General features: G+C 37.9%; 6 non-coding genes and 1 pseudogene across 6 annotated transcripts; 4 read left to right on the forward strand and 3 right to left on the reverse strand.

The window, feature by feature from the left end:
* The first annotated feature begins 16,815 nt into the window (after positions 1-16,815).
* On the forward strand, positions 16,816-178,955 carry LOC140176760 (uncharacterized; annotated as a pseudogene).
* On the forward strand, positions 81,583-81,690 carry LOC112763989 (small nucleolar RNA R71). Its single transcript, XR_003182973.1, has one exon. It is a non-coding gene; the product is annotated as a small nucleolar RNA R71 (small nucleolar RNA).
* On the reverse strand, positions 92,829-92,932 carry LOC112763729 (small nucleolar RNA R71). Its single transcript, XR_003182927.1, has one exon. It is a non-coding gene; the product is annotated as a small nucleolar RNA R71 (small nucleolar RNA).
* LOC112767448 (small nucleolar RNA R71) lies at positions 102,367-102,470 on the forward strand. Its single transcript, XR_003184909.1, has one exon. It is a non-coding gene; the product is annotated as a small nucleolar RNA R71 (small nucleolar RNA).
* LOC112764680 (small nucleolar RNA R71) lies at positions 147,895-147,998 on the reverse strand. The gene has a single exon (XR_003183280.1). It is a non-coding gene; the product is annotated as a small nucleolar RNA R71 (small nucleolar RNA).
* LOC112763746 (small nucleolar RNA R71) lies at positions 165,923-166,026 on the reverse strand. The gene has a single exon (XR_003182930.1). It is a non-coding gene; the product is annotated as a small nucleolar RNA R71 (small nucleolar RNA).
* Positions 178,956-206,479: 27,524 nt separating the features above from the next.
* On the forward strand, positions 206,480-206,583 carry LOC112763735 (small nucleolar RNA R71). The gene has a single exon (XR_003182928.1). It is a non-coding gene; the product is annotated as a small nucleolar RNA R71 (small nucleolar RNA).
* The last annotated feature ends 81,775 nt before the right edge of the window (positions 206,584-288,358 follow it).

Below are 288,358 nucleotides of genomic sequence, written 5' to 3' on the forward strand. Positions count from 1 at the left end.
ATAAAATCTAATAGCTTAACTCGTAAACATAATCTTCTATTCTCATGTAGCTCCGCCCTAAACCTTCATACCTGTAACTGAAAGGGTTGGAAATAGGGGGTAAGAATTGGGGAGTTCTTAGTAGGATCAGAGTAGTTATTTAAGTCGAAATTATCACAGCTCAACTTGATTCACAGTCCAACACAAGGACCCAGAACAATAACCAGTCATAGAAGTTCAAATTAACAAGAAAAGAAAATCACAAACACATTCAAACAATCACAAACAATTTACAACACCGAACCAAATGCAAAATATGCAAACAAGGATGATGCATGCCTATTCTTATCGCACGTAATGAGCTCATCTGTCGGTTTTGACCCGCTCCCGATGTAACTCAGCAACCTTTGTCTGAGTTTGGTTTCCAGTGTCATAACCTCTATAAGCAACCTCTGTCTTACAGGTGCGACTCTCTTGAGCCGATGTATGCAAACATAGCCTTTGTAAGCAACCTTGGTCTTACAGGTGAGGCTCTCTCTGGCCAATGTATGTATCGATAACCTCTGTAAGCAACCTCTGTCTTACGGTGCGACCATCCCCTGAATTGGCCGATGTATCTCTGAAAAGTAAATCTCAATCATCACACCTCACCGATTTATAATTTATTCTCAACGATATTCCAGCCCAAAAATCACCAAAATATCCCAACTAGCTGTTTATACATAGCCGACCCAAAATCTCAAGCAAAAAATAATAATTCAATAATAATTCAATATAAAACTCAATTACGCTCAATAATAATCAATCAAATCAACATTTACTTATAAGATTCACATTTAATCATTATAAAGTTACCAAACCCTACTTCCGTGTAGAAATCACAATAACGAAATCTCCGGAGAAGCTTTTTGACCGAGTTGCTGAAGAAGAAAATGTTAGAAATCGTCTGTGCCTCCTAGAACTCTAATTGGCCGAATTCAAGGGAAAGGGGAGCTATGTCACCGTCAACTTCTACTAAACAAAAGTAACATCAATGTGAAGAGAAAGAAGATACGAACACTTTATCAGATTATATTTTTTATTCAAACGCCTTAAGTTTGTGGCTTCCATGGAGTTTCTCATGCTCTCTCTCTTTTCCTTTATTGGCTTCGGTTAAAATAAAGGGAAGGATGAGATTAATGTGACTATATGTGTTATAGGGGCATGTGTCACATTAGGAAACACATGTCATGTTCTTAAATTGTTGAGTCAGCAATTCAAGTTATAAATATCTCAAATGAATAACTATGAAAAATGGATATATTAAAACACAAGTAATAATATATATGAGTTACTAATATAAATGACATTAGTAACATAATAATAAAAGATATACAATGAAGCGTTAGCAAAGCTAAGTTCACCGAAAAGTACCGATATTTGCTCATATCGGTGAATATCTAACTCGATAATAAATTATTAACTAAATTTTATTTTTAAATTAAAAATATCAATTACTCAAATTAATATATATATATATATATATAATTTTTATTATTTATAAATTACTAAAATTATAGTTTTAATTTTGTAAAATATTTTATCATAACAAAAATATATATAAGAATATAAATTTGATTAAATTCAAATAGTTATAAAATTAATTCAATTACTTATAATAAAATATTTCTAAAAATAAGAAACTCCAATCTATAAAATAAATTATAACTTATTTATATTTATATTTCCAAAAATGTGGGTCATTACACTCTATACAGCCTCACGTGTAGATAAATACCCACAATCATAAAATTATTTGATTTTATAATACATCTTTTTAAGTATGTTTTATCTTTTATATTTTTAATACTAACATACCAATAATAACATTTTAAATAAAAAGATAAAAAATATTTATTCATCAAAAATAATTTTTTCCTTAACAAATTAAAATCTTTCAAGCATAAAAATATTTAATATTACAAAATTATTTATAACAAAATAAAGTTAAAATAACAATTTAAATAGAAAATACTAAAATAAATAAATTTGAATTTATAAAATAAAATCTTGAAACAAATCTAAATAAATAAATTTACATTGAAGTCATTATTAAAATTTTTGGATTTCATTTTACTCATCTAATATGTGTAAGTGTTTATATTAAAAAAAAAACTAATTATAACTTGAAAAATAACAACAACAAAAATTGTACCAAACTATATACATATATATTTTATATTTTAAAATTTAAAAATTAACAAATTCATAAAATTTTAAACACAATTTATAAATTATTTTTATTAAGAAAATAGTTATAATTTAAAAACTAATAATAAATAAATTATCTTAATTTTATAAAAATAAAACGAGATAAAGTATTTTTCAAAAGTATGTTTATTTTTTATATTTTTAATATTAACATATCAATAATAATATTTTAAATAAAAAGATAGAAAAAATATTTATTTTCTGCAAAAACATTCTTTTTAACAAATTGAAATCCTTCAAGTACAAAAAAAAATTAATATTATAAAAATTTTATAACAAAATAAAGTTAAGATAACAATTTAAATATAAAATACTAAAACAAATAAATTCAAAAATATAGAATGAAATCTTGAAACAAATCCAAATAAATAAACTTACGACGAAGTTAATATTAAAATGGGTAAAGTACTAAATTAGTCCCCTACGTTTGCGCGTAATCCTGTTTTGATCCTTAAAATTTAAAGTGTCCTATTTGAATTCAAAAAAGTTTCATTTAGCTTCAATGTAGTCCCACCATGAGGTCAAAGTTAAATAATTAATGAAATATCCTACATTACAGCAGTACAAGAACAAAGTCCATAATTTGGAGAGGCACAAAATTAATCATGGATGCATCAATACTTTTATTTATCATTTTTTTATAATTTAAATGAATGTTTTCCATAGAACTAAGGAGAATGATAAATAAATGTATTGATACATCAATAATTGATTTTGTGCCTCTGGAGCCCGTATTTATTCTCCAAATTATCGACCTTATTCTTGTACTGCTGTCATGTAGGACATTTAGTTAATTATTTAATTTTGACCTCACGGTGGAACTAAATTGAAGCTAAATAAAATTTTTTTGGATTCAAATAAGACATTTTAAACTTTAAGGACTAAAACAGGATTATGCCCAAACATAAGGAACCAATTTAGTAATTCACTATATTAAAATTCATAGATTTTATTTTACTCATCTATTATGTGTAAGTGTTTATATTTAAAAAATAATAATTGATTATCCATCATCGACTACTCTTAGTAAATTCAAGAATCGAAACACAAGAGTCCTTTTAACTAAGGCATGTTTTTTTTTATTTTTTTTTAATTTTAATTTATGAGCAAATAACTTAAAATTAAAAAATAACAATTTAAACAAATAATAATAACTTATGATTTAAAAAAGTAATCCATAAATAACTTAAAATTTATAAAATAACAAACTAAAAAAATAACTTAAAATTTTAAAAATAACAATCTAAACAAAACAACTTAAGCAAATAACTTAAATTTAAAAGGTAACAACTTCTTTTAAATTCAATTTCTTATTGTTTTATTTTGAAACCATGTTTGGTTTCCGTTTTCAAATTTAAGCTCTTATTATTTTGTTTTTGAACTTGTTTCTTACTACTACTTGCTTCTTATTGTTTTGTTATTACTTTTAAATTGTTGATTTCATTATTAAACAACTGTCTTAATTTTAAAATAATTTATAAATAACTTTGTTTAAATTAGTTCAATAATATTAAGATTTAAATATCTAACTACCTTGCTAATAAACTTGAAAACTAAATCCTTATTGATATCTAACAACCTAACCAAATAATTTATTAATTTTTTAAATTAGTTCAATAATATTAAGATTTAAATATCTAACTACTTTGCTAATAAACTCAAAAACTAAATCTTTATTATTATCTAACAATCTAACCAAATAATCTATTAATTTATAAATAAAATTATAAAAATTTCTAATAACGGCATTTAAGCAAATAATTTCAAAATTCAATATATTAGTGCCATGTCAGCAAAAAGTCTTCCCATTTGTATTCGGTCTAGAGAAAGATTATTTCAAATTTAAAAAGTAACAACTTAAATAAATAATAAATTATAATTTATAAATAATATTTTAAAAATTTTTAGTAATGACACCTGAGCAAATTATTAGTTCAACAATATTAAAAACTAAATACCCAACAACCTAAGAAAGCGTATTTAAAAATTCAAAAGTAAGTGTTATATATATATATATATTACATATAAACATACCAGACTTTTCGTATACAAGTAACTTATAAATAATATAAGCATATATATCATTACAACTCCTATCCCTTTTACAAATATAATAATAAAGGCGAGAAAAAACTATAATATATATATATATATATATATATATATATATATATATATATATATATATATATATATATACACAACACAAGCAAATACGCAGAAGGAACTCCTTAAATTCTTTGTTCTTTGTCCTTCCTGAAAAGGAAAATTTATAGGGAGTGAGAACATCGTTTCTCGCAGGTTCTCAGTAGAAAGTTTTTAAGAATTATTATAAGATAATACGTATGAGAAAAGAATTGATTTCAACTGCAATGATTATTGCTCATCTTATGAATCTATTCAAAACATTAAATAATTAATTATCCAAAAAGTCAATGTTCACTTCTTTAGTTAAAAGAATTTCAAACCTCAATTAATATCTCATAACTTGGAGGGAGAATCGGTGTTGAACCATTATGGTGGGTTACTCTGTGCTGAAGAGGAGAGAAGCGATGCCTTTGGTCTTGGTGGTAACGAATTTGAGGATGGGGGATTAGGGGTGGAATCGAAGTCACGTGAGTATTTTGGGGACAATTTCTATGACAACTGGGAAGAGAGAGCCGTCGATAGTATTGCAAAGCTTGGATGTATTAATTTCAAAGAAATAACCACTGAGATTATGATGTGTCATTTTTCCGGATCAATCAGTTGCATTTTTGTTTTACAGTTTGTATGCGAAAATGAATGATTTTGCTGTGAGGAAGAATAATATTCAACAGAATTTGAAGAATGAGGTTACACAACACGAATTTGTATGTTTTTGGCAGGGCTCAAGAGATATAGGGTTTGTTGATGACGGATTGCGACAGAAACGTGAGCCGAAGGCAAAAACTAGATGCGGTTGTAAGGCAGAGATGTGAGTTCACGTGCACTCAGAAAGTGGTAGATGGATAATATAGTACTTTCAGGAAGTTTACAACCATAAATTTTTAGAGGGTAGACTAACCTGTATGCTATCGGGGCATAGGAAAATGGATGCAGTCGATGTGGAACAAATGAACATGATGCTGAAAGTTGGGATTAAAATGCCACAGATTTATTCGTCTTTTGTGCACACTATTGAGGGATTCCAAAATGTTCCCTTTCTAAAGAGGGATATGTATAACCAGATAGGCAAGCAACGGAGGCTCATAGGTGGGGATGCGATGTCTTGCCTTAAGTTCTTGGAATCCACAGTGCAAGAGAATCCAGGAATGTATGTGCATATTTGGCCGACAAGGATGGTCGTCTGGTATACCTGTTTTGGACAAATAATTATAGTTAGCTGGATTATCATTTGTTTGGGGATGTCGTAGCATTTGATGTGACATATCGAAAGAATAAGTATATGTATCCACTGGTTGTGTTCTTTGGAGTTAATTACCATAGCCAAACTATTGTGTTTGCTACTGCACTAGTGGTAAATATGAATGAGTAGACTTACACCTAGTTGCTTCAACAGTTCTGGACGCTATGAACGGTAAAGCACCTGGATGTGACATAATAGATGGACATGGAGTGATGAGAAAGGCAATCAAAATGGTGTTTCCTAGAACTTATCATTGTTTGTGTGCGTGGCACCTGCTAAGGAATGCTACTTCTAACCTAAACAACCCCACCTTTACTTCTGAATTTAAAAAATGCATGTTGTTCGATTATGAGGTTTTCGAGTTTGAAGATCATTGACATTATATGGTTAATGTGCTCGGTCTATTGAATAATCAATGGGTTTCTGACCTTTATTCCAGAAGAAATATGTGGGTAATTGCACATATACGTGGCCACTTCTTTGGGGGTTTTCGTTCAACCTCTAGATGTGAAGGGTTGCACTCAATGCTTGGTAAATTTATCCACGCTCGGCATAATTTGAGAAACTTTTTTGAACAGTTTATGCATTGCATATCCCAAAGGAGGTCTGGGAAAGCACACTTTGATCTGCTATCTGTTGTTGGGAATGTAATACTGTAGAGTCCGTTGCATGATCTGGAGATGTCAGCTTCCAACAAGCTTACAAAAGAGATTTTCTTCTTATTCAATCCGATGCTTTTCCAAACTTGTACACTAAAGGTACAGAAACATACTTTGAGCCAAACTTGTGATATATACACTTTGTCAAAGTCAATTAATGCTTGTAAAGAATGGCAAGTGTGTCACTATTGTGACAGTAACATTTTCAAGTGCTCGTACTTGCGGATGGAGTCTCTTGGTATACTGTGTAATCATATTGTAGCAGTGCTCATACATGTGGAGTTGAGTGATATACCAGATAGTCTTGTTCTTGATCGTTGGTCGAAGAATGCTCGCTACAAAGTAAGGGCATTTGTGGAGAAAGCTCCGTTTTGCTAGGATTCAATGATCACGTTGGATGATGAATGATCTTTGCAGGAAAATGTGTGTTCTACCATGTGGAGATGAAGCTGAATTTGTTGACATGATGGATAAAGTTCGTTGTGAGATATCGCGGTTGAAAGAGAAAAAAGATTGTGGTGATCTCTAGGAGATCGAAATAAAGTTCGAAAAGCATCAACATTAGAGGGGTGCATGAGGGATCCACAAATGGCTTGCCATTCAAAGTGGCAAAGAAAGGACGCAAACCACACATTAGTGAAGGGTCTCAAGAGGTGCAGTCTTTGTCACCATATAGGCCATAATCGATTATCTTGCCAGTTAAACCCTAATAGCCGAAGGAATACATAAGAAGGTGCATCATATTTTGGTACCAAGGGTGAGGACTGATGAGCGGATAATTTATACGCTTTTTGGCATTATTTTTAGGTAGTTTTTAGTAGGATCTAGATACTTTTAGGGATGTTTTTATTAGTTTTTAGGCAAAATTCACATTTCTGGACTTTACTATGAGTTTGTGTATTTTTCTGTGATTTCAGATATTTTCTGGCTGAAATTGAGGGACCTGAGCAAAAATCTGATAGGAGGCTGAAAAAGAACTGCTGATGCTGTTGGATTCTGACCTCCCTACACTCTAAGTTTGGTGTTGGGAGGTCCCAACAATGCTCTAAACATCTGTGAAGCTCCATGAGAGCTCACTGTCAAGCTATTGACATTAAAGAAGTGCTTATTGGGAGGCAACCCAATTTTTATTTATCTATATTTTTATGTTTTATTAGGTTTAAAATCATGTGGAGTCACAAAACAATTGCAAAAATTAAAAACAGAATAAAAAACAGCAGAAGAAAAAGCACACCCTGGAGGAAGAGCTGTCTGGCATTTAAACGCCAGAAACAAGCATCTGTCTGGCGTTTAACGCCAGAAACAAGCACCAAGCTGGTGTTTAACGCCAGAAACAAGCATTAGGCTGGCGTTAAACTCCAGAAACAGGCTACATCTGGGCGTTTAATGCCAGAAACAAGCTACAATCTGGCGTTAAACACCAGGATTGCATACAAGGGCGTTTTACACGCCTAAAAGGTGCAGGGATAAGAAATCCTTGACACCTCAGGATCTGTGGATCCCACAGGATCACCTCAGGATCTGTGGACCCCACAGGATCCCCACCTACCCCACTTCTCTCTTCTTCATACAATCCAATAACACTATACCCTTCACCAATCACCTCAATCTCTCTTTCCCATTACCCCTTCACCAATCACATCCATCCACTCTTCCCCAAAAACCCCACCTACCTTCAAATTCAAAATCTCTTTCCCACCCAAATCCACCCTACATGACCGAACCATAAACCCCTCTCCCTCCACTATATAAACCCATCCATCCTTCTTCATTTTCACACAACACTACCCTCTCTTCTCCCCTTGGCCGAAACCCACACCTCTCTCCCTCTCCTCCATATCTTTTTCTTCTTCTTCTTCTTCTATTCTTTCTTCTTTTGCTCGAGGGCGAGCAACATTCTAAATTTGGTGTGGTAAAAGCATAGCTTTTTTGTTTTTTCATAACCATTTATGGCACCTAAGGCTGGAGAAACCTCTAGAAAGAGGAAAGGGAAGACAAAAGCTTCCACCTCCGAGTCATGGGAGATGGAGAGATTCATCTCAAAGGCCCATCAAGACCACTTCTATAAAGTTGTGGCCAAGAAGAAGGTGATCCCCAAGGTCCCTTTCATGCTCAAGAAAAATGAGTATCCGGAGATCCGACATGAGATCCAAAGAAGAGGTTGGGAAGTTCTTATCAACCCCATTCAACAAGTCGGAATCTTAATGGTTCAAGAGTTCTATGCCAATGCATGAATCTTAATGGCTTACAATGGTTCAGAGGAAATGCTTAGATTTTAGTCCGGAGAACGTAATGTTGGCGTTCAACTTGCCTATGATGCAAGAAGACGCACGCCCCTACACTAGAAGGGTCAACTTTAATCAAAGGTTGGACCAAGTCCTCATGGACATATGTGTGGAAGGAGCTCAATGGAAAAGAGACTCAAAAGGTAAGCCGGTTCAATTGAGAAGACTAGACCTCAAGCCTGTGGTTAGAGGATGGTTGGAGTTTATCCAACGCTCCATCATCCCCACTAGCAACCGATCCGAAGTAACTGTGGATCGAGCCATCATGATCCATAGCATCATGATTGGAGAGGAGGTAGAAGTTCATGAAGTCATCCCTCTAGAACTCTACAAAGTAGCCGAAATGCCCTCCACCTTGGCAAGGCTAGCTTTTCCTCATCTCATTTGCCATCTATGCAACTTAGCTGGAGTTGTCATAGAAGGATATGTCCTCATTGAAGAGGACAAGCCCATCACTAAGAAGAGGATGGAGCAAACAAGAGAGCCCATTCATGGATCTCAAGAGACGCATGAGGAAGCTCATCATCAAGAAATCCTTGAGATGCCTCAAGGGATGCAATTTTCTCCAAACAACTATTGGGAATAACTCAACACTTCTCTAGAAGGATTGAGTCATGACATGAACCAATTAAGGGTGGAACACCAAGAGCACTCCATCATTCTCAATGATATTAGAGAAGATCAAAGAGCTATGAGGGAAGAGCAACAAAGGCAAGGAAGAGACATAGAGGAGCTCAAGGATGCCATTGGTCCTTCAAGAAGAAGGCGCCACCATCACTAAGGTGGACTCATTCCTTAACTCCCTTGTTCTTATCTCTCTGTTTTTCGGTTTTTGGGCTTCATGTTTGTCTATGTTTGTGTCTTTACTACATGATCATTAGTATTTAGTAACTATGTCTTAAGGCTATGAATAATTCCATGAATCCTTCACCTTTTTTAAATGAAAAATGTTTTTAATACAAAAGAACAAGAAGTACACGAGTTTCGAATTCATCCTTGAAATTAGTTTAATTATATTGATATGGTGACAATACTTTTTGTTTTCTGAATGAATGCTTAAACAATGCATATTTTTTATCTTGTTGTTTATGAATGTTAAAATTGTTGGCTCTTGAAATAATGATGAACAAAGAAAAATGTTATTGATAATCTAAAAAATCGTGAATTGATTCTTGAAGCAAGAAAAAGCAATGAAAAAGAATAAGCTTACAAAAAAAAAGAAAAAAAGCAAGCAGAAAAAGCCAATAGCCCTTAAAATCAAAAGGCAAGGGTAAAAAGGATCCAAGGCTTTGAGCATCAATGGATAGGAGGGCCCAAGGAAATAAAATCCAGGCCTAAGCGGCTAAATCAAGCTGTCCCTAACCATGTGCTTGTGGCATGCTGGTCCAAGTGAAAAGCTTGAGACTGAATGGTTAAAGTCATGATCCAAAGCAAAAAGAGTGTGCTTAAGAGCTCTGGACACCTCTAACTGGGGACTTTAGCAAGCTGAGTCACAATCTGAAAAGGTTTACCCAATCATGTGTCTGTGGCAATTATGTATCCAGTGGTAATACGGGAAAACAAAGTGCTTAGGGCCACGGCCAAGACTCATAAAGTAGATGTGTTCAAGAATCAACATACTTAACTAGGAGAATCAATAACACTATCTGAACTCTGAGTTCCTATGGATGCCAATCATTCTAAACTAAGGATAAAGTGAGATGCCAAAACTGTTCAGAAGCAAAAAGCTACAAGTACCGCTCATCTAATTAGAACTAATATTCATTGATATTTTGAGATTTATAGTATATTCTCTTCTTTTTATCCTATTTTATTTTCAGTTGCTTGGGGACAAACAACAATTTAAGTTTGGTGTTGTGATGAGCGGATAATTTATACGCTTTTTGGCATTGTTTTTAGGTAGTTTTTAGTAGGATCTAGCTACTTTTAGGGATGTTTTTATTAGTTTTTATGCAAAATTCATATTTTTGGACTTTACTATGAGTTTGTGTGTTTTTCTATGATTTCAGGTATTTTCTGGCTGAAATTGAGGGACCTGAGCAACAATCTGATAGGAGGCTGAAAAAGGACTGCTGATGCTGTTGTATTCTGACCTCCCTAGACTCGAAGTGTATTTTACGGAGCTACAGAACTCCAAATGGCGCGCTCTCAATTGTGTTGGAAAGTAGACATCCAGGGCTTTCCAGAAATATATAATAGTTTATACTTTATTCGAGTTTAGATGACGCAAGCTGGTGTTCAACACCAGCTCCATGCTGCATTCTGGAGTAAAACACCAGAAGCACGTCACAAACCAGAGTTAAATGCCAAAATCACGTTACAACTTGGCATTTAACCCCAAGAGAAGCCTCTGCACGTGTAAAGCTCAAGCTCAGCCCAAGCACACACCAAAGTGGGCCCCGGAAGTGAATTTTTGCACTGAGACTTATTTCTATAAACCCTAGTAACTAGTTTAGTATAAATAGAACTTTTTACTATTGTATTTTCATCTTGGAATTAATCTTTTGATGTTTAGTTCTTAGACATTAAGGCTGGCCATTTGGCCATGCCTGGACCTTTTTCACTTATGTATTTTTAACGGTGGAATTTCTACACACCATAGATTAAGGTGTGGAGCTCTGCTGTTCCTCGAGTATTAATGCAATTACTACTGTTCTTCTATTCAATTCAACTTATTCTTATGCTAAGATATTCGATGCCCTTCAACATGATGAATGTGATGATCCGTGACACTCATCATCATTCTCACCTATGAACGCGTGGCTGACAACCACTTCCATTCTACCTTAGATCGAGCGCGTATCTCTTAGCCTTCATTCCGAAAGATCGGAGTCTTCGTGGTATAAGCTAGAATTATTGGTCGCCATTCCTAAGATCTGAAAAGTCTAAACCTTGTCTGTGGTATTCCGAGTAGGATCTGAGATGGGATGACTGTGGCGTGCTTCAAACTCGCGAGTGTTGGCCGTAGTGACAGACACAAAAGAATCACTGGATTCTATTCCAACATGATCGAGAACCGACAGATTATTAGATGTGCTGTGACAGTGCATTTGGACCATTTTCACTGAGAGGATGGGAAGTAGCCATTGACACCGGTGAAACCCGAACATACAGCTTCTCATGGAAAGGAGTAAGAATGATTGGATGAAAGCAGTAGGAAAGCAGATATTCAAAAGGAATACAGTATCTTCATGCACTTATGTGAAATTCCCACCAATGAATTACATAAGTATCTCTATCTCTATTTTATGCTTTATTTATTGTTATATTCGAAAACCATTATAACCATTATTATCCGCCTGACTAAGATTTACAAGATGACCATAGCTTGCTTCATACCAACAATCTCTGTGGGATCGACCCTTACTCACGTAAGGTTTATTACTTGGACGACCCAGTGCACTTGCTGGTTAGTTGTGCGAAGTTGTGAAAAAGAGTGATATTACAATTGTGCGTACCAAGTTGTTGGCGCCATTGAGATCACAATTTCGTGCACCAAGGACGAGACTGGAACGATCGGTGACTCATCTGAGGAGGTAACAATGTTAACAAATTCGTTTACTCGTTAGTTTCGTTGAATGTTTAGTTCATTTATGATTGTTAGTGCATGGCTAATGGAATGTATTATTTTAGATGGCGTGGAATAGTGCAACAGAGTTTGGATTGGCCGAGGACTATAACTCAGAGGGAGAAATATCATATCCATACTTCAACTGAATCCGCTTACATTTCATTTGAGTGGAAGGATAATATGGTGGGTCGTATAAAGAGTTGTCATAGTATTTATCAAACCTTATGCAGTAGGTGTTCGATAAATTTAGTTTTTCACAAGATCATGCATTATGCTCTATATTTGAAATAAAAAATGTATGTGTAGGAGACTCTGTTATGGAGCGTTAACTTTGGAAATTCATCATCATCATGCAGCATTATGACTTTCATAATTTATGCCTTATATTGAATTTGGAAATTTACCATGACCATGCATGCAGACTCTAGTATGCAATATTGAATTTGGAAACTCAAAATCATCAAGACGCAAAATGAGGTAATAAAGAAAGTATTTCAAAAACATCAAAATCATGCATTATACTCTATATTTGAAATAAAAGATATATGTGTAGGAGACTCTGTTATGGAGTGTTAACTATGAAAATTCATCATCATGCAGTATTATGACTTTCATAGTTTATGCCTTATATTGAATTTGGAAATTCATCATGATCATGCATGCTGCTATATGAGACTCTAGTATGCAATATGAGATAATAAAGAAAGTACTTCAAAAACACCAAACAACGTCATACAGTGTGCCATTTACAAGTAACTAACTGCCATCTGCAAGTTATAAAACATTGTTCCAATGTGACAAAAAAAAGATTGCGAAATAACACCATGCAATCCAAAAAACATCATCAACATTTGTATCATTCTAAGGTTAGTTACTAATAATCAACAACCAATTGATCATCGTTGATGTTGCACAGCTTCACGAATTCCCCCAGCCTCCTGTGATGGTGCCATAGTTGCATCTTCGCTTGCCCCCGTATCGGCTGTAGGCCGCTCGAACAGAGATACCCCCTACACGCAGGTGACCATGACATTGTCACCAACGTCGTGGCCAAAGTGTGGAACATTTGGCTGGCAAAATATGACAACGAGAAGTAGTTAGATAATGTGGACCAATACGGCAACGGTCATGAGTTCAATTATAATAAATCGGCCATTAGTCATATCATTATCATCAATTGTCATGCAATCCAGTTATTATCTACTAAACCATGCAATTCAACAACAAAATAAAGGCATTACAGAGATCAAACATTGCGCGTTAATCACCAACATAAAACACAGACATGCACAATGCCTACTCGACATAACCTAACAATTACAACATAAACAGCAACATAGAAACAACACAGATAATGTGGACCAACATTGCCATTATAACAGGTGTATATAGTTGAAAGGGAAGGAGATACAAACATTACTAGCACTAGACTTACCAGGAAATGGACACCTAATAGCCTTCTTGTCATGTGCATTACAAAGAATGGGTAATCAGAGCGAAATGTCTGTCCTACCTCAAACGCAGCCGCGCTCCTAGGAATATTGATACAACCCGTTCGAGGCTGATGCAGTGGAGGAGTGTTTGGAAGAGTGTTTGGAACCTGGGGGGTTCCTCTATTGCGGATTCACCTCCAGACAAAACGTAAGACCTCTCCACTCCGGGTGATTCAAAGATACGCACATCAAAGTCATCGAGGCCCTTGTGCTTCAACAGCAGAATGTCATTGGGACGAAGCTTGTAGTCACGATAAAACCTTTTCCACCCCCTTCCAGTGTGATCTCACCCAAGACGTTCGGGCTACATCCAATCTTGTATGTTCTTCGCACCCCGTCGGAGACTGTTAGGTACACATGTCTGCTAGATTTCAGGAGGAGATCATTTGGTAAGGGTATGTGCTGCATAAATGAGTATATTAACAAAGAGCATAACAGATAGTATTACAGGTGGCCATGTGAACTATTGGCAAATAAGGCAAATGATAAGGAAAAGAGACATCAACTATAGTCAAATAAAGATGAGATAAATGAGGATGGAGCAACGTACCAGTGGTCGCGACGGATCCCCAGCCGGATTGATAACTCGAATGACGTCGTTCTTCCCAATATGCCCTAGTGCATGAGAAAGTCTTCTCCTACCTGCATCCATGAGTTCTTTCTTCCAAAGGTACGAAGGTAAACAACGAGAGGATAGATGGAAATTAGGAAAGTGAGAAGAAGAATAACAAAAAGGATAGCGTGTAGGTCGGATTTGATTGGTGAATCCTATTTAATAAATGCAGTCAAACTTTTAAATCCTCTCTATAGGTTTATACGTTATCACTCTTCTAGTCTTCTTCTGCACAACAAAACATTTCGTTCCTAATACATTAATGATTTATTTATTTTTTACTAATTTCTTTATTAAAACGTATTTTTTTTCTTTATTAAAACAGTTAAATCATTTTGTAAATGAAACAAGTGGCCTGCCATATATTGTGGGCGTAAAGAGCTTTTAATTAATTTGTAATTGTTGGGATTAACAATTCATGACCTAAAAATAATTCAGTCCCAATACAATGTAAAAAATTATTAACATTAATTCTACTCTGAGAACTAGTGTTTTGCATTATTACTCTAATTTTGCCCAAAATACTGTTGTTTCGTTTAGTTTTATGTTATATACATGAACCGTATTAGTTGTGCAAAAGAATTGATGACATTGTGAATGTTTTGTGATCAGATTTTCTTCATTTAGAATCATTTAACTTAAAAGTAATTTTGCCTAAAATATGAGATTTAAATGGCTAAAATATGGTTAACATGTTAGAAGGTAAAAAATTCCTTTTGTTGCTGGGATTTATAGTTTGAAGCCATCACATTCATTCTCAGCTCAGATTATATAGTTATGGAAATATGCAATGGAAGTTTATTGCTTGAGGAGAGATTAGACTAATTATAAATAGTTGGAGAAGATTATTATACATGTGTTATTGAGGATAGTTGGAGACATGTGTTTGTTAAACAGAAATGGAGATTTGTTATCCAAAATGTTATATACATTTCTCAACTGTGCTGACTGTGTATCAAAATCAATAACTAAAATTAATTATTATATATTTAAGTATAAATATATGTATTATAATTTATTTTTAATCTATATTTTATATTTTAATTTATATTTTATATTAATAACTAATTTTAATAGTTAATTTTAATATATAGATAATATTTTTAATATTTTTTATATATTTTTAATTTATATTTTATATAAATAGTTGATTAGTGACTAATTTGTTTATACATACATATAAAACAGCGGCTAATTATCGATTCACATTTTATTTGTTACTCTATTATATAAATAATTTTTTAGCAAATATTTTTAATGCATTAGTTAAAATTATTGCTCGTGAAAATTTTTAAATTTTTTAATAAATATATTAAAATTTTTAACTATTTAATATTTTAACATCCTAGTTTAGTTCAATCAAATTCTTTTCTTAAAGTGACACCCAAAAAAAAAAAATTGTTTTCTTAAATTGAATAAAGTGCATCATGTTAATTTTTTTCAAATTTCTATTTTAACACTCATGTTAATATGCATTAGCTATTTTTTTTACTTTTTATTAATTAAACAAAATTTAACTCTATTTTATTTTGTAAAGAGTTTTGTACTTTCTGTTTTTTCTAAAGTACATCAGTATTTATCGTAATCTTTTTGAAGGACCAAATTAATTAATTGACTAAAAGTTTTTGGACAAAGATAGTAATTAATTGAAATCCTGGAACCTTTGGGTCTTTAACCTGCAACCATGTGTTGAAAGAAGAAAATGGTTGTGTTGATAATTTAGCCAAGCTTTGGGCATAGTCACAATGACTTTTTTGTTACTTATGATTCTCTTCTAAGTACATTTTTTTTTGTAATTTTCTCCTAACTTTAGAGGGGTTGTATTCCTTCTATTTGTTGCCTCGTAGTTATTTCTGTGTTTTTTTTTTTCCTTCGCGGTAACCCTTTTAAAAAATATTACTAGTAGTCCTTTTAAAAAATAATTATAATTTCAACTCCACCTTTTTTTAATCTTAAACTATAAATATTTTCTCAAATTTTGAATCTTTTTTTTAATCAAACTTTTTTTTCTCTTTCATCACTTCTTAATTAATACATAATTAAAAAAAATTAAAATCTTAAATCATATGCTTTTGATAAATACTTTTTTAATTAATAACCTTAAAAATATATATTAACAAATTTTTTATTGAAATAAAATTGTTGAATTAAAAACTTAGATCTCATTTAATAATAAACCTTGTTGAATTAATATAATGTCTCATTTTTCTTTGCGGTCTTACGTTTAGGATTTTTTATTTAAATAAATTAAAAAATATTTTATTTATTAAAATAAATAATTTAAAAAATAATTATGAAAATGTGTAGCATGCTTATCTCGTATGCAGTATAAATGAGATAAGATTACAACTTACTGTAAACGAGTTAAGATAGTGCGAGTGACATGTGTATATCTCGTTTATAGTATAAACGAGATACAATAAAACAAATTTCCAACAGCTATAAAAGGATGTGCAATTCTTGGCATTCTTCACATACATTTCATATCTTTTTTTCTTCCATTTTTCTTCCAAAATATAGGCAAAAATATCTAGTAGTAGCGGATATGTGGTTATCTGTGTCTATCCCAATTGTCGTATGAGAAACAGTGACAATGAGGTAATATTTGAGTGTGATAATCTGTTACTGTTGCACACTTGTCAAGTAAGTTCCTTGTCTGAGTTGAAGAGTTTGATATTGAGTAACCTTGGTGGTTTAGGGAGAAAAGAGATCGAAAGGGTTGGATATAGGTTGCTAGCACCACTAGAAAACGGAATTTTTTTATTTCGTCTGTTTCGACTCCAGCGTGACGAGCATGTGCACCTCATGTTTGACATCCATGAAAAAATCATGGCGGAACAAGTGATTTAGCGACAAATACTATCGGAGGACCCTCTGCTCGTGTAACACCCTAATATACAAATCCTTATGCTCGAGTCATAAGTCAATGATACTACGGTGGTATGACTCTCAGGTGGATTTTTAATATATAGATATAGGTAATTTCGAAAGGAGTATTAATCGAGAAGCCTGAAAAGAGTAGAAATAAAATCGCGAAGACGTATCACTCACATTTTGACAATAAAAAGATAAACTGGGAAGCCGAAAGCGATATACGGACAAGGCATAAAGGAGATTAAGAGATAGATAACAGATAGATATATATAACATAAGTAAATAGCCACTAGTCGCGACCTGCAAAGTTTAGGCTGGCTAGGGTACAGTATGAAAGTAGTTGACAACAGTATATCCTAATCTCTCCCAAAGGAAACACGAGAGCCTCTATAGGCCAGTTTAAAAGAGTTCAATACATAATATAATCTTTTTGAAACAAAGGTGGAGAGATTCTAAGTAAAACACAAAGTAGAGAAAATAAAGATATTCGCCGTCTCTCAGACGACCCACAACTCACTTCTGAGCACCTGGACCTGTATCTGAAAAACAAGAGATATATACAGAATGAGAACCCCGGGCCCATGGGTTTCCAGTACGGTAAAAGTGCCAAATAAATACAATGCACTACAATAAAAACTCATTAAGCATCCTAAACTCCTTTTCACCAAGTATCCAGCCTAGATTCTCGCTAATCCATGAATAGGCAACTGTCGTAAGGGGATACTAAATCTAGTTCATATCTCATATGATTCCCAACTTGTTGACTCTCCCACGAATCAGATTCAGAATCATAAACAAAACCATCATCAGTCGTCCTGTCTCAGCAATTCTATATCAATACATCATACCTTCACCTGGAGCTAGTGAAACCACATCACTGCGTCTACCTAGGGAGCTCAAATCATCTCATCCAATGATCATCATCATCATGCAATCGCATCATCAATACATCTCATCAAGAACAGCCCTCAACCTCCACCGACACCAACATGAGGGGCCTCTCAGTTGTACAAACACAAGCAATACAGGCAAGTAATACACAATTAAGGTACAAGTAGAACAAGTAGCACATAATCAGGTAACATAGCATATATAATGTAGAAATTCAAAACAAATAGGCAAACCCAAATAATTCAAACATATGCAAATGATGAATGCCTGCCCTATGGCTGATGATATCATCTGCCGGTTATCAAGCCAACCCGATGGTCCGGTAGCTAACCCGGGCACTGTCTCTCTATTGCGCATTAATATCATTAGAGGGAATATGTGCCCTGTCACCATTAGAGGGTATCTGCGCCCTGTCGCCATTAGAGGGTATCGGTGCCCTGTCACCCTTACAACCAGAGAGAAAACACAAGCATACTTACATTCAACATTTTCCATCATTATTCATTTATCATATTCGTTCATTTATCATATATGCATTTATACTCAGCCATAATCAATAATGGCCTTGTCGTAACCCGGCAATAACTCAGCCATCCGGCTCACAGTTTTAATCCAAAACTAGCTTTATCAACATGGCTCCGTCGTATCCGGCAATAACTCAGCCATCCAGCTCATGGTTCAATCAAGAACCAGCCATTTATCAATAAATATAATCCTTCGGCTCATGGCATACACGGTACTCCCACCGTCATCCTCCATATCTCATATAATCATCGTTGATCATCATTGATCATAACTTTTCCCCTTGCTTCACTCGCAAGTTTCCACATCCCCTAGTTCCTTTCTCATTACTAAGCATATCATAATGATTCAATACATAAGGGGTGAGATCGAAGGCTTAGAAGTATGAGGTTTGGCTTTTAAAACTCAAAAATCAACTTTGGCATGAAACAGGGTCACGCGTACGCGTCCTCCACGCGCATGCGTGGATGGCCATAAAGCTCATCGACACGTATGCATCATACACGCGGACGCGCAGATGGAAAAACAGCCAGACAACACGTACGCGTCAGCCACGCGTACGCGTGGGTGCATTTGCGCCCCAGGCACAAAACTGGCACAACTCTGACACAACTCTCGGGAAAATGGCTGGGCATTGGGTGCAGCGCATCGACGCACACGCGTGGATGGTGTCTTCTTGAAGAAAGACGTGTACGCGCCAAGTGCGCCTACGCGTGGAGGGTCATTCTGCTAAAAATTTTCTAAGTTAAAATCTGCAGAATTCACAGATTCAACCCCAATCTTTCGACGGACATAACTTTCTCATTTTAAATCATTTTTCGCCCGTTCTTCGAACGGCATGGACATCCCGAATCCAATTTCACTTCTAAACAAGTTTGCCACAAAACAAAAGTCTGCAGTCTAAGTTATGTCCCGTCAAAGTATGCCCAAAAAACCATGTTTTCACACAAAACCCCAAAGTGCCATTTTCAAAACAAGTCATTTTCAACTCTTTTCAAAATCAACCAAAACATGCCAATTTCACCCTTTTCTTTGAAATCAATCAAAATATACCAAAATCAATATTAAGCCTCCTCAACTCATACAGTAACACCTTACCACAATTCACAAAACCGCCATATAACCATTTTTACCCTTTACAAACAAATGGCTAAATTACAAACACATTAACATGTCATACATCCTTCCATATCCCAATTTCCAACAATAATATTTCCAATCAACCATCATTATACATAATTAATATCATACTCACTATCACATGGTTTCACCCACAAATCAACTTTAATCATTCCTCAAGCATATATCACAACATACATATCTCTCATGCATCATCATACCATCAAGGCATCAATAATCATAATCACATATATGACCACATAATATATCTCAACCAAAACCAAACATACCTCATCTACATAATTTCACCCAAAATTACCAAATTCCACACTTCAACTCCTCAAACCTTATTATTCAATAACCAACCCAATCATTCATATATTCATTATCTAAAATTCATCCAATCACTTGTGTCATCATACAATTCACACATCAACTTACCTTCCTTACCTCTTTTCAGCCTCTAGCCCAAAATTCACGGCCTCTGGCCTAATTTCACAATTTAAATGCATAGACCACAAATCAATACTCATTACCCAATACATCAAATTCTCAATACACCAAGCACACAAGGCCACACAATTCCCAACCCAATCATTAATTCACATTACATACCAACTATGCATATTAGCACCAACCATTTACACATTCCAAACTTAATCCTAGGGGCATCTAGCCTAGGAATTCTCATCACACCACACGGTACTTAAATGAAACTTAAACCGTACCTCTTGTAGCCAAACCAATTGAGCCTCTTCTATGGAAGTCTCCACCAACCTTTAGCTCCAAGCCTCACCAAAGCTCCACAAGTAACACCAACCTCCCAATTGTGCATCAAAATCACCAAATACACTAACATAACCAATATCACATACATACATCAACCTAGGGCTCATAAAAATGATAAATCACAAGGGTTGGAGGGTCTCTTACCTTAACCCACTGAAGTTTGTGATGAATATTACCCATGGCTCATACTAGAGCACTTCTAAACAACCAAAATCACAAGGTTTTCTCAAAACCCAAACCAAATTCAAATTTGAAGAGGAAAATGAAAAATTGGGCAGAGGACAGTGGATTACTCATCACAAAACTTAGATAGAATTGTAGAGGATGAAAAGAGCAATACGTGGCTGCAAACAGCTCGTCAATCGGAGCTCCGTAGCTCAAGTTATGGTGGTTTGAAGATCAAAGAGATTTAGGTTTTCTCTCTTCCCTCCTCTCTTCTCAATTCAGCGCCCCAACCCTTCCTTTTAGGGTAAAATGAGCTGAAATGCTCATAACTAATATTTATATATGTTGGGTCTTGGGCCCACTTAGGTTCGGTTCACTTATTTTTGTCCGTTGGCCCAATTTTGGGCCAAAACCTTTAAGATTAGCTCTCCAAATCGCATTTTAAATATTTCTACCTTCCCTAATTAAAATTCCTCCTTTATTAACCTCATTTACTTATAATCAATTTTCTCAACTGTAGTACCAGATAGATCTCAGCTGGTATTGTCGGTCAAAATTCTACTACGCACTTTTACGCAGAAAACTATGTTTTCCGACTCGGAAAAATTCACTGAATCCAAATATCATATTTAAATTATCAAATTCCAATTGCAAAATCTTCCAACCATATTTGCTCCTATTTAATTTACTATTTAATTAATTTCGGTTAGACCGGGTATTACAGCTCGTGCTGGTCCCTGTTCTACTGCGTCGACCCTATCAACCTATCAATAGTTGCAAGAGTAACATGAATTCAATTTACAGAACATCATAATGAGTTATAAATGCGGAACTTAAGCAAACCATAAAGGATGGTTACCTCGCGATCATAGGATACATGAAAAGGTTTCGATCAGGTGGACACCATTGTGAAAATCTTTGGTATATTTAAGACGTCATCAGCAGAGTGTAGCCAGATATGTCTGCCATGCCTTGGTGTGCTGTAGAGCACAGTGAATGGTAGGTCCATGCAAGCACCGCCAAACTCAAAGACAGACCACGACACGTCTGAAAGTCGGCAAGTAGTGGTAGCCCCCGGAGATGGACCAGGTTGTTCAACTTGTCCGTCATTAGGTAACAGTCAATCAGTAACATAATGTAACACTTCACATACTGTTAGAGTGTCTCTGGATCAATGGTGTTTGGCATATGTCAAACTCGATCCCGAAGCCATGTCAGCTTCAATGAGAAAGACTCTTTCCTCTGCACCCTTGCTGCTGAACCACTGGAGGCCTGGCACCAAGTAGTCACTCCACCAACTCCCACGTCTCGGTGCCGTACCATCTGTAGAAATCACGAAAGCACCCACACTGACTCCCCGTGCACGCGTAGCCTGAGGTGGTACGCAACGTACTGCAGGTTGATGGTGCACTCACCCCATGGCAGGTAGAACATGTGTGTCTCCAGACGTCAATGCTCTATAAATATTGTGATCAAATAGTTATCAAAGACAAAGTCCCTGAGAGGCACCGTGTCACCGAAGCCAGCTTCTCCCAAATACGGGACGATAGCATCCGATGGTGGAAGCGTGTGACTCACTTGCCGAGAAATAAGTAGACAAGGCCTCTGACAACAAATAAATTATCACAATTAGAAGAATATTATATACGTGTGATGAGCGGATAATTTATACGCTTTTTGGCATTGTTTTTAGTGTGTTTTTAGTATGATCTAGTTAGTTTTTAGTATATTTTTATTAGTTTTTAGCTAAAATTCACTTTTCTAGACTTTACTATGAGTTTGTGTATTTTTCTGTGATTTCAGGTATTTTCTGGCTGAAATTGAGGGTCCTGAGCAAAAATCTGATTCAGAGACTGAAAAGGACTGCAGATGCTGTTGGATTCTGACCTCCCTGCACTCGAAGTGAATTTTTTGGAGCTACAGAAGCCCAATTGGCGCGCTCTCAACGGCGTTGGAAAGTAGACATCCTGGGCTTTCCAGCAATGTATAATAGTCCATACTTTGCCCGAGATTTGATGGCCCAAACCGGCGTTGCAAATCAGCCTCAGAATTTCCAGCGTTTAACGCTGGAACTGGCATAAAAATTGGAGTTAAACGCCCAAACTGGCATGAAAGCTGGCGTTTAACTCCAGAAAAGATCTCTACACATGAAAGCTTCAATGCTCAGCCCAAGCACACACTAAGTGGACCCAGAAGTGGATTTTTATGTCATTTACTCATTTCTGTATACCCTAGGTTACTAGTTCACTATTAATAGGATCTTTTGACATTGTATCTGTACCTCATGACACTTTACACGTTTTTTTGTGTACCTTCCACGGCATGAGTCTCTAAACCCCATGGTTGGGGGTGAGGAGCTCTGCTGTGTCTTGATGGATTAATGCAATTACTACTGTTTTTCATTCAATCATGCTTGCTTCCATTCTAAGATATTACTTGTTCTTAAACCGGATGAATGTGATGATCCGTGATACTCATCATATTCTCAACTATGAATGCGTGCCTGACAACCACCTCCGTTCTACCTTAGATTGAGTAGATATCTCTTGGATTTTTTAACCGGAATCTTCGTGGTATAAGCTAGAACTGATGGCGGCATTCAAGAGAATCCGGAAGGTCTAAACCTTGTCTGTGGTATTCTGAGTAGGATTCAAGGATTGAATGACTGTGACGAGCTTCAAACTCCTGAAGGCGGGGCGTTAGTGACAGACGCAAAAGAATCACTGGATTCTATTCCGGCCTGATTGAGAACCGACAGATGGATAGCCGTGCCGTGACAGGGTGCGTTGAACATTTCCACTGAGAGGATGGGAGGTAGCCACTGACAACGGTGAAACCCTTGCATACAGCTTGCCATGGAAGGAGCCTTGCGTGCTTGAAGAAGAAGACAGTAGGAAAGCAGAGATTCAGAAGATGGAGCATCTCCAAAACCTCAACATATTCTCCATTACTGCAAAACAAGTACTTATTTCATGTTCTTTTGCTTTTCACAATCAAACCTTGATAATTATTGATATCCTGACTAAGAGTTACAAGATAACCATAGCTTGCTTCAAGCCGACAATCTCCGTGGGATCGACTCTTACTCACGTAAGGTATTACTTGGACGACCCAGTGCACTTGCTGGTTAGTTGTGCGGGATTGCAAAAGTGTGATTGCAATTTCGTGCACCAACGTGCAATGACATAACAAATTGAATTAACTATTATATACATTTATTTACTAAAAATTTACAAATATGTACTAACTGAATTTATTTAAATAAAAATTTTTACGTTAATAATTACTAAGTTAATTAATAAACATTTTTTTAATATGTTAATTAAAATAAAAATATTTAATAAAGTAATTAATAATCTAATTAAAAAACTTTTACTTAATTTAATTTAGGTAAATATAAAACTATATAATTGTTTACTTAAAAATAACTTTTACTAACTAAATCAACAAATTAAGAAACATGTAATTAGTAAATTAATTTTAAGGGTCGGAAAATATCTACCCCAATATTTAATATCTAAATTAATAATTATGTACTTAAAAGCTTAATCACCTAAAAATCAGAACTACATTCCTAAAATCATACCCTATCAGTGACCTGTCGCTAACGATACATTTAGCCACGTAAACCATAAATTATATTCTAGTTCTTGACAAGTATCCTAACCATGGCTATACATATATGCGATAACATAAATGTGAAGATAACAAAACTAACCACGAAGTCGGCTACCCTGGTGACGTGCCATGTTGCGTTCATTCGATTGATGTTGGATCACATGCATTTGTGCGCGCCATCTTAGTGTTACTCAATAATATAGAAAAGGATAAAAAAGAGAAGAAAGTGGTCGAAAGATTGGAAATGGAACCCAGAACCTTGTTGTGAATGACATGTATATATAGGCATCTGACGAACGGACTTTTACCGGTAAAGAATTTCACAAAAATAATCGCGTTGTAAGTATAGCTTCTAAACCAACAAAGAGTTCTTTCGCACAAAAGTTTTGGTTGTCACTTAAGCAAACCCAATAAAATTTATAACCGAAGTATTTAAACCTCGGGTCGTCTCTCAAGGAATTGCAGGGAGGTGTGTTTATTATTGGTTATGGAAAAAGTATATTCTTGGGTTTTTTAAAATAGGGAACAGGAAAATAAACTGGCAATTAGGTAAATTAATTATCATGAAAACCATTGCAAGGTATAAGAACTGAAAATCCTATCCTAGTTATCCTTATCAGGTGTGATGAAAATTGTTTATTGCTCCCATTTAGTTAACCCTTACTAAATAAAGAAAAGTCAAGTGGACTAATCAATTTGATTCCTCAAGTCCTAGTCAACTCCTAAGAAAAGACTAGCTTTAGAGGGATCCAAATCAACCAGCAAACTTCAATTTTCAATCATCAGCTGAGTTTGATAACTCAAGTGTCACCAATTACTCAACCAAAGCAAACGGAGGAAAAATCCAAATTATTTATAAGAAAGCAATCTTAAATCTGAAATACCTCAACGTGTATTAAATAAGAAAATCAATCCTAACATGGAATTCATAAGCCAATATTAACGAACTAAAATAATAGAATAAATAAAAGTAGAAGAGAAATTAAAGTAAAGGAACATCGAACCTGGAATGAAAAAATGGCCTAAAACTAATAGAAATCCTAAATCCTAAAAACTAAGAGAGAGAGAAAGCCTCTCTCTCTCTAGAAAACTACATCTAAAATCTAAATTGTGAATAATGAATGTTGTGTATATTCTCTGAATGAATGGATGCATTTTCCTACTTTATAGCCTCTAATCTGTGTTTTCTAGGCTTGGATTTGGGCCGAAAAGGAGTCCAAAAATTGTTGGGGACGTTTTCTGCAATTTTCTGCACGTGGCGTCCGTCACGCGTGCACGTGGGTCACGCGCGCGCGTCATTTAAAAGTTTTCCTTGTCACGCGTACGCGTCAGTCACGCATACGTGTCGCTTGTGCTTTGCGCTAGGCATGCGTTCGCGACGTCCACGCGTGCGCGTCGCTTGTGTTTTGTGCAAGTCACACGTCTGCATCGTCCATGCGTGCGCGTCGCTGCCATTTCCTTCAAAACTTCATTTTTGCGCGTTCCTTCCACTTTTGCATGTTTCCTTCCTGTTTTCTAAGTCATTCCTGCCCTATAAAGCCTGAAAATACTCAACACACGGATCACGACATCGAATGGTAATAAAGAATAATTAAAATTAATAATTTTATGGTCTAGGAAATATATTTTCACATATATTAAGGAGTAAAGAAGGAATTATAAAACTATGCAATTTATATGAATAAGTGAGCAAAGACTTGATAGAAACCACTCAATTGAGCATAATATAAATCATAAAATAGTAGTTTATCAACCTCCCCACACTTAAACATTAGCATGTCCTAATGCTTAATCCAAGAGAAACTATAAAGGGGTGAAGGTAGAATGGTGGAATCTATGCAATGCAATCTATCTAAATGCAAGCTACCTAAATGGATCATGTAAGTCTAATTACTATCCACCTATATACTCATAGAGCTTACATGTGGTCAAATTAAGTCAATTTTTTCAAGGAATCATATATGCATAACAAAGGTTGAACCATATTAAAATATATTCACAATTGAGTTGAGCTAATCAAAAGAATTTATAAACTTGCAAGACAAGCAATGATTAAACATGGATATATGGAATTGAGCTATTGAACCCTCACTGGATTTGTGTCTACACTTTAATCACTCAGTGTTTGGGGTTAATCACTCTACTCTTCCTTAGTCATGCTTTCTAAAACTTTGTTCTTCATCTAACCAATCAACAAATATTTAATGTACACATGCAAACATCATGAGGTCTTTTCAAGGTTGTAATGGGGCTAAGGTATATATAAGGCTAAGTGAGCTATAAATTGATTCCTTGATTAGTCTAAGATCTTACCTAACATATACATACTCTATAAAATTTAAAATTATGCCTAGCTACTGGTGGACGAAATTGTGATCACTATTCTCTTCAAGTTGTTTGTCTTTGTATGAAAGCCTTATTATGGCACTGGTTGAATTCACAACTCCGTTCAACTCCGGATCATGACGTTTTTCTGGCGTTTAACTCCAGACAGCAGCATGAACTTGGCGTTCAACGCCAAGTTACGTCGTCATTCTTCGAATAAAGTATGGACTATTATATATTGCTGGAAAGCCCTGGATGTCTACTTTTCAACGCCGTTGAGAGCGCGCCAATTGGAGTTCTGTAGCTCCAGAAAATTCATTTCGAGTGCAGGGAGGTCAGATTCCAACAGCATCAGCAGTCCTTTTGTCAGCCTTCTTCAGAGTTTTGCTCAAATCCCTCAATTTCAGTCAGAATTTACGTGAAGTGGTGGCAATACTTTTTGTCTTCTGAATGAATGCTTGAACAGTGCATATTTTTGATATTGAATTTTATGAATGTTAAAATTGTTGGCTCCTGAAAGAATGATGAACAAGAAAAATGTTATTGATGATCTGAAAAATCATGAAAGTGATTCTTGAAGCAAGAAAAAGCAGTGAAAAAGCAAAAGCTTGTGAAAAAAAAAGGGGAATAAAATAGAAAGAAAAAGAAAAAGCAAGCAGAAAAAGCCAATAGCCCTTAAAACCAAAAGGCAGGGGTAAAAAGGATCCAAGGCTTTGAGCATCAATGGATAGGAGGGCCCAAGGAAATAAATCCAGGCCTAAGCAGCTAAATCAAGCTGTCCCTAACCATGTGCTTGTGGCATGCAGGTCCAAGTGAAAAGCTTGAGACTGAGTGGTTAAAGTCGTGATCCAAAGCAAAAAGAGTGTGCTTAAGAACTCTGGACACCTCTAATTGGGGACTTTAGCAAAGCTGAGTCACAAGCTGAAAAGGTTCACCCAGTTATGTGTCTGTGGCATTTATGTATCCGGTGGTAATACTGGAAAACAAAATGCTTAGGGCCACGGCCAAGACTCAATAAGTAGCTGTGTTCAAGTACTAAACTAGGAGAGTCAATAACACTATCTGAATTCTGAGTTCCTATGGATGCCAACCATTCTGAATTTCAAAGGATAAAGTGAGATGCCAAAACTATTCAGAGGCAAAAAGCTACAAGCCCCGCTCATCTAATAAGAATCTGAGCTTCACTTAAAACTCTGAGATATTATTGCTTCTTAATTTCTTTTCATCCTATTTTATTCATCTAGTTGCTTGAGGACAAGCAACAGTTTAAGTTTGGTGTTGTGATGAGCGGATATTTTATACGCTTTTTGGGGGTAATTTCATGTAGATTTTAGTATGTTTTAATTAATTTTTAGTAGAATATTATTAGTTTTTAGGCAAAAATCATATTTCTGGACTTTACTATGAGTTTGTGTGTTTTTCTGTGATTTCAGGTATTTTCTGGCTGAAATTGAGGGAGCTGAGCAAAAATCTGAGTTAGGCTGAAAAAGGACTGCTGATGCTGTTGGATCCTGCCCTCCCTGCACTCGAGATGGATTTTTTGGAGCTACAGGAGTCCAATTGACGCGCTCTCAACGGCGTTGGAAAGTAGACATCCAGGGCTTTCCAGCAATATATAATAGTCCATATTTTGCGCGAGGATAGACGACGTAACTTGGCGTTGAACGCCAAGTTCATGCTGCTGTCTGGAGTTAAACGCCAGAAAAACGTCATAATCCGGAGTTGAACGCCCAAAACACGTCATAACCTGGAGTTTAACGCCAAGAAAGGCCTCAACTCGTGAATAGCTTTAATCTCAGCCCCAGCACACACCAAGTGGGCCCCAGAAGTGGATTTCTGCACCAATTATCTTAGTTTACTCATATTCTGTAAACCTAGGTTACTAGTTTACTATTTAAACTACTTTTAGAGATTATTCTTGTACCTCATGACATTTTTTCAGATCTGAATTTTATACACTTTGACGGCATGAGTCTCTAAACTCCATTGTTGGGGGTGAGGAGCTCTGCAGCGTCTCGATGAATTAATGCAATTGTTTCTATTTCTCCATTCAAACGTGTGTGTTCCTATCCAAGATGTTCATTCGCGCTTAATTATGAAGAAGGTGATGATCCGTGACACTCATCACCTTCCTCAATCCATGAACGTGTGCCTGACAACCACCTCCGTTCTACATCAGATTGAATGAGCTTCTCTTAGATTCTTTAATCAGAATCTTCGTGGTATAAGCTAGATTGATGGCGGCATTCATGAGAATCCGGAAAGTCTAAACCTTGTCCGTGGTATTCCGAGTAGGATTCTGGGATTGAATGACTGTGACGAGCTTCAAACTCCTGAAGGCTGGGCGTTAGTGACAGACGCAAAAGAATCAATGGATTCTATTCCAACCTGATTGAGAACCGACAGATGATTAGCCGTGCTGTGACAGAGCATAGGAACGTTTTCACTGAGAGGATGGGAAGTAGCCATTGACAACGGTGACACCCTACATACAGCTTGCCATGGAGGAACTTTGCACTTTTCCATGGATGGAATATTACATTACAGGAATAAATCAGACAAAGCATCTCCAAAACTCCAACACATTCTCCATTACTGCATAACAAGTATTTATTTTATGCCCTTTTTCCTTTCTTCACTGAACTTGAAAAACACTGTTGTTAGTATCCTAACTAAGAATAATAAGATAAACATAGCTTGCTTCAAACCAACAATCTCCGTGGGATTCGACCCTTACTCACGTAAGGTATTACTTGGACGACCCAGTGCACTTGCTGGTTAGTTGTGCGGATTGCAAATTCGTGCATCAAGTTTTTGGCGCCGTTGCCGGGGATCGTTGAGTTTGAACAATTGAAGGCATATTTTATTTCTTAGATCAGGAGTAATTTATTTTTGTTGTTACAGAGTCATTAAATTTTGATAGGATAGTTTCTTTTCAAAAATTTCTTTTCAAAAATATTGTTTTTCTTAATTAATTGTTGATTTTTCGTAAATTTAGTGTCTTATTCTAAGTTTGGTGTTAACTACATATTTTATATTTTCCTTAAAATTTTCGTACTAGTGTTCTTGGTTCTTCCTTGATCTTCAAGTTGTTCTTGATAATTGGTTATACCCTTTGGAACCTTTTTCAAAAATAATTTTTCTTGGATTGAATCTTGTGCCAAACTTTAAGTTTGGTGTTTTCTTGTTAATCTTTTTATAATTCTCGAAAATTTTATTAAAGTTTTCTAAAAATTTTAAGTTTGGTGTTCTTCCTTTTGTTCTTGGTGTTCTTGTGAATCTTCAAGGTGTTCTTGAGTTTTTCTTGTGTCTTGATCTTAAAATTTTTAAGTTTGGTGTTCCTTGGTGTTTCCCTCCAAAAATTTTCGAAAATAAGGAGCACTAGATCTAAAAATTTTAAGTCTTGTGTCTTTTGTGTGTTTTTCTCTTTCATCATAAAATTCAAAATTCAAAAAAATTTTGTATTTTCTAACTAATTTTGAACCACTTTTTCGAAATTTTTATATAAATTTCAGATTTTAATTTCAATTTTTTTCGAAATTTTTTTAAAAAAAAAAATATTTTTAACTTCTTTTTATATATTCCATTTCTATTTATTCCACTACTATAAAATAAATAATAGCAACATACATATCATCTCTTTTATTCCATTATGGAATTAAATGGGAATGATCAGTCCAGGAGGACTCTGGAGTCATATGCTAACCCCACTACTGCTTCATATGGGGGTAGTATCTGTATACCCTCCATTGGAGTTAGTAGCTTTGAGTTGAATCCTCAGCTCATTATCATGGTGCAGCAAAACTGCCAGTATTCTGGTCTTCCACATGAAGAACCTACAGAGTTTCTGGCACAATTTTTACAATTTGCTGACACAGTACATGATAAAGAAGTGGATCAGGATGTCTACAGATTATTACTGTTTCCATTCACTGTAAGAGATCAAGCTAAGAGGTGGTTAAATAACCAGCCTAAGAACAGCATAAAAACATGGAAACAGCTGTCAGAAAAATTCCTGAATCACTATTTCCCTCCAAAACGGATGACACAGTTAAGGCTGAGCATCCAAGGCTTCAAACAAGGAGATAATGAATCCCTTTATGATGCCTGGGAGAGATACAGAGAGATGCTAAGAAAATGCCCCTCTGAAATGTTTTCAGAATGGGTGCAATTAGACATCTTCTACTATGGGCTTACAGAAAAAGCTCAGATTTCTCTAGACCACTCAGCTGGTGGATCTATACATATGAGAAAAACAATTGAAGAAGCTCAAGAGCTTATTGATACAGTTGATAGAAATCAACATCTGTACCTAAGCAGTGAATCTTCCATGAAAGAAGAAGCTAAAACAGTAACTGCAGAACTCAGTCTGGTAGATCAGGCTAATGAAATTAATCAGCAATTAGACTTTCTAACTCAGCAGCTAGCCGAATTCAAGGAAATATTACAGGAAACAAGAATGACTAACAGGAATATGGAAGTGCAATTAAAGCAGACAGAAAAGCAACTGTCAAAACAAATAGCAGAAGAATGCCAAGCAGTTCAATTAAGAAGTGGGAAAACATTAAATACCTCACTTCAAAGCAGCAGGAAGCCAAGAAATGAGCAGATGTCTACTCAAAATCCCTCTGAGGACAATCAGAGCCCAGAGAGGAATGATGCTGGCGCTGAACGCCCAAACCATACTTATTTCTGGCGTTCAACGCCAGAAACAAGCATGAATCCGGCGTTGAACGCCCAAAAAGAACATGGTTCTGGCGTTCAAACGCCAGAAACAAGCAAGGAGGTGGCGTTTAACGCCACTCCAGCTTCCACACCTGGCATTCAAATGCCAGTGGGTGATCAGTCACATACAAGTACTGATAACAACCCTTCTAAAAAGGCTTCCCAACCCACTTCTGTAGGTAATAAACCTGCAGCAACTAAGGTTGAGGAATACAAAGCCAAAATGCCTTATCCTCAAAAACTCCGCCAAGCGGAACAGGATAAGCAATTTGCCCGCTTTGCAGACTATCTCAGGACTCTTGAAATAAAGATTCCGTTTGCAGAAGCACTTGAGCAAATACCCTCTTATGCTAAGTTCATGAAAGAGATCTTAAGTCATAAGAAGGATTGGAGGGAAACTGAAAAAGTTTACCTTACTGAAGAATGCAGTGCAGTCATTCTGAAAAGCTTACCTGAGAAGCTTAAAGATCCTGGGAGCTTTATGATACCATGCACATTAGAAGGTGTTTGTACCAAGCAAGCTTTATGTGATCTTGGGGCAAGTATCAACCTAATACCTGCATCTACTATCAGAAAGCTTGGTTTAGCTGAAGAAATCAAACCAACCAGGATATGTCTTCAACTTGCTGATGGCTCCATTAAATACCCATCAGGCGTGATTGAAGACATGATTGTCAAGGTTGGGCCATTTGCCTTTCCTACAGACTTTGTGGTGTTGGAAATGGAGGAGCACAAGAGTGCAACTCTCATTCTAGGAAGACCTTTCCTAGCAACTGGCCGAACCCTCATTGATGTCCAAAAAGGGGAAGTAACCTTGAGAGTCAATGAGGAGGAGTTCAAGTTGAATGTTGTCAAAGCCATGCAACATCCAGACACCCCAAATGACTGCATGAGTGTTGATATTATTGACTCTCTGGTAAGAGAGGTCAATATGGCTGAGAGTCTCGAATCAGAGCTAGAGGACATCTTTAAAGATGTTCAGCCTGATTTGGAGGAATCAGAGAAGATAATAGAACCTCTGAAAATCCCTCAAGAAGAGGAGAAACCTCCAAAACCCGAGCTCAAACCATTACCACCATCCCTGAAATATGCATTTCTGGGAGAAGGTGATACCTTTCCTGTAATTATAAGCTCTACCTTAGAGCCACAGGAAGAGGAAGCACTAATTCAAGTGCTAAGGACACACAAGACAGCTCTTGGGTGGTCCATTAGTGATCTTAAGGGCATTAGCCCAGCCAGATGCATGCACAAAATCTTGCTGGAGGATGACGCCAAGCCAGTGGTTCAACCACAAAGGCGGCTGAATCCAGCTATGAAAGAAGTGGTGCAGAAAGAGGTCACTAAATTACTAGAGGCTGGGATTATTTATCCTATTTCTGACAGCCCCTGGGTAAGTCCTGTCCAAGTTGTCCCTAAGAAAGGAGGCATGACAGTGGTTCATAATGAGAAAAATGAACTGGTTCCTACAAGGACAGTTACAGGGTGGCGTATGTGCATTGATTATCGAAGGCTCAATACAGCCACCAGAAAGGATCATTTTCCTTTACCATTCATAGACCAGATGCTAGAAAGACTAGCAGGTCATGAATACTACTGCTTCCTGGATGGATACTCAGGTTATAATCAAATTGCAGTAGATCCCCAGGATCAGGAGAAAATGGCATTCACATGCCCATCTGGAGTATTTGCATACAGAAGGATGCCATTTGGCCTGTGCAATGCACCTGCAACCTTTCAGAGGTGCATGCTCTCAATTTTCTCTGATATGGTGGAAAAATTCCTGGAAGTCTTCATGGATGACTTTTCAGTATTTGGAGACTCATTCAGCTCCTGCCTTAACCATTTAGCACTTGTTCTGAAAAGATGCCAAGAGACTAACCTGGTTTTAAACTGGGAAAAATGTCACTTTATGGTGACTGAAGGAATTGTCCTTGGGCACAAAATTTCGAACAAGGGAATAGAGGTGGATCAAGCTAAGGTAGAAGTAATTGAAAAATTACCACCACCTGCTAATGTTAAGGCAATCAGAAGCTTTCTGGGGCATGCAGGATTCTATAGGAGGTTCATAAAGGATTTTTCAAAAATCGCCAAACCTCTGAGCAACCTGCTAGCTGCTGACACGCCATTTATCTTTGATAAAGAGTGTCTGCAGGCATTTGAGACTCTGAAAGCTAAATTGGTTACAGCACCAATAATCTCTGCACCAGACTGGACATTACCATTTGAACTGATGTGTGATGCCAGTGACCATGCCATTGGTGCAGTGTTGGGACAAAGGCATGACAAGCTTCTGCACGTCATTTACTATGCCAGCCGTGTTCTAAATGATGCACAGAAGAATTACACAACCACAGAAAAAGAGCTACTAGCAGTGGTTTACGCCATTGACAAATTCAGATCCTATTTAGTAGGATCAAAAGTGATTGTGTACACTGATCATGTTGCTCTTAAATATCTACTCACAAAGCAGGATTCAAAACCCAGACTCATCAGATGGGTGTTGCTTCTGCAAGAGTTTGATATAGAAATAAGAGACAGAAAAGGGACAGAGAATCAAGTGGCAGATCACCTGTCCCGAATAGAACCAGTGGAAGGGGCGTCCCTCCCTCTCACTGAGATCTCTGAAACCTTTCCGGATGAGCAACTGTTTGCCATCCAGGAAGTGCCATGGTTTGTAGACATTGCAAACTACAAGGCAGTGAGATTCATACCCAAAGAGTACAGTAGGGTGCAATCAAAGAAATTAATCACAGATGCAAAGTACTATCTTTGGGATGAACCATATCTCTTTAAGAGATGTGCAGACGGAGTAATCCGTAGATGTGTGCCTAAAGAAGAAGCACAGAAGATCCTTTGGCATTGCCATGGATCACAGTATGGAGGACATTTTGGAAGTGAACGAACAGCCACAAGAGTCCTCCAAAGTGGCTTCTACTGGCCTACTCTCTATAAAGATTCCCGAGCGTTTGTGCTTAATTGTGATAGTTGCCAAAGATCAGGCAACCTGCCTCACAGTTATGCCATGCCTCAACAAGGAATCTTGGAGATTGAGTTGTTTGATGTATGGGGCATTGACTTCATGGGACCTTTCCCACCATCATACTCAAACACTTATATTCTGGTGGCAGTGGATTATGTATCCAAATGGGTGGAGGCTATTGCAACACCCACTAATGACACTAAAACAGTGTTAAAATTCCTCTAGAAACATATCTTCAGCAGATTTGGTATCCCTAGAGTGTTAATCAGTGATGGGGGCACTCATTTCTGTAATAAATAGCTTTACTCTGCTCTGGTACGTTATGGAGTCAACCACAGGGTAGCTACTCCATATCACCCACAAACTAATGGGCAAGCTGAAGTCTCAAATAGAGAACTTAAAAGAATCCTGGAACGGACTGTAATTAACCGTAGAAAGGATTGGGCAAGAAGCTTGGATGATGCTCTGTGGGCATACAGAACAGCATTCAAGACCCCCATAGGGACCTCTCCATACCAGCTTGTGTATGGAAAGGCATGTCACTTGCCAGTGGAACTGGAACACAAGGCCTACTGGGCAACCAGATTCCTGAACCTTGATGCCAAGTTAGCTGGAGAAAGACGATTGCTCCAGTTAAATGAGCTAGAGGAATTTAGACTCAATGCTTTTGAGAATGCAAAAATTTACAAGGAAAAAGCAAAAAGATGGCATGATAAGAAATTGTCATCCAGAGTCTTTGAGCCAGGGCAGAAAGTTCTGCTATTTAATTCTAGGCTCAAATTATTCCCCGGGAAATTAAAATCCCGGTGGAGAGGTCCATATGTAATTACAAGTGTATCACCATATGGATACGTAGAGCTTCAGGATAATGAATCTAACAAAAAGTTCATTGTTAATGGACAGAGAGTTAAACATTATCTTGAAGGCAATTTTGAGCAAGAATGCTCAAAACTGAGACTTGATTAAAAGCTCAGTAATAGTCCAGCTAATGACATTAAAGAAGCGCTTGTTGGGAGGCAACCCAGCCAATCACAAAATTTAATTTTATTCGTTTTTCTAATAAATTAAAGTTTTACAGGTAGATGCTACAGTATCTTCAAAAGGTGAAATAGCAATTGGTTGAAGTCACAGAGTTACAGGGAAATTTGGAAGCTCACTGGCGTGAAAAAGCCAGTAAGAAACATTTTGGGCATTGAACGCCCAAAAGAAGCACCCACTGGGCGTTCAATGCCAGTAAGGGTAGCCATCTGGGCGTTCAACGCCAGAAAGAAGCATCAGCTGGGCGTTGAACGCCCAGGAGAAGCAGCATTTGGGCGTTAAACGCCCAAAACATGCATCGTTTGGGCGTTTAACGCCAGGATGGTGGGGAGGAGGTAAAATTCGTTTTTCTTTCTAATTTTTCTAAATTTTTATGTTTCAATTCATGATTTCTTGCATAAACATGTTTCAAAATGTCATCCTTCAATTCCAAAATTTTTAATCCTAATTTCTAAAAACACTAATTTCAAAAATCCCTTTTTCAAAAATATCAAATATATCTTAATTCATAAACCCAACTCTTTTCCAATCCAAATCTTTTTCAAATCTTTTTCAACTCATCATATCTTTTGAATTTTGAAATTGCCTCTCCCTCTATTCCTCTCCTGTCCTTTCTTTTGCTTGAGGACAAGCAAACCTCTAAGTTTGGTGTGAGTTGCCATGATCACTGAGCTAAAACTCATCAAGATCATGGCACCCAAGGGAACAAGAAGAGCAAGGATGTGAACTTAAAGGAGCTGAAGCGTCAGAAATTAATTCTTGAAGGCACCCCACAGACTAGAGGAACATCCACTTGCCAAGACACAGGTTGCTTTTTTATTGTGATCATACCAATAATGCCAAAAACTTGGTGGACGAAATTGTGATCACTATTCTTTGATTTGCATTCATTGTAAAATTATGGAATTTAGAAATTGGCATGAGTGGACACAACTTCGTTCAACTAACCAGCAAGTGTTCTGGGTCGTCCAAGTAATAAACCTTACGTAAGTAAGGGTCGATCCCACAAAGATTGTTGGTATGAAGCAAGCTATGGTCACCTTGTAAATCTCAGTTAGGGAGGTTAAAGGGTAATTGTGATTATTGGAATAAATAATAAATAAAAAGGAGTAATAAAAGGGATAGAATACTTATGCAGATTCATTGGTGGGAATTTCAGATAAGCGGATGGAGATGCCATATGGCTCAAGGATGCCTGCTCTCCTACTGCTTCTATTCAATCCTTCTTACTCCTTTCCATGGCAAGCTTTGTATAGGGGTTCACCATCAGCTGTGGCTACTTCCTTCCTCTCGGGAAAATGATCCTATGCGGTTGTCAGTCGCACGGCTAATCGTCTGGAGGCATCACCCATGGTTGATGGCTACATCCCATCCTCGCAGTGAAAACTAATGCTCTCACGCACTCTGTCACAGTACGGCTAATCACTGGTTGGTTCCCTCCCCTGCTGGAATAAAATCCCTTGATTCTTTTGTGTCTGTCACTAACGCCCAGCAGGTTGCAAGTTTGAAGCACGTCACAGTCATTCATTACCGGAATCCTACTCGGAATACCACAGACAAGGTTAGACTTTCCGGATTCCCAGGATCCTACTCGGAATACCACAGACAAGGTGAGACTTTCCGGATCCTCATAAATGCCTCCATCTATCTAGGTTATACCACGAAGATTCTGTTGGGGAATCTAAGAGATACGCATTCAAGCTCTGTTGCATGTAGAACGGAAGTGGTTGTCAATCACGCGCGTTCATAAGTGAGAATGATAATGAGGGTTACTTATCATCACATTCATCATGTTCTTGGGTACGAATGAATATCTTGGAATAAGAATAAGAGAGATTTGCATAAAAGAGAATAGAACTTCATTAATACTTGAGGTACAGCAGAGCTCCACACCCTTAATCTATGGTGTGCAGAAACTCCACCGTTGAAAATACATAAGTAAAAGAGGTTCAGGCATGGCCGAATGGCCAGCCCTCTCCATGATCAAGTGACCGAATGAAAAATACTTAAAGTGGTCAAAAGATGGTCAAAATATGTCTAATACAATAGATAAATGTCCTATATATACTAGACTAGCTCCTAGGGTTTACATGAGTAAGTAATTGATGCATAAATCCACTTCGGGGGCCCACTTGGTGTGTGCTTGGGCTGAGCTTGATCAATCCACGAGCTGAGGCTTTACTTGGAGTTGAACTCTGAGTTATGACGTGTTTTGGGCGTTCAACTCCGGATCATGACGTTTTTCTGGCGTTTAACTCCAGACAGCAGCGTGTACTTGGCGTTCAACGCCAAGTTACGTCGTCAATCTTCGAATAAAGTATGGACTATTATATATTGCTGGAAAGCCCGGGATGTCTACTTTCCAACGCCGTTGAGAGCGCGCCAATTGGAGTTCTGTAGCTCCAGAAAATCTATTTCGAGTGCAGTGAGGTCAGATTCCAACAGCATCAGCAGTCCTTTTGTCAGCCTTCTTTCAGAGTTTTGCTCAAGTCCCTCAATTTCAGCCAGAATTTACCTGAAATCACAGAAAAACACACAAACTCATAGTAAAGTCCAGAAATGTGAATTTAACATAAAAACTAATGAAAACATCCCTAAAAGTAGCTCAAACTTACTAAAAACTATATAAAAACAATGCCAAAAAGCGTATAAATTATCCGCTCATCACAACACCAAACTTAAATTGTTGCTTGTCCCCAAGCAACTGAAAATCAAATAGGATAAAAGAAGAGAATATACTATAAATCTCAGAATATCAATGAATATTAATTTAATTAGATGAGCGGGACTTGTAGCTTTTTGCTTCTGAACAGTTTTGGCATCTCACTTTCTCCTTTGTAGTTTAGAGTGATTGGCGTCTCTAGGAACTCAGAATTTCGGATAGTGTTATTGACTTTCCTAGTTAAGCATGTTGATTCTTGAACACAGCTACTTATGAGTCTTGGCCGTGGCCCTAAGCACTTTGTCTTCCAGTATTACCACCGGATACACAAATGCCACAGACACATAACTGGGTGAACCTTTTCAGATTGTGACTCAGCTTTGCTAAAGTCCCCAGTTAGTGGTGTCCAGAGCTCTTAAGCACACTCTTTTGCTTTGGATCACGACTTTAACCATTCAGTCTCAAGCTTTTCACTTGGACCTTCATGACACAAGCACATGGTTAGGGACATCTTGATTTAGCCGCTTAGGCCTGGATTTTATTTCCTTGGGCCCTCCTATCCATTGATGCTCAAAGCCTTGGATCCTTGCTACCCTTGCCTTTTGGTTTTAAGGGCTATTGGCTTTTTCTGCTTGCTTTTTCTTTTATATTTTTTTTTTCGCCATTTTTTTTCTAGCTTTTGCTTTTTCACTGCTTTTTCTTGCTTCAAGAATCAATTTCATGATTTTTTTCAGATCATCAATAACATTTCTCTTTGTTCATCATTCTTTCAAGAACCAACAATTTTAACACTCATAAACAACAATATCAAAAGACATATGCACTGTTCAATCATTCATTCAGAAAACAAAAAGTATTGTCACCACATCAATATAATTAAATTAAATTCAAGGATAAATTCGAAATTCATGTATTTCTTGTTCTTTTGAATTAAAACACTTTTTATTTAAGAGAGGCGAAGGATTCATGGAATTATTCATAATCTTTAAGGCATGGTTACATACTAATGATCATGAAGTAAAGACACAAAACATATATAAACACAATATTAAAAACGAAAAACAGAAAGAAAATAAAGAACAAGGAATGAATCCACCTTTAGTGGCGTCTTCTTCTTGAAGGACCAATGATGTTCTTCAACTCTTCTATGTCCCTTCCTTGCCTTTGTTGCTCCTCCCTCATTGCTCTTTGATCTTCTCTTATTTCTTGGAGAATGATGGAGTGCTCATGATGTTCCACCCTTAATTGCTTCCAATATTTGTGTGGAGGACAACTTATCCCCTGAGGTATCTCAGGGATCTCTTGATTTGCAGCCACATGTTCTAACCAACTGAGCTATTCCAGCTTATATATAAGTCTTTCCATCTCCCAAGACTCAGAGGTGGAAGCTTTTGTCTTTCCTTTGAGGTTTCTCTGGCCTTAGGTGCCATTAATGGTAATGGAAACGCAAAAAGCTATGCTTTTACCACACCAAACTTAAAATATTGCTCGCCCTCGAGCAAGAAAAGAAAGAAGAGAAGAAGAAGAAGAAGATGGAGGTGAGTGAGGGGAGATGGATTCGGCTATATGGGTGGGGTTGGGTGGGAAAGAGGAGGTTGATGTGAATGGTGAATGGGGTGATTGGGAAGAGGATTTGAGGTGATTGATGAAGAAGATTGGGAATTGTGACATGGGGAATTCAAATCACAAAAATAGGATTAGGAGGGAAGGTGGGAATATGGTAGGTGGGGATCCTGTGGGGTCCACAGATCCTGAGGTGAAAAGAAATACCATTCCTTCACCATATAGGCATGAAAAATGCCTTCATGCATCATTCTGGCGTTCAAACGCCCATTGGTGCATGTTCTGGGCGTTCAACGCCCATGTGATGCATGTTTCTGGCGTTGAACGCCAGTTTCATGCTTGTTCCTGGCGTTCAGCACCAGTTTGTCCTCTCTGTGCACCATCCTGGCGTTTAACGCCAGGTTGTTGCTTGTTTTGGGCGTTCAACGCCAGAATGGTGCTCTGTTCTGGCGTTAAACGCCGGCCAGATGCACCTTCTGGGCGTTGAACGCCAGCCCGTGCGTCCTCCAGGGTGAAAAATTTTTTTCTTCTGTTTTTGACTCTGTTTTTAATTTTTTTGATTTTTTCGTGACTCCTCATGATCATGTACCTAATTAAACACAAAAATAACAAAGAAACAAAATAAAATAAAATTAGATAAATAAAATTGGGTTGCCTCCCAACAAGCGCTTCTTTAATGTCAATAGCTTGACAGTGGCTCTCATGGAGCCACAAGGTGATCAGGTCAATGTTGTATAGTTGTCCACACCAAACTTAGAGTTTGGATATGGGATCTTAACACCAAACTTAGAGTTTGGTTGTGGCCTCACAACACCAAACTTAGAATTTGACTGTGTTGGCTCTTCTTGACTCTGAACTGTGAGAAGCTCTTCATGCTTACTCTCTTTTGTCACAGAGGGATGGCCATGTGCCTTAAACACAAGGTAGTCCCCATTCAATTGAAGGACTAATTCTCCTCTGTTGACATCTATCACAGCTTCTGCTGTGGCTACGAAATGTCTTCCTAGGATGATGCATTCATCATCTTCCTTCCTAGTGTCTAGGATTATGAAATCAGCAGGGATGTAAAGGCCTTCAACCTTTACTAGCACGTCCTCTACTATTCCATAAGCTTGTCTTATGGACTTGTCTGCCAATTGCAATGAGAACAAGGCAGGTTGTACCTCAATGATCCCCAGCTTCTCCATTACAGAGAGTGGCATAAGATTTATCCCTGACCCCAGATCACATAGAGCTTTTTCAAAGCTCATGGTGCCAATGGTGCAAGGTATTAAGAATTTGCCAGGATCTTGTTTCTTTTGAGGTAGAGTTTTCTGAATCCAAGTATCTAGTTCACTAATGAGCAAGGGAGGTTCACTTTCCCAAGTCTCATTACCAAACAGCTTGGCATTCAGCTTCATGATAGCTCCTAAGTATTGAGCAACTTGCTCTCCAGTCACATCTTCATCCTCTTCAGAGGATGAATAGTCTTCAGAGCTCATGAATGGCAGAAGGAGGTTTAATGGAATCTCTATGGTCTCTGTATGAGCCTCAGATTCCTCAGGATCCTTAATAGAAAACTCCTTCTTGCTTGAAGGACGTCCCAGGATGTCTTCCTCACTAGGATTTTCGTTCTCCTCCTCCCTAGTGCATTCGGCCACTTTGATTAAATCAATGGACTTGCATTCTCCTTTTGGATTTTCTTCTGTATTGCTTGGGAGAACACTGGGAGGAGTTTCAATGACTTTCTTACTCAGCTGGCCCACTTGTGCCTCCAAATTTCTAATGGAGGATCTTGTTTCATTCATGAAACTGAAAGTGGCTTTTGACAGATCAGAGACTATATTTGCTAAATTATAAGTATTTTGTTCAGAGTTCTCTGTCTGTTGCTGAGAAGATGATGGATATGGCTTACTATTGTTCAGCCTATTGCGTCCACCATTGTTAAAGCCTTGTTGAGGCTTTTGTTGATCCTTCCAGGAGAAATTTGGATGATTTCTCCATGATGGGTTATAGGTGTTTCCATATGGTTCACCCATGTAATTAACCTCTGCCACGGCAGGGTTCTCAGGATCATAAGCTTCTTCAGAAGCTGCCTCTCTAGTACTGTTGGATGCATGTTGCAATCCATTCAGATTTTGAGAGATCATGTTGACCTGTTGAGTCAACACTTTGTTCTGAGCCAATATGGCATTCAGAGCATCAATTTCAAGAACTCCTTTCTTCTGAGGTATCCCATTGTTCACGGAATTCCTCTCAGAGGTATACATGAACTGGTTGTTTGCAACCATGTCAATGAGTTCTTGAGCCTCTTCAGGCGTTTTCTTCAGGTGAATAGATCCACCTGCAGAATGGTCCAGTGACATTTTCGAAAATTCAGAGAGACCATAATAGAATATATCTAACATGGTCCATTCTGAAAACATGTCAGATGGACATCTTTTGGTCAGCTGCTTGTATCTTTCCCAAGCTTCATAGAGGGATTCACCATCTTTTTGCTTGAAGGTTTGAACATCCACTCTCAGCTTGCTCAGCTTTTGAGGAGGAAAGAATTTATCCAAGAAGGCAGTGACCAGCTTATCCCAGGAGTCCAGGCTATCCTTAGGTTGTGAGTCCAACCATATTCTAGCTCTGTCTCTTACAGCAAAAGGGAAAAGCATGAGTCTGTAGACTTCAGGATCAACTCCATTTGTCTTTACAGTCTCACAGATCTGCAAGAACTCAGTTAAAAACTGATAAGGATCTTCAGATGGAAGTCCATAAAACTTGCAGTTTTGTTGCATCAATGCAACTAGTTGAGGCTTAAGCTCAAAGTTATTGGCTCTAATGGCAGGAATGGAGATGCTTCTTCCATCAAACTTGGACGTTGGCTTTGTGAAGTCACCAAGCATTCTCCTTGCATTATTATTATTATTATTTTCGGCTGCCATCTCTTTCTCTTGTTCGAAAATTTCTGAAAGGTTGCTTCTGGATTGTTGTAATTTAGCTTCTCTTAATTTTCTCTTCAGAGTCCTTTCAGGTTCTGGATCAACTTCAACAAGAGTGCCCTTTTCCCTGTTCCTGCTCATATGAAAGAGAAGAAAACAAGAAAAGAAAGAGGAATCCTCTATGTCACAGTATAGAGATTCCCTTATGTTAGTAGAAGAAGAAAGGGGTTAGAAGAATGGAGATGGGGATTCGGATTTTTGGATGAAGAGAGATGAAGAGAAGTGTTAGTAATTAAATAATTAAATAGAAGAAGAAAAGAGAAGGAAGATTTCGAAAATAATTTTTGAAAAAGAGGTTAGTAATTTTCGAAAATCAAAGACAAATTATAATTAAAATTAAAATTTAAAACAAAAAGAATTTTTGATAAAGAGAGGGAGAATTTTCGAAAATTAGAGAGGGAAAAGTAGTTAGGTGGTTTTGAAAAAGATAAGAAACAAACAAAAAGTTAGTTAGTTGATTGAAAAAGATTTGAAATCAAATTTTGAAAAAGATAAGAGGATAAGAAGTTAGATAAGATATTTTGAAATCAAATTTTGAAAAAGATAAAATTTTTGAAAAAGATAAGATAAAAGATAAAAAGATAAGATAAAAATTTTAATAAAAAGATATTTGGAAAAAGATTTAATTTTTAAAAAGACTCAACTAACAAGAAACTACAAGATAAGATTCTAGAACTTAAAGATTGAACCTTTCTTAACAAGAAAGTAACAAACTTCAAATTTTTGAGCCAATCACATTAATTGTTAGCTAATTTTCGAAAATTTGATATAAAGATAAGAAAAAGATTTTGAAAATATTTTGAAAAAGATTTTTGAAATTTTCGAAATTTATAAAAAAAAATGAAAAAGATATGATTTTTGAAAAAGATTTTGAAAAGATAAGATTTTTAAAATTGAAATTTTGACTTGACTTGTAAGAAACAACTAATTTTAAAAATTTTTGACCAAGTCAACCCAAAATTTCGAAAATTTGGAGGAAAATAAGGAAAAGATATTTTTTTTGATTTTTTGAATTTTTAAAGAAAAACACAAAAATGACCCAAAACATAAAAATTTTGGATCAAGACACAAGATGCATGCAAGAATGCTGTGAATGTCAAGATGAACACCAAGAACACTTTGAAGATCATGATGAACATCAAGAACATAATTTTGAAAAAATTTTTGATGCACAGAAAACATGCAAGACACCAGACTTAGAAATTTTTAATGCATGGAAGATATGAATGCAAAAGTGCACATGAAAAACAACAAAAGACACAAAACAAGAAATCATCAAGATCAAACAAGAAGACTTGTCAAGAACAACTTGAAGATCATGAAGAACACTATGAATGCATGAAATTTTCGAAAAAATGCAAGAAAAATTTTAAAAGCATGCAATTGACACCAAACTTAAAATTAACACAAGACTCAAACAAGAAACACAAAATATTTTTTTTATTTTTATGATTTTCTAATTTTTTTGTATTTTTATTGATTTTTTTTCGAAAAACATTTTTGGAAAAACGAAAAAGAAAAGAAAAATTTTTGAAAAAGTTTTTGAAAAGAAAATTACCTAATCTGAGCAACAAGATGAACCGTCAGTTGTCCATACTCGAACAATCCCCGGCAACGGCGCCAAAAACTTGGTGCACGAATTTATGATTCGCACAACTAACCAGCAAGTGCACTGGGTCGTCCAAGTAATACCTTACGTGAGTAAGGGTCGATCCCACGGAGATTATTGGTTTGAAGCAATCAATACTTATTTTATTAATCTTAGTCAGGAGGCCAATAAGGGTTTAATGAAATTACGAGGTTTGATTATAAAAATAAAAGAGAATAACAGCGTTACTTGTTGTGCAGTAATGGGGAATATGTTGGAGTTTTGGAGATGCTTTGTCCTTTGAACTTCAACTCTTCCTTGAAATCCTTCAACACACGCAAGGCTCCTTCCATGGCAAGCTCTATGTAGGGTGTCACCATTGTCAGTGGCTATTTCCCATCCTCTCAGTGAAAACGTTCCTATGCTCTGTCACAGCACGGCTAATCATCTGTCGGTTCTCAATCAGGTTGGAATAGAATCCATTGATTCTTTTGCGTCTGTCACTAACACCCAGCCCTCAGGAGTTTGAAGCACGTCACAGTCATTCAATCCCGGAATCCTACTCGGAATACCACAGACAAGGTTTAGACTTTCCGGATTCTCATGAATGCCGCCATCGATCCGGCTTATACCACGAAGATTCTGATTAAGGAATCTAAGAGATATTCATTCAATCTGATGTAGAACGGAGGTGGTTGTCAGGCACTCGTTCATGGATTGAGGAAGGTGATGAGTGTCACGGATCATCACCTTCTTCACAATTAAGCGCGAATAAATATCTTGGATAAGAACAAGCGTGTTTGAATGGAAAACAAAGGAATTGTATTAAATCATCGAGACGCTGCAGAGCTCCTCACCCCCAACAATGGAGTTTAGAGACTCATGCCGTCACAAAGTGTATAATTCAGATCTAAAAATGTCATGAGGTACAAGAAATGTCTGTAAAAGTTGTTTAAATAGTAAACTAGTAACCTAGGTTTACAGAAAATGAATAAACTAAGATAATTAGTGCAGAAATCCACTTCTGGGGCCCACTTGGTGTGTGCTGGGGCTGAGACTAAAGCTTTCCACGTGTAGAGGCCTTTCTTGGCGTCAAACTCCAGGTTATGACGTGTTTTGGGCGTTCAACTCCGGATCATGACGTTTTTCTGGCGTTTAACTCCAGACAGCAGCATGAACTTGGCGTTTAACGCCAAGTTACGTCGTCTATCCTTGCGCAAAGTATGGACTATTATATATTGCTGGAAAGCCCTGGATGTCTACTTTCCAACGCCGTTGAGAGCGCGCCAATTGGACTCCTGTAGCTCCAGAAAATCCCTTTCGAGTGCAGAAAGGTCAGGATCCAACAGCATCAGCAGTCCTTTTTCAGCCTAAGTCAGATTTTTGCTCAACTCCCTCAATTTCAGCCAGAAAATACCTAAAATCACAGAAAAATACACACACTCATAGTAAAGTCCAGAAATATGATTTTTGCCTAAAAACTAATAATATTCTACTAAAAATTAATTAAAACATACTAAAATCTACATGAAATTACCCCCAAAAAGCGTATAAAATATCCGCTCATCACAACACCAAACTTAAACTGTTGCTTGTCCTCAAGCAAAAGAAATGACAGGAGAGGAATAGAGGGAGAGGAAATTTTGAAATCCAAAAGATATGATGAGTTGAAAAAGATTTGAAAAAGATTTGGATTGGAAAAAGATTTGGGTTTATGAATTAAGATATATTTGATATTTTTGATAAAGGGATTTTAGAAATTAGTGTTTTTAGAAATTAGGATTAAAAATTTTGGAATTGAAGGATGACATTTTGAAACATGTTTATGCAAGAAATCATGAATTGAAACATAAAAATTTAGAAAAAATATAAAGAAAAACGAATTTTTACCTCCTCCCCACCATCCTGGCGTTAAACGCCCAAACGATGCATGTCTTGGGCGTTGAACGCCCAAATGCTGCTTCTCCTGGGCGTTCAACGCCCAGCTGATGCTTCTTTCTGGCGTTGAACGCCAGGAAGTCCTTTGTCACTGGGCGTTTTTCTGAACGCCCAGGATGCTAGCAGACTGGCGTTAAACGCCCAGAAGGTGCTTCTTTCTGGCGTTTAACGCCCAGAAGATGCTCCTTTCTGGCGTTTAACGCCCAGATGGCTACCCAGACTGGCGTTAAACGCCCAGTGGGTGCTTCTTTTGGGCGTTCAACGCCCAAAGTGTTTCTTACTGGCTTTCTCACGCCAGTGAGCTTCCAAATTTCCCTGTAACTCTGTGACTTCAACCATTTGCTATTTCACCTTTGAAGATACTTGGACTCATACCTGTAAAAAAAGAAAATTTATTTATTTAGTAAATAAACTTTGTAAATGGCTGGGTTGCCTCCCAGCAAGCGCTTCTTTATTGTCTTTAGCTGGACTACCACTGAGCTCTAATCAAGTCTCAGTTTTGAGCATTCTTGCTCGAAGTTGCCTTCAAGATAATGTTTAACTCTCTGTCCATTAACAATGAACCTTTTGTTAGATTCATTATCCTGAAGCTCTACGTATCCATATGGTGATACACTTGTAATTACATATGGACCTCTCCACCAGGATTTTAATTTCCCAGGGAATAATTTGAGCCTAGAATTGAATAGCAGAACTTTCTGCCCTGGCTCAAAGACTCTGGATGACAATTTCTTATCATGCCATCTTTTTGCTCTCTCCTTGTAAATTTTTGCATTCTCGAAAGCATTGAGTCTAAATTCCTCTAGCTCATTTAACTGGAGCAATCGTTTTTCTCCAGCTAACTTGGCATCAAGGTTTAGGAATCTGGTTGCCCAGTAGGCCTTGTGTTCCAGTTCCACTGGCAAGTGACATGCCTTTCCATACACAAGCTGGTATGGAGAGGTCCCTATAGGGGTCTTGAATGCTGTTCTGTATGCCCACAGAGCATCATCCAAGCTTCTTGCCCAATCCTTTCTACGGTTAATTACAGTCCGTTCCAGGATTCTTTTGAGTTCTCTATTTGAGACTTCAGCTTGTCCATTAGTCTGTGGATGGTATGGAGTGGCTACCCTGTGGCTAACTCCATAACGAACCAAAGCAGAGTAAAGCTGTTTATTGCAGAAATGAGTGCCCCCATCACTGATTAATACTCTAGGGGTACCAAATCTGCTGAAGATGTGTTTCTGGAGGAATTTTAACACTGTTTTAGTGTCATTAGTGGGTGTTGCAATAGCCTCCACCCATTTGGATACATAATCCACTGCCACCAGAATATAAGTGTTTGAGTATGATGGTGGGAAAGGTCCCATGAAGTCAATACCCCATACATCAAACAACTCAATCTCCAAGATTCCTTGTTGAGGCATGGCATAACTGTGAGGCAGATTGCCAGATCTTTGGCAACTGTCACAATTAAGTACAAATGCTCAGGAATCTTTATAGAGAGTAGGCCAGTAGAAGCCACATTGGAGGACTCTTGTGGCTGTTCGCTCACTTCTAAAATGTCCTCCATACTGTGATCCATGGCAATGCCATAGAATTTTCTGCGCTTCTTCTTTAGGCACACATCTACGGATTACTCCGTCTGCACATCTCTTGAAGAGATATGGTTCATCCCAAAGATAGTACTTTGCATCTGTGATCAATTTCTTTGATTGCAGCCTACTGTACTCTTTGGGTATGAATCTTACTGCCTTGTAGTTTGCAATGTCTGCAAACCATGGCACTTCCTGGATGGCAAAGAGTTGCTCATCCGGAAAAGTTTCAGAGATCTCAGTGAGAGGGAGGGACGCCCCTTCTACTGGTTCTATTCGGGACAAGTGATCTGCTACTTGATTCTCTGTCCCTTTTCTGTCTCTTATTTCTATATCAAACTCTTGCAAAAGCAATACCCATCTTATGAGTCTGGGTTTTGAATCCTGCTTTGTGAGTAGATATTTAAGAGCAGCATGATCAGTGTACACAATCACTTTTGATCCTACTAAATAGGATCTGAATTTATCAATGGCGTAAACCACTGCAAGTAGCTCTTTTTCTGTGGTTGTGTAATTCTTCTGTGCATCATTTAGAACACGGCTGGCATAATAAATGACGTGCAGAAGCTTGTCATGCCTCTGTCCCAACACTGCACCAATGGCATGGTCACTGGCATCACACATCAATTCAAATGGTAATGTCCAGTCTGGTGCAGAGATGATTGGTGCTGTAACCAATTTAGCTTTCAGAGTCTCAAATGCCTGCAGACACTCATTATCAAAGATGAATGGCGTGTCAGCAGCTAGCAGGTTGCTCAGAGGTTTGGCGATTTTTGAAAAATCCTTTATAAACCTCCTATAGAATCCTGCATGCCCCAGAAAGCTTCTAATTGCCTTAACATTGGCAGGTGGTGGTAATTTTTCAATTACCTCTACCTTAGCTTGATCCACCTCTATCCCCTTGTTCGAGATTTTGTGCCCAAGGACAATTCCTTCAGTCACCATAAAGTGACACTTCTCCCAGTTTAAAACCAGGTTAGTTTCTTGGCATCTCTTTAGAACAAGTGCTAAATGGTTAAGGCAGGAGCTGAATGAGTCTCCAAACACTGAAAAGTCATCCATGAAGACTTCCAGAAATTTTTCCACCATATCAGAGAAAATTGAGAGCATGCACCTCTGAAAGGTTGCAGGTGCATTGCACAGGCCAAATGGCATCCTTCTGTATGCAAATACTCCAGATGGACATGTGAATGCCGTTTTCTCTTGATCCTGGGGATCTACTGCAATTTGATTATAACCTGAATATCCATCCAGGAAGCAGTAGTATTCATGACCTGCTAGTCTTTCTAGCATTTGGTCTATGAATGGTAAAGGAAAATGATCCTTTCTGGTGGCTGTATTGAGCCTTCTATAATCAATACACATACGCCACCCTGTAACTGTCCTTGTAGGAACCAGTTCATTTTTTTCATTATGAACCACTGTCATGCCTCCTTTCTTAGGGACAACTTGGACAGGGCTCACCCAGGGGCTGTCAGAAATAGGATAAATAATCCCAGCCTCTAGTAATTTAGTGACCTCTTTCTGCACCACTTCTTTCATAGCTGGATTCAATCGCCTTTGTGGTTGAACCACTGGCTTGGCGTCATCCTCAAGCAAGATTTTGTGCATGCATCTGGCTGGGCTAATGCCCTTAAGATCACTAATGGACCACCCAAGAGCTGTCTTGTGCGTCCTTAACACTTGAATTAGTGCTTCCTCTTCCTGTGGCTCTAAGGTAGAGCTTATAATTACAGGAAAGGTATCACCTTCTCCCAGAAATGCATATTTCAGGGATGGTGGTAATGGTTTGAGCTCGGGTTTTGGAGGTTTCTCCTCTTCTTGAGGGATTTTCAGAGGTTCTATTATCTTCTCTGATTCCTCCAAATCAGGCTGAACATCTTTAAAGATGTCCTCTAGCTCTGATTCGAGACTCTCAGCCATATTGACCTCTCTTACCAGAGAGTCAATAATATCAACACTCATGCAGTCATTTGGGGTGTCTGGATGTTGCATGGCTTTGACAACATTCAACTTGAACTCCTCCTCATTGACTCTCAAGGTTACTTCCCCTTTTTGGACATCAATGAGGGTTCGGCCAGTTGCTAGGAAAGGTCTTCCTAGAATGAGAGTTGCACTCTTGTGCTCCTCCATTTCCAGCACCACAAAGTCTGTAGGAAAGGCAAATGGCCCAACCTTGACAATCATGTCTTCAATCACGCCTGATGGGTATTTAATGGAGCCATCAGCAAGTTGAAGACATATCCTGGTTGGTTTGATCTCTTCAGTCAAACCAAGCTTTCTGATAGTAGATGCAGGTATTAGGTTGATACTTGCCCCAAGATCACATAAAGCTTGCTTGGTACAAGCACCCTCTAATGTTCATGGTATCATAAAGCTCCCAGGATCTTTAAGCTTCTCAGGTAAGCTTTTCAGAATGACTGCACTGCATTCTTCAGTGAGGTAAACTTTTTCAGTTTCCCTCCAATCCTTCTTATGACTTAAGATCTCTTTCATGAACTTAGCATAAGATGGTATTTGCTCAAGTGCTTCTGCAAACGGAATCTTTATTTCAAGAGTCCTGAGATAGTCTGCAAAGCGGGCAAATTGCTTATCCTGTTCCGCTTGGCGGAGTTTTTGAGGATAAGGCATTTTGGCTTTGTATTCCTCAACCTTAGTTGCTGTAGGTTTATTACCTACAGAAGTGGGTTGGGAAGCCTTTTTAGAAGGTTGTTATCAGTACTTGTATGTGACTGATCACCCACTGGCATTTGAATGCCAGGTGTGGAAGCTGGAGTGGCGTTAAACGCCACCTCCTTGCTTGTTTCTGGCGTTTGAACGCCAGAACCATGTTCTTTTTGGGCGTTCAATGCCGGATTCATGCTTGTTTCTGGCGTTGAACGCCAGAAATAAGTATGGTTTGGGCGTTCAGCGCCAGCATCATTCCTCTCTGGGCTCTGATTGTCCTCAGAGGGATTTTGAGTAGACATCTGCTCATTTCTTGGCTTCCTGCTGCTTTGAAGTGAGGTATTTAATGTTTTCCCACTTCTTAATTGAACTGCTTGGCATTCTTCTGCTATTTGTTTTGACAGTTGCTTTTCTGTCTGCTTTAATTGCACTTCCATATTCCTGTTAGTCATTCTTGTTTCCTGTAATATTTCCTTGAATTCGGCTAGCTGCTGAGTTAGAAAGTCTAATTGCTGATTAATTTCATTAGCCTGATCTACCAGACTGAGTTCTGCAGTTACTGTTTTAGCTTCTTCTTTCATGGAAGATTCACTGCTTAGGTACAGATGTTGATTTCTGGCAACTGTATCAATAAGCTCTTGAGCTTCTTCAATTGTTTTTCTCATATGTATAGATCCACCAGCTGAGTGGTCTAGAGAAATCTGAGCTTTTTTTGTAAGCCCATAGTAGAAGATGTCTAATTGCACCCATTCTGAAAACATTTCAGAGGGGCATTTTCTTAGCATCTCTCTGTATCTCTCCCAGGCATCATAAAGGGATTCATTATCTCCTTGTTTGAAGCCTTGGATGCTCAGCCTTAACTGTGTCATCCGTTTTGGAGGGAAATAGTGATTCAGGAATTTTTCTGACAGCTGTTTCCATGTTTTTATGCTGTTCTTAGGCTGGTTATTTAACCACCTCTTAGCTTGATCTCTTACAGCGAATGGAAACAGTAATAATCTGTAGACATCCTGATCCACTTCTTTATCATGTACTGTGTCAGCAAATTGTAAAAATTGTGCCAGAAACTCTGTAGGTTCTTCATGTGGAAGACCAGAATACTGGCAGTTTTGCTGCACCATGATAATGAGCTGAGGATTCAACTCAAAGCTACTAACTCCAATGGAGGGTATACAGATACTACCCCCATATGAAGCAGTAGTGGGGTTAGCATATGACCCCAGAGTCCTCCTGGACTGATCATTCCCATTTAATTCCATAATGGAATAAAAGAGATGATATGTATGTTGCTATTATTTATTTTATAGTAGTGGAATAAATAGAAATGGAATATATAAAAAGAAGTTAAAAATATTTTTTTTTTAAATTTTCGAAAAAAATTGAAATTAAAATCTGAAATTTATATAAAAATTTCGAAAAAGTGGTTCAAAATTAGTTAGAAAATACAAAATTTTTTTGAATTTTGAATTTTATGATGAAAGAGAAAAACACACAAAAGACACAAGACTTAAAATTTTTAGATCTAGTGCTCCTTATTTTCGAAAATTTTTGGAGGGAAAACACCAAGGAACACCAAACTTAAAAATTTTAAGATCAAGACACAAGAAAAACTCAAGAACACCTTGAAGATTCACAAGAACACCAAGAACAAAAGGAAGAACACCAAACTTAAAATTTTTAGAAAACTTTAATAAAATTTTCGAGAATTATAAAAAGATTAACAAGAAAACACCAAACTTAAAGTTTGGCACAAGATTCAATCCAAGAAAAATTATTTTTGAAAAAGGTTCCAAAGGGTATAACCAATTATCAAGAACAACTTGAAGATCAAGGAAGAACCAAGAACACTAGTACGAAAATTTTAAGGAAAATATAAAATATGTAGTTAACACCAAACTTAGAATAAGACACTAAATTTACGAAAAATCAACAATTAATTAAGAAAAACAATATTTTTGAAAAGAAATTTTTGAAAAGAAACTATCCTATCAAAATTTAATGACTCTGTAACAACAAAAATAAATTACTCCTGATCTAAGAAATAAAATATGCCTTCAATTGTTCAAACTCAACGATCCCCGGCAACGGCGCCAAAAACATGGTGCACGAATTTATGATTCGCACAACTAACCAGCAAGTGCACTGGGTCGTCCAAGTAATACCTTACGTGAGTAAGGGTCGATCCCACGGAGATTATTGGTTTGAAGCAATCAATACTTATTTTATTAATCTTAGTCAGGAGGCCAATAAGGGTTTAATGAAATTACGAGGTTTGATTATAAAAATAAAAGAGAATAACAGCGTTACTTGTTGTGCAGTAATGGGGAATATGTTGGAGTTTTGGAGATGCTTTGTCCTTTGAACTTCAACTCTTCCTTGAAATCCTTCAACACACGCAAGGCTCCTTCCATGGCAAGCTCTATGTAGGGTGTCACCGTTGTCAGTGGCTATTTCCCATCCTCTCAGTGAAAACGTTCCTATGCTCTGTCACAGCACGGCTAATCATCTGTCGGTTCTCAATCAGGTTGGAATAGAATCCATTGATTCTTTTGCGTCTGTCACTAACGCCCAGCCCTCAGGAGTTTGAAGCACGTCACAGTCATTCAATCCCGGAATCCTACTCGGAATACCACAGACAAGGTTTAGACTTTCCGGATTCTCATGAATGCCGCCATCGATCCGGCTTATACCACGAAGATTCTGATTAAGGAATCTAAGAGATATTCATTCAATCTGATGTAGAACGGAGGTGGTTGTCAGGCACTCGTTCATGGATTGAGGAAGGTGATGAGTGTCACGGATCATCACCTTCTTCACAATTAAGCGCGAATAAACATCTTGGATAAGAACAAGCGTGTTTGAATGGAAAACAAAGGAATTGTATTAAATCATCGAGACGCTGCAGAGCTCCTCACCCCCAACAATGGAGTTTAGAGACTCATGCCGTCACAAAGTGTATAATTCAGATCTAAAAATGTCATGAGGTACAAGAAATGTCTGTAAAAGTTGTTTAAATAGTAAACTAGTAACCTAGGTTTACAGAAAATGAATAAACTAAGATAATTGGTGCAGAAATCCACTTCTGGGGCCCACTTGGTGTGTGTTGGGGCTGAGACTAAAGCTTTCCACGTGTAGAGGCCTTTCTTGGCGTCAAACTCCAGGTTATGACGTGTTTTGGGCGTTCAACTCCGGATCATGACGTTTTTCTGGCGTTTAACTCCAGACAGCAGCATGAACTTGGCGTTTAACGCCAAGTTACGTCGTCTATCCTTGCGCAAAGTATGGACTATTATATATTGCTGGAAAGCCCTGGATGTCTACTTTCTAACGCCGTTGAGAGCGCGCCAATTGGACTCCTGTAGCTCCAGAAAATCCATTTCGAGTGCAGGAAGGTCAGGATCCAACAGCATCAGCAGTCCTTTTTCAGCCTAAGTCAGATTTTTGCTCAACTCCCTCAATTTCAGCCAGAAAATACCTGAAATCACAGAAAAATACACACACTCATAGTAAAGTCCAGAAATATGATTTTTGCTGACAAAAGGACTGCTGATGCTGTTGGAATCTGACCTCCCTGCACTCGAAATGGATTTTCTGGAGCTACATAACTCCAATTGGCGCGCTCTCAACGGCGTTGGAAAGTAGACATCCAGGGCTTTCCAGCAATATATAATAGTCCATGCTTTATTCGAAGAATGACGACGTAACTTGGCGTTGAACGCCAAGTTCATGCTGCTGTCTGGAGTTAAACGCCAGAAAAACGTCATGATCCGGAGTTGAACGCCCAAAACACGTCATAACCTGAAGTTTGACGCCAAGAAATGCCTTAACTCGTGGATTGATCAAGCTCAGCCCAAGCATACACCAAGTGGGCCCCGGAAGTGAATTTATGCATCATCTACTTACTCATGTAAACCCTAGTAGCTAGTCTAGTATATATAGGACATTTATCTATTGTATTAGACATCTTTGGTCTCAGTTTTGTTTTATTCTTCATCTGAGGAGATCATTGATCACGTTTTAGGGGGCTGGCCATTCGGCCATGCCTGAACCTCTTTCACTTATGTATTTTCAACGGTGGAGTTTCTGCACACCATAGATTAAGGGTGTGGAGCTCTGCTGTACCTCAAGTATTAATGCAATTCTATTATCTTTTATTCAAATCTCTCTTATTCTTATTCCAAGATATTCATTCGTACCCAAGAACATGATGAATGTTATGAGTCAGATTACCCTCACTATCATTCTCACTTATGAACGCGCGTGATTGACAACCACTTCCGTTCTACATGCAACAGAGCTTGAATACGTATTTCTGAGATTCTCCAACAGAATCTTCGTGGTATAAGCTAGATAGATGGCGGCATTTATGAGGATCCGGAAAGTCTCACCTTGTCTGTGGTATTCCGAGTAGGATCCTGGGAATCCGGAAAGTCTAACCTTGTCTGTGGTATTCCGAGTAGGATTCCGGTAATGAATGACTGTGACGTGCTTCAAACTTGTAACCTGCTGGGCGTTAGTGACAGACGCAAAAGAATCAAGGGATTTTATTCCAGTAGGAGCGGGAACCAACCGGTGATTAGCCGTACTGTGACAGAGTGCGTGAGCATTAGTTTTCACTGCGAGGATGGGATGTAACCATCAACCATGGGTGATGCCTCTAGACGATTAGCCGTGCGACTGACAACCGCATAGGATCATTTTCCCGAGAGGATGAAAGTAGCCACAGCTGATGGTGAACCCCTATACAAAGCTTGCCATGGAAGGGAGTAGGAAGGATTGAGTAGAAGCAGTAGGAGAGCAGGCGTCCTTGAGCCATGCAGCATCTCCATTCGCTTATCTGAAATTCCCACCAATGAATCTGCATAAGTCTTCTATCCCTTTTATTATTCCTTTTTGTTTATTATTTATTCCAATAATCACAATTACCCTTTAATCTGCCTGACTGAGATTTACAAGGTGACCATAGCTTGCTTCATACCAACAATCTCTGTGGGATCGACCCTTACTCACGTAAGGTTTATTACTTGGACGACCCTTTTCTTGTTTTCTTCTCTTTCATATGAGCAGGAACAGGGAAAAGGGCACTCTTGTTGAAGTTGATCCAGAACCTGAAAGGACTCTGAAGAGAAAATTAAGAGAAGCTAAATTACAACAATCCAGAAGCAACCTTTCAGAAATTTTCGAACAAGAGAAAGAGATGGCAGCCGAAAATAATAATAATAATAATAATGCAAGGAGAATGCTTGGTGACTTCACAAAGCCAACGTCCAAGTTTGATAGAAGAAGCATCTCCATTCCTGCCATTGGAGCCAATAACTTTGAGCTTAAGCCTCAACTAGTTGCATTGATGCAACAAAACTGCAAGTTTTATGGACTTCCATCTGAAGATCCTTATCAGTTTTTAACTGAGTTCTTGCAGATCTGTGAGACTGTAAAGACAAATGGAGTGATCCTGAAGTCTACAGACTCATGCTTTTCCCTTTTGCTGTAAGAGACAGAGCTAGAATATGGTTGGACTCACAACCTAAGGATAGCCTGGACTCCTGGGATAAGCTGGTCACTGCCTTCTTGGATAAATTCTTTCCTCCTCAAAAGCTGAGCAAGCTGAGAGTGGATGTTCAAACCTTCAAGCAAAAAGATGGTGAATCCCTCTATGAAACTTGGGAAAGATACAAGCAGTTGACCAAAAGATGTCCATCTGACATGTTTTCAGAATGGACCCTATTAGACATATTCTATTATGGTCTCTCTGAATTTTCGAAAATGTCACTGGACCATTCTGCAGGTGGATCTATTCACCTGAAGAAAACGCCTGAAGAGGCACAAGAACTCATTGACATGGTTGCAAACAACCAGTTCATGTATACCTTTGAGAGGAATTCTGTGAATAATGGGATACCTCAGAAGAAAGGAGTTCTTGAAATTGATGCTCTGAATGCCATATTGGCTCAGAACAAAGTGTTGACTCAACAGGTCAACATGATCTCTCAAAATCTGAATGGATTGCAACATGCATCCAACAGTACTAGAGAGGCAGCTTCTGAAGAAGCGTATGATCCTGAGAACCCTGCCATGGCAGAGTTTAATTACATGGGTGAACCTTATGGAAACACCTATAACCCATCATGGAGAAATCATCCTAATTTCTCCTGGAAGGATCAACAAAAGCCTCAACAAGGCTTTAACAATGGTGGACGCAATAGGCTAGGCAATAGCAAGCCATATCCATCATCTTCTCAGTAACAGACAGAGAACTCTGAACAAAACACTTCTAATTTAGCCAATATAGTCTCTGATCTGTCAAAGGCCACTTTCAGTTTCATGAATGAAACCAGATCTTCCATCAAAAATCTGGAAGCACAAGTAGGCCAGCTGAGTAAGAAAGTCATTGAAACTCCTCCCAGTGTTCTCCCAAGCAATACAGAAGAGAATCCAAAAGGAGAGTGCAAGGCCATTGATTTAATCAAAGTGGCCGAATGCATAGGGGAGGAGGAGGACGAAAATCCTAGTGAGGAAGACCTCCTGGGATGTCCCTCAAGCAAGAAGGAGTTTCCTATTAAGGATCCTGAGGAATCTGAGGCTCATACAGAGACCATAGAGATTCCATTAAATCTCGTTCTGCCATTCATGAGCTCTGAAGAATATCCATCCTCTGAAGAGGATGAAGATGTGACTGGAGAGCAAGTTTCTCAATACTTAGGAGCTATCATGAAGCTGAATGCCAAGCTGTTTGGTAATGAGACTTGGGAAAGTGAACCTCCATTGCTCATTAGTGAACTGGATACTTGGATTCAGAAAACTCTACCTCAAAAGAAACAAGATCCTGGCAAGTTCTTAATACCTTGCACCATTGGCACCATGAGCTTTGAGAAAGCTCTATGTGATCTTGGGTCAGGGATAAATCTGATGCCACTCTCTGTAATGGAGAAGCTGGGAATCATTGAGGTACAACCTGCCTTGTTCTCATTACAATTGGCAGATAAGTCAATGAGACAAGCTTATGGAATAGTAGAGGACGTGCTAGTAAAGGTTGAAGGCCTTTACATCCCTGCTGATTTCATAATCCTAGACACTAGGAAGGAAGATGATGAATGCATCATCCTAGGAAGATCTTTCCTAGCCACAGCAGAAGCTGTGATAGATATCAACAGAGGAGAATTAGTCCTTCAATTGAATGGGGACTACCTTGTGTTTAAGGCACATGGCCATCCCTCTGTGACAAAAGAGAGTAAGCATGAAGAGCTTCTCACAGTTCAGAGTCAAGAAGAGCCCACACAGTCAAATTCTAAGTTTGGTGTTGTGAGGCCACAACCAAACTCTAAGTTTGGTGTTAAGATCCCATATCCAAACTCTAAGTTTGGTGTGGACAACTATACAACATTGACCTGATCACCTTGTGGCTCCATGAGAGCCACTGTCAAGCTATTGACATTAAAGAAGCGCTTGTTGGGAGGCAACCCAATTTTATTTATCTAATTTTATTTTATTTTGTTTCTTTGTTATTTTTGTGTTTAATTAGGTACATGATCATGAGGAGTCACGAAAAAATCAAAAAAATTAAAAACAGAGTCAAAAACAGAAGAAAAAAATTGTTCACCCTGGAGGCAGCGCAGACTGGCGTTCAACGCCAGTAAGATGCATCTGGCTGGCGTTCAACGCCAGAACAGAGCATCTTTCTGGCGCTGAACGCCCAAAACAAGCAACAACCTGGCGTTTAACGCCAGGATGTGCACACAGAGGACAATCTGGCGCTGAACGCCAGAAACAAGCATGAAACTGGCGTTCAACGCCAGAAACATGCATTACATGGGCGTTTAACGCCCAGAACATGCACCAATGGGCGTTTGAATGCCAGAATGATGCATGAAGGCAATTTACATGCCTATATGGTGAAAGAATGGTATTTCTTTTCACCTCAGGATCTGTGGACCCCACAGGATCCCCACCTCAGGATCTGTGGACCCCACAGGATCCCCACCTACCATATTCCCACCTTACCTCCTAATCCTATTTTTGTGATTTGAATTCCCCATGTCACAATTCCCAATCTTCTTCATCAATCACCTCAATTCCTCTTCCCAATCACCCCATTCACCATTCACATCAACCTCCTCTTCCCCATACACCCCACCTACCTCCATCAAATTCAAATTCACTTTCCCACCCATTCCCACCCAAATTGGCCGAACCTATACCCTCCCCTCTCCCTATAAATACCCTTCCGTTCTTCTTCATTTTCACACATCACAAACATATCTTCTCCCACATAGCCGAAACCACCTCTTCTTCCCCTCTCTACTCTATTCTCTTCTTCTTCTACTTTTCTTTTCTTTCTTGTTCGAGGGCGAGAAAAATTTTAAGTTTGGTGTGGAAAAAGCCTAAGCTTTTTGTTTTTTTTCATTCACCATCAATGGCACCTAAGACCGGAGTATCCTCAAGAAAAGGGAAAGGGAAGACAAAAGCTTCCACCTCCGAGTCATGGGAGAAGGAAAGATTCATCTCCAAAAGCCATCAAGACCACTTCTATGATGTTGTGGCAAAGAAGAAGGTGATCCCCGAGGTCCCTTTCAAGCTCAAAAAGAATGAGTATCCGGAAATCCGACATAAAATCCAAAAAAGAGGTTGGGAAGTCATAACCAACCCCATGCAACAAGTTGGAATATTGATGGTTCAAGAGTTCTATGCCAATGCATGGATCACTAGGAACCATGATCAAAGTATGAACCCGAACCCAAAGAACTATCTCACAATGGTTCGGGGGAAATACTTAGATTTCAGTCCGGAAAATGTGAGGTTGGCGTTTCATTTACCCATGATGCAAGGTGATGAACGCCCCTACACAAGAAGGGTCAACTTTAATCAAAGGTTGGACCAAGTCCTAATGGACATATGTGTGGAAGGCGCCCAATGGAGAATAGACTCCAAAGGCAAACCGGTCCAACTAAGAAGACTGGACCTCATGTCTGTAGCTAGAGGATGGTTGGAGTTCATCCAAAGATCCATCATCCCTACAAGCAACCGATCTGAAGTTACTGTGGATCGGGCCATCATGATTCATAGCATCATGATTGGAGAGGAAGTGGAAGTTCATGAAGTCATCTCCAATGAACTCTACAAAATAGCTGACAAGCCTTCATACATGGCACGGCTAGCCTTCCCCCACCTTATATGTCATCTATGTTACTCAGCTGGAGTTATCATAGATGGAGATGTCTCCATTGAAGAAGACAAGCCCATCACCAAGAAAAGGATGGAGCAAACAAGAGAAGTTCCTCACGGCCCTCAAGAAGAACATGAGGAAGTTCATCATCAACAAATGCCTCAAGGAATGCACTTTCCTCCCAACAACTATTGGGAGCAACTCAGCACCTCCTTAGAAGATTTGAGCCATAATGTGGAACAATTAAGGGTGGAACATCATGAACACGCCCTCACTCTTCAAGAAATAAGAGAAGATCAAAGAGCAATGAGGGAGGAGCAACAAAGGCAAGGAAGGGACATAGAAGAGTTGAAGAACATCATTGGTCCTTCAAGAAGAAGACGCCACTAGAGGTGGATTCATTCCTTGTCCTTTATTTTTTTTCTGTTTTCGGTTTTTAAGTATTATGTTTATCTATGTTTTGTGTCTCTACTTCATGATCATTAGTGTGTAACCATGCCTTAAAGCTATGAATAAAATCCATTAATCCTTCACTTCTCTTAAATGAAAAATGTTTTAATTCAAAAGAACAAGAAGTACATAGATTTCGAATTTATTATTGAATTTAATTTAATTATATTGATGTGGTGGCAATACTTTTTGTTTTCTGAATGAATGCTTGAACAGTGCATATTTTTGATCTTGTTGTTTATAAGTGTTAAAATTGTTGGCTCTTGAAAGAATGATGAACAAAGAGAAATGTTATTGATGATTTGAAAAAATCATGAAATTGATTCTTGAAGCAAGAAAAAGCAGTGAAAAGCAAAAGCTTGTGGCGAAAAAAAAAGTGGCGAAAAAAAAATATAGAAAAAAAAAAGCAAGCAGAAAAAGCCAATAGCCCTTAAAACCAAAAGGCAAGGGTAGCAAGGATCCAAGGCTTTGAGCATCAATGGATAGGAGGGCCCAAGGCAATAAAATCCAGGCCTAAGCGGCTAAATCAAGCTGTCCCTAACCATGTGCTTGTGTCATGAAGGTCCAAGTGAAAAGCTTGAGACTGAGTGGTTAAAGTCGTGATCCAAAGCAAAAGAGTGTGCTTAAGAGCTCTGGACACCACTAACTGGGGACTTCAGCAAAGCTGAGTCACAATCTGAAAAGGTTCACCCAGTTATGTGTCTGTGGCATTTGTGTATCCGGTGGTAATATTGGAAGACAAAGTGCTTAGGGCCAAGGCCAAGACTCATAAGTAGCTGTGTTCAAGAATCAACATGCTTAACTAGGAAAGTCAATAACACTATCCGAAATTCTGAGTTCCCAGAGACGCCAATCACTCTGAACTGCAAAGGAAAAAGTGAGATGCCAAAACTGTTCAGAAGCAAAAAGCTACAAGTCCCGCTCATCTAATTAAATTAATATTCATTGATATTCTGGAATTTATAGTATATTCTCTTCTTTTATCCTATTTGATTTTCAGTTGCTTGGGGACAAGCAACAATTTAAGTTTGGTGTTGTGATGAGCGGATAATTTATACGCTTTTTGGCATTGTTTTTATATAGTTTTTAGTAAGTTTGAGCTACTTTTAGGGATGTTTTCATTAGTTTTTATGATAAATTCACATTTCTGGACTTTACTATGAGTTTGTGTGTTTTTCTGTGATTTCAGGTAAATTCTGACTGAAATTGAGGGATTTGAACAAAACTCTGAAGAAGGCTGACAAAAGGACTGCTGATGCTGTTGGAATCTGACCTCCCTGCACTCGAAATAGATTTTCTGGAGCTACAGAACTCCAATTGGCGCGCTCTCAACGGTGTTGGAAAGTAGATATCCAGGGCTTTCCAGCAATATATAATAGTCCATACTTTATTCGAAGATTGACGACGTAACTTGGCGTTGAACGCCAAGTTCATGCTGCTGTCTGGAGTTAAACGCCAGAAAAACGTCATGATCCGGAGTTGAACGCCCAAAACACGTCATAACCTGAAGTTTGACGCCAAGAAATGCCTTACCTCGTGGATTGATCAAGCTCAGCCCAAGCATACACCAAGTGGGCCCCGGAAGTGAATTTATGCATCATCTACTTACTCATGTAAACCCTAGTAGCTAGTCTAGTATATATAGGACATTTATCTATTGTATTAGACATCTTTGGTCTCAGTTTTGTTTTATTCTTCATCTGAGGAGATCATTGATCACGTTTTAGGGGGCTGGCCATTCGGCCATGCCTGAACCTCTTTCACTTATGTATTTTCAACGGTGGAGTTTCTGCACACCATAGATTAAGGGTGTGGAGCTCTGCTGTACCTCAAGTATTAATGCAATTCTATTATCTTTTATTCAAATCTCTCTTATTCTTATTCCAAGATATTCATTCGTACCCAAGAACATGATGAATGTTATTAGTCAGATTACCCTCATTATCATTCTCACTTATGAACGCGCGTGATTGACAACCACTTCCGTTCTACATGCAACAGAGCTTGAATGCGTATCTCTGAGATTCCCCAACAGAATCTTCGTGGTATAAGCTAGATAGATGGCGGCATTTATGAGGATCCGGAAAGTCTCACCTTGTCTGTGGTATTCCGAGTAGGATCCTGGGAATCCGGAAAGTCTAACCTTGTCTGTGGTATTCCGAGTAGGATTCCGGTAATGAATGATTGTGACGTGCTTCAAACTTGCAACCTGCTGGGCGTTAGTGACAGATGTAAAATAATCAAGGGATTCTATTCCAGTAGGAGCGGGAACCAACCGGTGATTAGCCGTACTGTGACAGAGTGCGTGAGCATTAGTTTTCACTGCGAGGATGGGATGTAGCCATCAACCATGGGTGATGCCTCCAGACGATTAGCCGTGCGACTGACAACCGCATAGGATCATTTTCCCGAGAGGATGAAAGTAGCCACAGCTGATGGTGAACCCCTATACAAAGCTTGCCATGGAAGGGAGTAGGAAGGATTGAGTAGAAGCAGTAGGAGAGCAGGCGTCCTTGAGTCATGCAGCATCTCCATTCGCTTATCTGAAATTCCCACCAATGAATCTGCATAAGTCTTCTATCCCTTTTATTATCCCTTTTTGTTTATTATTTATTCCAATAATCACAATTACCCTTTAATCTGCCTGACTGAGATTTACAAGGTGACCATAGCTTGCTTCATACCAACAATCTCTGTGGGATCGACCCTTACTCACGTAAGGTTTATTACTTGGACGACCCAGTACACTTGCTGGTTAGTTGAACGGAGTTGTGAGCTTCTCTAACAATGCCTGAAACTCTTTTATCACAATTTCGTCCACCAAGTTTTTGGCGCCGTTGCCGGGGATTGTTCGAGTATGGACAACTGACGGTTCATCTTGTTGCTCAGATTAGGTAACTTTCTTTTCAAAAACTTCTTCAAGAATTTTTCTTTTATTTTTCGTTTTTTCAAAAATGTTTTTTGAAAAAATCAATAAAAATACAAAAAAATTAGAAAATCATAAAAATCAAAAATATTTTGTGTTCTTGTTTGAGTCTTGTGTTAATTTTTAAGTTTGGTGTCAATTGCATGCTTTTAAAATTTTTCTTGCATTTTTTTCGAAAATCCCATGCATTCATAGTGTTCTTCATGATCTTCAAGTTTTTCTTGACAAGTCTTCTTGTTTGATCTTGATGATTTCTTGTTTTGTGTCTTTTGTTGTTTTTCATGTGCATTTTTGCATTCATATTTTTCATGCATTAAAGATTTCTAAGTTTGGTGTCTTGCATGTTTTCTTTGCATTAAAAATTTTTCAAAATTATGTTCTTGATGTTCATCATGATCTTCAAAGTGTTCTTGGTGTTCATCTTGACATTCATAGCATTCTTGCATGCATTCATTGTTTTGATCTAAAAATTTCATGCATTGAATATTTTTGTTGTTTTTCTCTTTCATAATTAAAAATTCAAAAATCAAAAAAATATCTTTTCCTTATTTTCCTCCAAAATTTCGAAATTTTGGGTTGACTTGATCAAAAATTTTTAAAATTAGTTATTTCTTACAAGTCAAGTCAAAATTTCAATTTTAAAAATCTTATCTTTTCAAAATCTTTTTCAAAAATCATATCTTTTTCATTTTTTTTATATAATTTTCGAAAATTTCAAAAATTATTTTTCAAAATACTTTCAAAATCTTTTTCTTATCTTTTATATCTAATTTTCGAAAATTAACTAACAAGTAATGTGATTGGTTCAAAAATTTGAAGTTTGTTACTTTCTTGTTAAGAAAGGTTCAATCTTTAAGTTCTAGAATCTTATCTTGTAGTTTCTTGTTAGTTAAGTAATTTTTAAAATTAAATCTTTTTCAAAATATCTTTTTATTAGAATTTTTATCTTATCTTTTTATCTTTTTATCTTATCTTTTTCAAAAAAAATTTATCTTTTTCAAAATTTGATTTCAAAATATCTTATCTAACTTCTTATCCTCTTATCTTTTTCAAAATTTGATTTCAAATCTTTTTCAATCGACTAACTAACTTTTTGTTTGTCTCTTATCTTTTTCAAAACCACCTAACTACTTTCCCTCTCTAATTTTCGAAAATTCTCCCTCTCTTTTTCAAAAAAATTCTTTTTGTTTTAAATTTTAATTTTAATCTCATCTCATCTTTAATTTTCGAAAATTACTAACCTCTTTTTCAAAATTATTTTCGAAATTTCTCTTCTCTTTTCTTCTTCTATTTAATTATTTAATTACTAAAACTTCTCTTCACCTCTCCTCTTCCAAAAATCCGAATCCATTCTTCTTCATTCTTCTACCTCTTTCTTCTTCTACTAACATAAAGGAATCTCTATACTGTGACATAGAGGATTCCTTTTTCTTTTCTTGTTTTCTTCTCTTTCATATGAGCAGGAACAGGGAAAAAGGCTCTCTTGTTGAAGTTGATCCAGAACCTGAAAGGACTCTGAAGAGAAAATTAAGAGAAGCTAAATTACAACAATCCAGAAACAACCTTTCAGAAATTTTCGAACAAGAAAAGGAGATGGCAGCCGAAAATAATAATAATAATAATGCAAGGAGAATGCTTGGTGACTTCACAAAACCAACATCCAAGTTTGATGGAAGAAGCATCTCCATTCCTGCCATTGGAGCCAATAACTTTGAGCTTAAGCCTCAACTAGTTGCATTAATGCAACAAAACTGCAAGTTTTATGGACTTCCATCTGAAGATCCTTATCAGTTTTTAACTGAGTTCTTGCAGATCTGTGAGACTGTAAAGACTAATGGAGTTGATCCTGAAGTCTACAGACTCATGCTTTTCCCTTTTGCTGTAAGAGACAGAGCTAGAATATGGTTGGATTCACAACCTAAGGATAGCCTGGACTCCTGGGATAAGCTAGTCACTGCTTTCATAGATAAGTTCTTTCCTCCTCAAAAGCTGAGCAAGCTGAGAGTGGATGTTCAAACCTTCAAACAAAAAGATGGTGAATCCCTCTATGAAGCTTGGGAAAGATACAAGCAGCTGACCAAAAGATGTCCATCTGACATGTTTTCAGAATGGACCCTATTAGATATATTCTATTATGGTCTCTCTGAATTTTCGAAAATGTCATTGGACCATTCTGCAGGTGGATCTATTCACCTGAAGAAAACGCCTGAAGAGGCTCAAGAACTCATTGACATGGTTGCAAACAACCAGTTCATGTACACCTCTGAAAGGAATTCCGTGAATAATGGGATACCTCAGAAGAAAGGAGTTCTTGAAATTGATGCTCTGAATGCCATATTGGCTCAGAACAAAATGTTGACAAAACAGGTCAACATGATCTCTCAAAATCTGAATGGATTGCAACATGCATCCAACAGTACTAGAGAGGCAGCTTCTGAAGAAGCTTATGATCCTGAGAACAATGCCATGGCAGAGGTTAATTACATGGGTGAACCTTATGGAAACACCTATAACCCATCATGGAGAAATCATCCAAATTTCTCCTGGAAGGATCAACAAAAGCCTCAACAAGGCTTTAACAATGGTGGACGCAATAGGCTAGGCAATAGCAAGCCATATCCATCATCTTCTCAGCAACAGACAGAAAATTCTGAACAAAACACCTCTAATTTAGCCAATATAGTCTCTGATCTGTCAAAGGCCACTTTCAGTTTCATGAATGAAACCAGATCTTCCATTAGAAATTTGGAGGCACAAGTGGGCCAGCTGAGTAAGAAAGTTATTGAAACTCCTCCCAGTACTCTCCCAAGCAATACAGAAGAAAATCCAAAAGGAGAGTGCAAGGCCATTGATTTAATCAGAGTGGCCGAATGCATAGGGGAGGAGGAGGACGAAAATCCTAGTGAGGAAGACCTCCTGGGATGTCCTTCAAGCAAGAAGGAGTTTCCTATTAAGGATCCTGAGGAATCTGAGGCTCATACAGAGACCATAGAGATTCCATTAAACCTCCTTCTGCCATTCATGAGCTCTGAAGACTATTCATCCTCTGAAGAGGATGAAGATGTGACTGGAGAGCAAGTTGCTCAATATTTAGGAGCTATCATGAAGCTGAATGCCAAGCTGTTTGGTAATGAGACTTGGGAAAGTGAACCTCCCTTGCTCATTAGTGAACTAGATACTTGGATTCAGAAAACTCTACCTCAAAAGAAACAAGATCCTGGCAAGTTCTTAATACCTTGTACCATTGGCACCATGAGCTTTGAAAAAGCTCTATGTTATCTGGGGTCAGGGATAAATCTTATGCCACTCTCTGTAATGGAGAAGCTGGGGATCATTGAGGTACAACCTGCCTTGTTCTCATTGCAATTGGCAGATAAGTCATTGAGACAAGCTTATGGAATAGTAGAGGACGTGCTAGTAAAGGTTGAAGGCCTTTACATCCCTGCTGATTTCATAATCCTAGACACTAGGAAGGAAGATGATGAATGCATCATCCTAGGAAGACCTTTCCTAGCCACAGCAGGAGCTGTGATAGATGTCAACAGAGGTGAGTTAGTCCTTCAATTGAATGGGGACTACCTTGTGTTTAAGGCACATGGCCATCCCTCTGTGACAAAAGAGAGTAAGCATGAAGAGCTTCTCTCAGTTCAGAGTCAAGAAGAGCCCACACAGTCAAGCTCTACGTTTGGTGTTGTGAGGCCACAACCAAACTCTAAGTTTGGTGTTAAGACCCCATATCCAAACTCTAAGTTTGGTGTTGGGACCACACTAACATTGACCTGATCACCTTGTGGCTCCATGAGAGCCACTGTCAAGCTATTGACATTAAAGAAGCGCTTGTTGGGAGGCAACCCAATTTTATTTATCTAATTTTATTTTATTTTGTTTCTTTGTTATTTTTGTGTTTAATTAGGTACATGATCATGAGGAGTCACGAAAAAATCAAAAAAATTAAAAACAGAGTCAAAAACAGAAGAAAATTTTTTCACCCTGGAGGCAGCACAGACTGGCGTTCAACGCCAGTAAGATGCATCTGGCTGGCGTTCAACGCCAGAACAGAGCACCATTCTGGCGCTGAACGCCAGGAACAAGCATGAAACTGGCGTTCAACGCCAGAAACATGCATCACATGGGCGTTGAACGCCCAAAACATACACCAATGGGCGTTTGAACGCCAGAATGATGCATGAAGGCATTTTTCATGCCTATATGGTGAAGGAATGGTATTTCTTTTCACCTCAGGATCTGTGGACCCCACAGGATCCCCACCTACCATATTCCCACCTTCCCTCCTAATCCTATTTTTGTGATTTGAATTCCCCATGTCACAATTCCCAATCTTCTTCATCAATCACCTCAAATCTTCTTCCCAATCACCCCATTCACCATTCACATCAACCTCCTCTTTCCCACCCAACCCCACCCATATAGCCGAATCCATCTCCCCTCACTCACCTCCATCTTCTTCTTCTTCTCTTCTTTCTTTTCTTGCTCGAGGGCGAGCAATATTTTAAGTTTGGTGTGGTAAAAGCATAGCTTTTTGCTTTTCCATTACCATTAATGGCACCTAAGGCCAGAGAAACCTCAAAGGAAAGACAAAAGCTTCCACCTCTGAGTCTTGGGAGATGGAAAGACTTATATATAAGCTGGAATAGCTCAGTTGGTTAGAACATGTGGCTGCAAATCAAGAGATCCCTGAGATACCTCAGGGGATAAGTTGTCCTCCACACAAATATTGAAAGCAATTAAGGGTGGAACATCATGAGCACTCCATCATTCTCCAAGAAATAAGAGAAGATCAAAGAGCAATGAGGGAGGAGCAACAAAGGCAAGGAAGGGACATAGAAGAGTTGAAGAACATCATTGGTCCTTCAAGAAGAAGACGCCACTAAAGGTGGATTCATTCCTTGTTCTTTATTTTCTTTCTGTTTTTCGTTTTTAATATTGTGTTTATATATGTTTTCTGTCTTTACTTCATGATCATTAGTATGTAACCATGCCTTAAAGATTATGAATAATTCCATGAATCCTTCACCTCTCTTAAATAAAAAGTGTTTTAATTCAAAAGAACAAGAAATACATGAATTTCGAATTTATCCTTGAATTTAATTTAATTATATTGATGTGGTGACAATACTTTTTGTTTTCTGAATGAATGATTGAACAGTGCATATGTCTTTTGATATTGTTGTTTATGAGTGTTAAAATTGTTGGTTCTTGAAAGAATGATGAACAAAGAGAAATGTTATTGATGATCTGAAAAAAATCATGAAATTGATTCTTGAAGCAAGAAAAAGCAGTGAAAAAGGAAGCTTGCGAAAAAAAAATAGAAAGAAAAAGAAGGAGCAGTAGAAAAAGCCAATAGCCCTTAAAACCAAAAGGCAAGGGTAAAAAGGATCCAAGGCTTTGAGCATCAATGGATAGGAGGGCCCAAGGAAATTAAATCCAGGCCTAAGCGCCTAAATCAAGCTGTCCCTAACCATGTGCTTGTGTCATGAAGGTCCAGGTGAAAAGCTTGAGACTGAGTGGTTAAAGTCGTGATCCAAAGCAAAAAAGAGTGTGCTTAAGAGCTCTGGACACCACTAACTGGGGACTCTAGCAAAGCTGAGTCACAATCTGAAAAGGTTCACCCAGTCATGTGTCTGTGGCATTTATGTATCCGGTGGTAATACTGGAAAACAAAGTGCTTAGGGCCACGGCCAAGACTCATAAGTAGCTGTGTTCAAGAATCAACATGCTTAACTAGGAAAGTCAATAACACTATCCAAAATTCTAAGTTCCCAGAGATGCCAATCACTCTGAACTTCAAAATAAAAAGTGAGATGCCAAAACTGTTCAGAAGCAAAAAGCTACAAGTCCCGCTCATCTAATTATAATTAACATTCATTGATATTCTGGAATTTATAGTATATTCTCTTCTTTTATCCTATTTGATTTTCAGTTGCTTGGGGACAAGCAACAATTTAAGTTTGGTGTTGTGATGAGCGGATAATTTATACGCTTTTTGGCATTGTTTTTAGGTAGTTTTTAGTAAGTTTGAGCTACTTTTAGGGATGTTTTCATTAGTTTTTATGTTAAATTCACATTTCTGGACTTTACTATGAGTTTATGTGTTTTTCTGTGATTTCAGGTAAATTCTGGCTGAAATTGAGGGACTTGAGCAAAACTCTGAAAGAAGGCTGACAAAAGGACTGCTGATGCTGTTGGAATCTGACCTCCCTGCACTCGAAATAGATTTTCTGGAGCTACAGAACTCCAATTGGCGCGCTCTCAACGGTGTTGGAAAGTAGACATCCAGGGCTTTCCAGAAATATATAATAGTCCATACTTTATTCGAAGATTGACGACGTAACTTGGCGTTGAACGCCAAGTACACGCTGCTGTCTAGAGTTAAACGCCAGAAAAACGTCATGATCCGGAGTTGAACGCCCAAAACACGTCATAACTCAGAGTTCAACTCCAAGTAAAGCCTCAGCTCGTGGATTGATCAAGCTCAGCCCAAGAACACACCAAGTGGGCCCGGAAGTGGATTTATGCATCAATTACTTACTCATGTAAACCCTAGGAGCTAGCCTAAGTATATATAGAACATTTATCTATTGTATTAGATATCTTTTGACCATCTTTTGACCACTTTAAGTCTTTTTATCATTCGGTCACTTGATCATGGAGAGGGCTGGCCATTCGGCCATGCCTAAACCTCTTTCACTTATGTATTTTCAACGGTGGAGTTTCTGCACACCATAGATTAAGGGTGTGGAGCTCTGCTGTACCTCAAGTATTAATAAAGTTCTATTTTCTTTTATTCAAATCTCTCTTATTCTTATTCCAAGATATTCATTCGTACCCAAGAACATGATGAATGTGATGATAAGTAACCCTCATTATCATTCCCACTTATGAATGCGCGTGATTGACAACCACTTCCGTTCTACATGCAACATAGCTTGAATCCGTATCTCTTAGATTCCCCAACAGAATCTTCGTGGTATAAGCTAGATAGATGGCGGCATTTATGAGGATCCGAAAAGTTTAACCTTGTCTGTGGTATTCCGAGTAGGATCCTGGGAATCCGGAAAGTCTAACCTTGTCTGTGGTATTCCGAGTAGGATTCCGGTAATGAATGACTGTGACGTGCTTCAAACTTGCAACCTGCTGGGCGTTAGTGACAGACGCAAAAGAATCAAGGGATTCTATTCCAGTAGGAGCGGGAACCAACCGGTGATTAGCCGTACTGTGACAGAGTGCGTGAGCATTAGTTTTCACTGCGAGGATGGGATGTAGCCATCAACCATGGGTGATGCCTCCAAACGATTAGCCGTGCGACTGACAACCGCATAGGATCATTTTCCCGAGAGGATTGAAAGTAGCCACAGCTGATGGTGAACCCCTATACAAAGCTTGCCATGGAAAGGAGTAAGAAGGATTGAGTAGAAGCAGTAGGAGAGCAGGCGTCTTTGAGCCATACAGCATCTCCATTCGCCTATCTGAAATTCTCACCAATGAATCTGCATAAGTCCTCTATCCCTTTTTTTACATATAATCTATTTTCTTTTTATTATTAATTATTTGAAAAACCTATAAACCATTTTAATCTGCCTGACTGAGATTCGCAAGGTGACCATAGCTTGCTTCATACCAACAATCTCTGTGGGATCGACCCTTACTCACGTAAGGTTTATTACTTGGACGACCCAGTACACTTGCTGGTTAGTTGAACGGAGTTGTGAATTCAAATAAAGACAATTATTGAATAAATCCATACAAGCACAAAGAATAGTGATCACAATTTCGTCCACCAAGTTTTTGGCGCCGTTGCTGGGGATTGTTCGAGTATGGACAACTGACGGTTCATCTTGTTGCTCAGATTAGGTAATTTTCTTTTCAAAAATCTTTTTCAAAAATTTATCTTTTTATTTTTCGTTTTTCCAAACTATATTTTCGAAAAAAAAATTAATAAAAATACAAAAAAATTAGAAAATCATAAAAATCAAAAAAATATTTTGCGTTTCTTGTTTGAGTCTTGAGTCAATTTTTAAGTTTGGTCTCAATTGCATGCTTTTAAAATTTTTCTTGCATTTTTTTTCGAAAATCTCGTGCATTCATAGTGTTCTTCATGATTTTCAAGTTGTTCTTGATAAGTCCTCTTGTTTGATCTTGATGTTTTCTTATTTTGTGTCTTTCCTTGTTTTTCTTGTGCACTTTTGCATTCATATTTTCCATGCATTAAAAATTTCTAAGTTTGGTGTCTTGCATGTTTTCTTTGCATCAAAAATTTTTCAAAATTATGTTCTTGATGTTCATCATGATCTTCATAGTGTTCTTGGTGTTCATCTTGACATTCATAGCATTCTTGCATGCATCTTGTGTCTTGATCCAAAATTTTCATGTTTTGGGTCATTTTTGTGTTTTTCTTTAAAAATTTAAAAATAAAAAAATATCTTTTCCATATTTTCCTCCAAATTTTCGAAATTTTGGGTTGATTTGGTCAAAAATTTTTAAAATTAGTTGTTTCTTACAAGTCAAGTCAAAATTTCAATTTTAAAAATCTTATCTTTTCAAAATCATTTTCAAAAATCATATCTTTTTCATTTTTTTTATAAATTTCGAAAATTTCAAAAATCTTTTTCAAAATATTTTCAAAATCTTTTTCTTATCTTTATATCAAATTTTCGAAAATTAGCTAACAATTAATGTGATTGGCTCAAAAATTTGAAGTTTGTTACTTTCTTGTTAAGAAAGGTTCAATCTTTAAGTTCTAGAATCTTATCTTGTAGTTTCTTGTTAGTTGAGTCTTTTTAAAAATTAAATCTTTTTCCAAATATCTTTTTATTAAAATTTTTATCTTATCTTTTTATCTTTTATCTTATCTTTTTCAAAAATTTTATCTTTTTCAAAATTTGATTTCAAAATATCTTATCTAACTTCTTATCCTCTTATCTTTTTCAAAATTTGATTTCAAATCTTTTTCAATCAACTAACTAACTTTTTGTTTGTTTCTTATCTTTTTCAAAACCACCTAACTACTTTTCCCTCTCTAATTTTCGAAAATTCTCCCTCTCTTTTTCAAAAATTCTTTTTGTTTTAAATTTTAATTTTAATTATAATTTGTCTTTGATTTTCGAAAATTACTAACCTCTTTTTCAAAAATTATTTTCGAAATCTTCCTTCTCTTTTCTTCTTCTATTTAATTATTTAATTACTAACACTTCTCTTCATCTCTCTTCATCCAAAAATCCGAATCCCCATCTCCATTCTTCTAACCCCTTTCTTCTTCTACTAACATAAGGGAATCTCTATACTGTGACATAGAGGATTCCTCTTTCTTTTCTTGTTTTCTTCTCTTTCATATGAGCAGGAACAGGGAAAAGGGCACTCTTGTTGAAGTTGATCCAGAACCTGAAAGGACTCTGAAGAGAAAATTAAGAGAAGCTAAATTACAACAATCCAGAAGTAACCTTTCAGAAATTTTCGAACAAGAGAAAGAGATGGCAGCCGAAAATAATAATAATAATAATGCAAGGAGAATGCTTGGTAACTTCACAAAGCCAACGTCCAAGTTTGATGGAAGAAGCATCTCCATTCCTGCCATTGGAGGCAATAACTTTGAGCCTAAGCCTCAACTAGTTGCATTGATGCAACAAAACTGCAAGTTTTATGGACTTCCATCTGAAGATCCTTATCAGTTTTTAACTAAGTTCTTGCAGATCTGTGAGACTGTAAAGACAAATGGAGTTGATCCTGAAGTCTACAGACTCATGCTTTTCCCTTTTGCTGTAAGAGACAGAGCTAGAATATGGTTGGACTCACAACCTAAGGATAGCCTGGACTCCTGGGATAAGCTGGTCACTGCCTTCTTGGATAAATTCTTTCCTCCTCAAAAGCTGAGCAAGCTGAGAGTGGATGTTCAAACCTTCAAGCAAAAAGATGGTGAATCCCTCTATGAAGCTTGGGAAAGATACAAGCAGCTGACCAAAAGATGTCCATCTGACATGTTTTCAGAATGGACCATGTTAGATATATTCTATTATGGTCTCTCTGAATTTTCGAAAATGTCGACCATTCTGCAGGTGGATCTATTCACCTGAAGAAAACGCCTGAAGAGGCTCAAGAACTCATTGACATGGTTGCAAACAACCAGTTCATGTACACCTCTGAGAGGAATTCCGTGAACAATGGGATACCTCAGAAGAAAGGAGTTCTTGAAATTGATGCTCTGAATGCCATATTGGCTCAGAACAAAGTGTTGACTCAACAGGTCAACATGATCTCTCAAAATCTGAATAGATTGCAACATGCATCCAACAGTACTAGAGAGGCAGCTTCTGAAGAAGCTTATGATCCTGAGAACCCTGCCGTGGCAGAGGTTAATTACATGGGTGAACCATATGGAAACACCTATAACCCATCATGGAGAAATCATCCAAATTTCTCCTGGAAGGATCAACAAAAGCCTCAACAAGGCTTTAACAATGGAGGACGCAATAGGCTGAACAATAGTAAGCCATATCCATCATCTTCTCAGCAACAGACAGAGAACTCTGAACAAAATACTTCTAATTTAGCAAATATAGTCTCTGATCTGTCAAAAGCCACTTTCAGTTTCATGAATGAAACAAGATCCTCCATTAGAAATTTGGAGGCACAAGTGGGCCAGCTGAGTAAGAAAGTCATTGAAACTCCTCCCAGTGTTCTCCCAAGCAATACAGAAGAAAATGCAAAAGGAGAATGCAAGGCCATTGATTTAATCAAAGTGGCCGAATGCACTAGGGAGGAGGAGAACGAAAATCCTAGTGAGGAAGACCTCCTGGGACGTCCTTCAAGCAAGAAGGAGTTTCCTATTAAGGATCCTGAGGAATCTGAGGCTCATACAGAGACCATAGAGATTCCATTAAACCTCCTTCTGCCATTCATGAGCTCTGAAGACTATTCATCCTCTAAAGAGGATGAAGATGTGACTGGAGAGCAAGTTGCTCAATACTTAGGAGCTATCATGAAGCTGAATGCCAAGCTGTTTGGTAATGAGACTTGGGAAAGTGAACCTCCCTTGCTCATTAGTGAACTAGATACTTGGATTCAGAAAACTCTACCTCAAAAGAAACAAGATCCTGGCAAGTTCTTAATACCTTGCACCATTGGCACCATGAGCTTTGAAAAAGCTCTATATGATCTGGGGTCAGGGATAAATCTTATGCCACTCTCTGTAATGGAGAAGCTGGGGATCATTGAGGTACAACCTGCCTTGTTCTCATTGTAATTGGCAGACAAGTCCATAAGACAAGCTTATGGAATAGTAGAGGACGTGCTAGTAAAGGTTGAAGGCCTTTACATCCCTGCTGATTTCATAATCCTAGACACTAGGAAGGAAGATGATGAATGCATCATCCTAGGAAGACATTTCCTAGCCACAGCAGAAGCTGTGATAGATGTCAACAGAGGAGAATTAGTCCTTCAATTGAATGGGGACTACCTTGTGTTTAAGGCACATGGCCATCCCTCTGTGACAAAAGAGAGTAAGCATGAAGAGCTTCTCACAGTTCAGAGTCAAGAAGAGCCCACACAGTCAAATTCTAAGTTTGGTGTTGTGAGGCCACAACCAAACTCTAGGTTTGGTGTTAAGACCCCATATCCAAACTCTAAGTTTGGTGTTGGGACTACACACTAAAATTGACCTGATCACCTTATGGCTCCATGAGAGTCACTGTCAAGCTATTGACACTAAAGAAGCGCTTGTTGGGAGGCAACCCAATTTTATTTATCTAATTTTATTTTATTTTGTTTCTTTGTTATTTTTGTGTTTAATTAGGTACATGATCATGAGGAGTCACGAAAAAATAAAAAAAAAAATTAAAAACAGAGTCAAAAACAGAAGAAAAAAATTTTTCACCCTGGAGGACGCACGGGCTGGCGTTCAACGCCCAGAAGGTGCATCTGGCCGGCGTTTAACGCCAGAACAGAGCACCATTCTGGCGCTGAACGCCCAAAACAAGCAACAACCTAGCGTTAAACGCCAGGATGGTGCACAGAGAGGACAAACTGGCGCTGAACGCCAGGAACAAGCATGAAACTGGCGTTCAACGCCAGAAACATGCATCACATGGGCGTTGAACGCCCAGAACATGCACCAATGGGCGTTTGAACGCCAGAATGATGCATGAAGGCATTTTTCATGCCTATATGGTGAAGGAATGGTATTTCTTTTCACCTCAGGATCTGTGGACCCCACAGGATCCCCACCTACCATATTCCCACCTTCCCTCCTAATCCTATTTTTGTGATTTGAATTCCCCATGTCACAATTCCCAATCTTCTTCATCAATCACCTCAAATCCTCTTCCCAATCACCCCATTCACCATTCACATCAACCTCCTCTTTCCCACCCAACCCCACCCATATAGCCGAATCCATCTACCCTCACTCACCTCCATCTTCTTCTTCTTCTCTTCTTTCTTTTCTTGCTCGAGTGCGAGCAATATTTTAAGTTTGGTGTGGTAAAAGCATAGCTTTTTGCTTTTCCATTACCATTAATGGCACTGGTGCGCAAAATTGTGAACAATACTTTTTCACAACTCTCATAATCCCCGGTAATGGCTCCAAAAACGTGGTAGCTCAATACCATGGCATTACACAACTTCGCACAACTAACCAGCAAGTGCACTGGGTCGTCCAAGTAATAAACCTTACGCGAGTAAGGGTCGATCCCACGGAGATTGTTAGTATTGAAGCAAGCTATGGTCATCTTGTAAATCTTAGTCAGGCAAACTCAAATGATAATGGTGATGAACGAAAATAACATAGAGATAAAGATAGAGATACTTATGTAATTCATTGGTAGGAACTTTAGATAAGCGCATGAAGATGCCTTCCCTTCCGTCTCTCTGCTTTCCTACTGTCTTCATCCAATCCTTCTTACTCCTTTCCATGGCAAGCTTAAGCAAGGGTTTCACCGTTGTCAGTGATTACCTCCCATCCTCTCAGTGAAAGCGATTGCATATGCTCTGTCACAGCATAGCGGAATTCATCTGTCGGTTCTCAATCAGGCCGGAATAGAATCTAGTGATTCTTTTGCGTCTGTCACTAACGCCCCGCCCTCAGGAGTTTGAAGCACGTCACAGTCATTCAATCATTGAATCCTACTCAGAATACCACAGACAAGGTTAGACCTTCCGGATTCTCTTGAATGCTGCCATCAGTTCTCGCCTATACCACGAAGACTTTGATCTCACGGAATGGTTGGCTCGTTTGTCAGACGAGCACTCGGTTGTCAGGCGATCAACCATGCATCGTGCAATCAGGAATCCAAGAGATATTCACTAAGGCCTTGATCGCTTGTAGAACAAGAATGGTTGTCAGTCACCTTGTTCATGGGTGAGAATGATGATGAGTGTCACGGATCATCACATTCATCAAGTTGAAGAACAAGTGATATCTTGGATAAAGAACAAGCGGAATTGAATGGAAGAACAATAGTAATTGCATTAATACTCGAGGTACAGCAGAGCTCCACACCTTAATCTATGGTGTGTAGAAACTCCACCGTTGAAAATACATAAGCATGAGGTCTAGGCATGGCCGAATGGCCAGCCTCCCATAGTGATCAAAAGATCTAAAGAAAAAGGTTCCAAAGATCAAAAGATTTCTAATACAATAGTAAAAGGTCCTACTTATAGAAAACTAGTAGCCTAAGGTTTACAAAGATGAGTAAATGACATAAAAATCCTCTTCCGGGCCCACTTGGTGTGTGCTTGGGCTGAGCAATGAAGCATTTTCGTGCAGAGACTCTTCTTGGAGTTAAACGCCAGCTTTAGTGCCAGTTTGGGCGTTTAACTCCCATTTGGGTGCCAGTTCCAGCGTTTAACGCTGGGATTTCTTGAGGTGACTTTGAACGCCGGTTTGGGCCATCAAATCTTGGGAAAAGTATGGACTATCATATATTGCTGGAAAGCCCAGGATGTCCACTTTCCAACGCCGTTGAGAGCGCGCCAATTGGGCTTCTGTAGCTCCAGAAAATCCACTTCGAGTGCAGGGAGGTCAGAATCCAACAGCATCTGCAGTCCTTTTTGGTCTCTGAATCAGATTTTTGCTCAGGTCCCTCAATTTCAGCCAGAAAATACCTGAAATCACAGAAAAACACACAAACTCATAGTAAAGTCCAGAAAAGTGAATTTTAACTAAAAACTAATAAAAATATACTAAAAACTAACTATATCATACTAAAAACAATGCCAAAAAGTATACAAATTATCCGCTCATCACAACACCAAACTTAAATTGTTGCTTGTCCTCAAGCAACTGAAAATCAAATAAGATAAAAAGAAGAGAATATGCAATGAATTCTAAAAATATCTATGAAGATCAGTATTAATTAGATGAGCGGGGCTTTTAGCTTTTTGCCTCTGAATAGTTTTGGCATCTCACTCTATCCTTTGAAATTCAGAATGGTTGGCTTCTTTAGGAACTCAGAGTCCAGATAGTGTTAATGATTCTCTTAGTAAAGTATGATGATTCTTGAACATAGCTATCTATTGAGTCTTGGCTGTGGCCCAAAGCACTCTGTCTTCCAGTATTACCACCGGATACATACATGCCACAGACACATAATTGGGTGAACCTTTTCAGATTGTGACTCAGCTTTGCTAAAGTCCCCAATTAGAGGTGTCCAGGGTTCTTAAGCACACTCTTATTTGCCTTGGATCACAACTCTTTATTTCTCTATATAATTTTTTTTTGTCGTTTTTTTTTTCGAATTTTTTTTTTGAATAGCTTTTTCTTGCTTCAAGAATCATTTTAATGATTTTTCAGATCCTCAGTAACATGTCTCCTTTTTCATCATTCTTTCAAGAGCCAACATTCATGAACCACAAATTCAAGATACATATGCACTGTTTAAGCATACATTCAGAGAACAAAAATATTGCCACCACATCAAAATAATTAACTGTTATAAAATTCAAAATTCATGCAATTCTTCCTTTTTCAATTAAGCACATTTTTATTTAAGAAAGGTGATGGATTCATAGGACATTCATAACTTTAGGGCATAGACACTAAGACACTAATGATCACAAGACACAAACATGGACAAACATAAGCATAAAATTCGAAAAACAGAAGAATAAAGAACAAGGAAATCAAAGAACGGGTCCACCTTAATGATGGCGGCTCTTTCTTGCTCTTGAAGATCCTATGGAGTGCTTGAGCTCTTCAATGTCTCTTCCTTGTCTTTGTTGCTCCTCCCTCATGATCCTTTGATCTTCTCTAATCTCATGAAGGATGATGGAGTGTTCTTGATGCTCCACCCTTAGTTGTCCCATGTTGGAACTCAATTCTCCTAGGGAGGTGTTTAGTTGCTCCCAATAGTTTTGTGGAGGAAAGTGCATCCCTTGAGGAATCTCAGGGATCTCATGATGAGTGGGATCTCTTGTGTGCTCCATCCTCTTCTTAGTGATGGGCTTGTCCTCCTCAATGGGGGTGTCTCCCTCTATGTCAACTCTAACTGAATAACAGAGGTGACAAATGAGATGAGGAAAGGCTAACCTTGCCAAGGTAGAGGACTTGTCCGCCACCTTATAGAGTTCTTGGGCTATAACCTCATGAACCTCTATTTCTTCTCCAATCATGATGCTATGGATCATGATAGCCCGGTCTATGGTAACTTCGGACCGGTTGCTAGTGGGAATGATTGAGCGTTGTATGAACTCTAACCATCCTCTAGCCACGGGCTTGAGGTCATGCCTTCTCAATTGAACCGGCTTTCCTCTTGAATCTTGCTTCCATTGGGCGCCCTCTTCACATATGACTGTGAGGACTTGGTCCAATCTTTGATCAAAGTTGACCCTTCTTGTGTAAGGATGTTCATCTCCTTGCATCATAGGCAAGTTGAACGCCACCCTCACACTCTCCGGACTAAAATCCAAGTATTTCCCCCGAACCATAGTAAGATAATTCTTTGGATTCGGGTTCACACTTTGATCATGGTTCTTGGTGATCCATGCATTTGCATAGAACTCTTGAACCATCAAGATTCCGACTTGTTGAATGGGGTTGGTAAGAACTTCCCAACCTCTTCTTTGAATCTCATGTCGGATCTCCGGATATTCACTCTTTTTGAGTGAAAAAGGGACCTCGGGGATCACCTTCTTCAAGGCCACAACTTCATAGAAATGGTCTTGATGCACCCTTGAGATGAATCTCTCCATCTCCCATGACTCGGAGGTGGAAGCTTTTGCCTTCCCTTTCCTCTTTCTAGAGGTTTCTCCAGCCTTGGATGCCATAAATGGTTATGGAAAAACAAAAAGCAATGCTTTTACCACACCAAACTTAAAATGTTTGCTCGTCCTCGAGCAAAAGAAGAAAGAAGAGAGTAGAAGAAGAAGAGATGAGGAAGAGGGAGATGGTGGTGTTTAGGTTGTGTGAAAATGAAGGGTTGAAGAAGGGTATTTAAAGGAGAGAGGGGGGTAATGGTTCGGCCATTATGGGTGGGTTTGGGAGGGAAAGTGGTTTGAATTTGAAGGGTGAGGTTGGTGGGGATTTATGAAGGATGGATGTGAGTGGTAAAGAGAAAGATGGGATTTGATAGGTGAAGGGTTTTTGGGGAAGAGGTGTTGAGGTGATTGGTGAATGGAGGAAGAAGAGAGAGAGTGGTGGTGGGGTCCTGTGGGGTCCACAGATCCTGTGGTGTCAAGGAAAAGTCATCCCTGCACCAAATGGCATCAAAATTCACGTTTTGAGCCAATTCTGGCGTTAAACGCCGGGCTGGTGCCCATTCCTGGCGTTTAACGCCAGGTTCTTGCCCTTCTCTGGCATTTAACGCCAGTCTGGTGCCCCTTTCTGGCGTTAAACGCCCAGAATGGTGCCAAACTGGGCGTTAAACGCCCAACTGCTAGGCTTACTGGCGTTTGAACGCCAGCAGCATCTTCCTCCAGGGTGTGCTATTTTTCTTCCTGTTTTTCATTTTGTTTTTGCTTTTTCAGTTAATTTTGTGACTTCTCATGATCATCAACCTACAAAAAGATAAAATAACAAAAGAAAATAATTAATTATAAAACATTGGGTTGCCTCCCAACAAGCGCTTCTTTATTGTCACTAGCTTGACAGAGGACTCTCATGGAGCCTCAGAAATGCTTAGAACCGTGTTGGAACCTCCCAACACCAAACTTAGAGTTTGAATGTGGGGGTTCAACACCAAACTTAGAGTTTGGCTGTGGCCTCCCAACACCAAACTTAGAGTTTGACTGTGGGGGCTCTGTTTGGCTCTGTTTTGAGAGAAGCTCTTCATGCTTCCTCTCCATGATGACAGAGGGATACCCTTGGGCTTTAAACACCAAGGATTCTTCATTCACTTGAATGATCAACTCTCCTCTATCAACATCAATCACAGCCCTTGCAGTGGCTAGGAAGGGTCTGCCAAGGATGATGGACTCATCCATGCTCTTCCCAGTCTCTAGGACTATGAAATCAGTAGGGATGTAATGGTCTTCAACTTTGACTAGAACATCCTCCACAAGTCCATAGGCTTGTTTTCTTGAGTTGTCTGCCATCTCTAGTGAGATTTTTGCAGCTTGCACCTCAAAGATCCCTAATTTCTCCATTACAGAGAGGGGCATGAGGTTTACACTTGACCCTAAGTCACACAAGGCCTTCTTGAAGGTCATGGTGCCTATGGTACAAGGTATAGAAAACTTCCCAGGATCCTGCCTCTTTTGAGGCAGTTTCTGCCTAGACAAGTCATCTAGTTCTTTGGTGAGCAAAGGGGACTCATCCTCCCAAATCTCATTTCCAAATAACTTGTCATTTAGCTTCATGATTGCTACAAGGTATTTAGCAACTTGCTCTTCAGTGACATACTCATCCTCTTCAGAGGAAGAACACTCATCAGAGCTCATGAATGGCAGAAGTAAGTCCAATGGAATCTCTATGGTCTCAGTTTGAGCCTCAGATTCCCATGGTTCCTCATTGGGGAACTCATTGGAGGCCAGTGGACGCCCAGTGAGGCCTTCCTCAGTGGCGTTTACTGCCTCTTCTCCCTCCCAGGATTCGGCCAAGCTGATGGCTTTGCACTCTCCTTTTGGATTTTCTTCTGTATTGCTTGGAAGAGTACTAGGAGGGAGCTCAGTAATTTTCTTGCTCAGCTGACCCACTTGTCCTTCCAACTTTCTAATGGAGGACCTTGTTTCAGTCATGAAACTTTGAGTGGTTTTGATCAGATCAGAGACCATGGTTGCTAAGTCAGAGGTATTCTGCTTAGAACTCTCTGTCTGTTGCTGAGAAGATGATGGAAAAGGCTTGCTATTGCTAAACCTGTTTCTTCCACCATTATTGTTGTTGAAACCTTGTTGAGGTCTCTGTTGATCCTTCCATGAAAGATTTGGATGATTCCTCCATAAAGGATTATAGGTGTTTCCATAGGGTTCTCCCATGTAATTCACCTCTTCCATTGAAGGGTTCTCAGGATCATAGGCTTCTTCCTCAGATGAAGCCTCTTTAGTACTGCTTGGTGCATTTTGCATTCCAGACAGACTTTGGGAAATCAAATTGACTTGTTGAGTCAATATTTTGTTCTGAGCCAATATGGCATTCAGAGTATCAATCTCAAGAACTCCTTTCTTCTGACTAGTCCCATTGTTCACAGGATTTCTTTCAGAAGTGTACATGAATTGGTTATTTGCAACCATTTCAATCAGTTCTTGAGCTTCAGTAGGCGTCTTCTTCAGATGAAGAGATCCTCCAGAAGAGCTATCCAAAGACATCTTGGATAGTTCAGAGAGACCATCATAGAAAATACCTATGATGCTCCATTCAGAAAGCATATCAGTGGGACACTTTCTGATCAATTGTTTGTATCTTTCCCAAGCTTCATAGAGGGATTCACCTTCCTTTTGTCTGAAGGTTTGGACTTCCACTCTAAGCTTACTCAATTTTTGAGGTGGAAAGAACTTTGCCAAGAAGGCATTGACTAGCTTTTCCCAAGAGTCCAGGCTTTCTTTAGGTTGAGAATCCAACCATGTTCTAGCTCTGTCTCTTACAGCAAAAGGGAATAGCATTAGTCTATAGACCTCAGGGTCAACCCCATTAGTCTTAACAGTGTCACAAATTTGCAAGAACTTAGCCAAAAACTGATGAGGATCTTCCAATGGAAGTCCATGGAACTTGCAATTCTGTTGCATTAGAGAAACTAGTTGAGGCTTAAGCTCAAAGTTGTTTGCTCCAATGGCAGGGATAGAGATGCTTCTCCCATAGAAGTCGGGAGTAGGTGCAGTAAAGTCACCAAGCACCTTCCTTGCATTGTTGGCATTGTTGTTGTTTTCGGCTGCCATGAGTTCTTCCTCCTTGAAGAGTTCGTTCAGGTGCTCTAAAGAGGGTTGTGCTTTGGCTTCTCTTAGCTTTCTCTTCAAGGTCCTTTCAGGTTCAGGATCAGCCTCAACAAAAATGCCTTTGTCTTTGCTCCTGCTCATAAGAAAGAGAAGAGAACAAGAAAATGTGGAATCCTCTATGTCACAGTATAGAGATTCCTTGAAGTGTCAGAGGAAAAGAAGAGTAGAAGACAGAAGTAGAAAATTCGAACTTATCAAAGGAGATGGAGTTCGAATTTTGCATTAAGGAATAGTGTTAGTTCATAAATAGAAGGATGTGAGAAGGAGGGAAGTAATTTTCGAAAATTAAGTGAAAAATTTTGAAAACATTTTTGAAAAACATTACTTAATTTTCGAAAATGAAAATGGAAAAGAAATCAAGTGATTTTTGAAAAAGATTTTGAAATTAGAAATCAAAAAGATTTGATTGAAACTATTTTGAAAAAGATGTGGTTAAGAAGATATGATTGATAAAAAAAAATGTGATTGAGAAGATATGATTTGAAAAACATTTTAAAAAAAAAAGATTTGATTTGAAAATTAAAAACTTGACTAACAAGAAAAGATATGATTCAAACATTAAACCTTTCTCAACAGAAAAGGTAACATACTTGAAATGTTGAATCAAATCATTAATTGATAGTAAGTATCTTTAAAAAATGGAAAGAAATTGGTTTTGAAGAAGATTTGATTGGAAAATTGATTTGAAAAAGATTTGATTTTGAAAAGATTTTGAAAACTTAGAAAAAATTTGATTTGAAAACAAAATCTTCCCCTCTAGCCATCCTGGCGTTAAACGCCCAGAATGGTATCCATTCTGGCGTTTAACGCCCAAAATGCTACCTTTTTGGGCGTTAAACGCCCAACCAGGTACCCTGGCTGGCGTTTAAACGCCAGTCTGTCCTTCTTCACTGGGCGTTTTGAACGCCCAGCTTTTTCTGTGCAATTCCTCTGCTGTATGTTCTGAATCTTCAATTCTCTGTATTATTGACTTGAAAAGACATAAATTAAAAATATTTTTGGATTTTTAATAATAAGAAAAAATCAAAATGCAACAAGAATCAAATAACAATGCATGCAAGACACCAAACTTAGCAGTTTGTATACTACTGACACTAACATGATGAAAATGCATATGAGACACACAAAACTATCAAGTCAAATTGAATTCAAAGATCAGAGCAAGTAAATCATCAAGAACATCTTGAAGATCACTTAGACACATGAATGCATGCAATTGACACCAAACTTATGATGAGACACTAGACTCAAACAAGAAATATTTTTGGATTTTATGATTTTGAAAATTTTTTTGTGTTTTTTTTTTCGAAAATTAAGTGGAAAAAGGTATCAAAATTCTTAATGAGAATTCCAGGAATCAGTGCAATGCTAGTCTAAGACTCCGGTCCAGGAATTAGACATGGCTTCACAGCCAGCCAAGCCTTCAAAGAAAGCTTCGGTCCAAAACACTAGACATGGCCAAAGGCCAGCCAAGCCTTAGCAGATCACTGCTCCAAGAGCAAGATTGATAGAAATCAACAAGCTCCTGTGGTGATAAGTTGAAACCTCGGTCCAATGAGATTAGACATGGCTTCTCAGCCAGCCAGATTTCAACAAATCATCATGAAACTCTAGAATTCATCTTCAAGAATTTCGAAAAAAATAAATACCTAATCTAAGCAACAAGATGAACCGTCAGTTGTCCAAACTTGAACAATCCCTGGCAATAACGCCAAAAACTTGGTGTTGTTGCCGGATCTTGGCACTGATGTTACCAAAAGCTTGCTCAAAACTTGAACAATCCCCGCCAACGGCGCCAAAAACTTGGTGCGCGAAATTGTGAACAATACTTTTTCACAACTCTCATAATCCCCGGTAATGGCTCCAAAAACGTGGTAGCTCAATACCATGGCATTACACAACTTCGCACAACTAACCAGCAAGTGCACTGGGTCGTCCAAGTAATAAACCTTACGCGAGTAAGGGTCGATCCCACGGAGATTGTTAGTATTGAAGCAAGCTATGGTCATCTTGTAAATCTTAGTCAGGCAAACTCAAATGATAATGGTGATGAACGAAAATAACATAGAGATAAAGATAGAGATACTTATGTAATTCATTGGTAGGAACTTCAGATAAGCGCATGAAGATGCCTTCCCTTCCGTCTCTCTGCTTTCCTACTGTCTTCATCCAATCCTTCTTACTCCTTTCCATGGCAAGCTTAAGCAAGGGTTTCACCGTTGTCAGTGGCTACCTCCCATCCTCTCAGTGAAAGCGATTGCATATGCTCTGTCACAGCATAGCGGAATTCATCTGTCGGTTCTCAATCAGGCCGGAATAGAATCCAGTGATTCTTTTGCGTCTGTCACTAACGCCCCGCCCTCAGGAGTTTGAAGCACGTCACAGTCATTCAATCATTGAATCCTACTCAGAATACCACAGACAAGGTTAGACCTTCCGGATTCTCTTGAATGCTGCCATCAGTTCTCGCCTATACCACGAAGACTCTGATCTCACGGAATGGTTGGCTCGTTTGTCAGACGAGCACTCGGTTGTCAGGCGATCAACCATGCATCGTGCAATCAGGAATCCAAGAGATATTCACTAAGGCCTTGATCGCTTGTAGAACAAGAATGGTTGTCAGTCACCTTGTTCATGGGTGAGAATGATGATGAGTGTCACGGATCATCACATTCATCAAGTTGAAGAACAAGTGATATCTTGGATAAAGAACAAGCGGAATTGAATGGAAGAACAATAGTAATTGCATTAATACTCGAGGTACAGCAGAGCTCCACACCTTAATCTATGGTGTGTAGAAACTCCACCGTTGAAAATACATAAGCATGAGGTCTAGGCATGGCCGAATGGCCAGCCTCCCATAGTGATCAAAAGATCTAAAGAAAAAGGTTCCAAAGATCAAAAGATTTCTAATACAATAGTAAAAGGTCCTACTTATAGAAAACTAGTAGCCTAAGGTTTACAGAGATGAGTAAATGACATAAAAATCCTCTTCCGGGCCCACTTGGTGTGTGCTTGGGCTGAGCAATGAAGCATTTTCGTGCAGAGACTCTTCTTGGAGTTAAACGCCAGCTTTAGTGCCAGTTTGGGCGTTTAACTCCCATTTGGGTGCCAGTTCCAGCGTTTAACGCTGGGATTTCTTGAGGTGACTTTGAACGCCGGTTTGGGCCATCAAATATTGGGCAAAGTATGGACTATCATATATTGCTGGAAAGCCCAGGATGTCTACTTTCCAACGCCGTTGAGAGCGCGCCAATTGGGCTTCTGTAGCTCCAGAAAATCCACTTCGAGTGCAGGGAGGTCAGAATCCAACAGCATCTGCAGTCCTTTTTGGTCTCTGAATCAGATTTTTGCTCAGGTCCCTCAATTTCAGCCAGAAAATACCTGAAATCACAGAAAAATACACAAACTCATAGTAAAGTCCAGAAAAGTGAATTTTAACTAAAAACTAATAAAAATATACTAACTATATCATACTAAAAACATACTAAAAACAATGCCAAAAAGTATACAAATTATCCGCTCATCAGGCACCTAAGGCCAGAGAAACCTCAAAGGAAAGACAAAAGCTTCCACCTCTGAGTCTTGGGAGATGGAAAGACTTATATATAAGCTGGAATAGCTCAGTTGGTTAGAACATGTGGCTGCAAATCAAGAGATCCCTGAGATACCTCAGGGGATAAGTTGTCCTCCACACAAATATTGGAAGCAATTAAGGGTGGAACATCATGAGCACTCCATCATTCTCCAAGAAATAAGAGAAGATCAAAGAGCAATGAGGGAGGAGCAACAAAGGCAAGGAAGGGACATAGAAGAGTTGAAGAACATCATTGGTCCTTCAAGAAGAAGACGCCACTAAAGGTGGATTCATTCCTTGTTCTTTATTTTCTTTCTGTTTTTCGTTTTTAATATTGTGTTTATATATGTTTTGTGTCTTTACTTCATGACCATTAGTATGTAACCATGCCTTAAAGATTATGAATAATTCCATGAATCCTTCGCCTCTCTTAAATAAAAAGTGTTTTAATTCAAAAGAACAAGAAATACATGAATTTCGAATTTATCCTTGAATTTAATTTAATTATATTGATGTGGTGACAATACTTTTTGTTTTCTGAATGAATGATTGAACAGTGCATATGTCTTTTGATATTGTTGTTTATGAGTGTTAAAATTGTTGGTTCTTGAAAGAATGATGAACAAAGAGAAATGTTATTGATGATCTGAAAAAAATCATGAAATTGATTCTTGAAGCAAGAAAAAGCAGTGAAAAAGCAAAAGCTAGAAAAAAATGGCGGAAAAAAAAATATATAAAAGAAAAAGCAAGCAGAAAAAGCCAATAGCCCTTAAAATCAAAAGGCAAGGGTAGCAAGGATCCAAGGCTTTGAGCATCAATGGATAGAAGGGCCCAAGGAAATAAAATCCAGGCCTAAGCGGCTAAATCAAGCTGTCCCTAACCATGTGCTTGTGTCATGAAGGTCCAAGTGAAAAGCTTGAGACTGAATGGTTAAAGTCGTGATCCAAAGCAAAAGAGTGTGCTTAAGAGCTCTGGACACCACTAACTGGGGACTTTAGCAAAGCTGAGTCACAATCTGAAAAGGTTCACCCAGTTATGTGTCTGTGGCATTTGTGTATCCGGTGGTAATACTGGAAGACAAAGTGCTTAGGGCCACGGCCAAGACTCATAAGTAGCTGTGTTCAAGAATCAACATGCTTAACTAGGAAAGTCAATAACACTATCCGAAATTCTGAGTTCCGAGAGACGCCAATCACTCTAAACTACAAAGGAGAAAGTGAGATGCCAAAACTGTTCAGAAGCAAAAAGCTACAAATCCCGCTCATCTAATTAAATTAATATTCATTGATATTCTGAGATTTATAGTATATTCTCTTCTTTTATCCTATTTGATTTTCAGTTGCTTGGGGACAAGCAACAATTTAAGTTTGGTGTTGTGATGAGCGGATAATTTATATACTTTTTGGCATTGTTTTTATATAGTTTTTAGTAAGTTTGAGCTACTTTTAGGGATGTTTTCATTAGTTTTTATGTTAAATTCACATTTCTGGACTTTACTATGAGATTGTGTGTTTTTCTGTGATTTCAGGTAAATTCTGGCTGAAATTGAGGGACTTGAGCAAAACTCTGAAAGAAGGCTGACAAAAGGACTGCTGATGCTGTTGGAATCTGACCTCCCTGCACTAGAAATAGATTTTCTGGAGCTACAGAACTCCAATTGGCGCGCTCTCAACGGCGTTGGAAAGTAGACATCCAGGGCTTTCCAGCAATATATAATAGTTTATACTTTATTCGGAGATTGACGACGTAACTTGGCGTTGAACGCCAAGTACACGCTGCTGTCTGGAGTTAAACGCCAGAAAAACGTCATGATCCGGAGTTGAACGCCCAAAACACGTCATAACTCAGAGTTCAACTCCAAGTAAAGCCTCAGCTCGTGGATTGATCAAGCTCAGCCCAAGCACACACCAAGTGGGCCCCGGAAGTGGATTTATGCATCAATTACTTACTCATGTAAACCCTAGGAGCTAGCCTAAGTATATATAGAACATTTATCTATTGTATTAGATATCTTTTGACCATCTTTTGACCACTTTAAGTCTTTTTATCATTCGGTCACTTGATCATGGAGAGGGCTGGCCATTCGGCCATGCCTGAACCTCTTTCACTTATGTATTTTCAACGGTGGAGTTTCTACACACCATAGATTAAGGGTGTGGAGCTCTGCTGTACCTCAAGTATTAATGAAGTTCTATTTTCTTTTATTCAAATCTCTCTTATTCTTATTCCAAGATATTCATTCGTACCCAAGAACATGATGAATGTGATGACAAGTAACCCTCATTATCATTCTCACTTATGAACGCGCGTGATTGACAACCACTTCCGTTCTACATGCAACATAGCTTGAATGCGTATCTCTTAGATTCCCCAACAGAATCTTCGTGGTATAAGCTAGATAGATGGCGGCATTTATGAGGATCCGGAAAGTCTAACCTTGTCTGTGGTATTCCGAGTAGGATCCTGGGAATCCGGAAAGTCTAACCTTGTCTGTGGTATTCCGAGTAGGATTCCGGTAATGAATGACTGTGACGTGCTTCAAACTTGCAACCTGCTGGGCGTTAGTGACAGACGCAAAAGAATCAAGGGATTCTATTCCAGTAGGAGCGGGAACCAACCGGTGATTAGCCGTACTGTGACAGAGTGCGTGAGCATTAGTTTTCACTGCGAGGATGGGATGTAGCCATCAACCATGGGTGATGCCTCCAGACGATTAGCCGTGCGACTGACAACCGCATAGGATCATTTTCCCGAGAGGATTGAAAGTAGCCACAGCTGATGGTGAACCCCTATACAAAGCTTGCCATGGAAAGGAGTAAGAAGGATTGAGTAGAAGCAGTAGGAGAGCAGGCGTCCTTGAGCCATACAGCATCTCCATTCGCCTATCTGAAATTCTCACCAATGAATCTGCATAAGTCCTCTATCCCTTTTTTTACATATAATATATTTTCTTTTTATTATTAATTATTCGAAAAACCCATAAACCATTTTAATCTGCCTGACTGAGATTCGCAAGGTGACCGTAGCTTGCTTCATACCAACAATCTCTGTGGGATCGACCCTTACTCACGTAAGGTTTATTACTTGGACGACCCAGTACACTTGCTGGTTAGTTGAACGGAGTTGTGAATTCAAATAAGGAAAATTATTGAATAAATCCATACAAGCACAAAGAATAGTGATCACAATTTCGTCCACCAAGTGTGATGAGCGGATAATTTATACGCTTTTTGGCATTGTTTTTATATAGTTTTTAGTAAGTTTGAGCTACTTTTAGGGATGTTTTCATTAGTTTTTATGATAAATTCACATTTCTGGACTTTACTATGAGTTTGTGTGTTTTTCTGTGATTTCAGGTAAATTCTGACTGAAATTGAGGGATTTGAGCAAAACTCTGAAGAAGGCTGACAAAAGGACTGCTGATGCTGTTGGAATCTGACCTCCCTGCACGCGAAATGGATTTGCTGGAGCTACAGCACTCCAATTGGCGCGCTCTCAACGGCGTTGGAAAGTAGACATCCAGGGCTTTCCAGCAATATATAATAGTCCATGCTTTATTCGAAGAATGACGACGTAACTTGGCGTTGAACACCAAGTTCATGCTGCTGTCTGGAGTTAAACGCCAGAAAAACGTCATGATCCGGAGTTGAACGCCCAAAACACGTCATAACCTGAAGTTTGACGCCAAAAAAAGCCTTAACTCGTGGATTGATCAAGCTCAGCCCAAGCATACACCAAGTGGGCCCTGGAAGTGAATTTATGCATCATCTACTTACTCATGTAAACCCTAGTAGCTAGTCTAGTATATATAGGACATTTATCTATTGTATTAGACATCTTTGGTCTCAGTTTTGTTTTATTCTTCATCTGAGGAGATCATTGATCACGTTTTAGGGGGCTGGCCATTCGGCCATGCCTGAACCTTTTGCTTATGTATTTTCAACGGTGGAGTTTCTGCACACCATAGATTAAGGGTGTGGAGCTCTGCTGTACCTCAAGTATTAATGAAGTTCTATTTCCTTTTATTCAAATCTCTTTTATTCTTATTCCAAGATATTCATTCGTACCCAAGAACATGATGAATGTTATGAGTCAAATTACCCTCACTATCATTCTCACTTTTGAACGCGCGTGATTGACAACCACTTCCGTTCTACATGCAACAAAGCTTGAATGCGTATCTCTTAGATTCCCCAACAGAATCTTCGTGGTATAAGCTAGATAGATGGCGGCATTTATGAGGATCCGGAAAGTCTCACCTTGTCTGTGGTATTCCGAGTAGGATCCTGGGAATCCGGAAAGTCTAACCTTGTCTGTGGTATTCCGAGTAGGATTCCGGTAATGAATGACTGTGACGTGCTTCAAACTTGTAACCTGCTGGGCGTTAGTGACAGACGCAAAAGAATCAAGGGATTTTATTCCAGTAGGAGCGGGAACCAACCGGTGATTAGCCGTACTGTGACAGAGTGCGTGAGCATTAGTTTTCACTGCGAGGATGGGATGTAACCATCAACCATGGGTGATGCCTCCAGACGATTAGCCGTGCGACTGACAACCGCATAGGATCATTTTCCCGAGAGGATGAAAGTAGCCACAGCTGATGGTGAACCCCTATACAAAGCTTGCCATGGAAGGGAGTAGGAAGGATTGAGTAGAAGCAGTAGGAGAGCAGGCGTCCTTGAGCCATCCAGCATCTCCATTCGCTTATCTGAAATTCCCACCAATGAATCTGCATAAGTCTTCTATCCCTTTTATTATTCCTTTTTGTTTATTATTTATTCCAATAATCACAATTACCCTTTAATCTGCCTGACTGAGATTTACAAGGTAACCATAGCTTGCTTCATACCAACAATCTCTGTGGGATCGACCCTTACTCACGTAAGGTTTATTAATTGGACTACCCAGTACACTTGCTGGTTAGTTGAACGGAGTTGTGTCCACTCGTGCCAATTTCTAAAATCCAATTACAATGAATATGATCACAATTTCGTCCACCAAGTTTTTGGCGCCGTTGCCGGGGATTGTTCGAGTATGGACAACTGACGGTTCATCTTGTTGCTCAGATTAGGTAATTTTCTTTTCAAAAATCTCTTTCAAAATTTTTTTCTTTTATTTTTCGTTTTTTCAAAAATTTTTTCGAAAAAAAAATAAAATAAAAATACAAAAAAATTAGAAAATCATAAAAATCAAAAATATTTTGTGTTTCTTGTTTGAGTCTTGTGTTAATTTTTAAGTTTGGTGTCAATTGCATGCTTTTAAAATGTTTCTTGCATTTTTTCGAAAATCTCATGCATTCATAGTGTTCTTCATGATCTTCAAGTTGTTCTTGACAAGTCTTCTTGTTTGATCTTGATGAATTCTTGTTTAGTGTTGTTTGTTGTTTTTCATGTGCACTTTTGCATTCATATTTTCCATGCATTAATGATTTCTAAGTTTGGTGTCTTGCATGTTTTCTTTGCATTAAAATTTTTTTCAAAATTATGTTCTTGATGTTCATCATGATCTTCAAAGTGTTCTTGGTGTTCATCTTGACATTCATAGCATTCTTGCATGCATTCATTGTTTTGATCTAAAAATTTCATGCATTGAATATTTTTGTTGTTTTTCTCTTTCATCTTTAAAAATTCAAAAATTCAAAAAAATCAAAAAAATATCTTTTCCTTATTTTCCTCCAAATTTTCGAAATTTTGGGTTGACTTGGTCAAAAATTTTTAAAATTAGTTGTTTCTTACAAGTCAAGTCAAAATTTCAATTTTAAAAATCTTATCTTTTCAAAATCTTTTTCAAAAATCATATCTTTTTCATTTTTTTTATAAATTTCGAAAATTTCAAAAATCTTTTTCAAAATATTTTCAAAATCTTTTTCTTATCTTTATATCAAATTTTTGAAAATTAGCTAACAATTAATGTGATTGGTTCAAAAATTTGAAGTTGTTACTTTCTTGTTAAGAAAGGTTCAATCTTTAAGTTCTAGAATCTTATCTTGTAGTTTCTTGTTAGTTGAGTCTTTTTAAAAATTAAATCTTTTTCAAAATATCTTTTTATTAAAATTTTTATCTTATCTTTTTATCTTATCTTTTTCAAAAATTTTATCTTTTTCAAAATTTGATTTCAAAATATCTTATCTAACTTCCTATCTTCTTATCTTTTTCAAAATTTGATTTCAAATCTTTTTCAAATCAACTAACTAACTTTTTGTTTGTTTCCTATCTTTTTCAAAACCAACTAACTACCTATCCCTCTCTAATTTTCGAAAATTCTCCCTCTCTTTTTCAAAAAAAAAAATTCTTTTTGTTTTAAATTTTAATTTTAATCTCATCTCATCTTTAGTTTTCGAAAATTACTAACCTCTTTTTCAAAATTATTTTCGAAAATTTCTCTTCTCTTTTCTTCTTCTATTTAATTATTTAATTACTAAAACTTCTCTTCACCTCTCCTCTTCCAAAAATCCGAATCCATTCTTCTACCCCCTTCTTCTTCTACTAACATAAGGGAATCTCTATACTGTGACATAGAGGATTCCTCTTTCTTTTCTTGTTTTCTTCTCTTTCATATGAGCAGGAACAGGAAAAAAGGCACTCTTGTTGAAGTTGATCCAGAACCTGAAAGGACTCTGAAGAGAAAATTAAGAGAAGCTAAATTACAACAATCAAGAAACAACCTTTCAGAAATTTTCGAACAAGAGAAGGACATGGCAGCCGAAAATAATAATAATAATAATAATGCAAGGAGAATGCTTGGTGACTTCACAAAACCAACATCCAAGTTTGATGGAAGAAGCATCTCCATTCCTGCCATTGGAGCCAATAACTTTGAGCTTAAGCCTCAACTAGTTGCTTTAATGCAACAAAACTGCAAGTTTTATGGACTTCCATCTGAAGATCCTTATCAGTTCTTAACTGAGTTCTTGCAGATCTGTGAGACTGTAAAGACGAATGGAGTTGATCCTGAAGTCTACAGACTCATGCTTTTCCCTTTTGCTGTAAGAGACAGAGCTAGAATATGGTTGGATTCACAACCTAAGGATAGCCTGGACTCCTGGGATAAGCTGGTCACTGCCTTCTTGGATAAATTCTTTCCTCCTCAAAAGCTGAGCAAGCTGAGAGTGGATGTTCAAACCTTCAAACAAAAAGATGGTGAATCCCTCTATGAAGCTTGGGAAAGATACAAACAGTTGACCAAAAGATGTCCTTCTGACATGTTTTCAGAATGGACCATGTTAGATATATTCTATTATGGTCTCTCTGAATTTTCGAAAATGTCACTGGACCATTCTGCAGGTGGATCTATTCACCTGAAGAAAACGCCTGAAGAGGCTCAAGAACTCATTGACATGGTTGCAAACAACCAGTTCATGTACACCTCTAAGAGGAATTCCGTGAACAATGGGATACCTCAGAAGAAAGGAGTTCTTGAAATTGATGCTCTGAATGCCATATTGGCTCAGAACAAAGTGTTGACTCAACAGGTCAACATGATCTCTCAAAATCTGAATGGATTGCAACATGCATCCAACAGTACTAGAGAGGCAGCTTCTGAAGAAGCTTATGATCCTGAGAACCCTACCGTGGCAGAGGTTAATTACATGGGTGAACCATATGGAAACACCTATAACCCATCATGGAGAAATCATCCAAATTTCTCCTGGAAGGATCAACAAAAGCCTCAACAAGGCTTTAACAATGGTGGACGCAATAGGCTGAGTAATAGTAAGCCATATCCATCATCTTCTCAGCAACACACAGAGAACTCTGAACAAAACACTTCCAATTTAGCCAATATAGTCTCTGATCTGTCAAAGGCCACTTTCAGTTTCATGAATGAAACAAGATCCTCCATTAGAAACTTGGAGGCACAAATGGGCCAGCTGAGTAAGAAAGTTATTGAAACTCCTCCCAATACTCTCCCAAGCAATACAGAAGAAAATCCAAAAGGAGAGTGCAAGGTTATTGATTTAATCAAAGTGGCCGAATGCATAAGGGAGGAGGAGGATGAAAATCCTAGTGAGGAAGACCTCCTGGGATGTCCTTCAAGTAAGAAGGAGTTTCCTATTAAGGATCCAGAGGAATCTGAGGCTCATACAGAGACCATAGAGATTCCATTAAACCTCCTTCTGCCATTCATGAGCTCTGAAGACTATTCATCCTCTGAAGAGGATGAAGATGTGACTGGAGAGCAAGTTGCTCAATATTTAGGAGCTATCATGAAGCTGAATGCCAAGCTGTTTGGTAATGAGACTTGGGAAAGTGAACCTCCCTTGCTCATTAGTGAACTAGATACTTGGATTCAGAAAACTCTACCTCAAAAGAAACAAGATCCTGGCAAGTTCTTAATACCTTGCACCATTGGCACCATGAGCTTTGAAAAAGCTCTATGTGATCTTGGGTCAGGGATAAATCTTATGCCACTCTCTGTAATGGAGAAGCTAGGGATCATTGAGGTACAACCTGCCTTGTTCTCATTACAATTGGCAGACAAGTCAGTGAGACAAGCTTATGGAATAGTAGAGGACGTGCTAGTAAAGGTTGAAGGCCTTTACATCCCTGCTGATTTCATAATCCTAGACACTAGGAAGGAAGATGATGAATGCATCATCCTAGGAAGACCTTTCCTAGCCACAGCAGAAGCTGTGATAGATGTTAACAGAGGTGAGTTAGTCCTTCAATTGAATGGGGACTACCTTGTGTTTAAGGCACATGGCCATCCCTCTGTGACAAAAGAGAGTAAGCATGAAGAGCTTCTCATAGTTCAGAGTCAAGAAGAGCCCACACAGTCAAATTCTAAGTTTGGTGTTGTGAGGCCACAACCAAACTCTAAGTTTGGTGTTAAGATCCCATATCCAAACTCTAAGTTTGGTGTGGACAACTATACAACATAGACCTGATCACCTTGTGGCTCCATGAGAGCCACTGTCAAGCTATTGACATTAAAGAAGCGCTTGTTGGGAGGCAACCCAATTTTATTTATCTAATTTTATTTTATTTTGTTTCTTTGTTATTTTTGTGTTTAATTAGGTACATGATCATGAGGAGTCACGAAAAAATCAAAAAAATTAAAAACAGAGTCAAAAACAGAAGAAAAAATTTTTTCACCCTGGAGGCAGCGCAGACTGGCGTTCAACGCCAGTAAAATGCATCTGGCTGGCGTTCAACGCCAGAATAGAGCATCTTTCTGGCGCTGAACGCCCAAAACATGCAACAACCTGGCGTTTAACGCCAGGATGTGCACACAGAGGACAATCTGGCGCTGAACGCCAGAAACAAGCTTGAAGCTGGCGTTCAACGCCAGAAACATGCATTACATGGGCGTTTAACGCCCAGAACATGCACCAATGGGCGTTTGAACGCCAGGATGATACATGAAGGCAATTTACACGCCTATATGGTGAAGGAATGGTATTTCTTTTCACCTCAGGATCTGTGGACCCCACAGGATCCCCACCTACCTTTTCTTTTAATCCTAATCACACCCTCTTAATCCAAATCTCATTTTCAATGTCACACTTCCCAAAAACCTTCACCAATCACGTCAACTCCTCTTCCCAATTACCCCATTCACCATTCACATCAACCTCCTCTTCCCCATAAACCCCACCTACCTCCATAAAATTCAAATTCAATTCCCCACCCATTCCCACCCTAAATGGCCAAATTCCCCCCTCCCTCTCCCTATAAATACCTTTCCTTTCTTCTTCATTTTCACACAACACAAACCCCTTCTTCTCTCATATAGCCGAATTCACTCCTCTCCCTCTCTTCCAAATTCTCTTCTTCTTCTTCTACTCTTCTTTTCTTTTTTGCTCGAGGGCGAGCAAATTTTAAGTTTGGTGTGGTAAAAAGCCTAAGCTTTTTATTTTTCATTCACCATCAATGGCACCTAAGACCGGAGTATCTTCAAGAAAAGGAAAAGGGAAGGCAAAAGCCTCCACCTCCGAGTCATGGGAGAAGGAGAGATTCATCTCCAAAAGCCATCAAGACCACTTCTATGATGTTGTGGCAAAGAAGAAGGTGATTCCCGAGGTCCCTTTCAAGCTCAAAAAGAATGAGTATCCGGAAATCCGACATGAAATCCAAAGAAGAGGTTGGGAAGTCATAACCAACCCCATGCAACAAGTTGGAATATTGATGGTTCAAGAGTTCTATGCCAATGCATGGATCACTAGGAACCATGATCAAAGTATGAACCCGAATCCAAAGAACTATCTCACAATGGTTCGGGGGAAATACTTAGATTTCAGTCCGGAAAATGTAAGGTTGGCGTTTCATTTACCCATGATGCAAGGAGATGAACGCCCCTACACAAGAAGGGTCAACTTTAATCAAAGGTTGGACCAAGTCCTAATGGACATATGTGTGGAAGGTGCCCAATGGAGAATAGACTCCAAAGGCAAACCGGTCCAACTAAGAAGACTGGACCTCAAGCCTGTAGCTAGAGGATGGTTGGAGTTCATCCAAAGATCCATCATCCCTACAAGCAACCGATCTGAAGTTACTGTGGATCGGGCCATCATGATTCATAGCATCATGATTGGAGAGGAAGTGGAAGTTCATGAAGTCATCTCCAATGAACTCTACAAAATAGCTGACAAGCCTTCATACATGGCACGGCTAGCCTTCCCCCACCTTATATGTCATCTATGTTACTCAGCTGGAGTTGTCATAGATGGAGATGTCTCCATTGAAGAAGACAAGCCCATCACCAAGAAAAGGATGGAGCAAACAAGAGAAGTTCCTCACGGCCCTCAAGAAGAACATGAGGAAGTTCATCATCAACAAATGCCTCAAGGAATGCACTTTCCTCCCAACAACTATTGGGAGCAACTCAACACCTCCTTAGAAGATTTGAGCCATAATGTGGAACAATTAAGGGTGGAACATCATGAACACGCCCTCACTCTCCAAGAAATAAGAGAAGATCAAAGAGCAATGAGGGAGGAGCAACAAAGGCAAGGAAGGGACATAGAAGAGTTGAAGAACATCATTGGTCCTTCAAGAAGAAGACGCCACTAGAGGTGGATTCATTCCTTGTCCTTTATTTTCTTTCTGTTTTCGGTTTTTAAGTATTATGTTTATCTATGTTTTGTGTCTCTACTTCATGATCATTAGTGTGTAACCATGCCTTAAAGCTATGAATAAAATCCATTAATCCTTCACTTCTCTTAAAAGAAAAATGTTTTAATTCAAAAGAACAAGAAGTACATAGATTTCGAATTTATCCTTGAATTTAATTTAATTATATTGATGTGGTGGCAATACTTTTTGTTTTCTGAATGAATGCTTGAACAGTGCATATTTTTGATCTTGTTGTTTATGAGTGTTAAAATTGTTGGCTCTTGAAAGAATGATGAACAAAGAGAAATGTTATTGATGAACTGAAAAATTCATGAATTGATTCTTGAAGCAAGACAAAGCAGTGAAAAGCAAAAGCTTGTGCGAAAAAAAAATGGCGAAAAAAATAGAAAGAAAAAGCAAGCAAAAAAGCCAATAGCCCTTAAAACCAAAAGGCAAGGGTAGCAAGGATCCAAGGCTTTGAGCATCAATGGATAGGAGGGCCCAAGGAAATTAAATCCAGGCCTAAGCGGCTAAATCAAGCTGTCCCTAACCATGTGCTTGTGTCATGAAGGTCCAAGTGAAAAGCTTGAGACTGAGTGGTTAAAGTCGTGATCCAAAGCAAAAGAGTGTGCTTAAGAGCTCTGGACACCACTAACTGGGGACTTCAGCAAAGCTGAGTCACAATCTGAAAAGGTTCACCCAATTATGTGTCTGTGGCATTTGTGTATCCGGTGGTAATATTGGAAGACAAAGTGCTTAGGGCCAAGGCCAAGACTCATAAGTAGTTGTGTTCAAGAATCAACATGCTTAACTAGGAAAGTCAATAACACTATCCGAAATTCTGAGTTCCCAGAGACGCCAATCACTCTGAACTGCAAAGGAAAAAGTGAGATGCCAAAACTGTTCAGAAGCAAAAAGCTACAAGTCTCGCTCATCTAATTAAATTAATATTCATTGATATTCTGGAATTTATAGTATATTCTCTTCTTTTATCCTATTTGATTTTCAGTTGCTTGGGGACAAGCAACAATTTAAGTTTGGTGTTGTGATGAGCGGATAATTTATACGCTTTTTGGCATTGTTTTTATATAGTTTTTAGTAAGTTTGAGCTACTTTTAGGGATGTTTTCATTAGTTTTTATGATAAATTCACATTTCTGGACTTTACTATGAGTTTGTGTGTTTTTCTGTGATTTCAGGTAAATTCTGACTGAAATTGAGGGATTTGAGCAAAACTCTGAAGAAGGCTGACAAAAGGACTGCTGATGCTATTGGAATCTGACCTCCTTGCACTCGAAATGGATTTTCTGGAGCTACAGAACTCCAATTGGCGCGCTCGCAACGGCGTTGGAAAGTAGACATTCAGGTCTTTCCAGCAATATATAATAGTCCATGCTTTATTCGAAGAATGACGACGTAACTTGGCGTTGAACGCCAAGTTCATGCTGCTGTCTGGAGTTAAACGCCAGAAAAACGTCATGATCCGGAGTTGAACGCCCAAAACACGTCATAACCTGAAGTTTGACGCCAAGAAATGCCTTAACTCGTGGATTGATCAAGCTCAGCCCAAGCATACACCAAGTGGGCCCCGGAAGTGAATTTATGCATCATCTACTTACTCATGTAAACCCTAGTAGCTAGTCTAGTATATATAGGACATTTATCTATTGTATTAGACATCTTTGGTCTCAGTTTTGTTTTATTCTTCATCTGAGGAGATCATTGATCACGTTTTAGGGGGCTGGCCATTCGGCCATGCCTGAACCTTTTGCTTATGTATTTTCAACGGTGGAGTTTCTGCACACCATAGATTAAGGGTGTGGAGCTTTGCTGTACCTCAAGTATTAATGAAGTTCTATTTCCTTTTATTCAAATCTCTTTTATTCTTATTCCAAGATATTCATTCGTACCCAAGAACATGATGAATGTCATGAGTCAAATTACCCTCACTATCATTCTCACTTATGAACGCACGTGATTGACAACCACTTCCGTTCTACATGCAACAGAGCTTGAATGCGTATTTCTGAGATTCCCCAACAGAATCTTCGTGGAATAAGCTAGATAGATGGCGGCATTTATGAGGATCCGGAAAGTCTCACCTTGTCTGTGGTATTCCGAGTAGGATCCTGGGAATCCGGAAAGTCTAACCTTGTCTGTGGTATTCCGAGTAGGATTCCAGTAATGAATGACTGTAACGTGCTTCAAACTTGTAACATGCTGGGCGTTAGTGACAGACGCAAAAGAATCAAGGGATTTTATTCCAGTAGGAGTGGGAACCAACCGGTGATTAGCCGTACTGTGACAGAGTGCGTGAGCATTAGTTTTCACTGCGAGGATGGGATGTAACCATCAACCATGGGTGATGCCTCCAGACGATTAGCCGTGCGACTGACAACCGCATAGGATCATTTTCCCGAGAGGATGAAAGTAGCCACAGCTGATGGTGAACCCCTATACAAAGCTTGCCATGGAAGGGAGTAGGAAGGATTGAGTAGAAGCAGTAGGAGAGCAGGCGTCCTTGAGCCATGCAGCATCTCCATTCGCTTATCTGAAATTCCCACCAATGAATCTGCATAAGTCTTCTATCCCTTTTATTATTCCTTTTTGTTTATTATTTATTCCAATAATCACAATTACCCTTTAATCTGCCTGACTGAGATTTACAAGGTGACCATAGCTTGCTTCATACCAACAATCTCTGTGGGATCGACCCTTACTCACGTAAGGTTTATTACTTGGACGACCCAGTACACTTGCTGGTTAGTTGAACGGAGTTGTGTCCACTCGTGCCAATTTCTAAAATCCAATTACAATGAATATGATCACAATTTCGTCCACCAAGTTTTTGTGCTCCTCCCTCATTGCTCTTTGATCTTCTCTTATTTCTTGGAGAATGATGGAGTGCTCATGATGTTCCACCCTTAATTGCTTCCAATATTTGTGTGGAGGACAACTTATCCCCTGAGGTATCTCAGGGATCTCTTGATTTGCAGCCACATGTTCTAACCAACTGAGCTATTCCAGTTTATATATAAGTCTTTCCATCTCCCAGGACTCAGAGGTGGAAGCTTTTGTCTTTCCTTTGAGGTTTCTCTGGCCTTAGGTGCCATTAATGGTAATGGAAAAGCAAAAAGCTATGCTTTTACCACACCAAACTTAAAATATTGCTCGCCCTCGAGCAAGAAAAGAAAGAAGAGAAGAAGAAGAAGATGGAGGTGAGTGAGGGGAGATGGATTCGGCTATATGGGTGGGGTTGGGTGGGAAAGAGGAGGTTGATGTGAATGGTGAATGGGGTGATTGGGAAGAGGATTTGAGGTGATTGATGAAGAAGATTGGGAATTGTGACATGGGGAATTCAAATCACAAAAATAGGATTAGGAGGGAAGGTGGGAATATGGTAGGTGGGGATCCTGTGGGGTCCACAGATCCTGAGGTGAAAAGAAATACCATTCCTTCACCATATAGGCATGAAAAATGCCTTCATGCATCATTCTGGCGTTCAAACGCCCATTGGTGCATGTTCTGGGCGTTCAACGCCCATGTGATGCATGTTTCTGGCGTTGAACGCCAGTTTCATGCTTGTTCCTGGCGTTCAGCGCCAGTTTGTCCTCTCTGTGCACCATCCTGGCGTTTAACGCCAGGTTGTTGCTTGTTTTGGGCGTTCAGCGCCAGAATGGTGCTCTGTTCTGGCATTAAACGCCGGCCAGATGCACCTTCTGGGCGTTGAACGCCAGCCGGTGCGTCCTCCAGGGTGAAAAATTTTTTTCTTCTGTTTTTGACTCTGTTTTTAATTTTTTTGATTTTTTCGTGACTCCTCATGATCATGTACCTAATTAAACACAAAAATAACAAAGAAACAAAATAAAATAAAATTAGATAAATAAAATTGGGTTGCCTCCCAACAAGCGCTTCTTTAGTGTCAATAGCTTGACAATGACTCTCATGGAGCCACAAGGTGATCAGGTCAATTTTAGTGTGTAGTCCCAACACCAAACTTAGAGTTTGGATATGGGGTCTTAACACCAAACTTAGAGTTTGGTTGTGGCCTCACAACACCAAACTTAGAGCTTGACTGTGTGGGCTCTTCTTGACCTTGAACTGAGAGAAGCTCTTCATGCTTACTCTCTTTTGTCACAGAGGGATGGCCATGTGCCTTAAACACAAGGTAGTCCCCATTCAATTGAAGGACTAATTCTCCTCTGTTGACATCTATCACAGCTTCTGCTGTGGCTAGGAAAGGTCTTCCTAGGATGATGCATTCATCATCTTCCTTCCTAGTGTCTAGGATTATGAAATCAGCAGGGATGTAAAGGCCTTCAACCTTCACTAGCACGTCCTCTACTATTCCATAAGCTTGTCTCATGGACTTGTCTGCCAATTGTAATGAGAACAAGGCAGGTTGTACCTCAATGATCCCTAGCTTCTCCATTACAGAGAGTGGCATAAGATTTATCCTTGACCCAAGATCACATAGAGCTTTTTCAAAGCTCATGGTGCCAATGGTGCAAGGTATTAAGAACTTGCCAGGATCTTGTTTCTTTTGAGGTAGAGTTTTCTGAATCCAAGTATCTAGTTCACTAATGAGCAAGGGAGGTTCACTTTCCCAAGTCTCATTACCAAACAGCTTGGCATTCAGCTTCATGATAGCTCCTAAATATTGAGCAACTTGCTCTCCAGTCACATCTTCATCCTCTTCAGAGGAAGAATAGTCTTCAGAGCTCATGAATGGCAGAAGGAGATTTAATGGAATCTCTATGGTCTCTAGATGAGCCTCAGATTCCTCTGGATCCTTAATAGGAAACTCCTTCTTGCTTGAAGGACGTCCCAGGAGGTCTTCCTCACTAGGATTTTCGTCCTCCTCCTCCCTAGGGCATTCGGCCATATTGACTAAATCAATGGCCTTGCACTCTCCTTTTGGATTCTCTTCTGTATTGCTTGGGAGAATACTGGGAAGAGTTTCAATGACTTTCTTACTCAGCTGGCCCACGTTTGCCTCCAAATTTCTGATGGAGGATCTTGTTTCATTCATGAAACTGAGAGTGGCCTTTGACAGATCAGAGACTATATTGGCTAAATTAGGAGTGTTTTGTTCAGAGTTCTCTGTCTGTTGCTGAGAAGATGATGGATATGGCTTGCTATTGCCTAGCCTATTGCGTCCACCATTGTTGAAGCCCTGTTGAGGCTTTTGTTGATCCTTCCAAGAGAAATTTGGATGATTTCTCCATGATGGGTTATAGGTGTTTCCATAAGGTTCACCCATGTAATTAACCTCTGCCATGGCAGGGTTCTCAGGATCATAAGCTTCTTCAGAAGCTACCTAGTCAACACTTTGTTCTGAGCCAATATGGCATTCAGAGCATCAATTTCAAGAACTCCTTTCTTCTGAGGTATCCCATTATTCATAGAATTCCTCTCAGAGGTATACATGAACTGGATGTTTGCAACCATGTCAATGAGTTCTTGAGCCTCTTCAGGCGTTTTCTTTAGGTGAATATATCCACCTGCAGAATGGTCCAGTGACATTTTCGAAAATTCAGAGAGACCATAATAGAATATATCTAACATGGTCCATTCTGAAAACATGTCAGATGGACATCTTTTGGTCAACTGCTTGTATCTTTCCCAAGCTTCATAGAGGGATTCACCATCTTTTTGTTTGAAGGTTTGAACATCCACTCTCAGCTTGCTCAGCTTTTGAGGAGGAAAGAATTTATCTAAGAAGGCAGTAACCAGCTTATCCCAGGAGTCCAGGCTATCCTTAGGTTGTGAATCCAACCATATTCTAGCTCTGTCTCTTACAGCAAAAGGGAAAAGCATGAGTCTGTAGACTTCAGGATCAACTCCATTCGTCTTTACAGTCTCACAGATCTGCAAGAACTCAGTTAAAAACTGATAAGGATCTTCAGATGGAAGTCCATAAAACTTGCAGTTTTGTTGCATTAATGCAACTAGTTGAGGCTTAAGCTCAAAGTTATTGGCTCCAATGGCAGGAATGGAGATGCTTCTTCCATCAAACTTGGACGTTGGCTTTGTGAAGTCACCAAGCATTCTCCTTGCATTATTATTATTATTATTTTCGGCTGCCATCTCTTTCTCTTGTTCGAAAATTTCTGAAAGGTTATTTCTGGATTGTTGTAATTTAGCTTCTCTTAATTTTCTCTTCAGAGTCCTTTCAGGTTCTGGATCAATTTCAACAAGAGTGCCTTTTTCCCTGTTCCTGCTCATATGAAAGAGAAGAAAACAAGAAAAGAAAAAGGAATCCTCTATGTCACAGTATAGAGATTCCTTTATGTTAGTAGAAGAAGAAGGGGGTAGAAGAATGAAGAAGGATGGATTCGGATTTTTGGATGAAGAGAGGTGAAGAGAAGTGTTAGTAATTAAATAATTAAATAAAAGAAGAAAAGAGAAGGAGAAATTCGAAAATAATTTTGAAAAAGAGGATAGTAATTTTCGAAAATTAAAGATAAGATGAGATTAAAATTAAAATTTAAAACAAAAAGAATTTTTGAAAAAGAGAGGGAGAATTTTCGAAAATTAGAGAGGGATAGGTAGTTAGTTGGTTTTGAAAAAGATAAGAAATCAAATTTGAAAAAGATAAGAAAATAAGACGTTAGATAAGATATTTTGAAATCAAATTTTGAAAAAGATAAAATTTTTGAAAAAGATAAGATAAAAGATAAAAGATTTAATTTTAAAAAAAATGACTTAACTAACAAGAAACTACAAGATAAGATTCTAGAATTTAAAGATTGAACCTTTCTTAACAAGAAAGTAACAACTTCAAATTTTTGAACCAATCACATTAATTGTTAGCTTAATTTTCGAAAATTTGATATAAAGATAAGAAAAATATTTTGAAAATATTTTGAAAAAGATTTTTGAAATTTTCGAAATTTATAAAAAAAATGAAAAAGATATGATTTTTGAAAAAGATTTTGAAAAGATAAGATTTTTAAAATTGAAATTTTGACTTGACTTGTAAGAAACAACTAATTTTAAAAATTTTTGACCAAGTCAACCCAAAATTTCGAAATTTTGGAGGGAAATAAGGAAAAGATATTTTTTGTGATTTTTGAATTTTTAAAGAAAAACACAAAAATGACCCAAAACATCAAAATTTTGGATCAAAACACTTAATGCATGCAAGAATGCTATGAATGTCAAGATGAACACCAAGAACACTTTGAAGATCATGATGAACATCAAGAACATATTTTTGAAAAATTTTTGATGCAAAGAAAACATGCAAGACACCAGACTTAGAAATTTTTAATGCATGGAAGATATGAATGCAAAAGTGCACATGAAAAACAACAAAAGACACAAAACAAGAAATCATCAAGATCAAACAAGAAGACTTGTCAAGAACAACTTGAAGATCATGAAGAACACTATGAATGCATGAAATTTTCGAAAAAATGCAAGAAAAATTTTAAAAGCATGCAATTGACACCAAACTTAAAATTAACACAAGACTCAAACAAGAAACACAAAATATTTTTTTTATTTTTATGATTTTCTAATTTTTTTGTATTTTTATTGATTTTTTTCGAAAAACATTTTTGGAAAAACGAAAAAGAAAAGAAAAATTTTTGAAAAAGTTTTTGAAAAGAAAATTACCTAATCTGAGCAACAAGATGAACCGTCAGTTGTCCATACTCGAACAATCCCCGGCAACGGCGCCAAAAACTTGGTGGACGAAATTGTGATCTACGTTCTTTGGATTTTGAATGAAAGCTTTATTATGGCACTGGTTGAATTCACAACTCCGTTCAACTAACCAGCAAGTGTACTGGGTCGTCCAAGTAATAAACCTTACGTGAGTAAGGGTCGATCCCACAGAGATTGTTGGTATGAAGCAAGCTATGGTCACCTTGTAAATCTCAGTCAGGCAGATTAAAGGGTAATTGTGATTATTGGAATAAATAATAAACAAAAAGGAATAATAAAAGGGATAGAAGACTTATGCAGATTCATTGGTGGGAATTTCAGATAAGCGAATGGAGATGCTGCATGGCTCAAGGACGCCTGCTCTCCTACTGCTTCTACTCAATCCTTCCTACTCCCTTCCATGGCAAGCTTTGTATAGGGGTTCACCATCAGCTGTGGCTACTTTCATCCTCTCGGGAAAATGATCCTATGCGGTTGTCAGTCGCACGGCTAATCGTCTGGAGGCATCACCCATGGTTGATGGCTACATCCCATCCTCGCAGTGAAAACTAATGCTCACGCACTCTGTCACAGTACGGCTAATCACTGGTTGGTTCCCTCCCCTACTGGAATAAAATCCCTTGATTCTTTTGCGTCTGTCACTAACGCCCAGCAGGTTACAAGTTTGAATCACGTCACAGTCATTCATTACCGGAATCCTACTCGGAATACCACAGACAAGGTGAGACTTTCCGGATCCTCATAAATGCCGCCATCTATCTAGCTTATACCACGAAGATTCTGTTGGGGAATCTCAGAAATATGCATTCAGGCTCTGTTGCATGTAGAACGGAAGTGGTTGTCAATCACGCGCGTTCATAAGTGAGAATGATAGTGAGGGTAATTTGACTCATGACATTCATCATGTTCTTGGGTACGAATGAATATCTTGGAATAAGAATAAGAGAGATTTGAATAAAAGAAAATAGAACTTCATTAATACTTGAGGTATAGCAGAGCTCCACACCCTTAATCTATGGCGTGCAGAAACTCCACCGTTGAAAATACATAAGCAAAGGGTTCAGGCATGGCCGAATGGCCAGCCCTCCTAACGTGATCAATGATCTCCTAAGATGAAGAATAAAACAAAACTGAGACCAAAGATGTCTAATACAATAGATAAATGTCCTATATATACTAGACAAGCTACTAGGGTTTACATGAGTAAGTAGATGATGCATAAATTCACTTCCGGGGCCCACTTGGTGTATGCTTGGGCTGAGCTTGATCAATCCACGAGTTAAGGCATTTCTTGGCGTCAAACTTCAGGTTATGACGTGTTTTGGGCGTTCAACTCCGGATCATGACGTTTTTCTGGCGTTTAACTCCAGACAGCAGCGTGTACTTGGCGTTCAACGCCAAGTTTCGTCATCAATCTTCGAATAAAGTATGGACTATTAAATATTGCTGGAAAGCCCTGGATGTCTACTTTCCAACGCCGTTGAGAGCGCGCCAATTGGAGTTCTGTAGCTCCAGAAAATCTATTTCGAGAGCAGGGAGGTCAGATTCCAACAGCATCAGCAGTCCTTTTGTCAGCCTTTTTTCAGAGTTTTTCTCAAGTCCCTCAATTTCAGCCAGAATTTACCTGAAATCACAGAAAAACACACAAACTCATAGTAAAGTCCAGAAATGTGAATTTATCATAAAAACTAATAAAAACATCCCTAAAAGTAGCTCAAACTTACTAAAAACTATATAAAAACAATGCCAAAAAGCAACAATTTAAGTTTGGTGTTGTGATGAGCGGATAATTTATACGCTTTTTGGCATTGTTTTTATATAGTTTTTAGTAAGTTTGAGCTACTTTTAGGGATGTTTTCATTAGTTTTTATGTTAAATTCACATTTCTGGACTTTACTATGAGTTTGTGTGTTTTTCTGTGATTTCAGGTAAATTCTGGCTGAAATTGAGGGACTTGAGCAAAACTCTGAAAGAAGGCTGACAAAAGGACTGCTGATGCTGTTGGAATCTGACCTCCCTGCACTCGAAATAGATTTTCTGGAGCTACAAAACTCCAATTGGCGCGCTCTCAACGGCGTTGGAAAGTAGACATCCAGGGCTTTCCAGCAATATATAATAGTCCATACTTTATTCGAAGATTGACGACGTAACTTGGCGTTGAACGCCAAGTACACGCTGCTGTCTGGAGTTAAACGCCAGAAAAACGTCATGATCTGGAGTTGAACGCCCAAAACACGTCATAACTCAGAGTTCAACTCCAAGTAAAGCCTCAGCTCGTGGATTGATCAAGCTCAGCCCAAGCACACACCAAGTGGGCCCCGGAAGTGGATTTATGCATCAATTACTTACTCATGTAAACCCTAGGAGCTAGTCTAGTATATATAGGACATTTATCTTTTGACCATCTTTTGACCACTTTAAGTCTTTTTATCATTCGGTCACTTGATCATGGAGAGGGCGGGCCATTCGGCCATGCCTGAACCTCTTTCACTTATGTATTTTCAACGGTGGAGTTTCTGCACACCATAGATTAAGGGTGTGGAGCTCTGCTGTACCTCAAGTATTAATGAAGTTCTATTTTCTTTTATTCAAATCTCTCTTATTCTTATTCCAAGATATTCATTCGTACCCAAGAACATGATGAATGTGATGATAAGTAACCCTCATTATCATTCTCACTTATGAACGCGCGTGATTGACAACCACTTCCGTTCTACATGCAACATAGCTTGAATGCGTATCTCTTAGATTCCCCAACAGAATCTTCGTGGTATAAGCTAGATAGATGGCGGTATTTATGAGGATCCGGAAAGTCTAACCTTGTCTGTGGTATTCCGAGTAGGATCCTGGGAATCCGGAAAGTCTAACCTTGTCTGTGGTATTCCGAGTAGGATTCCGGTAATGAATGACTGTGACGTGCTTCAAACTTGCAACCTGCTGGGCGTTAGTGACAGACGCAAAAGAATCAAGGGATTCTATTCCAGTAGGAGTGGGAACCAACCGGTGATTAGCCGTACTGTGACAGAGTGCGTGAGCATTAGTTTTCACTGCGAGGATGGGATGTAGCCATCAACCATGGGTGATGCCTCTAGACGATTAGCCGTGCGACTGACAACCGCATAGGATCATTTTCCCGAGAGGATTGAAAGTAGCCACAGCTGATGGTGAACCCCTATACAAAGCTTGCCATGGAAAGGAGTAAGAAGGATTGAGTAGAAGCAGTAGGAGAGCAGGCGTCCTTGAGCCATACAGCATCTCCATTCGCCTATCTGAAATTCTCACCAATGAATCTGCATAAGTCCTCTATCCCTTTTTTTACATATAATCTATTTCTTTTTATTATTAATTATTCGAAAAACCCATAAACCATTTTAATCTGCCTGACTGAGATTTGCAAGGTGACCATAGCTTGCTTCATACCAACAATCTCTGTGGGATCGACCCTTACTCACGTAAGGTTTATTACTTGGACGACCCAGTACACTTGCTGGTTAGTTGAACGGAGTTGTGAATTCAAATAAAGACAATTATTGAATAAATCCATACAAGCACAAAGAATAGTGATCAAAATTTCGTCCACCAAGTTTTTGGCGCCGTTGCCGGGGATTGTTCGAGTATGGACAACTGACGGTTCATCTTGTTGCTCAGATTAGGTAATTTTCTTTTCAAAAACTTTTTCAAAAATTTTTCTTTTCTTTTTCGTTTTTCCAAAAATGTTTTTCGAAAAAAAATCAATAAAAATACAAAAAAATTAGAAAATCATAAAAATAAAAAAATATTTTGTGTTTCTTGTTTGAGTCTTGTGTTAATTTTAAGTTTGGTGTCAATTGCATGCTTTTAAAATTTTTCTTGCATTTTTTCGAAAATTTCATGCATTCATAGTGTTCTTCATGATCTTCAAGTTGTTCTTGACAAGTCTTCTTGTTTGATCTTGATGATTTCTTGTTTTGTGTCTTTTGTTGTTTTTCATGTGCACTTTTGCATTCGTATCTTCCATGCATTAAAAATTTCTAAGTCTGGTGTCTTGCATGTTTTCTGTGCATCAAAAATTTTTTCAAAATTATGTTCTTGATGTTCATCATGATCTTCAAAGTGTTCTTGGTGTTCATCTTGACATTCATAGCATTCTTGCATGCATCTTGTGTCTTGATCCAAAATTTTGATGTTTTGGGTCATTTTTGTGTTTTTCTTTAAAAATTCAAAAAATCAAAAAAAATATCTTTTCCTTATTTTCCTCCAAATTTTCGAAATTTTGGGTTGACTTGGTCAAAAATTTTTAAAATTAGTTGTTTCTTACAAGTCAAGTCAAAATTTCAATTTTAAAAATCTTATCTTTTCAAAATCTTTTTCAAAAATCATATCTTTTTCATTTTTTTTATAAATTTCGAAAATTTCAAAAATCTTTTTCAAAATATTTTCAAAATCTTTTTCTTATCTTTATATCAAATTTTTTAAAATTAGCTAACAATTAATGTGATTGGCTCAAAAATTTGAAGTTTGTTACTTTCTTGTTAAGAAAGGTTCAATCTTTAAGTTCTAGAATCTTATCTTGTAGTTTCTTGTTAGTTGAGTCTTTTTAAAAATTAAATCTTTTTCCAAATATCTTTTTATTAAAATTTTTATCTTATCTTTTTATCTTTTATCTTATCTTTTTCAAAAATTTTATCTTTTTCAAAATTTGATTTCAAAATATCTTATCTAACTTCTTATCCTCTTATCTTTTTCAAAATTTGATTTCAAATCTTTTTCAATCAACTAACTAACTTTTTGTTTGTTTCTTATCTTTTTCAAAACCACCTAACTACTTTTCCCTCTCTAATTTTCGAAAATTCTCCCTCTCTTTTTCAAAAATTCTTTTTGTTTTAAATTTTAATTTTAATTATAATTTGTCTTTGATTTTCGAAAATTACTAACCTCTTTTTCAAAAATTATTTTCGAAATCTTCCTTCTCTTTTCTTCTTCTATTTAATTATTTAATTACTAATACTTCTCTTCATCTCTCTTCATCCAAAAATCCGAATCCCCATCTCCATTCTTCTAACCCCTTTCTTCTTCTACTAACATAAGGGAATCTCTATACTGTGACATAGAGGATTCCTCTTTCTTTTCTTGTTTTCTTCTCTTTCATATGAGCAGGAACAGGGAAAAGGGCACTCTTGTTGAAGTTGATCCAGAACCTGAAAGGACTCTGAAGAGAAAATTAAGAGAAGCTAAATTACAACAATCCAGAAGCAACCTTTCAGAAATTTTCGAACAAGAGAAAGAGATGGCAGCCGAAAATAATAATAATAATAATGCAAGGAGAATGCTTGGTGACTTCACAAAGCCAACGTCCAAGTTTGATGGAAGAAGCATCTCCATTCCTGCCATTGGAGCCAATAACTTTGAGCTTAAGCCTCAACTAGTTGCATTGATGCAACAAAACTGCAAGTTTTATGGACTTCCATCTGAAGATCCTTATCAGTTTTTAACTGAGTTCTTGCAGATCTGTGAGACTGTAAAGACAAATGGAGTTGATCCTGAAGTCTACAGACTCATGCTTTTCCCTTTTGCTGTAAGAGACAGAGCTAGAATATGGTTGGACTCACAACCTAAGGATAGCCTGGACTCCTGGGATAAGCTGGTCACTGCCTTCTTGGATAAATTCTTTCCTCCTCAAAAGCTGAGCAAGCTGAGAGTGGATGTTCAAACCTTCAAGCAAAACGATGGTGAATCCCTCTATGAAGCTTGGGAAAGATACAAGCAGCTGACCAAAAGATGTCCATCTGACATGTTTTCAGAATGGACCATGTTAGATATATTCTATTATGGTCTCTCTAAATTTTCGAAAATGTCACTGGACCATTCTGCAGGTGGATCTATTCACCTGAAGAAAACGCCTGAAGAGGCTCAAGAACTCATTGACATGGTTGCAAACAACCAGTTCATGTACACCTCTGAGAGGAATTCCGTGAACAATGGGATACCTCAGAAGAAAGGAGTTCTTGAAATTGATGCTCTGAATGCCATATTGGCTCAGAACAAAGTGTTGACTCAACAGGTCAACATGATCTCTCAAAATCTGAATGGATTGCAACATGCATCCAACAGTACTAGAGAGGCAGCTTCTGAAGAAGCTTATGATCCTGAGAACCCTGCCGTGGCAGAGGTTAATTACATGGGTGAACCATATGGAAACACCTATAACCCATCATGGAGAAATCATCCAAATTTCTCCTGGAAGGATCAACAAAAGCCTCAACAAGGCTTTAACAATGGTGGACGCAATAGGCTGAACAATAGTAAGCCATATCCATCATCTTCTCAGCAACAGACAGAGAACTCTGAACAAAATACTTCTAATTTAGCAAATATAGTCTCTGATCTGTCAAAAGCCACTTTCAGTTTCATGAATGAAACAAGATCCTCCATTAGAAATTTGGAGGCACAAGTGGGCCAGCTGAGTAAGAAGGTCATTGAAACTCCTCCCAGTGTTCTCCCAAGCAATACAGAAGAAAATCCAAAAGGAGAATGCAAGGCCATTGATTTAATCAAAGTGGCCGAATGCACTAGGGAGGAGGAGAACGAAAATCCTAGTGAGGAAGACCTCCTGGGACGTCCTTCAAGCAAGAAGGAGTTTCCTATTAAGGATCCTAAGGAATCTGAGGCTCATACAAAGACCATAGAGATTCCATTAAACCTCCTTCTGCCATTCATGAGCTCTGAAGACTATTCATCCTCTGAAGAGGATGAAGATGTGACTGGAGAGCAAGTTGCTCAATACTTAGGAGCTATCATGAAGCTGAATGCCAAGCTGTTTGGTAATGAGACTTGGGAAAGTGAACCTCCCTTTGATCATTAGTGAACTAGATACTTGGATTCAGAAAACTCTACCTCAAAAGAAACAAGATCCTGGCAAGTTCTTAATACCTTGCACCATTGGCACCATGAGCTTTGAAAAAGCTCTATGTGATCTGGGGTCAGGGATAAATCTTATGCCACTCTCTGTAATGGAGAAGCTGGGGATCATTGAGGTACAACCTGCCTTGTTCTCATTGCAATTGGCAGACAAGTCCATAAGACAAGCTTATGGAATAGTAGAGGACATGCTAGTAAATGTTGAAGGCCTTTACATCCCTGCTGATTTCATAATCCTAGACACTAGGAAGGAAGATGATGAATGCATCATCCTAGGAAGACATTTCCTAGCCACAGCAGAAGCTGTGATAGATGTCAACAGAGGAGAATTAGTCCTTCAATTGAATGGGGACTACCTTGTGTTTAAGGGACATGGCCATCCCTCTGTGACAAAAGAGAGTAAGCATGAAGAGCTTCTCACAGTTCAGAGTCAAGAAGAGCCCACACAGTCAAATTCTAAGTTTGGTGTTGTGAGGCCACAACCAAACTCTAAGTTTGGTGTTACGACCCCATATCCAAACTCTAAGTTTGGTGTTGGGACTACACACTAAAATTGACCTGATCACCTTGTGGCTCCATGAGAGTCACTGTCAAGCTATTGACACTAAAGAAGCGCTTGTTGGGAGGCAACCCAATTTTATTTATCTAATTTTATTTTATTTTGTTTCTTTGTTATTTTTGTGTTTAATTAGGTACATGATCATGAGGAGTCACGAAAAAATCAAAAAAATTAAAAACAGAGTCAAAAACAGAAGAAAAAAATTTTTCACCCTGGAGGACGCACGGGCTGGCGTTCAACGCCCAGAAGGTGCATCTGGCCGGCGTTTAACGCCAGAACAGAGCACCATTCTGGCGCTGAACGCCCAAAACAAGCAACAACCTGGCGTTAAACGCCAGGATGGTGCACAGAGAGGACAAACTGGCGCTGAACGCCAGGAACAAGCATGAAACTGGCGTTCAACGCCAGAAACATGCATCACATGGGCGTTGAACGCCCAGAACATGCACCAATGGGCGTTTGAACGCCAGAATGATGCATGAAGGCATTTTTCATGCCTATATGGTGAAGGAATGGTATTTCTTTTCACCTCAGGATCTGTGGACCCCACAGGATCCCCACCTACCATATTCCTACCTTCCCTCCTAATCCTATTTTTGTGATTTGAATTCCCCATGTCACAATTCCCAATCTTCTTCATCAATCACTTCAAATCCTCTTCCCAATCACCCCATTCACCATTCACATCAACCTCCTCTTTCCCACCCAACCCCACCCATATAGCCGAATCCATCTCCCCTCACTCACCTCCATCTTCTTCTTCTTCTCTTCTTTCTTTTCTTGCTCGAGGGCGAGCAATATTTTAAGTTTGGTGTGGTAAAAGCATAGCTTTTTGCTTTTCCATTACCATTAATGGCACCTAAGGCCAGAGAAACCTCAAAGGAAAGACAAAAGCTTCCACCTCTGAGTCTTGGGAGATGGAAAGACATATATATAAGCTGGAATAGCTCAGTTGGTTAGAACATGTGGCTGCAAATCAAGAGATCCCTGAGATACCACAGGGGATAAGTTGTCCTCCACACAAATATTGGAAGCAATTAAGGGTGGAACATCATGAGCACTCCATCATTCTCCAAGAAATAAGAGAAGATCAAAGAGCAATGAGGGAGGAGCAACAAAGGCAAGGAAGGGACATAGAAGAGTTGAAGAACATCATTGGTCCTTCAAGAAGAAGACGCCACTAAAGGTGGATTCATTCCTTGTTCTTTATTTTCTTTCTGTTTTTCGTTTTTAATATTGTGTTTATATATGTTTTGTGTCTTTACCTCATGATCATTAGTATGTAACCATGCCTTAAAGATTATGAATAATTCCATGAATCCTTCGCCTCTCTTAAATAAAAAGTGTTTTAATTCAAAAGAACAAGAAATACATGAATTTCGAATTTATCCTTGAATTTAATTTAATTATATTGATGTGGTGACAATACTTTTTGTTTTCTGAATGAATGATTGAACAGTGCATATGTCTTTTGATATTGTTGTTTATGAGTGTTAAAATTGTTGGTTCTTGAAAGAATGATGAACAAAGAGAAATGTTATTGATGATTTGAAAAAAATCATGAAATTGATTCTTGAAGCAAGAAAAAGCAGTGAAAAAGCAAAAGCTAGAAAAAAAATGGCGAAAAAAAAATATAAAAGAAAAAGCAAGCAGAAAAAGCCAATAGCCGTTAAAACCAAAAGGCAAGGGTAGCAAGGATCCAAGGCTTTGAGCATCAATGGATAGGAGGGCCCAAGGAAATAAAATCCAGGCCTAAGCGGCTAAATCAAGCTGTCCCTAACCATGTGCTTGTGTCATGAAGGTCCAAGTGAAAAGCTTGAGACTGAATGGTTAAAGTCGTGATCCAAAGCAAAAGAGTATGCTTAAGAGCTCTGGACACCACTAACTGGGGACTTTAGCAAAGCTGAGTCACAATCTGAAAAGGTTCACCCAGTTATGTGTCTGTGGCATTTGTGTATCCGGTGGTAATATTGGAAGACAAAGTGCTTAGGGCCACGGCCAAGACTCATAAGTAGCTGTGTTCAAGAATCAACATGCTTAACTAGGAAAGTCAATAACACTATCCGAAATTCTGAGTTCCTAGAGACGTCAATCACTCTAAACTACAAAGGAGAAAGTGAGATGCCAAAACTGTTCAGAAGCAAAAAGCTACAAGTCCCGCTCATCTAATTAAATTAATATTCATTGATATTCTGAGATTTATAGTATATTCTCTTCTTTTATCCTATTTGATTTTCAGTTGCTTGGGGACAAGCAACAATTTAAGTTTGGTGTTGTGATGAGCGGATAATTTATACGCTTTTTGGCATTGTTTTTATATAGTTTTTAGTAAGTTTGAGCTACTTTTAGGGATGTTTTCATTAGTTTTTATGTTAAATTCACATTTCTGGACTTTACTATGAGTTTGTGTGTTTTTCTGTGATTTCAGGTAAATTCTGGCTAAAATTGAGGGACTTGAGCAAAACTCTGAAAGAAGGCTGACAAAAGGACTGCTGATGCTGTTGGAATATGATCTCCCTGCACTCGAAATAGATTTTCTGGAGCTACAGAACTCCAATTTGCGCGCTCTCAATGGCGTTGGAAAGTAGACATCCAGGGCTTTCCAGCAATATATAATAGTCCATGCTTTATTCGAAGAATGACGACGTAACTTGGCGTTGAACGCTAAGTTCACGCTGCTGTCTGGAGTTAAACGCCAGAAAAACGTCATGATCCGGAGTTGAACGCCCAAAACACGTCATAACTCAGAGTTCAACTCCAAGTAAAGCCTCAGCTCGTGGATTGATCAAGCTCAGCCCAAGCACACACCAAGTGGGCCCCGGAAGTGGATTTATGCATCAATTACTTACTCATGTAAACCCTAGGAGCTAGTCTAGTATATATAGGACATTTATCTATTGTATTAGACATCTTTTGACCATCTTTTGACCACTTTAAGTCTTTTTATCATTCGGTCACTTGATCATGGAGAGGGCTGGCCATTCGGCCATGCCTGAACCTCTTTCACTTATGTATTTTCAACGGTGGAGTTTCTGCACACCATAGATTAAGGGTGTGGAGCTCTGCTGTACCTCAAGTATTAATGAAGTTCTATTTTCTTTTATTCAAATCTCTCTTATTCTTATTCCAAGATATTCATTCGTACCCAAGAACATGATGAATGTGATGATAAGTAACCCTCATTATCATTCTCACTTATGAACGCGTGTGATTGACAACCACTTCCGTTCTACATGCAACATAGCTTGAATGCGTATCTCTTAGATTCCCCAACAGAATCTTCGTGGTATAAGCTAGATAGATGGCGGCATTTATGAGGATCCGGAAAGTCTAACCTTGTTTGTGGTATTCCGAGTAGGATCTTGGGAATCCGGAAAGTCTAACCTTGTCTGTGGTATTCCGAGTAGGATTCCGGTAATGAATGACTGTGACGTGCTTCAACTTGCAACCTGCTGGGCGTTAGTGACAGACGCAAAAGAATCAAGGGATTCTATTCCAGTAGGAGCGGGAACCAACCGGTGATTAGCCGTACTGTGACAGAGTGCGTGAGCATTAGTTTTCACTGCGAGGATGGGATGTAGCCATCAACCATGGGTGATGCCTCCAGACGATTAGCCGTGCGACTGACAACCGCATAGGATCATTTTCCCGAGAGGATTGAAAGTAGCCACAGCTGATGGTGAACCCCTATACAAAGCTTGCCATGGAAAGGAGTAAGAAGGATTGAGTAGAAGCAGTAGGAGAGCAGGCGTCCTTGAGCCATACAGCATCTCCATTCGCCTATCTGAAATTCTCACCAATGAATCTGCATAAGTCCTCTATCCCTTTTTTTACATATAATATATTTTCTTTTTATTATTAATTATTCGAAAAACCCATAAACCATTTTAATCTGCATGACTGAGATTTGCAAGGTGACCATAGCTTGCTTCATACCAACAATCTCTGTGGGATCGACCCTTACTCACGTAAGGTTTATTACTTGGACTACCCAGTACACTTGCTGGTTAGTTGAACGGAGTTGTGAATTCAAATAAAGACAATTATTGAATAAATCCATACAAGCACAAAGAATAGTGATCACAATTTCGTCCACCAAGTTTTTGGCGTCGTTGCCGGGGATCGTTGAGTTTGAACAATTGAAGGCATATTTTATTTCTTAGATCAGGAGTAATTTATTTTTGTTGTTACAGAGTCATTAAATTTTGATAGGATAGTTTCTTTTCAAAAATTTCTTTTCAAAAATATTGTTTTTCTTAATTAATTGTTGATTTTTCGTAAATTTAGTGTCTTATTCTAAGTTTGGTGTTAACTACATATTTTATATTTTCCTTAAAATTTTCGTACTAGTGTTCTTGGTTCTTCCTTGATCTTCAAGTTGTTCTTGATAATTGGTTATACCTTTTGGAACCTTTTTCAAAAATAATTTTTCTTGGATTGAATCTTGTGCCAAACTTTAAGTTTGGTGTTTTCTTGTTAATCTTTTTATAATTCTCGAAAATTTTATTAAAGTTTTCTAAAAATTTTAAGTTTGGTGTTCTTCCTTTTGTTCTTGGTGTTCTTGTGAATCTTCAAGGTGTTCTTGAGTTTTTCTTGTGTCTTGATCTTAAAATTTTTAAGTTTGGTGTTCCTTGGTGTTTCCCTCCAAAAATTTTCGAAAATAAGGAGCACTAGATCTAAAAATTTTAAGTCTTGTGTCTTTTGTGTGTTTTTCTCTTTCATCATAAAATTCAAAATTCAAAAAAAATTTGTATTTTCTAACTAATTTTGAACCACTTTTTCGAAATTTTTATATAAATTTCAGATTTTAATTTCAATTTTTTTCGAAAATTTTAAAAAAATATATTTTTAACTTCTTTTTATATATTCCATTTCTATTTATTCCACTACTATAAAATAAATAATAGCAACATACATATCATCTCTTTTATTCCATTATGGAATTAAATGGGAATGATCAGTCCAGGAGGACTCTGGGGTCATATGCTAACCCCACTACTGCTTCATATGGGGGTAGTATCTGTATACCCTCCATTGGAGTTAGTAGCTTTGAGTTGAATCCTCAGCTCATTATCATGGTGCAGCAAAACTGCCAGTATTCTGGTCTTCCACATGAAGAACCTACAGAGTTTCTGGCACAATTTTTACAATTTGCTGACACAGTACATGATAAAGAAGTGGATCAGGATGTCTACAGATTATTACTGTTTCCATTCGCTGTAAGAGATCAAGCTAAGAGGTGGTTAAATAACCAGCCTAAGAACAGCATAAAAACATGGAAACAGCTGTCAGAAAAATTCCTGAATCACTATTTCCCTCCAAAACGGATGACACAGTTAAGGCTAAGCATCCAAGGCTTCAAACAAGGAGATAATGAATCCCTTTATGATGCCTGGGAGAGATACAGAGAGATGCTAAGAAAATGCCCCTCTGAAATGTTTTCAAAATGGGTGCAATTAGACATCTTCTACTATGGGCTTACAGAAAAAGCTCAGATTTCTCTAGACCACTCAGCTGGTGGATTATTAATTATTTTACTCACTATTATCACTATTAATAGTGACAATTTCGTCCACTAAGTTTATTAATAGTGATGAGAAAACAAAGCTTACGTATTAATAGTGACAAGCTTGTTCTTTATTTTCTTTCTGCAAAGGTTTTTTTCGTCCACTAAGTTGTGTAAAAACTTGGTGTCTTATTGGTATCTAGCTTAAAACCTGGCATTCAAATGCCAGTGGGTGATCAGTCACATACAAGTACTGATAACAACCCTTCTAAAAAGGCCTCCCAACCCACTTCTGTAGGTAATAAACCTGCAGCAACTAAGGTTGAGGAATACAAAGCCAAAATGCCTTATCCTCAAAAACTCCGCCAAGCGGAACAGGATAAGCAATTTGCCCGCTTTGCAGACTATCTCAGGACTCTTGAAATAAAGATTCCGTTTGCAGAAGCACTTGAGCAAATACCATCTTATGCTAAGTTCATGAAAGAGATCTTAAGTCATAAGAAGGATTGGAGGGAAACTGAAAAAGTTTACCTCACTGAAGAATGCAGTGCAGTCATTCTGAAAAGCTTACCTGAGAAGCTTAAAGATCCTGGGAGCTTTATGATACCATGCACATTAGAGGGTGCTTGTACCAAGCAAGCTTTATGTGATCTTGGGGCAAGTATCAACCTAATACCTGCATCTACTATCAGAAAGCTTGGGTTGACTGAAGAAATCAAACCAACCAGGATATGTCTTCAACTTGCTGATGGCTCCATTAAATACCCATCAGGCGTGATTAAAGACATGATTGTCAAGGTTGGGCCATTTGCCTTTCCTACAGACTTTGTGGTGCTGGAAATGGAGGAGCACAAGAGTGCAACTCTCATTCTAGGAAGACCTTTCCTAGCAACTGGCCGAACCCTCATTGATGTCCAAAAAGGGGAAGTAACCTTGAGAGTCAATGAGGAGGAGTTCAAGTTGAATGCTGTCAAAGCCATGCAACATCCAGACACCCCAAATGACTGCATGAGTGTTGATATTATTGACTCTCTGGTAAGAGAGGTCAATCTGGCTGAGAGTCTCGAATCAGAGCTAGAGGACATCTTTAAAGATGTTCAGCCTGATCTGGAGGAATCAGAGAGAATAATAGAACCTCTGAAAATCCCTCAAGAAGAGGAGAAACCTCCAAAACCCGAACTCAAACCATTACCACCATCCCTGAAATATGCATTTCTGGGAGAAGGTGATACCTTTCCTGTAATTATAAGCTCTACCTTAGAGCCACAGGAAGAGGAAGCACTAATTCAAGTGCTAAGGACACACAAGACAGCTCTTGGGTGGTCCATTAGTGATCTTAAGGGCATTAGCCCAGCCAGATGCATGCACAAAATCTTGCTGGAGGATGACGCCAAGCCAGTGGTTCAACCACAAAGGCGGCTGAATCCAGCTATGAAAGAAGTGGTGCAGAAAGAGGTCACTAAATTACTAGAGGCTGGGATTATTTATCCTATTTCTGACAGCCCCTGGGTAAGCCCTGTCCAAGTTGTCCCTAAGAAAGGAGGCATGACAGTGGTTCATAATGAGAAAAATGAACTGGTTCCTACAAGGACAGTTACAGGGTGGCGTATGTGCATTGATTATCGAAGGCTCAATACAGCCACCAGAAAGGATCATTTTCCTTTACCATTCATAGACCAGATGCTAGAAAGACTAGCAGGTCATGAATACTACTGCTTCCTGGATGGATACTCAGGTTATAATCAAATTGCAGTAGATCCCCAGGATCAGGAGAAAACGGCATTCACATGCCCATCTGGAGTATTTGCATACAGAAGGATGCCATTTGGCCTGTGCAATGCACCTGAAACCTTTCAGAGGTGCATGCTCTCAATTTTCTCTGATATGGTGGAAAAATTCCTGGAAGTCTTCATGGATGACTTTTCAGTATTTGGAGACTCATTCAGCTCCTGCCTTAACCATTTAGCACTTGTTCTGAAAAGATGCCAAGAGACTAACCTGGTTTTAAACTGGGAAAAATGTCACTTTATGGTGACTGAAGGAATTGTCCTTGGGCACAAAATTTCGAACAAGGGAATAGAGGTGGATCAAGCTAAGGTAGAAGTAATTGAAAAATTACCACCACCTGCTAATGTTAAGGCAATCAGAAGCTTTCTGGGGCATGCAGGATTCTATAGGAGGTTCATAAAGGATTTTTCAAAAATCGCCAAACCTCTGAGCAACCTGCTAGCTGCTGACACGCCATTTATCTTTGATAAAGAGTGTCTGCAGGCATTTGAGACTCTGAAAGCTAAATTGGTTACAGCACCAATAATCTCTGCACCAGACTGGACATTACCATTTGAACTGATGTGTGATGCCAGTGACCATGCCATTGGTGCAGTGTTGGGATAAAGGCATGACAAGCTTCTACACGTCATTTACTATGCCAGCCGTGTTCTAAATGATGCACAGAAGAATTACACAACCACAGAAAAAGAGCTACTAGTAGTGGTTTACGCCATTGACAAATTCAGATCCTATTTAGTAGGATCAAAAGTGATTGTGTACACTGATCATGCTGCTCTTAAATATCTACTCACAAAGCAGGATTCAAAACCCAGACTCATCAGATGGGTGTTGCTTCTGCAAGAGTTTGATATAGAAATAAGAGACAGAAAAGGGACAGAGAATCAAGTGGCAGATCACCTGTCCCGAATAGAACCAGTGGAAGGGGCGTCCCTCCCTCTCACTGAGATCTCTGAAACCTTTCCGGATGAGCAACTGTTTGCCATCCAGGAAGTGCCATGGTTTGTAGACATTGCAAACTACAAGGCAGTGAGATTCATACCCAAAGAGTACAGTAGGGTGCAATCAAAGAAATTAATCACAGATGCAAAGTACTATCTTTGGGATGAACCATATCTCTTTAAGAGATGTGCAGATGGAGTAATCCGTAGATGTGTGCCTAAAGAAGAAGCACAGAAGATCCTTTGGCATTGCCATGGATCACAGTATGGAGGACATTTTGGAAGTGAACGAACAGCCACAAGAGTCCTCCAAAGTGGCTTCTACTGGCCTACTCTCTATAAAGATTCCCGAGCGTTTGTGCTTAATTGTGATAGTTGCCAAAGATCAGGCAACCTGCCTCACAGTTATGCCATGCCTCAACAAGGAATCTTGGAGATTGAGTTGTTTGATGTATGGGGCATTGACTTCATGGGACCTTTCCCACCATCATACTCAAACACTTATATTCTGGTGGCAGTGGATTATGTATCCAAATGGGTGGAGGCTACTGCAACACCCACTAATGACACTAAAACAGTGTTAAAATTCCTCCAGAAACATATCTTCAGCAGATTTGGTATCCCTAGAGTGTTAATCAGTGATGGGGGCACTCATTTCTGTAATAAACAGCTTTATTCTGCTCTGGTACGTTATGGAGTCAACCACAGGGTAGCTACTCCATATCACCCACAAACTAATGGGCAAGCTGAAGTCTCAAATAGAGAACTTAAAAGAATCCTGGAACGGACTGTAATTAACCGTAGAAAGGATTGGGCAAGAAGCTTGGATGATGCTCTGTGGGCATACAGAACAGCATTCAAGACCCCCATAGGGACCTCTCCATACCTGCTTGTGTATGGAAAGGCATGTCACTTGCCAGTGGAACTGGAACACAAGGCCTACTGGGCAACCAGATTCCTGAACCTTGATGCCAAGTTAGCTGGAGAAAGACGATTGCTCCAGTTAAATGAGCTAGAGGAATTTAGACTCAATGCTTTTGAGAATGCAAAAATTTACAAGGAAAAAGCAAAAAGATGGCATGATAAGAAATTGTCATCTAGAGTCTTTGAGCCAGGGCAAAAAGTTCTGCTATTTAATTCCAGGCTCAAATTATTCCCCGGGAAATTAAAATCCCGGTGGAGAGGTCCATATGTAATTACAAGTGTATCACCATATGGATACGTAGAGCTTCAGGATAATGAATCTAACAAAAAGTTCATTGTTAATGGACAGAGAGTTAAACATTATCTTGAAGGCAATTTTGAGCAAGAATGCTCAAAACTGAGACTTGATTAAAAGCTCAGTAATAGTCCAGCTAATGACATTAAAGAAGCGCTTGCTGGGAGGCAATCGAGCCAATCACAAAATTTAATTTTATTCGTTTTTCTAATAAATTAAAGTTTTACAGGTAGATGCTATAGTATCTTCAAAAGGTGAAATAGCAATTGGTTGAAGTCACAGAGTTACAGGGAAATTTGGAAGCTCACTGGCGTGAAAAAGCCAGTAAGAAACATTTTGGGCGTTGAACGCCCAAAAGAAGCACCCACTGGGCGTTCAACGCCAGTAAGGGTAGCCATCTGGGCGTTCAACGCCAGAAAGAAGCATCAGCTGGGCGTTGAACGCCCAGGAGAAGCAGCATTTGGGCGTTAAATGCCCAAAACATGCATCGTTTGGGCGTTTAACGCCAGGATGGTGGGGAGGAGGTAAAATTCGTTTTTCTTTCTAATTTTTCTAAATTTTTATGTTTCAATTCATGATTTCTTGCATAAACATGTTTCAAAATGTCATCCTTCAATTCCAAAATTTTTAATCCTAATTTCTAAAAACACTAATTTCAAAAATCCCTTTTTCAAAAATATCAAATATATCTTAATTCATAAACCCAACTCTTTTCCAATCCAAATTTTTTTCAAATCTTTTTCAACTCATCATATCTTTTGAATTTTGAAATTGCCTCTCCCTCTATTCCTCTCCTGTCCTTTCTTTTGCTTGAGGACAAGCAAACCTCTAAGTTTGGTGTGAGTTGCCATGATCACTGAGCTAAAACTCATCAAGATCATGGCACCCAAGGGAACAAGAAGAGCAAGGATGTGAACTTAAAGGAGCTGAAGCGTCAGAAATTAATTCTTGAAGGCACCCCACAGACTAGAGGAACATCCACTTGCCAAGACACAGGTCGTTGAGTTCTAATCTTTGCCTTAACTCTGTGATAACTGTTCTTATTAGAAATTTACCTTAGAAGTTATATATTAGTAGTAGTAATTAGTATCTCTACTTTGATTTTAATTCCAATTAAGTTATAATTTATTTTTCTCATCATCATTAAACATGAATAAAATAGTAGATTTTTAGAATAAAGAGGCAATTGTGATCTATACTTTCACACAAATCGAATAATCCCCGGTAATGGCTCCAAAAGCTTGGTGCACAATACTGCGGCTTTCACAACTCCGTTCAACTAACCAGCAAGTGTATTGGGTCGTCCAAGTAATAAACCTTACGTGAGTAAGGGTCGATCCCACAGAGATTGTTGGTATGAAGCAAGCTATGGTCATCTTGTAGATCTCAGTTAGTGAGTGGAATCATAGAGTCAAATGGGTTTAATTGGATAAATAAAATAAATAAAAGGGATAGAATACTTATGCAGATTCATTGGTGGGAATTTCAGATAAGCGAATGGAGATACTGTATGGCTCAAGGACGCCTGCTCTCCCACTGCTTCAACTCAATCCTTCTTACTCCTTTCCATGGCAAGCTGTATGTAGGGCATCACCGTTGTCAATGGCTACATCCCATCCTCTCAGTGAAAACGTTCCTATGCTCTGTCACAGCACGGCTAATCATCTGTCGGTTCTCAATCAGGTTGGAATAGAATCCCTTGATTCTTTTGCGCTTGTCATCACGCCCAGCCTTCAGGAGTTTGAAGCTCGTCACAGCCATTCAATCCCAGGATCCTACTCGGAATACCACAGACAAGGTTTAGACCTTCCGGATCCTCATGAATGCCGCCATCTATCTAACTTATACCACGAAGATTCTGTTGGGGAATCTAAGAGATACACATTCAAGCTCTTGTTGCATGTAGAACGGAAGTGGTTGTCAATCACGTGCGTTCATAAGTGAGAATGATAATGAGGGTTACTTATCATCACATTCATCATGTTCTTGGGTACGAATGAATATCTTGGAATAAGAATAAGAGAGATTTGAATAAAAGACAATAGAATTGCATTAATACTTGAGGTACAGCAGAGCTCCACACCCTTAATCTATGGTGTGCAGAAACTCCACCGTTGAAAATACATAAGTAAAAGGTTCAGGCATGGCCGAATGGCCAGCCCCCAAAACATGATCACAGGATTCAAAATACAATCCAGGATATCTAATACAATAGATAAATGTTCTATTTATAATAAACTAGCTCCTAGGGTTTACATGAGTGAGTAATTGATGCATAAATTCACTTCCGGGGCCCACTTGGTGTATGTTTGGGCTGAGCTTGATTAATCCACGAGCTGAGGCTTCTCTTGGAGTTGAACTCTGAGTTATGACGTGTTTTGGGCGTTTAACTCCGGATCATGACGTTTTTCTGGCGTTTAACTCCAGACAGCAGCATGAACTTGGCGTTCAACGCCAAGTTACGTCGTCATTCTTCGAATAAAGTATGGACTATTATATATTGCTGGAAAGCCCTGGATGTCTACTTTCCAACGCCGTTGAGAGCGCGCCAATTGGAGTTCTGTAGCTCGAGAAGATCCATTTCGAGTGCAGGGAGGTCAGATTCCAACAGCATCAGCAGTCCTTTTGTCAGCCTTCTTCAGAGTTTTGCTCAAATCCCTCAATTTCAGCCAGAATTTACCTGAAATCACAGAAAAACACACAAACTCATAGTAAAGTCCAGAAATGTGAATTTAACATAAAAACTAATGAAAACATCCCTAAAAGTAGCTCAAACATACTAAAAACTATATAAAAACAATGCCAAAAAGCGTATAAATTATCCGCTCATCACAACACCAAACTTAAATTGTTGCTTGTCCCCAAGCAACTGAAAATCAAATAGGATAAAAGAAGAGAATATACTATAAATTACAGAATATCAATGAATATTAATTTAATTAGATGAGCGGGACTTGTAGCTTTTTGCTTCTGAACAGTTTTGGCATCTCCCTTTTTCCTTTGAAGTTTAGAGTGATTGGCTTCTCTAGGAACTTAGAATTTCGGATAGTGTTATTGAATTTCCTAGTTAAGCATGTTAATTCTTGAACACAGCTACTTATGAGTCTTGGCCGTGGCCCTAAGCACTTTGTTTTCCAGTATTACCACCGGATACATAAATGCCACAGACACATAACTGGGTGAACCTTTTCAGATTGTGACTTAGCTTTGCTAAAGTCCCCAGTTAGAGGTGTCCAGAGCTCTTAAGCACACTCTTTTGGATCACGACTTTAACCACTTAGTCTCAAGCTTTTCACTTGGACCTTCATGACACAAGCACATGGTTAGGGACAGCTTGATTTAGCCGCTTAGGCCTGGATTTTATTTCCTTGGGCCCTCCTATCCATTGATGCTCAAAGCCTTGGATCCTTGCTACCCTTGCCTTTTGGTTTTAAGGGCTATTGGCTTTTTCTGCTTGCTTTTTCTTTTATATTTTTTTTCGCCATTTTTTTTCTAGCTTTTGCTTTTTCACTGCTTTTTCTTGCTTCAAGAATCAATTTCATGATTTTTTTCAGATCATCAATAACATTTCTCTTTGTTCATCATTCTTTCAAGAACCAACAATTTTAACACTCATAAACAACAATATCAAAAGACATATGCACTGTTCAATCATTCATTCAGAAAACAAAAAGTATTGTCACCACATCAATATAATTAAATTAAATTCAAGGATAAATTCGAAATTCATGTATTTCTTGTTCTTTTGAATTAAAACACTTTTTATTTAAGAGAGGCGAAGGATTCATGGAATTATTCATAATCTTTAAGGCATGGTTACATACTAATGATCATGAAGTAAAGACACAAAACATATATAAACACAATATTAAAAACGAAAAACAGAAAGAAAATAAAGAACAAGGAATGAATCCACCTTTAGTGGCGTCTTCTTCTTGAAGGACCAATGATGTTCTTCAACTCTTCTATGTCCCTTCCTTGCCTTTGTTGCTCCTCCCTCATTGCTCTTTGATCTTCTCTTATTTCTTGGAGAATGATGGAGTGCTCATGATGTTCCACCCTTAATTGCTTCCAATATTTGTGTGGAGGACAACTTATCCCCTGAGGTATCTCAGGGATCTCTTGATTTGCAGCCACATGTTCTAACCAACTGAGCTATTCCAGCTTATATATAAGTCTTTCCATCTCCCAAGACTCAGAGGTGGAAGCTTTTGTCTTTCCTTTGAGGTTTCACTGGCCTTAGGTGCCATTAATGGTAATGGAAAAGCAAAAAGCTATGCTTTTACCACACCAAACTTAAAATATTGCTCGCCCTCGAGCAAGAAAAGAAAGAAGAGAAGAAGAAGAAGATGGAGGTGAGTGAGGGGAGATGGATTCGGCTATATGGGTGGGGTTGGGTGGGAAAGAGGAGGTTGATGTGAATGGTGAATGGGGTGATTGGGAAGAGGATTTGAGGTGATTGATGAAGAAGATTGGGAATTGTGACATGGGGAATTCAAATCACAAAAATAGGATTAGGAGGGAAGGTGGGAATATGGTAGGTGGGGATCCTGTGGGGTCCACAGATCCTGAGGTGAAAAGAAATACCATTCCTTCACCATATAGGCATGAAAAATGCCTTCATGCATCATTCTGGCGTTCAAACGCCCATTGGTGCATGTTCTGGGCGTTCAACGCCCATGTGATGCATGTTTCTGGCGTTGAACGCCAGTTTCATGCTTGTTCCTGGCGTTCAGCGCCAGTTTGTCCTCTCTGTGCACCATCCTGGCGTTTAACGCCAGGTTGTTGCTTGTTTTGGGCGTTCAGCGCCAGAATGGTGCTCTGTTCTGGCGTTAAACGCCGGCCAGATGCACCTTCTGGGCGTTGAACGCCAGCCCGTGCGTCCTCCAGGGTGAAAAATTTTTTTCTTCTGTTTTTGACTCTGTTTTTAATTTTTTTGATTTTTTCGTGACTCCTCATTATCATGTACCTAATTAAACACAAAAATAACAAAGAAACAAAATAAAATAAAATTAGATAAATAAAATTGGGTTGCCTCCCAACAAGCGCTTCTTTAGTGTCAATAGCTTGACAGTGACTCTCATGGAGCCACAAGGTGATCAGGTCAATTTTAGTGTGTAGTCCCAACACCAAACTTAGAGTTTGGATATGGGGTCGTAACACCAAACTTAGAGTTTGGTTGTGGCCTCACAACACCAAACTTAGAATTTGACTGTGTGGGCTCTTCTTGACTCTGAACTGTGAGAAGCTCTTCATGCTTACTCTCTTTTGTCACAGAGGGATGGCCATGTCCCTTAAACACAAGGTAGTCCCCATTCAATTGAAGGACTAATTCTCCTCTGTTGACATCTATCACAGCTTCTGCTGTGGCTAGGAAATGTCTTCCTAGGATGATGCATTCATCATCTTCCTTCCTAGTGTCTAGGATTATGAAATCAGCAGGGATGTAAAGGCCTTCAACCTTTACTAGCACGTCCTCTACTATTCCATAAGCTTGTCTTATGGACTTGTCTGCCAATTGCAATGAGAACAAGGCAGGTTGTACCTCAATGATCCCCAGCTTCTCCATTACAGAGAGTGGCATAAGATTTATCCCTGACCCCAGATCACATAGAGCTTTTTCAAAGCTCATGGTGCCAATGGTGCAAGGTATTAAGAACTTGCCAGGATCTTGTTTCTTTTGAGGTAGAATTTTCTGAATCCAAGTATCTAGTTCACTAATGAGCAAGGGAGGTTCACTTTCCCAAGTCTCATTACTAAACAGCTTGGCATTCAGCTTCATGATAGCTCCTAAGTATTGAGCAACTTGCTCTCCAGTCACATCTTCATCCTCTTCAGAGGATGAATAGTCTTCAGAGCTCATGAATGGCAGAAGGAGGTTTAATGGAATCTCTATGGTCTCTGTATGAGCCTCAGATTCCTCAGGATCCTTAATAGGAAACTCCTTCTTGCTTGAAGGACGTCCCAGGAGGTCTTCCTCACTAGGATTTTCGTTCTCCTCCTCCCTAGTGCATTCGGCCACTTTGATTAAATCAATGGCCTTGCATTCTCCTTTTGGATTTTCTTCTGTATTGCTTGGGAGAACACTGGGAGGAGTTTCAATGACCTTCTTACTCAGCTGGCCCACTTGTGCCTCCAAATTTCTAATGGAGGATCTTGTTTCATTCATGAAACTGAAAGTGGCTTTTGACAGATCAGAGACTATATTTGCTAAATTAGAAGTATTTTGTTCAGAGTTCTCTGTCTGTTGCTGAGAAGATGATGGATATGGCTTACTATTGTTCAGCCTATTGCGTCCACCATTGTTAAAGCCTTGTTGAGGCTTTTGTTGATCCTTCCAGGAGAAATTTGGATGATTTCTCCATGATGGGTTATAGGTGTTTCCGTATGGTTCACCCATGTAATTAACCTCTGCCACGGCAGGGTTCTCAGGATCATAAGCTTCTTCAGAAGCTGCCTCTCTAGTACTGTTGGATGCATGTTGCAATCCATTCAGATTTTGAGAGATCATGTTGACCTGTTGAGTCAACACTTTGTTCTGAGCCAATATGGCATTCAGAGCATCAATTTCAAGAACTCCTTTCTTCTGAGGTATCCCATTGTTCACGGAATTCCTCTCAGAGGTGTACATGAACTGGTTGTTTGCAACCATGTCAATGAGTTCTTGAGCCTCTTCAGGCGTTTTCTTCAGGTGAATAGATCCACCTGCAGAATGGTCCAGTGACATTTTCGAAAATTCAGAGAGACCATAATAGAATATATCTAACATGGTCCATTCTGAAAACATGTCAGATGGACATCTTTTGGTCAGCTGCTTGTATCTTTCCCAAGCTTCATAGAGGGATTCACCATCTTTTTGCTTGAAGGTTTGAACATCCACTCTCAGCTTGCTCAGCTTTTGAGGAGGAAAGAATTTATCCAAGAAGGCAGTGACCAGCTTATCCCAGGAGTCCAGGCTATCCTTAGGTTGTGAGTCCAACCATATTCTAGCTCTGTCTCTTACAGCAAAAGGGAAAAGCATGAGTCTGTAGACTTCAGGATCAACTCCATTTGTCTTTACAGTCTCACAGATCTGCAAGAACTCAGTTAAAAACTGATAAGGATCTTCAGATGGAAGTCCATAAAACTTGCAGTTTTGTTGCATCAATGCAACTAGTTGAGGCTTAAGCTCAAAGTTATTGGCTCCAATGGCAGGAATGGAGATGCTTCTTCCATCAAACTTGGACGTTGGCTTTGTGAAGTCACCAAGCATTCTCCTTGCATTATTATTATTATTATTTTCGGCTGCCATCTCTTTCTCTTGTTCGAAAATTTCTGAAAGGTTGCTTCTGGATTGTTGTAATTTAGCTTCTCTTAATTTTCTCTTCAGAGTCCTTTCAGGTTCTAGATCAACTTCAACAAGAGTGCCCTTTTCCCTGTTCCTGCTCATATGAAAGAGAAGAAAACAAGAAAAGAAAGAGGAATCCTCTATGTCACAGTATAGAGATTCCCTTATGTTAGTAGAAGAAGAAAGGGGTTAGAAGAATGGAGATGGGGATTCGGATTTTTGGATGAAGAGAGATGAAGAGAAGTGTTAGTAATTAAGTAATTAAATAATTAAATAGAAGAAGAAAAGAGAAGGAAGATTTCGAAAATAATTTTTGAAAAAGAGGTTAGTAATTTTCGAAAATCAAAGACAAATTATAATTAAAATTAAAATTTAAAACAAAAAGAATTTTTGAAAAAGAGAGGGAGAATTTTCGAAAATTAGAGAGGGAAAAGTAGTTAGGTGGTTTTGAAAAAGATAAGAAACAAACAAAAAGTTAGTTAGTTGATTGAAAAAGATTTGAAATCAAATTTTGAAAAAGATAAGAGGAAAAGAAGTTAGATAAGATATTTTGAAATCAAATTTTGAAAAAGATAAAATTTTTGAAAAAGATAAGATAAAAGATAAAAAGATAAGATAAAAATTTTAATAAAAAGATATTTGGAAAAAGATTTAATTTTTAAAAAGACTCAACTAACAAGAAACTACAAGATAAGATTCTAGAACTTAAAGATTGAACCTTTCTTAACAAGAAAGTAACAAACTTCAAATTTTTGAGCCAATCACATTAATTGTTAGCTAATTTTCGAAAATTTGATATAAAGATAAGAAAAAGATTTTGAAAATATTTTGAAAAAGATTTTTGAAATTTTCGAAATTTATAAAAAAAATGAAAAAGATATGATTTTTGAAAAAGATTTTGAAAAGATAAGATTTTTAAAATTGAAATTTTGACTTGACTTGTAAGAAACAACTAATTTTAAAATTTTTTGACCAAGTCAACCCAAAATTTCGAAAATTTGGAGGAAAATAAGGAAAAGATATTTTTTTTGATTTTTTGAATTTTTAAAGAAAAACACAAAAATGACCCAAAACATGAAAATTTTGGATCAAGACACAATATGCATGCAAGAATGCTATGAATGTCAAGATGAACACCAAGAACACTTTGAAGATCATGATGAACATCAAGAACATAATTTTGAAAAAATTTTTGATGCACAGAAAACATGCAAGACACCAGACTTAGAAATTTTTAATGCATGGAAGATACGAATGCAAAAGTGCACATGAAAAACAACAAAAGACACAAAACAAGAAATCATCAAGATCAAACAAGAAGACTTGTCAAGAACAACTTGAAGATCATGAAGAACACTATGAATGCATGAAATTTTCGAAAAAATGCAAGAAAAATTTTAAAAGCATGCAATTGACACCAAACTTAAAATTAACACAAGACTCAAACAAGAAACACAAAATATTTTTTTTATTTTTATGATTTTCTAATTTTTTTTGTATTTTTATTTTAATTTTTTTTTTCGAAAAACATTTTTTTTGGAAAAACAAAAAAGAAAAGAAAAATTTTTGAAAAAGATTTTTGAAAAGAAAATTACCTAATCTGAGCAACAAGACGAACCGTCAGTTGTCCATACTCGAACAATCCCCGGCAACGGCGCCAAAAACTTGGCGGACGAAATTTTGATCACTATTCTTTGTGCTTGTATGTATTTATTCAATAATTGTCTTTATTTGAATTCACAACTCCGTTCAACTAACCAGCAAGTGTACTGGGTCGTCCAAGTAATAAACCTTACGTGAGTAAGGGTCGATCCCACAGAGATTGTTGGTATGAAGCAAGCTATGGTCACCTTGCAAATCTCAGTCAGGCAGATTAAAATGGTTTATGGGTTTTTCGAATAATTAATAATAAAAAGAAATAGATTATATGTAAAAAAAGGGATAGAGGACTTATGCAGATTCATTGGTGAGAATTTCAGATAGGCGAATGGAGATGCTGTATGGCTCAAGGACGCCTGCTCTCCTACTGCTTCTACTCAATCCTTCTTACTCCTTTCCATGGCATGCTTTGTATAGGGGTTCACCATCAGCTGTGGCTACTTTCAATCCTCTCGGGAAAATGATCCTATGCGGTTGTCAGTCGCACGGCTAATCGTCTGGAGGCATCACCCATGGTTGATGGCTACATCCCATCCTCGCAGTGAAAACTAATGCTCACGCACTCTGTCACAGTACGGCTAATCACCGGTTGGTTCCCGCTCCCAAGGAAATAAAATCCAGGCCTAAGCGGCTAAATCAAGCTGTCCCTAACCATGTGCTTGTGTCATGAAGGTCCAAGTGAAAAGCTTGAGACTGAATGGTTAAAGTCGTGATCCAAAGCAAAAGAGTGTGCTTAAGAGCTCTGGACACCACTAACTGGGGACTTTAGCAAAGCTGAGTCACAATCTGAAAAGGTTCACCCAGTTATGTGTCTGTGGCATTTGTGTATCCGGTGGTAATACTGGAAGACAAAGTGCTTAGGGCCACGGCCAAGACTCATAAATAGCTGTGTTCAAGAATCAACATGCTTAACTAGGAAAGTCAATAACACTATCCGAAATTCTGAGTTCCTAGAGACGCCAATCACTCTAAACTACAAAGGAGAAAGTGAGATGCCAAAACTGTTCAGAAGCAAAAAGCTACAAGTCCCGCTCATCTAATTAAATTAATATTCATTGATATTCTGAGATTTATAGTATATTCTCTTCTTTTATCCTATTTGATTTTCAGTTGCTTGGGGACAAGCAACAATTTAAGTTTGGTGTTGTGATGAGCGGATAATTTATACGCTTTTTGGCATTGTTTTTATATAGTTTTTAGTAAGTTTGAGCTACTTTTAGGGATGTTTTCATTAGTTTTTATGTTAAATTCACATTTCTGGACTTTACTATGAGTTTGTGTGTTTTTCTGTGATTTCAGGTAAATTCTGGCTGAAATTGAGGGACTTGAGCAAAACTCTGAAAGAAGGCTGACAAAAGGACTGCTGATGCTGTTGGAATCTGACCTCCCTGCACTCGAAATAGATTTTCTGGAGCTACAGAACTCCAATTGGCGTGCTCTCAATGGCGTTGGAAAGTAGACATCCAGGGCTTTCCAGCAATATATAATAGTCCATGCTTTATTCGAAGAATGACGACCTAACTTGGCGTTGAACGCCAAGTTCACGCTGCTGTCTGGAGTTAAACGCCAGAAAAACGTCATGATCCGGAGTTGAACGCCCAAAACACGTCATAACTCAGAGTTCAACTCCAAGTAAAGCCTCAGCTCGTGGATTGATCAAGCTCAGCCCAAGCACACACCAAGTGGGCCCCGGAAGTGGATTTATGCATCAATTACTTACTTATGTAAACCCTAAGAGCTAGTCTAGTATATATAGGACATTTATCTATTGTATTAGACATCTTTTGACCACTTTAAGTCTTTTTATCATTCGGTCACTTGATCATGGAGAGGGCTGGCCATTCGGCCATGCCTGAACCTCTTTCACTTATGTATTTTCAACGGTGGAGTTTCTGCACACCATAGATTAAGGGTGTGGAGCTCTGCTGTACCTCAAGTATTAATGAAGTTCTATTTTCTTTTATTCAAATCTCTCTTATTCTTATTCCAAGATATTCATTCGTACCCAAGAACATGATGAATGTGATGATAAGTAACCCTCATTATCATTCTCACTTATGAACGCGCGTGATTGACAACCACTTCCGTTCTACATGCAACATAGCTTGAATGCGTATCTCTTAGATTCCCCAACAGAATCTTCGTGGTATAAGCTAGATAGATGGCGGCATTTATGAGGATCCGGAAAGTCTAACCTTGTCTGTGGTATTCCGAGTAGGATCCTGGGAATCCGGAAAGTCTAACCTTGTCTGTGGTATTCCGAGTAGGATTCCGGTAATGAATGACTGTGACGTGCTTCAAACTTGCAACCTGCTGGGCGTTAGTGACAGACGCAAAAGAATCAAGGGATTCTATTCCAGTAGGAGCGGGAACCAACCGGTGATTAGCCGTACTGTGACAGAGTGCGTGAGCATTAGTTTTCACTGCGAGGATGGGATGTAGCCATCAACCATGGGTGATGCCTCCAGACGATTAGCCGTGCGACTGACAACCGCATAGGATCATTTTCCCGAGAGGATTGAAAGTAGCCACAGCTGATGGTGAACCCCTATACAAAGCTTGCCATGGAAAGGAGTAAGAAGGATTGAGTAGAAGCAGTAGGAGAGCAGGCGTCCTTGAGCCATACAGCATCTCCATTCGCCTATCTGAAATTCTCACCAATGAATCTGCATAAGTCCTCTATCCCTTTTTTACATATAATCTATTTTCTTTTATTATTAATTATTCGAAAAACCCATAAACCATTTTAATCTGCCTGACTGAGATTTGCAAGGTGACCATAGCTTGCTTCATACCAACAATCTCTGTGGGATCGACCCTTACTCACGTAAGGTTTATTACTTGGACGACCCAGTACACTTGCTGGTTAGTTGAACGGAGTTGTGAATTCAAATAAAGACAATTATTGAATAAATCCATACAAGCAGAAAGAATAGTGATCACAATTTCGTCCACCAAGTTTTTGGCGCCGTTGCCGGGGATTGTTCGAGTATGGACAACTGACGGTTCATCTTGTTGCTCAGATTAGGTAATTTTCTTTTCAAAAATCTCTTTCAAAATTTTTTTCTTTTATTTTTCGTTTTTCCAAAAAAATTTTCGAAAAAAAAAATAAAATAAAAATACAAAAAAATTAGAAAATCATAAAAATCAAAAATATTTTGTGTTTCTTGTTTGAGTCTTGTGTTAATTTTTAAGTTTGGTGTCAATTGCATGCTTTTAAAATGTTTCTTGCATTTTTTCGAAAATCTCATGCATTCATAGTGTTCTTCATGATCTTCAAGTTGTTCTTGACAAGTCTTCTTGTTTGATCTTGATGAATTATTGTTTAGTGTCGTTTGTTGTTTTTCATGTGCACTTTTGCATTCATATTTTCCATGCATTAATGATTTCTAAGTTTGGTGTCTTGCATGTTTTCTTTGCATTAAAATTTTTTTCAAAATTATGTTCTTGATGTTCATCATGATCTTCAAAGTGTTCTTCAAGTGTTCTTGGTGTTCATCTTGACATTCATAGCATTCTTGCATGCATTCATTGTTTTGATCTAAAAATTTCATGCATTGAATATTTTTGTTGTTTTTCTCTTTCATCTTTAAAATTTCAAAAATTCAAAAAAATCAAAAAAAATATCTTTTCCTTATTTTCCTCCAAATTTTCGAAATTTTGGGTTGACTTGGTCAAAAATTTTTAAAATTAGTTGTTTCTTACAAGTCAAGTCAAAATTTCAATTTTAAAAATCTTATCTTTTCAAAATCTTTTTCAAAAATCATATCTTTTTCATTTTTTTTATAAATTTCGAAAATTTCAAAAATCTTTTTCAAAATATTTTCAAAATCTTTTTCTTATCTTTATATCAAATTTTCGAAAATTAGCTAACAATTAATGTGATTGGCTCAAAAATTTGAAGTTTGTTACTTTCTTGTTAAGAAAGGTTCAATCTTTAAGTTCTAGAATCTTATCTTGTAGTTTCTTGTTAGTTGAGTCTTTTTAAAATTAAATCTTTTTCCAAATATCTTTTTATTAAAATTTTTATCTTATCTTTTTATCTTTTATCTTATCTTTTTCAAAAATTTTATCTTTTTCAAATTTGATTTCAAAATATCTTATCTAACTTCTTATCCTCTTATCTTTTTCAAAATTTGATTTCAAATCTTTTTCAATCAACTAACTAACTTTTTGTTTGTTTCTTATCTTTTTCAAAACCACCTAACTACTTTTCCCTCTCTAATTTTCGAAAATTCTCCCTCTCTTTTTCAAAAATTCTTTTTGTTTTAAATTTTAATTTTAATTATAATTTGTCTTTGATTTTCGAAAATTACTAACCTCTTTTTCAAAAATTATTTTCGAAATCTTCCTTCTCTTTTCTTCTTCTATTTAATTATTTAATTACTAACACTTCTCTTCATCTCTCTTCATCCAAAAATCCGAATCCCCATCTCCATTCTTCTAACCCCTTTCTTCTTCTACTAACATAAGGGAATCTCTATACTGTGACATAGAGGATTCCTCTTTCTTTTCTTGTTTTCTTCTCTTTCATATGAGCAGGAACAGGGAAAAGGGCACTCTTGTTGAAGTTGATCCAGAACCTGAAAGGACTCTGAAGAGAAAATTAAGAGAAGCTAAATTACAACAATCCAGAAGCAACCTTTCAGAAATTTTCGAACAAGAGAAAGAGATGGCAGCCGAAAATAATAATAATAATAATGCAAGGAGAATGCTTGGTGACTTCACAAAGCCAACGTCCAAGTTTGATGGAAGAAGCATCTCCATTCCTGCCATTGGAGCCAATAACTTTGAGCTTAAGCCTCAACTAGTTGCATTGATGCAACAAAACTGTAAGTTTTATGGACTTCCATCTGAAGATCCTTATCAGTTTTTAACTGAGTTCTTGCAGATCTGTGAGACTGTAAAGACAAATGGAGTTGATCCTGAAGTCTACAGACTCATGCTTTTCCCTTTTGCTGTAAGAGACAGAGCTAGAATATGGTTGGACTCACAACCTAAGGATAGCCTGGACTCCTGGGATAAGCTGGTCACTGCCTTCTTGGATAAATTCTTTCCTCCTCAAAAGCTGAGCAAGCTGAGAGTGGATGTTCAAACCTTCAAGCAAAAAGATGGTGAATCCCTCTATGAAGCTTGGGAAAGATACAAGCAGCTGACCAAAAGATGTCCATCTTACATGTTTTCAGAATGGACCATGTTAGATATATTCTATTATGGTCTCTCTGAATTTTCGAAAATGTCACTGGACCATTCTGCAGGTGGATCTATTCACCTAAAGAAAACGCCTGAAGAGGCACAAGAACTCATTGACATGGTTGCAAACAACCAGTTCATGTACACCTCTGAGAGGAATTCCGTGAACAATGGGATACCTCAGAAGAAAGGAGTTCTTGAAATTGATGCTCTGAATGCCATATTGGCTCAGAACAAAGTGTTGACTCAACAGGTCAACATGATCTCTCAAAATCTGAATGGATTGCAACATGCATCCAACAGTACTAGAGAGGCAGCTTCTGAAGAAGCTTATGATCCTGAGAACCCTGCCGTGGCAGAGGTTAATTACATGGGTGAACCATATGGAAACACCTATAACCCATCATGGAGAAATCATCCAAATTTCTCCTGGAAGGATCAACAAAAGCCTCAACAAGGCTTTAACAATGGTGGACGCAATAGGCTGAACAATAGTAAGCCATATCCATCATCTTCTCAGCAACAGACAGAGAACTCTGAACAAAATACTTCTAATTTAGCAAATATAGTCTCTGATCTGTCAAAAGCCACTTTCAGTTTCATGAATGAAACAAGATCCTCCATTAGAAATTTGGAGGCACAAGTGGGCCAGCTGAGTAAGAAAGTCATTGAAACTCCTCCCAGTGTTCTCCCAAGCAATACAGAAGAAAATCCAAAAGGAGAATGCAAGGCCATTGATTTAATCAAAGTGGCCGAATGCACTAGGGAGGAGGAGAACGAAAATCCTAGTGAGGAAGACCTCCTGGGACGTCCTTCAAGCAAGAAGGAGTTTCCTATTAAGGATCCTGAGGAATCTGAGGCTCATACAGAGACCATAGAGATTCCATTAAACCTCCTTCTGCCATTCATGAGCTCTGAAGACTATTCATCCTCTGAAGAGGATGAAGATGTGACTGGAGAGCAAGTTGCTCAATACTTAGGAGCTATCATGAAGCTGAATGCCAAGCTGTTTAGTAATGAGACTTGGGAAAGTGAACCTCCCTTGCTCATTAGTGAACTAGATACTTGGATTCAGAAAATTCTACCTCAAAAGAAACAAGATCCTGGCAAGTTCTTAATACCTTGCACCATTGGCACCATGAGCTTTGAAAAAGCTCTATGTGATCTGGGTCAGGGATAAATCTTATGCCACTCTCTGTAATGGAGAAGCTGGGGATCATTGAGGTACAACCTGCCTTGTTCTCATTGCAATTGGCAGACAAGTCCATAAGACAAGCTTATGGAATAGTAGAGGACGTGCTAGTAAAGGTTGAAGGCCTTTACATCCCTGCTGATTTCATAATCCTAGACACTAGGAAGGAAGATGATGAATGCATCATCCTAGGAAGACATTTCCTAGCCACAGCAGAAGCTGTGATAGATGTCAACAGAGGAGAATTAGTCCTTCAATTGAATGGGGACTACCTTGTGTTTAAGGCACATGGCCATCCCTCTGTGACAAAAGAGAGTAAGCATGAAGAGCTTCTCACAGTTCAGAGTCAAGAAGAGCCCACACAGTCAAATTCTAAGTTTGGTGTTGTGAGGCCACAACCAAACTCTAAGTTTGGTGTTACGACCCCATATCCAAACTCTAAGTTTGGTGTTGGGACTACACACTAAAATTGACCTGATCACCTTGTGGCTCCATGAGAGTCACTGTCAAGCTATTGACACTAAAGAAGCGCTTGTTGGGAGGCAACCCAATTTTATTTATCTAATTTTATTTTATTTTGTTTCTTTGTTATTTTTGTGTTTAATTAGGTACATGATCATGAGGAGTCACGAAAAAATCAAAAAAATTAAAAACAGAGTCAAAAACAGAAGAAAAAAATTTTTCACCCTGGAGGACGCACGGGCTGGCGTTCAACGCCCAGAAGGTGCATCTGGCCGGCGTTTAACGCCAGAACAGAGCACCATTCTGGCGCTGAACGCCCAAAACAAGCAACAACCTGGCGTTAAACGCCAGGATGGTGCACAGAGAGGACAAACTGGCGCTGAACGCCAGGAACAAGCATGAAACTGGCGTTCAACGCCAGAAACATGCATCACATGGGCGTTGAACGCCCAGAACATGCACCAATGGGCGTTTGAACGCCAGAATGATGCATGAAGGCTTTTTTCATGCCTATATGGTGAAGGAATGGTATTTCTTTTCACCTCAGGATCTGTGGACCCCACAGGATCCCCACCTACCATATTCCCACCTTCCCTCCTAATCCTATTTTTGTGATTTGAATTCCCCATGTCACAATTCCCAATCTTCTTCATCAATCACCTCAAATCCTCTTCCCAATCACCCCATTCACCATTCACATCAACCTCCTCTTTCCCACCCAACCCCACCCATATAGCCGAATCCATCTCCCCTCACTCACCTCCATCTTCTTCTTCTTCTCTTCTTTCTTTTCTTGCTCGAGGGCGAGCAATATTTTAAGTTTGGTGTGGTAAAAGCATAGCTTTTTGCTTTTCCATTACCATTAATGGCACCTAAGGCCAGAGAAACCTCAAAGGAAAGACAAAAGCTTCCACCTCTGAGTCTTGGGAGATGGAAAGACTTATATATAAGCTGGAATAGCTCAGTTGGTTAGAACATGTGGCTGCAAATCAAGAGATCCCTGAGATACCTCAGGGGATAAGTTGTCCTCCACACAAATATTGGAAGCAATTAAGGGTGGAACATCATGAGCACTCCATCATTCTCCAAGAAATAAGAGAAGATCAAAGAGCAATGAGGGAGGAGCAACAAAGGCAAGGAAGGGACATAGAAGAGTTGAAGAACATCATTGGTCCTTCAAGAAGAAGACGCCACTAAAGGTGGATTCATTCCTTGTTCTTTATTTTCTTTCTGTTTTTCGTTTTTAATATTGTGTTTATATATGTTTTGTGTCTTTACTTCATGATCATTAGTATGTAACCATGCCTTAAAGATTATGAATAATTCCATGAATCCTTCGCCTCTCTTAAATAAAAAGTGTTTTAATTCAAAAGAACAAGAAATACATGAATTTCGAATTTATCCTTGAATTTAATTTAATTATATTGATGTGGTGACAATACTTTTTGTTTTCTGAATGAATGATTGAACAGTGCATATGTCTTTTGATATTGTTGTTTATGAGTGTTAAAATTGTTGGTTCTTGAAAGAATGATGAACAAAGAGAAATGTTATTGATGATCTGAAAAAAATCATGAAATTGATTCTTGAAGCAAGAAAAAGCAGTGAAAAAGCAAAAGCTAGAAAAAGAATGGCGAAAAAAAAATATAAAAGAAAAAGCAAGCAGAAAAAGCCAATAGCCCTTAAAACCAAAAGGCAAGGGTAGCAAGGATCCAAGGCTTTGAGCATCAATGGATAGGAGGGCCCAAGGAAATAAAATCCAGGCCTAAGCGGCTAAATCAAGCTGTCCCTAACCATGTGCTTGTGTCATGAAGGTCCAAGTGAAAAGCTTGAGACTGAATGGTTAAAGTCGTGATCCAAAGCAAAAGAGTGTGCTTAAGAGCTCTGGACACCACTAACTGGGGACTTTAGCAAAGCTGAGTCACAATCTGAAAAGGTTCACCCAGTTATGTGTCTGTGGCATTTGTGTATCCGGTGGTAATACTGGAAGACAAAGTGCTTAGGGCCACGGCCAAGACTCATAAATAGCTGTGTTCAAGAATCAACATGCTTAACTAGGAAAGTCAATAACACTATCCGAAATTCTGAGTTCCTAGAGACGCCAATCACTCTAAACTACAAAGGAGAAAGTGAGATGCCAAAACTGTTCAGAAGCAAAAAGCTACAAGTCCCGCTCATCTAATTAAATTAATATTCATTGATATTATGAGATTTATAGTATATTCTCTTCTTTTATCCTATTTGATTTTCAGTTGCTTGGGGACAAGCAACAATTTAAGTTTGGTGTTGTGATGAGCGGATAATTTATACGCTTTTTGGCATTGTTTTTATATAGTTTTTAGTAAGTTTGAGCTACTTTTAGGGATGTTTTCATTAGTTTTTATGTTAAATTCACATTTCTGGACTTTACTATGAGTTTGTGTGTTTTTCTGTGATTTCAGGTAAATTCTGGCTGAAATTGAGGGACTTGAGCAAAACTCTGAAAGAAGGCTGACAAAAGGACTGCTGATGCTGTTGGAATCTGACCTCCCTGCACTCGAAATGGATTTTCTGGAGCTACAGAACTCCAATTGGCGCGCTCTCAACGGCGTTGGAAAGTAGACATCCAGGGCTTTCCAGCAATATATAATAGTCCATGCTTTATTCGAAGAATGACGACGTAACTTGGCGTTGAACGCCAAGTTCACGCTGCTATCTGGAGTTAAACGCCAGAAAAACGTCATGATCCGGAGTTGAACGCCCAAAACACGTCATAACCTGAAGTTTGACGCCAAGAAATGCCTTAACTCGTGGATTGATCAAGCTCAGCCCAAGCATACACCAAGTGGGCCCCGGAAGTGAATTTATGCATCATCTACTTACTCATGTAAACCCTAGTAGCTAGTCTAGTATATATAGGACATTTATCTATTGTATTAGACATCTTTGGTCTCAGTTTTGTTTTATTCTTCATCTGAGGAGATCATTGATCACGTTTTAGGGGGCTGGCCATTCGGCCATGCCTGAACCCTTTGCTTATGTATTTTCAACGGTGGAGTTTCTGCACACCATAGATTAAGGGTGTGGAGCTCTGCTGTACCTCAAGTATTAATGCAATTCTATTATCTTTTATTCAAATCTCTCTTATTCTTATTCCAAGATATTCATTCGTACCCAAGAACATAATGAATGTTATGAGTCAAATTACCCTCACTATCATTCTCACTTATGAACGCGCGTGATTGACAACCACTTCCGTTCTACATGCAACAGAGCCTGAATGCGTATTTCTGAGATTCCCCAACAGAATCTTCGTGGTATAAGCTAGATAGATGGCGGCATTTATGAGGATCCGGAAAGTCTCACCTTGTCTGTGGTATTCCGAGTAGGATCCTGGGAATCCGGAAAGTCTAACCTTGTCTGTGGTATTCCGAGTAGGATTCCGGTAATGAATGACTGTGACGTGCTTCAAATTTGTAACCTGCTGGGCGTTAGTGACAGACGCAAAAGAATCAAGGGATTTTATTCCAGTAGGAGCGGGAACCAACCGGTGATTTGCCGTACTGTGACAGAGTGCGTGAGCATTAGTTTTCACTGCGAGGATGGGATGTAACCATCAACCATGGGTGATGCCTCCAGACGATTAGCTGTGCGACTGACAACCGCATAGGATCATTTTCCCGAGAGGATGAAAGTAGCCACAGCTGATGGTGAACCCCTATACAAAGCTTGCCATGGAAGGGAGTAGGAAGGATTGAGTAGAAGCAGTAGGAGAGCAGGCGTCCTTGAGCCATGCAGCATCTCCATTCGCTTATCTGAAATTCCCACCAATGAATCTGCATAAGTCTTCTATCCCTTTTATTATTCCTTTTTGTTTATTATTTATTCCAATAATCACAATTACCCTTTAATCTGCCTGACTGAGATTTACAAGGTGACCATAGCTTGCTTCATACCAACAATCTCTGTGGGATCGACCCTTACTCACGTAAGGTTTATTACTTGGACGACCCAGTACACTTGCTGGTTAGTTGAACGGAGTTGTGAATTCAACCAGTGCCATAATAAAGCTTTCATTCAAAATCCAAAGAACGTAGATCACAATTTCGTCCACCAAGTTTTTGGCGCCGTTGCCGGGGAAATACTTAGATTTCAGTCCGGAAAATGTGAGGTTGGCGTTTCATTTACCCATGATGCAAGGTGATGAACGCCCCTACACAAGAAGGGTCAACTTTAATCAAAGGTTGGACCAAGTCCTAATGGACATATGTGTGGAAGGCGCCCAATGGAGAATAGACTCCAAAGGCAAACCGATCCAACTAAGAAGACTGGACCTCAAGCCTGTAGCTAGAGGATGGTTGGAGTTCATCCAAAGATCCATCATCCCTACAAGCAACCGATCTGAAGTTACTGTGGATCGGGCCATCATGATTCATAGCATCATGATTGGAGAGGAAGTGGAAGTTCATGAAGTCATCTCCAATGAACTCTACAAAATAGCTGACAAGCCTTCATACATGGCACGGCTAGCCTTCCCCCACCTTATATGTCATCTATGTTACTCAGCTGGAGTTATCATAGATGGAGATGTCTCCATTGAAGAAGACAAGCCCATCACCAAGAAAAGGATGGAGCAAACAAGAGAAGTTCCTCACGGCCCTCAAGAAGAACATGAGGAAGTTCATCATCAACAAATGCCTCAAGGAATGCACTTTCCTCCCAACAACTATTGGGAGCAACTCAGCACCTCCTTAGAAGATTTGAGCCATAATGTGGAACAATTAAGGGTGGAACATCATGAACACGCCCTCACTCTTCAAGAAATAAGAGAAGATCAAAGAGCAATGAGGGAGGAGCAACAAAGGCAAGGAAGGGACATAGAAGAGTTGAAGAACATCATTGGTCCTTCAAGAAGAAGACGCCACTAGAGGTGGATTCATTCCTTGTCCTTTATTTTCTTTCTGTTTTCGGTTTTTAAGTATTATGTTTATCTATGTTTTGTGTCTCTACTTCATGATCATTAGTGTGTAACCATGCCTTAAAGCTATGAATAAAATCCATTAATCCTTCACTTCTCTTAAATGAAAAATGTTTTAATTCATTAGAACAAGAAGTACATAGATTTCGAATTTATTATTGAATTTAATTTAATTATATTGATGTGGTGGCAATACTTTTTGTTTTCTGAATGAATGCTTGAACAGTGCATATTTTTGATCTTGTTGTTTATGAGTGTTAAAATTGTTGGCTCTTGAAAGAATGATGAATAAAGAGAAATGTTATTGATGATTTGAAAAAATCATGAAATTGATTATTGAAGCAAGAAAAAGCAGTGAAAAGCAAAAGCTTGTGGCGAAAAAAAAAAAGTGGCGAAAAAAAATATAGAAAAAAAAAGCAAGCAGAAAAAGCCAATAGCCCTTAAAACCAAAAGGCAAGGGTAGCAAGGATCCAAGGCTTTGAGCATCAATGGATAGGAGGGCCCAAGGCAATAAAATCCAGGCCTAAGCGGCTAAATCAAGCTGTCCCTAACCATGTGCTTGTGTCATGAAGGTCCAAGTGAAAAGCTTGAGACTGAGTGGTTAAAGTCGTGATCCAAAGCAAAAGAGTGTGCTTAAGAGCTCCGGACACCACTAACTGGGGACTTCAGCAAAGCTGAGTCACAATCTGAAAAGGTTCACCCAGTTATGTGTCTGTGGCATTTGTGTATCCGGTGGTAATATTGGAAGACAAAGTGCTTAGGGCCAAGGCCAAGACTCATAAGTAGCTGTGTTCAAGAATCAACATGCTTAACTAGGAAAGTCAATAACCCTATCCGAAATTCTGAGTTCCCAGAGACGCCAATCACTCTGAACTGCAAAGGAAAAAGTGAGATGCCAAAACTGTTCAGAAGCAAAAAGCTACAAGTCCCGCTCATCTAATTAAATTAATATTCATTGATATTCTGGAATTTATAGTATATTCTCTTCTTTTATCCTATTTGATTTTTAGTTGCTTGGGGACAAGCAACAATTTAAGTTTGGTGTTGTGATGAGCGGATAATTTATACGCTTTTTGGCATTGTTTTTATATAGTTTTTAGTAAGTTTGAGTTACTTTTAGGGATGTTTTCATTAGTTTTTATGATAAATTCACATTTCTGGACTTTACTATGAGTTTGTGTGTTTTTCTATGATTTCAGGTAAATTCTGACTGAAATTGAGGGATTTGAGCAAAACTCTGAAGAAGGCTGACAAAAGGACTGCTGATGCTGTTGGAATCTGACCTCCCTGCACTCGAAATGGATTTTCTGGAGCTACAGAACTCTAATTGGCGCGCACTCAACGGCGTTGGAAAGTAGACATCCAGGGCTTTCCAGCAATATATAATAGTCCATGCTTTATTCGAAGAATGACGACGTAACTTGGCGTTGAACGCCAAGTTCATGCTGCTGTCTGGAGTTAAACGCTAGAAAAACGTCATGATCCGGAGTTGAACGCCCAAAACACGTCATAACCTGAAGTTTGACGCCAAGAAATGCCTTAACTCGTGGATTGATCAAGCTCAGCCCAAGCATACACCAAGTGGGCCCCGGAAGTGAATTTATGCATCATCTACTTACTCATGTAAACCCTAGTAGCTAGTCTAGTATATATAGGACATTTATCTATTGTATTAGGCATCTTTGGTCTCAGTTTTGTTTTATTCTTCATCTGAGGAGATCATTGATCACGTTTTAGGGGGCTGGCCATTCGGCCATGCCTGAACCCTTTGCTTATGTATTTTCAACGGTGGAGTTTCTGCACACCATAGATTAAGGATGTGGAGCTCTGCTGTACCTCAAGTATTAATGCAATTCTATTATCTTTTATTCAAATCTCTCTTATTCTTATTCCAAGATATTCATTCGTACCCAAGAACATAATGAATGTTATGAGTCAAATTACCCTCACTATCATTCTCACTTATGAACGCGCGTGATTGACAACCACTTCCGTTCTACAAGCAAGAGAGCCTGAATGCGTATTTCTGAGATTCCCCAACAGAATCTTCGTGGTATAAGCTAGATAGATGGCGGCATTTATGAGGATCCGGAAAGTCTCACCTTGTCTGTGGTATTCCGAGTAGGATCCTGGGAATCCGGAAAGTCTAACCTTGTCTGTGGTATTCCAAGTAGGATTCCGGTAATGAATGACTATGACGTGCTTCAAATTTGTAACCTGCTGGGCGTTAGTGACAGACGCAAAAGAATCAAGGGATTTTATTCCAGTAGGAGCGGGAACCAACCGGTGATTAGCCGTACTGTGACAGAGTGCGTGAGCATTAGTTTTCACTGCGAGGATGGGATGTAACCATCAACCATGGGTGATGCCTCCAGACGATTAGCCGTGCGACTGACAACCGCATAGGATCATTTTCCCGAGAGGATGAAAGTAGCCACAGCTGATGGTGAACCCCTATACAAAGCTTGCCATGGAAGCGAGTAGGAAGGATTGAGTAGAAGCAGTAGGAGAGCAGGCGTCCTTGAGCCATGCAGCATCTCCATTCGCTTATCTGAAATTCCCACCAATGAATCTGCATAAGTCTTCTATCCCTTTTATTATTCCTTTTTGTTTATTATTTATTCCAATAATCACAATTACCCTTTAATCTGCCTGACTGAGATTTACAAGGTGACCATAGCTTGCTTCATACCAACAATCTTTGTGGGATCGACCCTTACTCACGTAAGGTTTATTACTTGGACGACCCAGTACACTTGCTGGTTAGTTGAACGGAGTTGTGAATTCAACCAGTGCCATAATAAATCTTTCATTCAAAATCCAAAGAACATAGATCACAATTTCGTCCACCAAGTTTTTGATGGAAAAAGCCTAAGCTTTTTGTTTTTTTTCATTCACCATCAATGGCACCTAAGACCGGAGTATCCTCAAGAAAAGGGAAAGGGAAGACAAAAGCTTCCACCTCCGAGTCATGGGAGAAGGAAAGATTCATCTCCAAAAGCCATCAAGACCACTTCTATGATGTTGTGGCAAAGAAGAAGGTGATCCCCGAGGTCCCTTTCAAGCTCAAAAAGAATGAGAATCCGGAAAGTCTAAACCTTGTCTGTGGTATTCCGAGTAGGATTCCGGGATTGAATGACTGTGACGTGCTTCAAACTCCTGAGGGCTAGGCGTTAGTGACAGACGCAAAAGAATCAATGGATTCTATTCCAACCTGATTGAGAACCGACAGATGATTAGCCGTGCTGTGACAGAGCATAGGAACGTTTTCACTGAGAGGATGGGAAATAGCCACTGACAACGGTGACACCCTACATAGAGCTTGCCATGGAAGGAGCCTTGCGTGTGTTGAACGATTTCAAGGAAGAGTTGAAGTTCAAAGGACAAAGCATCTCCAAAACTCCAACATATTCCCCATTACTGCACAACATGTAACGTTGTTATTCTCTTTTATTTTTATAATCAAACCTCGTAATTTCATTAAACCCTTATTGGCCTCCTGACTAAGATTAATAAAATAAGTATTGATTTCTTCAAACCAATAATCTCCGTGGGATCGACCCTTACTCACGTAAGGTATTACTTGGACGACCCAGTGCACTTGCTGGTTAGTTGTGCGAATCATAAATTCGTGCACCAAGTTTTTGGCGCCGTTGCCGGGGATTGTTCGAGTATGGACAACTGACGGTTCATCTTGTTGCTCAGATTAGGTAATTTTCTTTTCAAAAATCTCTTTCAAAATTTTTTTTCTTTTATTTTTCGTTTTTTCAAAAATTTTTTCGAAAAAAAAATAAAATAAAAATACAAAAAAATTAGAAAATCATAAAAATCAAAAATATTTTGTGTTTCTTGTTTGAGTCTTGTGTTAATTTTTAAGTTTGGTGTCAATTTCATGCTTTTAAAATGTTTCTTGCATTTTTTCGAAAATCTCATGCATTCATAGTGTTCTTCATGATCTTCAAGTTGTTCTTGACAAGTCTTCTTGTTTGATCTTGATGAATTCTTGTTTAGTGTTGTTTGTTGTTTTTCATGTGCACTTTTGCATTCATATTTTCCATGCATTAATGATTTCTAAGTTTGGTGTCTTGCATGTTTTCTTTGCATTAAAAATTTTTTCAAAATTATGTTCTTGATGTTCATCATGATCTTCAAAGTGTTCTTGGTGTTCATCTTGACATTCATAGCATTCTTGCATGCATTCATTGTTTTGATCTAAAAATTTCATGCATTGAATATTTTTGTTGTTTTTCTCTTTCATCTTTAAAATTTCAAAAATTCAAAAAAATAAAAAAAAATATCTTTTCCTTATTTTCCTCCAAATTTTCGAAATTTTGGGTTGACTTGGTCAAAAATTTTTAAAATTAGTTGTTTCTTACAAGTCAAGTCAAAATTTCAATTTTAAAAATCTTATCTTTTCAAAATCTTTTTCAAAAATCATATCTTTTTCATTTTTTTTATAAATTTCGAAAATTTCAAAAATCTTTTTCAAAATATTTTCAAAATCTTTTTCTTATCTTTATATCAAATTTTCGAAAATCAGCTAACAATTAATGTGATTGGTTCAAAAATTTGAAGTTGTTACTTTCTTGTTAAGAAAGGTTCAATCTTTAAGTTCTAGAATCTTATCTTGTAGTTTCTTGTTAGTTGAGTCTTTTTAAAAATTAAATCTTTTTCAAAATATCTTTTTATTAAAATTTTTATTTTATCTTTTTATCTTATCTTTTTCAAAAACTTTATCTTTTTCAAAATTTGATTTCAAAATATCTTATCTAACTTCTTATCTTCTTATCTTTTTCAAAATTTGATTTCAAATCTTTTTCAAATCAACTAACTAACTTTTTGTTTGTTTCCTATCTTTTTCAAAACCAACTAACTACCTATCCCTCTCTAATTTTCGAAAATTCTCCCTCTCTTTTTCAAAAAAAAAAAATTCTTTTTGTTTTAAATTTTAATTTTAATCTCATCTCATCTTTAGTTTTCGAAAATTACTAACCTCTTTTTCAAAATTATTTTCGAAAATTTCTCTTCTCTTTTCTTCTTCTATTTAATTATTTAATTACTAAAACTTCTCTTCACCTCTCCTCTTCCAAAAATCCGAATCCATTCTTCTACCCCCTTCTTCTTCTACTAACATAAGGGAATCTCTATACTGTGACATAGAGGATTCCTCTTTCTTTTCTTGTTTTCTTCTCTTTCATATGAGCAGGAACAGGGAAAAGGGCACTCTTGTTGAAGTTGATCCAGAACCTGAAAGGACTCTGAAGAGAAAATTAAGAGAAGCTAAATTACAACAATCCAGAAACAACCTTTCAGAAACTTTCAAACAAGAGAAGGACATGGCAGCCGAAAATAATAATAATAATAATGCAAGGAGAATGCTTGGTGACTTCACAAAGCCAACGTCCAAGTTTGATGGAAGAAGCATCTCCATTCCTGCCATTGGAGCCAATAACTTTGAGCTTAAACCTCAACTAGTTGCATTAATGCAACAAAACTGCAAGTTTTATGGACTTCCATCTGAAGATCCTTATCAGTTCTTAACTGAGTTCTTGCAGATCTGTGAGACTGTAAAGACGAATGGAGTTGATCCTGAAGTCTACAGACTCATGCTTTTCCCTTTTGCTGTAAGAGACAGAGCTAGAATATGGTTGGACTCACAACCTAAGGATAGCCTGGACTCCTGGGATAAGCTGGTCACTGCCTTCTTGGATAAATTCTTTCCTCCTCAAAAGCTGAGCAAGCTGAGAGTGGATGTTCAAACCTTCAAGCAAAAAGATGGTGAATCCCTCTATGAAGCTTGGGAAAGATACAAGCAGTTGACCAAAAGATGTCCATCTGACATGTTTTCAGAATGGACCCTATTAGACATATTCTATTATGGTCTCTCTGAATTTTCGAAAATGTCACTGGACCATTCTGCAGGTGGATCTATTCACCTGAAGAAAACGCCTGAAGAGGCACAAGAACTCATTGACATGGTTGCAAACAACCAGTTCATGTATACCTCTGAGAGGAATTCTGTGAATAATGGGATACCTCAGAAGAAAGGAGTTCTTGAAATTGATGCTCTGAATGCCATATTGGCTCAGAACAAAGTGTTGACTCAACAGATCAACATGATCTCTCAAAATCTGAATGGATTGCAACATGCATCCAACAGTACTAGAGAGGCAGCTTCTGAAGAAGCGTATGATCCTGAGAACCCTGCCATGGCAGAGGTTAATTACATGGGTGAACCTTATGGAAACACCTATAACCCATCATGGAGAAATCATCCTAATTTCTCCTGGAAGGATCAACAAAAGCCTCAACAAGGCTTTAACAATGGTGGACGCAATAGGCTAGGCAATAGCAAGCCATATCCATCATCTTCTCAGTAACAGACAGAGAACTCTGAACAAAACACTTCTAATTTAGCCAATATAGTCTCTGATCTGTCAAAGGCCACTTTCAGTTTCATGAATGAAACCAGATCTTCCATCAGAAATCTGGAAGCACAAGTAGGCCAGCTGAGTAAGAAAGTCATTGAAACTCCTCCCAGTGTTCTCCCAAGCAATACAGAAGGGAATCCAAAATGAGAGTGCAAGGCCATTGATTTAATCAAAGTGGCCGAATGCATAGGGGAGGAGGAGGACGAAAATCCTAGTGAGGAAGACCTCCTGGGATGTCCCTCAAGCAAGAAGGAGTTTCCTATTAAGGATCCTGAGGAATCTGAGGTTCATACAGAGACCATAGAGATTCCATTAAATCTCCTTCTGCCATTCATGTGCTCTGAAGAATATCCATCCTCTGAAGAGGATGAAGATGTGACTGGAGAGCAAGTTGCTCAATACTTAGGAGCTATCATGAAGCTGAATGCCAAGCTGTTTGGTAATGAGACTTGGGAAAGCGAACCTCCCTTGCTCATTAGTGAACTGGATACTTGGATTCAGAAAACTCTACCTCAAAAGAAACAAGATCCTGGCAAGTTCTTAATACCTTGCACCATTGGCACCATGAGCTTTGAGAAAGCTCTATGTGATCTTGGGTCAGGGATAAATCTGATGCCACTCTCTGTAATGGAGAAGCTGGGAATCATTGAGGTACAACCTGCCTTGTTCTCATTACAATTGGCAGATAAGTCAATGAGACAAGCTTATGGAATAGTAGAGGACGTGTGGTGGACGAAATTGTGATCTTATTCATTGTAATTGGATTTTAGAAATTGGCACGAGTGGACACAACTCCGTTCAACTAACCAGCAAGTGTACTGGGTCGTCCAAGTAATAAACCTTACGTGAGTAAGGGTCGATCCCACAGAGATTGTTGGTATGAAGCAAGCTATGGTCACCTTGCAAATCTCAGTTAGGCAGAAAAAAGGGGAATTGTGATTATTGGAATAAATAATAAATAAAAAGCAATAATAAAAGGGATAGAATACTTATGCAGATTCATTGGTGGGAATTTCAGATAAGAGGATGGAGATGTTGTATGGCTCAAGAACGCCTGATCTCCTACTGCTTCTACTCAATCCTTCTTACTCCTTTCCATGGCAAGCTTTGTATAGGGGTTCACAATCAACTGTGGCTACTTTCAATCCTCTCGGGAAAATATCCTATGCGGCTGTCACTCGCACAGCTAATCATCTGGAGGCATCACCCATGGTTGATGGCTACATCCCATCCTCGCAGTGAAAACTAATGCTCACGCACTCTGTCACAGTACGGCTAATCACCGGTTGGTTCCCTCCCCTACTGGAATAGAATCCCTCTTTTGCGTCTGTCACTAACGCCCAGCAGGTTACAAGTTTGAAGCACGTCACAGTCATTCATTACCGGAATCCTACTCGGAATACCACAGACAAGGTTAGACTTTCCGGATTCCCAGGATCCTACTCGGAATACCACAGACAAGGTTAGACTTTCCGGATCCTCATAAATGCCGCCATCCATCTAGCATATACCACGAAGATTCTGTTGGGGAATCTAAGAGATATACATTCAAGCTCTTTTTCATGTAGAACGGAAGTGGTTGTCAATCACACGCGTTCATAAGTGAGAATGATAATGAGGGTAATTTGACTCATAACATTCATCATGTTCTTGGGTACGAATGAATATCTTGGAATAAGAATAAGAGAGATTTGAATAAAAGATAATAGAATTTCATTAATACTTGAGGTACAGCAGAGCTCCACACCCTTAATCTATGGTGTGCAGAAACTCCACCGTTGAAAACACATAAGCAAAAGGTTCAGGCATGGCCGAATGGCCAGCCCCCTAAAACGTGATCAATGATCTCCTCAGATGAAGAATAAAACAAAACTGAGACCAAAGATGAGACGTGGTCAAAAGACATCTAATACATTAGATAAATGTTCTATTTATACTAGATTAGCTACTAGGGTTTACATGAGTAAGTAATTGATGCATAAATCTACTTCCGGGGCCCACTTGGTGTATGCTTGGGCTGAGCTTGATTAATCCACGAGCTGAGGCATTTCCTGGCGTTAAACTCCGAGTTATGACGTGTTTTGGGCGTTCAACTCCGGATCATGACGTTTTTCTGGCGTTTAACTCCAGACAGCAGCGTGTACTTGGCGTTCAACGCCAAGTTACGTCATCATTCTTCGAATAAAGTATGGACTATTATATATTGCTGGAAAGCTCTGGATGTCTACTTTCCAACGCCGTTGAGAGCGCACCAATTGGAGTTTTGTAGCTCCAGAAAATCCATTTCGAGTGCAGGGAGGTCAGATTCCAACAGCATCAGCAGTCCTTTTGTCAGCCTTTTCCAGAGTTTTGCTCGAATCCCTCAATTTCAGTCAGAATTTACCTGAAATCACAGAAAAACACACAAACTCATAGTAAAGTCCAGAAATGTGAATTTAACATAAAAACTAATGAAAACATCCCTAAAATTAGCTCAAGCTTACTAAAAACTATATAAAAACAATGCCAAAAAGCGTATAAATTATCCGCTCATCAACGTGCTAGTAAAGGTTGAAGGCCTTTACATCCCTGCTGATTTCATAATCCTAGACACTAGGAAGGAAGATGATGAATGCATCATCCTAGGAAGATCTTTCCTAGCCACAGCAGAAGCTGTGATAGATGTCAACAGAGGAGAATTAGTCCTTCAATTGAATGGGGACTACCTTGTGTTTAAGGCACATGGCCATCCCTCTGTGACAAAAGAGAGTAAGCATGAAGAGCTTCTCACAGTTCAGAGTCAAGAAGAGCCCACACAGTCAAATTCTAAGTTTGGTGTTGTGAGGCCCCAACCAAACTCTAAGTTTGGTGTTAAGATCCCATATCCAAACTCTAAGTATGGTGTGGACAACTATACAACATTGACCTGATCACCTTGTGGCTCCATGAGAGCCACTGTCAAGCTATTGACATTAAAGAAGCGCTTGTTGGGAGGCAACCCAATTTTATTTATCTAATTTTATTTTATTTTATTTCTTTGTTATTTTTGTGTTTAATTAGGTACATGATCATAAGGAGTCACGAAAAAATCAAAAAAATTAAAAACAGAGTCAAAAACAGAAGAAAAAAATTGTTCACCCTGGAGGCAGCGCAGACTGGCGTTCAACGCCAGTAAGATGCATCTGGCTGGCGTTCAACGCCAGAACAGAGCATCTTTCTGGCGCTGAACGCCCAAAACAAGCAACAACCTGGCGTTTAACGCCAGGATGTGCACACAGAGGACAATCTGGCGTTGAACGCCAGAAACAAGCATGAAACTGGCGTTCAACGCCAGAAACATGCATTACATGGGCGTTTAACGCCCAGAACATGCACCAATGGGTGTTTGAACGCCAGAATGATGCATGAAGGCAATTTACACGCCTATATGGTGAAGGAATGGTATTTCTTTTCACCTCAGGATCTGTGGACCCACAGGATCCCCACCTCAGGATCTGTGGACCCCACAGGATCCCCACCTACCATATTCCCACCTTACCTCCTAATCCTATTTTTGTGATTTGAATTCCCCATGTCACAATTCCCAATCCTCTTCATCAATCACCTCAATTCCTCTTCCCAATCACCCTATTCACCATTCACATCAACCTCCCCTTCCCCATACACCCCACCTACCTCCATCAAATTCAAATTCACTTTCCCACCCATTCCCACCCAAATTGGCCGAACCTATACCCTCCCCTTTCCCTATAAATACCCTTCCGTTCTTCTTCATTTTCACACATCACAAACACATCTTCTCCCACATAGCCGAAACCACCTCTTCTTCCCCTCTCTACTCTATTCTCTTCTTCTTCTACTTTTCTTTTCTTTCTTGCTCGAGGGCGAGCAAAATTTTAAGTTTGGTGTGGAAAAAGCCTAAGCTTTTTGTTTTTTTTCATTCACCATCAATGGCACCTAAGACCGGAGTATCCTCAAGAAAAGGGAAAGGGAAGACAAAAGCTTCCACCTCCGAGTCATGGGAGAAGGAACGATTCATCTCCAAAAGCCATCAAGACCACTTCTATGATGTTGTGGCAAAGAAGAAGGTGATCCCCGAGGTCCCTTTCAAGCTCAAAAAGAATGAGAATCCGGAAAGTCTAAACCTTGTCTCTGGTATTCCGAGTAGGATTCCGGGATTGAATGACTGTGACGTGCTTCAAACTCCTGAGGGCTGGGCGTTAGTGACAGACGCAAAAGAATCAATGGATTCTATTCCAACCTGATTGAGAACCGACAGATGATTAGCCGTGCTGTGACAGAGCATAGGAACGTTTTCACTGAGAGGATGGGAAATAGCCACTGACAACGGTGACACCCTACATAGAGCTTGCCATGGAAGGAGCCTTGCGTGTGTTGAAGGATTTCAAGGAAGAGTTGAAGTTCAAAGGACAAAGCATCTCCAAAACTCCAACATATTCCCCATTACTGCACAACAAGTAACGCTGTTATTCTCTTTTATTTTTATAATCAAACCTCGTAATTTCATTAAACCCTTATTGGCCTCCTGACTAAGATTAATAAAATAAGTATTGATTGCTTCAAACCAATAATCTCCGTGGGATCGACCCTTACTCACGTAAGGTATTCCCTGGGAAATTAAAATCCCGGTGGAGAGGTCCATATGTAATTACAAGTGTATCACCATATGGATACGTAGAGCTTCAGGATAATGAATCTAACAAAAGGTTCATTGTTAATGGACAGAGAGTTAAACATTATCTTGAAGGCAACTTCGAGCAAGAATGCTCAAAACTGAGACTTGATTAGAGCTCAGTGGTAGTCCAGCTAAAGACAATAAAGAAGCGCTTGCTGGGAGGCAACCCAGCCATTTACAAAGTTTATTTACTAATTAAATAAATTTTCTTTTTTTACAGGTATGAGTCCAAGTATCTTCAAAGGTGAAATAGCAAATGGTTGAAGTCACAGAGTTACAGGGAAATTTGGAAGCTCACTGGCGTGAGAAAGCCAGTAAGAAACACTTTGGGTGTTGAACGCCCAAAAGAAGCACCCACTGGGCGTTTAACGCCAGTCTGGGTAGCCATCTGGGCGTTAAACGCCAGAAAGGAGCATCTTCTAGGCGTTAAACGCCAGAAAGAAGCACCTTCTGGGCGTTTAACGCCAGTCTGCTAGCATCCTGGGCGTTCAGAAAAACGCCCAGTGACAAAGGACTTCCTGGCGTTCAACGCCAGAAAGAAGCATCAGCTGGGCGTTGAACGCCCAGGAGAAGCAGCATTTGGGCGTTAAACGCCCAAGACATGCATCGTTTGGGCGTTTAACGCCAGGATGGTGGGGAGGAGGTAAAAATTCGTTTTTCTTTATATTTTTTCTAAATTTTTATGTTTCAATTCATGATTTCTTGCATAAACATGTTTCAAAATGTCATCCTTCAATTCCAAAATTTTTAATCCTAATTTCTAAAAACACTAATTTCTAAAATCCCTTTTTCAAAAATATCAAATATATCTTAATTCATAAACCCAAATCTTTTTCCAATCCAAATCTTTTTCAAATCTTTTTCAACTCATCATATCTTTTGGATTTCAAAATTGCCTCTCCCTCTATTCCTCTCCTGTCATTTCTTTTGCTTGAGGACAAGCAAACCTCTAAGTTTGGTGTGAGTTGCCATGATCACTGAGCTAAAACTCATCAAGATCATGGCACCTAAGGGAACAAGAAGAGCAAGGATGTGAACTTAAGGGAGCTGAAGCGTCAGAAATTAATTCTTGAAGACACCCTACAGACTAGAGGAACATCCACTTCCCAAAATACAGGTTGTTAAGTTCTAATTCTAGCTTTAACTCTGTGATAGTATTATTATAGGATTTTACCTTAGAAGTTATATAGGAGTAGTAGTAATTAGCATATCTATTTTGGTTTTATTTCCAATTAAGTTATAATTTATTTCTCCCATCATCATCAAACATGAATAAAATAGTAGATTTGTAGAATAAAGAGGCAATTTAATTTTTTCGAGTTCTTAATAAGGAAAATTCTAATTATTTATATGTGGTGGCAATACTTTTTGTCTTCTGAATGAATGCTTGAACAGTGCATATTTTTGATCTTGTTGTTTATGAATGTTAAAATTGTTGGCTCTTGAAAGAATGATGAACAAAGAGAAATGTTATTGATGATCTGAAAAATCATGAAATTGATTCTTGAAGCAAGAAAAGCAGTGAAAAAGCAAAAGCTTGTGAAAAAAAAATGTGGCGAAAAAAAAATAGAAAGAAAAAGAAAAAGCAAGCAGAAAAAGCCAATAGCCCTTAAAACCAAAAGGCAAGGGTAAAAAGGATCCAAGGCTTTGAGCATCAATGGATAGGAGGGCCCAAGGAAATAAAATCCAGGCCTAAGCGGCTAAATCAAGCTGTCCCTAACCATGTGCTTGTGTCATGAAGGTCCAAGTGAAAAGCTTGAGACTGAGTGGTTAAAGTCGTGATCCAAAGCAAAAAGAGTGTGCTTAAGAGCTCTGGACACCTCTAACTGGGGACTCTAGCAAAGCTGAGTCACAATATGAAAAGGTTCACCCAGTTATGTGTCTGTGGCATTTGTGTATCCGGTGGTAATACTGGAAAACAAAGTGCTTAGGGCCACGGCCAAGACTCATAAAAGTAGCTGTGTTCAAGAATCAACATACTTAACTAGGAAAATCAATAATACAATCTGACTTCTGAGTTCCTATGGATGCCAATCATTTTGAATTTCAAAGGATAAAGTGAGATGCCAAAACTGTTTGGAAGCAAAAAGCTACTAGCCCCGCTCATCTAATTAGAATCTGAGCTTCACTTAAAACTCTGAGATATTATTGCTTCTTGATTTCTTTTATCCTATTTTATTTATCTAGTTGCTTGAGGACAAGCAACAGTTTAAGTTTGGTGTTGTGATGAGCGGATATTTTATACGCTTTTTGGGGGTAATTTCATGTAGATTTTAGTATGTTTTAATTAATTTTTAGTAGAATATTATTAGTTTTTAGGCAAAAATCATATTTCTGGACTTTACTATGAGTGTGTGTATTTTTCTGTGATTTCAGGTATTTTCTGGCTGAAATTGAGGGAGTTGAGCAAAAATCTGACTTAGGCTGAAAAAGGACTGCTGATGCTGTTGGATCCTGACCTTCCTGCACTAGAAATGGATTTTCTGGAGCTACAGGAGTCCAATTGGCGCGCTCTCAACGGCGTTGGAAAGTAGACATCCAGGGCTTTCCAGTAATATATAATAGTCCATACTTTGCGCAAGGATAGACGACGTAACTAGGCGTTAAACGCCAAGTTCATGCTGCTGTCTGAAGTTAAACGCCAGAAAAACGTCATGATCCGGAGTTGAACGCCCAAAACACGTCATAACCTGGAGTTTGACGCCAAGAAAGGCCTCTACACGTGGAAAGCTTTAGTCTCAGCCCCAGCACACACCAAGTGGGCCCCAGAAGTGGATTTATGCATCAATTACTTACTCATGTAAACCCTAGGAGCTAGTCTAGTATATATAGGACATTTATCTATTGTATTAGACATCTTTTGACCACTTTAAGTCTTTTTATCATTCGATCACTTGATCATGGAGAGGGCTGGCCATTCGGCCATCCCTGAACCTCTTTCACTTATGTATTTTCAACGGTGGAGTTTCTGCACACCATAGATTAAGGGTGTGGAGCTCTGCTGTACCTCAAGTATTAATGAAGTTCTATTTTCTTTTATTCAAATCTCTCTTATTCTTATTCCAAGATATTCATTCGTACCCAAGAACATGATGAATGTGATGATAAGTAACCCTCATTATCATTCTCACTTATGAACGCGCGTGATTGACAACCACTTCCGTTCTACATGCAACATAGCTTGAATGCGTATCTCTTAGATTCCCCAACAGAATCTTCGTGGTATAAGCTAGATAGATGGCGGCATTTATGAGGATCCGGAAAGTCTAACCTTGTCTGTGGTATTCCGAGTAGGATTCCGGTAATGAATGACTGTGACGTGCTTCAAACTTGCAACCTGCTGGGCGTTAGTGACAGACGCAAAAGAATCAAGGGATTCTATTCCAGTAGGAGCGGGAACCAACCGGTGATTAGCCGTACTGTGACAGAGTGCATGAGCATTAGTTTTCACTACGAGGATGGGATGTAGCCATCAACCATGGGTGATGCCTCCAGACGATTAGCCGTGCGACTGACAACCGCATAGGATCATTTTCCCGAGAGGATGAAAGTAGCCACAGCCGATGGTGAACCCCTATACAAAGCTTGCCATGGAAGGGAGTAGGAAGGATTGAGTAGAAGCAGTAGGAGAGCAGGCGTCCTTGAGCCATGCAGCATCTCCATTCGCTTATCTGAAATTCCCACCAATGAATCTGCATAAGTCTTCTATCCCTTTTATTATTCCTTTTTGTTTATTATTTATTCCAATAATCACAATTACCCTTTAATCTGCCTGACTGAGATTTACAAGGTGACCATAGCTTGCTTCATACCAACAATCTCTGTGGGATCGACCCTTACTCACGTAAGGTTTATTACTTGGACGACCCAGTACACTTGCTGGTTAGTTGAACGGAGTTGTGAATTCAACCAGTGCCATAATAAAGCTTTCATTCAAAATCCAAAGAACGTAGATCACAATTTCGTCCACCAAGTTTTTGTTTAAAAATTTTTGACCAAGTCAACCCAAAATTTCGAAAATTTAGAGGAAAATAAGGAAAAGATATTTTTTTTGATTTTTTGAATTTTTAAAGAAAAACACAAAAATGACCCAAAACATGAAAATTTTGGATCAAGACACAAGATGCATGCAAGAATGCTATGAATGTCAAGATGAACACCAAGAACACTTTGAAGATCATGATGAACATCAAGAACATAATTTTGAAAAAATTTTTGATGCACAGAAAACATGCAAGACACCAAACTTAGAAATCATTAATGCATGGAAAATATGAATGCAAAAGTGCACATGAAAAACAACAAACGACACTAAACAAGAATTCATCAAGATCAAACAAGAAGACTTGTCAAGAACAACTTGAAGATCATGAAGAACACTATGAATGCATGAGATTTTCGAAAAAATGCAAGAAACATTTTAAAAGCATGCAATTGACACCAAACTTAAAAATTAACACAAGACTCAAACAAGAAACACAAAATATTTTTGATTTTTATGATTTTCTAATTTTTTTGTATTTTTATTGATTTTTTTTCGAAAAACATTTTTGGAAAAACGAAAAAGAAAAGAAAAATTTTTGAAAAAGTTTTTGAAAAGAAAATTACCTAATCTGAGCAACAAGATGAACCGTCAGTTGTCCATACTCGAACAATCCCCGGCAACGGCGCCAAAAACTTGGTGGGCAAAATTGTGATTTATACTTTCACACAACTCGAATAATCCCCGGCAACGGCGCCAAAAACTTGGTGGACGAAATTGTGATCACTATTCTTTGATTTGCATTCATTGTAAAATTATGGAATTTAGAAATTGGGATGAGTGGACACAACTTCGTTCAACTAACCAGCAAGTGTACTGGGTCGTCCAAGTAATAAACCTTACGCGAGTAAGGGTCGATCCCACAGAGATTGTTGGTATGAAGCAAGCTATGGTCACCTTGTAGATCTCAGTTAGTGATTGGAATCATAGAGTCAAATGGAATTAAATTGGATAAATAAAATAAATAAAAGGGATAAGAATACTTATGTAAATTCATTGGTGAGAATTTCAGATAAGCATATGGAGATACTGCATGGCTCAAGGACGCCTACTTCCCTACTGCTTCAACTCAATCCTTCTTACTCCTTTCCATGGCAAGCTGTATGTAGGGCATCACCGTTGTCAATGGCTACATCCCATCCTCTCAGTGAAAACGTTCCTATGCTCTGTCACAGCACGGCTAATCATCTGTCGGTTCTCAATCAGGTTGGAATAGAATCCCTTGATTCTTTTGCGCTTGTCATCACGCCCAGCCTTCAGGAGTTTGAAGCTCGTCACAGTCATTCAATCCCAGGATCCTACTCGGAATACCACAGACATGGTTTAGACTTTCCGGATCCTCATGAATGCCGCCATCTATCTAACTTATACCACGAAGATTCTGTTGGGGAATCTAAGAGATACACATTCAAGCTCTGTTGCATGTAGAACGGAAGTGGTTGTCAATCACGTGCGTTCATGAGTGAGAATGATAATGAGGGTTACTTATCATCACATTCATCATGTTCTTGGGTACGAATGAATATCTTGGAATAAGAATAAGAGAGATTTGAATAAAAGAAAATAGAATTGCATTAATACTTGAGGTACAGCAGAGCTCCACACCCTTAATCTATGGTGTGCAGAAACTCCACCGTTGAAAATACATAAGTGAAAGGTTCAGGCATGGCCGAATGGCCAGCCCCCATGTGGTCACAAGACCGAATGATCAAAGACTTAAAGTGGTCAAAAGATGGTCAAAAGATATGATTTTTTGAAAAAGATTTTAAAAAGATAAGATTTAAAAAGATAAGATATTTTTTTGATTTTTGAAATTTTTTTTTGATGAGAGAGAAAAACACTAAAAATACTCAATGCATGAAAATTTTGGATCAAAACACATGATGCAGGCAAGAACACTATGAATGTCAAGATGAACACCAAGAACACTTTGAAGATCATGATGAACATCAAGAACATATTTTTGAAAAAATTTCAAGAAAAGAAAACATGCAAGACACCAAACTTAGAAATTTTTCATGTTTAGACTCTATAAATGCAAGAATGCATATGAAAAACACCATACAACACAAAACAAGAAAATATGAAGATCAAACAAGAAAGTTCATCAAGAACAACTTGAAGATCATGATGAACACTATGAATGCATGAATTTTTTCGAAAATTTTATGCAAGAAAAAGATGAACATGCAATTGACACCAAACTTATGACTTGACACAAGACTCAAACAAGAAACACAAAATATTTTTGATTTTTTATGATTTTCTAATTTTTTTGTATTTTATTTGATTTTTTTTTCGTAAAATATATAGGAAAAATAAAATAAGAAATTCAAAAATTTTTAATATGAATTCCAGGAATCTTCGCAATGTTAGTTTAAAGCTCCAGTCCAGGAATTAGACATGGCTTAATAGCCAGCCAAGCTTTTGTGAAAGCCCCGGTCCAAAACACTAGACATGGCCAATGGCCAGCCAAGCTTTAGCATACAGCCAATCATCAAATTAGCTTGCCTCTATGAAGATGGTTTTGAAGCCTCAGTCCAAAAGAATTTAGACATGGCTTTACAGCCAGCCAGGCTTCAACATGCTTCATGAAACTCTAGAATTCATATTAAAAAAAAAAATTTGAATAATTTTCGTAAATAGGGAGAAGATTTTGAAAAGATTTTCGAACTTTTTTTAATAAAATAAAAATTACCTAATCTGAGCAACAAGATGAACCGTCAGTTGTCCATACTCGAACAATCCCCGGCAACGGCGCCAAAAACTTGGTGGACGAAATTGTGATCTATACTTTCACACAAATCGAATAATCCCCGGTAATGGCTCCAAAAGCTTGGTGCACAATACCATGGCTTACATACATTCTTCACAACTTCGCACAACTAACCAGCAAGTGCACTGGGTCGTCCAAGTAATACCTTACGTGAGTAAGGGTCGATCCCACGGAGATTGTTGGTATGAAGCAAGCTATGGTCATCTTGTAAATCCCAGTTAGGAGGATAAAATTATGGAATTTAGAAAATCAAATATGATTAATAGAAAATAAAAGGGATAGAAATACTTATGTAAATCAATAGTGGGAATTTCAGATAAGTGTATGGAGATGCTGTGCTCCTCTTGAATCTCTACTTTCCTATTACAGTCATCCAATCCTTCCTACTCCTTTCCATGGCAAGCTGTATGTAGGGCATCACCGTTGTCAATGGCTACATCCCATCCTCTCAGTGAAAACGTTCCTATGCTCTGTCACAGCACGGCTAATCATCTGTCGGTTCTCAATCAGGTTGGAATAGAATCCCTTGATTCTTTTGCGTTTGTCATCACGCCCAGCCTTCAGGAGTTTGAAGCTCGTCACAGTCATTCAATCCTAGAATCCTACTTGAAATACCACAGACAAGGTTTAGACCTTCCGGATCCTCATGAATGCCGCCATCTATCTAGCTTATACCACGAAGATTCTGTTGGGGAATCTAAGAGATATGCGCCCGGCCTAGAGTAGAACGAAAGTGGTTGTCAGTCACGCGCGTTCATAGGTGAGAATGATGATGAGTGTCACGGATCATCACATTCATCAAAGTTAAGTGCAACGTATATCTTGGAATAAGAATAAAAGAGAATTGAATAGAAAATAATAGTAATTGTATTGAAACTTGAGGTACAGCAGAGCTCCACACCCTTAATCTATGGTGTGCAGAAACTCCACTGTTGAAAATACATAAGTGAGAGAGGTTCAGGCATGGCCGAATGGCCAGCCCCCATGATCTGAGAATTAATCGTCCCAAGATGATCAAATACATTAGTAAAAAGTCCTATTTATAATAAACTAGCTACTAGGGTTTACATGAGTAAGTAATTGATGCATAAATCCACTTCCGGGGCCCACTTGGTGTATGTTTGGGCTGAGCTTGATCTATCCACGAGCTGAGGCTTTTCTTGGAGTTGAACTCCAAGTTATGACGTGTTTTGGGCGTTCAACTCCGGATCATGACGTTTTTCTGGCGTTTAACTCCAGACAGCAGCATGTACTTGGCGTTCAACGCCAAGTTACGTCGTCAATTTCCGAATAAAGTATGGACTATTATATATTGCTGGAAAGCTCTGGATGTCTACTTTTCAACGCTGTTGAGAGCGCGCCATTTGGAGTTCTGTAGCTCCAAAAAACCCATTTCGAGTGCAGGGAGGTCAGATTCCAACAGCATCAGCAGTCCTTTTGTCAGCCTTTTTCAGAGTTTTGCTCAAGTCCCTCAATTTCAGCCAGAATTTACCTGAAATCACAGAAAAACACACAAACTCATAGTAAAGTCCAGAAATGTGAATTTAACATAAAAACGAATGAAAACATCCCTAAAAGTAGCTTGAACTTATTAAAAACTACCTAAAAACAACGCCAAAAAGCGTATAAATTATCCGCTCATCACAACACCAAACTTAAATTGTTGCTTGTCCCCAAGCAACTGAAAATCAAATAGGATAAAAGAAGAGAATATACTATAAATTTCTGAATATCAATGAATATTAATTATAATTAGATGAGCGGGACATGTAGCTTTTTGCTTCTGAACAGTTTTGGCATCTCACTTTTTCCTTTGAAGTTCTGAATGATTGGCTTCTTTAGGAACTTAGAATTTTGGATAGTGTTATTGACAATCTGAAAAATCATGAATTTGATTCTTGAAGCAAGAAAAAGCAGTGAATGGCGAAAAAAATTAAAAAATTAATTGACGAAATTGTGTTGTGATGAGCGGATAATTTATACGCTTTTTGGCATTGTTTTTATATAGTTTTTAGTAAGTTCGAGCTACTTTTAGGGATGTTTTCATTAGTTTTTATGTTAAATTCACATTTCTGGACTTTACTATGAGTTTGTGTGTTTTTCTGTGATTTCAGGTAAATTCTGACTGAAATTGAGGGATTTGAGCAAAACTCTGAAGAAGGCTGACAAAAGGACTGCTGATGCTGTTGGAATCTGAGCTCCCTGAACTCGAAATGGATTTTCTGGAGCTACAGAACTCCAATTGACGCGCTCTCAACGGCGGTGGAAAGTAGACATCCAGGGCTTTCCAGCAATATATAATAGTCCATACTTTATTCGAAGATTGATGACGTAATTTGGCGTTGAACGCCAAGTACACGCTGCTGTCTGGAGTTAAACGCCAGAAAAACGTCATGATCCGGAGTTGAACGCCCAAAACACGTTATAACTCGGAGTTCAACTCCAAGAGAAGCCTCAGCTCGTGGATCGATCAAGCCCAGCCCAAGCATACACCAAGTGGGCCCCGGAAGTGGATTTATGCATCAATTACTTACTCATGTAAACCCTAGTAGCTAGTCTAGTATAAATAGGACATGTAACTATTGTATTAGACATCTTTGGTCTCAGTTTTGTTTTATTCTTCATCTGAGGAGATCATTGATCACGTTTTAGGGGGCTGGCCATTCGGCCATGCCTGAACCTTTTGCTTGTGTATTTTCAACGGTGGAGTTTCTGCACACCATAGATTAAGGGTGTGGAGCTCTGCTGTACCTCAAGTATTAATGCAATTCTATTATCTTTTATTCAAATCTCTCTTATTCTTATTCCAAGATATTCATTCATACCCAAGAACATGATGAATGTTATGAGTCAAATTACCCTCATTATCATTCTCACTTATGAACGCGTGTGATTGACAACCACTTCCGTTCTACATGAAACAGAGCTTGAACGTGTATCTCTTAGATTCCCCAACAGAATCTTCGTGGTATAAGCTAGATAGATGGCGGCATTTATGAGGATCCGGAATGTCTCACCTTGTCTGTGGTATTCCGAGTAGGATCCTGGGAATCCGGAAAGTCTAACCTTGTCTGTGGTATTCCGAGTAGGATTCCGGTAATGAATGACTGTGACGTGCTTCAAACTTGAAACCTGCTGGGCGTTAGTGACAGACGCAAAAGAATCAAGGGATTTTATTCCAGTAGGAGCGGGAACCAACCGGTGATTAGCCGTACTGTGACAGAGTGCGTGAGCATTAGTTTTCACTGCGAGGATGGGATGTAACCATCAACCATGGGTGATGCCTCCAGACGATTAGCCGTGCGACTGACAACCGCATAGGATCATTTTCCCGAGAGGATGAAAGTAGCCACAGCTGATGGTGAACCCCTATACAAAGCTTGCCATGGAAGGGAGTAGGAAGGATTGAGTAGAAGCAGTAGGAGAGCAGGCGTCCTTGAGCCATGCAGCATCTCCATTCGCTTATCTGAAATTCCCACCAATGAATCTGCATAAGTCTTCTATCCCTTTTATTATTCCTTTTTGTTTATTATTTATTCCAATAATCACAATTACCCTTTAATCTGCCTGACTGAGATTTACAAGGTGACCATAGCTTGCTTCATACCAACAATCTCTGTGGGATCGACCCTTACTCACGTAAGGTTTATTACTTGGACGACCCAGTACACTTGCTGGTTAGTTGAACGGAGTTGTGAATTCAACCAGTGCCATAATAAAGCTTTCATTCAAAATCCAAAGAACGTAGATCACAATTTCGTCCACCAAGTTTTTGGCGCCGTTGCCGGGGATTGTTCGAGTATGGACAACTGACGGTTCATCTTGTTGCTCAGATTAGGTAATTTTCTTTTCAAAAATCTTTTTCAAAAATTTTTCTTTTTATTTTTCGTTTTTCCAAACTATATTTTTGGAAAAAAAAATTAATAAAAATACAAAAAAATTAGAAAATCATAAAAATCAAAAAAATATTTTGCGTTTCTTGTTTGAGTCTTGAGTCAATTTTTAAGTTTGGTGTCAATTGCATGCTTTTAAAATTTTTCTTGCATTTTTTCGAAAATCTCATGCATTCATAGTGTTCTTCATGATCTTCAAGTTGTTCTTGACAAGGCTTCTTGTTTGATCTTGATGTTTTCTTGTTTTATGTTGTTTGTTGTTTTTCATGTGCATCTTTGCATTCATATTTTCCATGCATTAAAGATTTCTAAGTTTGGTGTCTTGCATGTTTTCTTTGCATCAAAAATTTTTCAAAATTATGTTCTTGATGTTCATCATGATCTTCAAAGTGTTCTTGGTGTTCATCTTGACATTCATAGCATTCTTGCATGCATCTTGTGTCTTGATCCAAGATTTTCATGTTTTGGGTCATTTTTGTGTTTTTCTTTAAAAATTCAAAAATCAAAAAAATATCTTTTCCTTATCTCCCTCTAAAATTTCGAAATTTTGGGTTGACTTGGTCAAAAAATTTTAAAATTAGTTGTTTCTTACAAGTCAAGTCAAAATTTCAATTTTAAGAATCTTATCTTTTCAAAATCTTTTTCAAAAATCATATCTTTTTCATTTTTTATAATTTTCGAAAATTTCAAAAATCTTTTTCAAAATATTTTCAAAATCTTTTTCTTATCTTTTATATCTAATTTTCGAAAATTAGCTAACAATTAATGTGATTGGTTCAAAAATTTGAAGTTTGTTACTTTCTTGTTAAGAAAGGTTCAATCTTTAAGTTCTAGAATCTTATCTTGTAGTTTCTTGTTAGTTAAGTAATTTTTAAAATTAAATCTTTTTCAAATCTCTTTTTCAAATATATCTTTTTATCTTTTATCTTATCTTTTTCAAAAATTTTATCTTTTTCAAAATTTGATTTCAAAATATCTTATCTAACTTCTTATCTTCTTATCTTTTTCAAATTTTGATTTCAAATCTTTTTCAATCAACTAACTAACTTTTTGTTTGTTTTTTATCTTTCTCAAAACTACCTAACTACTTATCCCTCTCTGATTTTCGAAAATTCTCCCTCTCTTTTTCAAAAATTCTTCTTGTTTTAAATTTTAATTTTAATTATATTTTGTCTTTGATTTTCGAAAATTACTAACCTCTTTTTCAAAAATTATTTTCGAAATTCCTCTTTTCTTCTCTTATTCTATTTAATTAATTAATTACTAACACTTCTCTTCACCTCTCTTCATCCAAAAATCCGAATCCATCCCTTTTCTTTCTTATACCCCTATCTTCTTCTACTAACATAAGGGAATCTCTATACTGTGACATAGAGGATTCCTTTTTCTTTTCTTGTTTTCTTTTCTTTCATATGAGCAGGAACAGGGAAAAAGGCACTCTTGTTGAAGTTGATCCAGAACCTGAAAGGACTCTGAAGAGAAAATTAAGAGAAGCTAAATTATAACAATCCAGAAATAACCTTTCAGAAATTTTCGAACAAGAGAAGGACATGGCAGCCGAAAATAATAATAATAATGCAAGGAGAATGCTTGGTGACTTCACAAAGCCAACGTCCAAGTTTGATGGAAGAAGCATCTCCATTCCTGCCATTGGAGCCAATAACTTTGAGCTTAAGCCTCAACTAGTTGCATTGATGCAACAAAACTGCAAGTTTTATGGACTTCCCTCTGAAGATCCTTATCAGTTTTTAACTGAGTTCTTGCAGATCTGTGAGACTGTAAAGACGAATGGAGTTGATCCTGAAGTCTACAGACTCATGCATTTCCCTTTTGCTGTAAGAGACAGAGCTAGAATATGGTTGGATTCACAACCTAAGGATAGCCTGGACTCCTGGGATAAGCTGGTCACTGCCTTCTTGGATAAATTCTTTCCTCCTCAAAAGTTGAGCAAGCTGAGAGTGGATGTTCAAACCTTCAAACAAAAAGATGGTGAATCCCTCTATGAAGCTTGGGAAAGATACAAACAGTTGACCAAAAGATGTCCTTCTGACATGTTTTCAGAATGGACCCTATTAGACATATTCTATTATGGTCTCTCTGAATTTTCGAAAATGTCATTGGACCATTCTGCAGGTGGATCTATTCACCTGAAGAAAACGCCTGAAGAGGCTCAAGAACTCATTGACATGGTTGCGAACAACCAATTCATGTACACCTCTGAGAGGAATTCCGTGAATAGTGGGATACCTCAGAAGAAAGGAGTTCTTGAAATTGATGCTCTGAATGCCATATTGGCTCAGAACAAAATGTTGACTCAACAGGTCAACATAATCTCTCAAAATCTGAATGGATTGCAACATGCATCCAATAGTACTAGAGAGGTAGCTTCTGAAGAAGCTTATGATCCTGAGAACCCTGCCATGGCAGAGGTTAATTACATGGGTGAACCTTATGGGAACACCTATAACCCATCATGGAGAAATCATCCAAATTTCTCCTGGAAGGATCAACAAAAGCCTCAACAGGGCTTTAACAATGGTGGACGCAATAGGCTGAGTAATAGTAAGCCATATCCATCATCTTCTCAGCAACAGACAGAGAACTCTGAACAAAACACTTTTAATTTAGCCAATATAGTCTCTGATCTGTCAAAGGCCACCTTCAGTTTCATGAATGAAACAAGATCCTCCATTAGAAATTTGGAGGCACAAGTGGGCCAGCTGAGTAAGAAAGTTATTGAAACTCCTCCCAGTATTCTCTCAAGCAATACAGAAGAGAATCCAAAAGGAGAGTGCAAGGCCATTGATTTGATCAAAGTGGCCGAATGCACTAGGGAGGAGGAGGACAAAATTCCTAGTGAGGAAGACCCCCTGGGACGTCCTTCAAGCAAGAAGGAGTTTCCTATTAAGGATCCAGAGGACTCTGAGGCTCATCTAGAGACCATAGAGATTCCATTAAATCTCCTTCTGCCATTCATGAGCTCTGAAGACTATTCTTCCTCTGAAGAGGATGAAGATGTGACTGGAGAGCAAGTTGCTCAATACTTAGGAGCTATCATGAAGCTGAATGCCAAGTTGTTTGGTAATGAGACTTGGGAAAGTGAACCTCCCTTGCTCATTAGTGAACTAGATACTTGGATTCAGAAAACTCTACCTCAAAAGAAACAAGATCCTGGCAAGTTCTTAATACCTTGTACCATTGGCACCATGAGCTTTGAAAAAGCTCTATGTGATCTGGGGTCAGGGATAAATCTTATGCCACTCTCTGTAATGGAGAAGCTGGGAATCATTGAGGTACAACCTGCCTTGTTCTCATTGCAATTGGCAGATAAGTCATTGAGACAAGCTTATGGACTAGTAGAGGACGTGCTAGTAAAGGTTGAAGGCCTTTACATCCCTGCTGATTTCATAATCTTAGACACTAGGAAGGAAGAGGATGATTGCATCATCCTTGGAAGACCTTTCCTAGCCACAGCAAAAGCTGTGATAGATGTCAACAGAGGTGAGTTAGTCCTTCAATTGAATGGGGACTACCTTGTGTTTAAAGCACATGGCCATCCCTCTGTGACAGAAGAGAGTAAGCATGAAGAGCTTCTCTCAGTTCAGAGTCAAGAAGAGCCCACACAGTCAAATTCTAAGTTTGGTGTTGTGAGGCCACAACCAAATTCTAAGTTTGGTGTTAAGATCCCATATCCAAACTCTAAGTTTGGTGTGGACAACTATACAACATTGACCTGATCACCTTGTGGCTCCATGAGAGCCACTGTCAAGCTATTGACATTAAAGAAGCGCTTGTTGGGAGGCAACCCAATTTTATTTATCTAATTTTATTTTATTTTGTTTCTTTGTTATTTTTGTGTTTAATTAGGTACATGATCATGAGGAGTCACGAAAAAATAAAAAAAAATTAAAAACAGAGTCAAAAATAGAAGAAAAAATTTTTTCACCCTGGAGGCAGCGCAGACTGGCGTTCAACGCCAGTAAGATGCATCTGGCTGGCGTTCAACGCCAGAACAGAGCATCTTTCTGGCGCTGAACGCCCAAAACAAGCAACAACCTGGCGTTTAACGCCAGGATGTGCACACAGAGGACAATCTGGCGCTGAACGCCAGAAACAAGCTTGAAGCTGGCGTTCAACGCCAGAAACATGCATTACATGGGCGTTTAACGCCCAGAACATGCACCAATGGGCGTTTGAACGCCAGGATGATACATGAAGGCAATTTACACGCCTATATGGTGAAGGAATGGTATTTCTTTTCACCTCAGGATCTGTGGACCCCACAGGATGCCCACCTCAGGATCTGTGGACCCCACAGGATCCCCACCTACCTTTTCTTTTAATCCTAATCACACCCTCTTAATCCAAATCTCATTTTCAATGTCACACTTCCCAAAAACCTTCACCAATCACCTCAACTCCTCTTCCCAATTACCCCATTCACCATTCACATCAACCTCCTCTTCCCCATAAACCCCACCTACCCTCATAAAATTCAAATTCAATTTCCCACCCATTCCCACCCAAAATGGCCGAACTCCCACCCTCCCTCTCCCTATAAATACCTCTCCTTTCTTCTTCATTTTCACACAACACAAACCCCTTCTTCTCTCATATAGCCGAACTCACTCCTCTCCCTCTCTTCCAAATTCTCTTCTTCTTCTTCTACTCTTCTTTTCTTTTTTGCTCGAGGGCGAGCAAATTTTAAGTTTGGTGTGGTAAAAAGCCTAAGCTTTTTATTTTTCATTCACCATCAATGGCACCTAAGACCGGAGTATCTTCAAGAAAAGGAAAAGGGAAGGCAAAAGCCTCCACCTCCGAGTCATGGGAGAAGGAGAGATTCATCTCCAAAAGCCATCAAGACCACTTCTATGATGTTGTGGCAAAGAAGAAGGTGATTCCCGAGGTCCCTTTCAAGCTCAAAAAGAATGAGTATCCGGAAATCCGACATGAAATCCAAAGAAGAGGTTGGGAAGTCATAACCAACCCCATGCAACAAGTTGGAATATTGATGGTTCAAGAGTTCTATGCCAATGCATGGATCACTAGGAACCATGATCAAAGTATGAACCCGAATCCATAGAACTATCTCACAATGGTTCGGGGGAAATACTTAGATTTCAGTCCGGAAAATGTAAGGTTGGCGTTTCATTTACCCATGATGCAAGGAGATGAACGCCCCTACACAAGAAGGGTCAACTTTAATCAAAGGTTGGACCAAGTCCTAATGGACATATGTGTGGAAGGCGCCCAATGGAGAATAGACTCCAAAGGCAAACCGGTCCAACTAAGAAGACTGGACCTCAAGCCTGTAGCTAGAGGATGGTTGGAGTTCATCCAAAGATCCATCATCCCTACAAGCAACCGATCTGAAGTTACTGTGGATCGGGCCATCATGATTCATAGCATCATGATTGGAGAGGAAGTGGAAGTTCATGAAGTCATCTCCAATGAACTCTACAAAATAGCTGACAAGCCTTCATACATGGCACGGCTAGCCTTCCCCCACCTTATATGTCATCTATGTTACTCAGCTGGAGTTGTCATAGATGGAGATGTCTCCATTGAAGAAGACAAGCCCATCACCAAGAAAAGGATGGAGCAAACAAGAGAAGTTCCTCACGGCCCTCAAGAAGAAGATGAGGAAGTTCATCATCAACAAATGCCTCAAGGAATGCACTTTCCTCCCAACAACTATTGGGAGCAACTCAGCACCTCCTTAGAAGATTTGAGCCATAATGTGGAACAATTAAGGGTGGAACATCATGAACACGCCCTCACTCTCCAAGAAATAAGAGAAGATCAAAGAGCAATGAGGGAGGAGCAACAAAGGCAAGGAAGGGACATAGAAGAGTTGAAGAACATCATTGGTCCTTCAAGAAGAAGACGCCACTAGAGGTGGATTCATTCCTTGTCCTTTATTTTCTTTCTGTTTTCGGTTTTTAAGTATTATGTTTATCTATGTTTTGTGTCTCTACTTCATGATCATTAGTGTGTAACCATGCCTTAAAGCTATGAATAAAATCCATTAATCCTTCACTTATCTTAAAAGAAAAATGTTTTAATTCAAAAGAACAAGAAGTACATAGATTTCGAATTTATCCTTGAATTTAATTTAATTATATTGATGTGGTGGCAATACTTTTTGTTTTCTGAATGAATGCTTGAACAGTGCATATTTTTGATCTTGTTGTTTATGAGTGTTAAAATTGTTGGCTCTTGAAAGAATGATGAACAAAGAGAAATGTTATTGATGAACTGAAAAATTCATGAATTGATTCTTGAAGCAAGACAAAGCAGTGAAAAGCAAAAGCTTGTGCGAAAAAAAAATGGCGAAAAAAATAGAAAGAAAAAGCAAGCAGAAAAAGCCAATAGCCCTTAAAACCAAAAGGCAAGGGTAGCAAGGATCCAAGGCTTTGAGCATCAATGGATAGGAGGGCCCAAGAAAATTAAATCCAGGCCTAAGCGGCTAAATCAAGCTGTCCCTAACCATGTGCTTGTGTCATGAAGGTCCAAGTGAAAAGCTTGAGACTGAGTGGTTAAAGTCATGATCCAAAGCAAAAGAGTGTGCTCAAGAGCTCTGGACACCACTAACTGGGGACTCTAGCAAAGCTGAGTCACAATCTGAAAAGGTTCACCCAGTCATGTGTCTGTGGCATTTGTGTATCCGGTGGTAATACTGGAAAACAAAGTGCTTAGGGCCAAGGCCAAGACTCATAAGTAGCTGTGTTCAAGAATCAACATGCTTAACTAGGAGAGTCAATAACACTATCCCAAATTCTAAGTTCCCAGAGACGCCAATCACTCTAAACTTCAAAGGAAAAAGTGAGATGCCAAAACTATTCAGAAGCAAAAAGCTACAGGTCCCGCTCATCTAATTAAATTAATATTCATTGATATTCTGGAATTTATAGTATATTCTCTTCTTTTTATCCTATTTGATTTTCAGTTGCTTGGGGACAAGCAACAATTTAAGTTTGGTGTTGTGATGAGCGGATAATTTATACGCTTTTTGGCATTGTTTTTATATAGTTTTTAGTAAGTTCGGGCTACTTTTAGGGATGTTTTCATTAGTTTTTATGTTAAATTCACATTTCTGGACTTTACTATGAGTTTGTGTGTTTTTCTGTGATTTCAGGTAAATTCTGACTGAAATTGAGGGATTTGAGCAAAACTCTGAAGAAGGCTGACAAAAGGACTGCTGATGCTGTTGGAATCTGACCTCCCTGCACTCGAAATGGATTTTCTGGAGCTACAGAACTCCAATTGGCGCTTTCTCAACGGCTTTGGAAAGTAGACATCCAGGGCTTTCCAGAAATATATAATAGTCCATACTTTATTCGAAGATTGATGACGTAACTTGGCGTTGAACGCCAAGTACACGCTGCTGTCTGGAGTTAAACGCCAGAAAAACGTCATGATCCGGAGTTGAACGCCCAAAACACGTTATAACTCGGAGTTCAACTCCAAGAGAAGCCTCAGCTCGTGGATCGATCAAGCCCAGCCCAAGCATACACCAAGTGGGCCCCGGAAGTGGATTTATGCATCAATTACTTACTCATGTAAACCCTAGTAGCTAGTCTAGTATAAATAGGACATGTAACTATTGTATTAGACATCTTTGGTCTCAGTTTTGTTTTATTCTTCATCTGAGGAGATCATTGATCACGTTTTAGGGGGCTGGCCATTCGGCCATGCCTGAACCTTTTGCTTATGTTTTTTCAACGGTGGAGTTTCTGCACACCATAGATTAAGGGTGTGGAGCTCTGCTGTACCTCAAGTATTAATGAAGTTCTATTTCCTTTTATTCAAATCTCTTTTATTCTTATTCCAAGATATTCATTCGTACCCAAGAACATGATGAATGTTATGAGTCAGATTACCCTCATTATCATTCTCACTTATGAACGCGCGTGATTGACAACCACTTCCGTTCTACATGCAACAGAGCTTGAATGCATATCTCTTAGATTCCCCAACAGAATCTTCGTGGTATAAGCTAGATAGATGGCGGCATTTATGAGGATCCGGAAAGTCTCACCTTGTCTGTGGTATTCCGAGTAGGATCCTGGGAATCCGGAAAGTCTAACCTTGTCTGTGGTATTCCGAGTAGGATTCCGGTAATGAATGACTGTGACGTGCTTCAAACTTGCAACCTGCTGGGCGTTAGTGACAGACGCAAAAGAATCAAGGGATTCTATTCCAGTAGGAGCGGGAACCAATCGGTGATTAGCCGTACTGTGACAGAGTGCGTGAGCATTAGTTTTCACTGCGAGGATGGGATGTAGCCATCAACCATGGGTGATGCCTCCAGACGATTAGCCGTGCGACTGACAACCGCATAGGATCATTTTCCCGAGAGGATTGAAAGTAGCCACAGCTGATAGTGAACCCCTATACAAAGCTTGCCATGGAAAGGAGTAAGAAGGATTGAGTAGAAGCAGTAGGAGAGCAGGCGTCCTTGAGCCATACAGCATCTCCATTCGCCTATCTGAAATTCTCACCAATGAATCTGCATAAGTCCTCTATCCCTTTTTTTACATATAATCTATTTTCTTTTTATTATTAATTATTTGAAAAACCCATAAACCATTTTAATCTGCCTGACTGAGATTTGCAAGGTGACCATAGCTTGCTTCATACCAACAATCTCTGTGGGATCGACCCTTACTCACGTAAGGTTTATTACTTGGACGACCCAGTACACTTGCTGGTTAGTTGAACGGAGTTGTGAATTCAAATAAAGACAATTATTGAATAAATCCATACAAGCACAAAGAATAGTGATCACAATTTCGTCCACCAAGTTTTTTGTGATGAGCGGATATTTTATACGCTTTTTGGGGGTAATTTCATGTAAATTTTAGTATGTTTTAATTAATTTTTAGTAGAATATTATTAGTTTTTAGGCAAAAATCATATTTCTGGACTTTACTATGAGTGTGTGTATTTTTCTATGATTTCAGGTATTTTCTGGCTGAAATTGAGGGAGTTGAGCAAAAATCTGACTTAGGCTGAAAAAGGACTGCTGATGCTGTTGGATCCTGACCTTCCTGCACTCGAAATGAATTTTCTAGAGCTGCAGGAGTCCAATTGGCGCGCTCTCAACGGCGTTGGAAAGTAGACATCCAGGGCTTTCCAGCAATATATAATAGTCCATACTTTGCGCAAGGATAGACGACGTAACTTGGCGTTAAACGCCAAGTTCATGCTGCTGTCTGGAGTTAAACGCCAGAAAAACGTCATGATCCGGAGTTGAACGCCCAAAACACGTCATAACCTGGAGTTTGACGCCAAGAAAGGCCTCTACACGTGGAAAGCTTTAGTCTCAGCCCCAGCACACACCAAGTGGGCCCTAGAAGTGGATTTCTGCACCAATTATCTTAGTTTATTCATTTTCTGTAAACCTAGGTTACTAGTTTACTATTTAAACAACTTTTACAGACATTTCTTGTACCTCATGTCATTTTTAGATCTGAATTATACACTTTGTGACGGCATGAGTCTCTAAACTCCATTGTTGGGGGTTAGGAGCTCTGCAGCGTCTCGATGATTTAATACAATTCCTTTGTTTTCCATTCAAACACGCTTGTTCTTATCCAAGATGTTTATTCGCGCTTAATTGTGAAGAAGGTGATGATCCGTGACACTCATCACCTTCCTCAATCCATGAACGAGTGCCTGACAACCACCTCCGTTCTACATCAGATTGAATGAATATCTCTTAGATTCCTTAATCAGAATCTTCGTGGTATAAGCCGGATCGATGGCGGCATTCATGAGAATCCGGAAAGTCTAAACCTTGTCTGTGGTATTCCGAGTAGGATCCTGGGAATCCGGAAAGTCTAACCTTGTTTGTGGTATTCCGAGTAGGATTCCGGTAATGAATGACTGTGACGTGCTTCAAACTTGCAACCTGCTGGGCGTTAGTGACAGACGCAAAAGAATCAAGGGATTCTATTCCAGTAGGAGCGGGAACCAACCGGTGATTAGCCGTACTATGACAGAGTGCGTGAGCATTAGTTTTCACTGCGAGGATGGGATGTAGCCATCAACCATGGGTGATGCCTCCAGACGATTAGCCGTGCGACTGACAACCGCATAGGATCATTTTCCCGAGAGGATTGAAAGTAGCCACAGCTGATGGTGAACCCCTATACAAAGCTTGCCATGGAAAGGAGTAAGAAGGATTGAGTAGAAGCAGTAGGAGAGCAGGCGTCCTTGAGCCATACAGCATCTCCATTCGCCTATCTGAAATTCTCACCAATGAATCTGCATAAGTCCTCTATCCCTTTTTTTACATATAATCTATTTTCTTTTTATTATTAATTATTCGAAAAACCCATAAACCATTTTAATCTGCCTGACTGAGATTTGCAAGGTGACCATAGCTTGCTTCATACCAACAATCTCTGTGGGATCGACCCTTACTCACGTAAGGTTTATTACTTGGACGACCCAGTACACTTGCTGGTTAGTTGAACGGAGTTGTGAATTCAAATAAAGACAATTATTGAATAAATCCATACAAGCACAAAGAATAGTGATCACAATTTCGTCCACCAAGTTTTTGGCGCCGTTGCCGGGGATCGTTGAGTTTGAACAATTGAAGGCATATTTCATTTCTTAGATCAGGAGTAATTTATTTTTGTTGTTACAGAGTCATTAAATTTTGATAGGATAGTTTCATTTCAAAAATTTCTTTTCAAAAATATTGTTTTTCTTAATTAATTGTTGATTTTTCGTAAATTTAGTGTCTTATTCTAAGTTTGGTGTTAACTACATATTTTATATTTTCCTTAAAATTTTCGTACTAGTGTTCTTGGTTCTTCCTTGATCTTCAAGTTGTTCTTGATAATTGGTTATACCCTTTGGAACCTTTTTCAAAAATAATTTTTCTTGGATTGAATCTTGTGCCAAACTTTAAGTTTGGTGTTTTCTTGTTAATCTTTTTATAATTCTCGAAAATTTTATTAAAGTTTTCTAAAAATTTTAAGTTTGGTGTTCTTCCTTTTGTTCTTGGTGTTCTTGTGAATCTTCAAGGTGTTCTTGAGTTTTTCTTGTGTCTTGATCTTAAAATTTTTAAGTTTGGTGTTCCTTAGTGTTTTCCCTCCAAAAATTTTCGAAAATAAGGAGCACTAGATCTAAAAATTTTAAGTCTTGTGTCTTTTGTGTGTTTTTCTCTTTCATCATAAAATTCAAAATTCAAAAAAATTTTGTATTTTCTAACTAATTTTGAACCACTTTTTCGAAATTTTTATATAAATTTCAGATTTTAATTTCAATTTTTTTCGAAAATTTTTTTTTAAAAAAAAAATATTTTTAACTTCTTTTTATATATTCCATTTCTATTTATTCCACTACTATAAAATAAATAATAGCAACATACATATCATCTCTTTTATTCCATTATGGAATTAAATGGGAATGATCAGTCCAGGAGGACTCTGGGGTCATATGCTAACCCCACTACTGCTTCATATGGGGGTAGTATCTGTATACCCTCCATTGGAGTTAGTAGCTTTGAGTTGAATCCTCAGCTCATTATCATGGTGCAGCAAAACTGCCAGTATTCTGGTCTTCCACATGAAGAACCTACAGAGTTTCTGGCACAATTTTTACAATTTGTTGACACAGTACATGATAAAGAAGTGGATCAGGATGTCTACAGATTATTACTGTTTCCATTCGCTGTAAGAGATCAAGCTAAGAGGTGGTTAAATAACCAGCCTAAGAACAGCATAAAAACATGGAAACAGCTGTCAGAAAAATTCCTGAATCACTATTTCCCTCCAAAACGGATGACACAGTTAAGGCTGAGCATCCAAGGCTTCAAACAAGGAGATAATGAATCCCTTTATGATGCCTGGGAGAGATACAGAGAGATGCTAAGAAAATGCCCCTCTGAAATGTTTTCAGAATGGGTGCAATTAGACATCTTCTACTATGGGCTTACAGAAAAAGCTCAGATTTCTCTAGACCACTCAGCTGGTGGATCTATACATATGAGAAAAACAATTGAAGAAGCTCAAGAGCTTATTGATACAGTTGCCAGAAATCAACATCTGTACCTAAGCAGTGAATCTTCCATGAAAGAAGAAGCTAAAACAGTAACTGCAGAACTCAGTCCGGTAGATCAGGCTAATGAAATTAATCAGCAATTAGACTTTCTAACTCAGCAGCTAGCCGAATTCAAGGAAATATTACAGGAAACAAGAATGACTAACAGGAATATGGAAGTGCAATTAAAGCAGACAGAAAAGTAACTGTCAAAACAAATAGCAGAAGAATGCCAAGCAGTTCAATTAAGAAGTGGGAAAACATTAAATACCTCACTTCAAAGCAGCAGGAAGCCAAGAAATGAGCAGATGTCTACTCAAAATCCCTCTGAGGACAATCAGAGCCCAGAGAGGAATGATGCTGGCGCTGAACGCCCAAACCATACTTATTTCTGGCGTTCAACGCCAGAAACAAGCATGAATCCGGTGTTGAACGCCCAAAAAGAACATGGTTCTGGCGTTCAAACGCCAGAAACAAGCAAGGAGGTGGCGTTTAATGCCACTCCAGCTTCCACACCTGGCATTCAAATGCCAGTGGGTGATCAGTCACATACAAGTACTGATAACAACCCTTCTAAAAAGGCTTCCCAACCCACTTCTGTAGGTAATAAACCTGCAGCAACTAAGGTTGAGGAATACAAAGCCAAAATGCCTTATCCTCAAAAACTCCGCCAAGCAGAACAGGATAAGCAATTTGCCCGCTTTGCAGACTATCTCAGGACTCTTGAAATAAAGATTCCGTTTGCAGAAGCACTTGAGCAAATACCATCTTATGCTAAGTTCATGAAAGAGATCTTAAGTCATAAGAAGGATTGGAGGGAAACTGAAAAAGTTTACCTCACTGAAGAATGCAGTGCAGTCATTCTGAAAAGCTTACCTGAGAAGCTTAAAGTTCCTGGGAGCTTTATGATACCATGCACATTAGAGGGTGCTTGTACCAAGCAAGCTTTATGTGATCTTGGGGCAAGTATCAACCTAATACCTGCATCTACTATCAGAAAGCTTGGTTTGACTGAAGAGATCAAACTAACCAGGATATGTCTTCAACTTGCTGATGGCTCCATTAAATACCCATCAGGCGTGATTGAAGACATGATTGTCAAGGTTGGGCCATTTGCCTTTCCTACAGACTTTGTGGTGCTGGAAATGGAGGAGCACAAGAGTGCAACTCTCATTCTAGGAAGACCTTTCCTAGCAACTGGCTGAACCCTCATTGATGTCCAAAAAGGGGAAGTAACCTTGAGAGTCAATGAGGAGGAGTTCAAGTTGAATGTTGTCAAAGCCATGCAACATCCAGACACCCCAAATGACTGCATGAGTGTTGATATTATTGACTCTCTGGTAAGAGAGGTCAATATGGCTGAGAGTCTCGAATCAGAGCTAGAGGACATCTTTAAAGATGTTCAGCCTGATTTGGAGGAATCAGAGAAGATAATAGAACCTCTGAAAATCCCTCAAGAAGAGGAGAAACCTCCAAAACCCGAGCTCAAACCATTACCACCATCCCTGAAATATGCATTTCTGGGAGAAGGTGATACCTTTCCTGTAATTATAAGCTCTACCTTAGAGCCACAGGAAGAGGAAGCACTAATTCAAGTGTTAAGGACGCACAAGACAGCTCTTGGGTGGTCCATTAGTGATCTTAAGGGCATTAGCCCAGCCAGATGCATGCACAAAATCTTGCTTGAGGATGATGCCAAGCCAGTGGTTCAACCACAAAGGCGGCTGAATCCAGCTATGAAAGAAGTGGTGCAGAAAGAGGTCACTAAATTACTAGAGGCTGGAATTATTTATCCTATTTCTGACAGCCCCTGGGTGAGCCCTGTCCAAGTTGTCCCTAAGAAAGGAGGCATGACAGTGGTTCATAATGAAAAAAATGAACTGGTTCCTACAAGGACAGTTACAGGGTGGCGTATGTGTATTGATTATAGAAGGCTCAATACAGCCACCAGAAAGGATCATTTTCCTTTACCATTCATAGACCAAATGCTAGAAAGACTAGCAGGTCATGAATACTACTGCTTCCTGGATGGATATTCAGGTTATAATCAAATTGCAGTAGATCCCCAGGATCAAGAGAAAACGGCATTCACATGTCCATCTGGAGTATTTGCATACAGAAGGATGCCATTTGGCCTGTGCAATGCACCTGCAACCTTTCAGAGGTGCATGCTCTCAATTTTCTCTGATATGGTGGAAAAATTTCTGGAAGTCTTCATGGATGACTTTTCAGTGTTTGGAGACTTATTCAGCTCCTGCCTTAACCATTTAGCACTTGTTCTAAAGAGATGCCAAGAAACTAACCTGGTTTTAAACTGGGAGAAGTGTCACTTTATGGTGACTGAAGGAATTGTCCTTGGGCACAAAATCTCGAACAAGGGGATAGAGGTGGATCAAGCTAAGGTAGAGGTAATTGAAAAATTACCACCACCTGCCAATGTTAAGGCAATCAGAAGCTTTCTGGGGCATGCAGGATTCTATAGGAGGTTTATAAAGGATTTTTCAAAAAATCGCCAAACCTCTGAGCAACCTGCTAGCTGCTGACACGCCATTCATCTTTGATAATGAGTGTCTGCAGGCATTTGAGACTCTGAAAGCTAAATTGGTTACAGCACCAATCATCTCTGCACCAGACTGGACATTACCATTTGAATTGATGTGTGATGCCAGTGACCATGCCATTGGTGCAGTGTTGGGACAGAGGCATGACAAGCTTCTGCACGTCATTTATTATGCCAGCCGTGTTCTAAATGATGCACAGAAGAATTACACAACCACAGAAAAAGAGCTACTTGCAGTGGTTTACGCCATTGATAAATTCAGATCCTATTTAGTAGGATCAAAAGTGATTGTGTACACTGATCATGCTGCTCTTAAATATCTACTCACAAAGCAGGATTCAAAACCCAGACTCATAAGATAGGTATTGCTTTTGCAAGAGTTTGATATAGAAATAAGAGACAGAAAAGGGACAGAGAATCAAGTAGCAGATCACTTGTCCCGAATAGAACCAGTAGAAGGGGCGTCCCTCCCTCTCACTGAGATCTCTGAAACTTTTCCGGATGAGCAACTCTTTGCCATCCAGGAAGTGCCATGGTTTGCAGACATTGCAAACTACAAGGCAGTAAGATTCATACCCAAAGAGTACAGTAGGCTGCAATCAAAGAAATTGATCACAGATGCAAAGTACTATCTTTGGGATGAACCATATCTCTTCAAGAGATGTGCAGACGGAGTAATCCGTAGATGTGTGCCTAAAGAAGAAGCGCAGAAAATTCTATGGCATTGCCATGGATCACAGTATGGAGGACATTTTGGAAGTGAGCGAACAGCCACAAGAGTCCTCCATTGTGGCTTCTACTGGCCTACTCTCTATAAAGATTCCCGAGCATTTGTACTTAATTGTGACAGTTGCCAAAGATCTGGCAATCTGCCTCACAGTTATGCCATGCCTCAACAAGGAATCTTGGAGATTGAGTTGTTTGATGTATGGGGTATTGACTTCATGGGACCTTTCCCACCATCATACTCAAACACTTATATTCTGGTGGCAGTGGATTATGTATCCAAATGGGTGGAGGCTATTGCAACACCCACTAATGACACTAAAACAGTGTTAAAATTCCTCCAGAAACACATCTTCAGCAGATTTGGTACCCCTAGAGTATTAATCAGTGATGGGGGCACTCATTTCTGCAATAAACAGCTTTACTCTGCTTTGGTTCGTTATGGAGTTAGCCACAGGGTAGCCACTCCATACCATCCACAGACTAATGGACAAGCTGAAGTCTCAAATAGAGAACTCAAAAGAATCCTGGAACGGACTGTAATTAACCGTAGAAAGGATTGGGCAAGAAGCTTGGATGATGCTCTGTGGGCATACAGAACAGCATTCAAGACCCCTATAGGGACCTCTCCATACCAGCTTGTGTATGGAAAGGCATGTCACTTGCCAGTGGAACTGGAACACAAGGCCTACTGGGCAACCAGATTCCTGAACCTTGATGCCAAGTTAGCTGGAGAAAAACGATTGCTCCAGTTAAATGAGCTAGAGGAATTTAGACTCAATGCTTTCGAGAATGCAAAAATTTACAAGGAGAAAGCAAAAAGATGGCATGATAAGAAATTGTCATCCAGAGTCTTTGAGCCAGGGCAGAAAGTTCTGCTATTCAATTCTAGGCTCAAATTATTCCCTGGGAAATTAAAATCCCGGTGGAGAGGTCCATATGTAATTACAAGTGTATCACCATATGGATACGTAGAGCTTCAGGATAATGAATCTAACAAAAGGTTCATTGTTAATGGACAGAGAGTTAAACATTATCTTGAAGGCAACTTCGAGCAAGAATGCTCAAAACTGAGACTTGATTAGAGCTCAGTGGTAGTCCAGCTAAAGACAATAAAGAAGCGCTTGCTGGGAGGCAACCCAACCATTTACAAAGTTTATTTACTAATTAAATAAATTTTCTTTTTTTACAGGTATGAGTCCAAGTATCTTCAAAGGTGAAATAGCAAATGGTTGAAGTCACAGAGTTACAGGGAAATTTGGAAGCTCACTGGCGTGAGAAAGCCAGTAAGAAACACTTTGGGCGTTGAACGCCCAAAAAAAGCACCCACTGGGCGTTTAACGCCAGTCTGGGTAGCCATCTGGGCGTTAAACGCCAGAAAGGAGCATCTTTTGGGCGTTAAACGCCAGAAAGAAGCACCTTCTGGGCGTTTAACGCCAGCCTGCTAGCATCCTGGGCGTTCAGAAAAACGCCCAGTGACAAAGGACTTCCTGGCGTTCAACGCCAGAAAGAAGCATCAGCTGGGCGTTGAACGCCCAGGAGAAGCAGCATTTGGGCGTTAAACGCCCAAGACATGCATCGTTTGGGCGTTTAACGCCAGGATGGTGGGGAGGAGGTAAAAATTCGTTTTTCTTTATATTTTTTTCTAAATTTTTATGTTTCAATTCATGATTTCTTGCATAAACATGTTTCAAAATGTCATCCTTCAATTCCAAAATTTTTAATCCTAATTTCTAAAAACACTAATTTCTAAAATCCCTTTTTCAAAAATATCAAATATATCTTAATTCATAAACCCAAATCTTTTTCCAATCCAAATCTTTTTCAAATCTTTTTCAACTCATCATATCTTTTGGATTTCAAAATTGCCTCTCCCTCTATTCCTCTCCTGTCATTTCTTTTGCTTGAGGACAAGCAAACCTCTAAGTTTGGTGTGAGTTGCCATGATCACTGAGCTAAAACTCATCAAGATCATGGCACCTAAGGGAACAAGAAGAGCAAGGATGTGAACTTAAGGGAGCTGAAGCGTCAGAAATTAATTCTTGAAGACACCCTACAGACTAGAGGAACATCCACTTCCCAAAATACAGGTTGTTAAGTTCTAATTCTAGCTTTAACTCTGTGATAGTATTATTATAGGATTTTACCTTAGAAGTTATATAGGAGTAGTAGTAATTAGCATATCTATTTTGGTTTTATTTCCAATTAAGTTATAATTTATTTCTCCCATCGTCATCAAACATGAATAAAATAGTAGATTTGTAGAATAAAGAGGCAATTTAATTTTTTCGAGTTCTTAATAAGGAAAATTCTAATTATTTATATGTGGTGGCAATACTTTTTGTCTTCTGAATGAATGCTTGAACAGTGCATATTTTTGATCTTGTTGTTTATGAATGTTAAAATTGTTGGCTCTTGAAAGAATGATGAACAAAGAGAAATGTTATTGATGATCTGAAAAATCATGAAATTGATTCTTGAAGCAAGAAAAAGCAGTGAAAAAGCAAAAGCTTGTGAAAAAAAAAGTGGCGAAAAAAATAGAAAGAAAAAGAAAAAGCAAGCAGAAAAAGCCAATAGCCCTTAAAACCAAAAGGCAAGGGTAAAAAGGATCCAAGGCTTTGAGCATCAATGGATAGGAGGGCCCAAGGAAATAAAATCCAGGCCTAAGCGGCTAAATCAAGCTGTCCCTAACCATGTGCTTGTGTCATGAAGGTCCAAGTGAAAAGCTTGAGACTGAGTGGTTAAAGTCGTGATCCAAAGCAAAAAGAGTGTGCTTAAGAGCTCTGGACACCTCTAACTGGGGACTCTAGCAAAGCTGAGTCACAATATGAAAAGGTTCACCCAGTTATGTGTCTGTGGCATTTGTGTATCCGGTGGTAATACTGGAAAACAAAGTGCTTAGGGCCACGGCCAAGACTCATAAAAGTAGCTGTGTTCAAGAATCAACATACTTAACTAGGAAAATCAATAATACTATCTGACTTCTGAGTTCCTATGGATGCCAATCATTCTGAATTTCAAAGGATAAAGTGAGATGCCAAAACTGTTTGGAAGCAAAAAGCTACTAGCCCCGCTCATCTAATTAGAATCTGAGCTTCACTTAAAACTCTGAGATATTATTGCTTCTTGATTTCTTTTTATCCTATTTTATTTATCTAGTTGCTTGAGGACAAGCAACAGTTTAAGTTTGGTGTTGTGATGAGCGGATATTTTATACGCTTTTTGGGGGTAATTTCATGTAGATTTTAGTATGTTTTAATTAATTTTTAGTAGAATATTATTAGTTTTTAGGCAAAAATCATATTTCTGGACTTTACTATGAGTGTGTGTATTTTTCTGTGATTTCAGGTATTTTCTGGCTGAAATTGAGGGAGTTGAGCAAAAATCTGACTTAGGCTGAAAAAGGACTGCTGATGCTGTTGGATCCTGACCTTCCTGCACTCGAAATGGATTTTCTGGAGCTACAGGAGTCCAATTGGCGCGCTCTCAACGGCTTTGGAAAGTAGACATCCAGGGCTTTCCAGCAATATATAATAGTCCATACTTTGCACAAGGATAGACGACGTAACTTGGCGTTAAACGCCAAGTTCATGCTGCTGTCTGAAGTTAAACGCCAGAAAAACGTCATGATCCGGAGTTGAACGCCCAAAACACGTCATAACCTGGAGTTTGACGCCAAGAAAGGCCTCTACACGTGGAAAGCTTTAGTCTCAGCCCCAGCATACACCAAGTGGGCCCCAGAAGTGGATTTCTGCACCAATTATCTTAGTTTATTCATTTTCTGTAAACCTAGGTTACTAGTTTACTATTTAAACAACTTTTACAGACATTTCTTGTACCTCATGACATTTTTAGATCTGAATTATACACTTTGTGACGGCATGAGTCTCTAAACTCCATTGTTGGGGGTGAGGAGCTCTGCAGCGTCTCGATGATTTAATACAATTCCTTTGTTTTCCATTCAAACACGCTTGTTCTTATCCAAGATGTTTATTCGCGCTTAATTGTGAAGAAGGTGATGATCCGTGACACTCATCACCTTCCTCAATCCATGAACGAGTGCCTGACAACCACCTCCGTTCTACATCAGATTGAATGAATATCTCTTAGATTCCTTAATCAGAATCTTCGTGGTATAAGCCGGATCGATGGCGGCATTCATGAGAATCCGAAATGTCTAAACCTTGTCTGTGGTATTCCGAGTAGGATTCCGAGATTGAATGACTGTGACGTGCTTCAAACTCCTGAGGGCTGGGCATTAGTGACAGACGCAAAAGAATCAATGGATTCTATTCCAACCTGATTGAGAACCGACAGATGATTAGCCGTGCTGCGACAGAGCATAGGAACGTTTTCACTGAGAGGATGGGAAATAACCACTGACAACGGTGACACCCTACATAGAGCTTGCCATGGAAGGAGCCTTGCGTGTGTTGAAGGATTTCAAGGAAGAGTTGAAGTTCAAAGGACAAAGCATCTCCAAAACTCCAACATATTCCCCATTACTGCACAACAAGTAACGCTGTTATTCTCTTTTATTTTTATAATCAAACCTCGTAATTTCATTAAACCCTTATTGGCCTCCTGACTAAGATTAATAAAATAAGTATTGATTGCTTCAAACCAATAATCTCCGTGGGATCGACCCTTACTCACGTAAGGTATTACTTGGACGACCCAGTGCACTTGCTGGTTAGTTGTGCGAATCATAAATTCGTGCACCAAGTTTTTGGCGCCGTTGCCGGGGATCATTGAGTTTGAACAATTGAAGGCATATTTTATTTCTTAGATCAGGAGTAATTTATTTTTGTTGTTACAGAGTCATTAAATTTTGATAGGATAGTTTCTTTTCAAAAATTTCTTTTCAAAAGTGATTGTGTACACTGATCATGCTGCTCTTAAATATCTACTCACAAAGCAGGATTCAAAACCCAGACTCATCAGATGGGTGTTGCTTCTGCAAGAGTTTGATATAGAAATAAGAGACAGAAAAGGGACAGAGAATCAAGTGGCAGATCACCTGTCCCGAATAGAACTAGTGAAAGGGGCGTCCCTCCCTCTCACTGAGATCTCTGAAACCTTTCCGGATGAGCAACTGTTTGCCATCCAGGAAGTGCCATGGTTTGCAGACATTGCAAACTACAAGGCAGTGAGATTCATACCCAAAGAGTATAGTAGGGTGCAATCAAAAAAATTAATCACAGATGCAAAGTACTATCTTTGGGATGAACCATATCTCTTCAAGAGATGTGCAGACGGAGTAATCCGTAGATGTGTGCCTAAAGAGGAAGCACAGAAGATCCTTTGGCATTGCCATGGATCACAGTATGGAGGACATTTTGGAAGTGAGCGAACAGCCACAAGAGTCCTCCAAAGTGGCTTCTACTGGCCTACTTTCTATAAAGATTCCCGAGCGTTTGTGCTTAATTGTGACAGTTGCCAGAGATCAGGCAACCTACCTCACAGTTATGCCATGCAAAAATTTACAAGGAGAAAGCAAAAAGATGGCATGATAAGAAATTGTCATCCAGAGTTTTTAAACCAGGGTAGAAAGTTCTGCTATTCAATTCTAGGCTCAAATTATTCCCTGGGAAATTAAAGTCCCGGTGGAGAGGTCCATATGTAATCACAAGCGTATCACCATATGGATACATAGAACTTCAGGATAGTGACTCTAATAAAAAGTTCATTGTTAATGGACAAAGAGTTAAACACTATCTTGAAGAAAATTTCGAGCAAGAATGCTCAAGACTGAGACTTCATTGAAGATCAGTGACAGTCCAGCTAATGACATTAAGGAAGCGCTTGCTGGGAGGCAACCCAGCCATTTACAAGTTTATTTACTAATTAAATAAATTTTCTTTTCTTTACAGGTTTAAGTCCAAGTATCTTCAAAGGTGAAATAACAATTGGTTGAAGTCACAGAGCTACAGGGAAATTTGGAAGCTCACTGGCATGAGAAAAGCCAGTAAAAAATGCTTTGGGCATTAAACGCCCAAAAGAAGCACCCACTGGGCGTTTAACGCCAGTAAGGGTAGCCTTCTGGGCGTTAAACGCCAGAAAGGAGCATCTTCTGGGCGTTAAACGCCAGAAAGATGCACCTTCTGGGCGTTTAACGCCAGTCTGCTAGCATCCTGGGCGTTCAGAAAAATGCCCAGTGATGAAGGACTTCATGGCGTTCAACGCCAGAAAGAAGCACCAAATGGGCGTTGAACGCCCAGGAGAAGCAACATGCATGTGGGCGTTAAACGCCCAAAACATGCACCATGTGGGCGTTTAACGCCAGGACGATGGGAGGAGGTACAATTTCGTTTTTCTTTATATTTTTTTCAAAATTTTTATGTTTTAATTCATGATTTCTTGCATAAACATATTTTAAATTATCACTTTCAATTCGAAAAATTTTTTATCCTAATTTCTAAAATCCCTTTTTCAAAAATATTAAATATATCTTAATCCATAAAGCCAAATGGCTTTCCAATTCAATCCATCATCTTTTGAAATTTGTTTTCAACACATCAATTATCTTTTAAAATCTTTTTCAAAATTAAATTTCAAATCTATCTTTTAAATTATAATTCATATCTTTCTCTTTTCAAGGTTATATCTTTTTCTGATCATATCTTTTAAAATCATATCTTCTATCTTATCTCTTTCTTATTTTTTTCGAAAATTTCCCACCCCCCTTCCCTATATCTTGTGTTCGGCGCCCCCTCACCATCACCATTCCACAATTGCTCTCCTTCTCTCCCTCTTCTTTCTTCTCTTTTGCTTGAGGACAAGCAAAGCTCTAAGTTTGGTGTGTTTTATCCGTGATCACAAAAACATACCCACTTAAGATCATGGCTCCTAAAGGGAAACAACCCAACCCAAGAGGCAAGAAAGAAAGCACTCTAAAGCCACTTTGGAATCAAGGGAAGTTCTTAACTAAAGAACATTCAGACCATTACTACAAGATAATGAGTCACAGATCCGTGATCCCGGAAGTCAGATTTGATCTGAAAGAAGATGAATATCCGGAGATCCAAGAGCAAATTCGAAACAGGAATTGGGAAATTCTGGCCAATCCTGAAACGAAAGTGAGAAGGAACATGGTTCAGGAATTTTATGGTAATCTATGGCAGACAGAAAGGCAAAGAATCATTGGAGCTGCTCTCTTTGACCATAAGACTGTAGTCAGAGGAAAGATCATTCATACCAACTCTGATAAGATCAGGGAGATATTTAAGCTTCCTCAACTGAAAGATGACCCAGACTATTTTAACAGGAGAATGATGAGGGTCAATAAAGGGCTGGACAAGGTTCTGGAGGACATATGCATCCCTGGAGCCAAGTGGACCACCAGTACGACTGGCATCCCAGTTCAACTCAAAAGGGAAGATCTGAAACCAGTAGCCAGAGGTTGGCTGGATTTCATAGTCCGTTCCATATTGCCCACCAGCAACCGTTCTGAAGTCACTATTAAAAGAGCAATAATGATTCACTGCATCATGTTGGGAAAAGAAGTGGAAGTCCATCAGCTGATCTCCTGTGAGCTATATAAAATAGCAAACAGGAATTCTAAGGACGCCAAATTGGCTTATCCAAGCCTAATTTCTATGCTTTGCAAGGATGCTGGAGTAAAGATGGGAACAACTGAATATATCCTAATTGAAAAGCCCATTACTGGAATATCAATGGTCAGACAACAGCAACAAGAGGATCCAACTAAGAGAAGAGCACAAGAAGCCCTCCCAGAACTGCCCCAATTCGAATATTGGGAACAGCTTGAGGCTTCTATTTCCAGATTGCAAGAAGCTATGGATCAAATAAAGGAAGAACAGAATAATCAAGGTAGCATGATTTGCAAACTGCTCAAGGAACAGGAGGAGCAAGGGCGTGATCTAAGGGAGCTAAAGCGCCAAAAATTAATCCTTGAACAACACCCCACAGATTAGAGGAACATCTACTCCTCAAAACAACAGGTTGCTGAGTTCCAATTTTTCTGCTTCAGCTTAGTGATAGTATTATTATAGAAATTCACCTTAGGAGATATTTATTAGTAATTAGGATGTCTATTTTGATTTTATTTCCAATTAAGCTATAATTTATTTTTCTCATCATCATCAGGCATGAATAAAGTAGTAGATTTTTTTTAGAATAAAGAAGTAATCTATATTTTTCGAGTTCTTAATAATAAAAATTATAATTAATTATATGTGGTGGCAATACTTTTTATTCTCTGAATGAATGCTTGAACAGTGCATAATAGGTACTTTGAATTTGATGAATATTGGCTCCTGAATGGATGAGGAACACGAAAAATATTATTGATGATCTGAAAAATCATGAAATTGATTCTTGAAGCAAGAAAAAGCAGTTCAAAAAAAAAATATTCACAAGCCATGAGCACTAGGCAAGAGTAAAAAGGATCCAAGGCTTTGAGCATCAATGGATAGGAGGGCCCAAGGAAATAAAAATCCAGGCCTAAGCGGCTAAACCAAGCTGTCCCTAACCATGAGCTTGTAGCATGCAGGTTCAAGTTACAAGCTTGAGACTGAGTGGTTAAAGTCGTGATCCGAAGCAAAAGAGTGTGCTTAAGAGCTCTGGACACCACTAACTGGGGACTCTAGCAAAGCTGAGCCACAATCTGAAAAGGTTCACCCAGTTATGTGTCTGTGGCATTTATGTATCCGGTGGTAATACTGGAAGACAAAGTGCTTAGGGCCACAGCCAAGACTCATAAAATAACTGTGTTCAAGAATCAACATACTACACTAGGAGAGTCAATAATACTATCTGAATTCCGAGTTCCTAAGGATGCCAATCATTCTGAAAATTTAAAGATACAGGGAGATGCCAAAACTGTTCAGAGACAAAAAGCTACAAGCCCCGCTCATCTAATAAGAATCAGAGCTTCATTTAAAACTCGAGAATATTATTACTTCTTTATTTCTGTTAAAACCTATTTTATTTATCTAGTTGCTTGAGGACAAGCAACAGTTTAAGTTTGGTGTTGTGATGAGCGGATATTTTGTACGCTTTTTGGGGGTAATTTCATGTAGATTTTAGCATGTTTCAGTTAATTTTTAGTAAAATAATATTAGTTTTTAGGCAAAAATCATATTTCTGGACTTTACTATGAGTTTGTGTGTTTTTCTGTGATTTCAGGTATTTTCTGGCTGAAATTGAGGGAGTTGAGCAAAAATCTGACTTAGGCTGAAAAAGGACTGCTGATGCTGTTGGATCTTGACCTCCCTGCACTCGAAATGGATTTTCTTGAGCTACAGGAGTCCAATTGGCGCGCTTTTAACGGCGTTGGAAAGTAGACATCCAGGGCTTTCCAGCAATATATAATAGTTCATACTTTGCGCAAGGATAGACGACGTAACTTGGCGTTAAACGCCAAGTTCATGCTGCTGTCTGGAGTTAGACGCCAGAAAAACGTCATGATCCGGAGTTGAACGCCCAAAACACGTCATAACCTGGAGTTTGACGCCAAGAAAGGCCTCTACACGTGGAAAGCTTTAGTCTCAGCCCCAGCACACACCAAGTGGGCCCCAGAAGTGGATTTCTGCACCAATTATCTTAGTTTATTCATTTTCTGTAAACCTAGGTTACTAGTTTACTATTTAAACAACTTTTACAGACATTTCTTGTACCTGATGACATTTTCAGATCTGAATTATATACTTTGTGACGGCATGAGTCTCTAAACTCCATTGTTGGGGGTGAGGAGCTCTGCAGCGTCTCGATGATTTAATACAATTCCTTTGTTTTCCATTCAAACACGCTTGTTCTTATCTAAGATGTTTATTCGCGCTTAATTATGAAGAAGGTGATGATCCGTGACACTCATCACCTTCCTCAATCTATGAACGTGTGCCTGACAACCACCTCCGTTCTACATTAGACTGAATGAATGTCTCTTAGATTCCCCAACAGAATCTTCGTGGTATAGGCTGGATTGATGGCGGCATTCATGAGAATTCGGAAAGTCTAAACCTTGTCTGTGGTATTCCGAGTAGGATTCTGGGATTGAATGACTGTGATGTGCTTCAAACTCCTGAGGGCTGGGCGTTAGTGACAGACGCAAAAGAATCAATGGATTCTATTCCAACCTGATTGAGAACCGACAGATGATTAGCCGTGCTGTGACAGAGCATAGGAACGTTTTTACTGAGAGGATGGGAAGTAGCCACTGACAACGGTGACACCCTACATAGAGCTTGCCATGGAAGGAACTTGCGTGTGAGAAGAGGATTTCAAGGAAGAGTTGAAGTCAAAGGACAAAGCATCTCCATAACCCCAACATATTTCTCATTACTGCACAACAAGTAACGCTATTATTCCCTATTATTTTAACTTACAATTTTGAGTAGTTTGTAGTTTGGCTTTTTACAAATAAATCCACATAATTTCATTAGCCTCCTGACTAAGATTAATAAAATAACATTGATTGCTTCAAACCAATAATCTTCGTGGGATCGACCCTTACTCACGTAAGGTATTACTTGGACGACCCAGTGCACTTGCTGGTTAGTTGAACGAAATTGTGATCACTATTCTTTGATTTGCATTCATTGTAAAATTATGGAATTTAGAAATTGGCATGAGTGGACACAACTTCGTTCAACTAACCAGCAAGTGTACTGGGTCGTCCAAGTAATAAACCTTACGCGAGTAAGGGTCGATCCCACAGAGATTGTTGGTATGAAGCAAGCTATGGTCACCTTGTAGATCTCAGTTAGTGATTGGAATCATAGAGTCAAATGGAATTAAATTGGATAAATAAAATAAATAAAAGGGATAAGAATACTTATGTAAATTCATTGGTGAGAATTTCAGATAAGCATATGGAGATACTGTATGGCTCAAGGACGCCTACTTCCCTACTGCTTCAACTCAATCCTTCTTACTCCTTTCCATGGCAAGCTGTATGTAGGGCATCACCGTTGTCAATGGCTACATCCCATCCTCTCAGTGAAAACGTTCCTATGCTTTGTCACAGCACGGCTAATCATCTGTCGGTTCTCAATCAGGTTGGAATAGAATCCCTTGATTCTTTTGCGCTTGTCATCACGCCCAGCCTTCAGGAGTTTGAAGCTCGTCACAGTCATTCAATCCCAGGATCCTACTCGGAATACCACAGACAAGGTTTAGACTTTCCGGATCCTCATGAATGCCACCATCTATCTAACTTATACCACGAAGATTCTGTTGGGGAATCTAAGAGATACACATTCAAGCTCTGTTGCATGTAGAACGGAAGTGGTTGTCAATCATGTGCGTTCATGAGTGAGAATGATAATGAGGGTTACTTATCATCACATTCATCATGTTCTTGGGTACGAATGAATATCTTGGAATAAGAATAAGAGAGATTTGAATAAAAGAAAATAGAATTGCATTAATACTTGAGGTACAGCAGAGCTCCACACCCTTAATCTATGGTGTGCAGAAACTCCACCGTTGAAAATACATAAGTGAAAGGTTCAGGCATGGCCGAATGGCCAGCTCCCATGTGGTCACAAGACCGAATGATCAAAGACATCTAATACAATAGTTAAATGTTCTATTTATAATAAACTAGCTCCTAGGGTTTACATGAGTAAGTAATTGATGCATAAATCCACTTCCGGGGCCCACTTGGTGTATGCTTGGGCTGAGCTTGATCTATTCACGAGCTGAGGCTTTTCTTGGAGTTGAACTCCGAGTTATGACGTGTTTTGGGCGTTCAACTCCGGATCATGACGTTTTTCTGGCGTTTAACTCCAGACAGCAGCATGAACTTGGCGTTCAACGCCAAGTTACGTCGTCAATTTCCGAATAAAGTATGGACTATTATATATTGCTGGAAAGCCCTGGATGTCTACTTTCCAACGCCGTTGAGAGCGCGCCAATTGGAGTTCTGTAGCTCCAGAAAATCCATTTCGAGTGCAGGGAGGTCAGATTCCAACAGCATCAGCAGTCCTTTTGTCAGCCTTTTTCAGAGTTTTGCTCAAGTCCCTCAATTTCAGCCAGAATTTACCTGAAATCACAGAAAAACACACAAACTCATAGTAAAGTCCAAAAATGTGAATTTAACATAAAAACTAATGAAAACATCCCTAAAAGTAGCTTGAACTTACTAAAAACTACCTAAAAACAATGCCAAAAAGCGTATAAATTATCCGCTCATCACAACACCAAACCTAAATTGTTGCTTGTCCCCAAGCAACTGAAAATCAAATAGGATAAAAAGAAGAGAATATACTATAAATTCCAAAATATCAATGAATATTAATTATAATTAGATGAGCGGGACTTGTAGCTTTTTGCTTCTGAACAGTTTTGGCATCTCACTTTTTCCTTTGAAGTTCTGAATGATTGGCTTCCTTAGGAACTTAGAATTTTGGATAGTGTTATTGAATTTCCTAGTTAAGCATGTTGATTCTTGAACACAGCTACTTATGAGTCTTGGCCGTGGCCCTAAGCACTTTGTTTTCCAGTATTACCACCGGATACATAAATGCCACAGACACATAACTGGGTGAACCTTTTCAGATTGTGACTTAGCTTTGCTAAAGTCCCCAGTTAGAGGTGCCCAGAGCTCTTAAGCACACTCTTTTGCTTTGGATCACGACTTTAACCACTCAGTCCCAAGCTTTTCACTTGGACCTTCATGACACAAGCACATGGTTAGGGACAGCTTGATTTAGCCGCTTAGGCCTGGATTTTATTTCCTTGGGCCCTCCTATCCATTGATGCTCAAAGCCTTGGATCCTTTTTACCCTTGCCTTTTGGTTTTAAGGGCTATTGGCTTTTTCTGCTTGCTTTTTCTTTTTTTTTTCTATTTTTTCGCCACTTTTTTTTTTACAAGCTTTTGTTTTTTTTTCACTGCTTTTTCTTGCTTCAAGAATCAAATTCATGATTTTTCAGATTGTCAATAACATTTCTCCTTGTTCGTCATTCTTTTAAGAGCCAACAATTTTAACATTCATAAACAACAAGATCAAAAATATGCACTGTTTAAGCATTCATTCAGAAAGCAAGAAGTATTGTCACCACATCAATATAATTAAACTAAATTCAAGGATAAATTTGAAATTCATGTACTTCCTGTTCTTTTTTTTTTTTTTAAAAACATTTTTCATTTAAGAGAGGTGAAGGATTCATGGAATTATTCATAATCTTTAAGGCATAGTTACTACATACTAATGATCATGAAGTAGATAAACATATAAAAAAAATGAAAAGTAGGAAAAAAAATTTTAGAACAAGGAATGAGTCCACCTGAGTGAGGGTGGCGCCTTCTTGAAGATCCAATGGTGCTTTTTGAGCTCCTTTATGTCTTTTCCTTGCTTCTGTTGCATGATCCCTAGTGATTTTGGTGTTTTTATCATTATTTGCTCCCAATAGTTGTGTGGAGGACAATTTATCCCCTGAGGTATCTCAGGGATCTCTTGATTTGCAGCCACATGTTCTACCACAGAGCTATGACGGCTTATATTAGTCTTTCCATCTCCCATGACTCAGAGGTGGAAGCTTTTGTCTTTTTCCTTGTTCCTGCTCATATAAGGAAGAAGAGAACAAGAAAAGAAAGTGGAATCATCTATGTCACAGTATAGAGATTCCTTTATGTTAGTAGAAGAAGAAAGGGAAGAAGAGTGAAGAAGAATGGGTAAGGATAGAGGTGGTGATTTGAGATGAAGAGAAGTGAAGAGAAGTGTTAGTAAATAAATAAATAAATAGAAGAAGAGGAGAGATAGAAAAATTTCGAAAATAATTTTTGAAAAAGAGGTTAGTAATTTTCGAAAATCAAAGACAAAATATAATTAAAATTAAAATTTAAAACAAAAAGAATTTTTTGAAAAAGAGAGGGAGAATATTCGAAAATTAGAGAGGGAAAAGTAGTTAGGTGGTTTTGAAAAAGATAAGAAACAAACAAAAAAGTTAGTTAGTTGATTGAAAAAGATTTGAAATCAAATTTTGAAAAAGATAAGAGGATAAGAAGTTAGATAAGATATTTTGAAATCAAATTTTGAAAAAGATAAAATTTTTGAAAAAGATAAGATAAAAGATAAAAAGATAAGATAAAAATTTTAATAAAAAGATATTTTGAAAAAGATTTAATTTTTAAAAAGACCCAACTAACAAGAAACTACAAGATAAGATTCTAGAACTTAAAGATTGAACCTTTCTTAACAAGAAAGTAACAAACTTCAAATTTTTGAACCAATCACATTAATTGTTAGCTAATTTTTGAAAATTTGATATAAAGATAAGAAAAAGATTTTGAAAATATTTTGAAAAAGATTTTTGAAATTTTCGAAATTTATAAAAAAAATGAAAAAAATATATGATTTTTGAAAAAGATTTTGAAAAGATAAGATTTTTAAAATTGAAATTTTGACTTGACTTGTAAGAAACAACTAATTTTAAAAATTTTTGACCAAGTCAACCCAAAATTTCGAAAATTTGGAGGAAAATAAGGAAAAGATATTTTTTTTGATTTTTTGAATTTTTAAAGAAAAACACAAAAATGACCCAAAACATGAAAATTTTGGATCAAGACACAAGATGCATGCAAGAATGCTATGAATGTCAAGATGAACACCAAGAACACTTTGAAGATCATGATGAACATCAAGAACATAATTTTGAAAAATTTTTGATGCAAAGAAAACATGCAAGACACCAAACTTAGAAATCTTTAATGCATGGAAAATATGAATGCAAACGTGCACATGAAAAACAACAAAAGACACAAAACAAGAAATCATCAAGATCAAACAAGAAGACTTGTCAAGAACAACTTGAAGATCATGAAGAACACTATGAATGCATGAAATTTTCGAAAAAATGCAAGAAAAATTTTAAAAGCATGCAATTGACACCAAACTTAAAAATTAACACAAGACTCAAACAAGAAACACAAAATATTTTTTTGATTTTTATGATTTTCTAATTTTTTTGTATTTTTATTTTAATTTTTTTTTCGAAAAACATTTTTTTTTTGAAAAACGAAAAATAAAAGAAAAATTTTTGAAAAAGATTTTTGAAAAGAAAATTACCTAATCTGAGCAACAAGACGAACCGTCAGTTGTCCATACTCGAACAATCCCCGGCAACGGCGCCAAAAACTTGGTGGACGAAATTGTGATCACTATTCTTTGATTTGCATTCATTGTAAAATTATGGAATTTAGAAATTGGCATGAGTGGACACAACTTCGTTCAACTAACCAGCAAGTGTACTTGGTCGTCCAAGTAATAAACCTTACGCGAGTAAGGGTCGATCCCACAGAGATTGTTGGTATGAAGCAAGCTATGGTCACCTTGTAGATCTCAGTTAGTGATTGGAATCATAGAGTCAAATGGAATTAAATTGGATAAATAAAATAAATAAAAGGGATAAGAATACTTATGTAAATTCATTGGTGAGAATTTCAGATAAGCATATGGAGATACTGTATGGCTCAAGGACGCCTACTTCCCTACTGCTTCAACTCAATCCTTCTTACTCCTTTCCATGGCAAGCTGTATGTAGGGCATCACCGTTGTCAATGGCTACATCCCATCCTCTCAGTGAAAACATTCCTATGCTCTGTCACAGCACGGCTAATCATCTGTCGGTTCTCAATCAGGTTGGAATAGAATCCCTTGATTCTTTTGCGCCTGTCACTAACGCCCAGCCCTCAGGAGTTTGAAGCACGTCACAGTCATTCAATCCCGGAATCCTACTCGGAATACCACAGACAAGGTTTAGACTTTCCGGATTCTCATGAATGCCGCCATCGATCCGGCTTATACCACGAAGATTCTGATTAAGGAATCTAAGAGATATTCATTCAATCTGATGTAGAACGGAGGTGGTTGTCAGGCACTCGTTCATGGATTGAGGAAGGTGATGAGTGTCACGGATCATCACCTTCTTCACAATTAAGCGCGAATAAACATCTTGGATAAGAACAAGCGTGTTTGAATGGAAAACAAAGGAATTGTATTAAATCATCGAGACGCTGCAGAGCTCCTCACCCCCAACAATGGAGTTTAGAGACTCATGCCGTCACAAAGTGTATAATTCAGATCTAAAAATGTCATGAGGTACAAGAAATGTCTGTAAAAGTTGTTTAAATAGTAAACTAGTAACCTAGGTTTACAGAAAATGAATAAACTAAGATAATTGGTGCAGAAATCCACTTCTGGGGCCCACTTGGTGTGTGCTGGGGCTGAGACTAAAGCTTTCCACGTGTAGAGGCCTTTCTTGGCGTCAAACTCCAGGTTATGACGTGTTTTGGGCGTTCAACTCCGGATCATGACGTTTTTCTGGCGTTTAACTTCAGACAGCAGCATGAACTTGGCGTTTAACTTCAAGTTACGTCGTCTATCCTTGCGCAAAGTATGGACTATTATATATTGCTGGAAAGCCCTGGATGTCTAATTTCCAACGCCGTTGAGAGCGCGCCTATTGGACTCCTGTAGCTCCAGAAAATCCATTTCGAGTGCAGGAAGGTCAGGATCCAACAGCATCAGCAGTCCTTTTTCAGCCTAAGTCAGATTTTTGCTCAACTCCCTCAATTTCAGCCAGAAAATACCTGAAATCACAGAAAAATACACACACTCATAGTAAAGTCCAGAAATATGATTTTTGCCTAAAAACTAATAATATTCTACTAAAAATTAATTAAAACATACTAAAATCTACATGAAATTACCCCCAAAATAGATATGCTAATTACTACTACTCCTATATAACTTCTAAGGTAAAATCCTATAATAATACTATCACAGAGTTAAAGCTAGAATTAGAACTTAACAACCTGTATTTTGGGAAGTGGATGTTCCTCTAGTCTGTAGGGTGTCTTCAAGAATTAATTTCTGACGCTTCAGCTCCCTTAAGTTCACATCCTTGCTCTTCTTGTTCCCTTAGGTGCCATGATCTTGATGAGTTTTAGCTCAGTGATCATGGCAACTCACACCAAACTTAGAGGTTTGCTTGTCCTCAAGCAAAAGAAATGACAGGAGAGGAATAGAGGGAGAGGCAATTTTGAAATCCAAAAGATATGATGAGTTGAAAAAGATTTGAAAAAGATTTGGATTGGAAAAAGATTTGGGTTTATGAATTAAGATATATTTGATATTTTTGAAAAAGGGATTTTAGAAATTAGTGTTTTTAGAAATTAGGATTAAAAATTTTGGAATTGAAGGATGACATTTTGAAACATGTTTATGCAAGAAATCATGAATTGAAACATAAAAATTTAGAAAAAATATAAAGAAAAACGAATTTTTACCTCCTCCCCACCATCCTGGCGTTAAACGCCCAAACGATGCATGTCTTGGGCGTTTAACGCCCAAATGCTGCTTCTCCTGGGCGTTCAACGCCCAGCTGATGCTTCTTTCTGGCGTTGAACGCCAGGAAGTCCTTTGTCACTGGGCGTTTTTCTGAACGCCCAGGATGCTAGCAGGCTGGCGTTAAACGCCCAGAAGGTGCTTCTTTCTGGCGTTTAACGCCCAGAAGATGCTCCTTTCTGGCGTTTAACGCCCAGATGGCTACCCAGACTGGCGTTAAACGCCCAGTGGGTGCTTCTTTTGGGCGTTCAACGCCCAAAGTGTTTCTTACTGGCTTTCTCACGCCAGTGAGCTTCCAAATTTCCCTGTAACTCTGTGACTTCAACCATTTGCTATTTCACCTTTGAAGATACTTGGACTCATACCTGTAAAAAAAGAAAATTTATTTAATTAGTAAATAAACTTTGTAAATGGCTGGGTTGCCTCCCAGCAAACGCTTCTTTATTGTCTTTAGCTGGACTACCACTGAGCTCTAATCAAGTCTCAGTTTTGAGCATTCTTGCTCGAAGTTGCCTTCAAGATAATGTTTAACTCTCTGTCCATTAACAATGAACCTTTTGTTAGATTCATTATCCTGAAGCTCTACGTATCCATATGGTGATACACTTGTAATTACATATGGACCTCTCCACCGGGATTTTAATTTCCCAGGGAATAATTTGAGCCTAGAATTGAATAGCAGAACTTTCTGCCCTGGCTCAAAGACTCTGGATGACAATTTCTTATCATGCCATCTTTTTGCTTTCTCCTTGTAAATTTTTGCATTCTCGAAAGCATTGAGTCTAAATTCCTCTAGCTCATTTAACTGGAGCAATCGTTTTTCTCCAGCTAACTTGGCATCAAGGTTTAGGAATCTGGTTGCCCAGTAGGCCTTGTGTTCCAGTTCCACTGGCAAGTGACATGCCTTTCCATACACAAGCTGGTATGGAGAGGTCCCTATAGGGGTCTTGAATGCTGTTCTGTATGCCCACAGAGCATCATCCAAGCTTCTTGCCCAATCCTTTCTACGGTTAATTACAGTCCGTTCCAGGATTCTTTTGAGTTCTCTATTTGAGACTTCAGCTTGTCCATTAGTCTGTGGATGGTATGGAGTGGCTACCCTGTGGCTAACTCCATAACGAACCAAAGCAGAGTAAAGCTGTTTATTGCAGAAATGAGTGCCCCCATCACTGATTAATACTCTAGGGGTACCAAATCTGCTGAAGATGTGTTTCTGGAGGAATTTTAACACTGTTTTAGTGTCATTAGTGGGTGTTGCAATAGCCTCCACCCATTTGGATACATAATCCACTGCCACCAGAATATAAGTGTTTGAGTATGATGGTGGGAAAGGTCCCATGAAGTCAATACCCCATACATCAAACAACTCAATCTCCAAGATTCCTTGTTGAGGCATGGCATAACTGTGAGGCAGATTGCCAGATCTTTGGCAACTGTCAAACTTAAGTACAAATGCTCGGAAATCTTTATAGAGAGTAGGCCAGTAGAAGCCACATTGGAGGACTCTTGTGGCTGTTCGCTCACTTCCAAAATGTCCTCCATACTGTGATCCATGGCAATGCCATAGGATTTTCTGCGCTTCTTCTTTAGGCACACATCTACGGATTACTCCGTCTGCACATCTCTTGAAGAGATATGGTTCATCCCAAAGATAGTACTTTGCATCTGTGATCAATTTCTTTGATTGCAGCCTACTGTACTCTTTGGGTATGAATCTTACTGCCTTGTAGTTTGCAATGTCTGCAAACCATGGCACTTCCTGGATGGCAAAGAGTTGCTCATCCGGAAAAGTTTCAGAGATCTCAGTGAGAGGGAGGGACGCCCCTTCTACTGGTTCTATTCGGGACAAGTGATCTGCTACTTGATTCTCTGTCCCTTTTCTGTCTCTTATTTCTATATCAAACTCTTGCAAAAGCAATACCCATCTTATGAGTCTGGGTTTTGAATCCTGCTTTGTGAGTAGATATTTAAGAGCAGCATGATCAGTGTACACAATCACTTTTGATCCTACTAAATAGGATCTGAATTTATCAATGGCGTAAACCACTGCAAGTAGCTCTTTTTCTGTGGTTGTGTAATTCTTCTGTGCATCATTTAGAACACGGCTGGCATAATAAATGACGTGCAGAAGCTTGTCATGCCTCTGTCCCAACACTGCACCAATGGCATGGTCACTGGCATCACACATCAATTCAAATGGTAATGTCCAGTCTGGTGCAGAGATGATTGGTGCTGTAACCAATTTAGCTTTCAGAGTCTCAAATGCCTGCAGACACTCATTATCAAAGATGAATGGCGTGTCAGCAGCTAGCAGGTTGCTCAGAGGTTTGGCGATTTTTGAAAAATCCTTTATAAACCTCCTATAGAATCCTGCATGCCCCAGAAAGCTTCTGATTGCCTTAACATTGGCAGGTGGTGGTAATTTTTCAATTACCTCTACCTTAGCTTGATCCACCTCTATCCCCTTGTTCGAGATTTTGTGCCCAAGGACAATTCCTTCAGTCACCATAAAGTGACACTTCTCCCAGTTTAAAACCAGGTTAGTTTCTTGGCATCTCTTTAGAACAAGTGCTAAATGGTTAAGGCAGGAGCTGAATGAGTCTCCAAACACTGAAAAGTCATCCATGAAGACTTCCAGAAATTTTTCCACCATATCAGAGAAAATTGAGAGCATGCACCTCTGAAAGGTTGCAGGTGCATTGCACAGGCCAAATGGCATCCTTCTGTATGCAAATACTCCAGATGGACATGTGAATGCCGTTTTCTCTTGATCCTGGGGATCTACTGCAATTTGATTATAACTGAATATCCATCCAGGAAGCAGTAGTATTCATGACCTGCTAGTCTTTCTAGCATTTGGTCTATGAATGGTAAAGGAAAATGATCCTTTCTGGTGGTTGTATTGAGCCTTCTATAATCAATACACATACGCCACCCTGTAACTGTCCTTGTAGGAACCAGTTCATTTTTTTCATTATGAACCACTGTCATGCCTCCTTTCTTAGGGACAACTTGGACAGGGCTCACCCAGGGGCTGTCAGAAATAGGATAAATAATCCCAGCCTCTAGTAATTTAGTGACCTCTTTCTGCACCACTTCTTTCATAGCTGGATTCAGCCGCCTTTGTGGTTGAACCACTGGCTTGGCGTCATCCTCAAGCAAGATTTTGTGCATGCATCTGGCTGGGCTAATGCCCTTAAGATCACTAATGGACCACCCAAGAGCTGTCTTGTGCGTCCTTAACACTTGAATTAGTGCTTCCTCTTCCTGTGGCTCTAAGGTAGATCCCACAGAGATTGTTGGTATGAAGCAAGCTATGGTCACCTTGTAAATCTCAGTCAGGCAGATTAAAGGGTAATTGTGATTATTGGAATAAATAATAAACAAAAAGGAATAATAAAAGGGATAGAAGACTTATGCAGATTCATTGGTGGGAATTTCAGATAAGCGAATGGAGATGCTGCATGGCTCAAGGACGCCTGCTCTCCTACTGCTTCTACTCAATCCTTCCTACTCCCTTCCATGGCAAGCTTTGTATAGGGGTTCACCATCAGCTGTGGCTACTTTCATCCTCTCGGGAAAATGATCCTATGCGGTTGTCAGTCGCACGGCTAATCGTCTGGAGGCATCACCCATGGTTGATGGTTACATCCCATCCTCGCAGTGAAAACTAATGCTCACGCACTATGTCACAGTACGGCTAATCACCGGTTGGTTCCCGCTCCTACTGGAATAAAATCCCTTGATTCTTTTGCGTCTGTCACTAACGCCCAGCAGGTTACAAGTTTGAAGCACGTCACAGTCATTCATTACCGGAATCCTACTCGGAATACCACAGACAAGGTTAGACTTTCCGGATTCCCAGGATCCTACTCGGAATACCACAGACAAGGTGAGACTTTCCGGATCCTCATAAATGCCGCCATCTATCTAGCTTATACCACGAAGATTCTGTTGGGGAATCTCAGAAATACTCATTCAAGCTCTGTTGCATGTAGAACGGAAGTGGTTGTCAATCACGCGCGTTCATAAGTGAGAATGATAGTGAGGGTAATTTGACTCATAACATTCATCATGTTCTTGGGTACGAATGAATATCTTGGAATAAGAATAAAAGAGATTTGAATAAAAGGAAATAGAACTTCATTAATACTTGAGGTACAGCAGAGCTCCACACCCTTAATCTATGGTGTGCAGAAACTCCACCGTTGAAAATACATAAGCAAAAGGTTCAGGCATGGCTGAATGGCCAGCCCCCTAAAACGTGATCAATGATCTCCTCAGATGAAGAATAAAACAAAACTGAGACCAAAGATGTCTAATACAATAGATAAATGTCCTATATATACTAGACTAGCTACTAGGGTTTACATGAGTAAGTAGATGATGCATAAATTCACTTCCGGGGCCCACTTGGTGTATGCTTGGGCTGAGCTTGATCAATCCACGAGTTAAGGCATTTCTTGGCGTCAAACTTCAGGTTATGACGTGTTTTGGGCGTTCAACTCCGGATCATGACGTTTTTCTGGCGTTTAACTCCAGACAGCAGCATGAACTTGGCGTTCAACGCCAAGTTACGTCGTCATTCTTCGAATAAAGCATGGACTATTATATATTGCTGGAAAGCCCTGGATGTCTACTTTCCAACGCCGTTGAGAGCGCGCCAATTGGAGTTGTGTAGCTCCAGAAAATCCATTTCGAGTGCAGGGAGGTCAGATTCCAACAGCATCAGCAGTCCTTTTGTCAGCCTTCTTCAGAGTTTTGCTCAAATCCCTCAATTTCAGTCAGAATTTACCTGAAATCACAGAAAAACACACAAACTCATAGTAAAGTCCAGAAATGTGAATTTAACATAAAAACTAATGAAAACATCCCTAAAAGTAGCTCGAACTTACTAAAAACTACCTAAAAACAATGCCAAAAAGCGTATAAATTATCCGCTCATCACAACACCAAACTTAAATTGTTGCTTGTCCCCAAGCAACTGAAAATCAAATAGGATAAAAAGAAGAGAATATACTATAAATTCTAGAATATCAATGAATATTAATTTAATTAGATGAGCGGGACCTGTAGCTTTTTGCTTCTGAACAGTTTTGGCATCTCACTTTTTCCTTTGCAGTTCGGAGTGATTGGCGTCTCTGGGAACTCAGAATTTGGGATAGTGTTATTGACTTTCCTAGTTAAGCATGTTAATTCTTGAACACAGCTACTTATGAGTCTTGGCCTTGGCCCTAAGCACTTTGTTTTCCAGTATTACCACCGGATACACAAATGCCACAGACACATAACTGGGTGAACCTTTTCAGATTGTGACTCAGCTTTGCTAGAGTCCCCAGTTAGTGGTGTCCAGAGCTCTTGAGCACACTCTTTTGCTTTGGATCACGACTTTAACCACTCAGTCTCAAGCTTTTCACTTGGACCTTCATGACACAAGCACATGGTTAGGGACAGCTTGATTTAGCCGCTTAGGCCTGGATTTAATTTCCTTGGGCCCTCCTATCCATTGATGCTCAAAGCCTTGGATCCTTGCTACCCTTGCCTTTTGGTTTTAAGGGCTATTGGCTTTTTCGCTTGCTTTTTCTTTCTATTTTTTTCGCCATTTTTTTTTTCGCACAAGCTTTTGCTTTTCACTGCTTTGTCTTGCTTCAAGAATCAATTCATGAATTTTTCAGTTCATCAATAACATTTCTCTTTGTTCATCATTCTTTCAAGAGCCAACAATTTTAACACTCATAAACAACAAGATCAAAAATATGCACTGTTCAAGCATTCATTCAGAAAACAAAAAGTATTGCCACCACATCAATATAATTAAATTAAATTCAAGGATAAATTCGAAATCTATGTACTTCTTGTTCTTTTGAATTAAAACATTTTTCTTTTAAGAGAAGTGAAGGATTAATGGATTTTATTCATAGCTTTAAGGCATGGTTACACACTAATGATCATGAAGTAGAGACACAAAACATAGATAAACATAATACTTAAAAACCGAAAACAGAAAGAAAATAAAGGACAAGGAATGAATCCACCTCTAGTGGCGTCTTCTTCTTGAAGGACCAATGATGTTCTTCAACTCTTCTATGTCCCTTCCTTGCCTTTGTTGCTCCTCCCTCATTGCTCTTTGATCTTCTCTTATTTCTTGGAGAGTGAGGGCGTGTTCATGATGTTCCACCCTTAATTGTTCCACATTATGGCTCAAATCTTCTAAGGAGGTGCTGAGTTGCTCCCAATAGTTGTTGGGAGGAAAGTGCATTCCTTGAGGCATTTGTTGATGATGAACTTCCTCATGTTCTTCTTGAGGGCCGTGAGGAACTTCTCTTGTTTGCTCCATCCTTTTCTTGGTGATGGGCTTGTCTTCTTCAATGGAGACATCTCCATCTATGACAACTCCAGCTGAGTAACATAGATGACATATAAGGTGGGGGAAGGCTAGCCGTGCCATGTATGAAGGCTTGTCAGCTATTTTGTAGAGTTCATTGGAGATGACTTCATGAACTTCCACTTCCTCTCCAATCATGATGCTATGAATCATGATGGCCCGATCCACAGTAACTTCAGATCGGTTGCTTGTAGGGATGATGGATCTTTGGATGAACTCCAACCATCCTCTAGCTACAGGCTTGAGGTCCAGTCTTCTTAGTTGGACCGGTTTGCCTTTGGAGTCTATTCTCCATTGGACGCCTTCCACACATATGTCCATTAGGACTTGGTCCAACCTTTGATTAAAGTTGACCCTTCTTGTGTAGGGGCGTTCATCACCTTGCATCATGGGTAAATGAAACGCCAACCTCACATTTTCCGGACTGAAATCTAAGTATTTCCCCGAACCATTGTGAGATAGTTTTTTGGATTCGGGTTCATACTTTGATCATGGTTCCTAGTGATCCATGCATTGGCATAGAACTCTTGAACCATCAATATTCCAACTTGTTGCATGGGGTTGGTTATGACTTCCCAACCTCTTCTTTGGATTTCATGTCGGATTTTCGGATACTCATTCTTTTTGAGCTTGAAAGGGACCTCGGGAATCACCTTCTTCTTTGCCACAACATCATAGAAGTGGTCTTGATGGCTTTTGGAGATGAATCTCTCCTTCTCCCATGACTCGGAGGTGGAGGCTTTTGCCTTCCCTTTTCCTTTTCTTGAAGATACTCCGGTCTTAGGTGCCATTGATGGTGAATGAAAAATAAAAAGCTTAGGCTTTTTACCACACCAAACTTAAAATTTGCTCGCCCTCGAGCAAAAAAGAAAAGAAGAGTAGAAGAAGAAGAAGAGAATTTGGAAGAGAGGGAGAGGAGTGAGTTCGGCTATATGAGAGAAGAAGGGGTTTGTGTTGTGTGAAAATGAAGAAGAAATGAGAGGTATTTATAGGGAGAGGGAGGGGGGAATTCGGCCATTTAGGGTGGGAATGGGTGGGGAATTGAATTTGAATTTTATGGAGGTAGGTGGGGTTTATGGGGAAGAGGAGGTTGATGTGAATGGTGAATGGGGTAATTGGGAAGAGGAGTTGAGGTGATTGGTGAAGGTTTTTGGGAAGTGTGACATTGAAAATGAGATTTGGATTAAGAGGGTGTGATTAGGATTAAAAGAAAAGGTAGGTGGGGATCCTGTGGGGTCCACAGATCCTGAGGTGAAAAGAAATACCATTCCTTCACCATATAGGCGTGTAAATTGCCTTCATGTATCATCCTGGCGTTCAAACGCCCATTGGTGCATGTTCTGGGCGTTAAACGCCCATGTAATGCATGTTTCTGGCGTTGAACACCAGCTTCAAGCTTGTTTCTGGCCTTCAGCGCCAGATTGTCCTCTGTGTGCACATCCTGGCGTTAAACGCCAGGTTGTTGCTTGTTTTGGGCGTTCAGCACCAGAAAGATGCTCTGTTCTGGCGTTGAACGCCAGCCAGATGCATCTTACTGGCGTTGAACGCCAGTCTGCGCTGCCTCCAGGGTGAAAAAATTTTTTCTTCTGTTTTTGACTCTGTTTTTAATTTTTTTGATTTTTTCGTGACTCCTCATGATCATGTACCTAATTAAACACAAAAATAACAAAGAAACAAAATAAAATAAAATTAGATAAATAAAATTGGGTTGCCTCCCAACAAGCGCTTCTTTAATGTCAATAGCTTGACAGTGGCTCTCATGGAGCCACAAGGTGATCAGGTCAATGTTGTATAGTTGTCCACACCAAACTTAGAGTTTGGATATGGGATCTTAACACCAAACTTAGAGTTTGGTTGTGGCCTCACAACACCAAACTTAGAATTTGACTGTGTGGGCTCTTCTTGACTCTGAACTGTGAGAAGCTCTTCATGCTTACTCTCTTTTGTCACAGAGGGATGGCCATGTGCCTTAAACACAAGGTAGTCCCCATTCAATTGAAGGACTAACTCACCTCTGTTAACATCTATCACAGCTTCTGCTGTGGCTAGGAAAGGTCTTCCTAGGATGATGCATTCATCATCTTCCTTCCTAGTGTCTAGGATTATGAAATCAGCAGGGATGTAAAGGCCTTCAACCTTTACTAGCACGTCCTCTACTATTCCATAAGCTTGTCTCACTGACTTGTCTGCCAATTGTAATGAGAACAAGGCAGGTTGTACCTCAATGATCCCTAGCTTCTCCATTACAGAGAGTGGCATCAGATTTATCCCTGACCCAAGATCACATAGAGCTTTTTCAAAGCTCATGGTGCCAATGGTGCAAGGTATTAAGAACTTGCCAGGATCTTGTTTCTTTTGAGGTAGAGTTTTCTGAATCCAAGTATCTAGTTCACTAATGAGCAAGGGAGGTTCACTTTCCCAAGTCTCATTACCAAACAGCTTGGCATTCAGCTTCATGATAGCTCCTAAATATTGAGCAACTTGCTCTCCAGTCACATCTTCATCCTCTTCAGAGGATGAATAGTCTTCAGAGCTCATGAATGGCAGAAGGAGGTTTAATGGAATCTCTATGGTCTCTGTATGAGCCTCAGATTCCTCAGGATCCTTAATAGGAAACTCCTTCTTACTTGAAGGACATCCCAGGAGGTCTTCCTCACTAGGATTTTCGTCCTCCTCCTCCCTTATGCATTCGGCCACTTTGATTAAATCAATGGCCTTGCACTCTCCTTTTGGATTTTCTTCTGTATTGCTTGGGAGAGTATTGGGAGGAGTTTCAATAACTTTCTTACTCAGCTGGCCCATTTGTGCCTCCAAGTTTCTAATGGAGGATCTTGTTTTATTCATGAAACTGAAAGTGGCCTTTGACAGATCAGAGACTATATTGGCTAAATTGGAAGTGTTTTGTTCAGAGTTCTCTGTCTGTTGCTGAGAAGATGATGGATATGGCTTACTATTACTCAGCCTATTGCGTCCACCATTGTTAAAGCCTTGTTGAGGATTTTGTTGATCCTTCCAGGAGAAATTTGGATGATTTCTCCATGATGGGTTATAGGTGTTTCCATAAGGTTCACCCATGTAATTAACCTCTGCCATGGCAGGGTTTTCAGGATCATAAGCTTCTTCAGAAGCTGCCTCTCTAGTACTGTTGGATGCATGTTGCAATCCATTCAGATTTTGAGAGATCATGTTGACCTGTTGAGTCAACACTTTGTTCTGAGCCAATATGGCATTCAGAGCATCAATTTCAAGAACTCCTTTCTTCTGAGGTACCCCATTATTCACGAAATTCCTTTCAGAGGTATACATGAACTGGTTGTTTGCAACCATGTCAATGAGTTCTTGAGCCTCTTCAGGCGTTTTCTTCAGGTGAATAGATCCACCTGCAGAATGGTCCAGTGACATTTTCGAAAATTCAGAGAGACCATAATAGAATATATCTAACATGGTCCATTCTGAAAACATGTCAGAAGGACATCTTTTGGTCAACTGTTTGTATCTTTCCCAAGCTTCATAGAGGGATTCACCATCTTTTTGTTTGAAGGTTTGAACATCCACTCTCAGCTTGCTCAGCTTTTGAGGAGGAAAGAATTTATCCAAGAAGGCAGTGACCAGCTTATCCCAGGAGTCCAGGCTATCCTTAGGTTGTGAATCCAACCATATTCTAGCTCTGTCTCTTACAGCAAAAGGGAAAAGCATGAGTCTGTAGACTTCAGGATCAACTCCATTCGTCTTTACAGTCTCACAGATCTACAAGAACTCAGTTAAGAACTGATAAGGATCTTCAGATGGAAGTCCATAAAACTTGCAGTTTTGTTGCATTAAAGCAACTAGTTGAGGCTTAAGCTCAAAGTTATTGTCTCCAATGGCAGGAATGGAGATGCTTCTTCCATCAAAGACAAAATATAATTAAAATTAAAATTTAAAACAAGAAGAATTTTTGAAAAAGAGAGGGAGAATTTTCGAAAATCAGAGAGGGATAAGTAGTTAGGTAGTTTTGAGAAAGATAAGAAACAAACAAAAAGTTAGTTAGTTGATTGAAAAAGATTTGAAATCAAAATTTGAAAAAGATAAGAAGATAAGAAGTTAGATAAGATATTTTGAAATCAAATTTTGAAAAAGATAAAATTTTTGAAAAAGATAAGATAAAAGATAAAAAGATATATTTGAAAAAGAGATTTGAAAAAGATTTAATTTTAAAAATTACTTAACTAACAAGAAACTACAAGATAAGATTCTAGAACTTAAAGATTGAACCTTTCTTAACAAGAAAGTAACAAACTTCAAATTTTTGAACCAATCACATTAATTGTTAGCTAATTTTCGAAAATTAGATATAAAAGATAAGAAAAAGATTTTGAAAATATTTTGAAAAAGATTTTTGAAATTTTCGAAAATTATAAAAAATGAAAAAGATATGATTTTTGAAAAAGATTTTGAAAAGATAAGATTTTTAAAATTGAAATTTTGACTTGACTTGTAAGAAACAACTAATTTTAAAAATTTTTGACCAAGTCAACCCAAAATTTCGAAATTTTAGAGGGAGATAAGGAAAATATATTTTTTTGATTTTTGAATTTTTAAAGAAAAACACAAAAATGACCCAAAACATGAAAATATTGGATCAAGACACAAGATGCATGCAAGAATGCTATGAATGTCAAGATGAACACCAAGAACACTTTGAAGATCATGATGAACATCAAGAACATAATTTTGAAAAATTTTTGATGCAAAGAAAACATGCAAGACACCAAACTTAGAAATCTTTAATGCATGGAAAATATGAATGCAAAGATGCACATGAAAAACAACAAACAACATAAAACAAGAAAACATCAAGATCAAACAAGAAGACTTGTCAAGAACAACTTGAAGATCATGAAGAACACTATGAATGCATGAGATTTTCGAAAAAATGCAAGAAAAATTTTAAAAGCATGCAATTGACACCAAACTTAAAAATTGACTCAAGACTCAAACAAGAAACGCAAAATATTTTTTTGATTTTTATGATTTTCTAATTTTTTTGTATTTTTATTATTTTTTTTTCGAAAATATAGTTTGGAAAAACGAAAAATAAAAAGAAAATTTTTTTAAAAGAAAATTACCTAATCTGAGCAACAAGATGAACCGTCAGTTGTCCATACTCGAACAATCCCCGGCAACGGCGCCAAAAACTTGGTGGACGAAATTGCGATAAAAGAGTTTCAGGCATTGTTAGAGAAGCTCACAACCCCGTTCAACTAACCAGCAAGTGTACTGGGTCGTCCAAGTAATAAACCTTACGTGAGTAAGGGTCGATCCCACAGAGATTGTTGGTATGAAGCAAGCTATGGTCACCTTGCAAATCTCAGTTAGGCAGATTAAAATGGTTTATGGGTTTCGAAAATAGAAATAAGAGAATAGATTATAAAAAGGATAGAAGACTTATGCAGATTCATTGGTGGGAATTTCAGATAAGCGAATGGAGATGCTGCATGGCTCAAGGACGCCTGCTCTCCTATTGCTTCTACTCAATTCTTCTTACTCCTTTCCATGGCAAGCTTTGTATAGGGGTTCACCATCAGCGGTGGCTACTTTCAATCCTCTCGGGAAAATGATCCTATGCGGCTGTCACTCGCACGGCTAATCGTCTGGAGGCATCACCCATGGTTGATGGCTACATCCCATCCTCGCAGTGAAAACTAATGCTCACGCACTCTGTCACAGTACGGCTAATCACTGGTTGGTTCCCGCTCCTACTGGAATAGAATCCCTTGATTCTTTTGCGTCTGTCACTAACGCCCAGCACTTGCAAGTTTGAAGCACGTCACAGTCATTCATTACCGGAATCCTACTCGGAATACCACAGACAAGGTTAGACTTTCCGGATTCCCAGGATCCTACTCGGAATACCACAGACAAGGTGAGACTTTCCGGATCCTCATAAATGCCGCCATCTATCTAGCTTATACCACGAAGATTCTGTTGGGGAATCTAAGAGATACGCATTCAAGCTCTGTTGCATGTAGAACGGAAGTGGTTGTCAATAACGCGCGTTCATAAGTGAGAATGATAATGAGGGTTACTTATCATCACATTCATCATGTTCTTGGGTACGAATGAATATCTTGGAATAAGAATAAGAGAGATTTGAATAAAAGAAAATAGAACTTCATTAATACTTGAGGTACAGCAGAGCTCCACACCCTTAATCTATGGCGTGCAGAAACTCCACCGTTGAAAATACATAAGCAAAGGGTTCAGGCATGGCCGAATGGCCAGCCCTCCTAACGTGATCAATGATCTCCTAAGATGAAGAATAAAACAAAACTGAGACCAAAGATATCTAATACAATAGATAAATGTCCTATATATACTAGACTAGCTACTAGGGTTTACATGAGTAAGTAGATGATGCATAAATTCACTTCCGGGGCCCACTTGGTGTATGCTTGGGTTGAGCTTGATCAATCCACGAGTTAAGGCATTTCTTGGCGTCAAACTTCAGGTTATGACGTGTTTTGGGCGTTCAACTCCGGATCATGACGTTTTTCTGGCGTTTAACTCCAGACAGCAGCATGAACTTGGCGTTCAACGCCAAGTTACGTCGTCATTCTTCGAATAAAGCATGGACTATTATATATTGCTGGAAAGCCCTGGATGTCTACTTTCCAACGCCGTTGAGAGCGCGCCAATTGGAGTTGTGTAGCTCCAGAAAATCCATTTCGAGTGCAGGGAGGTCAGATTCCAACAACATCAGCAGTCCTTTTGTCAGCCTTCTTCAGAGTTTTGCTCAAATCCCTCAATTTCAGTCAGAATATACCTGAAATCACAGAAAAACACACAAACTCATAGTAAAGTCCAGAAATGTGAATTTAACATAAAAACTAATGAAAACATCCCTAAAAGTAGCTTAAACTTACTAAAAACTACCTAAAAATAATGCCAAAAAGCGTATAAATTATCCGCTCATCACAAAAAACTTGGTGGACGAAATTGTATCTCTTTATGGAATATGATAATAGAGCCTGGTCCAAAATCAATTTCGTTCAACTAACCAGCAAGTGCACTGGGTCGTCCAAGTAATACCTTACGTGAGTAAGGGTCGATCCCACGGAGATTATTGGTTTGAAGCAATCAATGTTATTTTATTAATCTTAGTCAGGAGGCTAATGAAATTATGTGGATTTATTTGTAAAAAGCCAAACTACAAACTACTCAAAATTGTAAGTTAAAATAATAGGGAATAATAGCGTTACTTGTTGTGCAGTAATGAGAAATATGTTGGAGTTTTGGAGATGCTTTGTCCTTTGACTTCAACTCTTCCTTGAAATCCTCTTCTCACACGCAAGTTCCTTCCATGGCAAGCTCTATGTAGGGTGTCACCGTTGTCAGTGGCTACTTCCCATCCTCTCAGTGAAAACGTTCCTATGCTCTGTCACAGCACGGCTAATCATCTGTCGGTTCTCAATCAGGTTGGAATAGAATCCATTGATTCTTTTGCGTCTGTCACTAACGCCCAGCCCTCAGGAGTTTGAAGCACATCACAGTCATTCAATCCCAGAATCCTACTTGAAATACCACAGACAAGGTTTAGACTTTCCGGATTCTCATGAATGCCGCCATCAATCCAGCCTATACCACGAAGATTCTGTTGGGGAATCTAAGAGACATTCATTCAGTCTAATGTAGAACGGAGGTGGTTGTCAGGCACACGTTCATAGATTGAGGAAGGTGATGAGTGTCACGGATCATCACCTTCTTCATAATTAAGCGCGAATAAACATCTTAGATAAGAACAAGCGTGTTTGAATGGAAAACAAAGGAATTGTATTAAATCATCGAGACGCTGCAGAGCTCCTCACCCCCAACAATGGAGTTTAGAGACTCATGCCATCACAAAGTGTATAATTCAGATCTAAAAATGTCATCAGGTACAAGAATAATCTCTAAAAGTAGTTTAAATAGTAAACTAGTAACCTAGGTTTACAGAATATGAGTAAACTAAGATAATTGGTGCAGAAATCCACTTCTGGGGCCCACTTGGTGTGTGCTGGGGCTGAGATTAAAGCTATCCACGAGTTGAGGCCTTTCTTGGCGTTAAACTCCAGGTTATGACGTGTTTTGGGCGTTCAACTCCGGATTATGACGTTTTTCTGGCGTTTAACTCCAGACAGCAGCATGAACTTGGCGTTCAACGCCAAGTTACGTCGTCTATCCTCGCGCAAAGTATGGACTATTATATATTGCTGGAAAGCCCTGGATGTCTACTTTCCAACGGCGTTGAGAGCGCGTCAATTGGACTCCTGTAGCTCCAAAAAATCCATCTCGAGTGCAGGGAGGTCAGGATCCAACAGCATCAGCAGTCCTTTTTCAGCCTAACTCAGATTTTTGCTCAGCTCCCTCAATTTCAGCCAGAAAATACCTGAAATCACAGAAAAACACACAAACTCATAGTAAAGTCCAGAAATATGATTTTTGCCTAAAAACTAATAATATTCTACTAAAAATTAATTAAAACATACTAAAATCTACATGAAATTACCCCCAAAAAGCGTATAAAATATCCGCTCATCACAACACCAAACTTAAACTGTTGCTTGTCCTCAAGCAACTAGATGAATAAAATAGGATGAAAAGAAATTAAGAAGCAATAATATCTCAGAGTTTTAAGTGAAGCTCAGATTCTTATTAGATGAGCGGGGCTTGTAGCTTTTTGCCTCTGAATAGTTTTGGCATCTCACTTTATCCTTTGAAATTCAGAATGGTTGGCATCCATAGGAACTCAGAATTCAGATAGTGTTATTGACTCTCCTAGTTTAGTATGTTGATTCTTGAACACAGCTACTTATTGAGTCTTGGCCGTGGCCCTAAGCATTTTGTTTTCCAGTATTACCACCGGATACATAAATGCCACAGACACATAACTGGGTGAACCTTTTCAGATTGTGACTCAGCTTTGCTAAAGTCCCCAATTAGAGGTGTCCAGAGTTCTTAAGCACACTCTTTTTGCTTTGGATCACGACTTTAACCACTCAGTCTCAAGCTTTTCACTTGGACCTGCATGCCACAAGCACATGGTTAGGGACAGCTTGATTTAGCCGCTTAGGCCTGGATTTATTTCCTTGGGCCCTCCTATCCATTGATGCTCAAAGCCTTGGATCCTTTTTACCCCTGCCTTTTGGTTTTAAGGGCTATTGGCTTTTTCTGCTTGCTTTTTCTTTTTCTTTCTATTTTATTCCCCTTTTTTTTCACAAGCTTTTGCTTTTTCACTGCTTTTTCTTGCTTCAAGAATCACTTTCATGATTTTTCAGATCATCAATAACATTTTTCTTGTTCATCATTCTTTCAGGAGCCAACAATTTTAACATTCATAAAATTCAATATCAAAAATATGCACTGTTCAAGCATTCATTCAGAAGACAAAAAGTATTGCCACCACATATAATTAATTAGAATTTTTCTTATTAAGAACTCGAAAAAATATTGCCTCTTTATTCTAAAAATCTACTATTTTATTCATGTTTAATGATGATGAGAAAAATAAATTATAACTTAATTGGAATTAAAATCAAAGTAGAGATACTAATTACTACTACTAATATATAACTTCTAAGGTAAATTTCTAATAAGAACAGTTATCACAGAGTTAAGGCAAAGATTAGAACTCAACGACCTGTGTCTTGGCAAGTGGATGTTCCTCTAGTCTGTGGGGTGCCTTCAAGAATTAATTTCTGACGCTTCAGCTCCTTTAAGTTCACATCCTTGCTCTTCTTGTTCCCTTGGGTGCCATGATCTTGATGAGTTTTAGCTCAGTGATCATGGCAACTCACACCAAACTTAGAGGTTTGCTTGTCCTCAAGCAAAAGAAAGGACAGGAGAGGAATAGAGGGAGAGGCAATTTCAAAATTCAAAAGATATGATGAGTTGAAAAAGATTTGAAAAAGATTTGGATTGGAAAAGAGTTGGGTTTATGAATTAAGATATTTTTGATATTTTTGAAAAAGGGATTTTTGAAATTAGTGTTTTTAGAAATTAGGATTAAAAATTTTGGAATTGAAGGATGACATTTTGAAACATGTTTATGCAAGAAATCATGAATTGAAACATAAAAATTTAGAAAAATTAGAAAGAAAAACGAATTTTACCTCCTCCCCACCATCCTGGCGTTAAACGCCCAAACGATGCATGTTTTGGGCGTTTAACGCCCAAATGCTGCTTCTCCTGGGCGTTCAACGCCCAGCTGATGCTTCTTTCTGGCGTTGAACGCCTAGATGGCTACCCTTACTGGCGTTGAACGCCCAGTGGGTGCTTCTTTTGGGCGTTCAACGCCCAAAATGTTTCTTACTGGCTTTTTCACGCCAGTGAGCTTCCAAATTTCCCTGTAACTCTGTGACTTCAATCAATTGCTATTTCACCTTTTGAAGATACTGTAGCATCTACCTGTAAAACTTTAATTTATTAGAAAAACGAATAAAATTAAATTTTGTGATTGGCTGGGTTGCCTCCCAGCAAGCGCTTCTTTAATGTCATTAGCTGGACTATTACTAAGCTTTTAATCAAGTCTCAGTTTTGAGCATTCTTGCTCAAAATTGCCTTCAAGAAAATGTTTAACTCTCTGTCCATTAACAATGAACTTGGTGGACGAAATTGTGATCACTATTCTTTGTGCTTGTATGGATTTATTCAATAATTGTCTTTATTTGAATTCACAACTCCGTTCAACTAACCAGCAAGTGTACTGGGTCGTGCAAGTAATAAACCTTACGTGAGTAAGGGTCGATCCCACAGAGATTGTTGGTATGAAGCAAGCTATGGTCACCTTGCAAATCTCAGTCAGGCAGATTAAAATGGTTTATGGGTTTTTCGAATAATTAATAATAAAAAGAAAATAGATTATATGTAAAAAAAGGGATAGAGGACTTATGCAGATTCATTGGTGAGAATTTCAGATAGGCGAATGGAGATGCTGTATGGCTCAAGGACGCCTGCTCTCCTACTGCTTCTACTCAATCCTTCTTACTCCTTTCCATGGCAAGCTTTGTATAGGGGTTCACCATCAGCTGTGGCTACTTTCAATCCTCTCGGGAAAATGATCCTATGCGGTTGTCAGTCGCACGGCTAATCGTCTGGAGGCATCACCCATGGTTGATGGCTACATCCCATCCTCGCAGTGAAAACTAATGCTCACGCACTCTGTCACAGTACGGCTAATCACCGGTTGGTTCCCGCTCCTACTGGAATAGAATCCCTTGATTCTTTTGTGTCTGTCACTAACGCCCAGCAGGTTGCAAGTTTGAAGCACGTCACAGTCATTCATTACCGGAATCCTACTCGGAATACCACAGACAAGGTTAGACTTTCCAGATTCCCAGGATCCTACTCGGAATACCACAGACAAGGTTAGACTTTCCGGATCCTCATAAATGCCGCCATCTATCTAGCTTATACCACGAAGATTCTGTTGGGGAATCTAAGAGATACGCATTCAAGCTATGTTGCATGTAGAACGAAAGTGGTTGTCAATCACGCGCGTTCATAAGTGAGAATGATAATGAGGGTTACTTATCATCACATTCATCATGTTCTTGGGTACGAATGAATATCTTGGAATAAGAATAAGAGAGATTTGAATAAAAGAAAATAGAACTTCATTAATACTTGAGGTACAGCAGAGCTCCACACCCTTAATCTATGGTGTGCAGAAACTCCACCGTTGAAAATACATAAGTGAAAGAGGTTCAGGCATCGCCGAATGGCCAGCCCTCTCCATGATCAAGTGACCGAATGATAAAAAGACTTAAAGTGGTCAAAAGATGTCTAATACAATAGATAAATGTCCTATATATACTAGACTAGCTTCTAGGGATTACATGAGTAAGTAATTGATGCATAAATCCACTTCCGGGGCCCACTTGGTGTGTGCTTGGGCTGAGTTTGATCAATCCACGAGCTGAGGCTTTACTTGGAGTTGAACTCTGAGTTATGACGTGTTTTGGGCGTTCAACTCCGGATCATGACGTTTTTCTGGCGTTTAACTCCAGACAGCAGCGTGTACTTAGCGTTCAACGCCAAGTTACGTCGCCAATCTTCGAATAAAGTATGAACTATTATATATTGCTGGAAAGCCCTGGATATCTACTTTCCAACGCCGTTGAGAGCGCGCCAATTGGAGTTCTGTAGCTCCAGAAAATCTATTTCGAGTGCAGGGAGGTCAGATTCCAACAGCATCAGCAGTCCTTTTGTCAGCCTTCTTTCAGAGTTTTGCTCAAGTCCCTCAATTTCAGCCAGAATTTACCTGAAACCACAGAAAAACACACAAACTCATAGTAAAGTCCAGAAATGTGAATTTAACATAAAAACTAATGAAAACATCCCTAAAAGTAGCTCAAACTTACTAAAAACTATATAAAAACAATGCCAAAAAGCGTATAAATTATCCGCTCATCACAACACCAAACTTAAATTGTTGCTTGTCCCCAAGCAACTGAAAATCAAATAGGATAAAAGAAGAGAATATACTATAAATCTCAGAATATCAATGAATATTAATTTAATTAGATGAGCGGGACTTGTAGCTTTTTGCTTCTGAATAGTTTTGGCATCTCACTTTCTCCTTTGTAGTTTAGAGTGATTGGCGTCTCTAGGAACTCAGAATTTCGGATAGTGTTATTGACTTTCCTAGTTAAGCATGTTGATTCTTGAACACAGCTACTTATGAGTCTTGGCCGTGGCCCTAAGCACTTTGTCTTCCAGTATTACCACCGGATACACAAATGCCACAGACACAAAACTGGGTGAACCTTTTCAGATTGTGACTCAGCTTTGCTAAAGTCCCCAGTTAGTGGTGTCCAGAGCTCTTAAGCACACTCTTTTGCTTTGGATCACGACTTTAACCATTCAGTCTCAAGCTTTTCACTTGGACCTTCATGACACAAGCACATGGTTAGGGACAGCTTGATTTAGCCGCTTATGCCTGGATTTTATTTCCTTGGGCCCTCCTATCCATTGATGCTCAAAGCCTTGGATCCTTGCTACCCTTGCCTTTTGGTTTTAAGGGCTATTGGCTTTTTCTGCTTGCTTTTTCTTTTATATTTTTTTTTCGCCATTTTTTTTCTAGCTTTTGCTTTTTCACTACTTTTTCTTGCTTCAAGAATCAATTTCATGATTTTTTTCAGATCATCAATAACATTTCTCTTTGTTCATCATTCTTTCAAGAACCAACAATTTTAACACTCATAAACAACAATATCAAAAGACATATGCACTGTTCAATCATTCATTCAGAAAACAAAAAGTATTGTCACCACATCAATATAATTAAATTAAATTCAAGGATAAATTCGAAATTCATGTATTTCTTGTTCTTTTGAATTAAAACACTTTTTATTTAAGAGAGGCGAAGGATTCATGGAATTATTCATAATCTTTAAGGCATGGTTACATACTAATGATCATGAAGTAAAGACACAAAACATATATAAACACAATATTAAAAACAAAAAACAGAAAGAAAACAAAGAACAAGGAATGAATCCACCTTTAGTGGCGTCTTCTTCTTGAAGGACCAATGATGTTCTTCAACTCTTCTATGTCCCTTCCTTGCCTTTGTTGCTCCTCCCTCATTGCTCTTTGATCTTCTCTTATTTCTTGGAGAATGATGGAGTGCTCATGATGTTCCACCCTTAATTGCTTCCAATATTTGTGTGGAGGACAACTTATCCCCTGAGGTATCTCAGGGATCTCTTGATTTGCAGCCACATGTTCTAACCAACTGAGCTATTCCAGCTTATATATAAGTCTTTCCATCTCCCAAGACTCAGAGGTGGAAGCTTTTGTCTTTCCTTTGAGGTTTCTCTGGCCTTAGGTGCCATTAATGGTATTGGAAAAGCAAAAAGCTATGCTTTTACCACACCAAACTTAAAATATTGCTCGCCCTCGAGCAAGAAAAGAAAGAAGAGAAGAAGAAGAAGATGGAGGTGAGTGAGGGGAGATGGATTCGGCTATATGGGTGGGGTTGGGTGGGAAAGAGGAGGTTGATGTGAATGGTGAATGGGGTGATTGGGAAGAGGATTTGAGGTGATTGATGAAGAAGATTGGGAATTGTGACATGGGGAATTCAAATCACAAAAATAGGATTAGGAGGGAAGGTGGGAATATGGTAGGTGGGGATCCTGTGGGGTCCACAGATCCTGAGGTGAAAAGAAATACCATTCCTTCACCATATAGGCATGAAAAATGCCTTCATGCATCATTCTGGCGTTCAAACGCCCATTGGTGCATGTTCTGGGCGTTCAACGCCCATGTGATGCATGTTTCTGGCGTTGAACGCCAGTTTCATGCTTGTTCCTGGCGTTCAGCGCCAGTTTGTCCTCTCTGTGCACCATCTTGGCGTTTAACGCCAGGTTGTTGCTTGTTTTGGGCGTTCAGCGCCAGAATGGTGCTCTGTTCTGGCGTTAAACGCCGGCCAGATGCACCTTCTGGGCGTTGAACGCCAGCCCGTGCGTCCTCCAGGGTGAAAATTTTTTTTCTTCTATTTTTGACTCTGTTTTTAATTTTTTTGATTTTTTCGTGACTCCTCATGATCATGTACCTAATTAAACACAAAAATAACAAAGAAACAAAATAAAATAAAATTAGATAAATAAAATTGGGTTGCCTCCCAACAAGCGCTTCTTTAGTGTCAATGGCTTGACAGTGACTCTCATGGAGCCACAAGGTGATCAGGTCAATTTTAGTGTGTAGTCCCAACACCAAACTTAGAGTTTGGATATGGGGTCTTAACACCAAACTTAGAGTTTGGTTGTGGCCTCACAACACCAAACTTAGAATTTGACTGTGTGGGCTCTTCTTGACTCTGAACTGTGAGAAGCTCTTCATGCTTACTCTCTTTTGTCACAGAGGGATGGCCATGTGCCTTAAACACAAGGTAGTCCCCATTCAATTGAAGGACTAATTCTCCTCTGTTGACATCTATCACAACTTCTGCTGTGGCTAGGAAATGTCTTCCTAGGATGATGCATTCATCATCTTCCTTCCTAGTGTCTAGGATTATGAAATCAGCAGGGATGTAAAGGCCTTCAACCTTTACTAGCACGTCCTCTACTATTCCATAAGCTTGTCTTATGGACTTGTCTGCCAATTGCAATGAGAACAAGGCAGGTTGTACCTCAATGATCCCCAGCTTCTCCATTACAGAGAGTGGCATAAGATTTATCCCAGACCCCAGATCACATAGAGCTTTTTCAAAGCTCATGGTGCCAATGGTGCAAGGTATTAAGAACTTGCCAGGATCTTGTTTCTTTTGAGGTAGAGTTTTCTGAATCCAAGTATCTAGTTCACTAATGAGCAAGGGAGGTTCACTTTCCCAAGTCTCATTACCAAACAGCTTGGCATTCAGCTTCATGATAGCTCCTAAGTATTGAGCAACTTGCTCTCCAGTCACATCTTCATCCTCTTCAGAGGATGAATAGTCTTCAGAGCTCATGAATGGCAGAAGGAGGTTTAATGGAATCTCTATGGTCTCTGTATGAGCCTCAGATTCCTCAGGATCCTTAATAGGAAACTCCTTCTTGCTTGAAGGACGTTCCAGGAGGTCTTCCTCACTAGGATTTTCGTTCTCCTCCTCCCTAGTGCATTCGGCCACTTTGATTAAATCAATGGCCTTGCATTCTCCTTTTGGATTTTCTTCTGTATTGCTTGGGAGAACACTGGGAGGAGTTTCAATGACTTTCTTACTCAGCTGGCCCACTTGTGCCTCCAAATTTCTAATGGAGGATCTTGTTTCATTCATGAAACTGAAAGTGGCTTTTGACAGATCAGAGACTATATTTGCTAAATTAGAAGTATTTTGTTCAGAGTTCTCTGTCTGTTGCTGAGAAGATGATGGATATGGCTTACTATTGTTCAGCCTATTGCGTCCACCATTGTTAAAGCCTTGTTGAGGCTTTTGTTGATCCTTCCAGGAGAAATTTGGATGATTTCTCCATGATGGGTTATAGGTGTTTCCATATGGTTCACCCATGTAATTAACCTCTGCCACGGCAGGGTTCTCAGGATCATAAGCTTCTTCAGAAGCTGCCTCTCTAGTACTGTTGGATGCATGTTGCAATCCATTCAGATTTTGAGAGATCATGTTGACCTGTTGAGTCAACACTTTGTTCTGAGCCAATATGGCATTCAGAGCATCAATTTCAAGAACTCCTTTCTTCTGAGGTATCCCATTGTTCACGGAATTCCTCTCAGAGGTGTACATGAACTGGTTGTTTGCAACCATGTCAATGAGTTCTTGAGCCTCTTCAGGCGTTTTCTTCAGGTGAATAGATCCACCTGCAGAATGGTCCAGTGACATTTTCGAAAATTCAGAGAGACCATAATAGAATATATCTAACATGGTCCATTCTGAAAACATGTCAGATGGACATCTTTTGGTCAGCTGCTTGTATCTTTCCCAAGCTTCATAGAGGGATTCACCATCTTTTTGCTTGAAGGTTTGAACATCCACTCTCAGCTTGCTCAGCTTTTGAGGAGGAAAGAATTTATCCAAGAAGGCAGTGACCAGCTTATCCCAGGAGTCCAGGCTATCCTTAGGTTGTGAGTCCAACCATATTCTAGCTCTGTCTCTTACAGCAAAAGGGAAAAGCATGAGTCTGTAGACTTCAGGATCACTCCATTTGTCTTTACAGTCTCACAGATCTGCAAGAACTCAGTTAAAAACTGATAAGGATCTTCAGATGGAAGTCCATAAAACTTGCAGTTTTGTTGCATCAATGCAACTAGTTGAGGCTTAAGCTCAAAGTTATTGGCTCCAATGGCAGGAATGGAGATGCTTCTTCTATCAAACTTGGACGTTGGCTTTGTGAAGTCACCAAGCATTCTCCTTGCATTATTATTATTATTATTATTTTCGGCTGCCATCTCTTTCTCTTGTTCGAAAATTTCTGAAAGGTTGCTTCTGGATTGTTGTAATTTAGCTTCTCTTAATTTTCTCTTCAGAGTCCTTTCAGGTTCTGGATCAACTTCAACAAGAGTGCCCTTTTCCCTGTTCCTGCTCATATGAAAGAGAAGAAAACAAGAAAAGAAAGAGGAATCCTCTATGTCATAGTATAGAGATTCCTTATGTTAGTAGAAGAAGAAAGGGGTTAGAAGAATGGAGATGGGGATTCGGATTTTTGGATGAAGAGAGATGAAGAGAAGTGTTAGTAATTAAATAATTAAATAGAAGAAGAAAAGAGAAGGAAGATTTCGAAAATAATTTTTGAAAAAGAGGTTAGTAATTTTCGAAAATCAAAGACAAATTATAATTAAAATTAAAATTTAAAACAAAAAGAATTTTTGAAAAAGAGAGGGAGAATTTTCGAAAATTAGAGAGGGAAAAGTAGTTAGGTGGTTTTGAAAAAGATAAGAAACAAACAAAAAGTTAGTTAGTAGATTGAAAAAGATTTGAAATCAAATTTTGAAAAAGATAAGAGGATAAGAAGTTAGATAAGATATTTTGAAATCAAATTTTGAAAAAGATAAAATTTTTGAAAAAGATAAGATAAAAGATAAAAAGATAAGATAAAAATTTTAATAAAAAGATATTTGGAAAAAGATTTAATTTTTAAAAAGACTCAACTAACAAGAAACTACAAGATAAGATTCTAGAACTTAAAGATTGAACCTTTCTTAACAAGAAAGTAACAAACTTCAAATTTTTGAGCCAATCACATTAATTGTTAGCTAATTTTCGAAAATTTGATATAAAGATAAGAAAAAGATTTTGAAAATATTTTGAAAAAGATTTTTGAAATTTTCGAAATTTATAAAAAAAATGAAAAAGATATGATTTTTGAAAAAGATTTTGAAAAGATAAGATTTTTAAAATTGAAATTTTGACTTGACTTGTAAGAAACAACTAATTTTAAAAATTTTTGACCAAGTCAACCCAAAATTTCGAAAATTTGGAGGAAAATAAGGAAAAGATATTTTTTTTGATTTTTTGAATTTTTAAAGAAAAACACAAAAATGACCCAAAACATGAAAATTTTGGATCAAGACACAAGATGCATGCAAGAATGCTATGAATGTCAAGATGAACACCAAGAACACTTTGAAGATCATGATGAACATCAAGAACATAATTTTGAAAAAATTTTTGATGCACAGAAAACATGCAAGACACCAGACTTAGAAATTTTTAATGCATGGAAGATATGAATGCAAAAGTGCACATGAAAAACAACAAAAGACACAAAACAAGAAATCATCAAGATCAAACAAGAAGACTTGTCAAGAACAACTTGAAGATCATGAAGAACACTATGAATGCATGAAATTTTCGAAAAAATGCAAGAAAAATTTTAAAAGCATGCAATTGACACCAAACTTAAAATTAACACAAGACTCAAACAAGAACATAAAATATTTTTGATTTTTATGATTTTCTAATTTTTTTGGATTTTTATTTAATTTTTTTCGAAAATATAAGTTGGAAAAACGAAAAATAAAAGAAAAATTTTTGAAAAAGATTTTTGAAAAGAAAGTTACCTAATCTGAGCAACAAGATGAACCGTCAGTTGTCCATACTCGAACAATCCCCGGCAACGGCGCCAAAAACTTGGTGGACGAAATTGTGATCACTATTCTTTGTGCTTGTATGGATTTATTCAATAATTGTCTTTATTTGAATTCACAACTCCGTTCAACTAACCAGCAAGTGTACTGGGTCGTCCAAGTAATAAACCTTACGTGAGTAAGGGTCGATCCCACAGAGATTGTTGGTATGAAGCAAGCTATGGTCACCTTGCAAATCTCAGTCAGGCAGATTAAAATGGTTTATGGGTTTTTCGAATAATTAATAATAAAAAGAAAATAGATTATATGTAAAAAAAGGGATAGAGGACTTATGCAGATTCATTGGTGAGAATTTCAGATAGGCGAATGGAGATGCTGTATGGCTCAAGGACGCCTGCTCTCCTACTGCTTCTACTCAATCCTTCTTACTCCTTTCCATGGCAAGCTTTGTATAGGGGTTCACCATCAGCTGTGGCTACTTTCAATCCTCTCGGGAAAATGATCCTATGCGGTTGTCAGTCGCACGGCTAATCGTTTGGAGGCATCACCCATGGTTGATGGCTACATCCCATCCTCGCAGTGAAAACTAATGCTCACGCACTCTGTCACAGTACGGCTAATCACCGGTTGGTTCCCGCTCCTACTGGAATAGAATCCCTTGATTCTTTTGCGTCTGTCACTAACGCCCAGCAGGTTGCAAGTTTGAAGCACGTCACAGTCATTCATTACCGGAATCCTACTCGGAATACCACAGACAAGGTTAGACTTTCCGGATTCCCAGGATCCTACTCGGAATACCACAGACAAGGTTAGACTTTCCGGATCCTCATAAATGCCGCCATCTATCTAGCTTATACCACGAAGATTCTGTTGGGGAATCTAAGAGATACGCATTCAAGCTATGTTGCATGTAGAACGGAAGTGGTTGTCAATCACGCGCGTTCATAAGTGAGAATGATAATGAGGGTTACTTATCATCACATTCATCATGTTCTTGGGTACGAATGAATATCTTGGAATAAGAATAAGAGAGATTTGAATAAAAGAAAATAGAACTTCATTAATACTTGAGGTACAGCAGAGCTCCACACCCTTAATCTATGGTGTGCAGAAACTCCACCGTTGAAAATACATAAGTGAAAGAGGTTCAGGCATGGCCGAATGGCCAGCCCTCTCCATGATCAAGTGACCGAATGATAAAAATACTTAAAGTGGTCAAAAGATGTCTAATACAATAGATAAATGTCCTATATATACTAGACTAGCTCCTAGGGTTTACATGAGTAAGTAATTGTTGCATAAATCCACTTCCGGGGCCCACTTGGTGTGTGCTTGGGCTGGGCTTGATCAATCCACGAGCTGAGGCTTCTCTTGGAGTTGAACTCCGAGTTATGACGTGTTTTGGGCGTTCAACTCCGGATCATGACGTTTTTCTGGCGTTTAACTCCAGACAGCAGCGTGTACTTGGCGTTCAACGCCAAGTTACGTCGTAAATCTTCGAATAAAGTATGAACTATTATATATTGCTGGAAAGCCCTCGATGTCTACTTTCCAACGCCGTTGAGAGCGCGCCAATTGGAGTTCTGTAGCTCCAGAAAATCCATTTCGAGTGCAGGGAGGTCAGATTCCAACAGCATCAGCAGTCCTTTTGTCAGCCTTCTTTCAGAGTTTTGCTCAAGTCCCTCAATTTCAGTCAGAATTTACCTGAAATCACAGAAAAACACACAAACTCATAGTAATGTCCAGAAATGTGAATTTAACATAAAAACTAATGAAAACATCCCTAAAAGTAGCTCAAACTTACTAAAAACTATATAAAAACAATGCCAAAAAGCGTATAAATTATCCGCTCATCACAACACCAAACTTAAATTGTTGCTTGTCCCCAAGCAACTGAAAATCAAATAGGATAAAAGAAGAGAATATACTATAAATCTCAGAATATCAATGAATATTAATTTAATTAGATGAGCGGGACTTGTAGCTTTTTGCTTCTGAACAGTTTTGGCATCTCACTTTCTCCTTTGTAGTTTAGAGTGATTGGCGTCTCTAGGAACTCAGAATTTCGGATAGTGTTATTGACTTTCCTAGTTAAGCATGTTGATTCTTGAACACAGCTACTTATGAGTCTTGGCCGTGGCCCTAAGCACTTTGTCTTCCAGTATTACCACCGGATACACAAATGCCACAGACACATAACTGGGTGAACCTTTTCAGATTGTGACTCAGCTTTGCTAAAGTCCCCAGTTAGTGGTGTCCAGAGCTCTTAAGCACACTCTTTTGCTTTGGATCATGACTTTAACCATTCAGTCTCAAGCTTTTCACTTGGACCTTCATGACACAAGCACATGGTTAGGGACAGCTTGATTTAGCCGCTTAGGCCTGGATTTTATTTCCTTGGGCCCTCCTATCCATTGATGCTCAAAGCCTTGGATCCTTGCTACCCTTGCCTTTTGGTTTTAAGGGCTATTGGCTTTTTCTGCTTGCTTTTTCTTTTATATTTTTTTTTTCGCCATTTTTTTTCTAGCTTTTGCTTTTTCACTGCTTTTTCTTGCTTCAAGAATCAATTTCATGATTTTTTTTCAGATCATCAATAACATTTCTCTTTGTTCATCATTCTTTCAAGAACCAACAATTTTAACACTCATAAACAACAATATCAAAAGACATATGCACTGTTCAATCATTCATTCAGAAAACAAAAAGTATTGTCACCACATCAATATAGTTAAATTAAATTCAAGGATAAATTCGAAATTCATGTATTTCTTGTTCTTTTGAATTAAAACACTTTTTATTTAAGAGGGGCGAAGGATTCATGGAATTATTCATAATCTTTAAGGCATGGTTACATACTAATGATCATGAAGTAAAGACACAAAACATATATAAACACAATATTAAAAACGAAAAACAGAAAGAAAACAAAGAACAAGGAATGAATCCACCTTTAGTGGCGTCTTCTTCTTGAAGGACCAATGATGTTCTTCAACTCTTCTATGTCCCTTCCTTGCCTTTGTTGCTCCTCCCTCATTGCTCTTTGATCTTCTCTTATTTCTTAGAGAATGATGGAGTGCTCATGATGTTCCACCCTTAATTGCTTCCAATATTTGTGTGGAGGACAACTTATCCCCTGAGGTATCTCAGGGATCTCTTGATTTGCAGCCACATGTTCTAACCAACTGAGCTATTCCAGCTTATATATAAGTCTTTCCATCTCCCAAGACTCAGAGGTGGAAGCTTTTGTCTTTCCTTTGAGGTTTCTCTGGCCTTAGGTGCCATTAATGGTAATGGAAAAGCAAAAAGCTATGCTTTTACCTAATTAAAATTTTCTTAGAAATCTTTAATGCATGGAAAATATGAATGCAAAGATGCACATGAAAAACAACAAACAACATAAAACAAGAAAACATCAAGATCAAACAAGAAGACTTGTCAAGAACAACTTGAAGATCATGAAGAACACTATGAATGCATGAGATTTTCGAAAAAATGCAAGAAAAATTTTAAAAGCATGCAATTGACACCAAACTTAAAAATTAACACAAGACTCAAACAAGAACATAAAATATTTTTTATTTTTATGATTTTCTAATTTTTTTGGATTTTTATTTAATTTTTTTCGAAAATATAAGTTGGAAAAACGAAAAATAAAAGAAAAATTTTTGAAAAAGATTTTTGAAAAGAAAGTTACCTAATCTGAGCAACAAGATGAACCGTCAGTTGTCCATACTCGAACAATCCCCGGCAACGGCGCCAAAAACTTGGTGGACGAAATTGTGATCTACGTTCTTTGGATTTTGAATGAAAGCTTTATTATGGCACTGGTTGAATTCACAACTCCGTTCAACTAACCAGCAAGTGTACTGGGTCGTCCAAGTAATAAACCTTACGTGAGTAAGGGTCGATCCCACAGAGATTGTTGGTATGAAGCAAGCTATGGTCACCTTGTAAATCTCAGTTAGGCAGATTAAAGGGTAATTTTGATTATTGGAATAAATTATAAATAAAAAGGAATAATAAAAGGGATAAGAATACTTATGCAGATTCATTGGTGGGAATTTCAGATAAGCGGATGGAGATGCTGTAGAGCCCAAGGACGCCTGCTCTCCTACTGCCTCTACTCAATCCTTCATACTCCTTTCCATGGCAAGCTTTGTATAGGGGTTCACCATCAGCTGTGGCTACTTTCATCCTCTCGGGAAAATGATCCTATGCGGTTGTCAGTCGCACGGCTAATCGTCTGGAGGCATCACCCATGGTTGATGGTTACATCCCATCCTCGCAGTGAAACTAATGCTCACGCACTCTGTCACAGTACGGCTAATCACCGGTTGGTTCCCGCTCCTACTGGAATAAAATCCCTTGATTCTTTTGCGTCTGTCACTAACGCCCAGCAGGTTACAAGTTTGAAGCACGTCACAGTCATTCATTACCGGAATCCTACTCGGAATACCACAGACAAGGTTAGACTTTCCGGATTCCCAGGATCCTACTCGGAATACCACAAACAAGGTGAGACTTTCCGGATCCTCATAAATGCTGCCATCTATCTAGCTTATACCACGAAGATTCTGTTGGGGAATCTCAGAAATACGCATTCAGGCTCTGTTGCATGTAGAACGGAAGTGGTTGTCAATCACGCGCGTTCATAAGTGAGAATGATAGTGAGGGTAATTTAACTCATAACATTCATCATGTTCTTGGGTACGAATGAATATCTTGGAATAAGAATAAGAGAGATTTGAATAAAAGATAATAGAATTGCATTAATACTTGAGGTACAGCAGAGCTCCACACCCTTAATCTATGGTGTGCAGAAACTCCACCGTTGAAAATACATAAGCAAAGGGTTCAGGCATGGCCGAATGGCCAGCCCCCTAAAACGTGATCAATGATCTCCTCAGATGAAAACAAAACAAAACTGAGACCAAAGATGTCTAATACAATAGTTACATGTCCTATTTATACTAGACTAGCTACTAGGGTTTACATGAGTAAGTAATTGATGCATAAATCCACTTCCGGGGCCCACTTGGTGTATGCTTGGGCTGGGCTTGATCAATGCACGAGCTGAGGCTTCTCTTGGAGTTGAACTCCGAGTTATAACGTGTTTTGGGCGTTCAACTCCGGATCATGACGTTTTTCTGGCGTTTAACTCCAGACAGCAGCATGTACTTGGCGTTCAACGCCAAGTTACGTCGTCAATCTTCGAATAAAGTATGGACTATTATATATTGCTGGAAAGCCCTGGATGTCTACTTTCCAACGTAGTTGAGAGCGCGCCAATTGGAGTTCTGTAGCTCCAGAAAATCCATTTCGAGTGCAGGGAGGTCAGATTCCAACAGCATCAGCAGTCCTTTTGTCAGCCTTCTTCAGAGTTTTGCTCAAATCCCTCAATTTCAGTCAGAATTTACCTGAAATCACAGAAAAACACACAAACTCATAGTAATGTCCAGAAATGTGAATTTAACATAAAAACTAATGAAAACATCCCTAAAAGTAGCTCAAACTTACTAAAAACTATATAAAAACAATGCCAAAAAGCGTATAAATTATCCGCTCATCACAACACCAAACTTAAATTGTTGCTTGTCCCCAAGCAACTGAAAATCAAATAGGATAAAAGAAGAGAATATACTATAAATCTCAGAATATCAATGAATATTAATTTAATTAGATGAGCGGGACTTGTAGCTTTTTACTTCTGAACAGTTTTGGCATCTCACTTTCTCCTTTGTAGTTTAGAGTGATTGGCGTCTCTAGGAACTCAGAATTTCGGATAGTGTTATTGACTTTGCTAGTTAAGCATGTTGATTCTTGAACACAGCTACTTATGAGTCTTGGCGGTGGCCCTAAGCACTTTGTCTTCCAGTATTACCACCGGATACACAAATGCCACAGACACATAACTGGGTGAACCTTTTCAGATTGTGACTCAGCTTTGCTAAAGTCCCCAGTTAGTGGTGTCCAGAGCTCTTAAGCACACTCTTTTGCTTTGGATCACGACTTTAACCATTCAGTCTCAAGCTTTTCACTTGGACCTTCATGACACAAGCACATGGTTAGGGACAGCTTGATTTAGCCGCTTAGGCCAGGATTTTATTTCCTTGGGCCCTCCTATCCATTGATGCTCAAAGCCTTGGATCCTTGCTACCCTTGCCTTTTGGTTTTAAGGGCTATTGGCTTTTTCTGCTTGCTTTTTCTTTTATATTTCTTTTTTTCGCCATTTTTTTTCTAGCTTTTGCTTTTTCACTGCTTTTTCTTGCTTCAAGAATCAATTTCATGATTTTTTTCAGATCATCAATAACATTTCTCTTTGTTCATCATTCTTTCAAGAACCAACAATTTTAACACTCATAAACAACAATATCAAAAGACATATGCACTGTTCAATCATTCATTCAGAAAACAAAAAGTATTGCCACCACATCAATATAATTAAATTAAATTCAAGGATAAATTCGAAATTCATGTATTTCTTGTTCTTTTGAATTAAAACACTTTTTATTTAAGAGAGGCGAAGGATTCATGGAATTATTCATAATCTTTAAGGCATGGTTACATACTAATGATCATGAAGTAAAGACACAAAACATATATAAACACAATATTAAAAACGAAAAACAGAAAGAAAATAAAGAACAAGGAATGAATCCACCTTTAGTGGCGTCTTCTTCTTGAAGGACCAATGATGTTCTTCAACTCTTCTATGTCCCTTCCTTGCCTTTGTTGCTCCTCCCTCATAGCTCTTTGATCTTCTCTTATTTCTTGGAGAATGATGGAGTGCTCATGATGTTCCACCCTTAATTACTTCCAATATTTGTGTGGAGGACAACTTATCCCCTGAGGTATCTCAGGGATCTCTTGATTTGCAGCCACATGTTCTAACCAACTGAGCTATTCCAGCTTATATATAAGTCTTTCCATCTCCCAAGACTCAGAGGTGGAAGCTTCTGTCTTTCCTTTGAGGTTTCTCTGGCCTTAGGTGCCATTAATGGTAATGGAAAAGCAAAAAGCTATGCTTTTACCACACCAAACTTAAAATATTGCTCGCCCTCGAGCAAGAAAAGAAAGAAGAGAAGAAGAAGAAGATGGAGGTGAGTGAGGGGAGATGGATTCGGCTATATGGGTGGGGTTGGGTGGGAAAGAGGAGGTTGATGTGAATGGTGAATGGGGTGATTGGGAAGAGGATTTGAGGTGATTGATGAAGAAGATTGGGAATTGTGACATGGGGAATTCAAATCACAAAAATAGGATTAGGAGCGAAGGTGGGAATATGGTAGGTGGGGATCCTGTGGGGTCCACAGATCCTGAGGTGAAAAGAAATACCATTCCTTCACCATATAGGCATGAAAAATGCCTTCATGCATCATTCTGGCGTTCAAACGCCCATTGGTGCATGTTCTGGGCGTTCAACGCCCATGTGATGCATGTTTCTGGCGTTGAACGCCAGTTTCATGCTTGTTCCTGGCGTTCAGCGCCAGTTTGTCCTCTCTGTGCACCATCCTGGCGTTTAATGCCAGGTTGTTGCTTGTTTTGGGCGTTCAGCGCCAGAATGGTGCTCTGTTCTGGCGTTAAACGCCGGCCAGATGCACCTTCTGGGCGTTGAACGCCAGCCCGTGCGTCCTCCAGGGTGAAAATTTTTTTTCTTCTGTTTTTGACTCTGTTTTTAATTTTTTTGATTTTTTCGTGACTCCTCATGATCATGTACCTAATTAAACACAAAAATAACAAAGAAACAAAATAAAATAAAATTAGATAAATAAAATTGGGTTGCCTCCCAACAAGCGCTTCTTTAGTGTCAATAGCTTGACAGTGACTCTCATGGAGCCACAAGGTGATCAGGTCAATTTTAGTGTGTAGTCCCAACACCAAACTTAGAGTTTGGATATGGGGTCTTAACACCAAACTTAGAGTTTGGTTGTGGCCTCACAACACCAAACTTAGAATTTGACTGTGTGGGCTCTTCTTGACTCTGAACTGTGAGAAGCTCTTCATGCTTACTCTCTTTTGTCACAGAGGGATGGCCATGTGCCTTAAACACAAGGTAGTCCCCATTCAATTGAAGGACTAATTCTCCTCTGTTGACATCTATCACAGCTTCTGCTGTGGCTAGGAAATGTCTTCCTAGGATGATGCATTCATCATCTTCCTTCCTAGTGTCTAGGATTATGAAATCAGCAGGGATGTAAAGGCCTTCAACCTTTACTAGCACGTCCTCTACTATTCCATAAGCTTGTCTTATGGACTTGTCTGCCAATTGCAATGAGAACAAGGCAGGTTGTACCTCAATGATCCCCAGCTTCTCCATTACAGAGAGTGGCATAAGATTTATCCCTGACCCCAGATCACATAGAGCTTTTTCAAAGCTCATGGTGCCAATGGTGCAAGGTATTAAGAACTTGCCAGGATCTTGTTTCTTTTGAGGTAGAGTTTTCTGAATCCAAGTATCTAGTTCACTAATGAGCAAGGGAGGTTCACTTTCCCAAGTCTCATTACCAAACAGCTTGGCATTCAGCTTCATGATAGCTCCTAAGTATTGAGCAACTTGCTCTCCAGTCACATCTTCATCCTCTTCAGAGGATGAATAGTCTTCAGAGCTCATGAATGGCAGAAGGAGGTTTAATGGAATCTCTATGGTCTCTGTATGAGCCTCAAATTCCTCAGGATCCTTAATAGGAAACTCCTTCTTGCTTGAAGGATGTCCCAGGAGGTCTTCCTCACTAGGATTTTCGTTCTCCTCCTCCCTAGTGCATTCGGCCACTTTGATTAAATCAATGGCCTTGCATTCTCCTTTTGGATTTTCTTCTGTATTGCTTGGGAGAACACTGGGAGGAGTTTCAATGACTTTCTTACTCAGCTGGCCCACTTGTGCCTCCAAATTTCTAATGGAGGATCTTGTTTCATTCATGAAACTGAAAGTGGCTTTTGACAGATCAGAGACTATATTTGCTAAATTAGAAGTATTTTGTTCAGAGTTCTCTGTCTGTTGCTGAGAAGATGATGGATATGGCTTACTATTGTTCAGCCTATTGCGTCCACCATTGTTAAAGCCTTGTTGAGGCTTTTGTTGATCCTTCCAGGAGAAATTTGGATGATTTCTCCATGATGGGTTATAGGTGTTTCCATATGGTTCACCCATGTAATTAACCTCTGCCACGGCAGGGTTCTCAGGATCATAAGCTTCTTCAGAAGCTGCCTCTCTAGTACTGTTGGATGCATGTTGCAATCCATTCAGATTTTGAGAGATCATGTTGACCTGTTGAGTCAACACTTTGTTCTGAGCCAATATGGCATTCAGAGCATCAATTTCAAGAACTCCTTTCTTCTGAGGTATCCCATTGTTCACGGAATTCCTCTCAGAGGTGTACATGAACTGGTTGTTTGCAACCATGTCAATGAGTTCTTGAGCCTCTTCAGGCGTTTTCTTCAGGTGAATAGATCCACCTGCAGAATGGTCCAGTGACATTTTCGAAAATTCAGAGAGACCATAATAGAATATATCTAACATGGTCCATTCTGAAAACATGTCAGATGGACATCTTTTGGTCAGCTGCTTGTATCTTTCCCAAGCTTCATAGAGGGATTCACCATCTTTTTGCTTGAAGGTTTGAACATCCACTCTCAGCTTGCTCAGCTTTTGAGGAGGAAAGAATTTATCCAAGAAGGCAGTGACCAGCTTATCCCAGGAGTCCAGGCTATCCTTAGGTTGTGAGTCCAACCATATTCTAGCTCTGTCTCTTACAGCAAAAGGGAAAAGCATGAGTCTGTAGACTTCAGGATCAACTCCATTTGTCTTTACAGTCTCACAGATCTGCAAGAACTCAGTTAAAAACTGATAAGGATCTTCAGATGGAAGTCCATAAAACTTGCAGTTTTGTTGCATCAATGCAACTAGTTGAGGCTTAAGCTCAAAGTTATTGGATCCAATGGCAGGAATGGAGATGCTTCTTCCATCAAACTTGGACGTTGGCTTTGTGAAGTCACCAAGCATTCTCCTTGCATTATTATTATTATTATTTTCGGCTGCCATCTCTTTCTCTTGTTCGAAAATTTCTGAAAGGTTGCTTCTGGATTGTTGTAATTTAGCTTCTCTTAATTTTCTCTTCAGAGTCCTTTCAGGTTCTGGATCAACTTCAACAAGAGTGCCCTTTTCCCTGTTCCTGCTCATATGAAAGAGAAGAAAACAAGAAAAGAAAGAGGAATCCTCTATGTCACAGTATAGAGATTCCCTTATGTTAGTAGAAGAAGAAAGGGGTTAGAAGAATGGAGATGGGGATTCGGATTTTTGGATGAAGAGAGATGAAGAGAAGTGTTAGTAATTAAATAATTAAATAGAAGAAGAAAAGAGAAGGAAGATTTCGAAAATAATTTTTGAAAAAGAGGTTAGTAATTTTCGAAAATCAAAGACAAATTATAATTAAAATTAAAATTTAAAACAAAAAGAATTTTTGAAAAAGAGAGGGAGAATTTTCGAAAATTAGAGAGGGAAAAGTAGTTAGGTGGTTTTGAAAAAGATAAGAAACAAACAAAAAGTTAGTTAGTTGATTGAAAAAGATTTGAAATCAAATTTTGAAAAAGATAAGAGGATAAGAAGTTAGATAAGATATTTTGAAATCAAATTTTGAAAAAGATAAAATTTTTGAAAAAGATAAGATAAAAGATAAAAAGATAAGATAAAAATTTTAATAAAAAGATATTTGGAAAAAGATTTAATTTTTAAAAAGACTCAACTAACAAGAAACTACAAGATAAGATTCTAGAACTTAAAGATTGAACCTTTCTTAACAAGAAAGTAATAAACTTCAAATTTTTGAGCCAATCACATTAATTGTTAGCTAATTTTCGAAAATTTGATATAAAGATAAGAAAAAGATTTTGAAAATATTTTGAAAAAGATTTTTGAAATTTTCGAAATTTATAAAATAATGAAAAAGATATGATTTTTGAAAAAGATTTTGAAAAGATAAGATTTTTAAAATTGAAATTTTGACTTGACTTGTAAGAAACAACTAATTTTAAAAATTTTTGACCAAATCAACCCAAAATTTCGAAAATTTGGAGGAAAATAAGGAAAAGATATTTTTTTATTTTTTGAATTTTTAAAGAAAAACACAAAAATGACCCAAAACATGAAAGTTTTGGATCAAGACACAAGATGCATGCAAGAATGCTGTGAATGTCAAGATGAACACCAAGAACACTTTGAAGATCATGATGAACATCAAGAACATAATTTTGAAAAAAATTTTGATGCACAGAAAACATGCAAGACACCAGACTTAGAAATTTTTAATGCATGGAAGATATGAATGCAAAAGTGCACATGAAAAACAACAAAAGACACAAAACAAGAAATCATCAAGATCAAACAAGAAGACTTGTCAAGAACAACTTGAAGATCATGAAGAACACTATGAATGCATGAAATTTTCGAAAAAATGCAAGAAAAATTTTAAAAGCATGCAATTGACACCAAACTTAAAATTAACACAAGACTCAAACAAGAAACACAAAATATTTTTTTATTTTTATGATTTTCTAATTTTTTTGTATTTTTATTGATTTTTTTTTCGAAAAACATTTTTGGAAAAACGAAAAAGAAAAGAAAAAGTTTTGAAAAAGTTTTTGAAAAGAAAATTACCTAATCTGAGCAACAAGATGAACCGTCAGTTGTCCATGCTCGAACAATCCCCGGCAACGGCGCCAAAAACTTGGTGGACGAAATTGTGATAAAAGAGTTTCAGGCATTGTTAGAGAAGCTCACAACCCCGTTCAACTAACCAGCAAGTGTACTGGGTCGTCCAAGTAATAAACCTTACGTGAGTAAGGGTCGATCCAACAGAGATTGTTGGTATGAAGCAAGCTATGGTCACCTTGCAAATATCAGTTAGGCAGATTAAAATGGTTTATGGGTTTCGAAAATAGAAATAAGAGAATAGATTATAAAAAGGATAGAAGACTTATGCAGATTCATTGGTGGGAATTTCAGATAAGCGAATGGAGATGCTGCATGGCTCAAGGACGCCTGCTCTCCTATTGCTTCTACTCAATTCTTCTTACTCCTTTCCATGGCAAGCTTTGTATAGGGGTTCACCATCAGCGGTGGCTACTTTCAATCCTCTCGGGAAAATGATCCTATGTGGCTGTCACTCGCACGGCTAATCGTCTGGAGGCATCACCCATGGTTGATGGCTACATCCCATCCTCGCAGTGAAAACTAATGCTCACGCACTCTGTCACAGTACGGCTAATCACTGGTTGGTTCCCGCTCCTACTGGAATAGAATCCCTTGATTCTTTTGCATCTGTCACTAACGCCCAGCACTTGCAAGTTTGAAGCACGTCACAGTCATTCATTACCGGAATCCTACTCGGAATACCACAGACAAGGTTAGACTTTCCAGATTCCCAGGATCCTACTCGGAATACCACAGACAAGGTGAGACTTTCCGGATCCTCATAAATGCCGCCATCTATCTAGCTTATACCACGAAGATTCTGTTGGGGAATCTAAGAGATACGCATTCAAGCTCTGTTGCATGTAGAACGGAAGTGGTTGTCAATCACGCGCGTTCATAAGTGAGAATGATAATGAGGGTTACTTATCATCACATTCATCATGTTCTTGGGTACGAATGAATATCTTGGAATAAGAATAAGAGAGATTTGAATAAAAGAAAATAGAACTTCATTAAAACTTGAGGTACAGCAGAGCTCCACACCCTTAATCTATGGTGTGCAGAAACTCCACCGTTGAAAATACATAAGCAAAGGGTTCAGGCATGGCCGAATGGCCAGCCCTCCTAACATGATCAATGATCTCCTAAGATGAAGAATAAAACAAAACTGAGACCAAAGATGTCTAATACAATAGATAAATGTCCTATATATACTAGACTAGCTACTAGGGTTTACATGAGTAAGTAGATGATGCATAAATTCACTTCCGGGGCCCACTTGGTGTATGCTTGGGCTGAGCTTGATCAATCCACGAGTTAAGGCATTTCTTGGCGTCAAACTTCAGGTTATGACGTGTTTTGGGCGTTCAACTCCGGATCATGACGTTTTTCTGGCGTTTAACTCCAGACAGCAGCATGAACTTGGCGTTCAACGCCAAGTTACGTCGTCATTCTTCGAATAAAGCATGGACTATTATACATTGCTGGAAAGCCCTGGATGTCTACTTTCCAACGCCGTTGAGAGCGCGCCAATTGGAGTTCTGTAGCTCCAGAAAATCTATTTCGAGGGCAGGGAGGTCAGATTCCAACAGCATCAGCAGTCCTTTTGTCAGCCTTCTTTCAGAGTTTTGCTCAAGTCCCTCAATTTCAGCTAGAATTTACCTGAAATCACAGAAAAACACACAAACTCATAGTAAAGTCCAGAAATGTGAATTTATCATAAAAACTAATGAAAACATCCCTAAAAGTAGCTCAAACTTACTAAAAACTATATAAAAACAATGCCAAAAAGCGTATAAATTATCCGCTCATCAGCTACCCAATTTTCCCACTTTTGTATCACATACTCATGTACCAACTTATTTTAGAATTTATCGCACGTGCATTGATCTTTTACTAGATTTAATGTTGGGATAATTTTGTCCCTTATTTATTTGATCATATGAATTTTTTTCTTTTTTTTTAAATAAATAAACTCAACATATCAATACACATGGTGTTTTAATTATTTTGGCCTTACATGAGCACGCACCCAAATTTCAAATAATTTATTACTTCAATACCTTCCTATCAACCCAAGTTCCCACGGTTCCCCACACTTAATTGATACACAATCTCTATCTTAAGCTAACCAAAGATTTAATTTGTGGTTTTTAATTTGTTTTTCTACTTAAGGCTAGTGATGTGGTAAAATTCAGAATAAATGGGGATACAAAAGGCTCAAAGTGGCTAACAAGGGTGACATAAAATGGTAAGCTTTTTTTTTGGATAAGTGAGCAAAAATTCAAATGATGGTCTCAATCATATGCAAGCATGTAAATACACTAAATAATGGACATATAGAATGAAACAAAGTAAAGATTGTAAGTATAGAGAAGAAGGGAGAAACACACAGGATTTGAACCAAATTATCATATGCTAAGCGGGTAAACTAAATTAAATAATCCATATTTTCTATATCACAACTAAATAAGCTAAGAGTGCAAATTAAGCTAAATATCTAAGATATATATATAGCCCAAAATGCAAAATGTAATAAAGTAATTAGAAATACAGCAAAAGAAAATGTGCAAGTACTGAAAGTCAAACAAGATAAAATAAAATAAACTAGGATAAAGGGTCCGAAGGTAGTTCACCAAAATAAATTCGTCAGAGATGGTGACCTCCCCATACTTATATAATAGCATCGTCCTCGATGCTTAATCAGGCTGGGTGTAAAGAGTCATCACCTCCGGAGGGGTGTGCTGGTGCTGTCTGTATGGGCTCTGGCAGTGAAAGTGTCTGAGGCTCTGCCTGTATAGGTGCCGGTGGGTCTGCTGGCTGTGTCTGCTAAGGCTCCTCATGCTGGGGCGCCGCCTGCTCGGGTCCTGCCTGTTGGGATCCTGCCTGTGCATCCTCTTCATGCTCATATGCCTCCTCCTCAGATGGCTCCGATGGTGTGTCAGGCTCGGAGGGAATGTCAGTGTGGCCTGATCGGATCATCAACTTCAAATGCTCATAGCGTTGCTTGCTGCGACGCTCAGACCGTGCATATTGCCGCTGGTTGCGGTACTCCATCTGGTCTAGGCACTCAAATAGGCGATGCACAATGTGGTAGACGGGCTGAGAGGCAGGTGAGGGTGCTGTGGATGTGGTTGGTGCAGCAAGTGCTGAAGGGGCAACAGAAGATGTGGCTGCATTAGCAGAGGCAGTAATAGAGGGTGGTCTGTAGCCCAGAGCCTGGAACTTCCTGCCATGTGGGATGATCTTCTTACAGTTGGCAGTGGGTGGCTTCTCATCCGCCAGCTCCCAGGGTACCTCAGCTCTACGGCCCAACTGAGTGATCAGGTAGGGGAAAGGCAAAGTACCTCGGACATGAACCCTAGACATGTAGCACCGGATGAATTGGAGGAGGTACAGGTCCTTGCCCTGCATCACGCACCAGATAAGAGTAATTATGGCAGCTGGCACCTCAGTCTCGTGAGTACTTGGCATCACATAATTGCTCAGGATTTGTTGCCATAGCCGAGCTTCATCATTCAGATAAACAATTTTTATGCCTTTGGGGGTCGTTGTTGATTTACTCATAACCCACGGGACAGCAGGATCAATAGCTATAGTGTGCTTCACTGCTTCCTAATCAAAACGCATAACCTTATATCCTCCTCAGCCTGCTAGTAACCATCTGGTCTATCGGATTTAGGCTAGAAGTTGAGGATATCTTCAATTGCCTCTTCAGTGACTAAAATCTGCTTGCCTCTGAGCTGTACTGCATCCAGGGTTGTTTTAAAATAGTTGTAATAGAATTCCCAGACCCAGGATACATTAACTTCGGTCAAGTTTCTCTCCAGAAAGAATCATCCTCTCTGTTTGATTTGTTCTGTGGTGTACTATTATAATTCAGCTAGAATTCAGAGGGTCTTTTCTAGATATAAGTTCCTTAATGTTGCAAAGACCAGATACTTCAGTTCACAATATCGGTTTGCAAATTTGACTGAGTCAGTTGCAGGCACTAGTTAATCGGCCTTTTTCTGCGAAGTAAAGGTCTTTTCCCGCCAGGAATCATCATGTAGTATATCCAAAGTGGTGGTAGATGATTCTCCTCATTTTCTTTTGCCTGTGCTTGTTTTAGCTTTTCCTTTCCCTTTAGGGTCAGATATCCTAAAAAGCAGAGGTTCCAGGATATAGTTTATTAAGCTAAAGCAGGAAAACAGGAAGGCAAAAAGTGGGCAGCAATGAAATCATGGATAAGGAAAAGAGGAAAGAAACTCGAAGCATGAAGTGAGTCAAGGAATTGAAATAAGAATCACAATCCAAGAACCATGATATGCAGAATGCTCGTTTGTCAGGAAAAAACAATTAACATGCCTTGAAATTAGTTGAAACTAGTTAGTTTAAACGCTAAGAGAGAAGTTAGAAGGTTAATGAAGTTAAGAGTTAAAAAGTGAAGTTAAAGTTAGTGGCATGGTATTGTAGTTCCTAGTTAACAAAAATATGCACAAACTTGAACAACAAGTAACTCACATTCAAGCGGATACTGCAGATTATTGATGATATATCATATAAATAAAATAAGAGCGAAATGAATAAAATCATCAATAATGCGATTTAACTAAGAAGGGAACCAGAAGGAGTAGGAATGCTAGCCCATTTGGCCATGAATTGGCTTGGTTGAAACCAATTAGTGCATAATTCAAAAGTACCAAAGCCAATTCATGAAATCAATTTGCGAAAAAATCAGACAGCATTCCGGCTATAATTTGGACGTTCCCAGAAAATCAAATAGCCGAATAATGCAAGTAGCATTACTTTTAAACAAGATTAGCAGCTTATATGAATCCTAGAACAAGTACGAGCAAAAATAGCAAGTATAGGCAATAAGCAAGTGAAGCCAATCAATAAGTGATTTAGCTAATCCAAAACAGTAGTAATGAGGTATATGTAATCAGCCTGGCTTTAGCAAATTCAGAAAGCAAGCAAGAATATATGATATGGAAGTAATGTATTCGGCTTACTGAATCAATGAGGATAAGGCAAATGTCAACAAGAGTGCTAATGTATGTGCAGTTATATAGGCATTGGCAACACTCAAATAAGATCTGATGAAGCAAAAATAGTATCGAACAAGAATGGAACATCAGTGAATAGCAACATCAACAGCACAGCAATTTCAGAATTGTGAAACAGATAAAGCAAATAGCAAGGACAGCGCAATTATCAGACCTAAATTCACTAACCACATCCTAGCTACCTAACCACCTAAAATCCACTACGAACATGCATCGCTAACTATCCTAAGGTGAACAAAATTGAAAAATATGCAAACTAACTAACTTGAACAGAAAAAGAATCGGAGTGCAATGGAACCTGGTGTGCGAAGTGAAAGAAATTGAATGAAGAGAGAGGGTGGTGGTGTTGTGGCTCTGGTGGGTGGCACGGCGGCGCTGGGAGTTCTGGTGTAGTTGGTAGAGCAGGGGGTGAAAGAGAAAGAAGGGGAAAGAGAATGGAAGAAGAAGGAGAGGGGTGGGGGCAGCATTTTGGGTACTGTGGTGGGGTCGACTGGCGACGGGGTAGGAGGCAGTAGGGAGAGGAGGGGGAGAAGGGAGAAAGAGGGTTGGGTGAATGGCAGCGGGGTTGGGGTCCGTGACGGTGGTGGTGCGGCAGCTGGGCCGACAGTGGTGGCTGGTGGCAGTGGGAGAGTGGAGAGAGAAGAGAGGGATGGAGGTGGAATGTTGGGGAGCGTGGAGGAAAAGTAACGTGAAGGGGGGGTTAGGGTTTCCGCGTCAGGGGTTAGGGAATTTAAAACCACACGGACACGTGGGTTACACGAGAGCGTAGGTGAGGCGAAAGTGGAACGACACGAACGCATGGGTAGGGGTGGTGGTAATGACGCGTCCGCGTGAGGCACGTTGTCGCGTCAACCAGAATTATGATAAACGCACGAAACCAGCGTCGTTCTGGCGCAACTTTCTGTTTCAATTGGGGAGGTAAAAATGTACGCGTCGCCCACGCCCACGCCCACGCGTAGTGGGTGTAAGTTAAAATGACGCGTACGCGTCATTGACGCACACGCGTGGCCCAATTTGTGCCTAACGCATACCAGCTGCACGAATCCAGCCTAACTTTCTGGGCGTTGGATGGTGACGCCGATTTGGAATCGACGCCCACGCGTGACCCATGCCTACGCGTGGTGAGTCGCGTTTTTTTTTTTAAGAAAATGCAGAATGCAAAATACAGATGCAGATGTGAATGTTATGAATGATACTAGGAAAAATAAAATAAAATAGAATTAAAAACAAACAAAACAAAATAAGATTAAAATTGAAAGGGAACTATCATACCATGGTGGGTTGTCTCCCACCTAGCACTTTTAGTTAAAGTCCTTAAGTTGGACATTTGATGAGCTCCTTGTTATGGTGGCTTGTGCTTGAACTCATCCAGGAATCTCCACCAACGTTTGCAATTCCAATAGCCTACGGGGTCCCAAACAAGGCACGCAAAGCCTTCGAGCAAGTTAAAGCAGGTGTTCAGGTTCCAGGGGTAGTGATTATCATAATAAATCCCAGGATCCCAAACCTTGCTTTTATACCCGTCTTCGCTTTGATCTGCATTGTTCCAACCGGGCGGTATGCAACCTGAATTTCTACTGAGATACCCAAACTTCTTCCGAAATCTACTTAGTCGAGCTTTATACCAATCCTTGCACCTCAAATTGAAGTGTGGAACCTTATTTAATCTTGCATACCAACCTCTATCACTAGCCATCTCCCTCTTACTCTTAAAGCCACAAAGAGCTCTAAGCTGGCCATCGGTTTCAAGCAACCCATATTCGAGTGGAAAGGTGAAGATAAAGGCTAAGAATTTTACCACTTGAAGGTTGTATTGGGTGGTAATGGCCTTGGGACAGGTGTTTCCAGTGGTTTTGGAGGCTCCACTTCCTTGTACACCTCTGTGAATTCTTTCAATTCCTGATAAACCTCTTCAACTGCAACCATTTCTTGATCAAAGTCTTCGATTTCTTCCTCATCACTCAAGTCATAAGTTGGAGGTTGAGAAAATTCTACCTCCACATCGGCTTCGTATTCACTTGGGGAGAATTCTCCAAGCTCAAAGAGTTCAATTGTGAATGCAAGTTCATCACTAGAAGAGTTTGATTCATGATCATCACTGCCAAGGGAATTAGGTTCTTGATCTGTTCCATCCAATTCTTCATAAGATACATGCCTTGGGGGTTGTGCACTATCCTCTTTGGCATCAGTTGTAATTTTCTTGGCAAAACTCTCTGCAATTCTTGATTCCCATGGAGGTTCAGCGTCTCTTTAGTCTTCAACCAATTCTTCTTCTTTGATAAATTCGGCTTCCTCTACTTGTTCCAGTACAAAGTCATGCTCATTACTGTCTATCGGGGCTTCCAGTGTCTCCTTCATGCTACGTTCTTCATTAGATTCCCCACATGAAGCCATAGGGTTCCTTAAACGTCCAAAGGTTGGGATGCTAATCGATTTATCGCTTGCTCCAATTGGTGAAGAGTTGCATGAAATTGGTTCCCTGTTTTCTTGAGACGATCCTTTGATTCTTGTTCCATTGGATATGGGCATGGTGCATATGGAAGTGGTGGTTCTTGGGAGTAGTTGGGTTGGAATTGGGGCAGATACGGGTTAGGGTCATAAGGAGGTGAATGGTTGTAGTTGGCTTGTGAGTAGGGTGGTTCAAAGTTATGTTGAGGAGGTGGCTCATAAACATATGGCGGGGCTTGTTGGTAACTACAAGGGGGTCCACCATATCTATTATCTTGGTACACACCTCGGAATGGCTCTTGACCATAGTAATTGGATGGAGGTAGTTTGTTACGAAGGGGTCCACCACAACTATTGTCTTGGTGTGCATCATAGAATAGTCGTTGTCCATAGTACTTTGGAAAGTGTTGTTGCCGAAAGGGTTGATCAGATCCTCGTGGCTCCTTCCATTTTTGATTGTTTCGACCTTGATGCATGTTCCTACTATAGCTTCCATTCCTTGCAACAACATTGGAACCAAACTTAAAGCCAGAGGGGTGAGAATTCATAGTAGCTAATAAAAATTAAAAATAAGAACAAATAAATAAGCAAAAAGCAAATATTTATAATAACCAATAATAAGGCACACGTTTGCAAGTCTCCGGCAACGGTGCCATTTTGACGAACGGACTTTTGCCGGTAAAGAATTGCACAAAAATAATCGCGTTGTAAGTATAGCTTCTAAACCAACAAAGAGTCCTTTCGCACAAAAGTTTTGGTTGTCACTTAAGCAAACTCAATAAAATTTATAACCGAAGTATTTAAACATCGGGTCATCTCTCAAGGAATTGCAGGGAGGTGTGTTTATTATTGGTTATGGAAAAAGTATATTCTTGGATTTTTTTAAATAGGGAACAGGAAATAAATTGGCAATAAGGTAAATTAATTATCATGAAAACCATTGCAAGGTATAAGAACTGGAAATCCTATCCTAGTTATCCTTATCAGGTGTGATGAAAATTGTTTATTGCTCTCACTTAGTTAACCCTTACTAAATAAAGGAAAGTCAAGTGGACTAATTAATTTGATTCCTCAAGTCCTAGTCAACTCCTAAGGAAAGACTAGCTTTAGAGGGATCCAAATCAACCAGCAAACTTCAATTTTCAATCATCAGCTGAGTTTGATAACTCAAGTGTCACCAATTACTCGACCAAAGCAAAGGGAGGAAAAATCCAAATTATTTATATAAATAAAAGAAAGCAATCTTAAATATGAAATACCTCAATGTGTATTAAATAAGAAAATCAATCCTAACATGGAGTTCATAAGCCAATATTAACAAACTAAAATAATAGAATAAATAAAAGTAGAAGAGAAATTAAAGTAAAGGAACATTGAATCTGGAATGAAGAAATGGCCTAAAAATAATAGAAATCCTAAATCCTAAAAACTAAGAGAGAGGAGAGAGCCTCTCTCTCTAGAAAACTACATCTAAAATCTAAATTGTGAATAATGAATGTTGTGTATATTCTCTGAATGAATGGATGCATTTTCCCACTTTATAGCCTCTAATCTGTATTTTCTGGACTTGGATTTGGGCCGAAAAGGAGTCCAGAAATCGCTGGGTACATTTTCTACAATTTTCTGCACGTAGTGTCCGTCACGCGTTCGCGTCATTTGGAAGTTTTTCTTGTCACGCGTACGCGTCAGTCACGCATACGCGTCGCTTGTGCTTTGCGCTAGGCATGCGTTCGCGTCGTCCACGCGTGCGCGTCGCTTGGGTTCTGTGCGAGTCACGCGTCTGCGTCGTCCATGTGTGCGCGTCGCTGCCATTTCCTTCAAAACTTCATTTTCGCGCGTTCCTTCCACTTTTGCATGTTTCCTTCCTGTTCTCTAAGCCATTCCTGCCCTATAAAGTCTGAAAATACTCAACACACGGATCACGACATCAAATGGTAATAAAGGATAATTAAAATTAATAATTTTATGGTCTAGGAAACATATTTTCACATATATCAAGGAGTAAGGAAGGAATTCTAAAACCATGCAATTTATATGAATAAGTGAGCAAAGACTTGATAGAAACCACTCAATTGAGCATAATATAAATAATAAAATAGTGGTTTATCAGCATCACTAAGTCTTATCTCGTTTACGGTGTAAACAAGATTAGTTTATATGTATCTCGTTTACACTATAAACAAGATAGACACATGTCTCTCGCACTATCTTATCTCGTTTAAAGTATAAACGAGACACGTGTAAACTTATCTCCTTTACACTGTAAAAAAAGATAAATTATATTACGTATTGTCGTAATTATTTTTAAAATAATTTATTTCAATAAATAAAATAATTTTTTAATTTATTTAAATAAAAAATTCCTTACCTTTACGGTTGTCTCTCTCTCATAATATATATATTCAAATAGGATATTATGGGTAATTTTTTTATATATAAAAATGATATTGGTATTTTTTTTAAATGAAATTATTTAATATAATTACATATCGGTGAATTTTATAGGTGGAAAGTTAACATGCAGAGTGCATGTTAAATATATGTCAATATTCTAATAATACGCAAAGTACGTATTAGATATGTGTCAACATTCTAGCCAATATGTAAAATACGTGTTGGACACATTTTCTATACATTCACAAGCAATATTATAATACACTTTAAATATCAATATTCAATTAAAAGTCTAAAACACTATCTTCATCTCTATATTGAAAATAATTTCTGGTTATTAGTCCTCATTCCTTCTTTTTCACCATTTTTTTATTTTACTTTTTCTTTATCTTTTGAGAAAATTTTATTCTCCTCCTTGAGAGATGCTAAAATAACACTTCCCTCCTCTCTATTTATAAAATATTAAAATATACATTCTCCTCTTTTATACCTTTTAAAAAACCTCCTCTTTAATCCATTTTAAATTTTTTGTGTTAACTAACGTTAATTTTATCTATTTTTTAAGAAAAAATAAATTTTTTTACAAAAATATGCTTTAGTAAAAGTTTTATTTTTTTGTGATTAAATTTTGTTTACTAAAATACCCTTTAACAAATTATTTGTCTACTGATTAATTGTATTTTTATCAAAATATTCTTTTAAAAATTTTTTAATGATTAAATTTTTTTTCCTAAAATACCTTTCAATAATTTTTTAATTATTAAATTATAATTTTACTAAAGTTTTCGTTAACAATTATTTTTGTATTTTACTATCAATTTTTTTATATCAATGTATATTATTTTAATATTAAATTAAAAATATCTTACCACTGTTAATATATATAATAATTAATATTAATAAATAATTTATTTCATAAAATTATTAAAAATTATTAACAACTTTATCAAAACTTAAAAATAAATTGAGATGGATAAATCTTAAATTTTAAAAATTAACAACACATTCCTTCACATCTTTCCAAAACAAATTCTTTACTAATTAAAATATTATTGAAAGGTACTTTAGAAAAAATAATTTAATTATTAAAAGATTTTTTAAAAATATTTTGAAAAAAATTATAATTTAATTAATAGAAAATTAATTTATTAAAAAATATTTTGATAAATAAAATTTAATTATAAAAAAATAAACTCTTATTTTAGTGTCTTTTAAAAAGAGGGAGTAAAATTTTCTCTTATCTTTTTTATATAAATCAATACTCATTGTTATTTTTTGCTTAGCTTACAGCTTTTTATTTACGGGTACATTTATTCGCCGCTTTTTGCTATTCGCCTTTGACAGTTTTTTCTTTTCAGACGTTTTCCCTTTTTTTCTTAACACTTAATATCATATGAAAATAATAAAAAAAAAAGAGTTTCCTCACCACACAACTTTTGGCTATCCATTAGAATATACTACTATTACTAGTACAACTGTACAAGTTAATAAAAAAACAATCCTTCTTCCTACTTTTATTTGCAGCTTTCCTTTTTGTGTACATTTATTGCAGCTTTTTTATTTTTTATTTTTCTATTTATACTTTTAAGAGAATAAAGATTAAAGAAGAAAGTCACCAAAAAAAATTAAAAAAGAAAGAGTTGTTTATTCATGGTATTAATTATTTTTATATATATCCATAATAACAAGTTAATTAATCCTTATTATTATGTTATTAGTTTGCAGCTTTTGTTGTATATTTGTTTGTCATTTTTTATTGTTTGCATTCAGAATGTTTATGGTCAGGTCGAATTTAAGTAAATTTAGATTCGACCCTAAAAAAATAATGAGTTTATTTTGACTTAATTTAAAATGACCTGAAAAAATCGGATTAAACCGGATCAACTCAATAAAACATTAATATATATAAATTTGTAAATGTTTATTAAAATAATAAAATTTTACTTTCAAAAAATAAATTTAACAAATATTATATCATATCTATATTAAAATAAATTATTTTAAAACAAAAATAATATCGTATAATATAAAAAAATTAATTAAATTATAAAAGTATAATATAATATTACTGATTAACTCAAATATATATTTTTTATAGTAAAAAGCAACTTTGTGCCGAATTGGATGATTCGAAACAAAATTTGAACCCGACCTAAAAATAACATCGAATTTTAAAAAAAATATAAATCTGAATATGATAAAATATGTCTCGAATCCAGACCAATCCGGATCTTGAATACCCCCTAATTTGCACGTTTTTTTAACCCTTTTTTTACGTGAGAATAACTAATATATAGCCGTATTCTGTAGGAAATAATATATAAAAATATATTTTTTTTAAATAAAACTACATATAATTTTTTATCAAAATTTCATAAATTAATTAAATTTAAAATTTAATTATTTTAAATATTGAAAATAATAAAATTAATAAGTAATAATTTTACTTATCTTCAAAGTATAATAATTACTCATTAAAAATATATAATTTGTAATTAAATTAAAATATTTATATTAGATTTCTATATTTTTAAATATTTCTCTTTAAATAATATTAGTGATTAAAATTATAGATATTTCTCAGGATTCATAAGTAAAATTTTTAAATTCTTACTCTTATGTTAAAACTGATTTGAATGAGTATAATTTAAATAGATAAAAATTGTCTTTGAATTAATTTTTTGATTATTATAACAAAAAAAATATTATGAATAACTATTTTTTGTAATCTATCTGTAATTAGTTTATATTATAGTATCATATATTTATTCTTGGAATCAAGATAATATAATAAATGTTATCACCTATTAAAGTTTACCAATATATTTTGTCTATTTTTGAGTTAAAGTGATTGTATTTGTACTTAGAAATGATTTTATATTTTTTTTTAATGTAAACAATTATCAAAATTACTAAAAAAGATGAATGCACAATATCTTATCTTAATACAAGTAGAATGATTGAAAGAATTTGTGTCTAAAGTCTTAAATCGTACATATATAAAATAATAATTATTGATAGAAGTCATTTTCACACAAAAAAAAATTTTGTTACAATAGAAAGATAAGTGATATTAATTATTCAAGAATGGAAGTCGATTTACCCGTCAAATACAACTATTTTTTCTTCAAAAGGTAAATATTTGTTATGTGTCAAAAAAAATAAAATATCCATCAAGCATTTATCAAGTGCTTAATTTGTAATAATATCTATTAACTAAAGAGTATTTTTTTTTCAAATTATGAGTTTGGTTCTCTAACAACATTGCTTTAGGGTAATTGGGTTAGAGGTGGAATATGTAATTCTCAATTTTGATAGTATTTTGAATCATAAATATATCCTATTCTTCTATTATAAATGAATAAAGATACAATGCCACTTAAAATAAAATTTAGTGTATTTCACTTTTTAAATAAATTTCAACTGAAATTGAGCTTCAAATAAATGTTGTCATACCTTATTACCATAAACAAAATCAAAATTCTTTCTCCACGACACACAACCATAATAATTTAATCAAAGGTATATTTTTTTCTTTTTAGACGATGTGTTAAAAGACCAATGTGGTTGGGGTTATTTATTTTAACTTATCATGTATAGATACTGACACGGACATGGAACACGGCACGATATAAGACACGCCGGCACGCGAATTTTAAAATCTTATAAGACACGGGGACACGCATACATATAAAATATAAAGTATTTTTTAGATAAATGGTAATGATATTTTGATATTTTATTGATATTAAAATATAATTTTTTTATTATTTTCAATATCTTATTTTAATTATATCAAGTATTTAAAATATTTTTATTTTAATAAATAATAATATATACTATATCTAAATTTATTTAAAAAATATATGATAAGAATAAGACTGGACATACTGACACGTGATGGTATTTAGGTATGTCCAAGTGTGTCCGAAAAAATTTTTTTATTTTTTATTAAGACACGATTGGATACAGCAAACACCCATATCAGATAAATATCGGTAAATGTCGTGTCCAAAATATGTCCAACACGCAAATACGGCAACTCAAGGAAGTGTCCATGTTTCATAAGTTTTAACTCATCCCTTTCAAAGTTTAATTCTTCTATGTACTTTAGTTGCTAAAGACATAAACAAATAAATAGATAATTTTTTAGAGTATCACAAGATTGTAAAATTTTATCTAAATCAAATAAGCACAACTTCTTAATCTCATTATCTCACATGATTAATTCTACATATAATACATAGTATTAAAATTCAATCAACTTAAAATGATCAACAATGATAGAGTTTTGTAATATATGACATTAAATATAATAGTTAAAAGTTATTTGAAAATTTTTTATAGTATCAACAAATCAAATAAAATAGATGCAGAATTTATACTAAGACTTCAATTTGAATTATTAAATATGTGAAAATAAAGTTGAATATAAATTTGTCATCACTTATAAATAAGAGTGTTCAAATCCAAACAAATGCAAATAAAGTCATTATCCATTTTAAAATTAAAAATCGATCAAAATCGCACTAATTTAAATTAAACTATATTTTATTTTTGATAAATTATATATATTAAATCAAATTTCATATTCACTTCTCAAACTGAAAAATGTAATTTAATATTACGATTTTATTATTAAATTTAAATTTTATATTAATATGTTAATTTATTACATGTTTTTATATTATTATTATGTAAGCATTTTTTAATATAAAATGATATTCATTTATTTGTTTGTTTTACTAAAGTAACGTTGCTTCTATTTTTTAATAACAAAATGTTAATTTTTTTTAAATCGAATAAATTAAACTAATTCAAATCGCAATAGTTTGGATCGGATTAGAACGAATTAAAAATATAAAATCAAGTAGATCTAATCTAAATTGCAACAAATTATATACTTCGAATCATATTATTCTTTTTTTAAGTCGATCCAAATCGCACTGTAAACATCACTATTTATAAACACATAGGTCAACTTTTTAATTAAAAATATATTTTTTATCACACAGACTTAGTTGAAAATAACGTAAGTCAAATTTTAAATATGAAAATGTGATCACTTGACTATCATTTGGTTAAAAAAATAAAACTTATAATATTTTTCCTTTTTAATAATATTATATACATAAAAAAATTCTTTACGACGTAAATTACGAGCTACTTTATTCTCCAAATGAAATGAAAGTCTAACTACAAATAATTCTTTCTCTTATGTATAGTCATAAAATATTATATACCAAAATGTATCTATATAACAACAATGATATTAAGATTAACTTAGCTTAGAAATAGTCAATAATATAATAACATAAACACATACTTCAAATAAAAGAATAAATTAATAAATAAAAAGTGTCATAAGTGGTAGGAAGAAAAAATTAATATTTTTTATTATGTTTTGCTTGAATATAAAAGCAAAAAATATAATAATATTGGAGCTTATGTTTCGTTTTTTGTCGTAGTTTCAATCTTCCACATTGTTAGGTTAAAGTTAAATAAACAATTTTTTCTAGTAAAGAGTAAAATTAGGTGAAAAGTGAAGTTTTTTTACTAAATTTAGTATTATTCGTCAAATAATGTTATTTGATTCCATACCTATGCTATACCGACATGTGTACATTACAGATGTGATTGGTGATAAAAAAAATCAAGAGGTTAAAAAAACTATTAAAAAAATCATGAAATTATCTAAATATTGTAAATATATTAATTTAATTTTTTATTAAAATAAAATACGTTCCTATATAGGTAAAAAATTAAAATCTCTCAATGCAAGATTTTATGAAAGAAAAAAAATCTGATAATTATTGGTTTAGCTAATTGACATTTTATTTTCGATATTATTCTCAATATAATAATAAATAAATGACTCAATTCAACAACATAAATTATGTTACAAGTTATTATATTAATATTAAAAAATTAATTTAAATTATTTGATATTTATCCTAATAAAATCAAATAATTAATATATTGAACAAATTATAATTAATTTGGTTTAATGAAATTATCTGGATGTGCTTGCAAACTTTTAAAAATTATCGTGATTTTTAAAGTTAATTTATGTTTATCAAAATTAAAAAATCTAACATATATAATCTCATATATTAATAAAATTTAAATTTATTCTTATATTTATGTTTATTATGATTTTTAATTTAAAAAATTATTTTACCAAACAAAATTTTGATTTTTTTGTGTTTGATGAAAATCATTTATTTTTAGTTTAATGAATAAATTATCGTTTTGTCCTCAACATTTGAGATATGTCTCAATGTTATTCTTAACATTTTAAAATCGTCTTAATATTGTTCTATTATTAGTGATTTGTTAACAGAATTGACGGTATGATAACATTGAGATGATTTTAAAACATTACGGATTTAAATAGAACAAAACATTAGATAAAAAAAAGATATATTACTTTTGAAGAATTATCAAATTAAGTAACATGAAAGAACATTTTAATGAAATGAATTGCATATAAATTCAAGATTTTTAGTCATACTTGTAGAATGACTAATAATTAAACTTCCGAAAAAAAGTAACATATTTAATTTAATTAAAATTTATTTTTAACTTTATAATAAACTTTAACTTTATCTTTCAATAATATTAATTTTTTTACGTTAGATAATTATTCAATTTATTTTTTTAATTCTACTCTTAATAAAAAAATAAATTTACTTATAATGAAAGTAATGCGATTAAGAGTAAAATTAAAAAAATAATTTTATTTAGAATGAAAGCAATATGATTAAGAGTAATTTATTTAAATGTGATTAAAAAATAATTGAATAATTATCTACCTTCAAAATTGATATTATTGAAGGATAAAATTAAAATGATATAAAAGTTAAAAATAAAATTTAATTAAAATAAAAATTAAAGAATTTTGGTATATTAGAGATAAAATGGTATAATTTATACTTTATTGTATATGTATCATATTTTATGATGAGTACAAATATTTAAGAGTAAAGTTAAAAAAATACTTAGAATTAAAGTAATATGATTATGAGTAATTTACTTAGATATAATTAAAAAATAATTGAATAATAATCATAAAAAATATGATATTATTAAATGATAAAATTAAAATTTATTTTAAAATTAAAAATAAATTTATTTAAAATAAACATTAAAAGAGTTCGATATATTAGAAACAAAAATGTATAATTTATATTTTATTGTATATGTATCATGTTCTTTTTTTTTAATTTATCTACTAGTTATTCCACAAGCATTCCATGATAATAAATAAAAATCTTAAATTCATAATTCAATTCATTCCGTTAAAATCTGCTTTCATTTTACTTGATTGGGTAATTCTTTTAAGAATAATGTATTGTGTTTGTTCTAATATTTTCGTCTTATTTAAATCCTTAACATTTTAAAATTGTCTCAATATTATCATATCGTCAACTCTGTTAACAGATTACTAACAACATGATAATATTGAGATAATTTTAAAATAGGACAGTTTAAAATTTTAAAATTTTACCAAATATAAATACTACAACTTTAAAAAGATATTTTTCAAAAGTCAAATTTGATAAGTCATTTTCGATAATTAAAAATTCTTACCAAACTGATAATTAAAAAGTTCTAATAATATTTTACATTATTAAATTTGAAAAAATAACATAATTATTAAATTATATATTTTATAATAGATAATTTCAATATAAAACAAAGATGGTAAAAATTAATTAATATTAGAGTCATTATTAAATATTTTAAGAGTAAAATAAAATGATCTACTCTCTCTAATTAATTTATGCCATATACTCTAAAACAATTTGTTATACATTCACTAATAAATTGTTATTCAATTAATATATTAATGTAAGAGTATAATTTGTACTAATATCATCTAATTTTTTTTAATACTATATCACAGCATTTTATATGAGTATAACAACAATCATATTTTATCAATTGAGTACAACATAAAAAATACTTCACTATTAAAAGATCATATAACCCATTTTATTATCCTTTTTAAATAATTAAATAAAAAAAACAAGTCTCATTTTTTTTACAAAGTAGAATAAAATTAGAAAAAAATGGAGATTATAAAATTTTATCAAATACGGTGATACTCGTATTAATCAGAGTAACTTTTTAATTTAGAATTAACTTATGTTTAATTTATATCAGTTTCTATAAAAAAGATGATTGCTAGACTCAAAAAATAAATATATTAGCCGAAAAACCTTTTTAAAATATTAAGATACAAAGGAATAATATTGTAAAACTTCAAACAAAAAATAGTAAAATATAAAATGATAGAAACAGATATAATAAAAATTTATCCAATATTAAAGTATATTATCTTCAAACTCTTCTAAAATGTTAATTTTTATTTATTAATTCTTCAATTTATTTATTTATCTTATTAGGCTAAGATGTTAGCTATTGTAATAAATGTGATTTGTTAAAATAGTTGAGTTCAACACAAATTCAAAATAACATTCGAGTAAAATAATTAATATATTAGAATAAATGAAATAATCATCACAAATTATAATTTTTTTCAAAATTCTACCGATGTCCACAATTAAGCATGTAAAAAATATAATTTAAATATTAAAAAGACTCAACACGTAAAAAGTTATAATAAATTAATTTGTATAGGATAAAATAATAAAATTTATAATAAAAATTAGGGCAAAACACTATAATAAGCCAATGCTAGGCCAAAATTACGTAAATAAGTCAAAACCAAAATCGTTTCAGTAATGAGCCAAACCATATATTTATATAATTCGAATCACAGTGGTTCGAACTCCATTCGTTAATAATTCAAACCAATGCGGTTCGAATTACAGAGAGAGATGCTGATTCAAGTAAATCGAACCAAGCTGGTTCGAATTACAGAGAGAGAAGGTGCATCATATAATTCGAACCAGGCTGGTTCGAATTATAGAGAAGCTGCATCAAGTAATTCGAACCAAGCTGGTTCGAATTACACAACCCCTAATTTGAACCAGTGTGGTTCGATTTAGTGGTAGACAGAGCAAGGGTGCACATGATATGCCACCTCTTGGAGTGTGATCGTGCACTCTCCGAACGGCATATGAAACGTGTGCGTTTCCGGACGCCGTCGCTCGACGAATGCACTGACAAGGGCCTCGTCTAACTGGAACCATCTATCGTTCAGCCTTGCAAGATGGTATAGACCGGCCATTTGCAAGTACGGAACGTATCTGTCATCCAGTCGCATGCCCTGCTGCCGTCGCATGCTCCTGATGCATCGCTGAGGCTGCGCATGAAATGCACAACTAAACCGCATAAATATACATGAACAAGAACTACATGCAAAACAAACCCATAGACCGCACAAGTAAACCGCTAACATAAAACGGCTTAAGTAGAACCATTAACATAAAACAGCTTAACTAAAACCGTTAACATAAAACAGCTAGCATAAAACAACTAATACAAATCACTAACATAAAACAACTAACAGAAACTACTTACATAAAACAACTAACATAAACCACCAACATAAGAAACCAACATAAACCACCAACTATGGGTGGAAACAGGCCAGGCCAGGCCAGGCTTTGCTCTTAACAGGCCTGGCCTGTCATACAGTTGATTGGCCTGAGCCTGGCCTGCAGCCTGTTATAGACTCTTTATAAAGTACTAGGCCTGGCCTGTTATTCAGTCTGGCCTGGCCTGAAGCCTGTTAAAAGGCCTGATAGTTTTTTTTACAAAAATAAAAATATTATTTAAAAAAATTATTTTTTAATAAAAATAGTTATATGTAATATGTCATATATTTAATATTTATAAAAAATTTTAAACTTTTAACATATTTAAAATATACAAAAATATTTATAATAAAATATAATAAATTTAAAATATCCCATAATTTTATTAATAATAAATAATTATTTATATATTTAATTATATTTTAACAGGCCCAGGCAGGCCTAACAAGCCTATAAGGCTAATTAGTAAGTCTGGACCTGGCCTATTAATGTATTAAGGCTTTTAAAAGAGCTTGGACCTGTACTTATTTTATAACAGGTCAGGCCAAACACAGGCCAGGCTGCAAGCCCCTGGCAGGCCGCGTGGCCTTTTTTCACCCCTACCACCAACATAAGAAACCAACATAAACCACTAACTTAAAAGAGCTAACATAAAACAACTAACATAAACCACTAACATAAACTACTAACATAAACCACCAACATAAACCACTAACATAAACCACTAACATAAACCACTAACATAAACCACCAACTAAACTGTAACACCCTAATATTCAAATCCTTATGCTCGAGTCATAAGTCAATGATATTACGGTGGTACGACTCTCAGGTGGATTTTTAATATATAAATATAGGTAATTTCGAAAGGAGTATTAATCGAGAAGCCTGAAAAGAGTAGAAATAAAATCGCGAAGACGTATCACTCACGTTTCGACAACGAAAAGTTAAACCGCAAAGCCGAAAGCGATATACGGACAAGGCATAAAGGAGATTAAGAGATAGATAACAGATAGATATATATAACATAAGTAAATAGCCACTAGTCGCGACCCGCGAAGTTTAGGCCGGCTAGGGTACAATATGAAAGTAGTTGACAACAGTACATCCTAATCTCTCCCAAAGGAAACATAAGAGCCTCTATAGGCAAGTTCCAAAAGAGTTCAACACATAATATAATATCTTCAAAACAAAGGTGGAGAGATTCTAAGCAAAACACAAAGTAGAGAAAATAAAGATCTTCGCCGGCTCTCAGACGAACCGCAGCTCACTTCTGAGCACTTGAACCTGTATCTGAAAAACAAGAAATATATACGGAATGAGAACCCCGGGCCCATGGGTTCCCAGTACGGTAAAAGTGCCAAATAAATACAATGCACTGCAATAAAAACTCACTAAGCATCCTAAACTCCTTTTCACCAAGTATCCAGCCTAGATTCTCACTAATCCATAAATAGGCATCTGTCGTAAGGGGATACTAAATCTAGTTCATGTTACACATGTCTCCCAACTTTCTGATTATTCCACGAATCAGACTCAGAATCATAAGCAAAACCATCACCAGTTGTTCTGCCTCAGCAACTCTATATCAATACATCATACCCTCGCCTAGAGCTAGTGAAATCACATCACTGCGTCTACCCAGGGGGCTCAAATCATCCGATTCAAAAATCATCATCATCATGCAATCGCATCATCAATTCATCTCATCAAGAACAACCCTCAACATACACCGACACCAACATTTGGATCTCTCAGTTGTACAAACACAAGCAATACAGACAAGTAATACACAAATAAGGTACAAGTAGGACAAGTAGCACATAATCAGGTAACATAGCATATATGATGTAGAAATCCAGAACAAATAGGCAAACCCAAACAATTCAAACATATGCAAATGATGTATGCCTGCCCTATGGCTGATGATATCATCTGTCGGTTATATAGCCACAACCCGGAGCAAGCGGGACGAACCACAACCCTTGCTACTGCCCAGGTATCTTAAGCATATATTCATTCAATCTCAATTCATATTATCAATCCTCATTGTTATCAAATCTCAAACATTAACCTGGAGCAAGTGGGACGAACCCTAACCCTTACTACTACCCAGGTATCAGAGTTACATTCATTCAAAACTCCATAATTAACTCATTTATCATAGACATCCTTTTCCGTATCATACCCGGAGCAAGTGGACAACGCCACTGCCTACTACCCGGGGTTACACATCACATTTCAACATCTTCCATTATTATCCATTTAACACATTCATTCATTAATCATATATGCAATTATTCTCAGCCATAATCAATAATGGCTTTGCCGTGACCCGGCAATAACTCAGCCATCCGGCTCATGGTTCAATCAAGAACCAGCCATTTATCAATAGATATAGCCCTTCGGCTCATGGCATACACGGTACTCCTACCGTCATCCTCCATATCTCATATAATCATCGTTGATCACCATTGATCATAACTTTTCCCCTTGCTTCACTCGCAAGTTACCACATCCCCTAGTTCCTTTCTCATTACTAAGCATATCATAATGATTTAATACATAAGGGGTGAGATCGGAGGCTTAGAAGTATGAGATTTGGCTTTTAAAACTCAAATATCAACTTTGGCATGAAATCAATGCCACGCGTACGCGTACTCCACGCGCACGCGTGGATGGCCTTAAAAACTCCTCGACGCGTATGCGTCATACACGCGGACGCGCGGATTGAAACACAGCTAGACGACGCGTAAGCGTCAGCCACGCGTACACGTGGGTGCATTTGCGCCCCAGGCACAAAACTGGCACAACTCTGGCACAACTCTCGGGAAAATGGCTGGGCATTGGGTGCAGCACATCGACGCGCACGCGCACACCACGCGCACACGTGGGTTGTGCCTTCTCGAAGAACGACGCGTACGCGCCAAGTGCGCCTACGCGTGGAGGGTCATTCTGCTAAAAATTTTCTAAGTTAAAAGCTGCAGAATTCACAGATTCAACCCCCAATCTTCCGACGGACATAACTTTCTCATTTTAAATCGTTTTTCACCCGTTCTTCGAACGGCAGGGACATCCCGAATCCAATTTCATTTCTAAACAGATTTGGTACAAAACAGAGATCCGTAGTCCAAGTTATGTCCTGTCAAAGTATGCCCAAAAACCATGTTTTTCATACAAAACCACAAGGTGCCCTTTTCAAAACAAGCCATTTTCAACCCTTTTTAAAATCAACCAAAACATGCTAGTTTCAACCCTTTTTGAAATCAATCAAAATATACCAAAATCAACATCAAGCCTCCTCAACTCATACATTAACACTTTACCACGATTCACAAAACCGCCATATAACCATCTTTACCCATTTTAAACAAATGGCTAAATTACAAACATATCAACATGTCATACATCCTTCCTCATCCCAATTTCCAATTATACTATTTCCAATCAACCATCATTATACATAACCAATATCATACTCACTATCACGTGGTTTCACCCCCAAATCAACCTTAATCATTTCTCAAGCATATATCACAACATACATATCTCTCATGCATTATCATACCATCAAGGCATCAATAATCATACTCACATATATGACCACATAATATATTTCAACCAAAATCAAACATACCTCATTTATACTATTTCATCCAAAATTACCAATTTCCATACTTCAACTCCTCAAACCTCATTATTCAATAACCAACCCAATCATTCATATATTCATTATCTAAAATCCATCCAATCACTTGTGTCATTATACAATGCACACATCAACTTACCTTCCTTACCTCTTACCGGCCTCCGACCCAAAATTTACGGCCTCTGGCCCAATTTCACAATTTAAATGCATAAACCACAAATCAATACTCATTACCCAATACATCAAATTTTCAATACACCAAACATACAAGGCCACACAATTCTCAATCCAATCATTAATTTCACATTACATACCAACTATGCATATTAGCACCAACCATTTACACAATCCAAACTTAATCCTAGGGGCATCTAGCCTAGGAATTCTCATCACACCACACGGTACTTAAATGAAACTTAAACCGTACCTCTTGTAGCCAAATCAATTGAGCCTCTTCTTTAGAAGTCTCCACCAACCTTAGTCCCAAGCCTCACCAAAGCTTCTCAAGCAACACCAATCTCCCAATTGTGCACCAAGATCATCAAATACACTAATATAACCAATATCACATACATACATCAACCTAGGGCTCATAAAGATGACAAATCACAAGGGTTTGAGCACTTTTTACCTCAGCCCATATGAAGTAGGGATAGAACCCACTTGGAATCCATGTTGGAGTATCCCTAAACACCCAAAATCACAAGATTTCAACACTAACCACCCAAAAACGTGTAACAGTGGAGAATATCGAAAACTGGACAGAGATGAATGGAATACTCACCACAAAACTTAGATAGAATTTTAGAGGATGAGAAGAGCGACGTGTGGCCGCAAACGGCTCGTCAATCGGAGCTCCGTAGCTCAAGTTATGGTGGTTTGAAGATCAAAGAGAGTTAGGTTTTCTCTCTTCTCTTCTCTCTTCTCAATTCAGCGCCCCAACCTCTCTTTTAGGGTAAAATAAGCTGAAATGCTCATAACTAATGTTTATATATGTTGGGTCTTGGGCCTACTTAGGCCCAGTTCACTTATTTTTGTCCGTTGGTCCAATTTTGGACCAAAACCTTTAAGATTAGCGCTCTAAATCGCACTTCAAATATTTCTACCTCCCCTAATCATAATTCCTCATTTCTTAATATTATTTGCTCATAATCAATTTTCTCAGCTGCAGTGCCTGACAGGTTTCAGCCGGTACTGCCGGTCAAAATTTCACTGCGCGCTTTTACGCAGAAAACTATGTCTTCCGACTCGAAAAAATTCACTGAATCCAAATATCATATTTAAATCATCAAATTCTAATTGCCAAATCTTCCAACCATATTCGCTCCTCCTTAACTTATTATTTAATTAAATTTCGGTTAGACCGGGTATTACATTCTACCCTCCTAACAGAAATTTTCGCCCTCGAAAATTCCATCCATCACTACGAGTACGCGAGCATAGTCTGCCTTTATATCATACGCATAACAGTTCCAAGGTCCATTTACTCTACGCGCTTCCGTTGCCGCGCTCTGATTTCTCTATCTCCGAGGGTCTCGGTCATTCGTTCAACACCGACCAACAGCCTCGTTCCTTACTCTTATCGTCTCATCAACCCACACCCTATTAAACCTCGAATCTTGTCATCAATAATATTGCCATCATCGTTAATCATAGCCATCATCCCACATCATTATAATTAATCAAAGCTTTATTCGTTTTTAGAATTCAATGAGTTTGGACTAACAAGCTGACAAACTCTTAAGAATCCGCTTTCCTTTAATAATCTATAAAAGCTTTCGAAACGCATTTCTTTTGTTGAAGTTACTCTGATAAAAATCATTTTCAAAAACATAACTAACACTCCTTCAAATTCTTGGGAAAATTTTCAACAGCACCTCCCCAAAGATTGGAGTTTACCACCCGTCACGGGTTTCCTCAAACCAATCTAAGTACCACATCAGCATTTCAATTTAATGGTTTTCACATTCGTCTTTCAAAACCGATCATTATAAACCTCAATCTAAATCCAAGGTCACCATGACCAAACATCATAGCACCCATCTCTCGAATACGACAACTTGCACTCAATCATCATCTAAATCCGATTACGCATCAATGATAATTTTCTCATCCGTTTCAGAACCATCAAGGCTCACAGCCGCAAATAAATTCCAATTATCTAGAATCATTATCTGTATAAGCTCACTAAACTTTTAAGTACTCAAAGCATAAGGCATTTCTAATCATACCCCACTTTTCCTTATTATTACCATACTATGCTTAACGCTTTAGCAAGCTTCCGCTACGCCATTTTGATTTCTCGTCAAGTATTAGCCCCATCACTTATTTTCTCAAGTACCCAACCACAACTTAGCATGACTGGTATTTCAAATCAACGTTTCTAAATCCATCATTTAGGACCATTTCTTATCTATTTAAATCAAGGAACTAAAAGTCACGGGTTCAATCCGTTTCACCAAAAATCCAGAAATTAACCAACTATATAACAAACACAACATATCATTCTCAACAGAAAATCATTTACATCACAGGCATTTATCCATTTGTATTAAGGCAAATCCTTACTCGGACCATCCGGTTTGCTTCTCAGTCTAATATTAAGCTTGACATTCCCAGTTTTACTGTATAGGCGGTATTATAAAATCACGCACTGTCCTTTAAGCTTGATGATAATAATTACCTCAATCTTACTATCGCAATCGGCCCGCATCCTGACTCTCTCCTTGTTGGCAATTTCTTGATACATGCCCTGGTAACCCGCACTTGTAACATACACCTAACCCCAATCGGCACGGCCTATTTGGGTGATGACTTCCACACCTCTGACAGCTCGAAAGATCAGAAGCAGCCGCTGCCCGTTTTCCCTTACTGCTTCTTTGGGACTCCTCACTCGTCGCAAAGTCATTTCGCCTTTGAGAAAAACGTTGTGGGTATCCTTTTCTCTTAAACTCTTGACCCCTTGTTAGGTATTCTTGATTGTGCTCCCTGCGGTGGGACTCCCGACGGTCATTCTTCGCCTCAACAGCCTTCCTCACACATTCTTCAGCAATACGGCTCTTGTTCACAAGTTCGGAGAAGACCCTAATCTCCATCGGTCTAACGGAGCTCAGGATTTCACTTCGAAGTCCTCCCTCATACTTAATACACTTCCATTCCTCGAAGTCTCCCGGAGCTCCCTGACACATGCGGGAAAACCTGAATAGCTCCTCAAATTTGTCTGTATACTCAGATACGGACATAGCACCTTGCTTCAACTGTAGTAACTCCAATTCCTTGGCTGTCCTGGCGGAGTTTGGAAAGTACTTCTTATAGAATTCCACCTGGAAGGCATCCTAAGTGATAGGATCATTCCCCTGTTGTAGGAGACGTCGGGCCCCTTGCCACCAATGCGATGCTTCTCCCGTGAGCAGATAGGTAGCAAATTCAACACGTTGCTCTTCAGGCACCAACTGCGCTTGCAGTGCTCGCTCCATGGCCTGAAACCAAGTATCAGCTTCAGTCGGATCGGTGGTTCCCTTGAACTTAGGTGGATTAACCTTTAAGAAAGTTGCCAGTGTCATCGGGCCCTGAGCTACACTTCCACTATTGCCATTATTGTTTATCTGTTGCCCAAGAGCCTCCGCAGTGGCCTGCATAGCAGCAGCCATATTCTCCAACGCCGCCATAAGGTTTACCGGGTTATTCGGGTTGACTTCCGGTTCCTGTGTGCTAGTACGATCTCTCTCACGTCCCCGACCGGGTCCACGAGGCGCCATCTGGTTCCTATACACACCAAACAATCGATATCAAGTTGATCAGTCTCAATATCGGAAGTATAGTGCTTCAAAGTACCAAAGGTACACTCATGGACTTCATGCTAGATGTATCAGCTAGATACCCTAACTAGCACAGGCACAGACTCAGAGTATGCATTGAAGCATAAGCAGTTCCATCCCTCAGGCTCACGAGGACGAACTGCTCTGATACCATAATGTAACACCCTAATATTCAAATCCTTATGCTCGAGTCATAAGTCAATGATATTACGGTGGTACGACTCTCAGGTGGATTTTTAATATATAAATATAGGTAATTTCGAAAGGAGTATTAATCGAGAAGCCTGAAAAGAGTAGAAATAAAATCGCGAAGACGTATCACTCACGTTTCGACAACGAAAAGTTAAACCGCGAAGCCGAAAGCGATATACGGACAAGGCATAAAGGAGATTAAGAGATAGATAACAGATAGATATATATAACATAAGTAAATAGCCACTAGTCGCGACCCGCGAAGTTTAGGCCGGCTAGGGTACAATATAAAAGTAGTTGACAACAGTACATCCTAATCTCTCCCAAAGGAAACATAAGAGCCTCTATAGGCAAGTTCCAAAAGAGTTCAACACATAATATAATATCTTCAAAACAAAGGTGGAGAGATTCTAAGCAAAACACAAAGTAGAGAAAATAAAGATCTTCGCCGGCTCTCAGACGAACCGCAGCTCACTTCTGAGCACTTGAACCTGTATCTGAAAAACAAGAAATATATACGGAATGAGAACCCCGGGCCCATGGGTTCCCAGTACGGTAAAAGTGCCAAATAAATACAATGCACTGCAATAAAAACTCACTAAGCATCCTAAACTCCTTTTCACCAAGTATCCAGCCTAGATTCTCACTAATCCACAAATAGGCATCTGTCGTAAGGGGATACTAAATCTAGTTCATGTTACACATGTCTCCCAACTTTCTGATTATTCCACGAATCAGACTCAGAATCATAAGCAAAACCATCACCAGTTGTTCTGCCTCAGCAACTCTATATCAATACATCATACCCTCGCCTAGAGCTAGTGAAATCACATCACTGCGTCTACCCAGGGGGCTCAAATCATCCCATTCAAAAATCATCATCATCATGCAATCGCATCATCAATTCATCTCATCAAGAACAGCCCTCAACATACACCGACACCAACATTTGGATCTCTCAGTTGTACAAACACAAGCAATACAGACAAGTAATACACAAATAAGGTACAAGTAGGACAAGTAGCACATAATCAGGTAACATAGCATATATGATGTAGAAATCCAGAACAAATAGGCAAACCCAAACAATTCAAACATATGCAAATGATGTATGCCTGCCCTATGGCTGATGATATCATCTGTCGGTTATATAGCCACAACCCGGAGCAAGCGGGACGAACCACAACCCTTGCTACTGCCCAGGTATCTTAAGCATATATTCATTCAATCTCAATTCATATTATCAATCCTCATTGTTATCAAATCTCAAACATTAACCTGGAGCAAGTGGGACGAACCCTAACCCTTACTACTACCCAGGTATCAGAGTTACATTCATTCAAAACTCTCATTTATCATAGACATCCTTTTCCGTATCATACCCGGAGCAAGTGGACAACGCCACTGCCTACTACCCGGGGTTACACATCACATTTCAACATCTTCCATTATTATCCATTTAACACATTCATTCATTAATCATATATGCAATTATTCTCAGCCATAATCAATAATGGCTTTGCCGTGACCCGGCAATAACTCAGCCATCCGGCTCATGGTTCAATCAAGAACCAGCCATTTATCAATAGATATAGCCCTTCGGCTCATGGCATACACGGTACTCCTACCGTCATCCTCCATATCTCATATAATCATCGTTGATCACCATTGATCATAACTTTTCCCCTTGCTTCACTCGCAAGTTACCACATCCCCTAGTTCCTTTCTCATTACTAAGCATATCATAATGATTTAATACATAAGGGGTGAGATCGGAGGCTTAGAAGTATGAGATTTGGCTTTTAAAACTCAAATATCAACTTTGGCATGAAATCAATGCCACGCGTACGCGTACTCCACGCGCACGCGTGGATGGCCTTAAAAACTCCTCGACGCGTATGCGTCATACACGCGGACGCGCGGATTGAAACACAGCTAGACGACGCGTAAGCGTCAGCCACGCGTACACGTGGGTGCATTTGCGCCCCAGGCACAAAACTGGCACAACTCTGGCACAACTCTCGGGAAAATGGCTGGGCATTGGGTGCAGCACATCGACGCGCACGCGCACACCACGCGCACACGTGGGTTGTGCCTTCTCGAAGAACGACGCGTACGCGCCAAGTGCGCCTACGCGTGGAGGGTCATTCTGCTAAAAATTTTCTAAGTTAAAAGCTGCAGAATTCACAGATTCAACCCCCAATCTTCCGACGGACATAACTTTCTCATTTTAAATCGTTTTTCACCCGTTCTTCGAACGGCAGGGACATCCCGAATCCAATTTCATTTCTAAACAGATTTGGTACAAAACAGAGATCCGTAGTCCAAGTTATGTCCTGTCAAAGTATGCCCAAAAACTATGTTTTTCATACAAAACCACAAGGTGCCCTTTTCAAAACAAGCCATTTTCAACCCTTTTTAAAATCAACCAAAACATGCTAGTTTCAACCCTTTTTGAAATCAATCAAAATATACCAAAATCAACATCAAGCCTCCTCAACTCATACATTAACACTTTACCACGATTCACAAAACCGCCATATAACCATCTTTACCCATTTTAAACAAATGGCTAAATTACAAACATATCAACATGTCATACATCCTTCCTCATCCCAATTTCCAATTATACTATTTCCAATCAACCATCATTATACATAACCAATATCATACTCACTATCACGTGGTTTCACCCCCAAATCAACCTTAATCATTTCTCAAGCATATATCACAACATACATATCTCTCATGCATTATCATACCATCAAGGCATCAATAATCATACTCACATATATGACCACATAATATATCTCAACCAAAATCAAACATACCTCATTTATACTATTTCATCCAAAATTACCAATTTCCATACTTCAACTCCTCAAACCTCATTATTCAATAACCAACCCAATCATTCATATATTCATTATCTAAAATCCATCCAATCACTTGTGTCATTATACAATGCACACATCAACTTACCTTCCTTACCTCTTACCGGCCTCCGGCCCAAAATTTACGGCCTCTGGCCCAATTTCACAATTTAAATGCATAAACCACAAATCAATACTCATTACCCAATACATCAAATTTTCAATACACCAAACATACAAGGCCACACAATTCTCAATCCAATCATTAATTTCACATTACATACCAACTATGCATATTAGCACCAACCATTTACACAATCCAAACTTAATCCTAGGGGCATCTAGCCTAGGAATTCTCATCACACCACACGGTACTTAAATGAAACTTAAACCGTACCTCTTGTAGCCAAATCAATTGAGCCTCTTCTTTAGAAGTCTCCACCAACCTTAGTCCCAAGCCTCACCAAAGCTCCTCAAGCAATACCAATCTCCCAATTGTGCACCAAGATCATCAAATACACTAACATAACCAATATCACATACATACATCAACCTAGGGCTCATAAAGATGACAAATCACAAGGGTTTGAGCACTTTTTACCTCAGCCCATATGAAGTAGGGATAGAACTCACTTGGAATCCATGTTGGAGTATCCCTAAACACCCAAAATTACAAGATTTCAACACTAACCACCCAAAAACGTGTAACAGTGGAGAATATCGAAAACTGGGCAGAGATGAATGGAATACTCACCACAAAACTTATATAGAATTGTAGAGGATGAGAAGAGCGACGTGTGGCCGCAAACGGCTCGTCAATCGGAGCTCCGTAGCTCAAGTTATGGTGGTTTGAAGATCAAAGAGAGTTAGGTTTTCTCTCTTCTCTTCTCTCTTCTCAATTCAGCGCCCCAACCTCTCTTTTAGGGTAAAATGAGCTGAAATGCTCATAACTAATGTTTATATATGTTGGGTCTTGGGCCCACTTAGGCCCAGTTCACTTATTTTTGTCCGTTGGTCTAATTTTGGACCAAAACCTTTAAGATTAGCGCTCTAAATCGCACTTCAAATATTTCTACCTCCCCTAATCATAATTCCTCATTTCTTAATATTATTTGCTCATAATCAATTTTCTCAGCTGCAGTGCCTGACAGGTTTCAGCCGGTACTGCCGGTCAAAATTTCACTGCGCGCTTTTAAGCAGAAAACTATGTCTTCCGACTCGGAAAAATTCACTGAATCCAAATATCATATTTAAATCATCAAATTCTAATTGCCAAATCTTCCAACCATATTCGCTCCTCCTTAACTTATTATTTAATTAAATTTTGGTTAGACCGGGTATTACATAAACCACCATCTAACCCGCATGTAAAACCACTAAGATGCAGCTTCTCTATAATTCGAACCAGCCTGGTTCGAATTATATGATGCACCTTCTCTCTCTGTAATTCGAACCAGCTTGGTTCGATTTACTTGAATCAGCATCTCTCTCTGTAATTCGAAACGCATTGGTTCGAATTATTAACGAATGGAGTTCGAACCACTTTGGTTCGAATTATATAAATATATGGTTTGGCTCATTACTGAAACGATTTTGGTTTTGGCTTATTTACGTAATTTTGGCCTAGCATTGGCTTATTATAGTGTTTTGCCCTAAAAATTATAAAAATTTAAATAAATAGGAATAAAATAAAAAAATGGAAGATATAGAATATAATAACGAATAATAATGTTTGATAGTTTATAAAAAAAATTCCAAGAATATAAATAATGTATTAAAGGAGAAAAAAAAGTTTTACCGAATAAAAGAATAATTAGTAAAAAATAAATTTTTTATAGCATATATGACTTTTACAGTGAATAAATTATGAAATACAAAAACAGATGAAATAGAAAAGAAATGAATGATCTTATATTTTTTTAATAAATTTAAAAAATATTCACAACCATATAATTAATAGTGAACATATAGCTATTAAACAATAAATTATAAAAAAATATTAATAAAAATATTAAATTTGATATTAAAAAACATACACAATGAATTAAAATATGAAATTTAGAAATAAAAATATTTAATATCAACCAAAAAAATGAAAAACAATTTTGGTAAATAATGACTCAAATATTACCATGATAATAAATTGAAATAAATAAATATATTTGAATTAATTAAATTAAATAATTAATATAATAAATTAATTACAATTATTTAGTTTAACAAAGCAAGTTAAATAAACAAAAAATATCTTATTAACATAAGAGGAAAAAACTTTTAAAAATTATTAACCAAAATACATAAGACGAAAAAGTTAATGCAAATTAAAACATAATAAATTTATATATTTTAGTCAAATTAAATAATTAATATAATTGATTAATTATAGTTAATGTGATCAAATAAAATATTAAATAATTTTATATTTATCTTAATCAAATCAAATAAATAATTAATTATAACATTTCAAAAGCCATTAATAAGAAAGACATAGGAGTAAAAATTAGGGTAAAAAACCCAAATGAGCCAAGGAGAGCTCAAAATTACCTAATTCAGCCAAATGAAAAATCAATACGTGAATCAACCAGGACGAGTTATTATATAATTCGAATCAATATGATTCGAATTTGATTTGAATGTAATTCGAATTGATATGATTCGAATTACTAGGAAGCCAAGAATTGAATGAAGTTCGAAACAACTTGTTTCGAATTACACCATGATAATTCGAATTTAGTTAATTCGAATTACTATGAAGGCACACTCTTTAGTAATTCGAATCAAGTTGATTCGAATTACTAGGTTAGGTTGTGACATTAGATAATTCGAAAGATATAGATTCGAATTATATATATATAGTGCGACCCAGGTCTCTATATATATGCTGTGAACTCATGTTGCTCTCAACAAAGAGCTGAGATGGCTAGTGAGGAGAGTTTCCTAGTTCTGGTACATTACAGAGGGTCGATTAAAAGAAAAACTCGGTCCGGCGTGAAGTTCACTGACAAGGATCCCCTATGTATTATCGTGACGCCGACAACCACCTACGATGCACTTGTTAGCTCTGTGCTGGAGAAGCTGGGTGTTGAAGGTGTTAAACGGGTCAAGAAGTTTTTCTACCGCATTCCAACAGCGGTGCTCCATGACACCGTGAAGTTTGATTGTTTCACAATCGGTAGTGACGAGGACTTGCAGGTTATGTTTCTTTCTCGTAGGCAGTTTCCCGAGGTAAGGACACCAGAGCTGTTGGCAAAGTTGGTTGATGTGGTATCTAGCTCGGGTGGTTCGAACCGGAATGCCACTACCATAGCCGCGGTTGCCGGCTCGAGCTCGAGACCTGCTGTTGCTTCATCCTCTGCTCCTGTGTATGAGCCACCGATGCAGCCTGTTGCGTCCCCTTCGTTTGCCGTTGATCTGAGCGGCAATGTTGGAGACGAGGTTCGGTATGGGGAACATATTCCCACCGAGGTACATTGTCCCACACCGGCTGGTGTTGGTGATGGTTTGTTTGATGATCCAGATGACGATGACGTGGAGCCGGATATGATCGCTGATGAAAGCGGCGATGATGTTGGAACTACTGTTCCGACAAGGGCTATAGGTGGATCTAGTTCTGGCACACAGCAGTATCCACCCCATTTTTCCTCATTGGACCTGGATGCCATGCGGCAAGACGACAATGATCTGCAGGCCTCAGGATTTGGTGCTAGAGATACCGAGGGGTCTGCCGGTATGAACGAGTTCCAGGTTGGCCAACAATTTCAAGATAAAGATGAGGCGCTGTTGAGTGTGAAGACGTACAGTATCCGCCGAGGGGTCCAGTACAAGGTCGTTGAGTCTGACTACCGCAGGTATGTGGGAAAGTGTTCTGAGTTTGGGAATGGGTGCACATGGCTAATTCGGTTGAGTCTCCGACAGCGGAAGGGTATCTGGGAAGTGAAGCGATACAACGGACCGCATACATGTCTTGCCAGCTCCATCTCCAGCGACCATAGGAGTCTGGACTACCATGTCATATCCACCTTCGTTATGCCGATGGTTAGGGCTGATGCAGGTGTGAACATCAAGGTGCTCCAAAATGCCACGGCCGCACACTTTGGGTTCAGGCCTACGTACAGGAGGGTATGGATGGCGAAGCAGAAGGCCGTTGCCGTGATATATGGGGACTGGGACGAGTCGTACAATGAGCTCCCTAGGTGGGTTTTAGGAGTGCAGCTGACGATGCCTGGCACTGTAGCCGTCCTCAGGACTTGCCCTGTTCGAGTTGGGGGACAGGTTGATGATTCTCAGGTTTATTTTCATAGGCTGTTCTGGACTTTCCCCCCTTGTATCCAGGCATTCCGTCATTGCAAGCCTTTGGTGAGTATTGATGGCACCCATTTATATGGGAAGTATGGGGGAACACTGCTAGTCGCCATTGCACAAGACGGAAACTCGAACATCCTCCCCGTGGCATTTGCACTAGTTGAGGGTGAGAATGCTGAGTCATGGTCTTTCTTTCTTTCCCACCTCCGTGAGCACGTGACACCTCAGCTGGGTCTGTTAGTTATTTCAGATAGGCATAACGGCATAAAGGCAGCCCTGGAGGCTCCGGATGGGGGATGGCTACCGCCTGCTGCGTACCGGGCGTTCTGCATTCGACACGTTGCAGCGAATTTTGCCTTGACGTTCAAGGGAAAAGATGCCCGGAGGCTTCTTGTTAACGCCGCATATGCCAAGACCGAGGTGGAGTTCGACTACTGGTTTGACATTCTGCGCTCTGAGAATCCGGCAATGTGTGACTGGGCGAACCGAATCGAGTATTCGTTGTGGACACAGCACTGTGATGAGGGTCGGAGATTCGGGCACATGACGACCAATATTTCGGAGTGTGTCAACTCAATCCTGAAGGGGGTTAGAAACCTCCCTGTTTGCTCCCTGGTGAAGGCCACATACGGAAGGCTTGCTGAGCTATTTGTCCGTAAGGGGAGGGAGGCCGAAGCTCAGATGGGTACTGGACAACAATTCAGTCAATACCTAGTAAAGTGTATCGAGGCCAACCTGAGAACAGCCAGGCATTTCACGGTGACTGTTTACGACAGGGATAACTCGGAGTACACCGTTGCTGAGACGACTCCGACAGGCTCATTCTCTCTTGGTACGTACAGGGTCTCATTAGGGTCTAAGACTTGTGATTGTGGATACTTCCAAGCACTTCATTTTCCCTGTCCGCATGCACTGGCATGCTGTGCTTATTCACGACTTACATGGCAGCCTTACGTCCACGAGGTATATCAGCTTAGCTCCGTTTTCGGTGTCTATCAGATGGGATTTGCCCCTCCCATTCCGGAGGGTTTCTGGCCACCTTATGCCGGGCCTACAGTTATACCGGATCCGAGTATGAGGCGTGCGAGGGAGGGTCGTCCTAGATCCACAAGAATTCGAACCAACATGGATGAAGCAGATCCGAACCGGCCAAAGAGATGTGGCCTCTGCAGACAGCCAGGTCACACCAGGCGTAGTTGTCCACAAGCCGCAGGCCCAAGCGGGACTGCTAGAAATCAGTAGGCGATTTGCTATGTATGTATTTCTTTCTTATTGTAGTAGCACTTGTCCTGTATTTGTTTAAAACTTTTAATGTATTACAACTTGTATGGAACAACTTTGTTTCGTTTGTGTAATGAAACTTGTTAATTGTACCTAATATTTCTGTTTAAAGTCTTTTACATCATTGAAATTTATAACTAGAACAAACAACATTATATAGCGGTAAAAGGATAACGAATAACATAACATGAAACTATAAATCATAACAGAAAAGTAGAATACATCGACGTAAATGAGACTACATAACATAAATTCAAATAACATAATAAGAAAGTACATACCATAACAACGATAACAAACCAACAAAGTACAGAATATAAAAATGACAACAAGACATACACCACTATCCATGAATCATCTAAACAGGTGCGATCCGGTGCCGCAACGGCGTGGCACCCGTGTTCGGTAGCCCCTACGAATAAGTGGCTCCTCATCCTCAATCGACTCGTCGCTGTCATCCGGAACTGGCTGTCTCGGGGTCGTAGGCGGTACATGGACGGGTCTGGAGGAGGACGGGCCGGCAACCGAGTGTGATCCAATACTCTGCGCCGATGCTGGGGTCCCACCCATGGCAAAAGGATGCGCAGGAACTACCGTGGCAGGCTCATTCAGATCAACGTCCAGTGGTGCCTGTGTCGCTGTCGTATGAACCCGTCCGGAGGCAGCCTCATCCTCCTGCATGATGGTCCGGATATCCTCAAGGAAATGTGGTCCACCAAACTCGTGCACAATGCCATCACTAGCAAGTAAGTCTCCAAACATCGAGCCAGGACTCACCCATGGAGTACTATCCTGAAGGGTATGATCATCACCGGGAACACCTACGAAGTAATCTCCAAGACCTCCACCACCAAGCCCAGCATCAGTGTGACTCGTGGGATCTCCCATACCGGCTCCAGGGGACCCACCATCATGCCCGCCCTGATGCGCCCTAGCAACTCCCGCAACATCACCTCCCCCAGGCATCTGCGCACCATGTCTAGCAGCACCCACCCTCCTCCTGCCTCCACGACCACGACCTCTCCCGACACCCCTAACTGGGTCGTCTCCGGCATCCATAGCCTGATCTACCCAGTTCCACTCACGCTGGCTACGACGTGTCCCAACTCGTGCTCTCCTCTCAATGCGACGTCTGTCAGGAACATCCTCTACCCGGTCCATGTCTGGAAGTCGGCCTGCACCCCTCTGCGTCGCCTCATCTGGAATAGGAACACCTCTCGGATCCCCTAATAACATCTCTGGCGATAAAAACCTCTTCCCGTGCTGATACCACCATGTCAAGAACTCATGTGACGGTCCAAGGTCGGGCACGATGTCAAACTGTAGAATATAATCAGCACGCTCCTGCCAGTAAAGATGCCAATCGGGGTACTGTGCCGGGAACCAACGGTCACCTCCTCTCCCGTCCTTCGACATCAGGAAGTCGATGTTCAGGGCGGGAGACGGTATGGGCTGAACGCCGCCAAACTGAGGTAAAACTCTATCAACCTGATGCCACTCGACAACCGCAAAATAAATCAGGGACGTCCTGCATCGCCACAACATCGTATGCCGAGGCTCCAACACCTCAGGATGAACAACCTGGATGACGTCCACTGCGCTATACGGCATCCATATGAACTGAGAAAATCAAAATCAAATCGTTTGTACTTTCAGTTAAGTGATATAAAGTGAAACACTGACTTGAGATACACAGAAGTTCTGCTTACGTACCTGCCGAGGCTGTAACAAGTCGATCTGCATGCGAGCCATCTGTACCCAAGGTCCCTTGTTGCTAATCCCGGGGTTGTAACCAGACCATCTGCGTACAAGAAAACAGAAGAATATAGGGCATAATTACAAAATAATAATAAGAAGAATATCTACTACAAAACAATAACGGTACCTCGAGACAAGGGGCCAGCTGATCTCATCATACCCAGATGGTCTAAGTGTGGGAAACCTCCAGAAAATCCACGACTGTAATAAACCGCTATCCAAAAACCATTTACAATAAACCGCTAAAACAAAACCATTAACAAAAACCATTAACAAAAACCATCAACAAAAACCACTAGCCTACACTACTTTCCTAAACCACTATCCTAAACCACTAACAGTAACATAAACCATTCTAAAAAACCATTAACAAATACCATTATCATAAACCGCTTTCATAAACCACTAACCTCGTCGTTGATAACACCGGCGATATGAGCTACTCCATCCAAACGATAAAGCCTTCCTGGATCGTCCCCCATCGACAGAAACAGCCGCTCTGGTCAAGCTCGTACTGAACGTTGGTCTTTTTCTCTGGGATTTGGTGGGGTTGGAGAATGAGAAAGTGATTCGAATGAACTTGGCTCGAACTCCTTTTATAGCCGATTCCCTTGTAATTCGAATCAACTTGATTCGAATTACTATGCAAGTCCGTTTTCACCTAATTCGAATCCAATTGATTCGAACTCCTCTAACATGCGCTTCTCCTAGTAATTCGAATTAACTTAATTCGAATTATATAGGTGTAATTCGAAACAAGTTGTTTCGAACTTCATTGAATTTTGGCGTTCCTAGTAATTCGAATTGATTCAATTCGAATTACATGCAAACATAATTCGAATCATATTGATTCGAATTATATAGTAATTCGTCTTGGTTGATTCATGTATTGATTTTTCATTTGGCTGATTTAGGTAATTTTGAGGTCTCCTTGGCTCATTTCAGTTTTTTACCCTAAAAATTAACACAAATTAAAACAAAATTTATTTATTTATTTCAGTCAAATCAAATAATTAATATAATTAATTATTGTAGTTAATGTGTCCAAATAAAATATTAAATAATTTGATATTTATCTTAATCAAATCAAATAAAGAATTAATTATAACACTTTAAAAAATTATTAATCAAAAGAAATAAGTCGTAAAGGTTAATGAAAATTAAAACAAAATCAATTTATTTATTCTAGTCAAATAATATAATTAATATAATTGATTAATTAAAGTTAATGTGATCAAAAAAATAATTAAATAATTTAATATTTATCTCAATCAAATAAAACAAACAATTAATTATAACACTTGTAAAAACTATTTATCAAAATACATAATACGATAAATTAATGCAAATTAAAACAAAATTAATTCATTTATTTTAGTCAAACCAAATAATTAATATAATTATTTACTTATAGTTAATGTGGTCTAATAAAATATCAAATAATTTTTTATTTATCTCAATCAATTCAAATAAATATTAAGTATAACACTTTCAAAAATTATTAATTAAAATATTAAGACACAAAATTGATACAAATTAAAATAAAATCAATTCATTTATTTCAATCAAATCAAATAATTAATATAATTAATCAGTCATAATTATGTAGTCAAATAAAATAAATAATTTAATATTTATCTCAATTAAATCAAATAAATGATTGATTAATTAATACATTTAAATGAATTAAATAAAAAAAATAAAAAATACATTAAAAAATATACCACTTTAGCTAGTTAAAATCTGATTTTAATAATATATAATAGATTTTACACAAATTCTTCCAATAAATAATTTTTTTTCTTTCATTCAATAAAGAATAAAGAATAAACAAGTGGTTGTTCTGCTAATAATTTTCAAAATTGAACCAACATTAAACCAATCAGATTACTTAGTTATTAGGTTAATTATAAATTATAATTAAACAATTATATAAAATTTTATTTTATCATTATTATAATAAATATCTTTCTTTAGTTTAATTTTTATAGGAGTATGAAATTAACTATTGTTTTCAAATTTTAATAATTCATTAACTACTTTATACTCATTATACATTCAAGTATTTATTGAAAAGAGAATAACGATTATAATTATAGAAATATAAAACATATTGTAATTATTAAAATATTATTTTTTGTAGATATAATTTAGTTTAATAATTTATATAACACCCCTAATACTCGAATCATAAGTCAATGATAATAAGGTAGTACGACTCTCAAGGGGGATTTTTAATACATAGTCATAAGTAAAATTGAAAGGAGTATTAATCGAGAAGCCGAAAAAGTGAAAATAAAAATCGCGAGATCGTATCACTCACGCATCGACAGCTAAAGGATAAAGCGTGAAGTCGAAAGCGATATACAAATAAAGGCATTAAGGAGAATAAGAGAAGGACAGTATATAGATATATAACATAAATAAATAGCCACTAGTCACGACGCGCGAAGTTTAGGCCGGTTAGGGTACAATATGAAAGTAATTGACAACAGTATCTCTTAATCTCTCCCAAAAGAAACATAAGAGCCTCTATAGGCAAGTTCAAAGGAGTTCAATACATAATGTAAGCTTTTCAAAATAAAGGTAGAAAGATCCTAAGCAAAATATAAAGTAGAGAATATAAAGAGTTTTGCCATCTCTCAAGTGAACCACAGCTCTCTTCTGAGCACCTGGACCTGTATCTGAAAAATAAGAGATATATACGTAATGAGAACCCCCGACCCATGGGTTCCCAGTATGGTAAAAGTGCCAAATAAATACAATGCATTGTAATAAAAACTCACTAAGCATCCTAAACTTCCTTTCACCAAATATTCATCTTATGTTCTCGCTAATCCATAAATAGGTAACTGTCATAAGGGAATACTAAATTTGATTCATATTCCTCATGCTTGCCAATACGTCTACCTACGAAACTCAAATTATCTCATTCTCTACTTGGAGCAAGTGAAATCACTTCACTGTGTCTACCCAGGGAACTCAAATTATCTCATTCTCTACCTGGAGCAAGTAAAATCACTTCACTGCGTTTACCCAAGGAACTCAAATTATCTCATTCTCTACCTGGAGCAAGTGAAATCACTTCACTACGTCTACCCAGGGAGCTCAATTACCTCATTCAATAATCATAATCATTATTCAATTACATCATTAACTCATCTCATCAAGAACAACCCTCAGCGTCAACCGACACCAGCATTAAGGATTTCTCAGTTGTACAAACACAAGCAATATAGGCAAGTAATACACAATAAGGTACAAGTAAAACAAGTAGCACATAATCATGTAATATAGCACATATGATATAGTAATCTAAAACAAATAGGCAAACCCAAACAATTCAAACATATGCAAATGATGTATGCCTGCCCTATGGCTGATGAGTCTCATCTGTCGGTTATAAAGCCAACCCGACAAGTCCTGGTAGCCAACCATTGGAATGTCCCTCTATCGTGCATCCCCAACTCGAGTTATTCACAATCATAATCATAATCACACAACACCCACACTGGTGTTTATCCACGGGGGCAAGCTCAGCCGGAACTTTCACAGTGTCCGGCCACATTTACAATATAGGGTCAACAGAATCTTGGATCTCAACCTGGAGCAAGTGGAGCCGACCCACTGCATCTACCCAAGGAAATCCGAAACTTAGATAATTTCACAAATCTCAAATCAACTTCGACTGGGAGCAAGTGGGGGCTAACTACTGCATCTACTTTAGGAGTTGCAAACCAAACCCGAATCAAGTGGAATCAATGCTACTGCATCTACCCAGGCATGTATATCTCACCATATCCCAGAGCAAGTAGATCAATGCCACTGCATCTACCCAGGAAAGGGTTTAAAAGCTCAACCTGGAGCGAATGAAATCACCACTACTGCTGCTACTACCCAAGCGTCACAATCTCTGACCTGGAGCAAGTGGGACGAACCACAAACCTTGCTACTACCCAGGCATCTCAAACATACATTCATTTAAAACTCCATAAATAAACTCATTTATCGAAAATCCTCCTTCCCCATCTCATATCCGGAGCAAGTGGACAACGCCACTGCCTACTACCCGGGGGTCACACATCACATTCAACATTTTCCATCATTATTCATTTACCACATTTAATCATTAATCATATACATATACATACTCAGCCATAATTCAATTCTTATCACAGCCACCCTGCTCATACTATACACAGCACTTCCACCATCATCCCCAGCAACTCAGACAATCATCATTACTCATCATTCATCATTGATTTTCACTTTACTTCATCCATAATTTACCACATGTCCTAGCTTCTTTTCATTACTAGGCATATTATAAAAATTTGGGACTTAAAGGATGAAAATGGAGGCTTAGAATTATGAAATTTGGCTTTAAGAACTCAACAGTCAATTTTTGCTGGAAACGAGGTCACGCGTGTGCGTCGCCCACGCACACGCGTGGAAGGCAGAAAAGTAGAGTGACGCGTGAGCGTCGCCCATGTGCACGCGTGGGAAGTAGAGAGGTAGAGTGACGCGTGCGCGTCAACCACGCTTACGCGTGGATGCGTTTTGTGCTCCTCGCACAAAACCAGCACGTTATCATCACAACTCTCTGGAATTTGTACCACTCACCTGCATCAATACAGCGACGCGTACACGTCGGCCAAGTGCATGCGTGAGAGAGTAAAAATCTTGAGTGAAGCATGCGCGTCGGAGTACATTTTACCAAAAATTTTACTAAGTTTAAAAATCTGCAGGATCACATTTTCAAACTCCAAACTTTCGACGGGTATAACTTTTTCGTTTCAAGTCATTTTCCACCCGTTCTTCGAACGGCATAAACATCTCAGATCCAATTTTATTTCTAAATAAGTTTGATACAAATCAGGGATCAGGGGACCAAGTTACGCTCTGTCAAAGTAGGCCAAAATAAAAACATTCATAAAAACCAACAAAACCAAATTTTCAACACAAACCAATTTCAAACCTTTTCAAAACCAACCAAAACTTACCAAATCAACCTCAAGCCTCCTCAACTCATAATTTCAACATTCTCATTAAATTCACAATCCACCAATCCACTATTTTGACCAATCTCAATCAAATAACTCAATTTCAAACAAAATACCATATCATATATTTCATTCCACATCTTAAGTTCCAACAATACCAATTCCATCAACCCCCAATACATACAAATCCATGTTATCATATACAACTCACGTGCATTATCAACAAAGACATCAATTCCTTCCTTAAAACCAATAACCACATAATCCGTACAATCCCTTGTAAGCAAATAACAACAATCACAATTCCCTTCGATCTCATATGACATCACACAATACACACATCACTTACCTTCCTTACCTCTTTCTGGCCTCCGGCCCAAGATTCACGGCATTCGGCCCAAATTCACAATTTAAATGCATATTCCACAAACTAGTATTCATTATCTAATTTATCAATTTCTCAACACACCAAACATACAATTCACACAATTTTCAATCCAATCATTAATTTACATTGCATATCAACTATACATTTTAGTACAAACCATTTATATAATCCAAACTTAATCCTAGGGGTATGTAGCCTAGAAATTCTCATCACACCACACGGTACTTAAATTAAACTTAAACCATGCCTCTTGTAGCCAAAATAATTGAGCTTCTTCTTGGAAGTCTCCACCAACCCTTAGCTCCAAACATCACCAAAGCTCCACAAGCAACACCAACCTCCCAATTGTGCACCAAAATCAACCAATACTCTAACATAACCAATTTCACACTTACAATCAACTTAGGGTTCATGAACATGATAAATCACAAGGGTTTGAGCACTTCTTACCTTAGCACATATGAAATAGGGATAGAACCCACTTAAAATCCATGTTAGAGTATCCCTAAACAACCAAAATCACAAGATTTTAACACTAACTACTCAAAAATACGTAACAGTGGAAAATTTCAAAAAATAATGGAATACTCACCAGAATAACTAGATACAATCGAAGAGGATGAGAAGAGCGACGCGTGACTGCAAATGGCTCGTCAATTAGAGTTTCGGATCAAAAGTTATGGTGATTTGATGTTTCATGGAGTTAGGATTTTCTCTCTTCTTCCTCCCTTCTCCATTTCAGCGCCCCAAACCCCTTTCTTTAGGGTTAATGAGCGGAAATGCTGGTAACTAATATTTATATATGTTGGGTCTTATGCCCACTTGGACTCGGTTCACTTATTTTAGTCCGTTGGCCTAACTTTGGGCAAAAACCTTTAAGATTATAGTTTCAAATCGTATTTAAATATTTCTATCTTCCCAAATTATAAATTCTTATTTCTCAAAATTATTCACTTCTAATTAATTTTCTCAGCCACAGTACCGGATAGATCGCAGTCGGTACTGCCGGTCAAATTTTCAATGCACATTTTTATTTAGAAAATTATGTTTTCCGACTCAGAAAAATTCACTGATTTTAAATATCATATTTAAATTATCAAATTCCAATTGCTAAATTTTCTAACCATATTCGCTCCTATTTAATTTATTATTTAATTAATTACGGTTTGACCGGGTTTTACATTTTACCCCCCTAACAAAAATTTTTGCCCTCGAAAATTCCATCCGCCACCACGAGTATGTGAGCGTAGTCTGCCTTTATATCCAACGCATATTAGTCCCAAGGTCTTTTTACTCTGCGTGCTTCCATTGCCGCACTCTGATTTCTTTATCTCCAAGGGTCTCGATCATTCATCCAACGCCGACGAACAGCCTCGTTCATTACTTTCATCATCTTATCAACTCACATCTTATTAAATCTCAAATCATGTCATCAATAATATCACCATCATCATTAATCATAGTCATCATTCCACATCACTATAATCAACCAAAAATTATCACCATACCTTAATCATACTCCATCTCTATCCTCTCTCTCTCTCAAGCCAATTACTACTAATCACAATTCAACTCTAGGCATAACCTCCAGACTTACTTTCTTATTCCCAAACCCTCAAATTTCTATATAAATTTCTATTTTAAAGTCTTTGACTAATTAATCAAAAATCTCTTCGTTTTTAGAAATCAAATGAGTTTGAAATAACAAGTTAACAAAATCATAAGAATCCGATTTTTCTTTAATAGTTTATAAAAGCATTCAAAACACATCTCTTTTGTTAAAGTTACTCAAATAAAAAATTATTTTCAAAACCATAACCAACACTCTTTCAAATTCTTGGGAAACTTTCGACAGCACCTCCCCTAAAAACTAGAGTTTGCCACCCGTCATGGGTTCCCTCAAACCAATCTCAATACAACATCAGCATTTCAATTTAATAGTTTTCAAATTCGTCTTTCAAACCAATTATTATAAATCTCAATCTAAATCCAAGGTCACCATGACCAAATATCATAGTACTCATCTCTTAAACACGATGACTTGCACTCACTCATCATCTATATCCAATTATACATCAACGATCATTTCCTCATCCATTTTTAGAATCATCAAAGTTTATAGCCATAATTTATCCCAATTATCTAAAATAATTATCTGCATTAGTTCACTAACCTTTTTAGTACTCAAAGCATAAAGCATTATACTCATACCCTACTATTCCTTATTATTACCATACTATGTTAACGCTCCAGCAAGCTTTTATTGCGTCACTCTGATTATTAACCACCAAGAATCTAATCATGAATCCATGTCATATTCCCCTATCGAATCACAAAACCTAGGCCCACTTCTAAGCTTTCTCAACCTGACAAAAATAATGCTTATGCTCATCGTGAGACTCAATCACATCCTCTTAAAAATCCTTGATCTCTATACTCACATTACCTAATCATTTAAAACCTATAATATCCGCTGCTTAACAATTTGTCATCCTCCAATTTCTACACAAGTGCTTGATTTTCACAAACTTTCATTCCCATTCAAATCCAACTATTCCAATGTCATTTACAAACCCTTTCTACCCTAAATCATCAGATTCCAATCAACTCAAACCTAATTAAACAAATCATTCAAGAAACTATCCACCTCCATGTGTTCCACTCATCAATTCAAAATCAACACACCATTCTCATATATACCACTACCAAGATTTCTATTACGGCATTCCCTCACTGGTTCATTCTTGGGAATTCCTATTTTCGATTATTTTATTCATGTTCATGAGACACCCTTTGGGTCTTGTCCACACTAGACAAGTGATATCGAGATGATCGGACTCAATATCTCAAGTTAAGTGATTTAAAATACCAAAAGTACACTCATGAACTTCATGCTAGATGTATCAACTAAATACCCTAACTAGCATAGGCACAGACTCAGAGTATGCACTGAAGCATAAGCAGTTTCATCCCTCAGGCTCACGAGGACGAACTGCTCTGATACCATAATGTAACACCCTAATATTCAAATCCTTATGCTCGAGTCATAAGTCAATGATATTAAGGTGGTACGACTCTCAAGGGGGATTTTTAATACATAGTCATAAGTAAAATTGAAAGGAGTATTAATCGAGAAGCTTGAAAAAGTGAAATAAAAAATTGCGAGATCATATCACTCACACATCGATAGCTAAAGGATAAAGCATGAAGTCGAAAGCGATATACAGATAAAGGCATTAAAGAGAATAAGAGAAGGACAGTATATAGATATATAACATAAGTAAATAGCCACTAGTCGTGACCCGTGAAGTTTAGGCCGGCTAGGGTACAGTATAAAAATAATTGACAACAGTATCTCCTAATCTCTCTCAAAAGAAACATAAGAGCCTCTATAGGCAAGTTTAAAGGAGTACATAATGTAAGCTTTTCAAAATAAAGGTGGAGAGATCCTAAGCAAAATATAAAGTAGAGAATATAAAGAGCTGGGAAGAGATGAATGGAATACTCACCACAATAACTAGAAAGAATCGAAGAGGATGAGAAGAGCAACGCGTGGCCACAAACGGCTCGTCAATCGGAGTTCTGGATCAAAAGTTCTGGTGATTTGAAGTTTGATGGAGTTAGGATTTTCTCTCTTCTTCCTCCCTTCTCTATTTCAGCGCCCCAAACCCCTTTCTTTAGGGTTAACGAGCTGAAATACTCATAACTAATGTTTATATATGTTGGGTCTTAGGCTTACTTGGACCCGGTTCACTTGTTTTAGTCCGTTGGCCCAACTTTGGGCCAAAACCTTTAAGATTAGTGTTTCAAATCGTATTTTAAATATTTCTATTTTTCCAAACTATAAATTCTTATTTCTCAAAATTATTCACTTCTAATTAATTTTCTCAGCCATAGTACCAGGCACAGATCGCAACCGGTACTGTCGGTCAAATTTTCAGTGCACATTTTTATTCAGAAAACTATGTTTTCTACCTTAGAAAAATTCACTGAGTTTAAATATCATATTTAAATTATCAAATTTCGATTGCTAAATTTGGAAACCATATTCGCTCCTATTTAATTTATTATTTAATTAATTACAGTTTGACCGAGTTTTACAATCTATATAATATATTGAATAAAAAACATGTACACCACTTAACAACTTAAGCTTGTCGTAATCCGATTTGACCTATCTAGTTGAAACCGGATTTTACCTATTTTAACTTTTGCTTAATTTGACAAAATTTGACCAAACTGATCGCTTAGCCGATTCAAAAGATTATCTAATTAGTTTAGGGATCAGGTGATCAGATTTTTAGTTTGACCGATCGGGTCAAACAAATTTAGAAACTATGGTTATGGTATCTTACATTTTTGTCAATTTTAAAGACAAAAATATTTTAGGTAAGACAATAAAAAATTAATTTAAAATAATCTAAAATTATTTTATTTTATATTTTCTAATTATTGTATAGCATATTATACATTTTTTTAATTATCATTGGAATAATTAAGTATATTAAATAAAATAATAAATGTAGTCACAAAAAATATAATAATAAATATGTAATTTGTAACACTCCTACTATTAGAATGTCATACTTTTGACTGCGCTACTCTGATAATGAGAATATTGCGACGACTTTTATATATTTAATAATAGAATAGGAGTCTTTGACTCGAAACCGTATTGCTGTTTTCTTTAAAAAATCGAAAGTGTAAGAACCGGAAATAATTAACCGATCAATTAACATAAAATAATAATAAATTAATGGCCCAAAATAGGTTCCAAAAGTTTAGAATATTAATTAGAAAATATAAATATGATATTTGGACTAGTAGATTTTTCTGAGTTGGAAAATGTAATTTTCTTCGAAAAATTGCGTAAAAATGCGTACCAGTAAATTAACCGACAGTATCAGCTTAAGTCTATCCAGTACTGTGCAAGAATGATAAAAATAGTAGAAAAAGTTAGGAAATAAATTAAAATTGAAAATTGGGTGCTAATTTTAAAGGTTTGGCCCAAAGTTGGGCCAAACAGACAAAAAATACTAAAAGGTTGGACCAGGCCCTAGTTGGGGACAAGCCCAACATATAAATACACTTAAAATGAATCCATTCAGCTCATAACTCACACTCTCACTAAACCTAGCAGCTGCAAGAGAGGAGAGGAAGAGGAGAGAAAAACACTATTAATCCTCCACTTTCGGTTGCCATAACTCGATCTACGGGGCTCCAATTCGTTGTTATCAGCGCCTACGCGAAGCTCTCGCCAAGCCCGTTAGTTCTACTTAACTTGTGTAGGTAAGATTTTGAAATTTTCTCTCCTTTCTGCAGCCCTAAGAAATTCAAAAATTTAGATTTTGATTTTGAGTGAATTTTTGTGTTTTGATTGATTAGGTGGTATTTAAGATTGGGTTATTGGTGGTTTGTGCCTCAAACACTATCAAAAAAGGTAAGAAAACTCTTTGCCTTGTGAAATTATGATTTTGGTAACTCTAGGTTGATTTGTGATAATTGGTATGGTTTTAGTTGAGTTTTTGCAATTGTTGGAGTTGATTTGGAGCTTTGAAGGTGAGATTGGTGATTTGTTGGTGATTGAAAGCTTGGTTTGGACTCAATTTGGGTATTGTGCATGTTGAGAATCAGCTAAGGTATAGTTTCAGTTTTCTCTATGTAATATGTAATATTTCTTGATATTTAGGGTGTGTTTGGCAAACGCGTTGAAGAAGAGTGAAGTGCGTTTGAATTTCTTGAACTCTTCATTTGTATGTTTGGTTACTTTTTATCGTCTGAACGCAGAAGTGATTCTACCCTTTAACCTACGTTTATCAAAAGCTACAAATTCTTGCTTTTCCGTTCACTTTTTCACTTTGGACTGAAGAAAATTTCTATATACTAATTGTGTCCTTCATTATTCATATATTTGTTATTTGTTTAATAATATTTTTTCTCCAATACTCTCCCATGCATATTATTATTTTTTATAAAATTCTTATTATTTTTTTTGTTTATATGAATTTTTTAATTGTTATTGTTATTTTTTTATAGAATATTTTTTTGGCTTTGTATTATGATTCTATTAATCCTATTAGAGTAAAGAATACTGAGATTACTAAAAAAAATTAAAATTTGTTTAGATATCTAACATAAAATTATAAGATAACATAAAATAATTATTTAAATTTATGTCCCTTTTGTAATTTTTCATCTAAAAGTGATTTTAAATAATGTAATCCAAACAATATTTAGTTTACTCTAATCCATTTTGAATGAGAATTACCAAACATAAATCACGTTAATTCCAACTCACTTTTAATCAAAATTAATTTGCAAATTTAATTTTACACAAATCTCCGTTTACAAACCGTAATCCAAACACGCACTTAGGCTAGTAGACCTTAGGATAGGATTGAATTGGTTGTTATAATTTGTTGATGTATGATAATTTTGATGATTGTGATTACTTCGGTGAATGATGATGTTGATGTATGATGTGGGATTGGATAATGAAGATTTTGAGGATTGTTAATGAATGATGAGGTTTGTTGATGTTGATATTGATAGAGGATGGTGGAATGATATTTTGTGACGTAAATTGTTGAAAAATTGAGTTTACAAGTAGGATTTGGTGTATGGAATGGATGATTTTATGTGTTGCTAAGTTATGGAATAATGAAAAGGAATATGAATATGATTTAGGTACATTAGGACTATTTTGAATGTGGAATAAGTGATTTTGGATTGAGAGTTTGGTAAAATTGAGGTTTAAAGGTTTTTGGTGAAAATAGATTTTGACGAACTTTAACAGATCATATCTTGAGCTACAATTTTTGAAATTGATTGAACTTTGTATTAAATTAAAGATAATTAAAAGAGCTTTAAAATGGTATATATTTTGTAGAAATTGGAATTTTGTAGCAAAAGATATGATCATTGGAAGTTGATGTCAAAAATTTGATTTCTGTAATGTTGCAGAAATTTTGAGTTCTGGTTTGTGTGTGCATGCACACTGTTGTGCACGTACTCTGAGTAGGGGCCATGTTTTGACTTGTGCATACGCACACCATGTAAATTTTTGAAAACGTGTGTACGCACACACTAGTGCGCACGCACACACAGGGAGATGCCTACTGTTGAGAGTGATCGCACACTCTAGTACGCACACACACCCTACGAAATTTGCGAGTTGTGCGTAGGCACAACATTGTGCATGCACACACGCTGGAAAGTGCCTTTTGTTGAGGGTGTTTGCATGTATCCATGCGTGCACTCAAAATGGAAAGTTTTACCTTCTGTGTGTATGCACACCTCTATGCATACACACACTTTAAGAAAACTCTTCTGGGAGTGCATACACACAACTTTATGCATACGCACGCTGCCCTGTTTCTCAATGAAAATCTTATTTTTAACCGTTTTATCTTTTCGGCAAGCTTGTGAAATTCCATAAAGCTTATCTAGGGTGTCTTAACTTTGTTTTAGGCTTCATAAGTAAGTTAACTAGATAGTTTCAGGTAAAAAGTTTAGAAGACAGAGCCTTAGAATTTTGGAGTACAAAGGGTGGATTAGTTGAGCGAAGTGGTAGAGTACTGTAAAGACGATTGGTATGATGAAATTGTGGAGTTGAGGATTTGATGATGCTTGAGACGGGTCTAGGGCTCGGAGTGGAATGATGGCCTTACTAAAAATTATTTCTGAGAATCACTGAAATATTGTTTTACACTGGTATTTTTGAGATGCTATGTGCCTGGCAGTGACGACAGGTTAACCCTGCCTGTCAAAGTCAGCGATGGCATAAGGGCAGTGGTTAGTCCCGCTTACGTTGAGATGTGAGGTCCGTGGCAGAGTATCCCACTCGCATCCTTTCGGAATCGCAAGAGTGTGTGCAGGCACTATATCCCTGGACCGTGTACCGGGCACAATATCCCTAGGGGTTTCCATTTTATTCGTGGTCAAAAGGCAACATCTCAGGGGGATGTGTCGGGTTGGCAGTTGAATCGACAATGTGATATCACAGCCAATAGGGTAGGCATTCATCATGTGCATCTTCTATATGGTTGCTTGCTTTGTTTACTTGTATAATATACCTATTTGTATAACATGCTTAAGTGCTTCTTGATTTACCTGCTGTACTTGAAAATTACTTGTGCTTTACTTGTATGAATTACTTGTGTTTTCTACTGGAATTGAGGAGGATTGGTAGGCGGTGGCGATGGGATCGCATGGCGGTTAGGCTGGCGAAGGTTGTGGGACACCGGTGTGAATGTTAGTTTAGAAATTCCTTAGGATAGAATACCCTATTTCTTTATGGTTTTAAAGTGATGGTTTTAGATTTATTTATGCTTTAAGTTTGAATCTTATACTTGATGTGAAGTTTTAGAATTGCCTCTGGCGTTTTGGAGTCTTACATCTTACATTACTGGGCACTGTTACCATATTGAGAACCTCTGGTTCTCATACCATATTCTGTTGTTGTGTTTTAGATGCAGGTCGTAACCCACGTCGGTGAGTTGTGAGATGGTAATAGAGCGGAGGACCTTGATTTTCTATTCGGAGTTTTTTTTATTATTTTTAGTACTCTCATTTTTTTAATTTTTTTTGCCTTAGAGGCTTACTTTGAGAGATATGTTGTATACTGTTTTAGCTTTCAAAACTCTATATGTCTGTATATAACTAGTTTGCCTAAACTCCGCGGGCTGAGGCTAGTATCTTATGATTATTATACTCTTATATCTACTTATATCTTGTTATCTTGTATGTATACCTTGTACTTTTATGCTTGTAGCTTCGTGTGAACGATTTGCGCTTTTGAAACTTTGTTTTTGAGCTTATTCCTTTATCGGGCTTCTAGAATTACATACATACATATATATATATATATATATATATATATATATATATATATATATTATTGCACATGCCTTAGAAGTGTCGTAACCTTTAATTATCTTTTGCTTTACGATTTGAGGTAAGGCTTAGGGTAATTAGGGTTTTACAGAAAGATATATTTTTTTAATCAAATATGCATATATAACACTTACATATAAACATACTAGACTTCCTATGCAAGTAACTTATAAATAATATAAGCATATATATCATTAAAACTCCTATCTCTCTTACAAATATATAATAACTAGTGTTAAACCCGTGAGATGCACGTGCTTACATTTTAATTTGACAAGGTAAATAAAAAATAATATTTTATAATAATAAATTTCTCAAGTTTAGTATAACACTATCATCGTCATTATATAATAAACGTACTTAATATGTTGTTTTATCTTTATTCAAAGTAAAATGCAAATAGAACAGTTTAAAGTCTATAATATTCTTGAGACATAAGAAAAAAAACCTAAAAAAATAAGAACATATATAGCTGTAATAGTAGCATGTCAATTTTACACTAAACTTTATATTATAAGACTAATGAAAATTTATCGACAACCTAGTATTTTACTAACCTCATTAGAAAAGCAATTGGCATATGATGTTGTGTTCCATGTTACATATTTTATTTCAAATATGAAAGTATAGTTAATAAATTAGTTATATCTACTACAAATATTTGTACAAAAGTATAAATCATAATATGTTACTAAAATGAAAATATCATTTTCTTATCTAAATATAATTAAAAAATTCGTTGAACACGACATTTGTTGTTGATGAGTTTGGATTGCTATCTTCATCTAGAATTAGAATGTTCAGACCATTGCGACTCTTAACTTTTGACAAAGCAACGTAAAGTTGTCCATAGGTGAATACTGATTTTGGCAAGTAAAGTCCTACATGTGATAATGATTTACCACATAGTAAAATACTTTGATTTTTCAATATTTTTCTCCTCATATATAGTATCCCATTAGCCAATAATATCTAAGTTGCATTTCAAATATGATTTGGTTTGTTAATACTATTAGATATCGATAGCTGCAATGAATTTTCTATCGTTATACAGTAATCCCATAAAATAAAAGCATCTTGAAAGCTAAGATATATAATCCCATTAACTGTCCTAATAGACCATCATATGTTGTGCAACTTTTTTGAATAATTAACAAAATTCTCATATAATAGATATCACATATACCCGGTAGAACATAGTTTAACCTCCCAATAAAATACTCTCTCTTGTATGGATATCATTTCCTTTCTTTTCTATTATAAACAAATTGATTTGGAAACTCAGCATACGTTAAAGTTTGACCTGCTTCAAATTTTTTGTTGGCCTCTATCCATGCTAAGAACATCGTACCTTCTCCTTTCTCTTAATGCATTTTCTCAAGATTGTCATCGTCTTTAAAGATAATATTTTGCTTTCTAGGTAAGTAAAAGGTTAATCTCATCACTAAACATCATAAGCCAAAGTCCTCCATGTAACACCCTAACTTTCATCACTTCACCTACCTCTACTGTTTTAATTCCATACTATATTTATTTAATATTGAGCTTTTGCAAATATGAACTGAAACCTTTAATTAAGAAAACAAAAATCCTTTATTTTAAACCACTGAACCATAAAGATATATATATATATATATATAGCATTAATACATAGACTTATTCCAAGATTCTCAAAAACAAATCCAACCCCTCTAAAAATAAAAAACAATAAACGACAAGGGAAAAATAAAAAATCTAACAGCTTAACTCGTAAACATAATCTTCTATGCTCCTGTAGCTCTGCCCTAAACCTTCGCACCTATAACTGAAAGGGATGGAAATAAGGGGTAAGAACTGGGGAGTTTTTAGTAGGGTCAGAGTAGTTATTTAAGTCGGAATTATCACAGTTCAACACAAGTACCCAGAACAATAACTAGTCATAGAAGTTCATATTAACAAGTAAAGAAAATCACAAACACACTCAAACAATCACAAACAATTTACAACACCAAACCAAATGCAAAATATGCAAACAAGGATGATGCATGTCTATTCCTATCACAGGTAATGAGCTCATCTGTCGGTTTTGACCCGCTCCCGACGTAACTCAGCAACCTTTATCTGAGTTTGGTTTCCAGTCTTATAACCTCTATAAGCAACCTCTGTCTTACAGGTGCAACTCTCTTGAGCCGATGTATGAAATCACAACCTCTATAAGCAACCATGGTCTTACAAGTGAGGCTCTCTATGGCCAATGTATATATCGATAACCTCTGTAAGCAACCTCTGTCTTATAGGTGCGACCATCCCCTGGATTGGCCGATGTATCTCTGGAGAGTAAATCTCAGTCATCACTCCTCACCAATTTATACTTTATTCTCAATGATATTCCAGCCAAAAATCACCAAAACATCCCAACTTACTGTTTATATATAGCCGACCCAAAATCTCAAGCAAACAACAATAATTCAATATAAAACTCAATCAAACTCAACAATAATCAATCAAATCAACATTTACTTATAAAATTCACATTTAATCATTATAAAGTTACCAAACCCTACCTCCGTATAGAAATCACAATAACGGAAACTCCGGAGAAGCTTTCTGACTGGGTTGCTGAAGAAGAAAATGTTAGAAATCGTCTGTGCCTCCTAGAACTCTAATTGGCCGAATTCAAGGGAAAAGGGAGCTATGTCACCGTTAACTTCTACTGAACAAAAGTAACGTCAACGTGAAGAGGAAGAAGATACGAACATTTTTATGGGATTAGATTTTTTATTGGAGTTACGGATCTCAAGAAATCGAACACTGTAAATTTGTGGCTTCCATGGAGTTTCTCGTGCTCTCTCTTTTCCTTTCTTGGCTTCAGTCAAAATGAAGGGAATGATGAGATTAAGGTGATTATATGTGTTATAGGGGCATGTGTCACATTAGGAGACACATGTCATGTTCTTAAATTGCCGAGTCAATGATTCAAGTTATAAATATCTTAAATGAATAATTATGAAAAATAGATATATTAAAACATAAGTAATAATATATATGAGTTACTAATATAAATAACATTAGTAACACAATAATAAAAGATATACAATGAAGCATTAGCAAAGCTAAGTTCACCGAAAAGTACCGATATTTATTCATATCGGTGGATATCTAACTCGATAATAAATTATTAACTAAATTTTATTTTTAAATTAAAAATATCAATTACTCAAATTAAAAAATATATAATTTTTATTATTTATAAATTACTAAAATTATAGTTTTAATTTTGTAAAGTATTTCATCATAATGAAAATATATATAAGAATATAAATTTGATTGAATTCAAACCGTTATAAAATTAATTCAATTACTTATAATAAAATAATTTCTAAAAATAAGAAACTCCAATTTTTAAGATAAATTATAACTTATTTATATTTATATTTCCAAAAATGTGGGTCATTATATCTTACCCACCTTACAAAATTTTCGTCCTCAAAAATTGATATAATAAAATAAATTCAAACTCTACTAAAAGAAAACAGGAATCACGAAGAATAATACAGGTAATGTCAAGAATGAATATTCAAA

This window comes from Arachis hypogaea, chromosome 2 (genome assembly GCF_003086295.3).
Source record: "Arachis hypogaea cultivar Tifrunner chromosome 2, arahy.Tifrunner.gnm2.J5K5, whole genome shotgun sequence".
Lineage (NCBI taxonomy): Eukaryota > Viridiplantae > Streptophyta > Magnoliopsida > Fabales > Fabaceae > Arachis > Arachis hypogaea.